The 288,358-nt window shown below is 45.9% G+C and overlaps 1 protein-coding gene across 2 annotated transcripts; it reads left to right on the top strand.

Annotated features, from left to right (window-relative positions):
* Positions 1-62,184: 62,184 nt before the first annotated feature.
* On the top strand, positions 62,185-203,694 carry LOC135038279 (arf-GAP with SH3 domain, ANK repeat and PH domain-containing protein 3-like). Of its 2 annotated transcripts, none has more exons than XM_063954637.1 (25): positions 62,185-62,977; positions 64,035-64,107; positions 64,424-64,569; positions 67,056-67,130; positions 67,226-67,275; positions 86,570-86,666; positions 86,797-86,882; positions 87,099-87,174; positions 87,276-87,362; positions 87,561-87,664; positions 95,522-95,591; positions 117,867-117,954; positions 126,811-126,859; positions 127,381-127,541; positions 127,761-127,894; positions 127,982-128,073; positions 138,379-138,559; positions 138,658-138,743; positions 138,832-138,947; positions 164,977-165,044; positions 165,129-165,230; positions 192,160-192,355; positions 200,284-200,449; positions 200,526-200,647; positions 201,042-203,694. In XM_063954637.1, exons 1-25 carry the CDS (start codon positions 62,825-62,827, stop codon positions 201,101-201,103), a joined length of 2,640 nt encoding a protein of 879 aa, XP_063810707.1. In that variant the 5' UTR covers positions 62,185-62,824; the 3' UTR covers positions 201,104-203,694. The 2 variants fall into 2 exon arrangements, with proteins under 2 accessions (XP_063810707.1, XP_063810706.1); XM_063954636.1 differs by having other exon boundaries at positions 200,523-200,647.
* The last annotated feature ends 84,664 nt before the right edge of the window (positions 203,695-288,358 follow it).

Below are 288,358 nucleotides of genomic sequence, written 5' to 3'. Positions count from 1 at the left end.
GAAACAGACTCCGTGGAGGAAGATGAAGACGAAGGAAGCGACTGTGAGTGCATGACACCTGTACGAAGTAACCAAGTTCACACAGAGAGAGAGAACCCTACCGAAAGCGAGGAATTAAGATATCCGGTCCAAAGAAGAGATGCTCACTCCGATAGAGATGAGGGCTACACGGACCCCCAATTAAGACCATTAAAATGGAGGGGAAAATCTAGAGTAAGATTTTCCAGAAGATCTGACCAAGACTGGAGAAGAACCGAGTCGCCGAGATGGAGAACAAAATCATACTACCATCCAGACCAGGAAAGGAAGACACATCGCCCAGATTGGGAAAGGGAGACCTATCCAGTCCAGGAGAGGAGAGATTACAGAAAGAACTACACAACTAATAGATATGGTATTCTAGAGGACACCAACAATCTTTCTGGATCGCCTTTTTTAGCGAGGGACCACCGGAGGAGATATATAAAGTAGTTAAACGGGGTTCCAGAGGAGGCAGACCAAATAAAAAACCGAAACCACGTAAAAATAAAAACAAAAAGAACAAGAAGAGACAAACAGGTCCAAAAGGGGCAAAATCCAAATCAACGATAGAAGGGAAAATTAAAATCTTTAACCTTAGCAAACATGTGTTAGCAAAAGAGGAGATTTCTGTCCTCGAAAAAGGTTTAAAGTTTGCACCTTCCTTACCTTTGAATAAGTTCAATACCTTCGTGGATTTGAATAAATTCATACGAAAATTAAGTCTTAAGAAATTCTTCATCAATAATCCAGTGGAAGAACCCGTGGAAGTCCCAAATACCCCCTTCAAGCCGAGATCGATTTTCAATCCGGTTCATATGAGAGGGAATTTCATTGAGACATTTTTGAAACTAGTATCGGACGACATAAAAGATATGGAACCAAAACTACATAATCATAATTTGACTATGAAGGAACGCCAAGCCCTTAAAAGGTTAAAAGACAATGAAGAATTGGTCATCAAGCCCGCTGATAAAGGGGGAGGTGTGGTCATTATGTCTAAAGAAGAATACAATCAAGAGGTGATGAATCAGCTGAATGATGGTCAGACCTATGGAAAAATGAAGACAGACCCCACCATGAATATCCTTGATAAATTACACACCCTCCTAACTAAGTATAAAGAAATAGGGACGTTGTCTGACAAGGAATTTAATTTCCTATATAATAAGGAACCCGTGGTACCCTTACTATATGTATTGCCAAAGATACATAAGGATCCGATTAAACCACCAGGAAGACCGATTGTGTCAGGCATCGGCTCGGTAACATCAAATCTGTCTGAATACATAGATTACCATCTACAGCCCCTGGTCAGCAAATATCCATCCCACTTGAAGGACACCACGGATTTCCTAAGAGTTTTAGAGGACCTGAAATGGAAAGATGGATTCACAATGGTGTCAGCTGATGTAAAATCGCTTTACACCATTATTGACCATGAGGACGGTCTATCTGCACTCAGAGAAGCTTTAAATGGAACTTCCATGGACACAAATTTGAAGACCTTCATAAAAGAGGGAGTAAAATTTATATTAGAGAACAATTACTTCTCTTTTAATAATGTGTTCTATTTACAAAGAATCGGAACCGCAATGGGCACCAGGTTCGCCCCGAGTTACGCTAACATCTTTATGGGACAGTGGGAGGAAGACACTATATGGAACCACTGTCCCTTTGGGGCGAACCTGGTGACCTGGAAGAGATATATCGATGATGTCTTCTTCATCTGGGAAGGCGATGATGAATCTCTCAAAGAGTTTTGCACGTATCTGAATTCGAACACCAAAAATATTCAGTTTACGTTTGAAAGTAGTCAATCCACTACGAACTTCTTGGAGGTGTTCACAGGACGCTGAGGAGGACAGCAGGAGAGAGATTATCTGTTCCAGTACGGCGAGGTTCAGGGGATTCCCGGGTTTCCCTGCACTAAATTAACCCGCAAGCTGGCTCAGAACTGTTTATTCAGTTCGCAACATCTGGTAATTTCCCTCATTACTCCCCACCTCAGCTCTAAATGCTGCTATAACTATTGTATTACAATTGTACATCTACCCATTGTGTATTTTTTGTGCATCCATATATTGTAATGCATCATATATGGCTTTTTATTATTTGTATTAAATAAATGCTTATGTTTTACCTATAATACAAAACGGTATTTCACTATGCACACAAAATTTCTTCTCATTTTCCATATGTTATCCATATGAATTTCCAAACGAATCTGGGAATCTCTTGAGACAACAACAGATAGTGGAGCGCAGGATAAGTCCCCTTTACTCATATTTTTTCTTTGACACATGTGGTGAAGGGTTTGGGAACCTTCTTTGTAGAAAAGGGGTGCTATCCAGCAGCTTTAGCTTTGCGCACTAAGATCTTCCTTGCATTCCATTTTTTGTTATTGTATATTCCCGAATAAGGCGGATCACTGTGCTGCATTATGTTCAAAATTAGAGAGAGTCGTAAGAACACTTTTGATTATGTCTTCAGGGAAAATGGTGATTCAGTCATCCTTGTAGATGAAAACCTTGAGAGTATTACCAAAAAATTAGAAAAAGTACTCTTGAAGGAAAATAGGATCTGGTGGGAGGCACTCACATTAGAAAAATATCTCTCCCACAAGATAATTCCAAAAGGCTTATTAATAAAGAAAACAGCCTCTTTCCGTTCATCAGATGAGGGTTTCGATCAGGAATGGAGTAAAATCCTGGAGACTTGTTCTCTAGACCTCATCAACCTCATCATTTTAGATAGGAAACAGGAATTAGAAAAATTAGAAGTAGAAATTAGTAACTATAAAACCTTGATACATCCTTTCAAGGACCTGCCTGAATTCAAAGAGATAGAAAAAAGGATCGAGACCAATCTTAAAAAAAGTGAGAAGGCGATCATTGAAAGGAAGGTACGGAAATTTAATAGAGACAAGGTTAGGAAACCGAGTGAAACAGACTCCGTGGAGGAAGATGAAGACGAAGGAAGCGACTGTGAGTGCATGACACCTGTACGAAGTAACCAAGTTCACACAGAGAGAGAGAACCCTACCGAAAGCGAGGAATTAAGATATCCGGTCCAAAGAAGAGATGCTCACTCCGATAGAGATGAGGGCTACACGGACCCCCAATTAAGACCATTAAAATGGAGGGGAAAATCTAGAGTAAGATTTTCCAGAAGATCTGACCAAGACTGGAGAAGAACCGAGTCGCCGAGATGGAGAACAAAATCATACTACCATCCAGACCAGGAAAGGAAGACACATCGCCCAGATTGGGAAAGGGAGACCTATCCAGTCCAGGAGAGGAGAGATTACAGAAAGAACTACACAACTAATAGATATGGTATTCTAGAGGACACCAACAATCTTTCTGGATCGCCTTTTTTAGCGAGGGACCACCGGAGGAGATATATAAAGTAGTTAAACGGGGTTCCAGAGGAGGCAGACCAAATAAAAAACCGAAACCACGTAAAAATAAAAACAAAAAGAACAAGAAGAGACAAACAGGTCCAAAAGGGGCAAAATCCAAATCAACGATAGAAGGGAAAATTAAAATCTTTAACCTTAGCAAACATGTGTTAGCAAAAGAGGAGATTTCTGTCCTCGAAAAAGGTTTAAAGTTTGCACCTTCCTTACCTTTGAATAAGTTCAATACCTTCGTGGATTTGAATAAATTCATACGAAAATTAAGTCTTAAGAAATTCTTCATCAATAATCCAGTGGAAGAACCCGTGGAAGTCCCAAATACCCCCTTCAAGCCGAGATCGATTTTCAATCCGGTTCATATGAGAGGGAATTTCATTGAGACATTTTTGAAACTAGTATCGGACGACATAAAAGATATGGAACCAAAACTACATAATCATAATTTGACTATGAAGGAACGCCAAGCCCTTAAAAGGTTAAAAGACAATGAAGAATTGGTCATCAAGCCCGCTGATAAAGGGGGAGGTGTGGTCATTATGTCTAAAGAAGAATACAATCAAGAGGTGATGAATCAGCTGAATGATGGTCAGACCTATGGAAAAATGAAGACAGACCCCACCATGAATATCCTTGATAAATTACACACCCTCCTAACTAAGTATAAAGAAATAGGGACGTTGTCTGACAAGGAATTTAATTTCCTATATAATAAGGAACCCGTGGTACCCTTACTATATGTATTGCCAAAGATACATAAGGATCCGATTAAACCACCAGGAAGACCGATTGTGTCAGGCATCGGCTCGGTAACATCAAATCTGTCTGAATACATAGATTACCATCTACAGCCCCTGGTCAGCAAATATCCATCCCACTTGAAGGACACCACGGATTTCCTAAGAGTTTTAGAGGACCTGAAATGGAAAGATGGATTCACAATGGTGTCAGCTGATGTAAAATCGCTTTACACCATTATTGACCATGAGGACGGTCTATCTGCACTCAGAGAAGCTTTAAATGGAACTTCCATGGACACAAATTTGAAGACCTTCATAAAAGAGGGAGTAAAATTTATATTAGAGAACAATTACTTCTCTTTTAATAATGTGTTCTATTTACAAAGAATCGGAACCGCAATGGGCACCAGGTTCGCCCCGAGTTACGCTAACATCTTTATGGGACAGTGGGAGGAAGACACTATATGGAACCACTGTCCCTTTGGGGCGAACCTGGTGACCTGGAAGAGATATATCGATGATGTCTTCTTCATCTGGGAAGGCGATGATGAATCTCTCAAAGAGTTTTGCACGTATCTGAATTCGAACACCAAAAATATTCAGTTTACGTTTGAAAGTAGTCAATCCACTACGAACTTCTTGGAGGTGTTCACAGGACGCTGAGGAGGACAGCAGGAGAGAGATTATCTGTTCCAGTACGGCGAGGTTCAGGGGATTCCCGGGTTTCCCTGCACTAAATTAACCCGCAAGCTGGCTCAGAACTGTTTATTCAGTTCGCAACATCTGGTAATTTCCCTCATTACTCCCCACCTCAGCTCTAAATGCTGCTATAACTATTGTATTACAATTGTACATCTACCCATTGTGTATTTTTTGTGCATCCATATATTGTAATGCATCATATATGGCTTTTTATTATTTGTATTAAATAAATGCTTATGTTTTACCTATAATACAAAACGGTATTTCACTATGCACACAAAATTTCTTCTCATTTTCCATATGTTATCCATATGAATTTCCAAACGAATCTGGGAATCTCTTGAGACAACAACAGATAGTGGAGCGCAGGATAAGTCCCCTTTACTCATATTTTTTCTTTGACACATGTGGTGAAAAGCCTGGTAATGTCTGCTGGACTTGCTAGTACATCCTACACAGACACCCACCGAAACAGCACTGTACATGTGGGTAAGCATTGTCGCGACCCGACGGGGAACTGTTGGAGTGACTCTTTCTAAGGTACGTATAAGATGCTATTTAAAAGGGTCACTCAAAAAAGAACTAGTAAGACTATAAAAATAAAATAAAAAAGCTTATGGCTGCTACAAACCAGCAGCTCATTGATCATTGTCCGGCTCCTGCTGCACCAAACAAAAAACTGATTTTCCTGAGCCAGGAGGCGGGGATATAGGGACGGGCCTGTGGCATTCTGGAAGGCCAAAAGCTTTGATCGTTTAGAGCCAATCCACTGTCTCTACCTCATATCCCAATGTTATCTTGTAGACCCTGCAGGAGAAAATTTTTGCGCTAATCAGACGCCTCCCTTATGGTATTACATGATGGATTAACCCTGACCAAATCCACAACTCCATTTGTGAAATGCAGCCCCAAACTTGCAAGGAACCTTCACCATGCTTCACTGTTGCCTGCAGACACTCATTATTGTATCGCCCTCCTGCCCTTCGGCGAACAAACTGCCATCTGTTATAGCTAAATATTTCAAATTTTGACACGTAAGTCCAGAGCACCTGCTGCCACTTTTCTTCACCCCAGTTCCTATGTTTTCATGCATAGTTGAGGCACCTGGCCTTGTTTACACATCGAAGGTATGGATACTTGGCTGCAATTCTTCCATGGAGACCACTTCTGGACAGACTTTTTCGAACAGTAGAGAAGAGTACTTGGGTCCCACTAGTGTATGCCAGTTCTGACCTGATGGCACTGCTGGAAATCTTCCAATTTCGAAAAACAAGTAGTCATGATGTGTCTTTCTTCTGATGCACTCAATTTCCTTGATCGACCACTGCATTTACGGTCCCCAACATTGCCCATTTTTTTGTGCTTCAATGCTGAGAAATACAGGCAGGTACTTATCCATCATGCAATACCATCAGTGAAGCATCTGATTGGCTCCAAATTTATTCTGCAGCAGGACAAGGACCCCAAACATAAACTTCCTGGAATTGATGATATGGGCACCACAGATCTCTGATCTGAACATCATCGTGTCTGTCTGGGATTACTTGAAAATACAGAAGGATTTTAGCAAGACTACATCCACAGAAGAGCTGCGATTAGTTCTCCAAGATGTTTGGAACAACCTCCCTACCAAGTTCCTTCAAAAACTGTGTGCAAGTTTACCTAGAAGAACTGATGCTATTTTGAAGGAATATTGATTAGATTTAGATTTCTCTTCTATTCATTCACTTTGCATAATGTTTGATAAATACAAACTATTAGCACTTCTATTTTTGAAAGCATTCTTACTTTTGCAGCATTTTTTCCACACCTGCCTAAAACTTTTGCATGATACTGTGTGAATATATATATATATATATATATATATACTGTAACACTGTAGGGGAACAAGGTGCCGTTTCGTGGGGTAAATGGCAGCTATGCAGCAGCTGAGGAATCACACAAGTCCAGTGTGTGATGCAACTGGCCACGACCAGTTTTATTAAACAGAAAACAAAACAAACATCAAAAGAAAATGTCCGGCACTGACTAAACATAAGGCGTTCCTAACTGTCTCTAAACAAAAACACAGAGTTTACCAACCAACACTGTATGGCTCACTTGTGTAAGGAAGCGTATTTCTCTCACAGAGATCCTGCAGTCTTCCCAGGCAGTCTGCACCCACTAATCAGGCTAGCAGCCCTATAACCCACTTACACAGCTGAAACCCTGATTAGCCCTCTGTGAGGACAAAGACCCAAACTGGGCCCAATGTCTGGAACTTGCCCTGTCTCTCTTTCAGGGCCCTTATCCAGCTTTTCCAATAAACTTAAAAGGTTCTGACAAAACAAAACATTTTCCTAATACATGTAAGACAAGAACCTGGGACAAACATACCTGCCCTCAAACACTATTCCAGTGTTCTTGTCACATATCCCCCTCCCCTGTTTCGACCTAGGGGCCGGAACACTTGTAGCCCCCAAACAAAAGATGCGGGACAATGCATCTGCGTTGGCCAATTGTGTACCCGGTCTATGTTCGACAGTAAACTTAAAATCCTGCAATGCTAGAAACCATCTAGTTACACGAGAATTCTTGCCTCTATTTACGTACATCCATTTTAAAGGGGCATGATCTGTCACTAGTCTGAATTGTCTACCCAAGAGGTAATATCCCAAGGTATCTAGTGCCCACTTAATGGCCAAAGCCTCCTTTTCCACAATGGCATACCTTTTTTTCATGCTCATTGAGTTTCCTACTCAAATAAATGATAGGGTGTTCTTCCCCATCTCTGGTTTGGGACAGCACAGCCCCTATCCCTACCTCTGAGGCATCTGTCTGTACCACAAATTCTTTTGAAAAAGCTGGTGTTATCAATACAGGTTGTGAACACAAAGCCACTTTTAACACTTGGAACGCTTTTTCTGCATCAGGGTTCCATTTCACCATATTTGACTGCTTCCCTTTGGTAAGGTCCGACAACGGCACTGCTGTGGTCGCAAAATTAGGAATAAACCGTCTGTAGTACCCAGTTATTCCCAAAAAAGCCCTTACCTGTTTTTTATTCACTGGACGAGGCTAGTTTTGAATAGCATCAATTTTATTCAATTGGGGCCTAATCAGACCTCTGCCTATGGTGAAGCCCAAGTATTTGACCTCCTCCATTGCGAGGCAGCACTTCTTTGGGTTAGCAGTTAACCCTGCCTCTCTGATTGAGTCCAGTACTGCTTGTACTTTAACCAAATGGGACCCCCAGTCTGTACTGTGAATTACCACATCATCCAAATAGGCAGCTGCATATTTTCTATGGGGCCTCAAAATTTTATCCATCGCCTGTTGAAAGGTTGCTGGAGCCCCATGCAACCCAAAGGGTAACATCTTATACTGGTACAGCCCCTCCGGAACCGAAAAGGCTGTTTTTTCTTTTGCGCTATCAGATAAAGGTATTTGCCAGTAACCTTTGGTCAGGTCCAACATGGTGAGAAACCTGGCTGTTCCCAGCCTTTCTATAAGCTCATCCACACGGGGCATGGGGTATGCATCAAACTTGGACACCTCATTTAACTTACGAAAGTCATTACAGAAGCGTATGCTACCGTCTGGCTTCGGGATGAGAACTATGGGACTGGACCACTCACTGTTAGATTCCTCTATGACTCCAAGTTCTAACATGGTTTTAACTTCTTTAGAAACGGCTTCTCGCTGAGCTTCAGGAATCCTATATGGCTTTAAATGGACCCTGACCCCTGGTTCTGTGACAATGTCATGTTTTATTATGGTCGTTCGGCCAGGCAGCTCTGAAAATATCTCCCTATTTTGGTTGAGAAATTATTTAACCTGATTGTTCTGATCAGCTGATAATATCTCTGACACCTTTACTGCGGGAAGCAACAGAGGTGAAGATACCGAAGGGCAAGGCTCCGCTGACAGAGATAACCTATCTTTCCAGGGTTTGATTAAGTTAACATGGTAGATTTGTTCGGGTTTTCTCTTTCCCGGTTGGTATACTTTGTAATTAACCTCATTCACTTTTTCCCTAATCTCAAATAGACCCTGCCATTTAGCTAAGAACTTGCTTTCCACAGTGGGTACCAAAACAAGAACTCTATCTCCAGGAGCAAATTCCCGTATCTTGGCACTCCGGTTATATACCCTCTGTTGAGCACTTTGGGCCTGTTCCATGTGCTCTCTGACAATAGGTACCACGGCTGCAATCCTATCCTGCATTTATGTTACATGTTCAACAACGCTTCTATAAGGAGTGGGCTGTCCTTCCCACGTCTCTTTGGCAATGTCCAACAGCCCTCTGGGGTGTCTACCATACATCAAATCAAATGGAGAAAACCCCGTAGAAGACTGAGGAACTTCTCTGATGGCCATTAACAAGTAGGGCAACAAACAATCCCAGTTTTTCCCATCTTTATCAACAACCTTTTTTAACATACTTTTTAATGTTTTATTAAACCTTTCCACCAACCCATCAGTTTGGGGATGGTAAATGGACGTCCTGAGGTGAGTGACCTTAAATAATGTGCACAATTTTTTCATGATCCTTGACATAAATGGAGTACCTTGGTCAGTTAAAAAATTTTTGGTATTCCCACTCTACTAAAAACCTGCACCAGCTCCCTAGCTATCGCCTTGGTTGTGATAGTGCGTAAAGGGACAGCCTCAGGATATCGAGTGGCATAGTCCATTATTACCAGGATATACTGATGGCCCCGAGCGGACTTTAACAAGGGCCCCACGAGATCCATGGCGATTCTGTCAAATGGGACCTCTATAATAGGCATGGGAACTAGTGGGCTCCTGAAATGGGGTCTAGGGGCATGATACTGGCATTCAGGACAGGAAGAACAATATTCAGACACTTCTTTATAAACACTAAAAAATGTACCATATAAAAATATATTACAAGGAAGCGCATATATATATTTGATTAAAAATTGTAGATATTTTTTATTTGTTTAATAGACAATTTTCTTAATAATGCATAGCATAATATAACCTTAAAACACACCAAATCTGCAGTGCAAACAAAGTCCAGAAACCGTGACTATTACCGTCCAGATAACCATATACCGCTGGAGCTCCAATAAGGATATTCTTTGAGCATACAAAATGCTATTTCTGTAACTCCCCGGTGAAGAGCTGGTTATTAGTAAAAAGATGTATGTTGTTTACTTTGTATCCACAAGCCAGAACATTATACTTTTGTAGAGACTGCAAGTGTTCACAACGTGCCTGCCGCACAGCAGCTAGTGTCCCTTTTCTCTCCCCACCGCCAATGATTTTTGCTCACCACAGCCGTACGTTGAAGCCTCAGCACGGCTAGATCTTAAACGGTCAGTGCCGATGTTCTCCGGCGGGAGCGGCGGTGACAGCAGCGTCCACGGGGGAAGGGTGCACACTTCCAAGGTTGGATTCAAGTGATTCTTCCAAAGTATCCTCTGGCATAGAGGGATTCTGGACAGCCTGCCGGTGTTTAAAAATGGATCCTTAACGCATTTCTCCAGGCTTCCAATCTCACGGTTTCATCAGAAGGTATTGAGGTGCATTAGATTGTCCGTATTTAAATACCAGGTACCCAATCAATGGAGAGCATTAATTAATTAAGCTTTTACAGGTGTATTGATATTCTAAACCTGTCTTTCATCTCTCATTATTTTACACATTAAAAACTATAATAAACTATAACAACAGGCAACAACCTAATTATATTCATTGCACAGATATAAAAACTATTTTATTTATAATATATACTACATATTATTTCTTTATTTATTTTACACAAGAGACATAGGAGTTAGTTCATTTAGAATTTTTACAAATGATAGATATATTTTCGTATAGCTCAAACCAATATGAAGCCATGTGGCTCAAGAGGCTAAGGCCTCCACCTGCAACCCGGCAGACGCGGGTTCGAATCACCCTCTCAGCCCCGGAAAAAAAGATTTTCTATTTGCTTCAAATTCATTAGATTTTTATTTTATTAATGTTTTTCTCATATTCATTATATTTACTAAATTTATCGAAACCAGACGCAACTTGATTCTAAATGATCTTCTAAATATATACACTCTTAATATGATTATATTCCAAATCTCATAAGGATGAAATGATTTAAAATAATGTATATAAAAATCTTTATACAAGCATAATTATCATATGACATCTAGACATATTATTCGGAAAGGAGTCCGACCTATCCTACCATAACATAGTCTTATAGGATTAATATACCCCTGATATATTTGTAGTATAAGCCCTTATATACTTTTAATCTATATATATATATATCACACATCTATTTTATCTTTCCCATATTTTTATATATATGTGTGTATGTATATACACATAAATAACTCACACTCTCATGCTCTTAGATATTATTTTTAATCCTTCAAAGAGTGTAGACCCGACAATATTCCCCAGGAGTCACTTATCTTTTCACATTGTGCAATCAAAAGTCATATCACCCATTGAGAAATCCTATATATTATTCATCTCAATTGAATCGTTCAAACCATTCGGAAATAGTGTGCCCAGGGAAAAGATCCAAAACGCTTCGCGTTTGCAAAGGAGATTGAATCTATCCCCGCCTCTTGTTGTATTTTTGACATGTTCTACTCCTTGTATCTTGATCACTGAAACATTGCTATGATGTTTATATTTCACATGTCGCACTAAACTATGTGTACTAACCCCCCGTCTTATATTGTTTTTATGTTCTAAACATCTGATGTGTAGCATTCTAGTCGTGCGGCCTACATATTGTATGCCACATACACACGTAATTACATATATAACATATGTGGTGCGGCAGTTAATATGTTGTTGTATATCAAACATGGTCCCATTTGAATGGGATGTAATGGTTGTACTTTTATCTAGCATAGTGCTGCATGTGGAGCATCTTAATTTTCTACATCTATAGTTCCTTTTTTCCGTATGGAGCTTCTGTAACCATGTACTTTTGTTATTTGGAACATTATTTGTGGATTCATAGTGACTCGGTGCCAAAAAGTTTTTTAAACTGGAAGCCTTTTTGAAGATAACTTGTGGTTTATCTACTAATTCTTTTGATAAGATCTTATCAGTTTTTAGAATAGGATAATTCTTCTGAATGATACGTTTAATCTCTTTTGAACAAGCATTATATTTTGTTATAAATCTAGGTTGACCATCATTAATGGAATCTTGCACATCTTCCTTCTTTTTGTAAGTAAGAAGGGACTCACATTTCAAATAGAGATGTGCACTTGAAATTTTTCGGGTTTTGTGTTTTGGTTTTGGGTTCGGTTCCGCGGCCGTGTTTTGGGTTCGACCGCGTTTTGGCAAAACCTCACCGAATTTTTTTTGTCGGATTCGGGTGTGTTTTGGATTCGGGTGTTTTTTTTAAAAAACACTAAAAAACAGCTTAAATCATAGAATTTGGGGGTCATTTTGATCCCAAAGTATTATTAACCTCAAAAACCATAATTTCCACTCATTTTCAGTCTATTCTGAATACCTCACACCTCACAATATTATTTTTAGTCCTAAAATTTGCACCTAGGTCGCTGGATGACTAAGCTAAGCGACCCTAGTGGCCGACACAAACACCGTGCCCATCTAGGAGTGGCACTGCAGTGTCACGCAGGATGGCCCTTCCAAAAAACCCTCCCCCAACAGCACATGACGCAAAGAAAAAAAGAGGCGCAATGAGGTAGCTGTGTGAGTAAGATAAGCGACCCTAGTGGCCGACACAAACACCGTGCCCATCTAGGAGTGGCACTGCAGTGTCACGCAGGATGGCCCTTCCAAAAAACCCTCCCCAAACAGCACATGACGCAAAGAAAAAAAGAGGCGCAATGAGGTAGCTGTGTGAGTAAGATAAGCGACCCTAGTAGCCGACACAAACACCGGGCCCATCTAGGAGTGGCACTGCAGTGTCACGCAGGATGGCCCTTCCAAAAAACCCTCCCCAAACAGCACATGACGCAAAGAAAAAAAGAGGCGCAATGAGGTAGCTGTGTGAGTAAGATAAGCGACCCTAGTGGCCGACACAAACACCGGGCCCATCTAGGAGTGTCACTGCAGTGTCACGCAGGATGGCCCTTCCAAAAAACCCTCCCCAAACAGCACATGACGCAAAGAAAAATTAAAGAAAAAAGAGGTGCAAGATGGAATTGTCCTTGGGCCCTCCCACCCACCCTTATGTTGTATAAACAGGACATGCACACTTTAACCAACCCATCATTTCAGTGACAGGGTCTGCCACACGACTGTGACTGAAATGACGGGTTGGTTTGGACCCCCACCAAAAAAGAAGCAATTAATCTCTCCTTGCACAAACTGGCTCTACAGAGGCAAGATGTCCACCTCATCATCATCCTCCGATATATCACCGTGTACATCCCCCTCCTCACAGATTATCAATTCGTCCCCACTGGAATCCACCATCTCAGCTCCCTGTGTACTTTGTGGAGGCAATTGCTGCTGGTCAATGTCTCCACGGAGGAATTGATTATAATTCATTTTAATGAACATCATCTTCTCCACATTTTCTGGATGCAACCTCGTACGCCGATTGCTGACAAGGTGAGCGGCGGCACTAAACACTCTTTCGGAGTACACACTTGTGGGAGGGCAACTTAGGTAGAATAAAGCCAGTTTGTGCAAGGGCCTCCAAATTGCCTCTTTTTCCTGCCAGTATAAGTACGGACTGTGTGACGTGCCTACTTGGATGCGGTCACTCATATAATCCTCCACCATTCTTTCAATGGTGAGAGAATCATATGCAGTGACAGTAGACGACATGTCCGTAATCGTTGTCAGGTCCTTCAGTCCGGACCAGATGTCAGCATCAGCAGTCGCTCCAGACTGCCCTGCATCACCGCCAGCGGGTGGGCTCGGAATTCTGAGCCTTTTCCTCGCACCCCCAGTTGCGGGAGAATGTGAAGGAGGGGATGTTGACAGGTCGCGTTCCGCTTGACTTGACAATTTTGTCACCAGCAGGTCTTTCAACCCCAGCAGACTTGTGTCTGCCGGAAAGAGAGATCCAAGGTAGGCTTTAAATCTAGGATCGAGCACGGTGGCCAAAATGTAGTGCTCTGATTTCAACAGATTGACCACCCGTGAATCCTTGTTAAGCGAATTAAGGGCTCCATCCACAAGTCCCACATGCCTAGCGGAATCGCTCCGTGTTAGCTCCTCCTTCAATGTCTCCAGCTTCTTCTGTAAAAGCCTGATGAGGGGAATGACCTGACTCAGGCTGGCAGTGTCTGAACTGACTTCACGTGTGGCAAGTTCAAAGGGCATCAGAACCTTGCACAACGTTGAAATCATTCTCCACTGCGCTTGAGACAGGTGCATTCCACCTCCTATATCGTGCTCAATTGTATAGGCTTGAATGGCCTTTTGCTGCTCCTCCAACCTCTGAAGCATATAGAGGGTTGAATTCCACCTCGTTACCACTTCTTGCTTCAGATGATGGCAGGGCAGGTTCAGTAGTTTTTGGTGGTGCTCCAGTCTTCTGTACGTGGTGCCTGTACGCCGAAAGTGTCCCGCAATTCTTCTGGCCACCGACAGCATCTCTTGCACGCCCCTGTCGTTTTTTTAAAAATTCTGCACCACCAAATTCAAGGTATGTGCAAAACATGGGACGTGCTGGAATTTGCCCAGATTTAATGCACACACAATATTGCTGGCGTTGTCCGATGCCACAAATCCACAGGAGAGTCCAATTGGGGTAAGCCATTCCGCAATGATCTTCCTCAGTTGCCGTAAGAGGTTTTCAGCTGTGTGCGTATTCTGGAAAGCGGTGATACAAAGCGTAGCCTGCCTAGGAAAGAGTTGGCGTTTGCGAGATGCTGCTACTGGTGCCGCCGCTGCTGTTCTTGCGGCGGGAGTCCATACATCTACCCAGTGGGCTGTCACAGTCATATAGTCCTGACCCTGCCCTGCTCCACTTGTCCACATGTCCGTGGTTAAGTGGACATTGGGTACAACTGCATTTTTTAGGACACTGGTGAGTCTTTTTCTGACATCCGTGTACATTCTCGGTATCGCCTGCCTAGAGAAGTGGAACCTAGATGGTATTTGGTAACGGGGGCACACTGCCTCAATAAATTGTCTAGTTCCCTGTGAACTAACGGCGGATACCGGACGCACGTCTAACACCAACATAGTTGTCAAGGCCTCAGTTATCCGCTTTGCAGCAGGATGACTGCTGTGATATTTCATCTTCCTCGCAAAGGACTGTTGGACAGTCAATTGCTTACTGGAAGTAGTACAAGTGGGCTTACGACTTCCCCTCTGGGATGACGATCGACTCCCAGCAGCAACAACAGCAGCGCCAGCAGCAGTAGGCATTACACTCAAGGATGCATCGGAGGAATCCCAGGCAGGAGAGGACTCGTCAGAATTGCCAGTGACATGGCCTGCAGGACTATTGGCATTCCTGGGGAAGGAGGAAATTGACACTGAGGGAGTTGGTGGGGTGGTTTGCGTGAGCTTGGTTACAAGAGGAAGGGATTTACTGGTCAGTGGACTGCTTCCGCTGTCACCCAAAGTTTTTGAACTTGTCACTGACTTATTATGAATGCGCTGCAGGTGACGTATAAGGGAGGATGTTCCGAGGTGGTTAACGTACTTACCCCTACTTATTACAGCTTGACAAAGGCAACACACGGCTTGACAAATGTTGTCCGCATTTCTGGTGAAATACTTCCACACCGAAGAGCTGATTTTTTTTGTATTTTGACCAGGCATGTCAATGGCCCTATTCCTCCCACGGACAACAGGTGTCTCCCCGGGTGCCTGACTTAAACAAACCACCTCACCATCAGAATCCTCCTGGTCAATTTCCTCCCCAGCGCCAGCAACACCCATATCCTCCTCATCCTGGTGTACTTCAACACTGACATCTTCAATCTGACTATCAGGAACTGGACTGCGGGTGCTCCTTCCAGCACTTGCAGGGGGCGTGCAAATGGTGGAAGGCGCATGCTCTTCACGTCCAGTGTTGGGAAGGTCAGGCATCGCAACCGACACAATTGGACTCTCCTTGTGGATTTGGGATTTCGAAGAACGCACAGTTCTTTGCTGTGCTTTTGCCAGCTTGAGTCTTTTCAGTTTTCTAGCGAGAGGCTGAGTGCTTCCATCCTCATGTGAAGCTGAACCACTAGCCATGAACATAGGCCAGGGCCTCAGCCGTTCCTTGCCACTCCGTGTGGTAAATGGCATATTGGCAAGTTTACGCTTCTCCTCCGACAATTTTATTTTAGGTTTTGGAGTCCTTTTTTTACTGATATTTGGTGTTTTGGATTTGACATGCTCTGTACTATGACATTGGGCATCGGCCTTGGCAGACGACGTTGCTGGCATTTCATCGTCTCGGCCATGACTAGTGGCAGCAGCTTCAGCACGAGGTGGAAGTGGATCTTGATCTTTCCCTAATTTTGGAACCGCAACATTTTTGTTCTCCATATTTTAATAGGCACAACTAAAAGGCACCTCAGGTAAACAATGGAGATGGATGGATACTAGTATACTTATGGATGGACTGCCGAGTGCCGACACAGAGGTAGCTACAGCCGTGGACTACCGTACTGTGTCTGCTGCTAATATAGACTGGATGATAATGAGATGAAATCAATATATATATATATGTATGTATATATAATATCACTAGTACTACAGCCGGACAGGTAGATAATATATTTATTAGATAATGATGACTGATGACGGACCTGCTGGACACTGTCAGCTCAGCAGCACCGCAGACTGCTACAGTAAGCTACTATACTATAGTAGTATGTACAAAGAAGAAAGAAAAAAAAAAACCACGGGTAGGTGGTATACAATTATGGATGGACTGCCGAGTGCCGACACAGAGGTAGCTACAGCCGTGGACTACCGTACTGTGTCTGCTGCTAATATAGACTGGATGATAATGAGATGAAATCAATATATATATATGTATGTATATATAATATCACTAGTACTGCAGCCGGACAGGTAGATAATATATTTATTAGGTAATGATGACTGATGACGGACCTGCTGGACACTGTCAGCTCAGCAGCACCGCAGACTGCTACAGTAAGCTACTATACTATAGTAGTATGTACAAAGAAGAAAGAAAAAAAAAACCACGGGTAGGTGGTATACAATTATGGATGGACTGCCGAGTGCCGACACAGAGGTAGCTACAGCCGTGGACTACCGTACTGTGTCTGCTGCTAATATAGACTGGATGATAATGAGATGAAATCAATATATATATATGTATGTATATATAATATCACTAGTACTGCAGCCGGACAGGTAGATAATATATTTATTAGGTAATGATGACTGATGACGGACCTGCTGGACACTGTCAGCTCAGCAGCACCGCAGACTGCTACAGTAAGCTACTATACTATAGTAGTATGTACAAAGAAGAAAGAAAAAAAAAAACACGGGTAGGTGGTATACAATTATGGATGGACTGCCGAGTGCCGACACAGAGGTAGCTACAGCCGTGGACTACCGTACTGTGTCTGCTGCTAATATAGACTGGATGATAATGAGATGAAATCAATATATATATATGTATAAAAAAAAAAAGAGAGTGTTTCCCCAGGGAGCTAGTGATTTTACTCGGTATGTCAACAAATGTATCACATATAATAAAATAGTCATAAAGAATAGACTTATTTATTTTTGAATAAAACACAGTAAGATATGAGCTGTATCACATTATCCAAAAAGACAATCAGTGTTCCATACATATAATGATGATGGTAACAATTCAATTCACTCATATGTGAGTATACAATTGATCTTCCTTGAAGAAATGACAAAATCGCTGTCTTAACCCAACGCGTTTCGTCCTACCGACTTCATCAGGGGTATTATATTTACAATCTAAACAGAAGATATATACAAGCATTACATCAATAGATCTTCTCAATGATCAGTAATATGTTCATAACAATTCTAATTAGAATGCATACATACCAAAAAATCACAGTATGGACAAGTAACTTAATGTGTCTTCAATAGGCAGGTAAAAACACTTAAAAAGTGATATCGAACTCGATTACACCACATGAAACATCTGTAAAATTATGACATAAGTTATACTTGTACAGTAACATGCTGAAGGAGGAAAATACAATCGAAGAGGAGGAATTTAAAGAATCCATTAGATTAAGAGAAATATAATCTGACATTAAAGAGTTTAAATCAACCTATATAATGGATGGTGCCATTACATATAATGATTCTATATAAAAATAGTGTATCCTTATCTAAGTGCTGATCATATTAATCTTTTATAGGCTAGATGGTTCTTGCGGACATATCACTATTCATATATGATATTACCATATGGTTCCAAGATTATATTGGTATGATATAGCAATACATACCTCTTTAGCCGAATATTCGATATGACTCATTCTATGTTTGTTTAATGATTCCCAATTGGTAAGGTGATTTCTAATAACAACAGTGGTGGAACCTATAATGACAGACCAAAATCCTATTGTTGTAAGGGTGCAGTACATATTGATACTGGCCCATGATGTTTATTCATACATACCAATAATAATAAGGACAGCTCTTAGAGCAGCTTCCCACTAAATAGTGGACAGAAATTCGTAATCGTGCCTATATTGGAACAAATTATATGAATGTAAGACCCAATATGTAAGTAAGATCCGCTTTAATTAAATAAAAATTACAATAAGGAGGAATTGATATCAAAAATGTATTCATAATTTTTAAAGTCTATATTAATCATGCACTATCAATGCACAATCCACAAAAAACAAACGTTTTTACCACAATTTCCTCATATCCATATTATGTGGTTTAATGAGACTAGGAGATACGCTCCCTATCCCTAAACGTACTTAAATGTGTCAGTGTAAATAAACTGTCACTCTTAAAAATATTATACCGATGTCGGTAGTGTTGGAGTTTAAAAGGCTATAAATTAAGTTAGAACAACTAACTAACTATATACCACCATTAGTCATCGATATCAAATATTTTCAAAGACGTGATTAGACACCACATGTTATTACCAGTAATATTAACATTTGGATTAACCACAACATTTGTAATTACACACCAAAAGCAATATATAAAGAACCATGAAATCCAACGCTTACCTCTACACCGTTAGCAATGCTTCTGGCTGCTGCATACAATTGGAACCAAATCCACTGGGTTTTTAAACCCACTATGTGTGACATCATTTCCTGTCATGGAATTAGCTAAAAATCTGGTTTATGCCGTTATTTAAACTCTTTTTTATGTATACATAATGGACTGTGTTATTAGATTTGTATAAGGGAGATAATATAATTAAAGCTATTGTTTTAATTATTATGGAGTACTGAAAGTTTACAGAAAAACGATAATTGCGTTCCATTGCCCTACATGGCGTGCGTTCCACCGCCATGAACCGGCTTCCTGCATTCATTTCGTGCGTGGCGTGCGTTCCACTGTATAAGTGGGACTTTCTATACCGCCACGTACCGCTGGGCCAGCCACGCCTACATAGCGCGGCTCCCTGACGCTGATGTCCCCTGGCAACCGAGTGTTGCCATGACACACTTTCTACCCGGCGTGCGTTCCACTATATTGATGGAGCTTCATGCACCGCCGCGTAATGCTGAGACAATCACGCCTTCTTGGCGCGGCTACCTGACGTCGATGTCCCTTGGCAACCGAGTGTTGCCATGACGCGCTTCCGCCTTCCGGCGCGTCATGCGTGTCAGGGTATAATAACTTCCTGTGTATGCGTTCCAGACATGAATTTACTGGACATAGCGGGCACGGATGGATTTTTTATACAATAAACAGGAATAATAGTTAAAGCCCGAAATATTAGTTTCCTATATATAAATCTACTTATTAAGACTTGATTTGAAAACCGTGGCGCTAATAAATAATAATAACTAAATAAACAATGGATTATATATATATTTTTTTTTTTTAAACACTCATCTTCTTGAACCTACTAAATAAGTGGATACCTTTATTAAATGTTTGTGCTACTAAACATAAACTACTAATTATTAATTCTTATTAAAACCGTACAATCCGTTAAGAGCAATACCCTTAATAAAGCTCTTGGATATTAAATATAATGTGCTAGAGACAGTATAATACCACTGTATTTATCCGCCTCACTTTATTAATAAAAATCTTAATGTGTTGTGATACATACCTAGTGATAGTGACTCTTATTTCTTTAAATTGTACATCGTGCGATTAATATACCGCTATCAAATCTTTTAACATTACTGTAATCAAATTATAAGTGCTTTAATTCAATAATACTAGTTCTAATAATTGGTGATGGTAATTCATTAATCATATGTTATACAATCCAATATTTCGAGTGTTATTATACACTAATCTCGTTAAACAGATTACTAGCAATCTAGAGACATTTAATTGGGCCCAATGATTAAAGAGCAAGAGTACCTAGCATATCATTTCATGATTCTTTATTTACAACTCCATACGGTTTACAAATAGTACAAATTAGGAGAAAACCAGATGTAAGGGCCCGGCCTAGTTTGACAAGGTCCTTATTTGGTAATATAATACATTTAACAAACATAAACGGGCCTGTAGGCGTATATTAACCCCAACAATTTTAACCATATTCCACTAAATTCTTTACTAATTCCCAAAAAAAAAAACCAAAATGGAGAAAGCAGAGTGGATGGAAAGAAGCCTCAAATGGTGAGTAATGGCTCCTGCTGATATAATATTGTATCAAAAACTATAGAAAAGAGACAATGTCTATGCCCTCATTATGGCCAGTGGGGGACTGGGTATTTAAGGTGTAAATCCAAAAAGTCTCACGTTTGGCAAGTGTGAGTTCTCGACTACTGCCTCTCGTATCCACTGGTATGAACTCTAACACAGTAAATGAGAAATTCTCCCTGTTGACTACTGAATTATGTTTTTCTCCGTAGTGTCTTGCCAGGCTGTGGGTGGTCATTCTGTTTTTTATATTCCTCATATGCTCTTGTATTCTGATCTTAGTCGCTCTTTTGGTCTTTCCTATATACGACATCTTACAACTGCAAGTGATCCTGTACACTACAAATTCCGTATTACAGTTGACCAGGTGATGTAACCTATACATTCGTCCCGTGTCTAATTTGTGTACAAAGGGTTTACGTTCCATATGCTTGCAGCATATGCACCTTGAGCATGGGAAACAACCCTTTGTAGGGATAAGCGAGTCTACTCGAGGGTTTGGGGTATCTGACCCAACAATTCTACTTGGGGCCATTTTACTTTTCAAATTTGGGGCTCTTTGAAATACTATTTCTGGTTTTCTTGGTAAAGCGGGGCCCAAAACTGGATCCTTTAATAGGATACCCCAATGACGATCCATAATTTTTCTAATGGTTTGATTCTCACGATTGTATTGCGTGACAAATGGCCGAACTGGTGGTTTCTTATTTTCCTGCTCCCTATTACGGGGTTGTAGCATCTGTCCTCTGTCTCTGGTCGATGCTCTATTCATGGCTTCATTAATCAAATCCTGGGAGTATCCTCTTTCCAAAAAACGTTTCTGCAACATAATGGCTTGTTCCCAGTAATCGTTAATATTACTGCAGTTACGTCTCAAACGCACAAATTGTGCAAATGGTACCCCTCTCTTCCATGTGGGGTGATGGCAACTCGACTGTGGTATATAACTATTAGCGTCCACCTCTTTAAAATGGGTTTTGGTTTTAACCACTTCTCCTGATTCGCCCATTAAAACTAAATCCAAATAATCGATAATCTTGGGATCCATTTTGTAGGTGAACTTCAAGTTGAAATCATTCAAGTGTATAAAGGAGATGAAATCAGCTATGCTGTCTGCATCACCTCTCCAAATGAATAATAAGTCGTCAATATACCTCTGATAAAATAGTACATTATTGGAGAACCTTGAGTTGTATATAAATTTATCTTCCCAGATTCCCATAAAAATGTTTGCATACGATGGGGCAAACTTAGTCCCCATCGCGGTCCCTTGTTGTTGTACATAGAACTTCTTATTAAATTCGAAATAATTATGATTTAATATAAAAATTATACTATCCATAAGAAATTCTATCTCCTTAGTGGATTTTTCAGGATCCTTAGAGAGTATTATTTTAATCGCTTCAAGACCTTTTGCATGGGGAATACATGAATATAAGGCCTGAACGTCAACCGTTAGCCAGCAGAATTCCTCCGACCAGACGAAACTTTCCAATTTACGTAATACACTCGTAGAGTCTTTCAAATGTGAGGTGAGTTTTACCACGTATGGTTGTAGCTTCAAATCTAAAAAGTGCGATAAATTGGACGTCAGAGAATTGATCCCTGCCACTATAGGGCGTCCGGGTGGTGAAGTTCGACTTTTATGCACCTTTGGGATGTGGTAAAATGTTGGAATTATAGGAAATTTAACATATAAGTAGTCAAACTCATCTCTACAGATCAAATTCTCGTTTAAAGCTTTAAGAAGTAGAGCTTTCAGTTCTTCCTGATATTCAACAATCGGGTTGCATGATAATTCTACATACGTTACACCATCGTCAAGAATCCTCGAGGCTTCATCCATTTTTTTTTTTTTTTTTAAACACTCATCTTCTTGAACCTACTAAATAAGTGGATACCTTTATTAAATGTTTGTGCTACTAAACATAAACTACTAATTATTAATTCTTATTAAAACCGTACAATCCGTTAAGAGCAATACCCTTAATAAAGCTCTTGGATATTAAATATAATGTGCTAGAGACAGTATAATACCACTGTATTTATCCGCCTCACTTTATTAATAAAAATCTTAATGTGTTGTGATACATACCTAGTGATAGTGACTCTTATTTCTTTAAATTGTACATCGTGCGATTAATATACCGCTATCAAATCTTTTAACATTACTGTAATCAAATTATAAGTGCTTTAATTCTATAATACTAGTTCTAATAATTGGTGATGGTAATTCATTAATCATATGTTATACAATCCAATATTTCGAGTGTTATTATACACTAATCTCGTTAAACAGATTACTAGCAATCTAGAGACATTTAATTGGGCCCAATGATTAAAGAGCAAGAGTACCTAGCATATCATTTCATGATTCTTTATTTACAACTCCATACGGTTTACAAATAGTACAAATTAGGAGAAAACCAGATGTAAGGGCCCGGCCTAGTTTGACAAGGTCCTTATTTGGTAATATAATACATTTAACAAACATAAACGGGCCTGTAGGCGTATATTAACCCCAACAATTTTAACCATATTCCACTAAATTCTTTACTAATTCCCCCAAAAAAAAACCAAAATGGAGAAAGCAGAGTGGATGGAAAGAAGCCTCAAATGGTGAGTAATGGCTCCTGCTGATATAATATTGTATCAAAAACTATAGAAAAGAGACAATGTCTATGCCCTCATTATGGCCAGTGGGGGACTGGGTATTTAAGGTGTAAATCCAAAAAGTCTCACGTTTGGCAAGTGTGAGTTCTCGACTACTGCCTCTCGTATCCACTGGTATGAACTCTAACACAGTAAATGAGAAATTCTCCCTGTTGACTACTGAATTATGTTTTTCTCCGTAGTGTCTTGCCAGGCTGTGGGTGGTCATTCTGTTTTTTATATTCCTCATATGCTCTTGTATTCTGATCTTAGTCGCTCTTTTGGTCTTTCCTATATACGACATCTTACAACTGCAAGTGATCCTGTACACTACAAATTCCGTATTACAGTTGACCAGGTGATGTAACCTATACATTCGTCCCGTGTCTAATTTGTGTACAAAGGGTTTACGTTCCATATGCTTGCAGCATATGCACCTTGAGCATGGGAAACAACCCTTTGTAGGGATAAGCGAGTCTACTCGAGGGTTTGGGGTATCTGACCCAACAATTCTACTTGGGGCCATTTTACTTTTCAAATTTGGGGCTCTTTGAAATACTATTTCTGGTTTTCTTGGTAAAGCGGGGCCCAAAACTGGATCCTTTAATAGGATACCCCAATGACGATCCATAATTTTTCTAATGGTTTGATTCTCACGATTGTATTGCGTGACAAATGGCCGAACTGGTGGTTTCTTATTTTCCTGCTCCCTATTACGGGGTTGTAGCATCTGTCCTCTGTCTCTGGTCGATGCTCCATTCATGGCTTCATTAATCAAATCCTGGGAGTATCCTCTTTCCAAAAAACGTTTCTGCAACATAATGGCTTGTTCCCAGTAATCGTTAATATTACTGCAGTTACGTCTCAAACGCACAAATTGTGCAAATGGTACCCCTCTCTTCCATGTGGGGTGATGGCAACTCGACTGTGGTATATAACTATTAGCGTCCACCTCTTTAAAATGGGTTTTGGTTTTAACCACTTCTCCTGATTCGCCCATTAAATCTAAATCCAAATAATCGATAATCTTGGGATCCATTTTGTAGGTGAACTTCAAGTTGAAATCATTCAAGTGTATAAAGGAGATGAAATCAGCTATGCTGTCTGCATCACCTCTCCAAATGAATAATAAGTCGTCAATATACCTCTGATAAAATAGTACATTATTGGAGAACCTTGAGTTGTATATAAATTTATCTTCCCAGATTCCCATAAAAATGTTTGCATACGATGGGGCAAACTTAGTCCCCATCGCGGTCCCTTGTTGTTGTACATAGAACTTCTTATTAAATTCGAAATAATTATGATTTAATATAAAAATTATACTATCCATAAGAAATTCTATCTCCTTAGTGGATTTTTCAGGATCCTTAGAGAGCATTATTTTAATCGCTTCAAGACCTTTTGCATGGGGAATACATGAATATAAGGCCTGAACGTCAACCGTTAGCCAGCAGAATTCCTCCGACCAGACGAAACTTTCCAATTTACGTAATACACTCGTAGAGTCTTTCAAATGTGAGGTGAGTTTTACCACGTATGGTTGTAGCTTCAAATCTAAAAAGTGCGATAAATTGGACGTCAGAGAATTGATCCCTGCCACTATAGGGCATCCGGGTGGTGAAGTTCGACTTTTATGCACCTTTGGGATGTGGTAAAATGTTGGAATTATAGGAAATTTAACATATAAGTAGTCAAACTCATCTCTACAGATCAAATTCTCGTTTAAAGCTTTAAGAAGTAGAGCTTTCAGTTCTTCCTGATATTCAACAATCGGGTTGCATGATAATTCTACATACGTTACACCATCGTCAAGAATCCTCGAGGCTTCATCCATATATGTCGCTTTAGTCTGTATGACCACTGATCCTCCTTTATCGGCATTTTTAATGACGATATTTTGGTCATTAGCTAATGACTTCAGTGCTCCTTTCTCTTGTGTACTAAGGTTGGTTTGATACTTATTCTTCTGTATTTTCATTTGTTTGAAATCATCTTTTACTGATTCATAGAATATATCAATGTTGCTTCCTCTGGATTCAACTGGGTAAAATTTCGAAGGTAATTTTACCAATGGTTCTCTCTCCTGGTTTGATCTTATATAAGGTGGGTTCTTAAGAAAGTGTCTTTGGATCGTGAGTCTTCTTATATACTTGTTTAGGTCTATGAATAAACTGAATTTATTCACATGAGAGTCTGGAGCAAACTTCAGACCTTTCATCAATAATGAGTTTTCCGCTGTTGAAAGCTGTCTCTCTGCATTAATTTTACCCAGTTGAATCCAGAGGAAGCAACATTGATATATTCTATGAATCAGTAAAAGATGATTTCAAGCAAATGAAAATACAGAAGAATAAGTATCAAACCAACCTTAGTACACAAGAGAAAGGAGCACTGAAGTCATTAGCTAATGACCAAAATATCGTCATTAAAAATGCCGATAAAGGAGGATCAGTGGTCATACAGACTAAAGCGACATATATGGATGAAGCCTCGAGGATTCTTGACGATGGTGTAACGTATGTAGAATTATCATGCAACCCGATTGTTGAATATCAGGAAGAACTGAAAGCTCTACTTCTTAAAGCTTTAAACGAGAATTTGATCTGTAGAGATGAGTTTGACTACTTATATGTTAAATTTCCTATAATTCCAACATTTTACCACATCCCAAAGGTGCATAAAAGTCGAACTTCACCACCCGGACGCCCTATAGTGGCAGGGATCAATTCTCTGACGTCCAATTTATCGCACTTTTTAGATTTGAAGCTACAACCATACGTGGTAAAACTCACCTCACATTTGAAAGACTCTACGAGTGTATTACGTAAATTGGAAAGTTTCGTCTGGTCGGAGGAATTCTGCTGGCTAACGGTTGACGTTCAGGCCTTATATTCATGTATTCCCCATGCAAAAGGTCTTGAAGCGATTAAAATAATACTCTCTAAGGATCCTGAAAAATCCACTAAGGAGATAGAATTTCTTATGGATAGTATAATTTTTATATTAAATCATAATTATTTCGAATTTAATAAGAAGTTCTATGTACAACAACAAGGGACCGCGATGGGGACTAAGTTTGCCCCATCGTATGCAAACATTTTTATGGGAATCTGGGAAGATAAATTTATATACAACTCAAGGTTCTCCAATAATGTACTATTTTATCAGAGGTATATTGACGACTTATTATTCATTTGGAGAGGTGATGCAGACAGCATAGCTGATTTCATCTCCTTTATACACTTGAATGATTTCAACTTGAAGTTCACCTACAAAATGGATCCCAAGATTATCGATTATTTGGATTTAGTTTTAATGGGCGAATCAGGAGAAGTGGTTAAAACCAAAACCCATTTTAAAGAGGTGGACGCTAATAGTTATATACCACAGTCGAGTTGCCATCACCCCACATGGAAGAGAGGGGTACCATTTGCACAATTTGTGCGTTTGAGACGTAACTGCAGTAATATTAACGATTACTGGGAACAAGCCATTATGTTGCAGAAACGTTTTTTGGAAAGAGGATACTCCCAGGATTTGATTAATGAAGCCATGAATAGAGCATCGACCAGAGACAGAGGACAGATGCTACAACCCCGTAATAGGGAGCAGGAAAATAAGAAACCACCAGTTCGGCCATTTGTCACGCAATACAATCGTGAGAATCAAACCATTAGAAAAATTATGGATCGTCATTGGGGTATCCTATTAAAGGATCCAGTTTTGGGCCCCGCTTTACCAAGAAAACCAGAAATAGTATTTCAAAGAGCCCCAAATTTGAAAAGTAAAATGGCCCCAAGTAGAATTGTTGGGTCAGATACCCCAAACCCTCGAGTAGACTCGCTTATCCCTACAAAGGGTTGTTTCCCATGCTCAAGGTGCATATGCTGCAAGCATATGGAACGTAAACCCTTTGTACACAAATTAGACACGGGACGAATGTATAGGTTACATCACCTGGTCAACTGTAATACGGAATTTGTAGTGTACAGGATCACTTGCAGTTGTAAGATGTCGTATATAGGAAAGACCAAAAGAGCGACTAAGATCAGAATACAAGAGCATATGAGGAATATAAAAAACAGAATGACCACCCACAGCCTGGCAAGACACTACGGAGAAAAACATAATTCAGTAGTCAACAGGGAGAATTTCTCATTTACTGTGTTAGAGTTCATACCAGTGGATACGAGAGGCAGTAGTCGAGAACTCACACTTGCCAAACGTGAGACTTTTTGGATTTACACCTTAAATACCCAGTCCCCCACTGGCCATAATGAGGGCATAGACATTGTCTCTTTTCTATAGTTTTTGATACAATATTATATCAGCAGGAGCCATTACTCACCATTTGAGGCTTCTTTCCATCCACTCTGCTTTCTCCATTTTGGTTTTTTTTTTTTTGGGAATTAGTAAAGAATTTAGTGGAATATGGTTAAAATTGTTGGGGTTAATATACACCTACAGGCCCGTTTATGTTTGTTAAATGTATTATATTACCAAATAAGGACCTTGTCAAACTAGGCCGGGCCCTTACATCTGGTTTTCTCCTAATTTGTACTATTTGTAAACCGTATGGAGTTGTAAATAAAGAATCATGAAATGATATGCTAGGTACTCTTGCTCTTTAATCATTGGGCCCAATTAAATGTCTCTAGATTGCTAGTAATCTGTTTAACGAGATTAGTGTATAATAACACTCGAAATATTGGATTGTATAACATATGATTAATGAATTACCATCACCAATTATTAGAACTAGTATTATTGAATTAAAGCACTTATAATTTGATTACAGTAATGTTAAAAGATTTGATAGCGGTATATTAATCGCACGATGTACAATTTAAAGAAATAAGAGTCACTATCACTAGGTATGTATCACAACACATTAAGATTTTTATTAATAAAGTGAGGCGGATAAATACAGTGGTATTATACTGTCTCTAGCACATTATATTTAATATCCAAGAGCTTTATTAAGGGTATTGCTCTTAACGGATTGTACGGTTTTAATAAGAATTAATAATTAGTAGTTTATGTTTAGTAGCACAAACATTTAATAAAGGTATCCACTTATTTAGTAGGTTCAAGAAGATGAGTGTTTAAAAAAAAAAAAAAATATAATCCATTGTTTATTTAGTTATTATTATTTATTAGCGCCACGGTTTTCAAATCAAGTCTTAATAAGTAGATTTATATATAGGAAACTAATATTTCGGGCTTTAACTATTATTCCTGTTTATTGTATAAAAAATCCATCCGTGCCCGCTATGTCCAGTAAATTCATGTCTGGAACGCATACACAGGAAGTTATTATACCCTGACACGCATGACGCGCCGGAAGGCGGAAGCGCGTCATGGCAACACTCGGTTGCCAAGGGACATCGACGTCAGGTAGCCGCGCCAAGAAGGCGTGATTGTCTCAGCATTACGCGGCGGTGCATGAAGCTCCATCAATATAGTGGAACGCACGCCGGGTAGAAAGTGTGTCATGGCAACACTCGGTTGCCAGGGGACATCAGCGTCAGGGAGCCGCGCTATGTAGGCGTGGCTGGCCCAGCGGTACGTGGCGGTATAGAAAGTCCCACTTATACAGTGGAACGCACGCCACGCACGAAATGAATGCAGGAAGCCGGTTCATGGCGGTGGAACGCACGCCATGTAGGGCAATGGAACGCAATTATCGTTTTTCTGTAAACTTTCAGTACTCCATAATAATTAAAACAATAGCTTTAATTATATTATCACCCTTATACAAATCTAATAACACAGTCCATTATGTATACATAAAAAAGAGTTTAAATAACGGCATAAACCAGATTTTTAGCTAATTCCATGACAGGAAATGATGTCACACATAGTGGGTTTAAAAACCCAGTGGATTTGGTTCCAATTGTATGCAGCAGCCAGAAGCATTGCTAACGGTGTAGAGGTAAGCGTTGGATTTCATGGTTCTTTATATATTGCTTTTGGTGTGTAATTACAAATGTTGTGGTTAATCCAAATGTTAATATTACTGGTAATAACATGTGGTGTCTAATCACGTCTTTGAAAATATTTGATATCGATGACTAATGGTGGTATATAGTTAGTTAGTTGTTCTAACTTAATTTATAGCCTTTTAAACTCCAACACTACCGACATCGGTATAATATTTTTAAGAGTGACAGTTTATTTACACTGACACATTTAAGTACGTTTAGGGATAGGGAGCGTATCTCCTAGTCTCATTAAACCACATAATATGGATATGAGGAAATTGTGGTAAAAACGTTTGTTTTTTGTGGATTGTGCATTGATAGTGCATGATTAATATAGACTTTAAAAATTATGAATACATTTTTGATATCAATTCCTCCTTATTGTAATTTTTATTTAATTAAAGCGGATCTTACTTACATATTGGGTCTTACATTCATATAATTTGTTCCAATATAGGCACGATTACGAATTTCTGTCCACTATTTAGTGGGAAGCTGCTCTAAGAGCTGTCCTTATTATTATTGGTATGTATGAATAAACATCATGGGCCAGTATCAATATGTACTGCACCCTTACAACAATAGGATTTTGGTCTGTCATTATAGGTTCCACCACTGTTGTTATTAGAAATCACCTTACCAATTGGGAATCATTAAACAAACATAGAATGAGTCATATCGAATATTCGGCTAAAGAGGTATGTATTGCTATATCATACCAATATAATCTTGGAACCATATGGTAATATCATATATGAATAGTGATATGTCCGCAAGAACCATCTAGCCTATAAAAGATTAATATGATCAGCACTTAGATAAGGATACACTATTTTTATATAGAATCATTATATGTAATGGCACCATCCATTATATAGGTTGATTTAAACTCTTTAATGTCAGATTATATTTCTCTTAATCTAATGGATTCTTTAAATTCCTCCTCTTCGATTGTATTTTCCTCCTTCAGCATGTTACTGTACAAGTATAACTTATGTCATAATTTTACAGATGTTTCATGTGGTGTAATCGAGTTCGATATCACTTTTTAAGTGTTTTTACCTGCCTATTGAAGACACATTAAGTTACTTGTCCATACTGTGATTTTTTGGTATGTATGCATTCTAATTAGAATTGATATGAACATATTACTGATCATTGAGAAGATCTATTGATGTAATGCTTGTATATATCTTCTGTTTAGATTGTAAATATAATACCCCTGATGAAGTCGGTAGGACGAAACGCGTTGGGTTAAGACAGCGATTTTGTCATTTCTTCAAGGAAGATCAATTGTATACTCACATATGAGTGAATTGAATTGTTACCATCATCATTATATGTATGGAACACTGATTGTCTTTTTGGATAATGTGATACAGCTCATATCTTACTGTGTTTTATTCAAAAATAAATAAGTCTATTCTTTATGACTATTTTATTATATGTGATACATTTGTTGACATACCGAGTAAAATCACTAGCTCCCTGGGGAAACACTCTCTTTTTTTTTTGTTCATAACCATTATACCCCATCTAACAGGGGGTATTTTCCCTAAGGTGAAGCTCCACATAGTATCAGCGCGAGATAGGTCTTATATATATTTTTCTTATATATATATATGTATGTATATATAATATCACTAGTACTGCAGCCGGACAGGTAGATAATATATTTATTAGGTAATGATGACTGATGACGGACCTGCTGGACACTGTCAGCTCAGCAGCACCGCAGACTGCTACAGTAAGCTACTATACTATAGTAGTATGTACAAAGAAGAAAGAAAAAAAAAAACACGGGTAGGTGGTATACAATTATGGATGGACTGCCGAGTGCCGACACAGAGGTAGCTACAGCCGTGGACTAACGTACTGTGTCTGCTGCTAATATAGACTGGATGATTGATAATGAGATGAAATCAATATATATATGTATGTATATATATATAATATCACTAGTACTGCAGCCGGACAGGTAGATAATATATTTATTAGGTAATGATGACTGATGACGGACCTGCTGGACACTGTCAGCTCAGCAGCACCGCAGACTGCTACAGTAAGCTACTATACTCTATAGTAGTATGTACAAAGAAGAAAGAAAAAAAAAAAACCACGGGTAGGTGGTATACAATTATGGATGGACTGCCGAGTGCCGACACAGAGGTAGCTACAGCCGTGGACTAACGTACTGTGTCTGCTGCTAATATAGAGTCTAGACTGGATGATAAATTATTGATAATGAGATGAAATCAATATAATATCACTAGTACTGCAGCCGGACAGGTACTATATATATTTATTATGTAATGACTGATGACGGACCTGCTGGACACTGTCAGGTCAGCACAGCACCGCAGACTGCTACAGTAAGCTACTATAGTAGTATGTATAAAGAAGAATGAAAAAAAAAAAAACCACGGGTAGGTGGTATACAATATTATATATATATATATATATATTATATACAATTATATATATATATATATATATATTAAACTGGTGGTGATTGATTATTAAACTGGTGGTCACTTCAGGTCACGCTGCAACTTGCAACTAGTACTCCGAGGCCTAAGCAGACAATCACAAAATATATTATTATACTGGTGGTCAGTGTGGTCACAACAATGGCAGTGTGGCACTGACTCTGGCAGCAAAAGTGTGCACTGTACGTTATATGTACTCCTGAGTCCTGCTCTCAGACTCTAACTGCTCCCCACTGTCAGTGTCTCCCCCACAAGTCAGATAATACACTTACAGTCACACTATCTATTATCTAATCTAGTATAAATATCACTTCAGCAAGTAGTATAGTAGTATACAGTATAGTAGTACTCCTCCTAATAATGCTCCCCAGAAAATACTGTGTCTCTCTCTTCTCTAAACGGAGAGGACGCCAGCCACGTCCTCTCCCTATGACTCTCAATGCACGTGTGAAAATGGCGGCGACGCGCGGCTCCTTATATAGAATCCGAGTCTCGCGATAGAATCCGAGCCTCGCGAGAATCCGACAGCGTGATGATGACGTTCGGGCGTGCTTGGGTTAGCCGAGCAAGGCGGGAAGATCCGAGCCTGCTCGGACCCGTGTAAAAAACCTGAAGTTCGGGCGGGTTCGGATTCAGAGGAACCGAACCCGCTCATCTCTAATTTCAAAGCCTCATCAAACGCATACTCAATGATATCTATAGGGTAATTTTGTTCTTTAAATGCTTGGGTTAATTCTAAAGCTTGAACTTCAAATTGTTCAATTGTTGAACAATTTCTACGGAGTCTAAGATACTGACTTTTTGGTATATTATTGAGCCAGGGGCGGTGGTGACAACTATGATAATTTAGGAAATTATTGGTATCGACCTCTTTTTTAAAAAACTAGTGGGCTCCTGAAATGGGGTCTAGGGGCATGATACTGGCATTCAGGACAGGAAGAACAATATTCAGACACTTCTTTATAAACCCCTGGCCAAAAGAACCTTTGTAAAACTCTTTCAGTGGTTTTTTCTGCCCCTAAATGTCCTGCTATAACGTGACTATGAGCTAAATCTAGTACCGTTCTCCGATAAGGCTGGGGAACTACCAGCTGCTCCACCACATCCTCATCCTTTTTGACAATGTGGTACAAGAGCTCATTACAGATGGCCATGTGGGGATACGTAACCCTGTCACCTGGTACCGCAGGTTCCCCATTAACAATCTTAACATTCTCTCTAGCCTTTATCAAGGTAGGATCCTTCAACTGTTCAGATGCAAACAGATCCTTCTTTACCTCCAGGTCAGGCACGCTTTCAGTTCTAACTACTATGGGCAATATTTACTAATATTCGTGTTTGAGTCGGTTTGTGTAGTGTTTAAACTCGTTTTGTATCGGGTGCATTTTCATGCAACTTTTTGAATCCAAATACGCAAAGTTACGAAGCAGTCGACTTTATGGTTGTCGTGTTTTCCGATGTCGATGCCAGTCGTTTTTTTTTGGCACATTTACGGCCGTCATTGTCGTTTGTGTACGTGTTTTTGTTGTATTTGCTGTTTTTTTCCCCTAAGTTAAACGCGGCAGGGTTTTTTTTTCCGGTGGCCGCATTTTCACTTTCAGTTTTTGATTTTCATCCCCGTTCGTGATTGGTTGTGTTTCAGATGGTAGGAGTGTCTGTGCGCAACCATATAAATACGCCCCAAACCGTCCGCACCTCGTGGGTTTAGTTAGTGGTGAGGAGGAGGGAGGTTGTGCTGTGGAGGTAGGTGAATTTGTGGTTTGGTGAGGAGTGTTGGTAGCGATTTCTGAGTGTGGTATTGTGTTTGAAAGTCGTCTTGTCATTCTTGTTGTCTTGTATTTTGTGGTTTTGTCTCATTTTTAGTCCTAGTTATTTTTCTTTATAGTCCCTTGTCAGTGTTTGTGTGTGTGTGTGTGTGTGTGTGTGTGTGTGTGTGTGTGTGTGTGAGTTGTGTAGTGGTAGTGGAGGAGTGTGTTGTTTTTTTTTCTGTGTTAACTGTTTAGACACACAATTATGTGTGACTCAGAGGTGGGTGAGGTAGAGGGTGTGAGTGAGGGGGAGGAGGTCGGTCAGGTGGAGGAGGTGAGTGTTAGTGAGGTTAGTGAGGTGGAGGAGGTGGGTGATGTTGCTGCAACAGCCTCAAGTGATAGTGACAGTCAGAGTGCTCCGCAGCCACGCACCACTACTAAGACTGGGCGGAATGTAAAGTTTAGTTTTGATGAAAATGTGGCATTGGTGCGTGAGCTGATGAAGTATCAGAGGCAGCTATTTGGCCCTGAGTCCGCCAAGGTGCCAACACGGAGGAAGACGGTGTTGTGGGCGAAAGTTGTTGCTGCTGTCAATAGTGAGGGGGTGGTCAAGCGGACGGAGGACACGTGCCGCAAACGGTACTATGACATAAAGCGACGTGTCAAGTCCAAAATGGCCAAGGAGGCCAAGGAGGCTCGGAAAACCGGTGGTGGGCAGCCCTATATTGCAAGATATCTGGAGTATGAGGAGCCCATGCGGAGTGTAATACCTCCTGAAGTTGTCTCTGCAACCCATGTCCGGGATTCAGATCAGCCCAGGAAGAATGGTGAGCATGTGTATTTGCATTTACATTCTATGTTGTTTTTTTTTAAATGTGTGTCATGTGACGTTGCATATTACTCCCATCTTCAAGTGTGTGTCAGCCAATACATTGTTTTGGTATTTGTTTTATACAAAAGCCAATGTAACATCTTACTTTATTGTATGTCATGTGTTTTTCTGAAAGATATTTTGCATGTGTAGTTTGGACTTGGTGTGTCTCTGAATTGTCCTGCAATAATGTTTTCCTTTGGCCGTTTTTTATTTTAAAATTGTGACTATGTTTTATATTTAAGTGATCCATGTGCAATGTTTAAAAAACAGTGGTTGTCATGTTAGAGGCTGGAGTAGTGGAAAGTGGTTTGGAAACCACTTACATGTGTAATGTCATTATTAGATAATGTTAAATTTTTAATCAAAATAACACTATTTCTTTGATAATTCTTTGCTTGTATTTGTAGCGTGACACCACACTGCAGTGTAATTTTTAAAATATTGCTACATTTTGTTTTGGCTCATATAGTGGTAATGTGTGTTTGGAGTGCCACATCACAGAGCAATTTATATATTGCATCTCTAATATTTATCCTTTCAATACAAAATGAAGATGTGTGTGTTTTTGGTTTGTTTTTTTTTTACTTGTGGCCTATGTCAGTGTCCTGTACATGTTTTCCTGTGTTGATTTTGCCATAGAGCATATGTCTATTGGACAATGGGGGTCATTCCGAGTTGTTCGCTCGCAAGCTGCTTTTAGCAGCTTTACACACGCTAAGCCGCCGCCCTCTGGGAGTGAATCTTAGCTTATCAAAATTGCGAACTAAAGATTAGCAGAATTGCGAATAGACACTTCTTAGCAGTTTCTGAGTAGCTCCAGACTTACTCGCCATCTGCGATCAGTTCAGTCAGTTTCGTTCCTGGTTTGACGTCACAAACACACCCAGCGTTCGCCTAGACACTCCTCCAGCCACTCCCGCGTTTTTCCCAGAAACGGTAGCGTTTTTTCACACACACCCATAAACGGCCAGTTTCCGCCCAGAAACACCCACTTCCTGTCAATCACATTACGATCACCAGAACGAAGAAAAAACCTCGTAATGCCGTGAGTAAAATTCCTAACTGCTTAGCAAATTTACATGGCGCAGTCGCACTGCGGACATTGCGCATGCGCATTAGCGACTAATCGCTCCTTTGCGAGAAAAAATTAACGAACGAACAACTCGGAATGACCCCCAATGTTTATTGTTTTATGTTTATTAATTTTGTTTTTCCGGTCCTTATGTTTTTTTATTAAAAAAAAACAAGCATTTCTAAAAGAATAAATGTTTATAAGCATAATGGGTGGATGTATACACAATAGCATGAAACATTTTATATTTTTTATTTTATAAAGTGTTAGAAAAAAGCAGTACTACTCATCGGCCAGTAACTCCTATCACATCTGATGATGATGACGCTGCGGAAGCAGGTTAAGTGTCCATTGTAGTATAGGGTATGCTTGTAAAGGAATGGCCATAACAAAATTGCACTTTCATTAAAAGGTCCATCAAAAGAAGTATGGAGCAGCAGAAGTGGCACTTCTGTAAGACATCACCACAAAAAACCTGTGCCCGAAAAGAAAGCAAGGTCGTATGTCCCGGCCCAAACACAGCAGGCTACCCCGCCACGAAGATTATTGTCCGTATGTTCTGTCCCCCCACTCCAAATTTTGGACACAACTCCAAGACGTCATCCACACTCCCCTCATCTTGATTGTGAGTATCAAACTGAAATAAATGTGAAAAATTTCAGAACGTAATCAAAATATTTCATAACCGCATTAAGTCAAAACACATAAAAAACTTAAATACTTACCGCAGTAAGTAAAAGTTGAAATGGAATCCAAGCTAAATGGCCTTGTCCACATCCAGTAAAGATATGTATGTCCACTTGAGCCAAACAGTATGACATTGTGTGTAAGATGCTGCAACAAAAAAACATGTTTTTTTTATTGCAAAAAGTAAGGTGGTTTTTCTAAATTTCACATGTGTGTTTGAGGTAACATTGCAAAATACATATAAAAACATTACTATGTTTGTTTGATCAAAGCTATAAGGTAACACATTATGTATTCCAATGTGTTTTTATGGTGGAGTATGTGTGAGCTACAATAAAACTAAAGTGTTTGCTTTCACAATTAAGTAACCAGACACATTTGCCACAAACAGGCATATGTATGTATTTAAGCTATGAGTGATGATGTTGCTAGGCAGAATAGTTGATTGCAACAGTGAATGACATGTGTTCCATGTGTAGTGATATGTTTACATTTCTCAAACATATGGATAGCTAACGAATATTTTTGTAACATTTCAGCTTCTAGTCCTGGGAACAGCATCCCTCCGCAACAACAGCAACACAGTGACATGGAGGAGACAAACATCTTAGAAATGCAGCCATTAAGGCAAGGAATGAGCCCCCCAGCACCTGTGAGTACACCACCACAGCAAAGCACACCACCACCACAACACAGCCCAACAACACCAGGAACACAAGGCCCTGATCAGGTGTTTTGGTCCATTTGGGCTAGACAGCAGGCCACTAATGAAGATTGCCTGCGTAGGCAGACACAAATGTTTGCAAGCCTACCATCTCACCTCAGAAGAATATCAAGAAATCTGAGTAGACAAAATGAACAAACAACCAGAATAGGCAATACCATGGAACTCATGCGTACAGACATTACACAGGTCATGGGCAACTTACAGCGCGTAATGGAAGAACAGCACAGACTAATGGAAGAACAGCACAGACTAATGGAAGAACAGCACAGACAACAGCAAAGTTATATGAACATTTTTCAAAACAATCAAAAGATTAATGAAACTTTATTCCGAATAGTAGACAATCAAAATGCTGCTACACGTGAACTCAATGCCACCCTCACTAACCTGAATGAAACACTCAGATGCATGCACCAACAGCAAACAAGCAGCAGTTCTGGTACGACTACTCCAAATATCACGCCAGTCTCATCACCACCAAGACGCTCCACCAGAGCACAACATGACAGTGCTAAAGGCAAAGGGCAGGACAAGCAGCCACCAAAAAAAATGTAAAAAAAATACAAGTTAGACATTTGTGATAAGTAACTCAAAATAGTTAGTAAGTGTATGTTTGGCAAAAAAAATATAACACTTAGCTCCTTGACAATTTTTACAACATCATTAATTATAAGTGGTACAAACAACAACATAAAATTTGTAGGCACATTTATTCTTTACCATTTTTTTTTGGTATTGGAGGAGGGAAATGTTGATGGAGCCGCACATACATGTTAGCAGGAAGTAAACTGACCACTTGATTTTTTTCTAATCATTACTCTTTCTAGATTCCAATCATTCACTTTTCCTGCAGACACAATAATTGGCAGCCAGGCAGAATGTCTTTAGCAGGAAGTAAACTGACCACTTGATTTTTTCTAATCATTACTCTTTCTAGATTCCAATCATTCACTTTTCCTGCAGACAATCCAAATTACAATGTTATTGATACATATTTTACCTTTCTTCTCTATACAACATTACAAGAAGAACACAATTGAGTTGCGTAAAAAGCTTTTAATATGTTGGCTTTGAATTTTTTATAAAACATTGACAAAATGAATGTCAGTATTGTTGGGACATGTTTGTGTGTGTTAAAAATTAGTAAGACAGTTATTACACATGATGCTGAAACAAACAAACTTAACCGCCCAGCAACGTTTTCCCACGGAACAGTCTTACCAGTCTTTACTTAAGGGCACTGTCGAGGATCTATGGGTTGCTGGGTGGTCATCAGTAATTCCTCTGCTGCCAAATAGCTCTCTACCACGTCCACTAATTGGTCAGCAGTACCCGGGTTTCCATGGATCACCCACTTGCACAGGACCATGGGCAAAGATCTCAAATAGCGGTCCATGACGACTCTTTCAACCATCTGGGGACCAGTTAATGTCTCTGGCTGTAACCATTTTTTTGTTAGCTGAATAAGGTCGTGCATCTGGGAGCGAGGAGGCTACTCCATGGCGTACACCCAACGGTGCACCCGTTGTGCTCGTACTGACAGCGTGACTCCCAGGCGGGTCAGGATCTCAGTCTTTAGTTTATCATAGTCCCGAGCCTCAGCAGGGCTTAAATCAAAGTACGCTTTTTGGGGCTCACCTGACAGAAAAGGTGCCAGCAGACTGGCCCACTGTGCTTTTCGGCCAGTTCTCACGCTCGGCAGTCCTTTCAAACGTGGTCAGGTAGGCCTCTACATCATCAGCCTCTGTCATTTTCTGCAGGAAGTGACTGGCTCGTATAGAACTAGAGCTGGTCGGAGCACTGACGGCCACATCTCCAATCCGGGCTGCAAGGCTCTGCACCACTTCTGTTAAGGCCTTTCTATCCTGACGCTGTTGCCTGTAAAGTTCGTCAATAGCCACCTGCTGCTGTCTCCTATTTTCCTCCATTGCCACCTGCTGCTGTCTGTTGGCCTCCTGCTGAGCCGCTGTAGCTTGCAGCAAGGCTTTAAGCAGTTCCTCCATGTCGACAGATTTTTCAGGCGGCTTTGTAGCTGCTTTCACCGAGGACATATATCAAATCCTCAGGGTTGAGTCTCAGCAACTTCACACTGGGCTGTATCTGCATAAACCACCGTTTTCTGCAGGCCTCATACAGCTGCTGCTTTCACTTATGCGCAGAACGGAATGCTCGCATTCTCCACCAAGTTGTAACACAGTAAGGGAACAAGGTGCCGTTTCGTGGGTTAAATGGCAGCTATGCAGCAGCTGAGGAATCACACAAGTCCGGTGTGTGGTGCAACTGGCCACGACCAGTTTTATTAAACAGAAAACAAAACAAACATCAAAAGAAAATGTCCGGCACTAACTAAACATAAGACGTTCCTAACGGTCTCTAAACAAAAACACAGAGTTTTCCAACCAACACTGTATGGCTCACTTGTGTAAGGAAGCGTATTTCTCTCACAGAGATCCTGCAGTCTTCCCAGGCAGTCCGCACCCACTAATCAGGCTAGCAGCCCTATAACCCACTTACACAGCTGAAACCCTGATTAGCCCTCTGTGAGGACAAAGACCCAAACTGGGCCCAATGTCTGGAACTTGCCCTATCTCTCTTTCAGGGCCCTTATCCAGCTTTTCCAATAATCTTAAAAGGTTCTGACAAAACAAAACATTTTCCTAATACATGTAAGACAAGAACCTGGGACAAACATACCTGCCCTCAAACACTATTCCAGTGTTTTTGTCACAATACATACATGTAGGTATCCGGCACTCTAGATAAATACAATTACTTGCCCCGTTGCCCTCCATTTTACAAACACGTGTGAGTGTTTGTAAATATACATACACCATCCACAGCGGTGGCACTCAGGAAAAAAGCATCAGGACATTGGGGGTCATTCCGAGTTGTTCGCTCGCTAGCTGCTTTTAGCAGCATTGCACACGCTAGGCCGCCCTCTGGGAGTGTATCTTAGCATAGCAGAATAGCGAATGAAAGATTAGCAGAATTGCTACTAAATAATTCTTTGCAGTTTCTGAGTAGCTCCAGACCTACTCACAGATTGCGATCAGCTCAGTCCATTTAGTTCCTGGTTTGATGTCACAAACACGCCCTGCGTTCGTCCAGCCACTCCCCCGTTTCTCCAGACACTCCCGCGTTTTACCCTGACACGCCTGCGTTTTTTTGCAAACACTGGGAAAACGCTGAGTTACCACCCAGAAACGCCCCTTTCCTGTCAATCATTTACCGAACAGCAGTGCGACTGAAAAGCGTTGCTGAAGCCACAGCAAATCTACTAAGTTTTGTGTTAAATAACTAAGTGCATGCGCCCTGTGTACCTTGCGCATGCAAAATTAGCAACAAATCGCAGCATAGCGAAATTCGGCAACGAGCAAACAACTCGGAATGACCCCCATAGTTTCCCTTTAGATCGACGTTTCAATGCCTAGCAGCATTTTCATCAGGACAATAAATGCAAACATTTACTCACCTTTTAAGTGCACCTTTCACCAATGACTCCCGCACCGCTGGTCGGCGCCGGACGATGATGTCACACCCGGTGCCCGTCACCATGGAAACAAAGGCTAGTAATAAAACATACATACATGCAGCAATTATATAATACAATATAAATCTATTACATAGATACTAACTTTAGTATCTATGTAATAGATTTATATTGTATTATATCAGCGCTGCATGTATTTTTTATTACTAGCCTTTGTTTCCATGGTGACGGGCACTGGGTGTGATGTCATCGGCCGGCGCTGACCAGTGGGACCCTCGGAGGCGACGGCGGTAGTCATTGGTGAAGGGTGCTTGGTGTATATGTATGTATATATATATATATATATATATATATATATATATATAGTATATATTTATTTTAGCTTAATTTGGCCCGATCTAGGGTAGTAGGTGCTGTTAACAAAGTGCAGGGTATTCATATCTGTTGTATGATTTTTAATACATAAGGGGAGGAGGGTAGATTTGATCTCTGATGAATTAGTATTTAATACACCAATATAAGATTTTCAATATTTTTATGCTTAAGTGTTTGCTGTATATCTTTTTGCTATATAGCTAGTAGATTTTTTTTTTAACGTTGAAATTAAAAAATTAGGGTCCATAATACCTGTTTTATGTGGATCTGGCTTTTGAAATGCTTTTTTCATGTTGATCTGGTTTTTTCAGTGTATTTTATGTGAATCTTACATGTCTTATATATATGTACAATTGATGTGGCTTTCTCTATATATTTAGTATGAATAATTTTTTTTCGTGTCTGTGTGTGTGTGTGTGAGAGAGAGAGAATTTACAGCAGTTTTATCTCCTATATTTCTGTATTTGTATAGATTATAGATTGACATGTTAAAATAACACCCACTCCCATAACACAAACTTTGACAATTTAAAAAAAGTGATTTATGCACCAATTGATGCCCAGTCCCACTGTAGCTCCTCCCACATTATGCACAGCCCCACCCACCTTGCGGAGAAGGTGGTATTTTTTCAGTCCCTGGCTCACAATTTCTGATGGCAGCCAAGTAGAGAACAGGCATCTCATGCTGTCTGTATTAATACATTTTAAGAATGCATAATACTGCCTTTAAACATGCGGAAATAGTAGTTTCCGAATATTTAAGGGCAGAATTGATTAATATATATGCCCCAAAGTGATGATTTGTCAGAATGAGTTAAATACGTTGCTAACATGCTGTGCTCATATTGAAGTGCCCACTGCCCACCCCTGTCCCTCCAAATACCGAGATCGCATAGCAAGATAAAATAAAATTTTAAACCTACCGGTAAATCTTTTTCTCCTAGTCCGTAGAGGATGCTGGGGACTCCGTAAGGACCATGGGGTATAGACAGGCTCCGCAGGAGACATGGGCACTATAAAGAACTTTAGAATGGGTGTGCACTGGCTCCTCCCTCTATGCCCCTCCTCCAGACCTCAGTTAGAGAAACTGTGCCCAGAGGAGACGGACAGTACGAGGAAAGGATTTTTGTTAATCTAAGGGCAAAATTCATACCAGCCCACACCATCCACACCGTATAACCTGGAATATACGCAACCAGTTAACAGTATGAAACAAAACAGCATCAGCCCGAGACTGATCAAAACTGTAACATAACCCTTATGTAAGCAAAAACTATATACAAGTCTTGCAGAAGATTGTCCGCACTGGGACGGGCGCCCAGCATCCTCTACGGACTAGAAGAAAAAGATTTACCGGTAGGTTTAAAATCTTATTTTCTCTTACGTCCTAGAGGATGCTGGGGACTCCATAAGGACCATGGGGTTTATACCAAAGCTCCAGACCGGGCGGGAGAGTGCGGATGACTCTGCAGCACCGATTGAGCAAACATGAGGTCCTCATCAGCCAGGGTATCAAACTTGTAGAAGTTGGCAAAATTGTTTGAACCCGACCAAGTCGCCGCTCGGCAAAGCTGTAATGCCGAGACGCCTCGGGCAGCCGCCCAAGAAGAGCCCACCTTCCTAGTGGAATGGGCCTTAACCGAATTTGGTAACTGCAATCCAGCCGTAGAATGAGCCTGCTGAATCGTGTTACAGATCCAGCGGGCAATAGTCTGCTTAGAAGCAGGGGCGCCAACCTTGTTGGCTGCATACAGGACAAACAGAGCCTCTGTTTTCCTAACCCGAGTCGTCCGGGCTACATCAATTTTCAATGCCCTGACTACGTCAAGGGACTTGGAATCCTCCAAGTCCCCCGTAGCCACAGGCACCACAATAGGTTGGTTCATATGAAACGATTAAACCACCTTAGGCAAAAATTGAGGACGAGTCCTCAATTCTGCTCTATCCACATGGAAAATCAGATAGGGGCTCTTGTGAGACAAGGCCGCCAATTCGGATACCCGCCTTGCAGATGCCAAGGCCAACAACATGACCACCTTCCAAGTGAGAAATTTTAATTCCACCGTTTGAAGAGGTTCAAACCAGTGAGATTTTAAGAACTGTAACACCACGTTAAGGTCCCATGGTGCCACTGGAGGCACAAAAGGAGGCTGTATGTGCAGCACTCCCTTTACAAAAGTCTGGACTTCCGGGAGAGAAGCCAATTCTTTCTGAAAGAAAATTGATAGGGCCGAAATCTGTACCTTAATGGAGCCTAATTTCAGACCCATATCCACTCCTGTCTGCAGAAAGTGGAGAAAACGGCCCAGATGGAAATCTTCCGCAGGAGCTTTCTTGGCCTCACACCAAGATACATACTTTCTCTTACGTCCTAGAGGATGCTGGGGACTCCGTAAGGACCATGGGGATAGACGGGCTCCGCAGGAGACATGGGCACTTTAAGAAAGACTTTAGGTATGGGTGTGCACTGGCTCCTCCCTCTATGCCCCTCCTCCAGACCCCAGTTTACTACTGTGCCCAGAGGAGACTGGGTGCATTACAGGGAGCTCTCCTGAGTTTCCTGTCAGAAAGTATATTTGTAAGGTTTTTTATTTTCAGGGAGCCTGCTGGCAACAGACTCCCTGCATCGAGGGACTGAGGAGAGAGAAGCAGACCTACTTCTGTGAGTTTCAAGGCTCTGCTTCTTAGGCTACTGGACACCATTAGCTCCAGAGGGATCGGTACGCAGGTCTCACCCTCGCCGTCCGTCCCAGAGCCGCGCCGCCGTCCTCCTCACAGAGCCGGAAGGTAGAAGCCGGGTGAGTATGAGAAGAAAAGAAGACTTCAGAGGCGGCAGAAGACTTCATGATCTTCACTGAGGTAACGCACAGCGGTGAAGCTGTGCGCCATTGCTCCCATACACCTCACACACGGCAGTCACTGTAAGGGTGCAGGGCGCAGGGGGGGCGCCCTGGGCAGCATATAAACCTCTCTCTGACAAAAAAATATATATATACAGCTGGGCACTGTATATATAAAGAGCCCCCGCCAGTTTTTTAGTATATTTGAGCGGGACAGAAGCCTGCCGCTGAGGGGGCGGGGCTTCTCCCTCAGCACTCACCAGCGCCATTTTCTCCACAGCACAGCGCTGAGAGGAAGCTCCCCGGACTCTCCCCTGCTTATTCCACGGTGAAAGAGGGTTTTGAAGAAGGATGGGCACATAATTTGGCGCATATATATATGTACAAACAGCGATACTGGGTAAACATATATTTATATAGTGTTTTTTCCTGGGTCATATAGCGCTGGGTGTGTGCTGGCATACTCTCTCTCTGTCTCTCCAAAGGGCCTTGTGGGGGAACTGTCTTCAGATAAGAGGATTCCCTGAGTGTGTGGTGTGTCGGTACGCGTGCGTCGACATGTCTGAGGTAGAAGGCTTTCAGGGGGAGGAGGAGAAAATGAATGTGGTGTCTCCGTCAACAACGCCGACACCTGACTGGATGGATATGTGGAATGTTTTAAGTGCTAATGTAAATTTATTGCACAAAAGATTAGACAAAGCTAAAGCTAGGGAACAGCCAGGGAGTCAACCCATGTCTGTCCCTATGTCGCAGGGACCTTCGGGGTCTCAAAAGCGCCCACTATCCCAAATTGTAGACACAGATACCGACACGGATTCTGACTCCAGTATCGACTACGATGATGCAAAGTTACAGCCAAAATTGGCTAAATGTATTCGATAATAAGAATTTACTTACCGATAATTCTATTTCTCGGAGTCCGTAGTGGATGCTGGGGTTCCTGAAAGGACCATGGGGAATAGCGGCTCCGCAGGAGACAGGGCACAAAAAAGTAAAGCTTTTACCAGATCAGGTGGTGTGCACTGGCTCCTCCCCCTATGACCCTCCTCCAGACTCCAGTTAGGTACTGTGCCCGGACGAGCGTACACAATAAGGGAGGCAATTTGAATCCCGGGTAAGACTCATACCAGCCACACCAATCACACCGTACAACTTGTGATCTAAACCCAGTTAACAGTATGATAACAGAAAGAGCCTCTTAAAGATGGCTCCTTAACAATATAACCCGAATTTGTTAACAATAACTATGTACAGTATTGCAGATAATCCGCACTTGGGATGGGCGCCCAGCATCCACTACGGACTCCGAGAAATAGAATTATCGGTAAGTAAATTCTTATTTTCTCTATCGTCCTAAGTGGATGCTGGGGTTCCTGAAAGGACCATGGGGATTATACCAAAGCTCCCAAACGGGCGGGAGAGTGCGGATGACTCTGCAGCACCGAATGAGAGAATTCCAAGTCCTCTTTTGCCAGGGTATCAAATTTGTAGAATTTTACAAACGTGTTTTCCCCCGACCACGTAGCTGCTCGGCAGAATTGTAATGCCGAGACCCCTCGGGCAGCCGCCCAAGATGAGCCCACCTTCCTTGTGGAATGGGCCTTAACAGATTTAGGCTGTGGCAGGCCTGCCACAGAATGAGCAAGTTGAATTGTGTTACAAATCCAACGAGCAATCGTCTGCTTAGAAGCAGGGGCACCCAACTTGTTGGGTGCATATAGTATCAACAGCGAGTCAGATTTTCTGACTTCAGCCGTCCTTGAAATGTATATTTTTAAGGCTCTGACAACGTCCAACAACTTGGAGTCCTCCAAGTCGCCAGTGGCCGCAGGCACCACAATAGGTTGGTTCAGGTGAAACGCTGATACCACCTTAGGGAGAAAATGCGGACGAGTCCTCAGTTCTGCCCTATCCGAATGGAAGATTAGATAAGGGCTTTTATAAGATAAAGCCGCCAATTCAGATACTTTCCTGGCGGAAGCCAGGGCCAGTAACATAGTCACTTTCCATGTGAGATATTTAAAATCCACCTTATTCAATGGTTCAAACCAATGGGATTTGAGGAAATCTAAAACTACATTTAGATCCCACGGTGCCACCGGAGGCACCACAGGAGGCTGTATATGCAGTACTCCTTTAACAAAAGTCTGTACCTCAGGAACTGAGGCCAATTCTTTTTGGAAGAATATTGACAGGGCCGAAATTTGAACCTTAATAGATCTCAATTTGAGACCCATAGACAATCCTGATTGTAGGAAATGTAGGAAACGACCCAGTTGAAATTCCTCCGTCGGAACACTCCGATCCTCGCACCACGCGACATATTTTCGCCAAATGCGGTGATAATGTTTCGCGGTGACTTCCTTCCTTGCCTTAATCAAGGTAGGAATGACTTCTTCTGGAATGCCTTTCCCTTTTAGGATCTGGCGTTCAACCGCCATGCCGTCAAACGCAGCCGCGGTAAGTCTTGAAAGAGACAGGGACCCTGTTGTAGCAGGTCCCTTCTCAGAAGTAGAGGGCACGGGTCGTCCGTGACCAACTCTTGAAGTTCCGGGTACCAAGTCCTTCTTGGCCAATCCGGAGCCACTAGTATTGTTCTTACTCCTCTTCACCGTATAATCTTCAATACCGTTGGTATGAGAGGCAGAGGAGGAAACACATATACTGATTTGTACACCCAAGGTGTTACCAGTGCGTCCACAGCTATTGCCTGTGGATCTCTTGACCTGGCGCAATACTTGTCCAGTTTCTTGTTGAGGCGAGACGCCATCATGTCTACCATTGGTCTTTCCCAACAGTTTATTAGCATGTGGAAGACTTCTGGATGAAGACCCCCCTCTCCCGGGTGAATATCGTGTCTGCTGAGGAAGTCTGCTTCCCAGTTGTCCACGCCCGGGAAGAACACTGCTGACAGTGCTATTACGTGATTCTCCGCCCAGCGAAGAATCTTGGCAGCTTCTGCCATTGCACTCCTGCTTCTTGTGCCGCCCTGTCTGTTTACATGGGCGACCGCCGTGATGTTGTCCGACTGAATCAACACCGGTTTTCCTTGCAGGAGTGGTTCCGCCTGGCTTAGAGCATTTTAGATTGCTCTTAGTACCAGAATGTTTATGTGAAGATACTTTTCCAGGTTCGTCCATACCCCCTGGAAGTTTCTTCCTTGTGTGACTGCTCCCCAACCTCTCAGGCTGGCGTCCGTGGTCACCAGGATCAAATCCTGTATGCCGAATCTGCGGCCCTCCAATAGATGAGCCTTTTGCAACCACCACAGAAGATATACCCTTGTCCTTGGCGACAGGGTTATTCGCAGGTGCATCTGAGGATGCGACCCTGACCATTTGTCCAACAGATCCCTTTGGAAAATTCTTGCATGGAATCTGCCGAATGGAATTGCTTCGTAAAAAGCCACCATTTTTCCCAGGACTCTTGTGCATTGATGTACAGACACCTTTCCTGGTTTTAGGAGGTTCCTGACAGGTCGGATAACTCCTTGGCTTTTTCCTCGGGAAGAAAAACCTTTTTCTGAACCGTGTCCAGAATCATCCCTAGGAACAGCAGACGTATCGTCGGAAAACAGCTGCGATTCTTGGAATATTTAGAATCCAGTCGTGCCGTCGAAGAACTACTTTAGATAGTGCTCTTCCGACCTCCAACTGTTCTCTGGAACTTGCCCTTTTTAGGTCGTGCAAGTAAGGGATAATTTAGATGCCTTTTTTCTTTGAAGAAACATCTTTTCGGCCATTACCTTGGTAAAAAGGCCCGGGGTGCCGTGGATAATTCAAACGGCATCGTCTGAAACTGATATTGACAGTTCTGTACCACGAACCAGAGGTACCCTTGATGAGAAGGACAAAATTTGGACATGGAGGTAATCCTTGATGTCCAGGGACACCATATAGTCCCCTTTTTTCCGGTTCGCTATCACTGCTCTGAGTGACTTTATCTCGATTTGAACCTTTTATGTAAGTGTTCAAAACATTTTAGATTTAGACTATGTGTCACCAAGCCGTCTGGCTTCAGTACCACAATATAGTGTGGAAAAATAATACCCTTTTCCTTGTCGTAGGAGGGGTACTTTGATTATCACCTGCTGGATATACAGCTTGTGAATTGTTTCCAATGCTGCCTCCCTGTCGGAGGGAGCCGTTGGTAAAGCAGACTTCAGGAAACTGCGAGGAGAAGATGTCTCGACTCTCCAATCTTTACCCCTGGGATAATACTCGTACGATCTAGGGGTCAACTTGCGAGTGATCCCACTGCGCCCTGAGACTCTTGAGACTACCCCCCCACCTTGAGTCCGCTTGCACGGCCCCAGCGTCATGCTGAGGACTTGGCAGACGCGGTGGAGGGCTTCTTTTCCTGGGAAAGGGCTGCCTGCTGCAGTCTACTTCCCTTACCTCTATGTCTGGGCAGATATGACTGGCCTTTTGCCTGCATGCCCTCATGGGAAAGGAAAGATTGAGGCTGAAAAGACGGTGTCTTTTTTAGCTGAGATGTAACTTGGGGTAAAAAAGGTTGGATTTCCCAGCTGTTGCTGTGGTCCCCAGGTCCGATGGACCGACCCCCAAATAACTCCTTCCCTTTATACAGCAATACTTCCATCTGCCGTATGGGATCTGTATCACCTGACCACTGTCGTGTCCCTGACATCTTCTGGGAGATATGGACAACGCACTTATCTTGATGCCAGAGAGCAAATATCCCTCTGTGCATCTCACATACATATATATAGAATGCATCCTATTAAATGCTCTACATGAATAAAATATTTTCAGTCAGGGAATCCGACCAAGCCAACCCAGCACTGCATCTCCAGGCTGATGGCGATCGCTGGTCGCAGTATAACCACCGTATGTGTGTATATACTTTTTAGGATATTTTTCCAGCTTCCTATCAGCTGGCTCCTTGAGGGCGGCCGTATCTGGAGACGGTAACGCCACTTGATAAGCGTGTGAGCGCCTTATCACCCTAAGGGGTGTTTCCCAACGTACCCTAATTTCTGGCGGGAAAGGGTATAACGCCAATATTTGCTATCGGGGTAACCCTACGCATCATCACACACTTCATTTTATTTTATCTGATTCAGGAAAAACTACAGGTAGTTTTTTCACTCCCACATAATACCCTTTCTTGTGGTACTTGTAGTATCAGAAACACGTAACACCTCCTTCATTGCCCTTAACGTGTGGCCCTAATGAGAAATACGTTTGTTTATTCACCGTCGACACTGTATTCAGTGTCCGTGTCTGTGTCTGTGTCGACCGACTGAGGTAAATGGGCGTTTTTAAAACCCCTGACGGTGTTTCTGAGACGCCTGGACCGGTCCTAATAGATTGTCGGCCGTCTCATGTCGTCAACCGACCTTGCAGCGTGTTGACATTCTCACGTAATTCTCTAAATAAGCCATCCATTCCGGTGTCGACTCCCTAGAGAGTGACATCACCATTACAGGCAATTTCTCCGCCTCCTCACCAACATCGTCCTCATACATGTCGATACACACGTACCGACACAGCACACACACCGGGAATGCTCTGACAGAGGACAGGACCCACTAGCCCTTTGGGGAGACAGAGGGAGAGTCTGCCAGCACACACCAAAAACGCTATAATTATATAGGGACAACCTTATATAAGTGTTTCTCCCTTATAGCATCTTTTATATATATACAATATCGCCAAAATCAGTGCCCCCCCTCTCTGTTTTAACCCTGTTTCTGTAGTGCAGTGCAGGGGAGAGCCTGGGAGCCTTCTCTCCAGCTTTTCTGTGAGAGAAAATGGCGCTGTGTGCTGAGGAGATAGGCCCCGCCCCTTTTTCGGCGGGCTCGTCTCCCGCTATTTTTGAAGTTAGGCAGGGGTTAAATATCTCCATATAGCCTCTGTGGGCTATATGTGAGGTATTTTTTGCCTCTAATAAGGTTTTTATTTGCCTCTCAGAGCGCCCCCCCCAGCGCTCTGCACCCTCAGTGACTGTTGTGTGAAGTGTGCTGAGAGGAAAATGGCGCACAGCTGCAGTGCTGTGCGCTACCTTTAGAAGACTGCAGGAGTCTTCAGCCGCCGATTCTGGACCTCTTCTGTCTTCAGCATCTGCAAGGGGGCCGGCGGCGCGGCTCCGGTGACCATCCAGGCTGTACCTGTGATCGTCCCTCTGGAGCTTGATGTCCAGTAGCCAAGAAGCCAATCCATCCTGCACGCAGGTGAGTTGACTCCTTCTCCCCTCAGTCCCTCGCTGCAGTGATCCTGTTGCCAGCAGGAATCACTGTAACATAAAAAACCTAGCTAAACTTTCTCTAAGCAGCTCTTTAGGAGAGCCACCTAGATTGCACCCTTCTCGGCCGGGCACAAAAATCTAACTGGAGTCTGGAGGAGGGTCATAGGGGGAGGAGCCAGTGCACACCACCTGATCTGGTAAAAGCTTTACTTTTTTGTGCCCTGTCTCCTGCGGAGCCGCTATTCCCCATGGTCCTTTCAGGAACCCCAGCATCCACTTAGGACGATAGAGAAATATGATTATTGCAATAAAAGATGTTTTGCATATCACAGAGGAACCCCCTGTCCCTGACACGAGGGTACACATGTATAAGGGAAAGAAACCTGAGGTAACCTTTACCCCCTCACATGAGTTGAACGAATTATGTGAAAAAGCTTGGGAATCTCCAGACAAAAAACTGCAGATTCCCAAAAGGATTCTTATGGCGTATCCTTTCCCGCCAACGGACAGGATAAGGTGGGAATCCTCCCCTAGGGTGGACAAAGCATTGACACGCTTATCCAAAAAGGTAGCGCTGCCATCCCAAGATACGGCTACCCTCAGGGATCCTGCTGACTGCAAGCAGGAGGTTACCTTGAAGTCCATTTACACACATTCTGGTACCTTACTCAGACCGGCGATTGCGTCGGCCTGGGTTTGTAGCGCTGTAGCAGCATGGACAGATACCTTATCAGCGGAAATTGAGACCCTAGATAAGGATACCATTTTATTGAACCTAGGGCATATAAAAGATGCTGTCTTATATATGAGAGATGCTCAAAGAGACATTAGTCTACTGGGTTCTAGAATCAACGCTATGTCGATTTCAGCTAGACGAGTCCTATGGACAGGTGATGCCGACTCAAAGAGGCATATGGAGGTTTTACCTTACAAGGGCAAGGAATTGTTTGAGGAAGGTCTCTCGGACCTGGTCTCCACAGCTACAGCTGGTAAATCAAATTTTTTGCCTTATATTCCCTCACAGCCTAAGAAAGCGCCACATTATCAAATGCAGTCCTTTCGATCACAAAGAAACAGGAAAGTACGAGGTGCGTCCTTTCTTGCCAGAGGTAAGGGCAGAGGAAAAAAGCTGCACAACACAGACCAGAAAAGAGTTTATCCTCCGATAGAAAAAGCTCAGGAACTCATGACTCTGGTCAGGAACCTATTGAAGCCAAAACAGGTGTCAGTGCATCACTGCACTCGAGTCCTGGGAAAGATGGTGTAATCATACGAAGACATTCCCTTCGGCAGGTTCCATGCGAGGACTTTCCAATGGGACCTACTGGACAAGTGGTCCGGGTCACATCTACAAATTCATCAGTTGATCACCCTGTCCCCCAGAGCCAGGGTATCTCTCCTGTGGTGGCTGCAGAGTGCTCACCTTCTAGAAGGCCGCAGGTTCGGCATTCAGGACTGGATCCTGGTGACCACGGACGCAAGACTCCGAGGTTGGGGAGCAGTCACACAGGGAAGAAACTTCCAAGGTCTTTGGTCAAGTCAAGAGACTTGTCTTCACATCAACATCCTGGAACTGAGGGCCATATACAACGCCCTACGTCAAGCCTTACTTCGCGACCAACCAGTTCTGATCCAGTCAGACAACATAAACCGCCAAGGCGGCACAAGGAGCAGAGTGGCAATGGCGGAAGCCGCCAGGATTCTTTGCTGGGCGGGAAATCATGTAAGCGCACTGTCAGCAGTGTTCATTCCGGGAGTGGACAACTGGGAAGCAGACTTCCTCAGCAGACACGACCTGCATCCAGGAGAGTGGGGACTTCGTCAGGAAGTCTTCGCACAGATTGCAAGTCAGTGGGGACTGCCCCAGATAGACATGATGGCATCCCGCCTCAACAAAAAGCTACAGAGGTATTGCGCCAGATCAAAAGACCCTCAGGCGGTAGCTGTAGACGCCCTAGTGACACCGTGGGTGTTCCAGTCGGACTATGTGTTTCCTCCTCTTCCTCTCATACCCAAGGTGTTGAGAATAATAAGAAAAAGTGGAGTGAGAACAATTCTCATTGTTCCAGATTGGCCACGAAGGACCTGGTATCCGGATCTGCTGGAAATGCTCACAGAAGATCCGTGGCCTCTTCCTCTATGATAGGACCTGTTGCAACAGGGGCCCTGTCTGTTCCAAGACTTACCGCGGCTGCGTTTGACGGCATGGCGGTTGAACGCAGGATCCTATCGGAAAAAGGCATTCCGGATGAGGTCATTCCTACGCTGATAAAGGCTAGGAAGGACGTGACAGCTAAACATTATCACCGCATATGGCGAAAATATGTTTCTTGGTGTGAGGCCAGGAATGCTCCTACGGAAGAATTCCATCTGGGCCGTTTCCTTCACTTCCTACAGACTGGAGTGAATTTGGGCCTAAAATTAGGCTCCATTAAGGTTCAGATTTCGGCCTTATCTATTTTCTTTCAAAAAGAATTGGCTTCTCTCCCAGAAGTACAGACTTTTGTGAAGGGAGTGCTGCATATTCAGCCTCCTTTTATACCTCCGGTGGCGCCTTGGGACCTTAACGTGGTGTTGAGTTTCCTTAAGTCACACTGGTTTGAACCACTTCAAATGGTGGAGTTAAAATATCTCACTTGGAAGGTGGTCATGTTATTAGCCTTGGCTTCGGCTAGGCAAGTGTCGGATTTGGCGGCTTTGTCTCATAAAAGCCCCTATCTGGTTTTCCATATGGATAGAGCGGAATTGCGGACCCGTCCTCAATTCTTGCCTAAGGTGGTGTCATCTTTTCATATGAACCGACCTATTGTGGTGCCTGTGGCTACGCGAGACTTGGAGGATTCCGAGTCCCTTGATGTAGTCAGGGCTTTGAAAATTTACGTGGCCAGAACGGCTAGAGTCAGAAAAACAGAAGCACTGTTTGTCCTATATGCGGCCAACAAGGTTGGCGCCCTTACTTCAAAGCAGACTATTGCTCGCTGGATCTGTAACACGATTCAGCAGGCGCATTCTACGGCTGGATTGCCGTTACCAAAATCTGTTAAGGCCCATTCCACTAGGAAGGTGAGCTCGTCTTGGGCGGCTGCACGAGGGGTCTCGGCACTACAACTATACCGAGCTGCTACTTGGTCGGGTTCAAACACCTTTGCAAAGTTCTATAAGTTTGATACCCTGGCTGAGGAGGACCTCCTGTTTGCTCAATCGGTGCAGCAGAGTCATCCGCACTCTCCCGCTTTGGTATGAACGTAAGAGAAAATAAGATTTTAATCCTACCGGTAAATCTTTTTCTCATAGTCCGTAGAGGATGCTGGGCGCCCGTCCCAAGTGTGGACTACTTCTGCAAGACTTGTATATAGTTTTGCTTACATAAGGGTTATGTTATAGTTTTCATCGGTCTTGGACTGATGCTATGTTGTTTTCATACTGTTAACTGGTTAGTATATCACAAGTTATACGGTGTGATTGGTGTGCCTGGTATGAATCTTGCCCTTGGATTAACAAAAATCCTTTCCTCGTACTATCCGTCTCCTCTGGGCACAGTTTATCTAACTGGGGTCTGGAGGAAGGGCATAGAGGGAGGAGCCAGTGCACACCCATACCTAAAGTCTTTCTTAAAGTGCCCATGTCTCCTGCGGAGCCCGTCTATCCCCATGGTCCTTACGGAGTCCCCAGCATCCTCTACGGACTACGAGAAAAAGATTTACTGGTAGGTTTAAAATCTTATTTTCTCTTACGTCCTAGAGGATGCTGGGGACTCCTTAAGGACCATGGGGATTATACCAAAGCGGGAGAGTGCGGATGACTCTGCTGCACCGATTGAGCAAACAGGAGGTCCTCCTCAGCCAGGGTATCAAACTTATAGAACTTTGCAAAGGTGTTTGAACCCGACCAAGTAGCAGCTTCGCCGTCACCTCCTTCCTAGCCCTTATCAGAGTTGGAATGACTTCTTCCGGAATGCCTTTCCCAGCTAGGATCCGGTGTTCAACCGCCATGCTGTCAAACGTAACCGCGGTAAGTCTTGGAACACGCAGGGCCCCTGTTGCAACAGGTCCTCTCTGAGAGGAAGAGGCCACGGATCTACTGTGAGCATATCCTGAAGATCTGAATACCAGGCCCTTCGAGGCCAATCGGGAACAATGAGTATCGGGGGTCATTCCGAGTTGTTCGCTCGTTGCCGATTTTCGCAACGGAGCGATTAATGCAAAAATGCGCATGCGCATGGTACGCAGTGCGCATGCGGTAAGTATTTTAGCACAAAACTTAGTAGATTTACTCACGTCCGAACGAAGAATTTCCATCGTTGAAGTGATCGGGGTGTGATTGACAGGTAGTGGGTGTTAAGACCTGGTATTAACAAACAATGGGGATTTGGTATCAGGTATTATAGTAGGGGAACCCATAGGAAACAGCGACCACAATATGGTCACATTCAATATCAGTTTCCATAAACAGCCCTATACTGGCTCAACTAGGACTCTAAACTTTAGCAAAGCAAATTTTGAAAAGATGAGGGTATTTTTCAGGGATATTGAATGGGAAGGTTTGTTTTTAGGAAAAAATACTACGGAGAAATGGGAGGTACTAAAATTCCTGCTAGCTAAAAATACACTCAAATTTATTCCTATGAGTAGCAAAAAAAGGAATAAAAATCATAAACCGATGTGGCTTAACAAAAAGATTAAGGAACTTATGGGCAAGAAAAGGCGAGCATTTAAAAAATACAAATCTGACGGGGAAGCAGAGTCATTTCAGCACTATAAGGAATGTAACAAAATTTGCAAAAAGGAAATAAGAGCGGCTAAAGTAGAAACTGAAAAACTAGTAGCAAAGGAAAGCAAAGCGAATCCCAAAAAAATATTTAAATACATTAATAGCAAGAGATTAAAGAAGGAGAGCATAGGCCCTTTAAAAGACAAGTTGGGAGTGCCTATATTCAAAAAGGGAAGTAAAGCTGAACCAGGTAATTATAGACCAGTTAGTCTTACATCTATAGTGGGGAAAGTATTGGAAGGTATTCTAAGAGATAGTATTCAGAAGTTCCTTGAAGTCAATAAGGTCATTAAAAGGAATCAACATGGGTTTATCAAGGACAGATTCTGTCAAACCAACTTACTTGGCTTTTATGAAACAGTAAGCGCAAACCTAGATCAGGGTAAAGACGTGGATGTAATCTTTTTAGACTTTGCCAAAGCGTTCAATACTGTACCACACATGAGACTTAGCTACAAGCTACAAGAATCAGGGCTAAGAAGCACAATATGCACTTGAGTCAAAAACTGGTTAGATAATAGGGAGCAGCGCATTGTGGTTAATGGATCTTTTTCAACTTGGACTGAAGTGCTAAGTGGTGTGCCGCAAGGCTCAGTATTAGGACCGCTATTGTTCAATATTTTCATTAACGACCTAACAGAAGGTCTAGAGAGCATGGTGTCAATTTTTGCAGATGATACCAAATTGTGTAAGGCTATAAATACAGAGGAGGATGCCGAGTCTCTTCAGAACGACTTAGTTAAATTAGAAGCATGGGCAGCCAAATGGAGAATACGCTTCAACACAGACAAGTGTAAGGTAATGCACTGTGGTAACAAGAACAAAAATTACACCTACCTACTAAATGGGGTAAAATTAGGGGATTCTGTACTGGAAAAGGACTTAGGTGTCCTCATAGATAGCAAGCTAAGCAGTAGTACCCAAAGTAGGACTGCAGCAAAGAAGGCTAATATGATATTAGCATGCATAAAACGGGGTATTGATGCTAGGGACGAGAGTATTATACTCCCGTTATATAAATCACTAGTGAGGCCACACCTTGAATACTGTGTACAATTCTGGGCACCGTACTACAAAAAGGATATCCTGGAGCTTGAAAAGGTACAGAGGAGGGCGACCAAACTAATTAAGGGCATGGAGACGATGGAATACAAGGAAAGGCTTGAAAGACTAGGCATGTTTACATTGGAAAAGCGGAGACTAAGAGTGGATATGATCAACATCTACAAATATATAAGGGGACAATACACAGAGCTTGCGCGGGACCTGTTTTTGGTTAGATCAACACAGAGGACTCGTGGACACTCGCTCAGGTTAGAGGAGAAGAGATTCCGCACAATACGGCGTAAAGGCTTTTTCACGGTAAGGACAATACGTGTTTGGAATTCCCTGCCCGAGGGAGTTGTAATGGCGGAATCTGTCAACACCTTTAAGAATGGGTTAGATAAATTCCTAATGGATAAGGATATCCAGGGGTATGGTGCATAGTCATGCATTATAGTTACTATAAATAGGGATAAAATGCAACGGCTGACAGCAGCATCAGTCAGAAATTTTAGTCAAATCATCATGCATAGGAGACCACAAATAGGTTGAACTCGATGGACAATTGTCTTTTTTCAACCTCAGATACTATGTTACTATGTTTCTGGGCGGAAACTGACCGTTTTCTGGGAGTGTGCGGAAAAACGCAGGCGTGCCAGGAAAAAACGCGGGAGTGTCTGGAGAAACGGTGGAGTGGCTGGCCGAACGCAGGGCGTGTTTGTGACGTCAAACCAGGAACAAAATGGCCTGAGCTGATCGCAATCTGTGAGGTCTGGAGCTACTCAGAAACTGCTAAGAATTTTTTATTCGCAATTCTGCTAATCTTTCGTTCGCTATTCTGCTAAGCTAAGATACACTCCCAGAGGGCGGCGGCCTAGCGTGTGCAATGCTGCTAAAATCTGCTAGCGAGCGAACAACTCCGAATGACCTCCATTGTCCGCACTCTTTTTCGTCTTATGATTCTCAATATCTTTGATATGAGTGGAAGAGGAGGAAACACATAGACCGACCGAAACACCCACGGTGTCACTAGGGCGTCCACCGCTACTGCCTGAGGGTCCCTTGACCTGGCACAATACCTCCGAAGCTTCTTGTTGAGGCGTGACGCCATCATGTCTATTTGAGGAAGTCCCCAACGACTTGTTATCTCTGCAAAAACTTCTTGATGAAGTCCCCACTCTCCTGGATGGAGATCGTGTCTGCTGAGGAAGTCTGCTTCCCAGTTGTCCACTCCCGGAATGAAGACTGCTGTCAAAGCGCTTACATGATTTTCCGCCCAGCGAAGAATCCTGGTGGCTTCCGCCATTGCCACCCTGCTCCTTGTTCCGCCTTGTCAGTTTATATGAGCCACGGCTGTGACGTTGTCTGACTAAATCAGAACCGGTAGGCCGCGAAGAAGATTCTCCGCTTGACGCAGGCCATTGTATATGGCCCTCAATTCCAGTACGTTGATGTGTAGACAAGCCTCCTGGCTTGACCATAGTCCCTGAAAATTTTTTTCTAGCGTGACTGCTCCCATCCTCGGAGGCTCGTGTCCGTGGTCACCAGAACCCAGTCCTGAATGCCGAACCTGCGACCCTCTAGAAGGTGAGCACTCTGCAGCCACGACAGGAAAGACATCCTGGCCCTTGGGGACAGGCTGATTTTCTGATGAATGTGAAGATGGGACCCGGACCATTTGTCCAGAAGATCCCACTGAAAAGTCCTCGCATGAAACCTGCCGAAGGGGATGGCCTCGTAGGACGCCACCATTTTCCCCAGCACTCGAGTGCATTGATGAACTGACACCCTTTTCGGTTTCAACACGTCTCTGACCATGTTCTGGAGTTCCTGGGCTATTTCCATTGGGAGAAAAACCCTCTTTTGTTCTGTGTCCAGAATCATGCCCAAGAAAGATAGCCGAGTCGTTGGAAGCAACTGTGACTTCGGCAGATTGAAAATCCAGCCATGTTGCTGCAGCACTCTCAGGGAGAGCGACACACTTTTCAGCAACTGTTCTCTTGATCTCGCTTTTATCAGGAGATTGTCTAAGTACGGGATAATTGTGACTCCCTGCCGGCGCAGGAGCACCATCATTTCCGCCATTACCTTGGTGAAAATCCTCGGGGCCGTGGAAAGCCGAAACGGCAACCTCTGAAACTGGTAATGACATTCCTGTACAGCGAATCTCAGGTACGCCTGATGAAGGGGATATATGGGGACATGAAGGTATGCAGCCTTTATGTCAAGTGACACCATAAAATCCCCCCCTTTCAGGCTGGAGATAACTGCCCGGAGCGATTCCATCTTGAATTTGAACTTTTTCAAGTACAGGTTTAGGGATTTTAAATTTAAAATGGGTCTGACCGAGCCATCCGGTTTCGGGACCACAAACAGGGTTGAATAGTACCCATGCCCCTGTTGAAGTAGGGGAACGTTGACAACCACTTGTTGTTGACACAGTTTTTGAATAGCAGTTAAAACTATCTCCCTTTCTGGGGAAGAAGCTAGTAAGGCCGATTTGAAAAACCGGCGAGGAGGCACGTCTTCGAATTCCAGTTTGGAACCTTGGGACACAATTTCTATTGCCCAAGGATCCACCTGTGACCGAACCTAGACGTGGCTGAAGAGTCGAAGACGTGCCCCCACTGACGCAGACTCCCTCAGTGGAGCGCCAGCGTCATGCGGTGGATTTAGTAGAAGCCGGGGAGGACTTCTGCTCCTGGGAACTAGCCGTAGCAGGTTGCTTTTTCCCTTTTCCCTTACCTCTGGCGAGGAAGGAAGAGCCCCGACCTCTTCTGGACTTATGCAACCGAAAGGACTGCATCTGATATTGCGGCGTTTTCTTTTGCTGTGGGGAAACATAAGGTAAAAAAGTAGATTTGCCCGCGGTAGCTGTGGAAACCAGGTCTGCGAGACCTTCCCCAAATAAATCCTCACCTTTGTAAGGCAAAACTTCCATATGCTTCTTTGAGTCGGCATCACCCGACCATTGGCGGGTCCACAGGGCTCGCCTAGCAGAAATCGCCATGGCGTTGGCTCTCGAACCTAGCAGACCAACGTCTCTTTGAGCGTCTCTTATATATAAGACTGCGTCTTTAATGTGACCTAAGGTCAATAAAATGGTATCCCTATCCAGGGTATCAATGTCAGCTGACAAGGTATCCGTCCAAGCCGCAACAGCGCTACAAACCCAAGCCGACGCTATTGCCGACGCTATTGAGCAAGGCCCCTGTATGTGTATAAATTGATTTTAAGGTAGTTTCCTGTCTGCGATCAGCAGGATCCTTGAGGGCGGCCGTGTCTGGAGACGGCAGCGCCACCTTTTTGGACAAGCGCGTTAACGCCTTGTCCACCCTGGGTGAGGATTCCTACCGTAATCTGTCCTGCGCAGGGAAAGGATACACCATAAGAATTCTTTTGGGAATCTGCAGTTTCTTGTCTGGAGTTTCCCAAGCCTTTTCAAATAACGCGTTTAGCTCATGAGATGGGGGAAAGGTTACCTCAGGTTTCTTTTCCTTAAACATGTGTACCCTCTTGTCAGGGGTCATCAGTGATATGTAAAACATCCTTTATTGCAATAATCATATAATGAATACTTTTGGCCACCCTTGGGTGTAACCTCGCATCATCGTAGTCGACACTGGAATCAGAATCTGTGTCGGTATCAGTGTCTACTACTTGGGACAGGGGACGTTTCTGAGACCCTGAAGGGCCCTGCGACACAGCCAAAGCCATGGATTGACTCCTTGGGGGTAATTCCAAGTTGATCGCAGCAGGATTTTTGTTAGCAATTGGGCAAAACCATGGCCCTCATTCCGAGTTGTTCGCTCGCAAGCTGCTTTTAGCAGCATTGCACACGCTAAGCCGCCGCCTACTGGGAGTGAATCTTAGCTTATCAAAATTACGAACGAAAGATTTGCAATATTGCGAAAAGACTTCTCTGTGCAGTTTCTGAGTAGCTCGAGAATTACTCTTCCAGTGCGATCAGTTCAGTGCTTGTCGTTCCTGGTTTGACGTCACAAACACACCCAGCGTTCGTCCAGACACTCCCCCGTTTCTCCAGCCACTCCCGCGTTTTTCCCAGAAACGGTAGCGTTTTTTCACACACTCCCATAAAACGGCCAGTTTCCGCCCAGAAACACCCACTTCCTGTCAATCACACTCCGATCTCCAGTACGAAGAAAAAAACCTTGTAATGCCGTGAGTAAAATACCAATCTTCATAGCAAATTTACTTGGCGCAGTCGCAGTGCGAACATTGCGCATGCGCAATAAGCGGAAAATCGCTGCGATGCAAAGAAAATTACCGAGCGAACAACTCGGAATGACCCCCCATGTGCACTGCAGGGGAGGCAGATATAACATGTGCAGAGTGAGTTAGATTTGGGTGGGGTGTGTTCAATCTGCAATCTAATTTGCAGTGTAAAAATAAAGCAGCCAGTATTTACCCTGCACAGAAATAAAATAACCCACCCAAATCTAACTCTTTCTGCACATGTTATATCTGCCTCCCCTGCAATGCACATGGGTGGTCATTCCGAGTTGTTCGCTTGCAAGCTGCTTTTAGCAGCTTTGCACACGCTAAGCCGCCGCCTACTGGGAGTGAATCTTTGCTTATCAAAATTGCGAACGAAAGATTCGCAATATTGCGAAAAAACTTCTCTGTGCAGTTTCTGAGTAGCTCGAGACTTACTCTTCCAGTGCGATCAGTTCAGGGCTTGTCGTTCCTGGTTTGACGTCACAAACACACCCAGCGTTCGCCCAGACACTCCTCCGTTTCTCCAACCACTCCCGCGTTTTTCCCAGAAACGGTAGCGTTTTTTCAAACACTCCCATAAAACGGCCAGTTTCCGCCCAGAAACACCCACTTCCTGTCAATCACATTATGATCACCAGAACGAAGAAAAAACCTCGTAATGCCGTGAGTAAAATTCCTAACTGCATAGCAAATTTACTTGGCGCAGTCGCAGTGCGAACATTGCGCATGCGCAATTATCGGAAAAACGCTGCGATCCGAAGAAAATTACCAAGCGAACAACTCGGAATGACCACCATGGTTTTGCCCAATTGCTATCAAAAATCCTGCTGCGATCAACTTGGAATTACCCCCCTTGTTCCATCCCTGGACTCTGCTTTGTCCAACCTCTGATGTAATAAAGACACATTTGCATTTAAAACATTCAGCAAATCCATCCAATCATGTGTCGGCGTTGCCGATGGAGACACCACAATCATCTGCTCCACCTCCTCCTTAGATAAGCCTTCCGCTTCAGACATGCCGACACACGCGTACCGACACCCCCACACACTCAGGGATATATCTATATGGAGACAGTTCCCCAATAAGGCCCTTTGGAGAGACAGAGAGAGAGAGTATGCAAGCACACACCCAGCGCCAACTGACACTGGAAACAAGATTCCCAGATTTCCCAGATAAACAGCGCTTTTACATAAATATATGTATATCTATACTCTCACTGCGCCTTACAAGTGCCCCCCCCCCTCTTTTTTGCCCTGTGTCACCGTGTTCAGCAGGGGAGAGTCCGGGGAGCCAGCTTCTCTGCAGTGTGCTGTGGAGAAAATGGCGCTGGTTAGTGCTGTGGGATCAAGCTCCGCCCCCTCAGAGGCGGGCTTCGGTCCCGCTCAATTTTTCAATACTGGCGGGGGATTTTAATATATATTGCCTCCGCAGCCTATATATGCCTGTTAGCCAGTCCAAGGTGTTTATTACTGCTGCCCAGGGCGCCACCCCTGCGCCCTGCACCCATCAGTGCCTGCAGTGTGTGTTGTGTGTGGGAGCAATGGCGCGCAGCGTTACCACTGCGCGTTACCTCAGAGAAGATCTGAAGTCTTCTGCCGCCTGTGAAGTCTTCTTTCTTCTTATACTCACCCAGCTTCTATCTTCCGGCTCTGTGAGAAGGACGGCGGCGCGGCTCCGGGACGAATGGCGAGGGTGAGACCTGCGTTCCGACCCTCTGGAGCTAATGATGCAGTAGCCTAAGAAGCAGAGCCTATCATTTAAGTATGTCTGCTTCTCTCCCCTCAGTCCCACGATGCAGGGAGCCTGTTGCCAGCAGTGCTCCCTGAAAATAAAAAACCTAACAAAATTCTTTTTCAGAGAAACTCAGGAGAGCTCCCCTGTAATGCACCCAGTCTCCTCTGGGCACAGGATCTAACTGAGGTCTGGAGGAGGGGCATAGAGGGAGGAGCCAGTGCACACCCATTCTAAAGTTCTTTATAGTGCCCATGTCTCCTGCGGAGCCCATCTATACCCCATGGTCCTTACGGAGTCCCCAGCATCCTCTAGGACGTAAGAGAAAGTACTATAATGGCTTTTTATCCTTACAACTTCCCAGAAGGACTAGAGGCACAGCGCTGCGTACATAACATATTTAGAAAACGACTAACAAAAGATGTAATAATATATTGTTTCCCTTGGATGTCCTATTCTGCAGATGCACTGAGAACTGCCTGCCCCAATGCTATCTCGACCTATATATGTGTCACTATGTCACCTTGCAGGGGTAAACAGCACACACATATTTCTGCAGGAGAGATTTATAGAAAACATGCTCAGACTCTGCTCTCTAGTCTCGTACACCGACAGGTCATGTGACTGGGATAGGCTGGGGGGAGGGAGAAGGAGGAGATTCCCCCCCTCTCTGCTCCTGGATAGTGATTGAATCTGGAAATCAGTCAGATGGGTGTGCAGCTAATCCAGATTCAGGGAGAAGTTTTCTAAGTAATCAGGTTCAAAAAGAAGCCGTAACGGAGATCCAGAAAAGAAGAATTAAATCTGTAACAACAGATTTACAACGTGGCGTTATTTATTCATTGTGCACCGATCTAATGCAAACTTTCAGAGATTTTCAAGTTATCACAATATAAAGTATATAGACCGGAATTATAGCAACAAATGATCTATTGCATCAGGGATTTAATGGGAAAGAACAGAAAGAAGCTGCATTCTTAGTTTTTTTTTGTCCTGGAGGTAATCACAGAGAATGAAATCAACATGCCCAAATCTGGATCTGGACTTTTGATATTGCTGCGTAAATAGGAGTCATGTAAACTGAAGATGAATGAAAGATTAATTTGATGGTCTGTTCCAGGACTTGCACAGTCCCCTCGGATCAACAGAAATCCACAGAAACTGTTTCTCATCTAGCTCTTACCACCAGACTACAGTTGTTCTTAGAGAAAAAGGAATTCACCAATGTTTGATATTTCACAAACAATTACAATCTTTTGTTAAAGTGATGAAGAAGGAACTTGGGTCTGGTAGCATCATGCCAGATTCAACACCACTGTCCCTCTATCAGGGAGTCATTTCGGAGCACTTACAGGGACCCCTATCCAACTTTGTCACCAGAGTACAGAAGTGCAAACAAGGAGTGAGTGTCCTGGAAGAAGTAAGTGCATTGTGGAAAGAAATATAAATGCTTTGTGTTTCACTATCTACGTGAGTGTCTCATGCTAACTGTACACTATGGATTTCACCTTTTATGTTTTTTCAGCGACAGTGTATTTACAGAGCTTCTAATGGATATTAGAAAATATAAATTTTTATTTATATTTAGTAGGTGATATGATTCCTACCACTAGTTTTTGTTATACACTGCTATATTTATACTATTTAGTTTGTTTAGATTCTGATGGCCATATTTTTGTGTCATTATGTCACACCTTGTGGGAAAGAGGGTGTGTGTTTGGTTAGAGGTGAGGGGGAGGAGTAAGAAATGCAGGTAAGATGCTTGATATGAAAGAGGGGATTTTATTTCCGCATTCCAGTATTGTACATCTCTCTCATTCCCAGAAACCCCAACCTCCTGTGCCAAAAATATTAACAAGTTTAAATTTGATCTGCCACTGAGGCAGGTCTAGCTCATCTGGTCACAAGCTTTTGTGACTATGAGTGGGAGGGGGGGAGTTGTACTTAGTGTTGGAGAGTGGTAAGGTGGTGAGAGATAAAGTACCAGCCAATCAGCTCTTAACGGCCATGTTACAGGCAGTGTTTGAAAATGACAGGGGCTGATTGGTCCTTTATCTCAGTACATGTGCCCCTATATTATCAGTTACTTATATAGCACTAGCATGGTGCTTTGCAGTTGGGAACAAACAGTGATAGACATATAAATGGGTAATAGCAGACAAATAGGCAATTATTAGAAATGAAACCTGCAATTGGTCTGTGCACCACTATTTTCCCATGCATGGCCAGTTTACTCATTTTATAATAGCATGGGGCAGGTTTTGCAGACTGGCCAAATGTTAAGTCTCATTGGTGTTCTGACTTTCAGTTTCAAATTGATACCTTATGAGATTATTATTCCCCTATTGTACGTTGGCTTCATTTCAGTTTCTTACCCTGTTCTGCATTGATATATATTTTTTTCTCTTCATTAAACATTTTATTTTATTACCCCCCCATCTTAATATAATTTTCCTATGTTTCATTTGTCTTCCTAGAGTTTAGATACTGACCTACAGGTTCTCGGCAGGATCCGGAAGAGTTTACGATCCATCTATGCATCAGGTGTCTGTGAGTATATGAGAAACAAACATATGGGTACTCATAAGAAAGGGGTAAGAAGCGATGCAGCATTTGATGTGCCTTTGTCACATTGATCATTTTGATCTACAAGGACCACTAGTAATGCAAATCTTTAGACTATTATTATTTTAGCACAACCAAATGTATTGAAGGTAAACCTTAATTTTGACCTATGGCTGGTATTTGGGGCTTATGAAATGTATTGCAATACTGCAGTAAGAGGTTTTAGCTAGTATGTGTATTGTTTGGCTGGTAACTCTCTTGAAGTAAATCTGAAACTTATGTCATCTTTTACCTCACCCAGCTTTTGTGGATGCTCAAGAGAGTTATGTGGAAGCTCTGCAGTCTCTAGGCTCTAACCAGCTCTCTTCCAACAACCATGAACTGACCACTGGTTTCCTGAACTTGTCTGTCCTCTCAAGGGAGTTGGGTGCACTCTTTAGCAACATGGTGAGTGTGTGTATGTTTTGGCACTCTGACACAACTCCCATTAACTCTCAATCTATACATTTCTTTCCTAAAGTTTTCCCTTTGCTCTCCACCCCTTTGGCTCGCTGACGGTATGTAACCACTGCTCTGACAGCATATTTTCCTCGTCATATGGCTTCAATTAAAGAGAAACATTCAGTGACCTTGTTGGCGTGTGTGGATAGATGTTACTGGACGAGAGTGAAAGTGTTGCAAGAATGCATAAAAATGAAAATGTTACAAGAATGCACAAATAGGAAAGTGTTACAAATTAAATAATAAACATAGCAGGAAAAGTGCATTAAACCATGCAGAGAAGTTAGAACCCATACTAGAGAGACTTACAGAAGAGGGCAGTGGATCTTAGCAGAAATCTTGTACTTTGGTAACGGAGGGAAAGCTCCAGCCTTCGCCAGACATGTAGTTGTCATTATAATGCACATCATTCCACCAGCAAGTTCAAACTCAAAGCGCAAGACGTGGGACAGCTTTGTTGTTCAGCTGTCTGGCCCAAGGGAAACATGTATCAGAAGCTTACTGCTAATAGTGCAAGCAGGCACAGTGTACAGTAGCTTCAGAATGATGATTGGAAGGTAAGTGCAGGTGCAGTCAGTGGCGTAACTAGAAATTTTTCTCCCCCAAACCAAAACATTCTCTGGCACCTACCCCCCCCCCCCCCTCATATATGCCACTAGAAAAGTGATAAATCTGCGCATGCCACAAAAAATGGGTGTGGCCTTGCTGAAAGGGGCGTGGCATTGCAGGAAAATACTACCTTATACCCCAGTTTTGCAACCTAGACGCCAAGATGTTGGCCACCACGGAAAAAAAATATTCCTGATTCATACCCCTTTCATTATTGGTAATTTTTTCTCCTTATAATAATTCCCAGTATACATTATGCCAAATACTGCAATGGCCCTTAGACATTATGCCACACACCATAATTCCTATTACACAATATGCCACACACCGTAATGCCCCTGACACATTATGCCGCCACACACTGTAATACCTGTGACACATTATGCCACGCATCGCAATTCCCGTTATAAATTATGCTACACACTGCAATGCCCCTGAGATATTATACCACGTACCACAATGCCCATGATATAGTGTACCACACACCGTAATGCCTGTAACACATGACACATTATGACACACACCGCAATGTCCGTGATACATTATGCCACACACCGCAATGCTCATTACACATTAAGCCCTACAGTAATTACTTTTAAATTACCTGCTCATTGCCAGGGGTTTCATGCTCTTGGTTCCATGCATGGTGTCAGCGGTTTTCATGCTCAGGGTGTCATGCCCGTTGCCAGGGGTTTCATGCACTGGGTGTCAAGCTCATTGCCAGGGGGTAATATTCATTGCCAGGGGTTTTCATGCACTGGGTGTCATTCTCATTGCTAGGGGGTAATGCTTGTTGCCAGGGATTTCATGAGCTGGGTGTCGTGTTTGTTACCAGGGGGTAATGCTTGTTGCTAGGGGTGTGCCCACAGTGCCAGATAAAAATATTCCCCCATAGTGCCAGAAACACATATGCCCCCCCAGTGCCAAATTCACATATACCCCCAGTGCCAGATATTCCCCCACAGTGCCAGATAAAAATATGCCCCCATAGTGCCAGAAAGACATATGCCCCCCCTGTGCCAGATACACATATGCCCCCAGTGTCACATATGCCCCCCCAGTGCCAACTACACACGCTCCCCCCGCTCACCGCTGCTGTGTTAATTTAGTGCAGAATAGTGCTGCGTGTGAGGCTGGGAAGGAGGGCACAGCGCACGCCTCTCCTGTGTCCGTCCTGTGTCTCCGACGGCGGCGTTGCTGTCAAATGAAGCGCCGGTTCGTGAGCCAATCGGAGCTCGCGGACCGGCAGCTGCGGCTCCTGATTGGCTGCCGGTCCGCCAGCTCTGATTGGCTTACGAACCGGCAATTCATTTGCCAGACACACTGCTGCCAGAGATACAGGAGAGGCGCACGCTGCGCCCTCCTTCCTGGCCTCACACGTAGCACTATTTTACACTAAATTAGTGGCTGCGCCTCCGCAGCCCTGCGGCTCCAAGCCTCCACAGTGGCTGCGGGGGTGGTAGTTACGCCACTGTGTGCAATTAACAAGCTATAGGGCCCATTTATCAATGAGTGTTTTTTATTATTTAACAGTTTATTATAAAGCGCAGCATATTCCGTTGCGCTTTACAATTAGAACAACCGTAATAGAACTAAACTGGGTAAAAACAGACAGACCTCGAGGTAGGATTGCCCTGCTAGCAAGCTTACAGTCTAGCTATTTAAAACCTGTTGCATTTGATAAATGGTGCTTCAACCTATCAGCTCTTAACTGTCATGTGCTTGAAAAATTACACTTCGGAGCTTATTGGCTGAGGCACTGTTTATCATATGCAATGACTTCAGAGTTCTCTTTTACCTCTGGTATTTTTGTTTTCTTCTAGATACATAACCTTAATAGCATCCTCTCTTTTCCTCTGGAGACATTACTACGTGGGGACATAAAAGATGGGCGGTTGGTGAGTTTGAGCCTTTTGCTTTTCCATTTTTTAATCTGTCCAGTTGTAGTTGACTATCCCCTAACTGCCTAACACTTGTTTGTATGTCTGTGCAGGAACTGAGGAAACAGGCAGACAGGAGCTGGAAGGAATGTGAGATAAGAGTGTAAGATTGCTGGTTGTGTAATGGGAGCATTGCCTGGTGGGTGGAAGCAGGAAAATACTAATTTGTAGGGTAGATGTGGTGCAGCTGGGCAATGCTATATTAATTAAGACCCAAATGCTGCAACGGCAGCGATCGCAGCCTGAAGCCCTATGTGGTGTGTGGTGTGCGCACACGCAGCGGCCGCACTGCACATGTGTACACAGTGAGATGCAAAAGCATCTCACTGCTGCGATCACCTCTGCCTGATTGACAGGCAGAGGCGGGTGCGGTGCGGGATGGGGAGTGCCAGTGGCTTTAGAATGCCGTTAGTGGGGGAGGGGGGTCTGGACAACGCAGGCGTGTCCGGACCGTTGCTGGGGTGGGCCGTGGCGGTTGTGTGACGTCACACGCAGCTGCTGCGATTCAAAACATGGGGTCTGCCCAGAAGGGGGTGGGGGGGAGTAGGGCTTGACATTGCGGGGTGGACTAGCCCTGTGCTGGGCGTCCCCCCACATGTCAGAGATTCTGATCGTAGATGTGCTAAATTTAGCACATCTACGATCAGCTCTGAATCGGGCCCAATATCTGATGGAATTGTTAATTTTTTATAACAAGTGTTACTTCAATATTACATATTTTGGAGTATTGTTTAAGACCTCTAAATATTAATTTCATTGTATGATCCTTTGATCAGAGCATAGAAAGGGGCAATGGTTCAGAATGCATTGTGAAGAAAACTAAAAAGACAATACAGCCAAACCTAGTTGTAATGTGCTAGTCAAGGCATGTGACTGTATTGCTTTGGCTGTGATCTAAGTGCAGCTTTGGCTGTAGAATGTATAGTGTATAGATTACTGTAAAATCACTGCTGTGAACTATAGTTTAAATGTGCATAAAAAAAGTGTTTTTAAAAGATGTAACCATTACCAATTTATTTTTTTAAATAAACAAATTTGACAGTGTATGTCTATTTGAGGTATATAGGTGTCATACTCAGCTGTTTTGATGCCTTCTTAAAGGTACAATCCAGTGTAAGATTTGGGTATAAAAAAGCTATATAGAAGTCCTGTTTGTAGGAAACAGTGTAACAATCTAGAATGGGTTCTACTTTTCTCTAACGTCCTAAGTGGATGCTGGGGACTCCGTAAGGACCATGGGGATTAGCGGCTCCGCAGGAGACTGGGCACAACTATAAAGAAAGCTTTTAGACTACTGGTGTGCACTGGCTCCTCCCACTAAGACCCTCCTCCAGACCTCAGTTAGATTCTTGTGCCCGGCTGAGCTGGATGCACACTAGGGGCTCTCCTGAGCACCTAGAAAGAAAGTATATTTAGGTTTTTTATTTTCAGTGAGATCTGCTGGCAACAGACTCACTGCAGCGAGGGACTAAGGGGAGAAGAAGCGAACCTACCTAACAGGTGGTAGTTTGGGCTTCTTAGGCTACTGGACACCATTAGCTCCAGAGGGATCGACCGCAGGACCCGACCTTGGTGTTCGTTCCCGGAGCCGCGCCGCCGTCCCCCTTACAGAGCCAGAAGCACGAAGAAGGTCCGGAAAATCGGCGGCAGAAGACTTCGGTCTTCACCAAGGTAGCGCACAGCACTGCAGCTGTGCGCCATTGCTCCTCATGTACACCTCACACTTCGGTCACTGATGGGTGCAGGGCGCTGGGGGAGGGGGGGGGGGGGCGCCCTGAGGGCAATAAATAACACCTTGGCTGGCAAAATATACATCATATATAGTCCCAGAGGCTATATAGATGTAAAATTACCCCTGCCAGTATTACAGAAAAAGCGGGAGAAAGTCCGCCGAAAAGGGGGCGGGGCTTCTCCCTCAGCACACTGGCGCCATTTTTCCCTCACAGTTCCGCTGGAAGGAAGCTCCCTGGCTCTCCCCTGCAGTCTAAGAATACTACAGAAGGGTAAAAAAGAGAGGGGGGGCACTAAATGTAGGCGCAGTATAGAGTTATATATATATATATGTAATATATATAAAAAAGCAGCTATAGGGAAAACACTCATTGATAGTGGGATCCCAGTGTTATATAGCGCTCTGGTGTGTGCTGGCATACTCTCTCTCTGTCTCCCCAAAGGGCTTTGTGGGGTCCTGTCCTCTGTCAGAGCATTCCCTGTGTGTTTGCGGTGTGTAGGTACGGCTGTGTCGACATGTTTGATGAGGAGGCTTATGTGGAGGCGGAGCAGATGCTTGTAAATGTGATGTCACCCCCTGCGGGGTCGACACCTGAGTGGATGGTGCTGTGGAAGGAATTACGTGATAGTGTCGACTCCTTACATAAAAGGTTTGACGACATACCTAATGTGGGACAGCCGGCTTCTCAGCCTGTGCCTGCCCAGGCATCTCAAAAACCATCAGGGGCTCTAAAACGCCCGCTACCTCAGATGGTTGACACAGATGTCGACACGGATACTGACTCCAGTGTCGACGACGAAGAGACTAATGTAACTTCCAGTAGGGCCACACGTTACATGATTGAGGCAATGAAAAATGTGTTGCACCCCTAGGGTGGATAAAGCGCTCACACGCTTGTCAAAGAAGGTGGCACTACCGTCTCCGGATACGGCCGCCCTGAAGGAATCTGCTGATAGAAAGCAGGAGGCTATCCTGAAATCTATATATACACACACAGGTGTGATACTGAGACCGGCTATAGCTTCAGCCTGGATGTGCAGCGCTGCTGCTGCGTGGTCAGATTCCCTGTCAGAAAATATAGATACCCTAGACAGGGACACTATTTTGCTAAACGTAGAGCATATAAAAGACGCACTTTTATACATGAGGGATGCACAGAGGGATATTTGCCGGCTGGCATCCAAAATTAGTGCAATGTCCATTTCTGCCAGGAGAGGGTTATGAACTCGGCAGTGGACAGGTGATGCAGATTCCAAACGACACATGGAAGTTCTGCCTTATAAGGGTGAGAAATTGTTCGGGGATGGTCTCTCGGACCTCGTTTCCACAGCAACAGCTGGGAAGTCTACATTTTTACTTCATGTTCCCTCACAACCAAAGAAAGCACCGTATTATCAGGTACAGTCCTTTCGGCCCAATAGGGGCAAGCGGGTTAAAGGCGCGTCCTTTCTGCCCAGAGGCAGAGGTAGAGGGAAAAAGCTGCAGCGTACAGCCAGTTCCCAGGAGCAAAAGTCCTCCCCCGCTTCCTCTAAGTCCACAGCATGACGCTGGGGCTCCAGAGGCGGAGCCAGGTACGGTGGGGGCCCGTCTCAAAAATTTCAGCAATCAGTGGGCTCGCTCACGGGTGGATCCCTGGATCCTTCAAGTAGTATCTCAGGGGTACAGACTGGAATTCGAGACGTCTCCCCCCCGCCGTTTCCTCAAATCTGCCTTGCCAACCACTCCCTCAGGCAGGGAGGCAGTGTTACAGGCAATTCAAAAGCTGTATTCACAACAAGTGATAGTAAAGGTGCCCCTACTTCAACAAGGAAGGGGTTACTATTCCACAATGTTTGTGGTACCGAAACCGGACGGTTCGGTGAGACCCATTTTAAATTTGAAATCCTTGAACACATATATAAAAAAATTCAAGTTCAAGATGGAATCGCTCAGGGCGGTTATTGCAAGCCTGGACGAGGGAGATTACATGGTATCGCTGGACATCAAGGATGCTTACCTACATGTCCCCATTTACCATCCTCACCAGGAGTACCTCAGGTTTGTGGTACAAGGTTGTCATTACCAATTCCAGACGTTGCCGTTCGGTCTCTCCACGGCTCCGAGGGTCTTTACCAAGGTAATGGCGGAAATGATGATACTCCTTCGAAGGAAGGGAGTTTTAATTATCCAGTACTTGGACGATCTCCTGATAAAGGCGAGGTCCAGAGAGCAGTTGTTGGTAGGGGTAGCACTATCTCGGGAAGTGCTACAACAGCACGGCTGGATTCTAAACATTCCAAAGTCACAGCTGGTCCCTACGACACGCCTGCTGTTCCTAGGGATGGTTCTGGATACAGAACAGAGAAAAGTGTTCCTCCCGGAGGAAAAGGCCAAGGAGCTGTCATCTCTAGTCAAAGGCCTCTTAAAACCAAAACAGGTGTCGGTGCATCATTGCACGCGGATCCTGGGAAAAATGGTAGCTTCCTACGAAGCGATTCCATTCGGCAGGTTTCATGCAAGAACCTTTCAGTGGGATCTGTTGGACAAGTGGTCCGGATCGCATCTTCAGATGCATCGTCTGATAACCCTGTCTCCGAGGACAAGGGTGTCTCTGCTGTGGTGGCTGCAGAGTGCTCATCTTCAAGAGGGCCGCAGATTCGGCATACAGGACTGGGTCCTGGTGACCACGGATGCCAGCCTTCGAGGCTGGGGAGCAGTCACACAGGGAAGAAACTTCCAAGGACTATGGTCAAGTCAGGAGACTTCCCTGCACATAAATATTCTGGAACTAAGGCAAAACCCCTGCTTCAAAACCAGCCGGTACTGATCCAGTCAGACAACATCACGACGGTCGCCCATGTAAATCGACAGGGCGGCACGAGAAGCAGGACGGCGATGGCAGAAGCCACAAGGATTCTCCGATGGACGGAAAATCACGTGTTAGCACTGTCAGCAGTGTTCATTCCGGGAGTGGACAACTGGGAAGCAGACTTCCTCAGCAGGCACGACCTCCACCCGGGAGAGTGGGGACTTCATCCAGAAGTCTTTCAAATGATTGTAAACCAGTGGGAAAAACCACAGGTGGACATGATGGCGTCCCGCCTAAACAAAAAGCTAGAAAAATATTGCGCCAGGTCGAGAGACCCGCAGGCGATAGCTGTGGACGCTCTGGTAACACCGTGGGTGTACTGATCGGTTTATGTGTTCCCTCCTCTTCCTCTCATACCAAAGGTACTGAGGATAATAAGGAGAAGAGGAGTAAGAACTATACTCATTGTTCCGGATTGGCCAAGAAGAGCGTGGTATCCGGAACTTCAAGAAATGATGTCAGAGGGCCCATGGCCTCTACCGCTCAGACAGGACCTGCTGCAGCAGGGGCCCTGTCTGTTCCAAGACTTACCGCGGCTGCGTTTGACGGCATGGCGGTTGAACACCGGATCCTGAAGGAAAAGGGCATTCCGGAGGAAGTCATTCCTACGCTGATAAAAGCTAGGAAAGAAGTAATCGCAAACCATTATCACCGCATATGGCGATAATATGTTGCGTGGTGTGAGGCCAGGAAGGCCCCAACGGAAGAATTTCAGCTGGGCCGGTTCCTGCACTTCCTACAGTCAGGGGTGACTATGGGCCTTAAATTGGGTTCCATTAAGGTCCAGATTTCGGCTCTATCGATTTTCTTCCAGAGAGAATTGGCTTCACTACCTGAAGTTCAGACTTTTGTTAAGGGAGTGCTGCATATTCAGCCCCCTTTTGTGCCTCCAGTGGCACCTTGGGATCTCAACGTGGTGTTGGATTTCCTAAAGTCACATTGGTTTGAGCCACTGAAAACCGTGGATTTGAAATATCTCACGTGGAAAGTGGTCATGTTGTTGGCCTTGGCTTCGGCCAGGCGTGTTTCAGAATTGGCAGCTTTGTCATGTAAAAGCCCTTATCTGATTTTCCATATGGATAGGGCAGAATTGAGGACTCGTCCCCAGTTTCTCCCCAAAGTGGTATCAGCTTTTCATCTGAACCAACCTATCGTGGTGCCTGCGGCTACAAATGACTTGGAGGCTTCCAAGTTGTTGGATGTAGTCCGGGCCCTAAAAATTTATTTTTCCAGGACAGCTGGAGTCAGGAAGACTGTCTCGCTCTTTATCCTGTATGCGCCCAACAAGTTGGGTGCACCTGCTTCTAAGCAGACTATTGCTCGCTGGATCTGTAGTACGATTCAGCTTGCACATTCTGCGGCTGGACTGCCGCATCCTAAATCAGTGAAAGCCCATTCCATGAGGAAAGTGGGCTCTTCTTGGGCGGCTGCCCGAGGGGTCTCGGCTCTTCCACTTTGCCGAGCTGCTACTTGGTCAGGGGCAAACACGTTTGCAAAATTCTACAAATTTGATACCCTGGCTGAGGAGGACCTTGAGTTCTCTCATTCGGTGCTGCAGAGTCATCCGCACTCTCCCGCCCGTTTGGGAGCTTTGGTATAATCCCCATGGTCCTTACGGAGTCCACAGCATCCACTTAGGACGTTAGAGAAAATAAGAATTTACTCACCGGTAATTCTATTTCTCATAGTCCGTAGTGGATGCTGGGCGCCCATCCCAAGTGCGGATTGTCTGCAATACTTGTATATAGTTATTGCTTAACTAAAGGGTTATTGTTGAGCTATCTGTTGAGAGGCTCAGTTGTTATCATGCTGTTAACTGGGTATTGTATCACGAGTTATACGGTGTGATTGGTGTGGCTGGTATGAGTCTTACCCGGGATTCAAAATCCTTCCTAATTGTGTCAGCTCTTCCGGGCACAGTATCCTAACTGAGGTCTGGAGGAGGGTCTTAGTGGGAGGAGCCAGTGCACACCAGTAGTCTAAAAGCTTTCTTTATAGTTGTGCCCAGTCTCCTGCGGAGCCGCTAATCCCCATGGTCCTTACGGAGTCCCCAGCATCCACTACGGACTATGAGAAATAGAATTACCGGTGAGTAAATTCTTCTTTTACATTGCTGCACTAGTTCTGAGAGGGTACAGTACAGCAGCCCTGGTGGCAGAGCTTTGTATAAATGCTACAGTTGTAGGGTGTAACTTTTGCTTTCTGCTGCGAGGTACACTGGGCTCCACAAGGAAAGACATAGGGGTGTAGAGTAGGATCTTGATCCGAGGCACCAACAGGCTGAAAAGCTTTGACTGTTCCCAGAATGCATAGCACCACCTCCTCTATAACACCGCCTCCCTGCACAGGAGCTCAGTTTTGTAGTTGGTGCCGCAGATAGCAGGCACATAACAGAGGGGCTGCGCTGGGCAGCCCTGAGAAGAGCTTTTTAGAAGAAAAGTGAAGACTTCAAGGGCAGCAGCAGTGTGTATATGTCTTTTGACATTCACTGCTGCGGCTCCATCTCTCCCCAGCGGCGCTGTACACTCCGGAGCCCTGGTTGCCGGGTAACTACAGCAGGAGGCTCCGGTTTTCTTCCATGGTCAGGCACACACGACGGGGGCTCTCCGGGATCGCGTGGCCGCGCTTCGGGAGGTGGTGAGTGGGTCCCGCTTGCGGGACCCGTGCTTTATCGCGATCCGGCGCGGTCAGTGGGAGGCGGGCCGCGCGCGCTGGTGGTGGACACTGTGGCAGTACAGGCGATCCCACTAGCTCACCAGGGCATGGGTGCAGGTCAGGTTTTCTCTTAAAACCATTTTAATAGTAGCCCACAGTACCCGGTGGTTTTGCCAGCAGGGGGATAAGGCTTAGACCTGGAGCCCCTCCCCCAGCCCCAGGGTGCCATTTCCCGCAAATGTTCCCGCCCTGGAGCTGCATATCTGTCTCTTTCTCACTCCCTGTCAGTGTCTGGGCGCTATTTCTCTCAGCTACACTGTTCCTGGGACTGCTTGGGCAAATCCTCCTGTGTAAAGCCGCCTGGTTGACAGCGCTGTGACTTTACATGACACATAAGTATTCTACCTGTCACTTAGTGTTAGTTAAGAAAGAGTGCATTTAGTCAGGGGTTTCTAGTACAATTACCCTGTGATATACATCCAGTTCTTACTGTGCAGTGTTATATCTATTGACTACATAGCTATATATGCTGGTCCAGTGCAGTATTATTGTTAGTAATAACCTCTGCATTGTACAACTGTGACTATGGCCCTCATTCCGAGTCGTTCGCTCGGTAATTTTCATCGCATCGCAGTGAAATTCCGCTTAGTACGCATGCGCAATAATCGCACTGCGACTGCGCCAAGTAATTTTACCATGAAGATAGTATTTTTACTCACGGCTTTTTCTTCGCTCCGGCGAACGTAGTGTGATTGACAGGAAATGGGTGTTACTGGGCGGAAACACGGCGTTTTAGGGGCGTGTGGATAAAAACGCTACCGTTTCCGGAAAAAACGCAGGAGTGGCCGGAGAAACGGGGGAGTGTCTGGGCGAGCGCTGGGTGTGTTTGTGACGTCAAACCAGGAACGACAAGCACTGAACTGATCGCAGATACCGAGTAAGTCTGAAGCTACTCTGAAACTGCTAAGTAGTTTGTAATCGCAATATTGCGAATACATCGGTCGCAATTTTAAGAAGCTAAGATACACTCCCAGTAGGCGTAGGCTTAGCGTGAGCAACTCTGCTAAATTCGCCTTGCGAGCGATCAACTCGGAATGAGGGCCTATATGTGTGTGCATTAGCTTGCTGAGTAGTTTCCATTCGTGTCTCTCAGTCAACTTGCTATCCCTATATTCTATAACCTGAGGGGGCTTGGTGCGTCAGGTTTTATAATAATATAGGATATTCACAATACTCTGATACGTATTTTCCTTTGTGATTTAGTCGCCATATCTCTCCTGTATCCTGCTTGTGCTGACTACACTGCGCAGGGGTTTGGGTAAGAGGTATTGGGCTGCTGCCAATTGTATTGTGTTACCTGATACTGCAAGTTATATCATGTCTGCTTCTGAAGGTAACGGTTCTGGGGCTGAACACACTGCCGGTGTTGCTGAAGCCACATATCCATATGAGGAGAATATAGCAGCTGTGGGCTCTGGTTCTGGGGAGCTCCTTGCCCCCCAGTGGGACTGTGGCAACGGAGGTCCATAATGACCCACCGTGGGCTGCTTTTTCCACGCTTCTATATACGCTAGTTAATAAACTAACACCCCCTATGGGACCCCCTATGCCAGTGCAACCGTATGTGGTCCCTACAGCTAAACCACCGCGGGTGGACGATTTATCTGCTCAATTGAAGAAGTTGAACCAGTCCCTGACTACTAAAAAGTCTGACCCTCGCTCGCCTAAGTCCAAGTGGTCCTCTAAGTGAGCTCTTATCTCCTCACAATCCACTGCTGTCACTGAAACCTCGTCTGATGAAGATGGCACTTACACTGACCCCACAGATTCTGACTCGGATACTGCTGATGGAGAGGGTAGTTCACATGTGGATGTTTCTGATCTTGTGGAGGCTATTAAATTAATTTTACAGATTACGAATGATCCCGAGCCATCCGTCCCTCCTAAGAAACTAGATAGGTTCAAGTGTCAGAAGGTGGTTTTAACAAGTTTTACCTCACTCTGACCACCTAGTGGATATACGTCAGGAACCCTGGGGAAACCCGGGTAAGAAGTTTGTGCCTCAAAAGAAGATGCTGACTTGCTATCCCCTCGCGCCAGAGCTGTCTAAAAATTGGGAAACGCCTCCTCCAGTAGACTCACATGTGGCTAGGATGGGGGTTTCCTCAGCTCTACCTGTCACTACCGTTACGTCTCTAAAAGAGCCTACGGATAAACGTGTGGAGCGTTGTGTAAAAGCTATTTACACCCTCACGGGTGCTGCACAAAGGCCCACTATTGCAGCAACATGGGCTGCAGAGGCTATCGAAGCATGGGCCTTGGAGTTAGAAGCTGAAATCTTTTCTGACCATGCTAGACAATGCTTGTCGTATATTGTCACAGCTTCTCGCTATATTAAAGAGGCGGCTTCTGATGCTGGTATCCTAGCAGCCAAGGCCTCTACTACATCAGTCCTGGCTCGCCGGATATTGTGGCTGAGATCCTGGTCTGTGGATCTGGACTCTAGAAAAACCCTGGAGGTACTCCCTTTCAAGGGAGATATTCTGTTTGGGGAGGACTTAAATAAGAGAGTGGCTGACTTGGCTACTGCCAAAACTGCCTGTCTGCCAAGTACCGCTCCTTCTGTGTCGAAGGCTAAAGGTACTTCCTTTCGCCCCTTTCGTCCTTCAGGTAAAGCAAAAGGTCAGGCGTACAACAAGCAGGCCCGCACTTCCAAACCTGGTAAGCCGAAGCCCAAAAGAGCCTGGGCCGCCCGTCAGCCAGCTTCCAGAACCGATAAGCCTGCCGCATGACTGGGCGGGCCTCCCCCTGGGGGATCCCAGGGTGGGGGGCCGGCTTCTAGGGTATACCCCGGAATGGTTGAAGACCACTTCAGATGTCTGGGTACGGGAAGTCGTCACTCGAGGTTACGCCATAGACTTCAAAAACCGACCCATTCATCGATTTTGCCGGACCGACGTCCCGTTGGACCAGACAAAGGCAAACACTCTACATTCGGTGGTACAGACCCTCCGTATGGAAACCCTTCGCTCTATAGTTCTGGCCTTGGAACCTGGGGACTACATGGTCTCCCTGGACATACAGGATGCTTACCTGCATATTCCTATAGCAGCATCACATCAGCAATACCTGAGGTTTGCGATTGGCAACCTCCATTACCAGTATTGGGCGTTACCTTTTGGTTTAACTACGGTTCTGCGATTCTTCATCAAAGTTATGGCGGTGGTGCTCCGCCGTCAAGGGGTCAGGATACTGCCACATCTGGATGACTTGGTAATCCTGGCAAATTCCCCAGACCTTCTCCTACATCATCGGGATATGACTGTCCAGTTTATACAAGCCCACGGGTGGCTCATCAACTGGAAGAAGTCCTCCCTGGTCCCTGCTCAGAGCATGGTGCACCTGGGAGCGCTATTGGACACACACAACCAGAGGTTGTTCTTGTCTCGGGAGAAAGTCCTGAAGCTTCAGGACAGGATTCGTTGCTTCCTTTCTCTTCCGCAAGTGTCGATACATTCGGCAATGCAGGTGCTGGGCTTCATGGTATCAGCATTCGACATGGTGGAGTATACTCAATTCCATTCTCGCCCCCTCCAGAAGCTGGTTCTAGCCAAGTGGGTGTTAGGATCTCCTGCTCTGTGCTGCCACGTCGCCATGGCAACCGGGAGGCAAGTGTTAGCGAAGTAACCTGAGCGCAGCTGATACTCCGGTCCGGGTTTTTACTGTGTAGTGGTTACAGGCTTTGTGCACGGCAGGGAATCCGGCGCTGGTTTTGTGCTCACAGTCTGTGAGGTCTGAGTGGGGCGTGGACAGCACCTGCTATATAAACCATCCTCTCAGGCTAGGCAAATGCTGCTGAATCTTTGTTTGTTAGTCAGTTCCAGAGAGTTAGCTAGTACTGTGTGACTTTGTATTTACTTGTTGCTTACTGCGAATAGGCCTTGGGATTCGGTACTTCATTCTGCCAATCCGGACCTAGCAGTAAGACTGGAGTCAGTTGTTTGACCTGCTGGGGTTCTTTTGCTATTCTGTGAACCCAGCAGGTTTGCGGCTGTACTCTCAGACCTGCTTGCTTAATCCTCCCTCACTGTGCAGGGCGTCCAGGTGTCAGTTTAGTGGCAGTAAGCTGAACCTGTGCCCTGCAAGTGGGGTTTAGGATTGTGGATACTCTCCTTGTGTCTATATTTCTATCTCTGACCAAGGAGTTTATTCCCACACCAGTTGGTAACCCTTTGGGGTTTTTTCTGTTGCTCTTAGCAACATCATTTCAGGTGCTCCACATGTTAAATCACTACACCTCGCTTCATTGTCCGCTCTATTCCATCTGAGCATTCCTGACACTAGGGAGACACCCAATTCCTGAGCCTTTGGGCTTCTCCATTCACTTTGTGTTTATTAGTTATTCCATCACCTCCTGTGTATGTTATGTTATACTGTCTGTGAGTTCATTTGCTTCGCTTCCCTCTCTGTTCATACACCGGTATACTCCTGTTAGCACTGGTGTGCGTAACATATTCAGCAGCCCTACTCCTGTTGAAATTTTGTGGGAATATGGAGCATACCCCTCAAAATACTTTGCAACAGGTAGTCGATCAGGTGCAGGTCCTGACTCGACAATTTAATGAGATGTCCATTAAAATGAACACCCCGCAGGCCGCTAGCGGAGCTCCCGCAGCAGCAGCGGCAAGTTCAGGGGTTAAGGAGCCGAAAGTAAATCTCCCGGATAGTTTTTCTGGAGATCGCTCGCAGTTCTTTTGTTTCAAGGAGAGCTGTAAGCTATATTTCAGGCTTAGGCCCCAGTCTTCTGGGTCGGAGATTCAGCGGGTGGGCATGGTGATTTCCTTGCTACAAGGAGACCCACAGGTCTGGGCATATGGGTTACAGCCTGACTGTCCGTCGCTTAAAAGTGTTGATGTTTTTTTTACGGCACTGGGCATTTTGTATGATGACCCTGACAAGATGACTTCAGCCGAGGCTCAGATTACGGTTCTTAAGCAAGGGCGACGGCCAGCTGAGGTTTATAGTACGGAGTTTCGGAGGTTGGCTCATGATACCCAGTGGAATGACCCAGCCCTGAGAAACCAGTACCGAAGGGGCCTTTCTGACCAGATAAAGGACCAACTGGTACAATATCCCTCGCCTGATAGCTTAGATCAGCTCATGCAGTTATCCATCCGGGTGGATAGACGGCTGAGAGAGCGTAGGCTTGAAAGGGAGACCGCAGTTTCCTTTTTTCCCAAGGGAACCTCAGACTCTGAGGAATATTCCGAGGAGCCTATGCAGATTGGGGCTACCCGCCTCTCCTCGCGTGAGAAGACGCGGAGGAGACAGCAGGGTTTGTGTTTGTACTGTGGGAATAAAGGTCATGTTGTAGTATCATGCCCAGAAAAACCGGAAAACTTCAGGGCCTGAGGGTGATGGGAAATATCCTGTCAGGCCAGAAGTCAGAATTTCCTAAAAAGACTTTTCTCATTCCGGTGACTTTGGAGATCCTCGGTCAAACTGTCAAGACTGAGGCCTTTGTTGACAGTGGGGCCGATGGGGTTTTCATGGACCGTCAATTCGCCCTGGAACACTCTGTTCCCTCAGTACCTTTGACATCAGAGATTGAGATCTGTGGGTTAAACGGGGAACCATTGTCCCAGGGTAAAATTACCTCCTGCACCAGCCAAATTCCTTTGTTTATTGGAGCCACACACTCTGAAAAATTGCCTTTTTATGTGACTGTCTGTTCTTTTGCCCCATTGGTTTTGGGGTTACCCTGGTTAAGGGCCCATAACCCTCAATTTGACTGGGTCTCTGGGGAGATTCTTAGTTGGAGTAGTGATTGTTTCAGGAGTTGCTTGAGCCTTCCAGTCAGGCTCTCGCAGCTAAGTTTGCCAGGATTGCCAGGATGTTATGCAGATTTTGCGGATGTGTTCTCCAAAAAAGTTGTGGAGGTACTACCTCCCCATCGCCCCTATGACTGTGCCATTGATTTGTTGCCGGATGCTAAGCTTCCCAAGAGCAGGTTGTACTCCCTGTCACGTCCTGAGACTCAGGCTATGGCAGAGTACATTCAGGAGAACTTGGCTAAGGGATTTATCAGACCCTCACAGTCCCCAGTTGGGTCGGGGTTCTTCTTCGTGGGTAAAAAGGACGGTTCGTTGCGACCCTGCATCGACTTCAGGGAATTGAACCGTATCACGATTAAAAAGTAAAACTCGTACCCACTGCCTCTCATTTCGGTTTTGTTTGACCAGCTTCGTACTGCCACCATTTTTTCTAAGATTGACCTACGTGGTGCTTACAATCTAATCCGAATAAGAGAGGGGGATGAATGGAAGACTGCCTTTAATACCCACTCAGGGCATTATGAATATTTGGTGATGCCTTTTGGGCTCTCTAATGCCCGGCAGTCTTCCAGGAATTCATGAACGATGTGCTCAGGGAATATTTGGATAGATTCTTAGTTGTTTATCTAGATGACATCCTAATCTTCTCTCATTCCCTGGAGGAACATCGGAAGCATGTACGCTTAGTCCTCCAGAAACTCAGAGACCACCAGCTTGGGGCGAAGCTGGAGAAGTGCGAGTTTGAAGTCCAGCAAATCGCATTTCTAGGGTATATTATCTCCTCAGAAGGTTTCCAAATGGAGGGTTCTAAGGTACAGGCAGTCCTGGATTGGGTGCAGCCCACTAGTTTGAAGGCGCTTCAGCGTTTTCTGGGCTTTGCGAATTTTTATAGATGGTTTATCGCTGGATTTTCGTCTATAGTGGCCCCCTTGGTGGCACTCACTAAGAAAGGGGCGGATGTTGCTCACTGGTCTTGTGAGGCCAAAGCGGCCTTTGCCCGTCTCAAAAGGGCATTTGTCTCGGCCAAGGTGCTGCGACACCCAGATCCAGAGCGTCCTTTTGTGGTAGAAGTGGATGCCTCTGAGATAGGTATTGGGGCAGTGCTCTATCACATGGGGGTGTCTGATAATCGCCTTCATCCCTGTGCTTACTTTTCCCGTAAATTTTCGTCTGCCGAGATGAATTATGATGTGGGTAACCGGGAATTGTTGGCTATAAAGGATGCACTCGGGGAGTGGAGACACTGGCTTGAGGGGGCTAAGTTTGTGGTCTCAATTCTCACCGACCATAAGAATGTGGCATATTTAGAGTCAGCGAAGCGGCTCAATGCCAGGCAGGCACGATGGGCTTTGTTTTTTGCTCGCTTTAATTTTTTGATAACATATCGCCCTGGGTCAAAAAACATCAAGGCTGATGCGCTCTCGCAGAGTTTTGCTCCAGTTCAAGAGACCACCGAGGAGCCATTGCCCATTGTGTCCCCATCATGTATTAAAGTGGGCATTACCCAGGACCTCTTGTCATTAGTCCTTAGAGCACAGGAGCAGGCTCCTCCAGACCTTCCGGTACGTCTCTTATTTGTGCCTCCTAGGTTAAGACAGCGAGTGTTCCTGGAATTCCATGCCAAGAGGTCGGCAGGGCATCCGGGTATTGCCAGAACTCGGGAGTTGCTGTCTAGGGCGGTGTGGTGGCCCTCGGTGGCTAGGGATGTGGATCAGTGGGTTCGGGCATGGGACGTTTGTGCCCGAAATAAAACTCCTAGAGGGGTTCCTGTCGGCCCATTACATCCACTCTCTATTCCGTCTAAGCCATGGACCCACATTTCCATGGATTTTGTGGTGGACTTGCCCAAATCCTCGGGGATGACAGCCATTTGGGTTGTCGTTGACAGGTTTTCGAAGATGGCGCATTTCGTTCCACTGGTTGGGTTGCCATCGGCCAGACGCCTGTCTGAGTTATTTATGCAGCATGTTGTGCGCCTCCACGGGTTGCCACTTGATGTGGTCTCTGACCGTGGATCCCAGTTTGTGGCCAAATTCTGGAGGGCATTTTGTTCTGATCTCCAGATTTCTGTGAGCTTGTCGTCAGGCTACCATCCACAGTCTAATGGGCAGACTGAGAGGGTGAACCAGTCCTTGGAGCAGTTCCTCAGGTGTTATGTCTCCAAGTGTCATACTGACTGGGTTGCTCATCTGTCCATGGCGGAGTTTGCCTATAACAACGCGGCTCACTCTGCTACAGGGATCTCTCCCTTCCTTTGTGTGTATGGGCATCATCCTAAGGCCAATTCTTTTGACCCCCTGGATTCCACGCCTGGTGGTTCCTCTGTTGTTTCGGTCCTTAGGGGTATTTGGAGGAAAGTGAAGAAAGCCCTTGTGTCTGTGTCATTAGTGACCAAAAGGGTTTTTGATAAGCGTAGAAGACCCTGCAGCTTCAAATTAGGGGGCTTCGTCTGGTTATCCACCAAGAATTTGAAGTTGAGACAGCCATCTCATAAGTTAGGCCCCCGGTTCATCGGCCCTTATAAGATCACCAGGGTTATCAATCCAGTGGCATTTCAGTTAGATCTGCCCCGTTCATTGGGTATCAATAAAACATTTCATTGTTCCCTTTTAAAACTGGCGGTTAGTAATCCTTCTTCCAGTGGAAGACCTTCTCCTCTTCTGATACGGGGTCAGAGGGAGTTTGTGGTTGAAAGGGTTCTTGACTCCAAGATGGTTCGGGGTCGGCTGTCATTTTTGGTGCACTGGAAGGGGTATGGCCCGGAGGAGCGGTCGTGGGTGCGCAGTTGTGATCTTCATGCCCCCAGACTGATACGCTCTTTCTTCTCGCAGTTCCCAGATAAACCCGGTGGTAGGGGTTCTTTGACCCCTCGTCAGAGGGGGGGTACTGTTAGGATCTCTTGCTCTGTGCTGCCACGTCGCCATGGCAACCGGGAGGCAAGTGTTAGCGAAGTAACCTGAGCGCAGCTGATACTCCGGTCCGGGTTTTTACTGTGTAGTGGTTACAGGCTCTGTGCACGGCAGGGAATCCGGCGCTGGTTTTGTGCTCACAGTCTGTGAGGTCTGAGTGGGGCGTGGACAGCACCTGCTATATAAACCATCCTCTCAGGCTAGGCAAATGCTGCTGAATCTTTGTTTGTTAGTCAGGTCCAGAGAGTTAGCTAGTACTGTGTGACTTTGTATTTACTTGTTGCTTACTGCGAATAGGCCTTGGGATTCGGTACTTCATTCTGCCAATCCGGACCTAGCAGTAAGACTGGAGTCAGTTGTTTGACCTGCTGGGGTTCTTTTGCTATTCTGTGAACCCAGCAGGTTTGCGGCTGTATTCTCAGACCTGCTTGCTTAATCCTCCCTCACTGTGCAGGGCGTCCAGGTGTCAGTTTAGTGGCATTAAGCTGAACTTGTGCCCTGCAAGTGGGGGTTAGGATTGTGGATACTCTCCTTGTGTCTATATTTCTATCTCTGACCAAGGAGTTTATTCCCACACCCGTTGGTAACCCTTTGGGGTTTTTTCTGTTGCTCTTAGCAACATCATTTCAGGTGCTCCACATGTTAAATCACTACACCTCGCTTCATTGTCCGCTCTATTCCATCTGAGCATTCCTGACACAAGGGAGACACCCAATTCCTGAGCCTTTGGGCTTCTCCGTTCACTTTGTGTTTATTAGTTATTCCATCACCTCCTGTGTATGTTATGTTATACTGTCTGTGAGTTCATTTGCTTCGCTTCCCTCTCTGTTCATACACCGGTATACTCCTGTTAGCACTGGTGTGCGTAACAGTGGGACGTTCTGCCTCACCGGATCAGGTCTCACATGATCTCATTGACTCCGGAGGTCCATCTGTCGCTGCTCTGGTGGCTCCAGGACCGACAACTGTGCAGGGGCCATCCATTCTGGATATCCAACTGGGTCCTGTTGACGACAGATGCTAGTCTAAGAGGTTGGGGCGCGGTGCTGGAGCAACACTCCCTTCAGGGTCGGTGGACCAAGGAGGAATCTCTCCTCTCGATCAACATTCTGGAATTGCGGGCGGTCGTCAATGCGTTGAACCTGGCCCAGCATTTAATTCAGATTTATCCTGTTCAAGTACAGTTGGACAACGCCACCACAGTGGCTTACATAAATCATCAAGGCGGTACTCGAAGCCGCTTGGCAATGAAGGAAGTCTCACGGATTCTTCAATGGGCGGAACGCCATCTACCGGCCATATCGGCAATATTCATTCCAGGAGTCCTGAATTGGGAAGCGGACTTTCTCAGTCGTCAGGACGTGCATGCCGGCGAGTGGGGCCTCCATCCAGAAGTGTTTCAACTCCTAGTGGAAAAGTGGGTCCTTCCAGATGTAGATCTGATGGCGTCTTGACACAATCACAAGGTTCCGGTCTTCGGAGCAAGGACAAGGGATCCTCAAGCAGCATTCATGGATGCGCTGGTGGTGCCGTGGAGGTTTCGGCTGCCGTACGTGTTCCCTCCGGTGTCACTCCTGCCCAGGGTAATTCGGACGTTCAAGCAAGAAAAAGGAAATCTGCTTCTCATAGCTCCAGCGTGGCCCAGACGGCACTGGTTCTCAGACCTGCAAGGCCTATCGTAAGAGCGTCCAATTCTACTTCCACAACGCCCAGACCTCCTCGTTCAGGGCCCCTGTGTCTACCAGGACCTAGCCCGGCTGTCTTTGACGGCGTGGCTCTTGAAGCTTCCGTCTTAAGGGCTAAAGGGTTTTCTGAGGCGGTCATTCAAACTATGTTGCGGGCCCGGAAACTGGCTTCGGCTCGGATTTGCTATAGGGTCTGGCATTCTTACTTTGTTTGGTGCGCATCTAACGATTATGACGCTTCCAAGTTTAGTATAGCCAAGTTGTTGGCTTTTCTTCAGCAGGGCCTGCGTCTGGCCTCCCTCAAGGTTCAAATATCTGCCTTGTCGGTGTGGTTTCAGAGAAAAATTGCGACCTTACCTGATGTGCATACCTTTACTCAGGGTGTGTTGCGTATCCAACCTCCCTATGTCCCGCCTGTGGCTCCTTGGGACTTGTCGGTGGTTTTGGAGGTGCTACAAGAGTCTCCGTTTGAACCTCTTGGTTCAGCTGATCTTAAGTGGCTTTCCCTTAAGGTGGTGATTCTGCTGGCTATTGCTTCAGCTAGAAGAGTGTCGGATTTGGGTGCCTTGTCCTGTAGTTCCCCATATCTGATATTTCACCGTGACCGGGCGGTTCTTAGGACTCGTCCCGGATATTTACCTAAGGTGGTTTCTTCGTTCCACCTTAACCAGGAGATTGTGGATCCGGCACTTGTTTCTCCTGATCTGTCTCCCAAAGAGCGGTCTTTGGATGTGGTGCGGGCTCTCCATATCTATGTGAAGAGAACTGCTTCTATTAGGAAATCTGATTCTCTCTTTGTGCTGTTTGGATTTCACAAACGGGTCTGGCCTGCTCACAAGCAAACTTTGGCCAGGTGGATTAGAATGGTGATTGCACATGCTTATATGAGGGCTGGTCTCTCAGCTCCTGCTCACATTACGGCCCATTCTACTCGGTCTGTTGGACCTTCTTGGGCGGCCCGCCGTGGTGCGACCCTTGAACAATTGTGCAAGGCGGCTACGTGGTCCTCCGTGAACACGTTTATAAAGGTTCTATGCCTTCGATACTGCCGCTTCCCAGGATGCTTCCTTTGGACTCCGGGTTCTTGTGCCCGCTACAGTGCGTCCCCTCCCATAAGGCACTGCTTTAGGACATCCCCTATTTCTTTCCTTGTGGAGCCCAGTGTACCCCGCAGCAGAAAACGAGTTTTATGGTAAGAACTTACCTTTGTTAAAACTCTTTCTGCGAGGTACACTGGGCTCCACAAGGCGCCCACCCTGACGCACTTAGCTTCTTTGGGTTGGTATGGCATTAGCCGCTGACACTTCTCCTGTCGTGAGAGTGTGGTGTATGTGGCTACTAACCGTTGTCGTTTTTTTTCCTGCTACTGCATTGGGCTGGTTAACTAAAAACTGAGCTCCTGTGCAGGGAGGCGGGGTTATAGAGGAGGTGGCGCTATGCGTTCTGGGAACAGGCAAAGCTTTTCAGCCTGTTGGTGCCTCGGATCAAGATCCTACTCTACACCCCTATGTCTTTCCTTGTGGAGCCCAGTGTACCTCGCAGAAAGAGTTTTAACAAAGGTAAGTTCTTACCATAAAACTCGTTTTCTTGATTCATGTTGCTTACATATGTTATCTCTCCTCCTCCCCCACTTGCATAAAATAACCCAGCGCTGCTTGAGTGGTGGTATAAAGTAACTGTCTGGATGTGATAGGTGTCTGAGTGAGCTCTGCAGATTGTACTCCCTCCCTGCAGGACAAAGAAAGCTCGCTCAGCAGGTGCTCGTGCAGAATCTGAGAGCACTGAGGACACTGAACGGGAAAGGAAACTATTTCAGCTTCACTTGTGTGAGGTGAGTGATACAGAAAAAGACAACATAGCAATGGATGCAGATGGAGCAACTCCCCAACAAATCTATGTGTAGATTCACGAGCCTCTTTTCTGGTCTTCCATTAGTCTTTTTTATTTTGTATTTTCACCAGTACCTTCTGAAATTAGGTGAGCTGCAAGTTAAACAAGGTCCAGATTTCTTGGAGTGCCTTATAAAAGCTTTTCATGCTCAGCACAAGTAAGTATTTTACTTCTTTCACTACATTGGCCCTTGTGGCTATTATCACTTCAGTCAAAGTTACCTCTTCTTTGTGTCTCTTGCATCACCACCTCTGCACTAGTTTTGTCGTATAGGCACTCTGAGTTACCTCTTCACGTAAGCAATGTGAATATGATCGATTTTAGCCATCCTCCAAAGCACCTGTGTGACACCATCATAACCCTTGTGTCTTAGTTTTTTTCAGGATGGATTAAGAGCTACACAGAGTCTACTTCCTTTCATTGAGAAGTTATCCTCTTCCCTGCATAGCGTAAGTGCCATCCCCGTTTATATCAAGGTTTTACAGTGATTCATGTTGCCTGTGGGAGATGTCACTACATGTATTCAAATTGTTTTGTCATTGGTTTCAAGATGCATCAGACCCAAGACGAAGAGCTCAAACAACTTTCAGAATTCAGGGAGAACCTGCAAAGACAACTACAGATAGAAACTAAAGAGGTGAGAGAGCGAAGTGTCATCACTGTGATTATGACTGGATGGCTTTTTAAGACCGGTCCCCCTCCTGCCCTCAAAGAAAACAACATATATACAATATAAATGAAAAGCTTCATTTTATCTGTGAATTTGCTGCCATATTAGTAAGAATATGTTACACTGATGTGCTGCGCTAAGTTCCATCTTAACTTGTTGTCTCAGGATGGACTGAACAAAAAGGATTCTGGCTATAGTTTACACCAACATCAAGGAGATAAACAGCATGGAACGGAGAAATCTGGATTTCTATATAAGAAGAGTGAAGGGTGTGACTCATAATTGCCCTCTATATAATACTTTCATATAAACTTCCTTTATAACTATCACTGTGCAATATAGTTCATCTGTATTGCGCCTATGTATACTATAGCTATATATAACTGTTCCTTATAACTTAATTAAGTCTTCCAACTCCTTTTATCTCTGTATTGCTGTTACCTGTAAATCCTCCAATGTCGCTATATTACCTATAACCTTTCCTATTTCTCCATATTTGGCCCTAAAACTCTCCATTATTATCTCCAAACTCTCTAGTAAACTGCTTCTTATGATTCCCCCTATACCACTGTATAAATACCTATTGGAACTCCTCATATCCCTCTGTAAACATCAGCATGGGACTCCAATTTTGGGGGGAATTCAATTAGTCGCGGTAATTTGATCGGGGGGGGGGGGGTTGATTCAATTATTCCCGATAGATGTCAATATCTGGGATTTTGTTTCACCTGCCAGGAGGCACGAGAAACAAAATCCCCGATAAGTGCCATGTTTTTACGGCCTTCTCTATGTATCCTTTCTATTCCTCGTTTTAACTTCTCCACATGCCTCCTTCTACCTTTCTATAGAACAGCGCCTCCTATCTCTATAGAACTGCTTCAGCTTCTTCCTATCTTTCTATATAACCACACCACATTGTTCCTCATTAGCACCACTCCGCGATGCTCCTCGTATGTCTCCATAGAATTTCCTCACATTCCTCCTATAGCTCATTAGCACCACACCACGTTCCTACCTCTACCACTGTATAGAACAGCTTCAGTTTCCTCCTCCTATCTCTAGAACCACACCACATTCCTCCTCTTACTGTACCTCTCATTATCACCGCTCCACATTCCTACTACTATAACTCTGTAGAACTGCTTGATGGAAATCTACTAACAATACTGTGTAATGTCTTTTCTGCTGCGGGGTACACTGGGCTCCACAAGGATGGACAATGGGGTGTAGAGTAGGATCTTAATCCGAGGCACCAACAGGCTCAAAGCTTTGACTGTTCCCAGAATGCACAGCGCCGCCTCCTCTATAACCCCGCCTCCCTGCACAGGAGCTCAGTTTTGTATTTGGTGCTGCAGTAAGCAGGCACTTAACAGAGGGGATGCTCCAGGCAGCCCTAAGAAGAGCTTTTTTATGAAGAAAAATTGAAGACTTCAAGGGCAGCAGCGGTGGTAAATGTCAGAAGACATTCACTGCTGCAGCTCCAGCTCTCCCTTGCGGCGCTGTACACTCCTGAGCCCTGGTTGCCGGGTAACTACAGAAGGAGGCTCCGGTTTTCTTCACGTCATGCACACACGACGGGGGCTCTCAGGGATCGCGTGGCCGCGCTTCGGGAGGTGGTGAGTAGGTCCCGCTTGCGGGACCCGGTCTTTATCGCGATCCGGCACGGTCAGTGGGAGGCGAGCCGCGTGCGCTGGTGGTGGACACTGTGGCAGTACAGGCGATCCCACTAGATCACCAGGGTATGGGCGCAGGTCAGGTTTTCTCTCTAAGGGGGTCATTCCGAGTTGTTCGCTCGTTATTTTTTTCTCGCAACGGAGCGATTAGTCGCTAATGCGCATGCGCAATGTCCGCACTGCGACTGCGCCAAGTAAATTTGCTATGCAGTTTGGAGTTTTACTCACGGCATTACAAGGTTTTTTCTTCGTTCTGGTGATCGGAGTGTGATTGACAGGAAGTGGGTGTTTCTGGGCGGAAACAGGCCGTTTTATGGGAGTGTGTGAAAAAACGCTACCGTTTCTGGGAAAAACGCGGGAGTGGCTGGAGAAACGGAGGAGTGTCTGGGCGAACGCTGGGTGTGTTTGTGACGTCAAACCAGGAACGACAAGCACTGAACTGATCGCAGATGCCGAGTAAGTGTGGAGCTACTCAGAAACTGCTAAGAAGTGTCTATTCGCTATTCTGCTAATCTTTCGTTCGCAATTTTGATATGCTAAGATTCACTCCCAGTAGGCGGCGGCTTAGCGTGTGCAAAGCTGCTAAAAGCAGCTTGCGAGCGAACAACTCGGAATGACCCCCTAAACCAATTTAATAAAGCCCACAGTACCCGGTGGTTTTGCCAGCAGGGGGATAAGGCTTAGACCTGAAGCCCCTCCCCCAGCCCCAGGGCGCCATTTGCCGCAAATGTTCCCGCCCTGGAGCTGCATATCTGTCTCTCCCTGACTCCCTGTCAGTGTCTGGGCGCCATTATCCCTCAGCTTCACTGTTCCTGGGACTGCTTGGGCAAATCCTCCTGTGTAAAGCCGCCTGGTTGTCAGTGCTGTGACTTTACATGACACTTAAGTATTCTACCTGCCTTTTTAGACAGTGATAGTTAAGAAAGAGTGCATTTAGTCAGGGTTTTCTAGTACAATTACCATGTGATATACATCCAGTTCTTACTGTGTAGTGGTTTATCTATTGACTATATAGCTATACAGGTTGAGTATCCCATATCCAAATATTCCGAAATACGGAATATTCCGAAATACGGACTTTTTTGAGTGAGAGTGAGATAGTGAAACCTTTGTTTTTTGATGGCTCAATGTACGCAAACTTTGTTTAATGCACTAAGTTATTAAACATATTGTATTAAATGACCTTCAGGCTGTGTGTATAAGGTGTATATGAAACATAAATGAATTGTGTGAATGTACACACACTTTGTTTAATGCACAAAGTTATAAAAAATATTGGCTAAAAATACCTTCAGGCTGTGTGTATAAGGTGTATATGTAACATACATGCATTCTGTGCTTAGATTTAGGTCCCATCACCATGATATCTCATTATGGTATGCAATTATTCCAAAATACGGAAAAATCCCATATCCAAAATACCTCTGGTCCCAAGCATTTTGGATAAGGGATACTCAACCTGTATATATAAGCTAGTCCAGTGCAGTATTATTGTTAGTAATAACCTCTGCATTGTACAAACTGTGACTATCTGTGTGTGCATTTGATAGCTGAGTGGTGTCCATTTCGTGTCTTTCACTCAACTTGCTATCCCTATATTCTATAACCTGAGGGGGCTTGGTGCGTCAGGTTTTATATTGATATAGGATTTTTCACAAAGATATACTTTATTACGTATTTTTCTCTGTGATTTAGTCACCATATCTCTCCTTTATGTCTGCTAGTGCTGACCACACTGCGCAGGGGTTTGGGTAAGAGGTATTGTGCTGCTGCCAATTGTACTGTGTTACCGGATACTGCAAGTTATGTCATGTCTGCTTCTGAGGGTAACGGTTCTGGGGCTGAACACACTGCCGGTGTTGCTGAAGCCACATATCTATATGAGGAGAATATAGCAGCTGTGGGCTCTGGTTCTGCGGGCTCCTTGCCCCCCAGTGGGACAGTGGCAACGGAGGCACATAATGACCCACCGTGGGCCGCTTTTTCCACGCTTCTGCATATGCTAGTTCATAAACTTACACCCCCTATGGGACCTCCAATGCCGGTACAACCGTATGTGGTCCCTGCAGATAACCCGCCGTGGGCGGACGATTTATCTGCTCAATTGAAGAAGTTGAACCAGTCCCTGACTACTAAAAAGTCTGACCATCGCTCGCCTAAGTCCAAGGGGTCCTCTAAGCAAGCGCTTGTCTCCTCACAATCCACTGCTGTCACTGACACCTCGTCTGATGAAGACGGCACTTACACTGACCCCACAGGTTCTGACTCAGATAGGGCTGATGGGGAGGGTAGTTCACATGTGGATGTTCCTGATCTTTTGGAGGCTATTAAATTAATTCTACAGATTACGGATGATCCCGAGCCATCTGTCCCTCCTAAGAAACCTGATAGGTTCAAGCGTCAGAAGGTGGTTAAACAAGTTTTACCTCTGATCACCTAGTGGATATACGTCAGGAACCCTGGGAAAACCCGGGTACGAAGTTTGTGCCTCAAAAGAAGATGCTGGCTCGCTATCCCCTCGCGCCAGAGCTGTCTAAGAATTGGGAAACGCCTCCTCCAGTGGACTCGCATGTGGCTAGGATGGTGGTTTCCTCAGCTCTGCCTGTAACTACCATCATGTCTCTAAAAGAGCCTACGGATAAACGTGTGTAGGGTTGTCTGAAAGCGATTTACACCCTCACGGGTGCTGCACAAAGTCCCACTATTGCAGCTACATGGGCTGCAGAGGCTATTGAAGCATGGGCCTTGGAGTTAGAAGCTGAAATCTCTTCTGACCATGCTAGACAATGCTTGTCATATATTGTCACAGCTTCTCGCTATATTAAAGAGGCGGCTTCTGATGCCGGTATCCTAGCGGCCAAGGCCTCTACTACGTCAGTCCTGGCTCGCCGGATATTGTGGCTGAGATCCTGGTCTGTGGATCTGGACTCTAGAAAAACCCTGGAGGTACTCCCTTTCAAGGGAGATAATCTGTTTGGGGAGGACTTAAATAAGATAGTGGCTGACTTGGCTACTGCCAAAACTGCCTGTCTGCCAAGTACCGCTCCTCCTGTGTCGAAGGCTAAAGATACATCCTTTCGCCCCTTTCGTCCTTCAGGTAAAGCAAAAGGTCAGGCGTACAACAAGCAGGCCCGCACTTCCAAACCTGGTAAGCCGAAGCCAAAAAGAGCCTGGGCGGCCCATCAGCCAGCTTCCAAGACCGGTAAGCCTGCCGTATGACGGGGCGGGCCTCCCCCTGGGGGATCCCAGGGTGGGGGGCCGGCTTCTAGGGTATACCCAGGAATGGTTGAAAACCACTTCAGATGCCTGGGTACGGGAAGTTGTCACTCAAGGTTACGCCATAGCCTTCAAAAACCGACCCCCTCATTGATTTTGCCAGACAGACGTCCCGTCGGACCAGACGAAGGCAAACACTCTGCATTCGGTGGTACAGACCCTCCTGGATACAGGAGTCGTAGTACAGGTGCCTCTTGCGCAGAGGGGCCGGGGGTACTGTTCTCCACCGTTTCTAGTCCCGTAACCGAATGGGTCCTCCCGGCCCATTCTTAACCTCAAGGCATTGAACAGGTTTGTGAAGGTTTCCCAAGTTCCGTATGGAAACCCTTTGCTCTATAGTTCTGGCCTTGTAACCTGGGGACTATATGGACTCCGTGGACATACAGGATGCTTACCTGCATATTCCTATAGCTGCGTCACATCAGCAATACCTGAGGTTTGCTATTGGCAACCTCCATTACCAGTTTCGGGCGTTACCTTTTGGTTTAACAACGGCTCCGCGAGTCTTCACCAAAGTAATGGCGGTGATGACGGTGGTACTCCGCCGTCAAGGGCTCAGGATACTGCCGTATCTGAACGACTTGTTATTCCTGACAAATTCTCCAGAACTTCTCCTTTGTCATCTGGATATGACGGTCCGGTTTCTACAAGCCCACGGGTGGCTCATCAACTGTAAGAAATCCTCCCTGATCCCTGCTTAGAGCATGGTGCATCTGGGAGCGCTATTGGACACTCTTGTGCCAGGAGAAGGTCCTGAAGCTTCAGGACAGGATTCGTTGCTTCCTTTCTCGTCCGCAAGTGTCGATACATTCGGCAATGCAGGTGCTGGGCCTCCTGGTATCAGCGTTCGACATGGTGGAGTATGCTCAATTCCATTCTCGCCCCCTCCAGATGCTGATTCTAGCCAAGTGGGACGGCCTGCCTCACTGGATCAGGTCTCAAATGATCTCATTAACTCCAGAGGTCCGTCTGTCGCTGCTCTGGTGGCTCCAGGACCAACAATTGTGCAGGGGCCATCCCTTCTGGATATCCAACTCGGTCCTGTTGACGACAGATGCCAGTCTAAGAGGTTGGGGCGCGGTGCTGGAGCAACACTCCTTTCAGGGTTGGTGGAACAAGGAGGAATCTCTCCTCTCAATCAACATTCTGGAATTGCGGGCGGTCTTCAATGCATTGAACCTGGCCCAGCATTTAATTCAGAGCCGTCCTGTTCAAGTACAGTCGGACAACACCACCACAGTGGCTTACATAAATCATCAAGGCGGCACTCGAATCCGTTAGATTCTACATTGGGCGGAACGCCATCTACCGACCATATCGGCAATCTTCATTCCGGGAGTCCTGAATTGGGAAGCGGACTTTCTCAGTCGTCAGGACGTGCATGCCGGCGAGTGGGGCCTCCATCCAGAAGTGTTTCAACTCCTAGTGGAAAAGTGGGGTCTTCCAGACGTAGATCTGATGGCGTCTCGACACAATCACAAGGTTCCGGTCTTCGGAGCAAGGACAAGGGATCCTCAAGCAGCATTCGTGGATGCGCTGGCGGTGCCGTGGAGGTTTCGGCTGCCATACGTGTTCCCTCCTGTGTCAATCCTGCCCAGGGTAATTCGGAAGTTCAAGCAAGAAAAAGGAATTCTGCTTCTCATAGCTCCAGCGTGGCCCAGACGGCACTGGCTCTCAGACCTGCAGGGCCTATCGTCAGAGCATCCAATTCTGCTTCCACAACGCCCAGACCTCCTCGTTCAGGGCCCCTGTGTCTACCAGGACCTAGGCCGGCTGTCTTTGACGCCGTGGCTCTTGAAGCTTCCGTCTTGAGGGCTACAGGGTTTTCTGAGGCGGTTATTCAAACTATGTTGCGGGCCCGGAAACCGGCTTCTGCTCGGATTTACCATAGGGTCTGGCATTCCTACTTTGTTTGGTGCGCATATAACAATTATGACGCTTCCAAGTTTAGTACAGTCAAAATTTTGGCTTTTCTGCAGCAGCGCCTGGATTTAGGCCTGCGTCTGGCCTCCCTAAAGGTTTATATTTCTGCCTTGTCTGTGTGGTTTCAGAGAAAAATTGCGTCTTTACCTGATGTTCATACTTTCACTCAGGGTGTGTTGCGTATCCAACCTCCCTATGTCCCGCCTGTGGCTCCTTGGGACTTGTCGGTGGTTTTGGAGGCGTTGCAGGAGCCTCCGTTTGAACCTCTTGGTTCAGCTGACCTTAAGTGGCTTTCCCTTAAGGTGGTGTTCTTGTTGGCTATTGCCTCTGCTAGAAGAGTGTCGGACTTGGGTGCCTTGTCTTGTAGTTCCCCATATCTGATTTTTCACAGTGACCGGGCAGTTCTTAGGACTCGACCCGGATATTTACCTAAGGTGGTTTCTTCGTTCCACCTTAATCAGGAGATTGTGGTTCCGGCCTTTGTCTCTCCTGATTTGTCTCCCAAAGAGCGGTCTTTGGATGTGGTACAGGCTCTCTGTATCTATGTGAAGAGAACTGCTTCTATTCGAAAATCTGATTCTCTCTTTGTTTTGTTTGGATTTCACAAACGTGGCTGGCCTGCTCACAAGCAGACCCTGGCCAGGTGGATTAGAATGGTGATTGCACATGCTTATATGAAGGCTGGTCTGTCGGCTCCTGCTTACATTACGGCCCATTCTACTCGGTCTGTTGGACCTTCTTGGGCGGCCCAACGTGGTGCGACCCTTGACCAATTGTGCAAGGCGGCTACGTGGTCCTCCGGGAACACGTTCATAAGGTTCTATGCCTACGATACTGCCGCTTCCCAGGATGCTTCCTTTGGACGCCGGGTTCTTGTGCCCGCTACAGTGCGTCCCCTCTCATAAGGAACTGCTTTAGGACATCCCCATTGTCCATCCTTGTGGAGCCCAGTGTACCCCGCAGCAGAAAACGAGTTTCATGGTAAGAACTTACCGTTGTTAAAACTCTTTCTGCGAGGTACACTGGGCTCCACAAGGCGCCCACCCTGACGCACTTAGCTTCTTCGGGTTGGTATGGCATGTGCATTCTGGGAACAGTCAAAGCTTTGAGCCTGTTGGTGCCTCGGATCAAGATCCTACTCTACACCCCATTGTCCATCCTTGTGGAGCCCAGTGTACCTCGCAGAAAGAGTTTTAACAACGGTAAGTTCTTACCATAAAACTCGTTATTTGATAAGACCTTTTTTTATTTTAGCATTCGGAAAGTTTGGCAGAAAAGAAAGTGCGGTGTAAAATATGGGTACCTAACTATATCTCACAGTACGGTAAGTAATCGGTTTGTGGCTATTGATTAATAAAGATTAAGTATATGCAGTAGCATTTATTGACACTTGGTATGTGTATATGATCAGTATTGCAGTTATATGTGGCTTATAGGGAGGCTTATACTACCATAGTCTTATTATATCTAGTTTTTCTGTGTAATCCCCTAAGGGTTCAATTCAATTAGTTCTGAGATGAAAATTGCTTAATTTGGGTTAAATACTCTCTAGAGCAGGGGTGTCCAAACTTTTTGCAAGGAGGGCCAGATTTGGTGAGGTAAAAATGTGTAGGGGCCGAACAGATACATAAATGCCCCCACAGTGCTGCCAGATATACATTATATGCCCCCAGCAATGCTGCCAGATACATATTATATGCCCCCAGCAGTGCTGCCAGATACACATTATATTCCCCCAGCAGTGCTGCCAGATACACATTATATTCCCACAGCAGTGCTGCCAGATACACATTATATTCCCCCAGCAGTGCTGCCAGATACACATTATATTCCCCCAGCAGTGCTGCCAGATACACATTATATTCCCCCAGCAGTGCTGCCAGATACACATTATATGCCCCAGCAGTGCTGCCAGATACACATTAAATGCCCCCACAGTGCTGCCAGATACACATTATATGCCCCCAGTAGTGCTGCCAGATACACATTATATTCCCCCAGCAGTGCTGGCAGATACACATTATATTCCCCCAGCAGTGCTGCCAGATACACATTATATGCCCCCAACAGTGCTGCCAGATACACATTATATGCCCCCAGCAGTGCTGCCAGATACACATTATATTCCCCCAGCAGTGCTGGCAGATACACATTATATTCCCCCAGCAGTGCTGCCAGATACACATTATATGCCCCCAGCAGTGCTGCCAGATGCACATTATATGCCCCCAGCAGTGCTGCCAGATACACATTATATTCCCCCAGCAGTGCTGCCAGATACACATTATATTCCCCCAGCAGTGCTGCCAGATACACATTATATGCCCCAGCAGTGCTGCCAGATACACATTATATGCCCCCAACAGTGCTGCCAGATACACATTATATGCCCCCAGCAGTGCTGCCAGATACACATTATATGCCCCCAGCAGTGCTGCCAGATACACATTATATGCCCCCAGCAGTGCTGCCAGATACACATTATATTCCCCCAGCAGTGCTGCCAGATAAACATTATATTACCCCAGCAGTGCTGCCAGATACACATTATATGCCCCCAGCAGTGCTGCCAGATACACATTATATTCCATCAGCAGTGCTGCCAGATACACATTAAATGCCCCAGCAGTGCTGCCAGATAGACATTATATTCCCCCAGCAGTGCTGCCAGATGCACATTAAATGCCCCAGCAGTGCTGCCAGATAGACATTATATGCCCCCACAGTGCTGCCAGACACACATTATATTCCCCCAGCAGTGCTGCCAGATAAACATTATATTACCCCAGCAGTGCTGCCAGATACACATTATATGCCCCCAGCAGTGCTGCCAGATACACATTATATTCCCTCAGCAGTGCTGCCAGATACACATTAAATGCCCCAGCAGTGCTGCCAGATAGACATTATATTCCCCCAGCAGTGCTGCCAGATGCACATTAAATGCCCCAGCAGTGCTGCCAGATAGACATTATATGCCCCCACAGTGCTGCCAGACACACATATGCCCCCAGCAGTGCTGCCAGATACACATTGGAGAACTATTTACAAGTGAAAATGCTTTAGCCCAGAACACCTATGAGGGAGTGAAGCACTGAACTTATTGAGTCGGCTGATCACCGCACACTGCTGCAGAGCTGCAGTAAAGATGGCCACCGTGATGATCCTCCCCGGTGTCTCCTTTTATAGATTCATACACACAGGAGGGCTGAGTTTGTCTCGGCGGGAGAGTCAACCCCAGCCCTTCTGTCTCATCAGATCATCAGCAGACCAGCCTATAGTCTGCAAGCAGAGGATGGGAAGATAGCTGTCAGTCACCGCGTTGCGCAGCTGATAGCAACGAGCAGGGAGTGTCAGTGCGGCAGGGTGCAGCGGTCTGCAAAGGCAATGTGCCTGAGAGCTGAGGGCTGCACAGAGGCTGCGGTCCGGTGGAAATGTGAGCACGGGCCGCAATTGGCCCCCGGGCCGGACTTTGGACATGCCTGATTTAGAGGAATTGCCCTCTTATTAGGAACAGATATCCTTTCCATCTTTGTTGCCTGCCAGTCATGCATTTTTTGACTTTTCTGTCTCCTTAGAAGAGATTAGAAGGACACCATCAAATCTTTCCTTGGTGTTATGGCCCCTGGGGTTGATGGCTTCCCCATTGAGCTTTATAAGACAAATTTGAGTGTTTTTGCCCCTAAAATACTTGAGACTGTTAATGATTTATCTGCTGCTGTCTCTTTGCCTCCTTGTTTGTCAGAGGCTTTGATAGTTGTCCTTCCCATGCCTGGTAATAATCTGACTTAGCCGTACTCCTATTGCTCTATTGTCTTGCTATCCACTGACCTTAAAATACTGGCTAAAATGTTGGCTTTATGTTGAAATACGAGTATACTGAAGAGTGCTCATCTTGACCAAACTGGCTTTAATGTCAGACATCTTTAACTTCAGGTATGGCATGCAGACAGTGAGGTTGCCCTGGTGGTGTCCTTGGATACTGCCAAGGTATTTGATTCTGTTGAATGAACTTTCTAATGATTTGTGATATGTCATGGTGTCTTTGGTTGCTAGGTCTGATCACTAACTCTAATGCATCAGGCCTAGGTACTTGTCAGGGCTGTACCTCGTCCCTGCCCTTGTTTGCTCTTACCATAGAGCCACTGGCTTGTGCGATTCATGCTTCTCCTACTATTTCTGGCCTTATGGCTCTTAGCTCTGAGGTACAAATTGCCCTGAACGACATGTTACTGTTTTTATCCCAGGCTAGCACTTCCCTTATATTTGTCTTCTACTATAATTAGATATTTTACCTCCTTCGGTGGTGTAAACATCCCCGAATTGCTTATAAAACATTTTGTAGACCCCAGGATGATGGTGGCTGGTGTTGCTAGACAGGTGCTGTTATCATTCAGCTGCGCAATTGATGCATATTCGTGACTTGGTAGCTCTTCCAGTGTGTGGGAATGCTCATTGGGCTGGTCTGTCTTTAACCTCTGTTCAACTTTTACTGGCTGCGTCCTCTCTTGTGGGTTGTCCTCCCATTCTGGTACAGACAGGTTTGGCTGGCAGCTCATAAGCTTCTGGTGGCTGATGGATTAGATCCTTCTTTGCCATTCTGAGGTAATGCCACTTTTGAAAAGCTGAATTCTTTAGACTGTAGCTTTTTGTGGTTGTGTTATGGGGTGTCCACATTAAGCCGTATTTATAGCGCAGTGGGTCATGTGCTACTATGGACAACTTAGCTCTGAGTTTCATCTCCCATAGCCTGTTTTATAGGTTCCTGCAGCTTTGACATGCACCCACTCTTTTCTTTTAAATAGCTTTGATTAATTCTACTGTATCCAACGAGAGGTTCATTCATACTGAATACACTAACCGCACATGTCCCTTGAACTTTGGTCTCTTTGATGTACTATGATATACACTGCTCAAAAAAATAAAGGGAACACTTAAACAACACAATGTAACTCCAAGTCAATCACACTTCTATGAAATTAAACTGTCCACTTAGGAAGCAACACTGATTGACAATCAATTTCACATGCTGTTGTGCAAATGGAACAGACAACAGGTGAAAATTATAGGCAATTAGCAAGACACCCCCAATAAAGGAGTTGTTCTGCAGGTGGTGACCACAGACCACTTCTCAGCTCCTATGCTTTCTGGCTGATGTTTTGGTCACTTTTGAAAGCTGGCGGTGCTTTCACTCTAGTGGTATCATGAGACGGAGTCTACAACCCACACAAGTGGCTCAGGTAGTGCAGCTCATCCAGGATGGCACATCAGTGCGAGCTGTGGCAAGAAGGTTTGCTGTGTCTGTCAGCCTAGTGTCCAGAGCATGGAGGCGTTACCAGGAGACAGACCAATACATCAGGAGACGTGGAGGAGGCCGTAGGCGGGCAACAACCCAGCAGCAGGACCGCTACCTCCACCTTTGTGCAAGGAGGAACAGGAGGAGCACTGCCAGAGCCCTGCAAAATGACCTCCAGCAAGCCACAAATGTGCATGTGTCCACTCAAACGATCAGAAACAGACTCCATGAGGGTGGTATGAGGGCCCGACGTCCACAGGTGATGGTTGTGCTTACAGCCCAGGACGTTTGGCATTTGCCAGAGAACGCCAAGATTGACAAATTCGCCACTGGCGCCCTGTGCTCTTCACAGATGAAAGCAGGTTCTCACTGAGCACATGTTACAGAGTCTGGAGACGCCAAGGAGAACGTTCTGCCTGCAACATCCTCCAGCATGACTGGTTTGGCAGTGGGTCAGTAATGGTGTGGGGTGGCATTTCTTTGGGGGGCCACACAGCCCTCCATGTGCTCGCCAGAGGTAGCCTGACTGCCATTAGGTACCGAGATGAGATCCCCAGACCCCTTGTGAGACCATATGCTGGTATGGTTGGCCCTGGGTTCCTCCTAATGCAAGACAATGCTAGACCTCATGTGGCTGGAGTGTGTCAGCAGTTCCTGCAAGACGAAGGCATTGATGCTATGGACTGGCCCGCCCATTCTTTAGACCTGAATCCAATTGAGCACATCTGGGACATCATGTCTCGCACCATCCACCAACGCCACGTTGCACCACAGACTGTCCAGGAGTTGGCGAATGCTTTAGTCCAGGTCTGGGAGGAGATCCCTCAGGAGACCATCCGCCACCTCATCAGGAGCATGCCCAGGCGTTGTAGGGAGGTCATACAGGCACGTGGAGGACACACACACTACTGAGCCTCATTTTGACTTGTTTTAAGGACAGTACATCAAAGTTGGATCAGCCTGTAGTGTGTTTTTCCACTTTCATTTTGAGTGTGACTCCAAATCCAGACCTCCATGGGTTAATAAATTTGATTTCCATTGATAATTTTTGTGTGATTTTGTTGTCAGCACATTCAACTGTGTAAAGAACAAAGTATTTAATAAGAATATTTCATTCATTCAGATCTAGGATGTGTTATTTTAGTGTTCCCTTTATTTTTTTGAGCAGTGTATATGCCCTTAAATTGGAGTGGTCCAGTTTCTAATCCTTACTTTGTTCTTCTGTGTATGTACCTGCCACCTTGCTGATTTCTACTCTTCTTTATGGTCATGAGAGAGTTATCTTTCATATCCAGCCCCCCTTGGAATTATGTCATATTTGCTTTTTCATATTTGTATGTTTGCTTGTTTATTGTACATGTATAATAATAAAATCTTTCAATATATACACTTGTATAGAAATCTATGTGGTGTGTACACACGGTGAGATCCTTGCTATGCCCGATTTTTACTTGCGATTTCCCTTGAACTCCCTGGAGCCCAGATAGCACAGATTTTGACTAACTTTTCTTGAGATATGGACTATGTGTGCTTACGATTTTGGCTTATGTGAGATTTTGGCTTATGTGAGATGTAACTGACATGTGAGATGAACTTAATGTGGGTCTCAATGTGTGAATGCAGGTTTTAGTTTACAGATCCAGACTAGGTATGAGGACAAATCACTATTTCAATAGGAAAATATGGTCAATGAAGACATGTCATTTTCAGTTGATTAAATGATGTGGGACATGTATTTTGGGTCTTGTATAGATGGGAAAGGCTATGTATTGTAATTTTCAGATGATTAAATGATGGGGGACATGTATTTTGGGTCTTGTATAGATGGGAAAGGCTATTTATTGTCATTTTCAGGTGACTAAATGATGTGGGACATGTATTTTGGGTCTTGTATAGATGGTAAAGGGGTTTTTGAACTTGCAGATTGCAAGTGATTTTATTTTTTCAACTTACTACAAACTGGTATATCCACACTTAAAACACGCTATAGAGACACTTTAATATACCCATAATTATCTAGACACTTCTATTTGCTGAAATACACTTGCTGGCTATCATTTTTATATAATTTCTAAAAGTTGGAAAAATCTACCATTTAACTTCTGAGCTGCCTCCAATACTTTGCTTATGGCCAATAATGTCCTACTGTCTTATTTGCTACTTTTATTGGCGTTTCAGTATGATTTCTCCACTCTTTTCTGTACTTCAAAATCAGATATGCTCAGCCTCAATAGTCGCAAGTGCAACTGGTTCACCACAGTTAGCGTGCCCACCTATGGGCATATTGGAATAGTCACACCTGTGATCCATAGGAAATGCATTGTGCGATCATGGGTTCGACTATTCACACCAGGGCTCGTGTAGTCGCTGCCATTTGGGGTCAACCTATTTCAACCTATTTAATGTCTATGTTTTTACTGTAGATCTGTCAACCGAATGCCCTTCAAGGGATTTATCACATATTGCTGCAGGACAAATCTCAACCTCCTCCTATCAATTCAGTGACCGCTTGATTCAAAGTATATTTGGGGCTGTTAACAGCAAAACTGCAGCAGTTACCATGAACATAGCAAATGTAGAGTTCAATAAAGTTTATTTCTCTAACGTCCTAGTGGATGCTGGGGACTCCGTAAGGACCATGGGGAATAGACGGGCTCCGCAGGAGACTGGGCACTCTAAGAAAGATTTAGTACTACTGGTGTGCACTGGCTCCTCCCTCTATGCCCCTCCTCCAGACCTCAGTTAGAATCTGTGCCCGGACAGAGCTGGGTGCATTTTAGTGAGCTCTCCTGAGCTTGCTAATAAGAAAGTATTTTAGTTAGGTTTTTTATTTTCAGAGAGCTTCTGCTGGCAACAGACTCTCTGCTACGTGGGACTGAGGGGATAGAAGCAAACCTACTAACTGCGGCTAGGTTGCGCTTCTTAGGCTACTGGACACCATTAGCTCCAGAGGGATCGAACACAGGAACCTAACCTTGGTCGTCCGTTCCCGGAGCCGCACCGCCGTCCCCCTCGCAGAGCCAGAAGACAGAAGCCGGCGGGTTGAAGCAAGAAGATGTCAAAATCGGCGGCAGAAGACTCCTGTCTTCATATGAGGTAGCGCACAGCACTGCAGCTGTGCGCCATTGCGCCCACACTAACCCACACACTCCGGTCACTGTAGGGTGCAGGGCGCAGGGGGGGGCGCCCTGGGCAGCAATTAGAGACCTCTTGGCAAAGTGGGCATATATACAGCTGGGCACTGTAATATGCATGAGCCCCGGCCATTAATTTTACACAAAATCGCGGGACAGAAGCCCGCCGCTGAGGGGGCGGGGCCTTCTTCCTCAGCACTCACCAGCGCCATTTTCTCTCCACAGCTCCGCTGAGAGGAAGCTCCCCAGGCTCTCCCCTGCAGACTCACGGTAGAAAGAGGGTAAAAAGAGAGGGGGGGCACATAAATTTAGCACATTAATCATATATACAGCAGCTACTGGGTAAACACTAAGTTACTGTGTGATTCCTGGGTCATATAGCACTGGGGTGTGTGCTGGCATACTCTCTCTCTGTCTCTCCAAAAGGCCTTGTGGGGGTCCTGTCCTCATATAGAGCATCCCCTGTGTGTGTGGTGTGTCGGTACGCGTGTGTCGACATGTTTGACGAGGAGGGCTATGTGGAGGCAGAGCAGGTGCAGATGAATGACGTGTCTCCGCCGACACCTGATTGGATGGATATGTAGAAGGTGTTAAATGATAATGTAAACTCCTTGCATAAAAGGTTGGATAAAGCTGATTGATGCCTTGGGACAGTCGGGGTCTCAGCCCATGCCTGATCCTACAGCGCAAAGGCCGTCAGGGTCTCAGAAGCGCCCACTATCCAAAATTGTTGACACAGATAGCGACACGGATTCTGACTCCAGTGTCGATGACGATGATGCAAAATTGCAGCCTAAAATGGCTAAAGCCATCCGCTACATGATTATAGCAATGAAGGATGTATTGCACATATCAGAGGTAAACCCTGTCCCCTGACAAGAGGGTTTATATGTATGAGGAGAAAAAGCAAGAGGTGACTTTTCCCCCTTCACATGAGTTAAATGAGTTATGTGAAAAAGCGTGGGATTCCCCCGATAGGAAAGTGCTGATTTCCAAAAGGTTACTTATGGCGTACCCTTTCCCGCCAACGGACAGGATGCGCTGGGAATCCTCCCCTAGGGTAGATAAAGCTCTGACACACTTATCTAAGAAGGTGGCCCTGCCGTCACAGGATACGGCCTCCCTAAAGGATCCTGCCGATAGGAAGCAGGAAAGTATCCTGAAGTCTGTTTATACACATTCAGGTACTCTACTGAGGCCGGCAATTGCGTCGGCCTGGATGTGTAGTGCTGTAGCAGCATGGACAGATAATCTGTCTGAGGAACTGGATACCTTAGACAAGGATACCATTTTACTGACCCTGGGGCATATAAAAGACGCTGTCCTATATATGAGGGATGCCCAGAGGGACATTTGCCTACTGGGCTCTAGAGTAAATGCAATGTCAATTTCTGCCAGAAGGGTCCTGTGGACTCTGCAATGGACAGGTGATGCCGACTCCAAAAAGGCATATGGAGGTTTTACCTTACAAGGGCGAGGAATTGTTTGGGGACGGTCTCTCGGACCTAGTTTCCATAGCTACGGCTGGGAAGTCAAATTTTTTGCCATATATTCCCTCACAGCCTAAGAAAGCACCGTATTACCAAATGCAGTCCTTTCGATCACAAAGAAGCAAGAAGGTCAGAGGTGCATTTTTCTTGCCAGAGGCAGGGGTAGAGGAAAGAAGCTGCACCATACAGCTAGTTCCCAGGAACAGAAGTCCTCCCCGGCTTCCACTAAATCCACCGCATGACGCTGGGGCTCCACAGGTGGAGCCAGGAGCGGTGGGGGCGCGTCTCCGAAATTTCAGCCACCAGTGGAACCCACTCACAGGTGGATCCCTGGGCTATACAGATTGTGTCTCAGGGATACAAGCTGGAATTCGAAGTGATGCCCCCTCACCGTTACCTCAAATCGGCCCTGCCAGCTTCCCCCATGGAAAGGGAAGTAGTGTTAGCGGCAATTCACAAGTTATATCTCCAGCAGGTGGTGGTAAAGATTCCCCTCCTTCAACAGGGAAGGGGATACTATTCCACAATGTTTGTGGTACCGAAACCGGACGGTTCGGTCAGACCCATATTGAATTTAAAGTCCCTGAACATTTATCTGAAAAGATTCAAGTTCAAAATGGAATCGCTCAGAGCTGTCATTGCAAGCCCCGAAGAGGGGGATTTTATGGTGTCTCTGGACATCAAGGATGCTTACTTGCATGTCCCCATTTATCCACCTCATCAGGAGTACCTTAGATTTGTGGTACAGGACTGTCATTACCAATTCCAGACGTTGCCGTTTGGGCTCTCCACGGCACCGAGAATATTTACCAAGGTAATGGCGGAAATGATGGTGATCCTGAGAAAGCAAGGAGTCACAGTTATCCCATACTTGGACGATCTCCTCATAAAGGCGAGGTCCAGAGAGCAGTTGCTGATCAGCGTAGCACACTCTCAGGAAGTGTTGCAGCAGCATGGCTGGATTCTGAATATCCCAAAGTCGCAGCTGGGCATGATTCTGGACACAGACCAGAAGAAGGTGTTTCTCCCGGCGGAGAAGGCTCAGGAGCTCGTGACTCTAGTCAGAGACCTCTTAAAACCGAAACAGGTGTCGGTGCATCACTGCACGCGTGTCCCGGGAAAGATGGTGGCATCGTACGAAGCCATTCCATTCGGCAGGTTCCATGCGAGGATCTTTCAGTGGGATCTGTTGGACAAGTGGTCCGGATCGCATCTTCAGATGCATCAGCTGATCACCCTGTCCCCGAGGACCAGGGTGTCTCTTCTGAGGTGGCTGCAGAGTGCTCACCTTCTCGAGGGCTGCAGGTTCGGCATACAGGACTGGGTCCTGGTGACCACGGATGCGAGCCTCCCAGGATAGGGGGCAGTCACTCAGGGAAGAAACTTCCAAGGGTTGTGGTCAAGTCAGGAGGCTTGTCTGCACATAAATATCCTGGAACTAAGGGCCATATACAACACCCTGAGTCAAGCGGAGCCTCTGCTTCGCAACCAACCGGTGCTGATTCAATCAGACAACATCACCGCAGTGGCTCATGTAAACCGCCAGGGCGGCACAAGAAGCAGAGTGGCGATGGCGGAAGCCACCAGGATTCTTCGTTGGGCGGAGAATCACGTGCAAGCACTGTCAGCAGTGTTCATTCCGCACGACCTCCACCCGGGAGAGTGGGGACTTCATCACGAAGTCTTCACTCAGATTACAAATCGATGGGAACTGCCACAGGTGGACATGATGGCATCCCGTCTCAACAAAAAGCTACAAAGGTATTGCGCCAGGTCAAGAGACCCTCAGGCGATAGCTGTGGACGCACTAGTAACACCGTGGGTGTTCCAGTCGGTCTATGTGTTTCCTCCTCTTCCTCTCATACCCAAGGTGCTGAGAATCGAAAGAAAAAGAGGAGTGAGAACAATACTCATTGTTCCGGATTGGCCATGAAGGACTTGGTACCCGGAACTGCAGGAAATGCTCACAGAGGACCCATGGCCTCTGCCTCTCAGACAGGACCTGTTGCAACAGGGGCCCTGTATGTTCCAAGACTTACCGCTGCTGCGTTTGACGGCATGGCGGTTGAACGCAGGATCCTAGCGGAATAAGGCATTCCGGATGAAGTTATTCCTACGCTGATAAAGGCTAGGAAGGACGTGACAGCAAAACACTATCACCGTATATGGCGAAAATATGTTGCCTGGTGTGAGGCCAGGAAGGCCCCTACAGAGGAATTCCAGCTGGGCCGGTTCCTGCACTTCCTACAGTCTGGAGTGACTATGGGCTTGAAGTTGGGGTCCATAAAGGTCCAGATTTCGGCCCTATCCATTTTCTTTCAAAAGGAACTGGCTTCTCTTCCTGAAGTTCAGACGTTTGTTAAGGGAGTGCTGCATATTCAGCCCCCTTTTGTGCCACCAGTGGCACCTTGGGATCTCAACGTGGTGTTGGATTTCCTGAAATCCCACTGGTTTGAGCCACTTAAGACCGTGGAGCTAAAGTATCTCACGTGGAAGGTGGTCATGCTATTGGCCTTAGCTTCGGCTAGGCGTGTGTCAGAATTGGCGGCTTTGTCATGTAAAAGCCCCTATATGGTTTTCCATATGGACAGGGCAGAATTACGGACTCGTCCGCAATTTCTGCCGAAGGTGGTGTCATCTTTTCATTTGAACCAACCTATTGTGGTGCCTGCGGCTACTCGTGACTTGGAGGATTCCAAGTTGCTTGATGTAGTCAGGGCTTTGAAGATCTATGTAGCCAGGACGGCTGGAGTCAGGAAGACTGACTCGCTGTTTATCCTGTATGCATCCAACAAGCTGGGTGCTCCTGCTTCAAAGCAAACCATTGCTCGCTGGATCTGTAACACGATTCAGCAGGCTCATTTTGCGGCTGGATTGCCGCATCCAAAATCAGTGAAAGCCCATTCCACAAGGAAGGTGGGCTCTTCTTGGGCGGCTGCCCGAGGGGTCTCGGCATTACAGCTTTGCAGAGCAGCTACTTGGTCGGGTTCAAACACATTTGCGAAGTTCTACAAGTTTGATACCCTGGCTGAGGAGGACCTTGTGTTTGCCCATTCGGTGCTGCAGAGTCATCCGCACTCTCCCGCCCGTTTGGGAGCTTGGGTATAATCCCCATGGTCCTTACAGAGTCCCCAGCATCCACTAGGACGTTAGAGAAAATAAGATTTTACTCACCGGTAAATCTATTTCTCGTAGTCCGTAGTGGATGCTGGGCGCCCGTTCCAAGTGCGGACTTTCTGCAATACGTGTATATAGTTATTGCTTATTAAAGGGTTATGTTATGTTGGCATCCATTGTTTGATGCTCTGTTGTTGTTCATACTGTTAACTGGGTAAGTTTATCACAAGTTGTACGGTGTGATTGGTGTGGCTGGTATGAGTCTTACCCTGGATTCAAAAATCCTTTCCTTGTAATGTCAGCTCTTCCTGGCACAGTTTCCTTAACTGAGGTCTGGAGGAGGGGCATAGAGGGAGGAGCCAGTGCACACCAGTAGTACTAAATCTTTCTTAGAGTGCCCAGTCTCCTGCGGAGCCCGTCTATTCCCTATGGTCCTTACGGAGTCCCCAGCATCCACTACGGACTACGAGAAATAGATTTACCGGTGAGTAAAATCTTATTTTCAATTTGATGGTACTCCCTTAGGGGTCTGTTTTTGCTGGAGATGGGGTTTTGTCGCATCGCATTGCAACCAAGACACATATGGAAGCAAAAAAGATGCTCTGCGCAAGCCGAGTCACACTGGGCCTGGCGCACCAAAAAGGGAAATTTGGGGCAACTGCACCAATTGTGTATGAGGGCACATCTGTAAGTCCAGTAATCTGTTCTGGGGAGCAATTTAGTTTCCGACAGTATTTTTCATCACAGTAGCTCGTGCCCCATAGTGTCCGGATACCATAGCTCCTATATAGTATTTTTATTTATCTTGACGAGTCTTGTCAGACAGCTGCAAATAATCTCACACCACGTGTACTTTTTTTTTTTGCTGATTTAAGAAAAACAAGTCTGACATAGTTATATACATTCATCAGGAAAAGAGCTGTTTCATCCTCTAGTAACTACACCTAAGGCAAAATGTGTGTGTGGACATGTATGGAGCTACACCACTGGACTGTAAAGCTTTCAGCAGGTTGTTTGTAGTGATCTCTGGATCCGCCTTAGTTCACACATTTCTAAGATTTTTCTTGGCTTTCTAGATCTTGCTGAGACTCCTAAAGCTCAATGTAACTCATATTTCTGAAGAGCTGAAATTAGTAGTTGGGTTTTGGAATGCCCTACTTTAGTTTTATACCTTCTTAGTGCCAGACATTTAGGAAAATTCCTGGGCTAGTAGTTCCAGGTTTTTTTTACAAGACACTTCCCTTTACAAGTGTAGGGGATTTATATTTAGAATAAGTTTAGCTTTAATGTGTATCTTACTTGATTTAAACTTAATTGTTCTTGAAGTATGATATTATACAGTATATTAACATATGTGAAGTTACCATATTATTTGTGCAGTATTTTGATAGAATTAACTAATTTAGGAAAAATTAGCTTCAGTTTGGTCAGACATTTGTTTGAACACTATATGCATGAGGTTCCCAAGGTATCTGTGGTCAGGTCCATCTCTAAAACTCCAGTGCCAGAAATGTTCTCAAGAAATATCGCCAGGAGAACACCAGTAACTCAATGTTTATTTTGGTGGGCTAGGTGGTGGCAGGTCCACTGGAAGATCTGCTGGGCTCTGGTGCTGCGGAGTGACTGCAGCATGGGCCCCCGGATGGACCATGCCTACTTTTTCTTTTTCATTCACTAGGGGTCACTGGAGTACTCTTAGGATATGGACGGCTTCCGAAAGGAACAGGGCACTGAATATTCAAATTCAGTAACACTCCTCCCCTCCATACTGCCCGAGTACCTCAGTGTTTTTTCTGTGCTCGTCGGAGCAACAGGGCTGGTGTGGGGGGCTCCCACACTTTGTGAATATTTTAATTTTAATTTTAATTTTTACTACTTACGCACACATCCCTTCCCAGTTTCTTCTAAAACCATGGGTCCGGGATGGTGCCGCTGCACGGAGCAGCGCATGGCGTGTCGGTCCTCACAAAGAGCACCCTCACTGCCACACGCAGCACACTAAATGCTGCAAGAGCTGGACGGAGCTTACAGAAAGAAGCCCCGTCGCAGCCATGAAGGAGTGATCAGCTGGACGGAGCTTACAGATAGAAGCCACGTCGCAGCCATGAACGAGAGCTGGACGGAGCTTACAGATAGAAGCCCCGTCGCAGCCATGAACGAGAGCTGGACGGAGCTTACAGGAAGAAGCCCCGTCGCAGCCCTGAACTGAACAGCTGGACGGAGCTTACAGATAGAAGCCCCGTCGCAGCCCTCCCTACAAGACAAGGTATGCTGGGGGGGACGGGGCGGTCAGCGCGCGCTTCCGCCCTGCTGTGTGGGGTCCGTTTTTATTACCGCCGCCCGCACCCGCCGCTAATACAGCGCCCGCCCCAGCCGCTCCGTCCGCACTGTACGGACTTCAAAGCCAGGGAGACCGCCGCAGCATAGCGCTCTCTCTAGCGCCGCCGGAAGTCGATACACGCCGCTCCAGCCAGCCGAACACTCGGCCGCTCTCCTCACAACGTTCCCTGCCTCCCTGCAAGGTCAGCTTCCCGGCACCCGCTCCCCGCTGAGACACGGAGCACAGGGGGAGGGGGGGGGGACAAGCCACAGGCAGCGCTGCTGCAAGGGAGGATAAACTTATAATATGCTGCATGACAGGCTGCCACATTCATAGGTTATATTAATAACCTGACCTGTGATTATCACTGTATAGACTATTGAGCCTATATTAACACAGGAGGCATGTATTGTAACCTGATCTGGGATTATCAGTGTAAGCATGGCATGGGGGCCATTTTAACCATGCTTCCTGTTTCTTCCTGTTTATAATTCCAGAACGTTCCTGTCCTACAACACTACTCCACCGGAGGCGCAGGGGTGTTAGTGGGAATTTTTGCTTCAGGTTTTATATAGGCTGGCCAAGTGAATGCATTTCGGCCATATATATATGTATGTTGCACACCTTAAGTAACACTTTTACTGAGCGTGCAAGTGTCTGTCTTTGTTTATTGTGTGGTCTGTCTGCGTAATGAGTACGGCACCAGCAAAGACTACAAAAGATGTTTTACTGCAATGTCTGTACATGAATCTACCACATGTTCCATATGTTTTGTAGGTTTCCACTCCGGAACCCGGTTTCATTCCTATGCTACGCAAATGTAATGGCTGGGTTGCAATTAGAATTTGCCACCGTTCGACACGAGCGGCAAGATCCGAGTCTCGGAGAAGACCGCCAAATCTAACGGAGGAGTCTCAGCCGTTGCAAAAGTCAAACTTCACTTTGGGTAACAGGGTATTAATTTAATTGGTCTTATACTTTAACCGTTTCTGCTATGTTGCGGTCTGACAATTCTATGCCAAACCTCACGGCGCTAAATAAGGGTGAGGAGGGCACATTAGACCAGCAGTCAGAAGTGCAGTTTTTTGACAGCCCAGACATTGATAATGACCAGTGCGTCAGTCTCTGAAGTTTACAGAGACTAAGGAGCAATGGGGTCCTTATTTAGGATTTCTTAATAAGATGTTAGTAGAAACACAAAATAACCGAATAACCGGTTCTATACCTCACAAATTTAATTCTATTTACCCGTTTCCACACAGTGACATCTACATTGGAGAATCCGCCATTGGTGGATTCGTCTGTGTCAGACCTTATAAAGATCCTTCAGACGTAAGATAGATTTGGGTCACTTTGTATGGAAACAATGACGATCACGTTATACTTATCGTTAATCAAATCTGAGAAGCTGCTGAGTAGCTATGTACAGCTTCTGCTGCAGGCTGTTAGCTCGCTTCTCGCCTTTCATCGTCGCTAGTTACAGCACGACAGGTTCTCTGGCTGCGTTCTTGGCAAGCGGAGTCAGAGATCAAAAGAATACGGTGGCCAGAAGTTGTTTGGTCCTAAAATTGACAAATGCATTTCTCAGGCCAAGGCGGAGGGGGGTGAGTCTAGTTTCCGGCCATTGCCTCCACCGGTACAAAGACGGAAATACTCTGGTCCGGCGTTCACTTTAGACTACAGTCCTGTCAAGGCTGTGGTACAGCCACGCCTTGTAACACCAGGGCGCTAAAATCATCACCAAGCCAGTGGCTTGACGGGCTCCCAGGCCATATTGGATTTCCAATTGTGGGAGCGCGCCTTCAGACGTTACATTTGCCGGGATTCCAGACATCCACTGATGGATGTATCCGCAATTTAGTGTTAAAAGAAAGCTGTCTTCCGCCACTGCGTTTTTTCAAAACTGGACTGTCTCTGTCGGACGACAAGAAGGCGTTTTGGCAGATTGCCATTCAGTCTCTGCTGGATTCAGCAGTTTTTAATTCCAGCCTGGTACACCAACAAGGTCAGGGTTATTATTCCCGTCTGTTTGTGGTACCGATTTCGGAGGGCTCCGTCAGTCTCAATCAGTAAGTCACTTACTACAGATTGAAGATGGAATTTCTGCGGTCAGTATTTGCAGATTTGAAGCTACAAGATTGCATGATTGCGCTTGATTTCAAGGATGCGTACTTACACATTCCGATTTGGTCACCTCATCAGAGGTTCTTGCGTTTTGCAATACGCCACACAGGCTCTACCGTTTGGCCTCTCGTCAGCGCCTCGGGTATTCACCAGAGTGATGTCTGTGATGATAGCTCATCTCAGATCCCTGGCAGTGACTATCGTTCCGTACTTAGACGATCTGCTCATGAAAGCTCCGTCTCAACAGATGCTCCTCCAACTTGCGCTGCTAAACACCCCGGTTGGAGTGTCAATTTCAAGAAATCGCATCTAATTCCGTCTCAACGACTTCAATTCCTAGGTATGATTCTCGATACGGTAAATCAAAGAATTTTCCCTACTACAACAGAAAGTACAGATTATTCATCTGGTACAATAAGTGCTCAAGCCACGCACACTCTCGGTACATTTGGGTATTCGCCTATTAGGAACAATGGTGGTGGCTTTCGAAGCGCTTCAGTTCGGAAGTTTTCCCTCCCGTCCATTTCAACAATAGTGGTCGGCCTCGCATCTGCAGATTTTCCACAGTGTGAGGTTGTCGGCAAGGGCGAGGGTGTCTCTACTCTGGGGCTCAAGGTACACAATTTAACCGCAGGCGGCGGTTGGAATTGAATAATTCTAACGGCGAACGTGAGTCTCAGAGGTTGGGGAGCTGTAGTTCAAAATTGTCAACGACTGGGTCTCTGGGCGGTTCACGACAAATTGCTGTCTAAAAATGTCCTGGAACTATTTACAATGCACTACGACAAGCATTACACATGCTTCCCTCTCAGACTGTCCAAGTGCAGTCAGACAACGCGACGGCAGTCGCATACATCAACAAACAAGGAGGAACGAGAAGCTGCATGGCAATGCGGGAAGTAGCTCGAATCCTCAATTGGCCAAAATACCACCAGGTGATATTGTCGGCAGGGTTCATTCCGGGAGTGGACAACTGGGAGGCGGATTATCTCAGCCGTCGGAATTTTCATCCAGGAGAATGGGCATTAAATCCAGAGGTATTTCAAAGGTTGGTCCACAGGTGGGGTTATCCTCAGGTGGACCTGATGGCATCTCGCCACAATTACAAACGCCCCAGTATGTGTCCAGAACGAGAGATCCAAGGGCAGTGGCGGTGGATGCTCTCACAATCGCAGGGCCGTACAGCCTCGTGTATCTGTTTCCACCGTTTTCCGCTGCTCTCTCAGTTGCTAAAACGGATCAAAAGAGAGTCCGTCACAGTCATACTAGTAATGCCTCATTGGTCTCGGAGAGCTTGGTTCTCGGATCTCCGTGGACTACTCGCTTACGATCCTTGGCCGCTCCTACTACGTTCAGACCTGTTACAACAGGGTCCGTTCTTTTACCCCGATTTAGCGCGGCTGCGTTTGACGGGGTGGCTGTTGAGACCGCCCTCTTAAGAAAAGAGGGCATTACAGTATCGGTTATACCAACCATGTTACGAGCTAGGAAGCCGGTTACGGCAGCTCAATATTACAGAATTTGGAGTGCCTATATAGGTTGGTGTGAAGCTAGGGAGTTTCCGACATCATCTTTCAAGTTATCCCGTCTTTTGTTATTTCTACAGACGGGGTTAGGTGGAGGACTGCGTTTATCTACACTAAAGGTGCAGTTATCTGCGTTGTCAATTTATTTTCAAAGACATTGGCTCTATTGCCGTCGGTACACACTTTTCTACAAGGTGTCCTCAGAGTACTGCCTCCATTCATTCCACCTACAGCGCCATGGAACTTGAATCTGGTTTTAGATTTCTTACAGTCTTCATATTTTGAACCCTTACAGCAAGTGGATATAAAGTTTCTCACTTGGAAAACAATTTTTCTTCTAGCATTAGCTTCGGCAAGGCGTGTTTCAGATTTGGGTTCTTTGTCATGCAAGCCACCGTGTTTGGTGTTTCATAATGATAGAGCGGAACTTCGAACGAATCCCGCTTTCTTACCAAAGGTAGTGTCATCTTTTCACATCAATCATCCAATAGTAGTTTCTGTGTTGACAGCACATTCTGGAACTCTGGATGTGGTACGCGCATTACGCGTTTATGTATCCCGAACGTCTACAGGTCGTAAGACGGATACGTTGTTTTCTATGATGCGGCCAAGATGGGTTGGCCAGTTTCTAAGCAGACCTTATCCAGATGGATAAAACTGACTAAAGGTCAGGCTTACCTTAATGCTAGGTTACAGCCGCATACATCAGTAACAGCTCATTCCACACGTTCTGTGGGAACTTCATGGGCAGCTGGTCGTGGAGCTTCTACGACGCAGCTTTGCCGTGCGGCTACATGGTCTTCAGTGCACACGTTTGTGCGCTTTTACAAGTTTGATACGTTTTGCGGCATCAGCATCTAGCTTTGGCCGCCTAGTGTTACAGGTGTCAAACAGCTCTCCCGCCCACGGGGGAAGCTTTGGTACGTCCCAAGAGTACTCCAGTGACCCCTAGTGGATGAAAAAGAAAATAGGATTTTGGTACTTACCAGGTAAATCCTTTTCTTTGAATCCATAGGGGGCACTGGACGCCCACCCAGAGCAGTTTTACCTGGGTTGTAGTAAGCTCAGGGGATCTTATGGTAACACATTTTCACCGACTGGTTCAAATTTTCTAGTTCTATCGGTTATGGTGTCAACTGTTTCGTTGTCAGTTACGTTATGTGTCAACTTTATGGTTGTCCGTTATGTTATAGGTAATTCTCCATTGTCAACCTCTCTATGGCTCTTGTTCGGCTCAGTAAAAAAACACTGAGGTACTCGGGGAGTATGGAGGAGAGGAGTGTTACTGAATTTGAATATTCAGTGCCCTGTTCCTTTCGGAAGCCGTCCATATCCCAAGAGTACTCCAGTGCCCCCTATGGATTCAAAGAAAAGGATTTACCTGGTAAGTACCAAAATCCTATTTTCCCTGCCCCTTCTCTGCACCCCTGAGTGATGGGTAAATAGCATTGTTAACTAAATAAAATGTGCAACCTCTGAGGTTGAAGTCAGTGGGGGAGATTCAAATGTTTGAGAAGTCAGTTGGGTGTCTGGTGTTACCTATCTAATAGACAGGTAACACCAGACACCCAACCGACTTTTCAAACATTTGAATCTCCCCCAGTAACTGCAGTTATTGTCAGTATTGCAGACTTTTTTATTTGAAACAAACGTATTCTCTCTGTACTAAAATGATCTCACAGGGGCCGTGGTAGCGTATCCGATGTCCCTATCTCGACCACACCGGAGGAGTCTTTCACATTTTCCAATGACTACTCCAAAGATTCCAGAGCAGGACAGATGTTGTGGGAGAGGGATTGTGTAAGAATGCCTTCATAGGCATAAAGTGGTTTATGCCGTCAGTTGGGGATCCGGTCTCTCGGTCGTCAAGACTTAGGTCGACACTGTGTAGGTCGACCACTATTGGTCGACAGTAAGTAGGTCGACATGGTTTATAGGTAGGTACTAGGTCGACATGACAAAAGGTTGACATGAGTTTTTCAAAATTTTTTTAATTTTTTTGAATTTTTTACTTTTTCATACTTTACAATCCACGAGGACTACAATTGGGAACGGTAACCTGTGCCGACAGTAGCGAGGCACCTTGCCCGAAAATGCGAGTGGGACACAGTGCACTAATTGGGGTTTCCGGTCATTCTACGAAGAAAACGACACCCAAAAAATTTAAAAAACTCATGTCAACCTTTTTTTCATATCGACCTAGAGTCCCTGTCGACATAGAAACCATGTCGATCTACTTAAGGTCGACCTAAGTCTAGTCTATCTAACATACCACACCCCGTCAGAGGATGGCATAAACCAAAAAGACCAAAGTAAAAAAAAAAAAAATTTGGAGTTTGGTACATATAGGTCAGATCTTAGTTACTACGGATAATATATGGGACTGAAGCCTGCGGCACTAATTAGCCTTTTGAAGGACATTTATATGATATCTCCTGCATTAGGCTATTAGTATATATAGCAAGAATACATAATGGGGGTTATTTAGAGATGGACGCAGATCTTGTTTCCGCAACAAGATCTGCGTCCATCTACTCACTTGCAAGGCCGCCCAGCATGTGTGTGGCACTGCCCCGAGATATGTTCACAAATTAATTGGGCACGCATCAATTTGAGGTTGACCACTGCGTGCTTGCAGGCAATCTGACACCATTATTTTTCTTGGAGCAGCTGCGTGTGACGTCTTGCAGCCACCCACCAAAAACGGTCCAAACAAGTCTGCATTGTCAGAACCGCGCCCACTAAATGCCACGTCAACTCCCCCAACCCCCCACAACGGCCACCGCTGTCAATCACCTTGTGACTGCATGGTGAAGAGTTGTGCACGTGCACTATAGCCGCGTGCACGACCTGCAGCAAGCAGACCCAATGGATGCGGCCGCTGCATGCAAACACAGCAGCTTCATCCATATCTGAATAATCGCCCAAATTTTGCAGAGGCTGCAGTTTCTACATACTTTTATGAAAAAAAGCTTGATACATAGGCCCCTAATTTCTATTATGATATGCAGAGAGGTGTTTATGTATAATGTGCCGTTTGTGTTAGTTTCTGCTCACTTACCAATTAATTGAAGCAAACGGATGACTTGCTGTGCTAACATTTGCCCACAGCTATATATGTGTAATTGTAGTTAACATGACAATGTTTATGGGTTTTGGTGACAGCTGCTTAACAGGTCTAACATGTTTACTGATTGTAAATTATTTCACACACGGAGACTCCCAGCACTCTGCTGGGTCCAATATCTTCTCAGGTTTCCAGCTAGCCTTGCTGGAAAAGTGTACTGTACAACTTGTCAGTGTAATGTAACAAATGTGAATACTCATTACTGTACTATAATCCCTGAGGTATGCACTGGGGACAAGTGTTATGCTTGGTAGAACACGGTTTAGTAATATTTTGGTAGTTTATTACTAAGTAACAGATTTCCACACTAAAATCCCAGAGGAAAGATGACCAGAGATCATTTTATGACTGTTTTTCAGTAGTTTTGTTTTTGTATAATATTAGCTATAGGTGTATGTTATATAGAATGTATGTAACAACTTAAATATTATTTGAAGTCGTAATAAGTGACGATACATTTAAATAAAAACAAGATTTTATATATATTTTTTTAATATGTTGTTAATAAGTGGGTGTATCACATGCATGGCCAGAGATTACCAAGAAATGTAAGGTGAGATGAATAGATGTCAAAGGAAATATAGTACAATGGAAAAAGTGAGACCGTACAAATTGACATAGGGCGAGAGAGTGATGTATGTGCTGCATCATCCAGGACTTAGGGCCTGAATCAGAGATGGACGGGATGGGGATGTTGTACACATATAAGTCGCTCTGTGCAGATTTTGAGATGGTCTTGCGACGCAGGTCCCAGTGAGGATTTACAGTCATGTGGGTAGTAACGTTGGCAGGGTGGCCACTCAAACTAGAGATGTGCGCAGACCCCCAAGTTTTTGTTTTGGTTCTAATTCATCATCATGTTTTCGTTTTGGCAAAACCACCCTCCGTAGTTTTGGTTCGGTTTTAGATTACTTTTAAACTGATAAACATTGATAAAATCAATAAAACTGCTTAAATCATCTAATTTGGACCTGTGTACATGCAACCCAAAACCCAAGCTCAGTTTTTAAATCAGAGTTCCGAACTGAGAGCAGACCCGAGCCGGGACTTGGTTCCACTCGAAACCCCAAAGTGATTCCGAATTGGGACTCGATTACACTCGGAACCCCTAAGCTCGGGTGTGTTCTTATTTCAGGAAAACAAAACTGCACATCTCTAACTCAAACACAGGCATGTTGTGAACATCTTGGGTGTATATCACAGCTTGCAAGTGCAGTCCCATAAGCAGTCACTCAGAAGGGTGATGGCAGCGGATCTCGGATTCTTCCGGTGGGCATCAATACAAAACCCTGCATCTGCAACATTTGCATATTTCACACAGATGCTACATACTGAATCGCAGCTGCGACAGCATTTGCATCCATCTCTGAATCATGCCCTACATCTGGAACACCGGTAATCATTTTCATATTTATGTTTGGGTTGGTGCCAGCGTTGAATGCAGTGCTATGATTTTCACTTTCAGATTAACCGACCTCCGACTAAAATTAAATTACTCACATGTCAAGTTCGGCCAAATCCGGAGGAGAAACGCAGCTTCTATTTAATCACACGTAAGTCATGGGAAAATATATGATCATGCAAACGTGTAGGCTTGGGTGTGGTAATGTAAACTGAATGCACTCATTGTGATAAATTAGCAGAAAATAAAAAAAATTATAATTTCCACTACAATCATGTCACATATAGGACAGAATGTATAGTGGGGGTAATTCCAAGTTGATCGCAGCAGGAATTTTGTTAGCAGTTGGGCAAAACCATGTGCACTGCAGGGGAGGCAGATTTAACATGTGCAGAGAGAGTTAGATTTGGGTGTGGTGTGTTCAATCTGCAATCTAATTTGCAGTGTAAAAATAAAGCAGCCAGTATTTACCCTGCACAGAAATAAAATAACCCACCCAAATGTAACTCTTTCTGCACATGTTATATCTGCCTCCCCTGCAGTGCACATGGTTTTGCCCAACTGCTAACAAAATTCCTGCTGCGATCAACTTGGAATTACTCCCAGTGTTAGTGGTTTCTAACAATTTATTTCTCTAACGTCCTAGTGGATGCTGGGGACTTTGTAAGGACCATGGGGGATAGACGGGCTCCGCAGGAGACATGGGCACTTTAAGAAAGAATTTAGGTTCTGGTGTGCACTGGCTCCTCCCTCTATGCCCCTCCTCCAGACCTCAGTTTGATACTGTGCCCAGACGAGCTGGGTGCTTTTCAGTGAGCGCTCCTGAGTTCGCTGAGAGAAAGTATTTTGTTAGGTTTTTTATTTTCAGGGAGCTCTGCTGGCAACAGACTCCCTGCATCGTGGGACAGAGGGGAGAGAAGCAGCCCTACTTTCTGAAGCTAGGTCCTGCTTCTTAGGCTACTGGACACCATTAGCTCCAGAAGTATCGTACGCAGGATCTCACCCTCGCCGTCCGATCCCAGAGCCGCGCCGCCGTCCCCCTCGCAGAGCCGGAAGACAGAAGCCGGGTGAGTGTGAGAAGCAAAAAGACTTCAAATTGGCGGCAGAAGACTCCGTTCTTCACTGAGGTAACGCACAGCACTGCAGCTGTGCGCCATTGCTCCCACACACCTCACATACTCCGGTCACTGTAAGGGTGCAGGGCGCAGGGGGGGGGGCGCCCTGGGCAGCATTTGGATCCTCTGTTTGGCAAAAGTAAACATATATACAGTTGGGCACTGTATATATGTATGAGCCCCCGCCAAGAAAATGCATATTTAAGCGGGACAGAAGCCCGCCGTTGAGGGGGCGGGGCTTCTTCCTCAGCACTCACCAGCGCCATTTTTTCTCCACAGCTCCGCTGAGAGGATGCTCCCCAGGCTCTCCCCTGCAGATACACGGTAGAAGAGGGTAAAAAGAGAGGGGGGGCACATAAATTAGGCGCAAAAACACAATATAAACAGCAGCTACTGGGTTAACATTAATACCCCTTTTACACTCGCAGGAAAATCCCGGGATATTGCACGTGAACGCGCATCATCCCGGGATTCTTCTCAGTGTAAATGGGTACATGGACAATTTCCCGGGACGAGCATCCCGGGATTTCATCCCAGGTCAAAAGCAGGGTTGAACCCGGGACCGTCCCGGGAATCTGTGTAGTGTAAAAGGGTCCGTCCCGGGATTCACTATCCCGGGACTGTTAAAAGGACTTGGATTGGAGCTTTCTTGGGCTCAGAAAAGCTGATGTCATCTTTTCTGAGCCCAAGGCCATTTCTAATGACATACTAATGCATTTGCAGGGATATCCCGGGATCAGTGTAAATGGGGCTGTCCCGGGTCGATCCCAGGTCTTAATGCAGTGTGAAAGGGGTCAGTCCCGGGAATGCATCCCGGGATGCATCCCGGGAAGCATCCCGGGAGTGCGAGTGTAAAAGTGGTATAAGTTACTGTGTTATTCCTGGGTTATAGCGCTGGGGTCTGTGCTGGCATACTCTCTCTCTGTCTCTCCAAAGGGCCTTGTGGGGGAACTTTCTTCAAAAAGGGCATTCCCTGTGTGTGTGGTGTGTCGGTACGCTTGTCGATATGTCTGATGAGGAAGGCTAGGTGGAAGCAGAGCGGGAGCAAGTGAATGTGGTGTCTCCGCCGACACCTGATTGGATGGATATGTGGAAGGTTTTAAATGATAATGTTAATTCCTTGCATAAGAGGTTAGATAAAGCTGAAGCCTCAGGACAGTCAGGGTCCCAACCCGTGCCTGATCCTATGTCGCAGAGGCCGTCAGGGTCTCAGAAGCGCCCACTATCCCAGATTGTTGACACAGATACCGACATGGATTCTGACTCCAGTGTCGATGACGATGATGCAAAGTTACAGCCAAAGTTGGCTAAATCACTCCGATATATGATTATAGCAATTAAGGATGTTTTGCACATCACAGAGGGGGATCCGGTCAAGATGCCGCCGGACGGAATCCCGGCGGTCGAAATACCGACGCCGGAATCCCGACCGCCGCAATCCCGACATATTCTCCCTCCGTGGGTGTCCACGACACCCATAGAGGGAGAATATAATAGTGTGCCGAGCGTAGCGAGGCACCGTGCCCGCAGCGTGGCGAGCGAAGCGAGCCCGCAAGGGGCTGCGTTCCGCTCGCCACCCCTGTCGGGATTGTGTGGTCGGGATTCCGGTGTCGGGATTTCGACCGCCGGGATTCCGACCACCGGCATTTAGTACTGATCCCCACAGAGGAAACCCCTGTCCCTGACACAAAGGTTTATATGTATAAGGGAAAGAAACCTGAGGTAACTTTTCCCCCCTCACACGAACTGAATGAGTTATGTGAAAAAGCTTGGGAATCTCCAGATAAAAAAATGCAGATTTCCAAACGGATTCTTATGGCGTATCCTTTCCCGCCAACGGACAGATTACGATGGGAATCCTCCCCTAGGGTGGACAAAACTTTAACACGCTTATCCAAAAAGGTAGCCCTGCCGTCTCAGGATACGGCTACCCTCAAGGATGCCGCTGATCGCAAACAGGAGGGTTCCCTGAAGTCCATTTATACACATTCAGGTACCTTGCTCAGACCGGCAATCGCGTCGGCCTGGGTCTGTAGTGCAGTAGCGGCATGGACTGATACCTTATCAGAGGAGTTGGATACCCTAGATAGGGATACTGTTTTATTGACCCTGGGGCATATTAAAGACGCTGTCCTTTATATGAGAGATGCTCAAAGAGACATTAGTCTACTGGGTTCTAGAATAAATGCTATGTCAATTTCTGCCAGAAGGGTCCTGTGGACTCGGCAATGGACAGGTGATGCCGACTCAAAAAGGCATATGGAGATTTTACCTTACAAGGGTGAGGAATTGTTTGGGGAGGGTCTCTCGGACCTGGTCTCCACAGCTACTGCTGGAAAGTCAAATTTTTTGCCATATGTTTCCTCACAGCCTAAGAGAGCACCGTATTATCAAATGCAGTCCTTTCGATCACAGAAAAACAAGAAAGTCCGAGGTGCGTCCTTTCTTGCCAGAGGCAGGGGCAGAGGAAAGAAGCTGCACAACACAGCTAGTTCCCAGGAACAGAAGTCCTCTCCGGCCTCTACAAAATCCACCGCATGACGCTGGGGCTCCACAGGCGGAGCTGGGCCCGGTGGGGGCACGTCTTCGAAATTTCAGCCACAAGTGGGTTCACTCCCAGTTGGATCCCTGGGCAATAGATATTGTGTCTCAGGGATACAAGCTGGAATTCGAGGAGATGCCCCCTCACCGATACCTCAAATCGGCCCTGCCAGCTTCCCCCCACGAGAGGGAAATAGTGTTAACTGCAATTCACAAATTGTATCTTCAACAGGTGGTGGTCAAGGTTCCCCTCCTTCAACAGGGAAGGGGTTATTATTCGACCATGTTTGTAGTCCCGAAACTGGACGGTTCGGTCAGACCCATATTGAATTTAAAATCCCTGTACATATACCTGAAAAGGTTCAAGTTCAAGATGAAATCGCTGAGAGCGGTCATCGCAAGCCTGGAAGGGGGGGATTTTATGGTGTCTCTGGACATAAAGGATGCATACCTTCATGTCCCCATTTATCCACCTCATCAGGCATTCCTCAGATTTGTGGTACAGGATTGTCATTACCAATTTCAGACGTTGCCGTTTGGTCTCTCCACGGCACCGAGAATATTTACCAAGGTAATGGCGGAAATGATGGTACTCCTGCGGAAGCAAGGAGTCACAATTATCCCATACTTGGACGATCTCCTGATAAAAGCGAGATCAAGAGAGCAGTTGCTGATCAGCGTAGCACTTTCTCTGGAAGTGTTACGGCAACACGGCTGGATTCTAAATATTCCAAAGTCGCAGTTGGTTCCTACGACTCGTCTGCCTTTCCTGGGCATGATTCTAGACACAGACCAGAAAAGGGTTTATCTCCCGATGGAGAAAGCTCTGGAACTCATGACACTGGTCAAGAACCTATTAAAACCAAAACAGGTGTCAGTGCATCACTGCACTCGTGTCCTGGGAAAGATGGTGGCATCATACGAGGCCATTCCCTTCGGCAGGTTCCATGCGAGGACTTTTCAATGGGACTTACTGGACAAGTGGTCCGGATCACATCTTCAGATGCATCGGTTAATCACCCTATCCCTCAGGGCCAGGGTGTCACTCCTGTGGTGGCTGCAGAGCGCTCACCTTCTCGAGGGCCGCAGATTCGGCATTCAGGACTGGGTCCTGGTGACCACGGACGCAAGCCTCCGAGGTTGGGGGGCAGTCACACACGGAAGAACTTTCCATGGTCTGTGGTCAAGTCAAGAGACTTGCCTTCACATCAACATCCTGGAACTAAGGGACATATACAACGCCCTACGTCAAGCGGAGACCCTGCTTCGCGACCAACCGGTTCTGATTCAGTCAGACAACATCACCGCAGTGGCTCATGTAAACCGCCAAGGCGGCACAAGGAGCAGAGTGGCGATGGCGGAAGCCACCAGAATTCTTCGCTGGGCGAAGAATCACGTAAACGCACTGTCAGCAGTGTTCATCCCGGGAGTGGACACCTGGGAAGCAGACTTCCTCAGCAGACACGACCTCCACCCGGGAGAGTGGGGACTTCATCAGGAAGTCTTCGCACAGATTACAAGTCGGTGGGAACTGCCACAGGTGGACTTGATGGCATCCCGCCTCAACAAAAAGCTACAGAGGTATTGCGCCAGGTCAAGAGACCCTCAGGCGATAGCTGTAGACGCCCTGGTGACACCGTGGGTGTTCCAGTCGGTCTATGTATTTCCTCCTCTTCCTCTCATACCCAAGGTGCTGAGGATAATAAGAAAAAGAGGAGTGAGAACAATACTCATTGTTCCAGATTGGCCACGAAGGACTTGGTATCCAGATCTGCAAGAAATGCTCACATAGGACCCGTGGCCTCTTACTCTAAGACAGGACTTGTTGCAACAGGGGCCCTGTCTGTTCCAAGACTTACCGCGGCTGCGTTTGACGGCATGGCGGTTGAACGCCGGATCCTAGCAGAGAAAGGCATTCCGGATTAGGTCATTCCTACGCTGATAAAGGCTAGGAAGGACGTGACAGCTCAACATTATCACCGTATATGGCGAAAATATGTTGCTTGGTGTGAGGCCAGGAATGCTCCTACGGAGGAGTTCCAGCTGGGCCGTTTCCTTCACTTCCTACAGTCCGGAGTGAATTTGGGCCTAAAATTGGGTTCCATTAAGGTCCAGATTTCGGCCCTATCCATTTTCTTTCAAAAGGAGTTGGCTTCTCTACCTGAAGTTCAGACGTTTGTAAAGGGAGTGCTGCATATTCAGCCCCCTTTTGTGCCTCCAGTGGCACCTTAGGATCTTAACGTGGTGTTGTGTTTCCTGAAATCCCACTGTTTTGAACCACTCAAAACGGTGGAGTTGAAATATCTCACGTGGAAGGTGGTCATGCTATTAGCCTTGGCTTCGGCTAGGCGTGTGTCAGAGTTGGCGGCTTTGTCACATAAAAGCCCCTATCTGGTTTTCCATGCGGATAGAGCAGAATTGCGGACCCGTCCACAATTTCTGTCGAAAGTGGTTTCATCCTTTCATATAAACCAACCTATTGTGGTGCCTGTGGCTACTACTGACTTGGAGGATTCCGAGTTACTTGATGTGGTCAGGGCTTTGAAGGTTTATGTAGCCAGAACGGCTAGGGTCAGGAAAACAGAGTCGTTGTTTATCCTGTATGCTTTCAACAAGCTTGGTGTTCCTGCTTCAAAGCAAACTATTGCTCGCTGGATCTGTAACACGATTCAGCAGGCTCATTCTGCGGCTGGATTGCCGCTGCCAAAATCAGTTAAGGCCCATTCCACTAGTAAGGTGGGCTCTTCTTGGGCGGCTGCCCGAGGGGTCTCGGCATTACAGCTTTGCCGAGCGGCTACTTGGTCAGGTTCAAACACTTTTGCAAAGTTCTACAAGTTTGATACCCTGGCTGAGGAGGACCTTGTGTTTGCTCAGTCGGTGCTGCAGAGTCATCCGCACTCTCCCGCCCGTTTGGGAGCTTTGGTATCATCCCCATGGTCCTTACGGAGTCCCCAGCATCCACTAGGACGTTAGAGAAAATAAGATTTTACTTACCGGTAAATCTATTTCTCGTAGTCCGTAGTGGATGCTGGGCGCCCGTTCCGAGTGCGGACTTCTTCTACAATACTTGTGTATAGTTATTGCTTCAATAAGGGTTAAGTTATGGTTGCATCAGGGTTTGACCGGATGCTCTGTTATTTATCATACTGTTAACTGGTCGTTATCACTTGTTATACGGTGTGGCTGGTATGAATTTTGCCCTGGATTACCAAAATCCTTTCCTTGTACTGTCAGCTCTTCTGGGCACAGTTTCTCTAACTGAGGTCTGGAGGAGGGGCATAGAGGGAGGAGCCAGTGCACACCAGAACCTAAATTCTTTCTTAAAGTGCCCATGTCTCCTGCGGAGCCCGTCTATTCCCCATGGTCCTTACGGAGTCCCCAGCATCCACTACGGACTACGAGAAATAGATTTACCGGTAAGTAAAATCTTTTTTTACATTCTGGGTTCTGCAGTACCAGACATAAAAAGAATGGATAGTGTTCAGTTTCCTTACACACCTGAGTATCTGGACTGAAGAATGGTTAGTGTGCCTTTCTTTACACGTGGGTTTAGCTCTTGCTACTAGTTAATGATTTGTAGTTTCAGAGCAGGACCTCTGTGATTCTAAATGAAGAACTCCTAGGAGCTTTGAAATACGAGTACAGGAATTGTTTGAAATTAGTTAATTGTATACCGGTACACAGAGAATGTGTGCTGTATATCTGGGTTGGGAATGGTATACCGGCGCTTGGGATGCTAGTGGTCAGAAGACCGGCAGCAGAATCCTGACACCTGTTAGGTAAGTATTCTAACCCTTACCCTCCTAACCATAACTCTCCATACCTGCACCCTAAGCATAACCACCTCCCTGCAGCCTTTCGCTTACCAACCCCCCTCATAGGCAAACATAGGAGGGGTTGCACGAAAACCCCCCTCCTCTTGGCAAGTGGCACAAATGATGACAACAATGATCATGGTAAATAATACTATTACAGGTTGAGTATCCCTTATCCAAAATGCTTGGGACCAGAGGTATTTTGGATATGGGATTTTTCCGTATTTTGGAATAATTGCATACCATAATGAGATATCACGGTGATGGGACCTAAATCTAAGCACAGAATGCATTTATGTTACATATGCACCTTATAGACACAGCCTGAATGTCATTTTAGCCAATATTTTTTATAACTTTGTGCATTAAACAAAGTGTGTGTACATTCACACAATTCATTTATGTTTCTTATACACCTTATACACACAGCCTGAAGGACATTTAATACAATATTTTTAATAACTTTGTGTATTAAACAAGGTTTGAGTACATTGAGCCATCAAAAAACAAAAGTTTCACTATCTCACTCTCACTCAAAAAAGTCCGTATTTCGGAATATTCCGTATTTCGGATATTTGGATATGGGATACTCAACCTGTACTAGAACTGCCGCCACATCATGCAGTTTTTGGGACAGCAGAGCTGCTGCACATGCCCAGTGGTAGCAGCTTCTTCTACCAAGTTTGCTGTGTGTGTGGATCTGAGTCCTCAATCAGTGCACTGAACCAGAGTGTAGCTACCAGGAAGAAGAGACAGGAGCCTTACCATAAGGTGGAAGAATGTGTTCTTAGAAAGTGCAGTACTGGTTCTATTATGTTTGTGTATTTATTTATTATGGTATGTTTAACCTTTTTCTGACCACTTATTTATAGTATTTAAGTATGTTTGATACAGCCTATACTAGAGACCATCTATAGGGTTAAATATAAATACTGTATTCCATACAGTGTATAAAAAGACCAATGTTCAGAGTCGTTACTAGTTTCTGCTCCCCCAGAATCCTGCACTTGCTCCAATGTTCCGCAGAGTGGAAAATTGTGGACTGCGTTTGGAAACACCCCTTAAGAAATCCTGCGTTTGCCACTGCCCCTAGTGTCTAAAACACAGCCTAATCATAACCATTCCACTTTAGTGCCTAACCCTACCTTTTAAGTGCCTAACCCCACCCCCACCCCCCCACAGCATAAACCCAACCTCCCCTATACTGCCTAAATCTACCTAACCCTTTCCTCGGCCAACCCCTAACTAGCCACAGTATACTTACATTTGTGATGACGACAGTTGGGATTCCGGCGTTGGCATTGTGAGTGGTGTCAGAGTTCTGGGGCCAGTCTTCTGCCCAGTCAGTGTTGGGATTACAGTGTCGGTATAATGACTGCCGAGATCCAGAAAGCCGTTATGCCGAATGTATCCAGTAAATCTGTGTACTGTCCGTTAGTATTCTTAGCTTATTTTACATGAGTATATCGGTCTCTTGAAATGTATTGCTAACTAAGGATAGACATTGACAACACTGCTTCTCTTTTCCTCTCTCAGATAATAGAACATATCACTTTCAGGCTGAGGATGAACCAGAAGCATTTGTGTGAGTAATAAAGGGATTATTTTACTCTGCTACATTTACCCCATGCTCATCTACTTACTTCTCAAGTGCTTTGCACAAGCATCTTTATTCAAAGGCCATCCTCAGCACATTTCCGTTATGCCCTAATGTTAAGATGTGTCTGACTAGTTCGAGAACACCTTTTTGGTATCGGTCTGTATTTTCTGGTTGTCTCTTTCCGGTTGTGAAGTTAGTGGGGACAGCCAATCAGATCATTAGTGTTCTCAGCCATGCAAAGTATTTTAGGAGATACTTGTACTGGTCTTGTGGGAGCCTGCAACATTGGTGTGATTAGGTTGGTGAGGAGAAGGCTACATGTGACAGGGACAGTGCATGATCAGAAGAGGGGAATGGAGACAAGTAGGAAGCCAGAGACTGCGTGCTAGGTTGAGGGTGGACGCAGCTCACCAGCACACTATGATGTTGAGCTTCTTTTAAAATTGAAGTAAGAAGATTTTGCTATCACACAACATGCCTCCATGTGTCTTTCTATTTCTCTTAAGATGGATATCTGTGCTGCAGAATAGTAAAGATGAATCCCTGAATGCAGCATTTGGTGTGGACGGAGTGTCAAGCGACAGCTCCAACCAGCTAACAAAGCAGATCATTAATGAAATCAGGTCCTTACCTGGGAACCAAGTGTGCTGTGATTGTGGCGCCCCTGGTGAGCTGTCCCCTGCACTTCTGCTCGGTCTTCTTCCAGTCGTTCATGTCACATCCTCATCTCCCTTTCACTTTAAGGTTTCCATCGTCTTTCTAATGCCATATTTTCACATTTTCTTGTTATCTTCTACATTCTCTGTCAGTCTCTAACATTTTCTCTCTCACATTTGCCACCTTGTACTCTGGTGGGTGTTACGCTGATCCTGATATATGTCCACAGAACCCTCCTGGGTCTCCACAAACTTAGGAATTCTTATCTGCATTGAGTGTTCTGGGATTCACCGTGATCTAGGAGTGCGCTATTCACGGGTCCAGTCTTTAACTCTTGATGTATTGAGCACTTCAGAACTCTTGGTAGGTGGCACACTGCCTATATTTCACCCTATAACCTGTTCTTATATGTCTCTGTGCCATCATATTCACCTTTTTTTTTTTCTTCAGCTTGCAGTTTCCATTGGAAATAACAAATTCAATGATGTTTTTGAAGCCGTATTTCCCATACCAAATCCTAAGCCCACACCCAGCAGTGACATGTAAGTGCGCAAATAATGTGAGCGGAAGATGATATGCAGATTGAGGGGGACTGAAGGTATAATTACTAATTACATACCTGTACAGTATAAAGTGCCTTTCAAAATTGGCATATGTATATATCATATTTAGCATTAATAGGCGGGTAGGTGAAACGACAATGGGCTCTTGAGAATTTGGGAGTATAAAGTAGAATAAAGGTAACTTTGTCCCCAGGTGGTATAAAATAGAAATTATATTGGGGCACTGTTTGTACTTCTGGTCCAGATGAGGCCTCAGTACCAGTAAAAAAATTGTACCAATGCTTAGGTTAAAGAAGGCACATCAACAATCCACACAAGTATTTCAACAAAGGAGAACCACTAGCTGTAATCTGTCCTCTGGCATAGACCTCTCTTTCCTCCGCTAATAGCCGGTGCTTCACACTGATTTATCGGCTCACTGGCTGGTACATTACTCTCACTGGTGGGTGGCTCGGATCCCTGGCAGCTGTGGGGTTGCTTTAGTTACATGTCACAGAGTGCTGGTCTTATGGGCCCTACACAATGGGCGATGTTACAGATTTTACTTACCAACTATATTTTCTCTGACGTCCTAGTGGATGCTGGGAACTCCGTAAGGACCATGGGGAATAGACGGGCTCCGCAGGAGACTGGGCACTCTAAAGAAAAGATTAGGTACTATCTGGTGTGCACTGGCTCCTCCCTCTATGCCCCTCCTCCAGACCTCAGTTAGAATCTGTGCCCGGCCAGAGCTGGGTGCTCCTAGTGGGCTCTCCTGAGCTTACTAGTAAAGAAAGTATTTATTAGGTTTTATATTTTCAGTGAGCTTCTGCTGGCAACAGACTCACTGCTACGAGGGGAGAGAAGCAAACCTACCTGCTTGCAGCTAGCTTGTGCTTCTTAGGCTACTGGACACCATTAGCTCCAGAGGGTTCGAACACAGGCACCTGTCCTCGATCGTCCGTTCCCGGAGCCGCGCGGCCGTCCCCCTCGCAGAGCCAGAAGAACAGAAGCTTGAAGACGACGAAATCGGCGGCTGAAGACTCCTGTCTTCATTAAGGTAGCGCACAGCACAGCAGCTGTGCGCCATTGCTCCCAGCACACTTACACACTCCGGTCACTGTAGGGTGCAGGGCGCTGGGGGGGGCGCCCTGGGCTGCAATTGAAGTACCTTTTGGCATAAAAATACATATATACAGTCTGGCACTGTATATATGTAAAAACCCCCGCCATTTTTTCACACAGAAAGCGGGACAGAAGCCCACCACTGAGGGGGCGGGGCCTTCTTCCTCAGCACACCAGCTCCATTTTCTCTTCACAGCTCCGCTGGAAGCAGCTCCCCAGGCTCTCCCCTGCAGTATCCAGGTACAAGACGGGTTAAAAAGAGAGGGGTGGCACATAAATTTAGGCGCAAATAAGACATATAAAGCAGCTATTGGGTAAATCACTTATTATCAGTGAGAATCCCTGTGTTATATAGCGCTGTGGTGTGTGCTGGTATACTCTCTCTCTGTCTCCCCAAAGGACTTTGTGGGGTCCTGTCCTCAGTCTGAGCATTCCCTGTGTGTGTGCGGTGTGTCGGTACGGCTGTGTCGACATGTTTGATGAGGAAGGTTACGTGGAGGCGAAGCAAGGGCAGATAAGTGTGGTGTCGCCCCCGTCGGGGCCGACACCTGATTGGATGGATATGTGGAAGGTCTTAAATGACAATGTAAACTCCTTACATAAAAGGTTTGATGACGCTGCAGCCTTGGGACAGCCGGGGTCTCAGCCCGCGCCTGCCCAGGCGACTCAGAAATCGTCAGGGGCTCATAAACGCCCTCTATCTCAGATGGTTGACACAGATGTCGACACGGAGTCCGACTCCAGTGTCGACGATGATGAGGCACATTTACAGTCTAAAATGACCAAGGCCATCCGATACATGATTATTGCAATGAAAGATGTATTACACATTTCTGAGATTAACCCTGTTAATACCAAGAGGGTTTATATGTTTGGGGAGAAAAAGCAGCCAGTGACTTTTCCCCCATCTGATGAATTAAATGAATTGTGTGAAGAAGCGTGGAGTTCCCCTGATAAGAAATTAGTGATTTCTAAGAGGTTACTGATGGCGTACCCTTTCCCGCCAACGGACAGGTTACGTTGGGAAACATCCCCTAGGGTGGACAAGGCACTGACACGCTTATCTAAAAAGGTGGCCCTGCCGTCTCAGGATACGGCCGCCCTAAAGGAGCCTGCGGATAGAAAGCAGGAAGCTATCCTGAAGTCAGTGTATACACACTCTGGTACTCTACTGAGACCTGCTATTGCTTCAGCCTGGATGTGTAGTGCTGTAGCAGCGTGGACAGATACTCTGTTAGACGACATAGATTCCCTCGACAGAGATACCGTTTTGCTAACCCTGGGCCATATCAAAGACGTCACCTTATATATGCGGGATGCTCAGAGGGACATTTGCCTGCTGGGCTCTAGAATTAATGCTATGTCCATTTCTGCCAGGAGGGTCTTATGGACTCGGCAATGGACAGGAGATGCTGATTCTAAAAAACACATGGAGGTTTTGCCTTATAAGGGTGAGGAATTGTTTGGGTACGGTCTGTCGGACCTTGTGTCTACAGCGACAGCTGGAATGTTGACTTTCTTGCCTCAGGTTTCCTCACAGCCTAAGAAAGCACCGTATTATCAAATGCAGTCCTTTTGTTCCCAAAAAGGCAAGAGGGTCAGGGGCGCATCCTTTCTTGCCAGAGGCAGGGGTAGAGGTAAGAAGCTGCACCATGCAGCCAGTTCCCAGGAACAAAAGTCCTCCCCTGCTTCCACTAAGTCCACCGCATGACGTTGGGGCTCCACAGGCGGAGCCAGGTGCGGTGGGGGCGCGTCTCCGAAACTTCAGCAACCAGTGGGTTCGCTTCACAGGTGGATCTCTGGGCTATACAAATTGTATCTCAGGGATACAAGCTAATTATTTGCAGAACATTGCTACTCTTAGTAAAAATCTTGAGGGTAATTATTTGCAGAACATTGCTACTCTCTTAGTAAAAATCTTGCTGGTAATTGTTTGCTGAACATTGCACATTACATTGTATGTTTATAAAATTGTTTTAAGTGGTTTAATATCTGTAGTGTGCAAAAACTTATAGTGATTGACTTGGGTTTTCAAACCTCACATTTGTTAGCTGATTAACACCTATTGGTGGGAGGGTTGTTGTGTGGGGGAGGGGGTTGTAATCAGGACATATGTTTGTAGACCTATTTAGTCAGTAAAGCATAGGACGCCAGGCCTATTAGGACGCTGCAGTGGCTATTTTATGAAGTGGCTAGTTATAAAGTGGCAGCACAAAACAGCAGTGTTATACCTGTGTTAAACCGAAGGAAAACAGAAGGCAAAGAAACTAACAAGATAACAGAAGGACTGCATCACAACCACAAAACGCTGGAACTTTATGTGGCCTCTCCTCGCAGCAAACATGAAAACACCAAGACCAGGCTTAGCACCTCTCTGGCTGAGAACATCAAGCCTGCCCCCGGGCCTAACCCCCAAGATGAACAGGGAACTGTGGGGCACAGGACCAGGTTCAGCAGGGACATCCCCATTGCTTCGGAGTATTGAGTATGCCCCCCACATTCTCCTACCCACCCGTACTAAGATCTGATCAAAATGTTAGCCCAATCCTACTCTGCCACTAGTTACCTGCTATTTTTTTTTTCCCCCTCCATTGCTCGCTTCCACCCCACCATGTGTTTTTCCTGTAATGTTTACCTCCACTGATTGCACACCTTTCCATTGTGCCCTACATGCAGGGTACATCATACTACTACATAAGCATCAGTTTTCCCATATATGACCTTGGCCCTTGTATGGCTCACCTCCCACAGTGTAACCTCCAAAGTGCGCCCAACATGGCTGCCCCATATGGTACACTTGTGGATGGGATGAAAAGTACATAGGCCTGATGGTTTTGATGGAACCCTACTCTGAACTGTAGGACTCTGAAATCACCCCCATTTTGTGTCATCACTTCTAGGGGTGGACTATCCCACCCTGGGTAATCCTACGCCGAGCGCCTAAGATGGCTGCTGCACCTGGTACCTTGTGAGGGTGGAATACACAACCCTTGGAAGTTATTACCCAAAATGCCTGCACCAATCCTGCGTTATGCTTTCTGTGGGCTTAAGGTTTTCTTTTATGTCTGTTGCTTATCAATTGTTGTATTACTCAAATCCTCTGTATCATGTGCATTGTTTTTGATGTCTGTAAAGCGCCTTGAGTCCTGTTGGAGAAAGAGCGCTATATAAATAAAATTATTATTATTATTATTAAGCTGGAATTCGAAGCGACTCCCCCCCGCCGTTACCTCAAATCAGCCTTGCCAGCTCCCCCCATGGAAAGGGAGGTAGTACTGGCGGCAATTCACAAGCTGTACCTCCAGCAAGTGATTGTCAGGGTCCCCCTCCTTCAACAGGGAACGGGTTACTATTCCACAATGTTTGTGGTACCGAAACCGGACGGTTCGGTGAGACCCATTCTGAATTTAAAATCATTGAACACTTATATAAAGAAATTCAAGTTCAAAATGGAATCGCTCAGAGCGGTTATTGCAAGCCTGGAAGAGGGGGAGTTTAGGGTGTCGCTGGACATCAAAGATGCTTACTTGCATGTCCCCATTTACCCACCTCACCAGGAGTACCTCAGGTTTGTGGTACAGGACTGTCATTACCAGTTCCAGACGTTGCCGTTTGGCCTGTCCACGGCACCGAGAATATTTACCAAGTTAATGGCCGAAATGATGATACTCCTTCGGCAGAAGGGAGTTATAATTATCCCGTACTTGGACGATCTCCTCATAAAGGCGAGGTCCAGGGAGCAGTTGTTGATCAGTGTAGCACTCTCTCAGGAAGTGTTGCAACAGCACGGCTGGATTCTGAATGTTCCAAAGTCGCAGCTGATTCCTACGACGCGTCTGCTTTTCCTGGGCATGATTCTGGACACAGAACAGAAGAAGGTGTTTCTCCCGGTGGAGAAGGCCCAGGAATTAGCATCTCTGGTCAGGGACCTCCTGAAACCAAAACAGGTATCGGTGCATCACTGCATGCAAGTCCTGGGAAAGATGGTGGCTTCATACGAAGCCATTCCCTTCGGCAGGTTCCATGCGAGGATCTTTCAGTGGGATCTGTTGGACAAGTGGTCCGGATCGCATCTTCAGATGCATCGGCTGATCACCCTGTCCCCAAGGGCCAGGGTGTCTCTTCTGTGGTGGCTGCAGAGTGCTCACCTTCTCGAGGGCCGCAGGTTCGGCATACAGGACTGGGTCCTGGTGACCACGGAGGCAAGCCTCCGAGGGTGGGGGGCAGTCACTCAGGGAAGAAACTTCCAAGGGCTGTGGTCGAGTCTGGAGACTTCTCTACACATAAATATACTGGAACTAAGGGCCATTTACAACGCCCTGAGTCAAGCAGAGCCCCTGCTTCGAAACCGGCCAGTACTGATTCAGTCAGACAACATCACGGCGGTCGCCCATGTAAACCGCCAGGGCGGCACAAGAAGCAGGATGGCAATGGCGGAAGCCACAAAGATTCTTCGGTGGGCGGAGAATCACGTGCAAGCACTGTCAGCAGTGTTCAATCCGGGAGTGGACAACTGGGAAGCAGACTTTCTCAGCAGACACGACCTCCACCCGGGAGAGTGGGGACTTCATCAAGAAGTCTTCACACAGATCGCAAAGCGATGGGAACTGCCACAGGTGGACATGATGGCGTCCCGCCTCAACAAAAAGCTAAAAAGATATTGCGCCAGGTCAAGGGACCCTCAGGCGATAGCTGTGGACGCCCTAGTGACACCGTGGGTGTACCAGTCGGTATATGTGTTTCCTCCTCTTCCTCTCATACCCAAGGTACTGAGAATAGTAAGAAAGAGAGGAATAAGAACAATACTCATTGTTCTGGATTGGCCAAGAAGGACTTGGTACCCGGAACTGCAAAAAATGCGCACAGAGGACCCATGGCCTCTGCCTCTCAGACAGGACCTGCTGCAACAAGGGCCCTGTCTGTTCCAAGACTTACCGCGGCTGCGTTTGACGGCATGGCGGTTGAACGCCGGATCCTAGCTGAAAAAGGCATTCCGGATGAAGTTATTCCTACGCTGATAAAGGCTAGGAAAGACGTGACAGCAAAGCATTATCACCGTATATGGCGAAAATATGTTGCTTGGTGTGAGGCCAGGAAGGCCCCTACAGAGGAATTCCAGCTGGGTCGATTCCTGCACTTCCTACAGTCAGGGGTGACTATGGGCCTAAAATTGGGGTCCATAAAGGTCCAGATTTCGGCCCTATCCATTTTCTTTCATAAAGAACTGGCTTCACTGCCTGAGGTTCAGACGTTTGTTAAGGGAGTGCTGCATATGCAGCCCCCTTTTGTGCCACCAGTGGCACCCTGGGATCTTAACGTTGTGTTGGATTTCCTGAAATCCCACTGGTTTGAGCCACTTAGGACCGTGGAACTAAAGTATTTCACGTGGAAAGTGGTCATGCTGTTGGCCTTAGCATCGGCTAGGCGTGTGTCGGAATTGGCGGCTTTGTCATGTAAAAGCCCATATCTGATCTTCCATATGGACAGGGCAGAATTGAGGACTCGTCCCCAATTTCTCCCAAAGGTGGTATCATCGTTTCATTTGAATCAACCTATTGTGGTGCTGCGGCTACTCGGGTCTTGGAGGACTCCAAGTTACTGGACGTAGTCAGGGCTTTGAAAATATATGTTTCCAGAACGGCTGGAGTCAGGAAGACTGACTCGCTGTTTATCCTGCATGCACCCAACAAGCTGGGTGCTCCTGCTTCAAAGCAAACTATTGCGCGCTGGATCTGTAGCACGATTCAGCTAGCTCATTCTGCGGCTGGATTGCCGCATCCAAAATCAGTAAAAGCCCATTCCACAAGGAAGGTGGGCTCTTCTTGGGCGGCTGCCCGAGGGGTCTCGGCTTTACAACTTTGCCGAGCTGCTACTTGGTCGGGTTCAAACACATTTGCAAAGTTCTACAAGTTTGATACCCTGGCTGAGAGGACCTTGTGTTTGTTCATTCGGTGCTGCAGAGTCATCCGCACTCTCCCGCCCGTTTGGGAGCTTTGGTATAATCCCCATGGTCCTTACGGAGTTCCCAGCATCCACTAGGACGTCAGAGAAAATAAGAATTTACTCACCGGTAATTCTATTTCTCGTAGTCTGTAGTGGATGCTGGGCGCCCGTCCCAAGTGCGGACTTTCTGCAATACGTGTATATAGTTATTGCTTAAATAAGGGTTATTGTTATGAGCCATCCGTTGAGTGAGGCTCAGTTGTTGTTCATACTGTTAACTGGGTAAGGTTATCACAAGTTGTACGGTGTGATTGGTGTGGCTGGTATGAGTCTTACCCTGGATTCAAATTTCCTTTCCTTGTAATGTCAGCTCGTCCGGGCACAGTTTCCCTAACTGAGGTCTGTAGGAGGGGCATAGAGGGAGGAGCCAGTGCACACCAGATAGTACCTAATCTTTTCTTTAGAGTGCCCAGTCTCCTGCGGAGCCCGTCTATTCCCCATGGTCCTTACGGAGTTCCCAGCATCCACTACGGACTACGAGAAATAGAATTACCGGTGAGTAAATTCTTATTATCGACCAACAATATTATCGTTGGTTGATTTTTCCTGCACACTGGACGATATTGATGGTCAGTTTGGACGATATGAGAGTACATCCATCCATATCGCAACATTCATCGTTGTTACATACACACTGGAAGATATAAACCATTTATCATTCATTTTTGAACGATATTGTTCATATCGACCATCGTAATCACTAAGGGGTATATTCAATTAAGGTCAAAACTGCCGTCTTGTCGAAAACAACGGCAGTTTTCGACTTTTTCAGGTCGGAAGGGGTTCCGACCTATTCAGTCCCCAGCATTTTTATTCGTCAAGTCGGGGATTTCGACTTGTCGAATAGTACGTGAATTGGCGATATAGCTGCCGATTCGCGTACTTCTGCGGGAAACTGAGCCAAATTCGACAGGTTTTGGCCCCGTTTCCGACCATCTCAGTTCGACTTGAGATGAGGGACCTGAGAGGAGGAGAGGGGGGAGAGCCGCGGGCAGACGTGGGACAGCAGCGCTACAGCACAGCGCTGCAGGAGGATGTGTCACAGCCGCCGCTCACGGCAGCATCCACCCAGCTCCAGCAAGTAAGGTCCCGCTTGCTGGAGCCGGGTGGACGCTGCCGTGAGGTCTGGCGGCAGTACCTGCAGCGCTGCTGTCCCCCGTCTGCCCGCGGCTGTCCCACCTCTCCCCCCTCTTCGGGCCCTCATCTCAATTCGACTTTTTTAAAGCCGAATTGAGATGGGCATTGAATAGCCGTTGTCGGATCCATTCCGACAAATGCATGTCGGAATGGATCCGACCTCAGTTTAATATACCCCTAAGTGTGTAGGGCCCATTAGTTACTCCAAGAACTCCTTTTATACTACCAGCTGTAAATCACATTCTTCAAAGCATTTTCTATCATCTGGCACCGTGCAATCATGATCGTGATAGTGTGTTGTATGGACATATCCCCTTAGAAGTTTTTCATATGCCAATTAAACATATGAGCGCCAGTATTTTAAAGCACTATCCTATATAACTCATATCTAGTGGCGGCTCCAGCAGAGGAGCACAAGAGATATCATAAACATTTGGTTATCTCATATTCTTCATTCAACCCAACAGGAGCAAGTTTGTCTGATGTTAATATCCAAAAGGACTCCCTTTTTGTCAGTTGGGTCAATCTGTCTCCCCCTCTCTTATCCAGGCCTCACAAATTCTATACCATTGACCGTCAATAGATCCGGATTACAACTCTGCCAGTTCTTAAAATGACGTGCTTTCCTAAACCATGTTTGTTATGGGTTCCAACGTGTCATACCCATGTGGCATGGGGAGTATACACATTTCCACTAATTTGGCTCATATAAGGTTAAACATGCAAAATGACACAATGCATAGTTTCTTACCCTCCTCCATTTTGCAGGAGACTCCCTGAAATAGTAGCAGTTTCCCTGACTCCCTAAATAGACCACCAATCTCTCTGATTACACCTTACCCCCATTATGTAGCTGTTACATTCTTGGGGAAAAAGTGAAATCAGAGAAACTGTACATACATTCAAATGGGATCATCAGTGCCATTTCCCTGTATTGGTTATATTTCCCTATGGCTACATACATATTAAATAAGGTTTACCGTGGCCACTTACAGTATATGGAACCTCTTGTTACTTTCACATCTCCCTGAAATGCTTTTTCAAAAGTAGGCAAGTGTGCCACAATGTGTGTTTTTCTGTAGATCTTCTACACCACACCCGTTTGATATTACAAGTGTGCTCTAAAATATGAATTTGAGAACAGCTTTGTTTTCCCTATGTAGTTCAATCCACTGGGACAGGTTATCATGTATATAGCATTACAGTTAATTTAGTGTTTATACATCATATAATTAGATGAAATGCCTAACACATGAATAATGTTTATTTAATTTTTACTCTAATTATACCCCTTTCACATCTCCAATGCCGGATCCAACCCGGGAATTGGAAATGGGTCCTTCCCGGGTGGGATCCGGCATTGGACCCTAACTGCAGGCTTCCCGACCCGGCAATTTGCCGGGTCAGTTGTCATAGCGGCGGTAGGGTGGACGCCGACGGGGAGGGGCGGAGGCGGCGCTGGGAGATAAGCTCGCCTCCGCGCCACCTCTCCCTATGTAGTGAACAGGTGCCGGGTCGCATGGACCTGGGAACACATTCCCGCTGCCACTGACCCTTTATTCAACCTGGGAATAAAACTGCTTTATTCCCGGGTTGAATTACCAGGTCAGGCGACCCGGGAATTCGACCATGGCCCTTTCACACCGCACACCGACCCGTGTCCACCCGGCAATATGCCATGTCGATACCGGGTTATTTGTGCAGTGTGAAAGGGGTATAAATAGTTGATAGTTCTTTGGAACATTGGATTAAGTAATGGGCAGTCAGACACAGGTGAAAAGCGTTTGTATTGAGTTTGTACTATATATATATATATATATATATATATATATATATATAGCACATTTTAGTTGCAATGTACTCATAATACCACAGATAAACTTCTGCAGGCTTAGAAAGCAGGATACAGACCAATGCCTACTGCAAACTTTCGCTTTGTAATATGTAAATATTTGACAGTGGTATAATATTCGAGTTCTCTGTCTGTCTCTTGGAAGGGGATACATGTATAATTTTGTAGGGATCATTCTGTATCAATAGGACCGCCAGGAAGGATTATATTACTGCCAAATACGTGGAGCACAGTTTTGTGGACAGGGTAAAGAACATTGCTGTGCAGGGACTCAGAGATGCCATTCAGAGGCATGATCTGATGGCACTGCTACGGAACATGGCACATGGAACCGATCTATGCAAACCACTTCCACCTGAAGAAGGCCAGGTATTTCACGTTCTAACAAGAATGCCAGGATAACGCTCCTTCTGCAAATATGGCCTCTCCCTCCTATCTGATCCTTGTCTTACATCCTTTTTCTACAGTCTCTCAGTGAGTGTCCACTTTACCTGGCTGTCTGTCTGTGTGAGAGAAACTCGCTCCCAGTGGTGGATTTCCTCATCCAGAATGGGTATGTACCATGCCACACAGACACATGGACAGATATACTTTGTATAGAATGAGAATCTCTTTTACTGGATGGATGACTGTTTTCACAGGGGAGCTCAGGAAAAGGTTTCAGCAGATGGACAAACAGCTCTGCATTATGCGGTCAAATATAACAAACCAGATTGCATCCGGCTTCTCCTGAGAGCAAAGGCATCTGTGAATACTGGTAACCACATGTCTCACATCTTTCTATTCTTCCTAATGAAATGCTTGCCTCTATCTCACACTTTTTAATATTGTATTTTTATTGAAGATTTCTTCAAACAGAGGGTGATTCAGATCTGATCATTGCTGTGCGTTTTCGCACAACAGGCGATCAGGTCCTAACTGCGCATGCGTATGCACGCACGTCGGACAACAACAAAGGGCATCGCCAGACAGCGACAGGATGGTGCGAAAAATCCGATTGCACGGGCGTTCGCAAGGTGATTGACAGGGAGAGGCCGTTTGTGGGTGGTAACTGAGCGTTTATTGTCCAGAAAAACGCAGCTGTGCCCAAGTGTTTTCAGGGAGGGTGTCTGACGTCGGCTCCGGCCCCCGACCAACCTGTTCTCATCGCACTGTAGGAGTAAGTCCTGGGCTGCGCAGAGACTGCACACAGTGGATTTTTGCAGCTCGGCTACACATGCAATCGCACACTTGCACTGCGAGTTTACACTCCCCCTAAGGGCGGCGACTATCTGATCGCAGGACAGCAAAGTTTGCAGCCCAGCGATCAGATCTTAATCACCCCCACAGTGTAGAAAGTAATTTTCTCTTACGTCCTAGAGGATGCTGGTGTCCACATTAGTACCATGGGGTATAGACGGGTCCACTAGGAGCCATTGGCACTTTAAGATTTTGAGAGTGTGGGCTGGCTCCTCCCTCTATGCCCCTCCTACCAGACTCCGTTTAGAAAATGTGCCCGGAGGAGCCGGTCACAACTAGGGGAGCTCCATAGGAGTTTCTTTAGTTTTATTTTCTCATACGTCCTAGAGGATGCTGGGGATGCTTCAAGAACCATCGGGTATAGACGGGATCCGCAGGAGACGTAGGCACACTTTAAGACTTTGATTGGGTGTGAACTGGCTCCTCCCTCTATGCCCCTACTCCAGACTCCAGTTTAAGTTTAGATTCTGTGCCCAGCGAGACTGGTCACACACAGGGGAGCTCTACTGAGTTTCTCTGAAAAGACTTTATGTTAGGTTTATTATTTTCAGGGAGACCTGCTGGCAACAGGCTCCCTGCTTTGTGGGAGTGAGGGGAGAGAAGCAGACCTACTTCTTCTGAGTTCAAGGGCTCTGCTTCTTAGGCTACTGGACACCATTAGATCCAGAGGGTTCGATCACTTGGTACGCCTAGCTGCTTGTTCCCGGAGCCGCACCGTCACCCCCCTCACAGAGCCAGAAGAAAGAAGCCGGGTGAGTAAAAGAAGAAAAGAAGACTTCAGTGATGGCAGAAGACTTCAGTGTTGAGGTACCGCAGCGGTCGCACTGCGCACCATGCTCCCACACACACAGCGGCACTGACAGGGTGCAGGCGCAGGGGGGGGCGCCCTGGGCAGCATGAACACTGAAGTTGTAAACTGGCAAAAATGTGTATTAAAAGTGCCTGGGCACTAAATATAGGACCCCCGCCAGTATAATGTGTAGATTTGAGCGGGACTGAAGCGCGCCGATGAGGGGGCGTGGCTTAGCCCTCACAGCTCTATGCAGCGCCATTTTCTCCTCACAGACGCTGGTCCTTCCTGAACACTGCTGCATGGATCAGAGTGGAAAACGAGGAAGGGGGGGGGGGGGGGGCACAGTGGTTTGGTGTAATATAAAGTGAAATAAAAACACTATATCATGGGCGCTGGGGAAAATGAGCTGGTAAACTCCTTCTGTGTTTCCATGACAGAATGTACTGGGGTCTATCGCTTATAGCCAGTGTAATGTCGGTGGGTGTTTGGTACACGTGTGTCGGCATATTTGAGGCTGAGGGCTCTGCCACAAAGGGAATGACTATGTCGGGGCTGTCGACTCCTAATGGTAGTGTGTACATGCAAATATGTCAACATGTCAGTAGAGGTATATTTTTCCCAAGAGAAAACTATATGGGAGACACAGACGTGGGGGGTGTCCCTGTCGGCACCAACAATATCTGACTGGGTGGATATGGACATTATATTATGATGCATATCAGATAGAGCTATACTTATATGTAATATGTATGTATAGTATGATTATATAGGTCTGTGGCATGATCACAGACGTGATAATATTATGGAGGGAGTCATATTCGTAGAATAGATTTCTCTCAGACACCTCAGGGGCGCAAAAATGTTATTTTGCCCAGTTACTACTCCCTGAGATCGACTCGAAAATCTTTCTTAGGTCGACCATAATGTTTCCTGATCAGATCCTCAAAAATTGGCATTCAGTACCTGTTCATACACACTAGAACATAGTAACGTCACTAGGGACCTTGCTGTTCCTGACAAGAAAAATATATATGTGTATGTATATATGTATATATATTTATATATAGATATGTGTGTATAGGTGCATTGGCAGGTATATAGGTATATATGTATGTTTGTATGTATATAAAGATATTTATAATGAATGCTGAGGTAAGGTTTGTCCTTTTCAATGGATAGAAGGTGAGAGTCACCCCCTGGTCTGCACGGGGCCCTGTCACAAAGGATCGTATGCAGGAAGATATGTGATACTCTAATTATGTGTCCGCATGTACGTTGTTTATGCTTGCATTACATGCGCATGGGGGAGTAGTTGTATGCAACTTAAGTTGAGTCATGTCTATATCATTGCCGCATACTGCCGTGCGACTACAAGGGATATTGGACTCTTGTTTTCGCGAGCCACTTCCATGGCGGTCTCGACTTGGAGGGCGTTGTGGATTCACCAAGGAAATGCTGAGGCTGACTTCGAGAAGAACTGGAGTCTCTTCCCTATGAAGGTGAAACCTGGTTTGGGGATGGCTTTGTTAAGTTGATCTCGGCAGATACCACTGGTAAGTCTACCTTCTTGACCTATGTCCCCTCACAACGGTTGGTGACGCATTTTTCTGGGATGCAGTCATTTCGACCGAATGGATACGGTTTTCCCTTTCTTTGCAGGTAGAGGAAGGTGAAAAGGTAAGAGGTCAGCAGCCTTTTCAAGTTCGCAGAAACAGGAATCATCCTCTGTTTCTACCACATCCACCGCCTGTCGCTGGGTCTATCTTGCGGGAGCCCACACCGGTGGGACCACGTCTGATACTATTCAGTCAGTCCTGGAACGGACATGGACCAGTGAGTTTAATGAATAGAGTCCCAAGGGGGCCATACTGGAGTTTCCAGACGATTCCCCTCTCTGATTTTTCAAATAAACCTTTCCAATTCTCCTCTGGACGGGGAGGTAGTATACGACGCCATACAAGAGTTGGGTCAGGATCAGGTCATTGCCCTGCTGTCCCGGTCGCAAAAAAAAAAAAGAAAGAAAGGATAAAAGCTGTGATTCAAGCTTTTTGTGCTTCTGAGGCCGGAAGGCTTGGTCGGAACAATTCCAAACAATTTCTACTTAAGAAGTTGAACTACAAGATGGAATCTCTCGGGGCAGGGATCTCCAATCTGTTAGGAGAAAGAGGGTCTAAATACGGTTCTACCGCATTAGGCTTACCTGGTTTTGCTATTCAGGTTTGTCAGTGCCAATTCACTGGAGTGATGGCGGTATGATGGTTTTCTTCAATAGTAAAAGAGTCATTATTACTCTGTACTGGGACGCTCTCCGGCGTAAGGGGGGAGGGTAAGAAACAAGTGGTGCAAAACGTTGTTTTATCCCTGACGGAGCTTCAACAAAGTGGTATACTCCTAAATTTACCAGAATCACGGTTGATCCCAACGACGCGGTTGTCGACGTTGAAAAAGATGTTGGATACAGAACTGTTGAGAGTTAGTTTCTTCCAATGGAAAGAACTTTGAAGATCCAGAGTCGGGTCAGATCTACAACAGTGTCAATCCATCAATACGTTCCACTGATGACAAACAGTTGCGGCCTACGAGGCCATTCAGTGAGCAGGTTAAATGCCAGAGAGTTTTTTAGCGGGACCAATTGGACATGTGGTCCGGGTCTCACCTGCACATGCACCGGAAAATAATCTTATCTTCCAGGACCAGAATTTGTCTCCTGTGGTGGCTGCTCAGTTCTCACCTCCTAGAGGGCCGAAGGTTCGCGATCCACAATGGGATCCTGGGGTCCATGGATGCAAGTCTCCAGGGCCGGGGAGCAGTCATTCAGGGGGAAACGAATTTCCAGGGAAAATGGTCAAGCCAGAAAGCTTGTCTGCACATAAACATTCTGGAACACCTTGTTCGTGGTCTGCCCGTCTTAATTCAGTTGGACTACATACAGCAGTGGCGTACGTAAACCATCAGGGCAGATTGGAGAGCAGAGCGGAGATGGCAGATGCCACAAAAGTTTTCCGCTGGGTGGAAAGGCATGTAAACGCTCTTTCAGCGATCTTCAGTTCGGGTGTAGACAACTGGGAAACAGACTTCCTCAGCAGACACGAGAAGTGGGGTCTTCATCAAGAGGTCTTTGCAGAAGTGTCAAGTCATTGGGGAATTCCTAAAATAGACATGTTGACGTTTCGCCTCAATAAGAAACTTCCAAAATATTGTTCCAGGTCAAGGGACCCTCAAGTAATAGAGGTGGACGCCCTGGTGACACCGTGGGTGTTTCAGGCGGTCTAGGTGTTCCCTCCACTTCCAATCATTCCAAGGTGATAAAGCTCAGAAGAGGAACAAGGGTTCAGGCGATACTCTTTGTTCCAGACTGGCCAAGGAGGGCCTGGTATCCAGATCTTCAGGAGTTGCTCATAGAAGATCCCTGACCTCTTCTTCTTCGAGAGGTCCTGCTACAACAGGGGCCGTGCGTGTATCAAGACTTACCGCGGCTGCGCTGACGGCATGGCGGTTGAACGCCAAATCATAGCCCGGAAGGGTATTCCCAGTGAAGTCATTCCAACACTTCTTTAGGCTAGAAAAGAAGTAACGGAAAAGCGTTACCACCGTATTTGGAGGAAATATGTGTCTTGGTGTGAATCCAAGAAAGCTCCTAAAACGGAGGATTTTCAGCTGGGGCGGTTGCTCCATATTTTACAAGCAAGTGTGGAGGCGGGCCTAAAGTTAGGCTCCATTAAAGTACAAATTTCGGCCTTATCAATTTTCTTTCAGAAGGAAAGGCCTTCCTTCCAGAAATACAGACCTTCTTGAAAGGCGTGTTGCACATCCAACCTCCCTTTGTGCTCCCTGTGGCTCCATGGGATCTTAAGGTGCTGTTGCAGTTCCTGAAATCTCATGGGTTTGAACCTTTACATAAGGTTGCATTAAAATTTCTTGCTTGGAAAGTGGCCATGATGTTGGCCCTTAGCATCCGCAAGGCGGGTATCTGAATTGGCGGCTTTGTCTCACAAAAGCCCTATTTAATCTTCCATGCTGATACAGCGGAGTTGAGAACTTGTCAGCAATTTCTGCCAAAAGTGGTTTCACGTAAACCAGCCTATTGTGGTGCTAGTGACTACTGACACCTTGGTGGAATCGAAGTCTCTCGATGTGGTCAGAGCTTTAAAAATATATGTTGCCAGAACGGCTCATATTAGGAAAACAGAGGCTATGTTTGTCCTAGGGGCTCCCAACAAGATTGGGGCTCCTGCTTCCAAGCAGACTATTGCGCGCTGGATCTGTAATACGATTCAGCAGGATTGCCGTTACCAAAATCGGTGAAGGCCCATTCTGCTAGAGAGTTGGGCTCATCCTGGGCGGCTGACAGAGTGGTCTCGGCATTACAGCTTTGCTGAGCTGCTATTTGGTCGGGATCAAACACCTTTACGAAGTTACAAGTTTGATATCCTGGCTGATGTGGACCTCTTGTTTGGTCAATCGGTGCTGCAGAGTCGTCCGCACTCTCCCGCCCGTTCTAGAGCTTTGGTATAAACCCCATGATTCTTGAAGCATCCCCAGCATCCTCTAGGACGTATGAGAAAATTGGATTTTAATACCTACTGGTAAATCCTTTTCTCTTAGTCCGTAGAGGATGCTGGGCGCCTGTCCCAGTGCGTACTGTATCTGCAGTTATTGGGTATGTTTCAGTGGCGTAACTTTGTCACAGTTGCCCGGAGGCAAGTTCATACCAGTTGCCCCCCCCCCCCCCCCCCCCTTATATTTAGATAAATATACGTGTGTGCGTGTGTGTGTGTGTGTGTGTGTGTGTGTGTGTGTGTGTATGGAGAGTTCTGATTTTTTTTTTATATACTGTATATATACATTTCATTGTCTTTTATTTTAAATCACACATTTCTTAGTAGTCCTACCCAGGATTAGAACCCACTGACAGCAGACACTTTGCTGATGGAGCTATTTGCTTAAGTACAGGAAGCATGAGAATTGTGACTATATGAAGTTATGTGTAATTTTCAGAGAAGTAACTTCATATAGTGAAAAGATAGCAGCAGCCATCAATTAACTTATTTCAATGGTGTCACAGAATGGGGGGGAGAAGAGCCCCCATTCAGAGCAGGAGCCCGGCGGCAGATGACTCCGTTGCCTCCCAGAGTTCTGCCTCTGGTATGTTTACACACTTGGCGGGTTGTGTTAAAGTCAGCCTGTTGCTGATGATGTTCATGCCATGGCATGCGTTAGGCTGTTATTGGTTGTGTTTACACACACAGGTTGTGTTACGCTGTATGTCAGCGTATTGCTGCATATTCTTCATGCCGTTGGCTGGTGTTCTATTGAATGCCACGTTCGGCGGCATACTGAGGTGTGAGCTGGTAAGATGCTCACCGTGGTTCAACAATAAATTCTTTCCTCGAAATATCCGTCTCCCTGGGCACAGTTACTTAAACTGGAGTCTGGAGGAGGGGCATAGAGGGAGGTGCCAGTTCACACCCAATCAAAGTCTTAAAGTGTGCCTATGTCTCCTGCGGATCCCGTCTATACCCCATGGTTCTTGAAGCATTCTCTACGGACTAAGACAAAAGGATTTACCGGTAGGTATTAAAATCCTATTTTTTTCAATAGAGTTTAGGCACAGGGAGGCTGCTGGCAACATCCTCCCTGCTTCATGGGACTAAGGGGGAGAGTAGTGTCCACCCTATGGGCTCTGAGCCACTATCTCCGCTGACAGGACACTGAGCTCCTGAGGGGGTCGAATGTTCGCCACCACAGAGGATTGCTCACCCCTTACAGAGCCAGAAGACTTCCATGAGAGTTAGTCACCGGCCCCCCTGGCAAGCGGGGAGCCGGTGTGAAGATGGCGGCAACAGGGTAGGGAGCGCAGTACTAACTGCGCTCCAGGGCTCAGCGGTACTTGATGCGGCGCTGTGAGGGGTGCCCTGAGCCAGCAACTACACCCTTCACTGGTCTGCAAGCCTGTCGGGGACCCCAGATCACCGCCAGCATATACTCAGGCCAGTATAAATTCAAACCAGAGCGGGAAGCAGCACCATGAAAGGGGACGGAGCTTCTTAGAGCGGACCCAGCAGCGTTCAGCACCATCTTTCCTGCATGCAGAGACACTAACAGGGGAGAGCTGTCCCTCCACATCAACTCCAGCTGCCTTGTACGGTACCAGGGGGTTGTAGAAGGGGAGGGGGCTGTGTAATAGTCTGTGTAACCTATTAAGGTGCACAGTTAGCGCTGGTAAGGGGTGTCCTTTATCTTAAAAAGCGCTGTGTGTGGGTTGGCTCCAGACTCTGTGTCTCTCTTGGCATTCTTGGGGGGAAACTCTGTCTGCCATTTCCCTGTGTGTGGGTGCTTGTTGTCTCACAAAACGCTATGTCTAGGGACTCTGTGTCATATGCTGCAGAGGATATGTCCTCTCAGGATGATCCCATTCCATGTAATCAGGATTGCTCTGTTTTTAGCACAGATTCCAATAAGATAACCTGAGTGGTTAACCTCTATTCAGGGTATTACAGAACTCTATGGCTGTTTGGTCCGGGTCAGCACCTTCAGGGCCCCCTGGCACTCACTCTCAAAAACGTGCTCTTGCCCAGATTATGCAAGATGACACGGATACCAACTATGACACGGTAGACGGTGAGGGGGGCGGCATCTCTTGCAAAAGGGGTGCAGTTGATTATTGAAGCAATTAGAGATGTGTTAAATATTGCTGACTCAATACCTGAGCAGGTTGAGGAGGCTTACTTCACGGATAATAAGAAAGCCTTGCTAACCTTTCCTGCGTCTAAGGAGTTAAATGCTATATTTGAAAAGTCCTGGGAAAACCCAGAGAAAAAATTCCAGATCCCAAGAAAAGTTCTGGTTGCATTCCCCTTACCTGAGGAGGATAAAAAGAAATGGGAAAACCCGCCCATAGTTGACGCATCTATATCCAGACTGTCAAAGAAGGTGGTTTTACCTGTCCCAGGATCTGCCGAGTTGAAAGAACCGGCTGATCACAAGATTGACACTACGCTCAAATCCATATACACGGCTTCGGGGGCGATACTACGGCCTACCATTGCCTGTGCATGGATTTCTAAAGCTATAGTAAAGTGGTCTGGCACGTTACTTGAGGAATTGGATACAATGGATAAAAATGATGTTGAATTGTTCTTACGTAACATACAGGATTCTGCGGGATTTATGGTGGAATCCATGAAAGACCTGGGTTCTATGGCTGCAGGGATATCTTCCATGTCTGTCTCAGCTCGTAGAGGACTCTGGCTGCGCCAATGGTCTGCCGACACGGAATCCAGGAAAGGCGTGGAGAACCTACCCTACACAGGTCAGGCTCTATTTGGGGAAGCGGTAGGTGCATGGATTTCCACGGCAATTGCGGGTAAGTCACCTTTTCTTCCTTGTGCTGCGCCTGCTACGAAGAAACCCTTTTCTTCAGCTCCGTCACAGTCCTTTCGAACTCCTAAATCAAGAAAGAGTAAACCGCATAACACCTTCTTTAGAGGAGGGCGGGCAAAATCCAAAAATCCTGTTACTGCAGGTTCCCAGGACCAGAAGCCTGCTTCTGGTACATCAAAATCCTCAGCATGATGGTGGACCGCACGGCCTGGAGGAAGAACCGGTGGGGGCAAGGCTCAGAAGGTTCAGTCACGTTTGGGTGGCGTCGGGCCTCGACCCCTGGGTGCAAGATATTGTGTCCCAGAGGTACAGGTTGGAATTTCAAGAGCTCCCGCCTCACCGTTCCTTCAAATCAGGCTTGCCAGCTTTGCTGGCAGACAGGGCTATCCTACTGAAAGCCATCCAAAAATTGGAAGGGTCACAGGTCATTGTCCCAGTTCCACCTCATATGCACAAGAAGGGTTACTATTCGAACCTTTTCGTGGTACCGAAACCGGATGGTTCGGTCAGGCCAATTTTGAATTTGAAGTCATTAAACCCCTATCTGAGGGAGTTCAAATTCAAAATGGAATCTCTGAGAGCAGTGGTCTCAGGTCTGGAGGAGGGGGAGTTTCTGGTATCCCTGGATATCAAGGATGCGTACCTCCACATTCCGATTTGGCCGCCACATCAGGCTTATCTCCGATTCGTACTGTTAGACTGTCACTATCAGTTCCAGGCACTGCCATTCGGCCTCTCCACGGCACAGAGGGTGTTCACCAAGGTGATGGCAGAAATGATGGTTCTCCTCCGCAAGCAGGAATTGAACATAATTCCATACCTGGACGATCTGCTGATAAAGGCAGTGTCTGGGGAGAAGTGGTTGCAGTCCATTGCTCTCAAGACTCAACTGCTCAGGGATCACAGTTGGATCCTGAACCTTCCAAAGTCACATTTGGAACCAACAAGGAGATTGTCTTCCTGGGGATGATCCTCGATACGGAAGTGCAGAGGGTATTCCCCCCAGTGGAGAAAGCGTTGGTGATACAATCAATGGTTCGGGATGTCTTGAAACATGCCCGGGTATCGGTTCATCAGTGCATTCGCCTTCTGGGGAAGATGGTTGCCTCCTACGAGGCTCAACCGTACGGAAGATTCCATGCGCGATCCTTCCAGCTGGATCTCCTAAACAAATGGTCAGGATCTCATTGCCAGGTTCGGTTTTGTTTGTGTCCCCGGAGGGGGCGCTAGTGGGTCAGTGGAGGTTGGAGGGAAGAAGTGAGGAGGCTGGATTGGGTTTCTGCGCATGGGCGCAAATGATGTTTTATTAACTGAAAAGTTCACACAATAAGGCAGCAGAAATAAACAGTAAGGAATGCAGTGATAATGGTTCAGCGTAAAAGCTGAGAGTCTATGGCAAATGCAATATGACAGTATGATGAAATGAGTTAATTGGTATGGGAACCAGAGTTGTTTAAAACGTGGAGCCAGCAGAGATGGTAATATATGGGTAGCAAACCTGGTAGCAGATGCAGGAGACTTGGTAGCAGTTCACAGTGCAGTTGATGAAGCACAGGCAGCTAGCAAGCTGCTTCACAGGTGAGGTGATGGAATGCACCTGGAGCGAGAGAGTCTCTACTGCTGAGGCTGAAGCACACTGTAGATGTAGATAGGTGTGGAGCCAGATAGTAAACGCAGGGATTGCTGATGCTTGTAGTTCCACGGAGATGCAGGAAGGTAACCAGGAACACGGAGGAACAGGAAGGTAACCAGGAACACGGAGGATCCAGGAAGGTAACCAGGAACACGGAGGATCCAGGCACATGGGTCGCAGGAGTGACACAAAGTTCAGGACAACCACAGGCTCATCCTGCAGCTCCTGATATACCCCCTGGTGTGCAGACATTGGCTGGAGTGGAACAAGGAGGTGCGGCCAAGCTCCGGATTGGCCGCCGTACTCAGACTGATGGAGACTGTCATGGCGGCGCCCATGCCGCGGCCCGGCAGGAACACGGCGTGCTCTCACGCCTGCTGACAACAGGAGTGCTCCCAGGCCTAGGATGACGTCCGGCAACAGGGAGTCGGGTGACAGCAAAACGTAGGGACCCCGGACGGAGTCCGCACCAACGGACAGATGTAACGTTGGTGAGTCGATTCCTGACAGTACCCCCTCCTTTATGGGTGGGCACCGAACACCCACGTGGCTTGGAAGGGTGAGTTCTGTGGAAGATACGGACCAACCTTGGAGCATGGACGTCAGAAGAATTCACCCAGCTTCTCTCCTCAGGACCATAACCGGACCAGTCGATGAGGTATTGTAAACGACCGTACCGGCAACGAGAATCCAGAATCTTCTCTATTTCAAACTCTACGCCCCGCTGGGTTCGTATTCTGGGACCAACTGGAAGAGCTCTTTGGAAGCGATTCAGGACTAACGGTCTGAGGAGAGAGATATGAAAGGCATTAGGAATTCGTAATGAAGGAGGCAATTTGAGTTTGTAAGCCACAGGACTGATGACTCTTTCGATGGTGAAGTGACCGATGAAGCGCGGTGCGAACTTCATCGATGGCACTCTAAGACGGATGTTCGGAGTGGAGAGCCAAACCTTGTCACCAGGCTTCAGGCTAGGAACTGCGCGTCTTTTACGGTCAGCAAAGAACTTATAACGACTGGAAGCTTTCTTGAGGGAAGCATGAATCTTCTTCCAGGTTGAAGAGAACTGACCCAAAACAACAGTGGCGGCAGGAACATCGATGTTAGGAAGGTCTTGAAAATCCGGAACACGAGGATGTTGTCCATATACAGCAAAGAATGGAGTTGTTTCTGTAGCAGTATGGTAGCGGAAGTTGTGGGCAAATTCGGCCCACGGAAGCAGTCCAACCAGTCATCCTGAGAAGATGAAACATAAAGTCTTAAAAAGGTTTCCAACTCTTGGTTTACCCTCTCTGTCTGCCCATTTGTCTGAGGGTGGTAAGCCGACGAAAACTTGAGACTGACTTGCATGGCAGAACAAAGGGCTCTCCAAAACCTTGCCACGAACTGAACTCCGCGGTCAGATATAATTTCAGTGGGCAGTCCATGTAAACGGAAAATCTCCCGTAGGAAGATTTGAGCAAGTTTTGGGGCAGAAGGGAGACCCTGGAGAGGAACAAAATGAGCCATTTTGGTAAACCTGTCAACCACAACCCAGATGGTATTATATCCTTGAGAAGAGGGAAGGTCGGAGATGAAATCCATGGACAGGTGTGACCAGGGACGGCTGGGAATAGATAATGGCTGTAACTGACCTGCTGGAGACTGACGAGGAGTCTTGAGCTGCGCACACTTAGGACAGGATGCCACAAAGTCTTTGATGTCGACTTTCATGTTCTGCCACCAGTATGTCTCGGAGAGGAACTTGAAGGTCTTTAGGACACCAGGATGCCCAGTGAATTTGGACTGATGAGCCCAAGACAACAACTTGGGACGCAGTTCTGGGGAAACAAAAGTCTTACCAGGAGGCGGAGCAGGAGAAACTTGAGATGAAGCAAATACGACTGGATTCAGGATGGAATGCGGAACTGGTTCGGACGTCCCTTCTTCGGACTCCATAGATCGGGACAAAGCGTCTGCTTTGATATTCTGGGAACCTGGGCGGAAATGAAGCTTAAAGTTAAAACGAGAGAAGAACATAGCCCACCGGGACTGGCGAGGATTAAGACACTGGGCTGCCTTTAAGTAAAGCAGATTTTTATGATCCGTATAGATGTTGAATGGAAATTTGGCCCCTTCCAGGAGATACCTCCATTCCTCAAGGGCCAGCTTGATCGCCAGTAGTTCTTGGTCACCAATGGAATAGTTAACTTCTGCAGGAAGGAATTTACGAGAATAAAATCCACAAGGGTGAATCTTCCCATCAGTTCCCTTCTGGGAGAGAACAGCTCCAACTCCTACTGTGGAAGCATCCACCTTCAACTCGAATGGCTTGTTAACATCTGGTTGAGACAGAACTGGAGCAGACATGAAAGCCAGCTTGATTTTTTTGAAACGCAGCTAAAGCTTCTTCTGACCAGTTGGAATGATCTGCCCCCTTCCGAGTTAAGCTGGTAATAGGAGCGATGAGAGTTGAGAATCCTCGGATGAACTTCCTATAATAATTAGCGAATCCCAGGAATCGCTGAATGGACTTGAGAGTATTCGGAATGGACCAATTGGCAATAGCTTCCAACTTTGTCGGGTCCATCTGGAGATCCGATCCGGAAATTATATACCCCAGGAAGGGTATGGAAGAAACTTCAAAAGTACACTTGGACAACTTGCCGTAGAGACTGTTCTCACGAAGACGTCGGAGGACCTCACGGACTTGTAGACGATGAGAAGAGATATCTTGGGAGAAGATGAGAATATCATCCAGGTTAACTACAAGATATTTATACAGAACGTCACAGAAGATTTCGTTAATGAAGTGCTGGAATACTGCTGGGGCATTGCTCAACCCGAATGGCATTACCAGGTACTCGTAATGACCATCTCGAGTATTAAAAGCTGTCTTCCATTCGTCACCACTACGGATTCTGATGAGATTATAGGCACCGCAGAGATCTAACTTGGTGAAGATGCGGGCTCCCTTGACTCTATCAAACAACTCAGTGATGAGGGGTAATGGATAGCTATTTTTGATGGTAATGTCATTGAGACCCCGGTAGTCGATGCATGGACGTAATCCTCCATCCTTCTTTTTAACAAAGAAAAAGCCCGCACCAGCGGGTGAAGATGAGGGGCGGATGAATCCCTTCTGTAAGTTCTCCCTGATGTAATCGCTCATCGCCTCGGTTTCAGGAACAGATAACGGATACGTACGCACCCTAGGTGGTTTTTTGCCGGGAATGAGGTCTATGGGGCAATCCCACTCTCTATGGGGCGGCAGAACATCAGCAGCCTTTTCACTGAAGACGTCCGAGAAATCTTGGTAGGCCACAGGAAGACTGGGACTTGACTTCAGAAGACCTTATAGGGTAAACTTGAGCTAAGCAGGACTGACGGCAATGTGAACCCCAGGAAGTGAGTTGTAACGTGGACCAATCAATCCGCGGATTATGTAGTTGGAGCCAGGGCATACCCAACACAATCTCCTGGGTTGCCTGAGGAATAACTAAAAACTTTATTAATTCAGAATGCAGGAACCCGACTCCCAGTACCACTGGCTTGGTCTGGTGAGAGATATAGCCCTTGGAAATTCGGCTACTATCCACTGCAGTAATGTAGACTGGATATGAGAGTTCGCAGACAGGCAAATGAAACTTATCTACTGCAGCTTGAGTGATCAAGTTTCCCGCGGCTCCACAGTCCACCAACGCAGTTGCAGATTGGAGTCCAGCCGTAGTCTCTAAAGTCACAGGAAGAATAAGGTCTTGATTTGAAGGAGCTTGTCTAGAAGATCCCAACTTGACTCCTCCTTTACAAGTCAGGATCTGGCGTTTCCCGAACGCACTGTACAAGAATTAATCTGGTGACCTGTAGCCGCACAATAAAGACACAGTCTCTCACGGAGTCTTCTTGACCGCTCCTCAGGAGTTAAGCGGGACCTATTAATTTGCATAGGCTCATCAGAAGGTGGAGGCTAAAATTGTACTGAAGGTACCATTCTTGACTTGCGAGGCTCACTATGAGCACGCTCACTGTTGCGTTCGCGAATGCGAGAGTCCAACTTGATGCACAGAGAGATTAGTTCAGACAATTGCTCAGGGATATCACGGGTTGCCAGTTCATCCTTGATCCGATCCGAAAGTCCATGCCAGAAGGCTGCTACCAGGGCTTGGTTATTCCACTGGATCTCTGCGGCTAACGTATAGAACTGGATGACATATTGGCCCATACTCCGGGTACCTTGACGAAGCTGAATAAGATCTGCAGAGGCTGATGTTGCACGACCCGGTTCGTCAAAGATGCGTCTGAAGGTTGACACGAATTCAGCGTAGTTGTTCATCAGAGGGTCAGCACGTTCCCACAGAGGAGACACCCAACTCAAGGCAGAACCAGAGAGCAGTGAGATAATGTAGGCAACCTTGGATCTTGGCGTGGGTAAATTGTGTGATAATAATTCAAACTGGATTTCACATTGGTTAAGGAACCCGCAACATAGCTTCAGACTGCCATCATATTTGCTGGGCACGGGCAGGTGCAAGCGTGACACTGGAGCTGATGCAGCCGACATAGAAGAACTCACAGCACTTGCAGGTGCTGGGGTAACAGGAACTGGAGAAGCAGGTACACTAGGCAGGGATTGTTGCAGTGTATCAATCCGGGAGGACATTCCTTGCAGGAACTGAAACATCTGCTGCTGCACAGCCTCTTGACCATCCAAGCGGGAGACCAGATTTTGTAAGGCCCCTGACCCCACACTCTGACCACCGTCCGAGTCCATCGGTCCTGAACTTACTGTCAGGTTCGGTTTTGTTTGTGTCCCCGGAGGGGGCGCTAGTGGGTCAGTGGAGGTTGGAGGGAAGAAGTGAGGAGGCTGGATTGGGTTTCTGCGCATGGGCGCAAATGATGTTTTATTAACTGAAAAGTTCACACAATAAGGCAGCAGAAATAAACAGTAAGGAATGCAGTGATAATGGTTCAGCGTAAAAGCTGAGAGTCTATGGCAAATGCAATATGACAGTATGATGAAATGAGTTCATTGGTATGGGAACCAGAGTTGTTTAAAACGTGGAGCCAGCAGAGATGGTAATATATGGGTAGCAAACCTGGTAGCAGATGCAGGAGACTTGGTAGCAGTTCACAGTGCAGTTGATGAAGCACAGGCAGCTAGCAAGCTGCTTCACAGGTGAGGTGATGGAATGCACCTGGAGCGAGAGAGTCTCTACTGCTGAGGCTGAAGCACACTGTAGATGTAGATAGGTGTGGAGCCTGATAGTAAACGCAGGGATTGCTGATGCTTGTAGTTCCACGGAGATGCAGGAAGGTAACCAGGAACACGGAGGAACAGGAAGGTAACCAGGAACACGGAGGATCCAGGAAGGTAACCAGGAACACGGAGGATCCAGGCACATGGGTCGCAGGAGTGACACAAAGTTCAGGACAACCACAGGCTCATCCTGCAGATCCTGATATACCCCCTGGTGTGCAGACATTGGCTGGAGTGGAACAAGGAGGTGCGGCCAAGCTCCGGATTGGCCGCCATACTCAGACTGATGAAGACTGTCATGGTGGCGCCCATGCCGCGGCCCGGCGGGAACGCGGCGTGCTCTCACGCCTGCTGACAACAGGAGTACTCCCAGGCCTAGGATGACGTCCGGCAACAGGGAGTCGGGTGACAGCAAAACGTAGGGACCCCGGACGGAGTCCGCACCGACGGACAGATGTAACTGTGGTGAGTCGATTCCTGACACTCATCTACACATGCACCTGAGGATACGTCTCTCACCAAAGGCAAGGATTTCGCTTCTCTGGTGGCTGCAAATGCCTCACCTTCTGGAGGGCCGCAGATTCGGAGTTTAGGACTGGATCCATCTTACCATGGATGCAAGTCTAAGAGGTTGGGGAGCGGTCACCCAAGGGGAAACCTTCTAAGGAAGATAGTCAACTCTGGAAGCCGTTCTTCCAATAAACATTCTGGAACTAAGAGCCATGTACAACGGTCTTCTCCAGGCGGCACATCTTCCATGAGATCGGGCCATTCAAGTTCAGTCGGACAATGTAACAATGGTGGCCTACATAAACCAACAGTGAGGAACAAAGAGCAGAGCTGCAGTGTCAGAGGTGAGAAGAATCCTCCTCTGTGCAGAACGGCATGCGTTGGCGCTGTCAGCTATCTTCCTTCCAGGAGTGGACAACTGGGAAGCGGACTTCCTCAGCAGACACGATCTCCGTCCAGAAGAATGAGGCCTCCATCCGGAGGTATTCACGGACGTGACCAGTCGTTGGGGCGTGCCTCTGTCCGGCGTTCACTTTTGAATTCCCCACCTTCCTCTGGCGGAAGGGAGCCGATGACGTCACCCGCCCACCACACCCACGTGACCGCTGGGTGTAATGGCGGCGCCCACACTCCGGGGAACCGCCGGGAGCAGCGCCAGCACGACGCCGGGTCCTGGCGACCACCGGAGGTGGGAAACGCCAGGAGGACCAGCAGACACGCAGGGGTAAGCGTGGCGGCTGCTGCCCCTGGCGTGTGACAAATTCTCATTGCTCCAATCTGGCCAAGGCGAGCTTGGTACACGGACCTTCTGGACTTGCTGCTGGAAGATCCGAGGCCTCTTCCTCTTCGCGAGGACCTCCTGCAACAGGGGCCGTTCGCTTGTCAAGACTTACCGCGGCTATGTTTGACGGCATGGAGGTTGAGCGCCAGATATTATCTCGGAAGGGCATTCCGAACAAAGTAATTCCTACCCTCATACAGGCTAGGAAAGGAGTAACGTCTAAACATTACCATCGCATTTGGAAAAAGTATGTATCTTGGTGTGAATCCAAGACGTTTCCTACGGTGGAGTTTCAACTGGGACGGTTTCTCCTCTTCCTGCAAGCAGGTGTGGATATGGGCCTAAGGTTGGGATCTGTTAAGGTCCAGATTTCGGCCTTATCCATTTTCTTCCAGAAACAATTGGCTGCCCTCCCTGAGGTTCAGACGTTTTTGAAAGGGGTTCTGCACATCCAGCCTCCCTTTGTACCGCCTACGGCGCCCTGGGAGTTTGACGTGGTGTTACAGTTCCTCCAGTCGGATTGGTTTGAGCATCTACAGGAGGTTGTGGTCAAGTTTCTCACGTGGAAGGCTGTCACTTTGTTGGCCTTAGCTTCTGCTAGACGTATGTCGGCGTTTCTGGGCTTTGTCTTGCAAAAGTCATAGTTACATAGTATCTAAGGTTGAAAAAAGACAATTGTCCGTCGGATTCAACCTATTTGTGGTCTCCTATGCACGATTATTTTGTATAAAATTTTGACTGAAGTTGCTGACTGCCGTTCCGATTAACCCCTCTTTTTTATAATAACCATAGTGCGTGACTATGCCCCGTAACCCTGGATATCCTTATCCATTAGGAATTTATCTAACCCATTCTTAAAGGTGTTGACTGAGTTGGCCATTACAACTCCCTCAGACAGGGAATTCCAAACACTTATCATCCTTACCGTAAAAAAGCCTTTACGCCGTATTGTGTGGAATCTCCTCTCCTCTAACCTGAGCGAGTGTCTACGAGTTCTCTGTGTTGATCTAACCAAAAACAGGTCCTGCGCAAGATCTATATATTGTCACCTTATATATTTGTAAATGTTGATCATGTCCCCTCTTAATCTCCTCTTTTCCAGTGTAAACATGCCTAGTCTTGCAAGCCTTTCCTCGTATTCCAGCGTCTCCATACCCTTAATTAGTTTGGTCGCCCGCCTTTGAACCTTTTCTAGCTCCAGGATATCCTTTTTGTAGTAAGGTGCCCAGAATTGTACACAGTATTCAAGGTGTGGCCTCACAAGTGATTTATATAACGGGAGTATAATACTCTCGTCCCTAGCATCAATTCCCCATTTTATGCATGCTAATATCTTATTAGCCTTCTTTGCTACAGTCCTACTTTGGGTACTACTGCTTAGTTTGCTATCTATGAGGACACCTAAGTCCTTTTCCAGTACAGAATCCCCTAATTTTACCCCATTTAGTAGGTAGGTGTTATTTTTTGTTCTTGTTACCACAGTGCATTACCTTACACTTGTCTGTATTGAAGCGCATTCCCCATTTCGCTGCCCAAGCTTCTAATTTAACTAAGTCATTTTGAAGCGACTCAGCATCCCCCTCCGCATTTATAACTTTACACAATTTGTTATCATTTGCAAAAATTGACACCATGCTCTCTAGACCTTCTGTTAGGTCGTTAATGAAAATATTGAACAATAGCGGTCCTAATACTGAGCCTTGCGGCACACCACTTAGCACTTCAGTCCAAGTTGAAAAAGATCCATTAACCACAGCGCGCTGCTCCCTATTATCTAAACAGTTTTTGACCCAAGTGCATATTGTGCTTCCTAGCCCTGATTCTTGTAGCTTGTAGATAAGTCTCATGTGTGGTACAGTATCGAACGCTTTGGCAAAATCTAAAAAGATTACATCCACCTCTTTACCCTGATCTAGGTTTGCGCTTACTGTTTCATAAAAGCCAAGTAAGTTGGTTTGACAGGATCTGTCCTTCAAAAACCCATGTTGATTCCTTTTAATGACCTTATTGACTTCAAGGAACTTCTGAATACTATCTCTTAGAATACCTTCCAATACTTTCCCCACTATAGATGTAAGACTTACTGGTCTATAATTACCTGGTTCAGCTTTACTTCCCTTTTTGAATATAGGCACTACTTCCGCTATACGCCAGTCTTTGGGAACCATACCTGATATTACTTAATCCTTAAAGATCAAAAATAGCGGTTTTGCAAGTTCAGAATGAAGCTCCATTAGAACCCTTGGGTGAATACCATCGGGACCTGGTGACTTATTAATCTTTAAATGTTTTAATCGGTCACAGACTACTTCCTCGCTTAAATAAGTACCTATCAGTGGGATATTCTCATTATTGAGATTATATGTTAGTCCCTGAATTGGGTCCTCTCTAGTAAATACTGTTGAAAAAAACTCATTTAGTGTGTCCGCTATGTCATTATCATTTTTACTTAAGACTCCCAACTTGTCTTTTAAAGGGCCTATACTCTCCTTCTTTAATCTCTTGCTATTAATGTATTTAAAGAATTTTTTGGGATTCGCTTTGCTTTCCTTTGCTACTAGTTTTTCAGTTTCTACTTTAGCCGCTCTTATTTCCTTTTTGCATATTTTGTTACATTCCTTATAGTGCTAAAATGACTCTGCTTCCCCGTCAGATTTGTAAGCCGCTCTTATTTCCTTTTTGCATATTTTGTTACATTCCTTATAGTGCTGAAATGACTCTGCTTCCCCGTCAGATTTGTATTTTTTAAATGCTCGCCTTTTCTTGCCCATAAGTTCCTTAATCTTTTTGTTAAGCCACATCGGTTTATGATTTTTATTCCTTTTTTTGCTGCTCGTAGGAATAAATTTGAGTGTATTTTTAGCTAGCAGGAATTTTAGTACCTCCCATTTCTCCATAGTATTTTTTCCTAAAAACAAACCTTCCCATTCAATATCCCTGAAAAATACCCTCATCTTTTCAAAATTTGCTTTGCTAAAGTTTAGAGTCCTAGTTGAGCCAGTATAGGGCTGTTTATGGAAACTGATATTGAATGTGACCATATTGTGGTCGCTGTTTCCTATGGGTTCCCCTACTATAATACCTGATACCAAATCCCCATTGTTTGTTAATACCAGGTCTAAGATTACATTGTACCTAGTTGGTTCCTCAATTAGTTGAACTAAGTAGTTATCATTAAGTGTGTTTAAAAACATATTGCCCCTAGCAGTATCACATGAATCGTTTTTCCAGTTTATCTCTGGATAGTTAAAATCTCCCATCACTACTATGTCTCCTACTCCTGCTGCTCTTTCAATTTGCTTTAGTAACAATTCCTCATCAGATGCGTTGATACCAGGCGGCCTATAGCATACACCCAATACTAACTTTTTTATTCCTTTTTCCCCGCATGCAATTTCTACCCATAATGTCTCGACAGTGTCTACAGTCCCCTCCTGAATATCTTCCCGTATATCAGGTTTTAAAAACGGCTTTACGTAAAGACACACCTCTCCACCCTTTTTATTTAGTCTGTCTCTCCTAAACAGTGTATAGCCCTCTAGATTGACTGTCCAATCATGAGATTCGTCCCACCAAGTTTCAGTAATGCCTATAATATCATACTGTTTGCTTGCTGCAAGTATTTCTAGTTCACCCTTTTTACCAGTAATGCTTCTGGTGTTTACATACATACAACTAAGATAAGTCTTTTCCCTTGCGTTAGGGACATCTTTCACCTTATGTAGCAATGATGACCTGTAATCGTCATTGGTTAGTGCTTTGGTAAAATCTCTTTTAGTACCCATGTTAGTAACCTTACCGCCTGCTCTTACCCTCCCCCCAACTTCTCCCCCATTTCGTTTACTACCGCCATCCCCACTATTCTCACTGCATGACCCGTAGTTTCTAGCTAAACCCTCCCCCCAGGCTCCTAGTTAAAAATCTCCTCCAACCTTCTAACCATCCTTCCCCCCAGCACCGCTGCCCCCTTCTCAGTCAGGTGCAATCCGTCACGACAAAAGAGATGGCGCCTGACTGAGAAGTCCGCCCAGTGTTCCAGGAACACAAACCCCTCTTTCCTGCACCAATCCCTAAGCCACACATTTACCTCCCTAAGTCCCTACTTGATCTTCCATGAAGATAGTGCTGAGCTCCGGACACGTCAGCAGTTACTTCCAAAGGTTGTCTGCTTTTCATATCAACCAACCTATTGTGGTGCCAGTTGCTACTGACTCCTCAATTCCATCAAAGTACTTGGATGTTGTAAGGGCTCTGAAGATCTATGTGAAAAGGACTGCTCATCACAGAAAATCGGACTCTCTGTTTGTCCTGTATGATCCCAAGAAAATTGGGTGTCCTGGTTCACTATCCAGCATGCGTATTCGACGGCAGGATTGCCGTGTCCAAAATCTGTTAAGGCCCACTGTACTCGTAAGATGGCTTCTTCCTGGGTGGCTGCCCGGGTGTCTCGGCTTTACAACTTTGCCAAGCGGCTACTTGGTCTGGGTCGAACACGTTTGCTAAGTTCTACAAGTTCGATACTTTGGCCTCTGAGGACCTAAAGTTTGGTCAATAATTTCTGCAGGTGCCTCCGCGCTCTCCCTCCCATTCTGGGAGCTTTGGTACATCCCCATGGTACTAATGTGGACCCCAGCATCCTTTACGACATAAGAGAAAATAGGATTTTAATTACCTACCCGAAATCCTTTTCTCGTAGTCCGTAGAAGATGCTGGGCGCCCGCCCAGCGCATCGTTACCCTGCAGTGGTTATCTGGTTCAGTACGACTTTGTTCTTAGTTAAGTACTGCCTTGTTACTTGGTTAAGTAATGTTTTTCAACCGTTGCTGAGTTCAAGCTAGTTAGCTTGGTTTGCCTTGTATGTGTGAGCTGGTGTGAATCTCACCACTATCTGTCTTAAATCCTTAACTCGAAGTATGTCCGTCTCCTCGGGCACAGTTTCTGGACTGAGTCTTGTAGGAGGGGCATAGAGGGAGGAGGCAGCCCACACTCTCAAACTCTTAAAGTGCCAATGGCTCCTAGTGGACCCGTCTATACCCCATGGTACTAATGTGGACCCCAGCATCCTCTACGGACTACGAGAAAAGGATTTACCGGTAGGTAATTACTACTCTTTTGCGGAAAATAGGATTTTAAAGTACAGGTGTCTCTAGTGCTGTTCTTCCTGAATTCTCATCCATTGTATTCATTGAAAACAGCTATAAACATTAACTAAATGTACCCATTACTGAAAGATGAAAGGTAATTAAGTGGTAAACGACTGCCTTTATAGTTTAAAGTCATTTGGTTTGCTATGATTTCCAAAACAACAGGAAGAGAAAACATTGTACAAAGTGCCAATACAAGACATTATCATTCTCTGGTTGTACTTCTGTTTGAAACAGTGGCTGCATCTAATATTGACTTTTGAGACCTAGAAATAGCAGGAGTGATTTACCAAAATGGCAGGTATGAACGTTATGAACTCGTCTGAGAGAATCCTGAATTTCATTAAGTCTGTCAGGTAGAACAGGTTACCCTCCAGCAGCCTGTCCACTTTCCTGGTGAAATGGGTGGGGCCAGGGGGTGTATGTGATGACGTAGTTTCTACTAATTGCATCATAATGATTAAGCCATCCAAACTTGCCAATGCATCTCCCCACTGGGACCTTCTGGAGGGGATATCAGAAAAGTAGACACACCCACCATTACTAGGCCTCGGCCAGCAGTGCCATTGCAACACTTTCACCACTGGCTGTTGCAGAGTTCAGCATAAGTAAATAATCTTTGCAGTACAATGTAAATTCTGACCTTGGGCCAGGTCAGTCTCTTCACCCAGCCCAGTGCTTTTTGCAAGGTATTGTATAAAGCAGAGGGCGGATTCAGGGGTGGAGAGTGCACATTCACAGGGGCTTTGCCAATTAGTGGGAGACTGCAAAACCTTTTATTACCTGCTAAATAATTTTACGCACAAACACGTATAAGAGGCATGACCTTTAACTTTAATGGATGTCCTAGTAAGTACATTTTTCAGGTCACTTCTACCAATGTTATCAGTACATTCAAATGTCCTATAGCAAGACATACAGTATAATAAAGACAGTCTTGATGTCTTCCAAATCTCAACTCATTTGGGGGGCAAAGTCAATTAACAAAGGGATGAACTTAAAGTGATATTGGGCTGGACTTTAAAATGACATCTTACTCTTTCTACCTCCCACAACATGCATGTGTGTGTGCAGGGCCGGACTGGCCATCTGGCACTTCTGGCAAATGCCAGAAGGGCCGATGGCCACGTGGGCCGGTCCAGCGGTCACTGAGACGCGCTGCCGCTCAGTCCGGCGGCAGCGCGTCTCAGCTGTCAGGATTGGAGAGCTGTGAAGGACGGGGGTGAGAGCGCCGGGCGCCCGCCAGCACGGCTGTGTCTGGCACGGCGCGTATAGCGGACTTCAAAGCAGCCGCCGGTTCGTGAGCCAATCAGAGCTCGCGGACCGGCAGCCAATCAGAAGCCGCCGGTCCGCGAGCTCTGATTGGCTCACGAACCGGCGGCTGGTTTGAACGCTATACGCTGCTGCGCCAGACATAGCCGCACTGGCGGGTGCCCGGCGCTCTCACCCCCGTCCCTCACAGCCCGGAGGAGGAGGAGCAGCAGCAGCAGTGCAGCAGCGGTAAGTAGCTGCAGCACTGGCTGCTGTGGGGGCAATTGTATACCTGGCACTGTGGGGGCAATTGGCTGGTACTGTGGGGCATTTGTATACCTGGCACTGTGGGGGCAATTGTTTACCTGGCACTGTGGGGGCATCTGTATACATGGCACTGTGGGGGCATCTGTATACCTTGCACTGTGGGGGCATCTGTATATCTGGCACTGTGGGGGCATTTGTATACCTTGCACTGTGGGGGCATTTGTATACCTGGCACTGTGGGGGCATTTGTGGATCTGGCACTGTGGGGGCATTTGTATACCTGGCACTGTGGGGGCATTTGTATACCTGGCACTGTGGGGGCATTTGTATACCTGACACTGTGGGGGCATTTGTATACCTGGCACTGTGGGGGCAATTGTTTACCTGGCACTGTGGGGGCAATTGTTTACCTGGCACTGTGGGGGCATTTGTATACCTGGCACTGTGGGGGCATTTGTATACCTGGCACTGTGGGGGCATTTGTATACCTGGCACTGTGGGGGCAATTGTTTACCTGGCACTGTGGGGGCAATTGTTTACCTGGCTCTGTGGGGGCATTTGTATACCTGGCACTGTGGGGGCATTTGTATACCTGGCACTGTGGGGGCATTTGTATACCTGGCACTGTGGGGGCAATTGTTTACCTGGCACTGTGGGGGCAATTGTTTACCTGGCACTGTGGGGGCATTTGTATACCTGGCACTGTGGGGGCATTTGTATACCTGGCACTGTGGGGGCATTTGTATACCTGGCACTGCACTATCGGGGGCATATAATGTAAATTTCGGCTCATACCGGGTGCTGTAATGTGAATTTTGGCTCATACTGTGTGGTATAATGTGAAAGGGGCAGCAGTACTAGATAGTATAAGGGGTCCTACTATTGTGGTGCATAATGCGTATAAGGGGTGTATGGTGTGGTAAACTACACTGAAGACCACGCCCCTTTTGAGTGACCACGCCCCTTTTGAGTGACCACACCCCCTTTTCCGGACCATACCCCCACTTAAAAATTTCCACTTCAACCACTGGTTGAGTATATTTTAATAGAGAATGATGTACGCCTGTATGTTGTTAGAATATTAATTATATTTGTAAGAACATAGACTAATAAGTGGGAGGAGTCAGGAATAGTAAGGGGAGGAGTCACAGAGGTGGGCCTGTGTGCTTCAAAAATGCCAGGGCCTATTTTTAGTCCCAGTCCGGCCCTGTGTGTGTGTGTGTGTGTGTGTGTGTATGTATGTATGTATGTGTATATATATATATATATATATAGGTATGTGCTTGTGTATATTCAGCTGATTTTCTTGTTGCGGGTAAGTGCTTCACTATGCTTCAGAATGATACCTGAGACACACACACCAGATGCCAACACACAATAACTTTGTGCGATGAAGTTGTCACATTAGAACAACGGACAGAAAGAGTTAACAGAACAAAGTGTCAATAATACAGAGCCGCAAAACATACAAGACAAGAACAGGACATGGGCTGAGGCTGCAGACAGAACAGGATCCAAAGTTTCAAACAAGAACATTTCTGAGCAATCTGCATTGCTAACACTGTAATTCTACTGTACTTTGGGCTAGATATTATGAAAGGATTTGAATTAAAAAAAAAAAAAGACACCCAAGTCAAGGTTAGCAGTAATATCCAGGTTTGTCTAGGGAGGGGCATACAGTCGTTAGGAATAATGAGAAAAATGGAGTCTAGATAAATTTACTGAGTGTAGATAATTATACTGAGCGGCAGTGGTAATGAGTCTACAGCAAGCCTGGGAATGTGTAAAGCAATTAGCTAAATAAGTGCTGAAGATATCCTGGTCCTGCTGGACTGTGTTACTGCCCCCATGTGGTACAGGCAATAAGCACAGCGTCTTCTAGCTGTGTAATGAGTGAGGTGTTTTGTACCTGATGTGTTAATGGATGATGTTTATCACCTTGGTGAACAGTGAGATACTGTTCAGAAGGCGGTAAATGATGCAGTGTGGTGAATGATGATTAGATACATGTGGTACATTGGTTTATTAGATCCTGCCCTTGTGGCAGGTATATCATGTGGTAATTATAATGTACTTATGATGAGTAAGTCATCTATACATATAATAAAACTGTAAGTGTTGTGTCTGTACATAGCAATTTATATTGAGAAATATACTTCTAGGGACTATGGAGACAAAACATTTTTTTCATGATTTTTGTCTGTCTATTTGTTAGTTCGTTCTGGCATCACTCAAAAACTATCGGATGAGCGAGAGATAAAGTACCAACCAATCAGCTCCTGTCATTTTTCAAACAAACTCTGTAACATGGTCTTTAGGAGCTAATTGGCTGGTACTTTATCTCTCTCTCCACTTTATCACTTTCCTAGGCTTAGTATATCTCCCCCTGGGACTTGTAGTTTAACAACAGCTGGAGAGCCACAATTTGGCCAGGCCTGTTCTTGCTTTTGAGTATGCCAAATCACATACTAATTACTGATGTAGAGGAATCGGTGTGGGTGTACATTTAACCACTCTAATTCACACAGATGTGTCCTGTCTCTTGACAGTTAACTATGCAGGAATAACACCTTTGATGTTGGCTCAGAATCTTAAGCATGTAGAATGTGAAGAGCTGGTAAGTTGTGTCAATAAAGTTAATTAATTCGTATTGCCTGTGATGAGGTTAATCTTACAGCCTCCTATTTCTAATTGGCCTCAGCTGGAAAAAGCAGGAGATGGAAGTTTTAACACTGAATTTGATTTTGACTGGTTCCACCAAGATGAGGAAGTAAGCTACAGTGATGAAGAGGATGGAGAAAAGGTAAGGAGTAGTTTTTTTTAATAGAGTAACATTTTTATTTCACGTAAACATGTCAGGTACAGATCTCAAATGGTACAAACGAGCTATTAAAAGGTAGATCTTGCGATACATAGAAGATGTAAATTGATACAAATTTAGACAATGAGGCAAGAAAAGAAAAAAACAGTATACCATATCAGCAGACTTGCAAAACAGAAGACAATCATAACATGAAATCTGTAAACAGGTGTACTTTTCAACATAATGTGTTTTTCAAGCGCAACCTAACCAGCTAAGGCTAATAAAAACCTAAAACAAAAATTCAAACAAAACAAACAAACAATAAACAAAAAATGAAGAAATAGGTACATATAGGAGAGTGCACGGCAATTAAAACAAAAGTGGCCGTAGGAGAAAACATGCTCTGACAGATCAAGCCCGAAGAAGAGGAAAGAAAAAAAACAGTGTGACTATTATGTCATGTATAAGGAAGAAAGGAAAAAGATAAAGAAAGGAGAAGAGAAGGAAGGATCAGGTAAGAAAAAGGATGAAGAAGTTATTAGCCCAAAAAAGGATTAGAGAGAGGGGTCATGTGAGGAATATACAGATTCCAGCCAGGGAGACCATATCTTTTCAAATTTAGAGCTAGGATTAGTTTGCATATATACAAAAAGTTCTTTAGAAATGGTATTTTCTCTGACGTCCTAGTGGATGCTGGGAACTCCGTAAGGACCATGGGGAATAGCGGGCTCCGCAGGAGACTGGGCACTCTAAAAGAAAGATTAGGTACTATCTGGTGTGCACTGGCTCCTCTCTCTATGCCCCTCCTCCAGACCTCAGTTAGAATCTGTGCCCAGCCCGAGCTGGTTGCACACTAGGGGCTCTCCTGAGCTCTTAGTAAAGAAAGTATTTGTTAGGTTTTTTTATTTTCAGTGAGATCTGCTGGCAACAGACTCACTGCTACGAGGGACTAAGGGGAGAAGAAGCGAACCTACCTGCTTGCAACTAGCTTGGGCTTCTTAGGCTACTGGACACCATTAGCTCCAGAGGGATCGAACACAGGCCCAGCCTCGGACGTCTGGTCCCGGAGCCGCGCCGCCGTCCCCCTTACAGAGCCAGAAGCAAGAAGAACGTCCTGGAAATCGGCGGCTGAAGACTTCGGTCTTCATTAAGGTAGCGCACAGCACTGCAGCTGTGCGCCATTGCTCCCTATGCACACCACATACTCCGGTCACTGATGGGTGCAGGGCGCTGGGGGGGGCGCCCTGGGCTGCAATTAGAGTACCTTAACTTTGGCAAACAACACATAATATAGCCTAATAAGCTATATATGTGTAAAAATCCCCTGCCATAATACAATTATAAGAGCGGGAGAAGTCCGCCGAAAAAGGGGCGGGGCTATCTCCCTCAGCACACTGGCGCCATTTTCTCTTCACAGTGCAGCTGGAAGACAGCTCCCCAGGCTCTCCCCTGCAGTTTCCAGGCTCAAAGGGTTAAAAAGAGAGGGGGGGGGGGGGGGGCACTAAATTTAGGCGCAAACTGTATATAAAAAAGCAGCTATAGGGATAAATCACTTTCTATTAGTGTAAATCCCTGATTAAATAGCGCTGTGGTGTGTGCTGGCATACTCTCTCTCTGTCTCCCCAAAGGACTTTGTGGGGTCCTGTCCTCAGTCAGAGCATTCCCTGTGTGTGGGCGGTGTGTCGGTAAGGCTGTGTCGACTTGTTTGATGAGGAGGCTTATGTCGAGGCGGAGCAGGTGCCGATAAATGTGATGTCACCCCCTGCGGGGCCGACACCAGAGTGGGTGGATATGTGGAAGGTATTAACCAACAGTGTCAACTCCTTACATAAAAGGCTGGATGACGTAACAGCCATGGGACAGCCGGCTTCTCAGCCCGCGCCTGCCCAGGCGTCTCAAAGGCCATCAGGGGCTCAAAAACGCCCGCTACCTCAGATGGCAGACACAGATGTCGACACGTAGTCTGACTCCAGTGTCGACGAGGTTGAGACATATACAAAATCCACTAGGGGCATCCGTTGCATGATTTCGGCAATAAAAAATGTGTTCCACATTCCTGACATTAACCCAAGTACCACTAACTCACACGTTTGTCAAAAAAGGTGGCACTGCCGTCTCAGGATACGGCCACCTTGAAGGAGCCTGCTGATAGAAAGCAGGAGGAAATCCTGAAGTCTGTATATACACACTCAGGTACTATACTGTGACCTGCAATTGCCTCAGCATGGAGGTGTAGTGTTGCTGCAGCATGGTCTGATACCCTGTCAGATAATAGTGTTACCCTCGACAGGGATACTATTTTGCTAACCATAAAGCATATTAAAGAAATCGTCTTATATATGAGGGATGCACAGAGGGATATTTGCCGGCTGGCATCCAGAATTAATGCAATGTCCGTTTCTGCCAGGAGGGTATTATGGACCCGGCAGTGGACAGGTGATGCTGATTCTAAAAGGCACATGGAGATTCTGCCTTATAAGGGTGAGGAATTGTTTGGGGATGGTCTCTCGGACCTCGTATACACAGCAACAGCTGGGGGCGCGTCTCAGGAACTTCAGCGACCAGTGGGCTCGCTCACAGATGGATCCCTGGGTTCTGCAAGTAGTATCACAGGGATACAAGCTGGAGTTCGAGGCGGCTCCCCCTCGCCGTTACCTCAGATCAGCCTTGCCTGCTGACCTCAGAGAAAGGGAGGTAGTACTGGCGGCAATTCACAAGCTGTATCTTCAGCAGGTGATAATCAAGGTACCCCTCCTTCAACAGGGACGGGGTTACTATTCCACAATGTTGTGGTACCGAAACCAGACGGTTCGGTGAGACCCATTCTAAATTTAAAATCCTTGAACATTTATATAAAAAAGTTCAAGTTCAAAGTACCTCAAGGTTGTGGTACAGGACTGTCATTACCAATTCCAGACGTTGCCGGCTGGTCTGTCCACGGCACCGTGGGTATTTACCAAGGTAATGGCCGAAATGATGATGCTCCTCCGAAAGAAGGGAGTCATGATTATTCCGTACTTGGACGATCTCCTTATAAAGGCGAGGTCCAAGGAGCAGTTGCTAGTCGGCGTGGCACTATCTCAGGAAGTGCTGCATCAGCACGGCTGGATTCTGAATATCCCAAAGTCGCAGCTGATTCCTGCGACGCGTCTGCTGTTCTTGGGCATGATTCTGGACACAGAACAGAAGAATTTCTCCCGGAGGAGAAGGCACAGGAATTATCATCTCTGGTCAGGGACCTCCTGAAACCAAAGCAGGTGTTGGTGCATCACTGCACGCGAGTCCTGGGAAAGATGGTAGCTTCTTACGAAGCAAGTCCCTTCGGCAGATTCCATGCAAGGATCTTCCAGTGGGATCTGTTGGACAAGTGGTCCGGATCGCATCTCCAGATGCATCGTTTAATTACCCTGTCCCCGAGGGCCAGGGTGTCTCTGCTGGGGTGGCTGCAGAGTGCTCATCTGCTCGAAGGCTGCAGATTCGGCATACAGGACTGGGTCCTGGTGACCACGGATGCAAGCCTCCGAGGTTGGGGGGCAGTCACCCAGGGAAGAAACTTCCAAGGACAATGGTCAAGTCAGGAAACTTCCCTACACATAAATATTCTGGAACTAAGGGACATTTACAACGCCCTGAGTCAAGCAGAACCCCTGCTTCAAAAACAACCGGTTCTGATTCAGTCAGACAACATCACAGCGGTCGCCCATGTAAACCGCCAGGGCGGCACAAGAAGCAGGGTAGCAATGGCAGAAGCCACAAGGATTCTTTGATGGCGGAGAATCACGTGCTAGCACTGTCAGCAGTGTTCATTCCGGGAGTGGACAACTGGGAAGCAGACTTCCTCAGCAGGCACGACCTCCACCCGGGAGAGTGGGGACTTCATCCAGAAGTCTTCCAGCTGATTGTGAACCGTTGGGAACGGCCACAGGTGGACATGATGGCATCCCGCCTCACCAAAAAGCTAAAAAGATATTGCGCCAGGTCAAGGGACCCTCAGGCGATAGCTGTGGACGCTCTAGTGACACCGTGGGTGTACCAGTCGGTTTATATGTTTCCCTCCTCTTCCTCTCGTACCCAAGGTACTGAGAATAATAAGAAGGAGAGGAGTAAGAACTATGGGGGTCATTTCGAGTTGTTCGCTCGGTAAAAATCTTCGCATCGCAGCGATTTTCCGCTGAATGCGCAATGTCCGCACTGCGACTGCGCCATGTAAATTTGCTATGCAGTTAGGAATTTTACTCACGGCTTTTTCATCGTTCTGGCGATCGTAATGTGATTCACAGGAAATGGGTGTTACTGGGCGGAAACAGGCCGTTTTATGGGCGTGTGGGAAAAAACGCTACCGTTTCCGGAAAAAAAGCAGGAGTGGCCGGAGAAACGGGGGAGTGTCTGGGCGAACGCTGGGTGTGTTTGTGACGTCAAACCAGGAATGACAAGCACTGAAATGATCGCAGATGCCGAGTAAGTCTGGAGCTACTCAGAAACTGCTACGAGGTGTGTAATCGCAATATTGCGAATACATCGTTCGCAATTTTAAGATGCTAAGATTCACTCCCAGTAGGCGGCGGCTTAGCATGAGCAAATCTGCTAAAATCCGCTTGCGAGCGAACAACTCGGAATGACCCCCAATACTCATTGTTCCGGATTGGCCAAGAAGAGCTTGGTACCCAGAACTTCAAGAAATGATCTCAGAGGACCCTTGGCCTCTGCCGCTTAGACAGGACCTGCTACTGCAGGGGCCCTGTCTATTCCAAGACTTACCGCGGCTGCGTTTGACGGCATGGCGGTTGAACACCGGATCCTAATGGAAAAGGGCATTCCGGAGGAAGTCATTCCTACGCTGATTAAAGCTAGGAAGGATGTGACCGCAAAACATTATCACCGCATATGGCGGAAATATGTTGCTTGGTGTGAGGCCTGAAAGGCCCCAACGGAGGAATTTCAGCTGGGTCGATTTCTGCACTTCCTACAGTCAGGGGTGACTATGGGCCTAAAATTGGGTTTCATTAAGGTCCAGATTTTGGCTCTGTCGATTTTCTTCCAAAAAGAACTGGCTTCACTGCCTGAAGTTCGGACTTTTGTTAAAAGGAGTGCTGCATATTCAGCCCCCTTTTGTGCCTCCAGTGGCACCTTGGGATCTCAACGTGGTGTTGGATTTCCTAAAGTCGCATTGGTTGAGCCACTTAAAACCGTGGAGCAAAAATATCTCACGCGGAAAGTGGTCATGCTGTTGGCCTTGGCTTCGGCCAGGCGTGTATCAGAATTGGCGGCTTTCTCATGTAAAAGCCCTTATCTGATTTTTCATATGGATAGGGCGGAATTGAGGACTCGTTCCCAATTTCTTCCTAGGTGGTATCAGCGTTTCATTTGAACCACCCTATTGTGGTGCCTGCGGCTACTCGGGACTTGGAGGATTCCAAGTTGCTGGACGTAGTCAGGGCCCTGAAAATCTATGTTTCCAGGATGGCTAGAGTCAGGAAAACTGACTCGCTATTTATCCTGTATGCACCCAACAAGCTGGGTGCTCCTGCTTCAAAGCAGACTATTGCTCGCTGGATCTATAGCACGATTCAACTTGCACATTCTGCGGCTGGACTGCCGCATCCTAAATCAGTAAAAGCCCATTCCACGAGGAAGGTGGGCTCTTCTTGGGCGGCTGCCCGAGGGGTCTCGGCTTTACAGCTTTGCCAAGCTGCTACTTGGTCGGGTTCAAACACATTTGCAAAATTCTACAAGTTTGATACCCTGGCTGAGGAGGACCTTGAGTTTGCTCATTCGGTGCTGCAGAGTCATCCGCACTCTCCCGCCCGTTTGGGAGCTTTGGTATAATCCCTATGGTCCTTACGGAGTTCCCAGCATCCACTAGGACGTCAGAGAAAATAAGCATTTACTCACCGGTAATTCTATTTCTCGTAGTCCGTAGTGGATGCTGGGCGCCCATCCCAAGTGCGGATTGTCTGCAATACTTGCATATAGTTATTGCCTAACTAAAGGGTTATTGTTATGAGCCATCTTTTCGTGAGGCTCAGTTGTTATTCATACTGTTAACTGGGTATAGTATCACGAGTTGTACGATGTGATTGGTGTGGCTGGTATGAGTCTTACCCGGGATTCCAAATCCTTTCCTTATTGTGTCAGCTCTTCCGGGCACAGTTTCCCTAACTGAGGTCTGGAGGAGGGGCATAGAGGGAGGAGCCAGTGCACACCAGATAGTACCTAATCTTTCTTTTAGAGTGCCCAGTCTCCTGCGGAGCCCGCTATTCCCCATGGTCCTTACGGAGTTCCCAGCATCCACTACGGACTACGAGAAATAGAATTACCGGTGAGTAAATTCTTATTATTTACTAGAGCTTTAAAGGAGGAAAAAGTGGGTCCCTTAGGAGCCATCCAAAGTCGTGCAATACACACCTTCGCCAGGGCGCAAACATTAAAAATGTATAACTCCTCCCATCGGGATAGGTAAGCCCAGAAAATCTGCAAATACAGTCTCACAGGATCAGACCTCCGGTTCTGCTTCCGCAAAGTCTTCAGCATGACAGTGAACTGCACTGCCTGGTCAACAGGCAGGTGGGAGCCCGGTTACGATATTTCAGTCACGTATGGACCACCTCATGCCTGGATCCATGGGTAAAAGATCTTATCATCCAGGGCTACAGACTGGAGTTTCAGGAACTCCCACCTCACAGATTCTTCAAATCCAGCTTACCAGCTTCACCCGAAGCAAGTATGACCTTACAAGCAGCAATTCAAAAACTGCTACAGACTCAGGTCATTGTTCCAGTTCCACTTCACCTACAAAACAAGGGTTTCTATTCCAACCTGTTTGTGGTACTGAAACCGGATGGTTCGGTAAGACCCATTTTAAACCTCAAGTCACTGAACCCGTATTTACGGGTGATCTCCGGTCTGGAGGAGGGAGAATTCCTGGTGTCTCTGAATATCAAGGATGCGTACCTTCGTATTCTGATCAGGCTTATCTAAGGTTTACGTTGCAGGACTGTCACTACCAGTTCCAGGACCTGCCCTTTGGGCTCTCCACGCCACCAAGGGTGTTTAACAAGGTTATAGCGGAGATGATGTTTCCCCTCCGCAAGCAGGGAGTGAACATAATACCGTACCTGGACGATCTACTGATAAAAGCACCGTCCAGGGAAAGGTTGTTACACAGCATTGCCCTATCCACACGACTACTCCAGGATCACGGGTGGATTCTGAATCTGCCAAAATCTCACCTGGAACCAACACAGAGGCTTCCGTTCCTAGGGATGATACAGAGGTACAGAAGGTGTTCCTTCCTCTGGAAAAGGCATTGGTAATTCAGTCAATGGTAAGGGCCATCCTACGGCCGCCCCGGATATCAGTACATCTGTGCATTTGCCTCCTGGGAAAGATGGTAGCCTCTTCCGAGGCACTGCAGTACGGAAGGTTTCACGGAAGACCCTTCCAGATGGATCTTCTGGACAAATGGTCCGGATCGAATCTACACATGCACCAGAGGATCCGTCTGTCCCCAAGAGCCAGGATTTCTCTTCTGTGGTGGCTACAGACTTCTCACCTGACTGAGGGGAACGCTTCCAAGGAAGATGGACAAGTCAGGAAGCCATTCTTCCAATCAACGTGTTGGAATTAAGGGCAATATACAACGCCCTTCGGAAGGCGTATCATCTTCTTCAAAATCGAGCCATCCAGGTTCAGTCGTACAATGTGACGGCGGTGACGTACATAAACCGACAGGGCGGAACGAAGAGCAGAGCAGCAATGCCGGAGGTGACAAGGATTCTCCTCTGGGCAGAGGGACACGCCGTAGCGCTGTCCACAATCTTCATTCCGGGAGTGGAAAACTGGGAAGCAGACTTCCTCAGCAGACACGACCTCCACTCGGGAGAGTGGGGGGATTTCACCCGGAGGTGTTTGGGTGCTTGACACGTCGATGGGGAATTCCACAGATTAATATGATGGCCTCTCGTCTCAACAAGAAGCTCCAGCGGTATTGCTCCAGGTCAAGAGACCCACAGGCGGTGGACGCTCTGGTGACTCCGTGGGTTTACCAGATGGTGTATGTCTTTCCACCACTTCCGTTGATCCCAAGAATTCTGAAAATAATAAAAAGGGAAAGGATTCAAGCAATTCTCATTGCTCCGGATTGGCCAAGAAGGGCTTGGTACGCAGATCTACTGGAACTACTTCTGGAGGACCCGTGGTCTCTGCCTCTTCGGGAGTATCTTCTACAACAGGGGCCATTCGTCTATCAAGACTTACCACAGCTACGTTTGACGGCATGGAGGTTGAGCGTCAGATTTTAGCTCAGAAAGGGATTCCGGACAAGGTAATTCCTACCTTGATCCAAGCCAGGAAATGGGTAACGTCTAAACATTACCACCGGATTTGGAGAAAATACGTCTCTTGGTGTGAGAACAGGAAATTTCCTGCAGTAGAATTTCAACTGGGTCGTCTTCTGCTTTTTCTGCAGTCTGGTATGGATGTGGGTCTGCGTCTGGGCTCCATAAAGGTCCAGATTTTGGCCTTGTCCATTTTCTTCCAGAAACCGTTGGTGTCCCTTCCTGAGGTTCAGACCTTCTTGAAAGGAGTTCTGCACATCCAACCACCCTTTGTGCCTCCCACGGCACCTTGGGATCTTAACGTGATGTTGCATTTTCTTTAGTCGGATTGGTTTGAGCCTTTACAGGAGGTGGATATAAAGTTTCTTACGTGGAAAACCGTCACACTATTGGCCTTGGCTTCGGCACGGCGTGTGTCGGAATTGGGGGCCTTGTCTCACAAGAACCCCTATTTGATTTTTCATGAGGATAGAGCTGAACTCAGAACTCGTCAGCAATTTCTTTCAAAGGTGGTGTCTACGTTTCACATCAACCAACCTATTGTGGTTCCGGTGCTTACTGACACCTCTTCTACGTGAAAGTCCCTGGCTGTTATGAGGGCTTTGAGACTCTATGTCAAACGGACAGCTCGTCACAGAAAATCGGACTCGCTGTTTGTGCTGTATGATCCCAAGAAATTGGATGTCCTGAATCTAATCACGCTGACTATCCAGCATGCTTACTCTACGGCAGCTTTGCCGGTTCCTAAATTAGTTCATGCCCACTCTACTCGGTCGGTGGATTCTTCCTGGGCGGCTTTGCAGCTCTGCCAAGCAGCTACTTGGTCTGGTTCGAACACGTTTGCTAAGTTCTACAAGTTTGATACCTTGGCCTCTGAGGACCTTCAGTTTGGTCAATCGCCGGGCAACGACGCTCGTGCAAAATGTGCACGCCGCGCATGCGCAGTTCTGACCCGATCGCACCACTGCGAAGAAGTGCAGCGTGCGATCGGGTCGGAATGACCCCCCCCCCCCCAATGCCTTAAAAAATGTATTCACACAAAACTGATTTTCACACATTTGTTGCTGTACGTTCTTAAAATTATTGGGTTTTTTTAATGTTTTTTTTTTTTTAAATGATTAATATTTTGAATCCAAATAAATAAATATTGTAGACCTTTGCAAAAATGATTATTACAAACATTGTTAATTGTAAAAAGTATTCATACACTTGGAATTACAAGTAATGAGTTTCCTAAAAAAATATTCTAAATGAAGATAAAAGAGCATTCTAACCAAGTCCGCGATGAGTGTCACTCAGAGTTCAGTGCAGGCAGTAGCACAGAAAATTATGAAACTACAGGCATAGGAGCCCATACTGTCTACAACAGTTCAGGACATGCACCCCTAAAGTAAGTTACCAGACAAGAAGGGCACATTACACAGAACCTACTGTAAGGCTAACTGTGCAGTCTCTAGAAATGGAAGATGATACTGTATATATCAAAATTTGTAAATAAGAGCTATATAAATCTGATTCATTATAATTGTATTAACAAATAAATAAAATAAAATCTTACTAAATAAGTAGATGAGTTAGTTTTTAGTTACACATATATATATATATATATATATATATATATATACAGTGTGTGTGTGTGTATATATATATATATTTTTTTTTTTTTTTTTTATCAGGAAGGACCACCTATCAATTGCTGCTGCCTGGGAACGGAAGAGGGGGAGGCAGGTTTGCTGCTGCAGATCAGATGCTGTTAAGGCCCGTACTCACTGGTTGATATATCGGCCGCTCTATTGAATGGCCGATATATCGTGGGTCCGTCGGCAACTGTGTACGGGCGATATGTCTGTGAACTCCGTCGTTCACAGACATATCGCGTCGGCCCCACAGCACAGCCGACGGCCAATATATCTACCGATATATTGGCGCATCGCTGTGTGTGTACGGGCAGTCGGCCGACCGCCCGTACGCATGCAGCGGCAGCCGGCAGTTATTGACAGCTAAACTGGGCGGACGTGTGTACATGCCCGCCCAGTTCATGACGTCAGGACACTGCCCGATCCGTCCATAGCTATATCTGCAGATCAATTGGTCGGCAGATATATCTATCAGTGTGTACCCACCTTTAGAGCAGCAGTTTCTATTATGCTCCCGAGCTGAGCTTGGGCTGCAGGAAGACTGACTGTCTTCCTGCAGCTGCTGGTGGGTGATCCTTTTAGGAATGCTGCCCTTCTGTACACAGTTTGACTGGCAGGAGGAGGCAGGGGGTGGTTGCTAGGCCAACTGAGGTGCTGTCTGGGCGGCTTCAGCTCAGCAGCTGCTGGAAGCTAATCACATGCGATCGTATCAGGTAAAGCCCAGCCTGGCGTGGTGGCATGATATGTGACCTCGCCAGGCAAGTGGTTAAATGGTACTGTAGAAATGTGGCAGAAAGTTTTGTGGATTGAAATGATTAAAGCAGAACATTTTGGCCTATATACAAAGGGTTATGTTTGGTGAAAAACAAAGACTGTACTCCACCCAGCTAATACTATCCCCAGAGACCCCACCAACAAGTGTAAAGATGCTTTTCAGCGACAAAAACTAGTGATCTTGTCATTGATAGGAAATTTTATGAAAAACATTACAGGCAAATCCTGGACGAAACCCTACTACCCTCTGCCAAAAAGCTGCTCTAGGGAGTACGTTTCTCTCAACAGGCCAATGATCCAAAGAACACTGCAAGAGCAACACTGGAGTGACTAAAATAAAGAAAATACATGTCCTTAAGTGGTTCAGATGGGGGGGGGGGGGGGGGGGTATTTATCAAAGCCCAGAGAGAGAAATACAACTGTAAGAGATAAAGTAATAGCCAGTAAGCTTCGACCTCATATTTTACAAGCTTTGTTTTAAGAAAATGTCATTAAGGAGCTGATTGGTTGGTACTTTATTTCTCACAATTTTATCTTTCTCCAAGCTTTGATAAATACCCCCTGAGGATTGATTATAACCCCAAAATAAAAAATAAAAAAGTGCTGCAAGACCTGAAACCTGCTGTTTGTTCCTGATCTAATGCTAAAAAGAAGAAAATAATATACAAATAAATTGTAATAATTAAACAGAAAGGCTGCTGCTGCTGCAGTGCTAGACAAAATGACAATGAATGTAAAAGAAAGCATTGCCCAACAAATTAACCAATAATAATTTAATAATATATTAATAAACTCTTCTAAATGGGGGATGAAATAGTACAAGTTTCTCCTTTATTAAGCTGTGTCTTCAGAATAATAGTTGATAAATTCATAATAAGAGAAACGCAGCACGCTTTTTATCCAAAGGGCTTTGCTAAATTACGTACATTTAGTACTCTTGATTGACCTATAGTTATTGGCTTTTCATCCACTGAGTACCTGTCACTCAGACTGTGTGATTTCCTCTGTCTGAAATTCTTATTAAGGTGCACATTTATTAATAATCACATTTGAAATAAGATCCGAGCGCAATATTAGCACCCAGAATCACATAGCAATACGCGATTACACTGGGTGAATGTATTATGCAGCACCGCAGGTAGGGTTGCTATATTTAAAAAAATAAAAATCTGGGACACAATGGGGCCATGACCAGTTCAGGGGATGTGGTTAAATGGGGCATAGCAGCACCTCTAGATTTACACACCACTTTGGCAATTATAAGTGGTTTATTTAAACACATACCAAAGGCACCAGGGACATACAAAGAAAGAAAAATGCAACAAACATCTGGGAATCCTTGAGTCTTTATCCCTAACTGCAGCCCCTGTATTTTCAACATGCATACACAGTAGGTGCAGCACAGGTAGCATTTTCTTTTTTATCCATATGAGAATCTCAATCACTCACTCACACAGAGCTAGGTGATCACGTGGGTTAGGTTGTCTCAGGCCGACTCCTTTGCAGCTCACACGGCAGGAGATTGAGGAGAGACAGATGGGTGATGACTTCTCTGCATTGTCTCATTCCCGCTGCCGCATGTGCCATAGGAGGGGGACTGTCTTTTTGCGCTGCCCATCTACCCTCCCGCCTTATCTATGGAGATATGCGGCAGGTGGCACACAGCTGGGCAGCCAAGCTGTCTGTACTTAGAGCACTCCGATTGTTGTGGGCGGACAAGGTAGGCCTGCGGAGGTGGATCGCCTCCAAATACAACTGGCGGAACACAGTAAAGCCCGGTTCCGGCCCACTTTAACTCCTGCTCGGGTGGTCACATTGCGGACAACTCCTCCCACCATTCGCATCATCGACTGCATCATCCAGTCCAGAGTCTGAGGCAAGCTCTCAAACCAATCACCGCCAGTAGTGGGCGTGGTTGTGGCTGGGCTCATCATGCATCAGGTAGGATGTACTACGCATTGCATTTAGGGGGCTATACTATCACCTTTGGTAAATTGCTGGACAAAAAATGAAATTTTATTGCAATTAAAGCTTGATGTTCAATTCGGTCTACCAATTAGAGTCAGTTTGTTTTGTGCGGGCAAATTACCCTGTATCACACACAAATACATAGGGGTCTATTCATGTAGAAAACGAAAACATAATTGCTACTTATCACTATTCATCGCATCTCTTCGATGCGATGTATAGCTGTGATAAGTAGCAATTCATGTATACTCACCCTTCCGACGATGCGCTGCGGTGTCTGGGGCTCCTGCGGTGAGGTCTTCTCCAGAGATCCCTCCCGGCGATGCGCGGAGTCCAGCGGCGGGTCCCTTTGCGCATGCGCAGGGTGTTGACCTCCCGGCCGGCCGCAGTGGTTGCTGGGAGGTCGGGGGGCGGAGCCAGCGCGAGGTGCAGAGCAGCGATCAGGGAAGCATTGAGCTTCCCTGACGTCTCCGCACCGCAGTTCAGGTTACGCCGTCCTCAGATGGCGAACCTGAACTCCATGGAGAAGCGGAAAGCAGAGCTTTCCGCACCTTCATGAATTGCACTCACCATACAAAGGTATGGTGATGCGATTCAGGCACAGAGCGGGGGTACCGCTGGAGAAGTCAGAGACTTCTCCACGGTAACCGGCTCTGTGAATTGCGGTAAGCAGAGAAAAGCCCTGTTTAACGCAAAACAGGGCTTTTCACTGCTGCATGAATAGACCCCTTAGGATCCGCAAAAAGCAGCGGACTGCATTTTCGCAGCCATGATTAGTTAAAAAAGCGACGGCATCTGTGCTAATAGGATAACCCCATCAGCAATAATTTACTGCGGCTAATAGGATATCAGCCTTAGGATGCGATACATCCCGCCACTTAGCAGGTACATATTGGCGTTAATGGGGACTATTTTGGAAACTCACAAGGTTTCCAATATACCCCATTGGAGGAAAGAGAACCTAGTGCTCTTGAGCAATTATGTTTATTTTCTATTTTTTTTTCTTCTCTCCCTCGTATTAGCAGTGGTTCTCAAACTCGGTCCTAAGGACCCCACACAGTTCACATTTTCCAGGTCACCCAGCAGGTGCACTGTGTATCACCAACTGTCACATTTTAAAAATACACAGGTGACCTGGAAAACATGAACTGTTTGGGGTGCTGAGGACCGAGTTTGAGAACCTGTATCCTTTCTATCTGTTGTGGCTATGTCGATTTGAAACTGAATGGCTGTTCAAACACCAAATATGAATGTGCCCACTCACTACCATGGTGTCTGAGAAAAGGATTTTATTTTTCTTGTACTACACTCAAAGTAAATATGAAAATAGTTTTTTGATGGTTAACTCCTTTAATGATTTCAAGTTTCAATAGTGTATAATAGGAACACAATTTTGTCTTGGCTAGCACTTATGCGTAATATAAATGAAGCCAAGTCCTTAAAACTGAGCTTAGTAGAACCAGATGGAAGCCACATTCCAAATGTCATACTCTGTGAACTTAGTAACATTTTCCGTAACTCCAATTATAAAAACTGTTTAGTCAGCACTAATATCTTACAGTATTATACCATCAGCATTTTTCTTTTATTGTTCTTAGCACATATGAATAAGCATACAGAGTTTTATATGAGCAGGGAGTAATATCATTTGTGAGTAGACCAGCCCATCTTCTGTGCACTAGTCTAATCAGGCCCTCGCTCCACACACCCCTTGCTCTATGAAAAAATGTGTATCAGATCATAGAATTAACAGCCATTGGGGGTCATTCCGAGTTGATCGCTCGCTAGCAGTTTTTAGCAGCCGTGCAAACGCATAGTCGCCGCCCACTGGGGAGTGTATTTTCGAGTGCTTGTGCAGCAGAGCGCCTGCAAAATCATTTTGTGTAAAACAAGACCAGCCCTGTTGTTACTCTTCGTGTGCGTTGATTCTAGCGACGGAGGGACGGCTTTTGACGTCACACACCCGCTCAGTATTCACCCAGCCACGCCTGCGTTTTTCCAGACATGCCTGCGTTTTTCTAAGCACTCCCTGAAAACGGCCAGTTGACACCCAGAAACGCCCACTTTATGTCAATCTTCCTGCGTTCGGCCGTGCGACTGGAATCTTCGTTAGACTCTGTGCAAACCGACAATGCTCATTGTACCCGTACGACGCGCCTGTGCATTGCGGTGCATACGAATGCCGAGAAATGCCGATTTTTAGCCTGATCGCTGCGCTGCGAACAACGGCAGCTAGCGATCAACTCGGAATGACCCCCATTAAGTAAGACAATAGAGTCGAGCTGCAAACTGCCCTAGGTAGTTTATAGCATCAGAATGAGTAGCCATATAAAATGAACATTATTATGAATTAAATTTGTGTTATAATTATGGAATTGTATCAGGGAAAAAAGAACCGTAGTTCTTTTTAACTTATTTGTTTAGGAACATTATAATGATTTTAATATGAATTGTAACAACTTAGTATAATAGTAATAAATATAGTCTTTGAGGTTGACGCTCAATAGAGGTCAAATGTGTTTGTGAAACGTACCTGGTGTGTTTTTGCTTTGTGCATGCTCTGGATCCAAGCATATGCAACTACAGGCAATGCACTATTGCATGCAAGCCATATGCATCTGCATTTGGGTACTTCACACCATAACTAGGATGTAATTGGGCAATCTCATGTAGGCTATGTTTAGAGAGGGTGTGTCAACTGAAATGCAGGTCTGTGTATGTGTAATTACGTCTGTTTTCACATGGACCTTTGCATCTAGTATAAGCTGGTTTAAGTGATTATTACTGATGATAATGATGGATGTCAAAACAAAGGTTACGGATAGGGGTGATCCGACATCAGAGGTGCATACAATTCTAAATACATGCAAATATGTGCAACAGGGGAGGCCTTGAGTCCAACTTGCATTTTAATCTGCATCAGCCTCTTTATGTATGGTAGGTTAGTTTATCTAATAATGCATTACCAGTGTTGTTTAAATAATAATAATAATTACTGCTAATAACCTCATGGTTTAAAGATCTAATACTAAAGGAATACTCCTTAATGTCATGGATGGTAGATACTTTTTGCCATTGTTAAAGCCAATACTTTCTATCCACAAAAGATAGTTCTATCTGATCATTTTGGTTTTAAAGCTCAAAAGCTATTTATTCGCAAATATAAAGTATAAGTACCGCCAATTACATACGCACGCGCACGAACAGCACTGCCCCAAGCTTCTATACAGAATGCTCTCAGCCTTCGGAGCCAGAGCTGTATCATTTATACATTTCACTATGAAAAAGGCTATGACATCACAACTGTAAATAAACTATACAATTAAGATAAACATCTATAGGATTAAGGGTCAGAACATCCCAAGAACTCGACGTCCCATAGCTCACATCCTCTGGTCTTTGTCCCCTGAAGTGAGTCTTTGTCCTGCCACATGTATTCAATCAGGCTCCCTCCTATAGACCCGTAAAATCTGGTTAGATAATGCATACTTTAACTACAGTTTTAATGTATTGATCATATTTAAAAGCCGCACAATGCAATCATCTCTGCAGGATCACTGGAAGCATCCTATTAAAATGAGAGACAAGACAAGTCTAAATAGTACGCAGTTTGCATACTGAGTACACAAATAATTTTTATCCAGATGCAGTTTGTTTACTGAATACCTAAAAGCGTCTTTACAACGTTCAGTTGCAAATATAATTTAAGTATTTCAAATTCATGAACTTCATCTTTAAATCATATCCTTAGACAATACCAATGTTAATATAACTCATGACCTTTATGAGATTGCAATAATGTGATCGTAATCGCATACAATCAGATCGTATACAGGGGGTCATTCACACTGACATGCGGGGAGACGCCCAGCACAGGGCTAGTCCGCCCCGCATGTCAGTCCGCCCCCCGCAGAATGCAAAGGCATCACACAGCGGCGATGCCTTTGCACTTCAAGAGTAGCTCTCGACCAGCGCAGCTTTAGCATGCTGGCCAGGAGCTACTTGTCGCTCCTCGGCCCGCAGCGGCTGCGTGTGATGTCACGCAGCCACCGCAGCCCGCCCCCCCAACGGTCCGGCCACGCCTGCATCGGCCGGACCGCGCCCCTTAAACGGCGGCTTGCCGCCGCCGCCCAGCCCCCTCCCACCCAGCGACCGCCTCTGCCTCAGAGGCGATCGCTAGGCAACGATGGCTGGAATGCGCCGGCGCACTGTGGCGCAGGTGCATGCGCAGTTCCGACCCGATCGCTGCGCTGCAAGAAACTGCAGTGAGCGATTGGGTCGGAATGACCCCCAAAGTCAGATCACATAAAACCAGATCGAAAACCATCAAATAGGCCAATCAGATTGTTCGATCGCCATCATTTTCAACTGAATTGTGCGATGAGTGACCTATGCTTTCATCCGATTTATCTGACTTTAACACCATATAAGCAAGTAAGCAGTGGTGAACACAGGTGCTAAAATATGCTTTGGGCCCCCCACCCATGTTAAAGGAAAACAAGGCAGTTAGTACCTTATTGCAATGAATGCCTGTGCATCTTACACAGCAGCATTTTCACCACATGCCACCTCCATAGCAGCTTGTCTCCCACATGTTCCCCTGCGTGCCACGAATGCCTCAGCATTTCCATCACATCCCCCTCCAGCAGCGTGTTTCCCACATGCCCCCTTTGTGCCGCAAATACCCCCAGATATGTGTCACATGCCCCCTGTGTAGTTCACATGCCCCCTGCATTTCTCTGCTAAATAATCAAACACCTACATCCCAGTTCTGAAATAACCCTAGTGCCACCAGCATGGGATGGTTACCCTAGGCAAAGGGCACACTTTTTTTGTTTGCATCCAACTGTTTGTGAGCCCTTACCTTTAAAAATTAGGTACAGGGAAATACAAGTAAATGCACACCCTATTTGTTCGTCGGGAGGCTTGCCACCTAGCAACAGCTGGTGGGTTAGGTGCAAGCCTCCATGATGATCGCTGGAAGGGTAAAGTGAAAGAAACTTTCACTTACCCTTCCACAGCCTGGGGAGAGCGGGGACAGAGCCGCGGGTAGCGGCCGCTCTCGGACCCGTTTGCGCGCGCCACAGGAGCGCGCACATGCGCGCACTGGGCACGTGCGCGCGCACCATATAAGGCGCTAGGCCCCGCCCCCAGGTTAGATTTTACTTCAGCGCTGGAGGATGGAGGACACAGTGTCTGTTTCAGCCACAGACACCCTGATAGTGTCCCCACAACGCAGCAAGAGAGGCAGGCAGCCTTCTAGGAAGAGCCTAGAAAAAGCTGCTGACACAACAACTTCCTCAGATGAGGATATTATATTTAAGAGAAGAAAAATGATTAACCCTGTCAGGTCGGATGACAACAGAGACAGCTCTGAGGAGGGAGAAGTCAGTCAGAATGCTAAGACTCCTTCTCCTCCTTCATATTCTCACAGAGTGGTGAGAAAGTGCACAAGTAAAAAGAAACACACTGACCATGTTTCTTCTAGAGATGCCTGTTCAGGTAAAAATATCTCTTTCCCAGGTATTGCCAGTGCTTGGAATACCTCTAAGGGCCATAGCAGACCCCCCCTCTCCTGCCCACAGCCGACATACATTCCTTGTCACTGATCGGCAACCTGCACAGGATCGCGCTCATAAAGGGACTAGTCATAGTCATACAACCCCCCTTTCCCATGCATTTAGGGAAACTGGTTACCCTCCAGTAGATTGGGAAGCAGAGGAAGTAACCAGGACTAGCGCATCCTCTCGCAGAGGCGCATATATTGACTTGCAGATGTCCCGTGTAGCCTTAGCGGGTAGAATGCCACCTTCTAAAATATATTCAGCCCACTGGGCTTTGAGCGAACGCTCCCAAGTATACAATTTTGCCCAGTTAGCCTTTAGAACGGCATTAGTTAAGGAGGATGATATGGTTCTCCGTAACCACACTGGCATCCCAGATATTCCGGCCCTATTTGCCCCAGACATCGATCCGGCCTAAACTTCACTCGTGGGAGAAAAAGTCCATAGTGACACTATGGATAAATTGCTAAGAAAAATTAAATTTAAGGTTTCAGACGCCGCCGGTCCTTTATTATTTGTCCTTGACAAAGCAGAAAAAGAAGGCGTCTCAGGGGGCTCCCTAGATTCCCTGGTAGCTTCCAAAATGGCACTCATAAAAGCTATTAGTAGGGCTACCTTAATAATTGGTCAGACATTTGATTTCATATCAAACTCACGTAGAACTCGCTGGCTAGCTAATGCAGGGCTAACTAACCTAGCACCCAGACCAGTAGATGTCCCCAATCTGATAGATTCTGACCTTTTCGGACCCGATTTCATAGACGAAGTGAACATCCGCTATAAAGCTCGCAAATCCTTTGCAGACTTTAAAGGACCTCAGCCTTCCAGGCGGCCCTTTCATCAGGAGGGTCGTCCTGCGGGAGCCAGCAGCTCGACCCGAGACTACAGAGGCGCTCCCAGAGCTCACAGAGGTGGCCCGCCCCGAACACGGACTGCAAGAGGCGCAGGGTCCGGCGGCACATACGTCCCCAGGAAAGAGAGAGGATACGGTAAGTCACTTTACTTTGCAACCTCCTCCTTGTCTTTCCCAGGCAATAGCCTCCTGGAGGCAGATTACCACAGACAGGTGGTTGCTAAGAATCGTGGAAAAAGGTCTATCCCTGCCCCTTTTACATTTTCCACGACAAATTTTCCCCTGCTCAAAAAATGCCAGTCCGTTATTAGATGGAGTCCTATCCCTTGCCCTACAGTTAGGCAAAATAGAGTTGGCAGACACTTCCACAAGAGACTGGGTCAGTCACCTTTTTCCCGTCAGGAAACAGGACGGTTCATACAGACCAGTCTTAAATGTAAAATCTCTCAACCGACACATAAAACCTCGCTCTTTCCGTATGGAGGGCTTAGCCGACATACCTTTCCTACTAACAAGGAACGATTTCTGTATCAAAATAGACCTCAAGGAGGCCTTTCACACAATTCAAATGCACCCAAACCACAGAAGACTTCTAAGGTTCCTGTGGAAAGACGTTCTCTATCAGTGGACCGTCATGGTTTTCGGCCGTTCCAACGCTCCCTACACATTCACTCGTCTTATGAAAGCAGTGATCTCTCACCTACGCCAGAAAACGATACGTTTGTATAATCTACCTAGACGACTTGTTAGTAGTCCATGCAGACCAGAAAACCCTTCTGCTTCACAAATAACTAATTCTTTCTCTCCTCCAGAACCTAGGGTTTACAGTAAATTACGACAAGTCCATATTAACACCCACCCAGTCAATTGTTTTTCTGGGTTTCTTAATAGATATCCCTTCTTTCTCGATAGCAGTTCCCCCAGACAAGTGGAAAGACATTCAAGACTTCGTAACTCGAACCCTGAAACACCGTTTCTCGCTGAGAGACTTGGCCAGAGTCATAGGGAAGATGAGATCTTTAGATCCCGGTTTTCTCCACGCTCCCCTTGTCTGCAGACACTCTCAGATTCTTCTTTCTGCTCTCCTTCGTCGGGGATGGACTTGGTCAGACAAGATCATCTTGACACCCTCGGTTCTCAAAGAGATTCGCAGTTGGAAGGACCTTCGGCTACCATCCCCCAGACCTGTCCTACCTCCTCCTCCAGACATCGTCATCACATCAGATGCATCCCTCTCGGGTTGGGGAGCATTTACAAGAGACCGAGCGGTAAGGGGAAGATGGTCCACTCAAGAATCGACAGCGCACATCAATCTATTAGAATTGAGGGCGGCAAAGTTAGCACTTTCCTCTCTAGTTCCCCCGACCTTCCAGAACAACTCAGTTCTCCTATGTCTAGACAACAGGACTGCAGTGTCCTACCTCAACAGAATGGGGGGTACTCGATCCCTGACACTCTGTCAAGAAGCTATAGACATATGGAACTGGGCGGTGGAAAGATCCATACTCCTGTCTGCAACATATGTCCCAGGAGAGCTAAACGAGTTAGCCGACTCCTTATCCAGGAAGAAATTAACACTGGATCGGGCGACTCTGAGACCGGAAATTTTCACCAGTATCGTGAAAACCTTTGGTCAACCGCAAGTAGACCTGTTTGCAACTCCATCGAACACACAGGTCCCAACCTTCGTGTCCAAAATCTGGACTCAAGGGGCTCTCCACTCGGACGCAATGTCCTTTCTGTGGACAGAACTAGTTCTCCCATATGCTTTCCCTCCCCCAGCTATGCTACTGAAGGTACTTCACAAGATCAAGACAGACAGAGTACCTCAACTCAACTTGGTTTACACCATTTGGCCTTCCCGAGTTTGGTTCCCCTTGATCAATCCTCTTCGCAAGGGACCCAAGCTTCCCCTAGGCATGTCCAAGGATTGTTTCCAAGGGACTCCTGACCTCCTTCAGGAACTTCCACATTGCATGTGGATAGCGACATTACTCGGTTGCCTACCACTACTAACCTTTCGACCGCCTCAGTAACCTTGATCAATGCTTCCCTTAGACCCAGAACAAAATCCAGGTACCAGTCCATCATAAATGAGTTTGTCTTGGCAAGCTTCTCAAAATCTTCCTTCGGCTTCTCTTTCCGAACCTAACTTAGCAATAGACTTCCTAGCCGTTAAGTTTGAGTCAGGCCTGGCATCCGCCACCATACGGTCTTATGGCTCAGCCCTAGCTCTTCTCATTCCAGGGCTTACGGAAAACAAGATGTACCTTAGATTACTCAAAGGTATCTTCTTGTCTAGGCCTCCATGTCCACGATACTCTTCCACGTGGGACATTAATCCTTTCTTAAATTATTTAGCCACAATACCTTCAGATTCCAACATCTCCAATCTTTCAAGAAAACTGGCTTCTCTACTAGCTTTCGCAGCCAGAGGAGCCGAACTTTCCTTAATAGACACATCCGAACCCTGGATGACAACCACTCCAATGGGGTTCCATATCGTCCTTAAAGGTCACAGAAAAACCAGTTCCATTCAAAACCCTTTGGTGGAGTTTGACCTAGTCAGTGACCAGTCAGACACGGATCTTTGCATAGTTGAGTGCTTATCCGCTTATCTCACAACAACAGCTCCATGGAGAGATAACATTTCTAACCTTTTTATCACATGCCGAAAGCCTTTTCGTCCGGCCAGACCCTCTACAATCAGGGGATGGATAGTTTCTGCCATGCAAAGCTCAGGAATAGATACCTCCATTTTCAAGGGACACTCCATCCGCGGAGCCGCCGTCACATCGGCAGCGGCAAGAGGCTTAACCTTACAATCCATAATGCAGGCCGCACGTTGGTCGTCCACTCGTACCTTCGTGAAACATTATTGGAGGCCTTCTGATACTCAAAGGATAGAATTCATTATAGCAACCACCAGGTATGTGGTAGTCTACCCACCAGCTGTTGCTAGGTGGCAAGCCTCCCGACGAACAAACACTAGTTTGCAGGAATATATGTCCTGCAAACTCTCTTTGTTCTAGGGAATAGGATTGCCACCTAGCAACAGCTCCCACCCTACCCACCCTATACCTTGCTAGGTCTGTTGGTTGTAATCTCTAACAACAGTCATTAATTATGCCTGTTTATCTCTTTGAATTTCAGGCGCTCCAAAAGGTCAGAAGAAGCAGACGCAGCAACCTAAAGAACAAAAATAACCTTACAAATATCCTTAATAAGTTCTGCAAGTTGCAGGAGTTTTTGCTTATATGCTAATTTCACAACAGCATAACAGTTCCTTCTTGGCCATCGCCAGTTGTTGTTTCTTATCAAATGTATTACCGTTGAAGGGTTTCTAGTAAACACATTTCGTTTCTGCATATATATAGTCTCCCTTGTCCTTTGTTACTAGGTTACAGGAGCTAGGGTGATCTTACCCCCTTTTAAAAAAAATGTACTCTCTTGTTCTAGTTGGGATTGCCATCTGTAAGCTTCCGTAAAATCTAACCTGGGGGCGGGGCCTAGCGCCTTATATGGTGCGCGCGCACGTGCCCAGCGTGTGTGCGCACGACCGCGATGCGCGCGAACGTGTCCGGGAGCGGCCGCTACCCGCGGCTCTGTCCCCGCTCTCCCCAGGCTGTGGAAGGGTAAGTGAAAGTTTCTTTCACTTTACCCTTCCAGCGATCATCAGGGAGACTTGCACCTAACCCACCAGCTGTTGCTAGGTGGCAATCCTATTCCCTAGAACAAAGAGAGTTTGCAGGTCATAGATTCCTGCAAACTAGTGTACGCTTTTACTAATAATCTGTGCCCCCTTTAGTCTTATAAGTAGCAGATTTACCGCTAGCAACCTAAGTGGCTGCTTAGGGCCCGGAGGGACCCGGGGAGTCCATTCAAATGGGCTGAATATTTACACTGGGCTGACATATGGCCCCAGCGCTGCTCTGCAGGAAGCCACAACCTCCAACCAGTGATTCCCCGCGCAGTTGCTCTCCAGCATCCTGCGGGCATCCCCACTGTGTGCGGCGGGGCTATGAGACAACGCTGAGGAGCGTCATCCAGCTATCTCCAGAGGCACGACTATGGGAAAGGATGTGCTCCCATCCTGCCAGGTCTCGGATAAGACACTGGAGATCCATGTGTTCCGCAGTGCGCCTGTAGTACATTTAGGTTGAATGTTGCAGAGTGCAGGCAGCCATGGACAGAGTGCACATTTTACTGTCACTTGGGCATACTGTACTTATTAGCCCATTATGTAGTGCTGGTCCTATGTATCTATGTAATGATTTAGTGAAGTGTACTGCAGTGATTTAGTGTAGGACACTGCAGTGAGTTAGTGCAACATATAGGGATGGCAATATAATTACTCTGCAGCATTAAGGGCTGATGTACTGATGTATTGTAGCATATAGGGGGATGTAGTGTAGTAATGTACATTAGTGCAACATTTTGGATGATATGTAGTATAGTGTAGTGCAGCGAATAGGAGGGCGCGATGTATTGCAACATGTTGTGGGGATGTAGAGTAGTGATGTAGTTCAGAGTATAGGGGGATGTAGTTTAGTGATATAGTGCAGCGTGTTGGGGATGTAGTGTAGGGATGTAGTGCAGCATATGGGGGCTGTAGTGTAGTGATGTAGTGCCTCATATAGGGGGAGGTAATGCAGTGATGTAGTGCAGCATATTGGAGGGGATTTAGAGTAGTGATGTAGTTCAGCATATGAGGGGGAGGTGTAGTGATGTACGGGGTTGTTGTGTAGTGCAATAATAATCTATGCCCAATCAGTAAGATAACAATAGTAAGTCCCCGGTCAGTAAGATAACAATAGTCTGTGCCCATTTCAGTAACATAAACAAATATCCATAGCCCCATATTTTCTGTAGTGTATAGTAAAAAAACAAAACCCTCTCCACTTTACTTACCTTTGGGCTTCTTCTGAGGAGCACTGAGGTTCCCTGCAAATCTCCTTTGATGGCTCCTCCCTCTTTCTAGTGGAAGACAGTCTTCGCCAGGTCCACTTTTGGAGTTGCTGAGCTGGCGCTGCTGTGACCTCTTTTCATGGTGATGAATTTGTACATATATATTGTTCATTTGTGACAAAGGAAACAGATTGTTTAACCGACTGAAAGTCACTGGCCACTGCTCCTCCCCCTTTTCCTAGCCATGTGCATGGACAAAATGGCGGTAACACCATGCGGCCAGAAATACAAACACTAGTTCCTTTGTCACAAATAAATCACAAGTTATACAAGCACCGGAAGTTTGTTACTTTAGGCCTGCGTTAGAATAGGCCTCAGCATGCTAACACAGCTATATCACACCTATGCACCAACTTTTAAATGCTCTTTAAAGTCACTTAACAGATAAACAATCCAATCTGAATCAAACACAATATGACTTCGTTTAGCAACAATAAAAATATACGCTGTAGCATTTCAAATATTGTGCATTTTTTTCACACTCGCACAACAAAGAAATATATTGTCCCTACTGATAACACAAAAAAACAAACGGCATACGGTTCAGCAGCATCTAGATGCGTACATCTTTAGCTGGTAGCCCACAGCAGCATCTGTACATTCGCATCATTAAGTACGTGATATCCCGTCTGCGAGCCCCCAACTGAGAAGTTCAGATTATTTCTAATAAATATTTAAAATGCCAGCGTTAATATATGCTGCGGACGCAAGGCGCATCTGATTACCATATACGATAAAAGTGCATTGTACGTCGCAAACACTACATCCCTTAAGAGAAAACAAGTACTTGCACACATTGTATGAGGTCCAATGCTCAGAGATGTTTATATTTGATATTAAAAGGATATGTATACAATATATCACATGTACAGTATATATCATTCAGTTATAATGTTATAATTACACAAGAAGCAGATCATTGCAAAAGAATCCATTACAGCCAGCATACATACATTACCTTGTCCCTCAATACACAGTCCTCTCCATAACATCAAATAGCAAACAGAAGTTCTTGGGTGAGGGGAATCACCTATATCCTGTGTATTGGGGGAGAAGTACATGTCTGGGACTGAGTCTTCTGTTATTGGTCCAGGGGAGGGAGATATCTCATTCATGATGTGTCATTGGTCAGTTCATATGCAAGCAATGTCCAGCCTTGAAGAAGACATCATAGGGGTTGGCCACTGGTTTCTGCCAGGGAGATTCTTTTGTTCACTTTAGAATGTGGCTTCATATTCTTACATTCAATCATAACTAATCGTTGCAATGTGCTACAATCTAACCACAGCTATCAAATTAGCACACTCATTCCCCTGATTATTTTGACACCAAGCATGACATGTTTATCTTGTTCCGTTACAATAATACATATATATCTGGTTTTACACTCTATTATATAAATACCATATAATACAAGTCTGTTGCTGGACATGTTTTATCTGTGTAATTTATGTGTTGTATGAAATAAGTGTCTGTGTGCGTCTTTATGGCGTTTCTCAGTGATTGTGCCTTTTACCGTATATACACCCACCACGCTGCAACACGCACAGTGTGCGACTCTGTGCATGATGTACGGTAAAGAAGCATGGTGCATCCATACACGTCAATTGCGTCCTTTACTCTACCACCGAGAAGCACCTGTCTGTGTGTAGTTTGTATTATCTTCTTTTTCCGACTTCGACAATGTCCTTCCAGATGAAATATTTACCTCTTCAAAAAGAAGCCACCTTGTCATCCTAAGCAGTGTGAAAATAATTCTGTGATGTCTTGGAGGAAAAAGTGCTTCAGAATGCAGAACACAGGGGTTTTGAGCTTTGAAGCACGTCATACAGCCTTGCATGGCAAGGTGGCATCTTTTTTTCATGATATCATAAACATTGGAATCACACTTTATTGTTACATATCTGTTAATTTTATTTCTTTGGTTGGGTACAATGATGGGCATGCAGAGGGGTCTCAGTTGGTGAAGAAATTAATTGTACATTTGTTTGTCAACAAATCTGTGTACCATTGCACTCTTAAAGGAATCCTGTTCTCAATACATTGTTAGTCACAAACTGGAATAAAAGTTTATTTTGTTTTAGAAATGCCCTTTACTGCTCATTTATTTTAATTGTATGCAGAAAGTTGAAAAATGTGCATCTTAACAGTTTTCCTTCAAGATAGATACAATGGTAACTGGGAGAAAAACACTACAGTAATATTTCTGTCCTGTGTCATCTTGTATCTGTCTTGTACTAGCAGGAAGTTCTGGCAGTGAGTCGTAATGAATGACCTGCACGAGGATTTGCTGCCAGACTGTCACTGTACTCTGGAACATTGGTGCAGATGTATTAAGCCTGGAGAAGTGATAAAGCAGTGATAAGTGCAAGATGATAATGCACCAGCCAATCAGCTCCAATATGTAAATTGACAGGAGCTGACTGGCTGCTGCGTTATCACCTTGCACTAATCACTGCTTTATCACTTCTCCAGGCTTCATACATCTGCCTCTTAATGTCTAAACTTAAGACATGAGCAAAGTCTCCTGTCACGAGAGTAAGTTTCATAGCTGGCAGTCCACGCCTAGTTCCACAATTCCATATAATCATACTTACTGTTTTGGCTCTTGTTAGTTTATTTTGCAATAGTCTCAAGTATACAAAAATAAAAAATTATCAATAAGTAATTGAATTTAAGTCTTTTGAGTAAAAATACTGGCAATTAGAAGTAGAAACCCTATCTGCTGTGTTAATGTATGTGTGTGTAACTGCTTAGGATCAATGTTATGTGGATGATATGATGGGGTATTTATTTGCACCCTTATGTGTCTTCCATTTCTCTTTCCAGCTGAGCCCACTTTCACTCTCCCAGAATGCTTTGTTGCCTTCTTCAGTCAAGTCCTACCACAGGCAAACCTCACTGGGACTGGACATCAGCAACAAGACATATGAAACATTTGTTATGCCTTCAAAAGCAGCACCTATACAGCGAGTGCTGAGTGAGGAGATGCCGCCTCCCCTTCCTGCCAAAACACATAGTCGCAGTGAGTACAGATGAATATCATAACCTCCTATAATGGAATATTTGTTTCCTGTAACCAGTACAACTAGTGAAAACGAATCTCATTTCTAATTATCACTTACTGGGCACCTCAGAAACTATAAGTCTTAAAAATGTATTGGGCGTTCCAGGGCAGTGACAAGTAGGTGTCAGAGTAATGGTCCAGCTTATGAGCATATTATGGAAGTGATATGGGCATGTCACTGAACTGGTTGCGAACTCGCGTAATTGCTGACTGGAGGCCATACTCTGACAATCGGCACCTAGCATGGGGCTGGTGCAAGTTTGATGGTGCGACCGATCACCTAAAGATGCACTAAGCGGTATTTGAGAGTCTAAAGATGCTCAAAGTGGGCGTCTCAGTCATTGCACAATCAGACACACGGCTGTACACCAGGGAAGGGTTTGTACAGGTATTTGCATAAAGTTGCAGAATCAAAACTTGCAAAAGACACACAGACGGATGCAGCAGCGTCCAACTCGGAGTCAGGCCCTATGGGGCAGTTGTGCTAAGCCTTGGAGAGTGATAAAGTTGAGGAAGATAAAAGACCAGCTAATCAGCTCCTAACTGCCATGTTACAGGCTGTGTTTGAAAAATGACTGGAGCGGATTGGCTAGTACTTTATCTCTCTCCAAGGGTTAGTACAACTGTCCCTAAATGAGAAACATGCCAGTTACTGATAGTGGGAGAAGGGAAGGATATCTTTCCCTTTCTGTATCTCATTTGTTCCTGTGGTCAGCCACCAGCAAGATTGTCTATGTATCACTACAGGAGGAAATGCACTAGTGACTTATCCTGCAGTAAACATATACACACCTAGTAGAGATCTGATGCTAGTAATAAACAGCCGCATATTGTGGCTAACTGAATACAGGGGTTGGGTTCGGGATATCGGCGGTCAGCATGCCAACGCCAGAATGCTGACCGCCAGAATACCGGCAGGGGGTAGAGCGCAATAAAGCCCCTTGCAGGCTCGCTGCACTCGCCACAGGTTCTATTCCCACTCTGTGGGTGTTGTGGACACCCATGAGTGGGACTAGCCCTCGGCCCCCTGCTGGCATTCTGGCGGCCGGGATCCCGGCGTTGGTTTGCTGATTATTGCCGGGATCCTGACTACATCCTGAATACAGACCCTACCATTTTAAACCATGCGAGGAACAACCATAATAGTATTATTTCTCTTACGTCCTAGAGGATACTGAGGTTCCATTTAGTACCATGGGGTATAGACAGGTCCACTAGGAGCCATGGGCACTTTAAGAATTTGATAGTGTGGGCTGGCTCCTCCCTCTATGCCCCTCCTACCAGACTCAGTTTAGAAAATGTGCCCGGAGGAGCCGGTCATGCTTATGGAAGCTCCTGAAGAGTTTTCTTCATTTATTTTATATATTTGTTATTTTCAGGCAGGACTGGATCGCACCAGCCTGCCTGCTTCGTGGAACTTAGGGGGAAAACGGGTCAACCTCTTGAAGGGTTAATGGTCCCGTTCCCCGCTGACAGGACACTGAGCTCCTGAGGGAACTATTCGCAAGCCCCACCACGGCGAGTGTACATTACCGCAGCACGCCGCCACCCCTATCAGAGTCAGAAGAATGAAGAGTGGTGAGTACTAAGCCGGCGTCCTGGTAGCGGGTCGCTGGCCCTTATGGCGGCATGAGGGTACGGAGACGCACGGCTTCTAACCGGGGAGGAATGCGTCTCCAGACACAGTACACAGCCGCGTCTCACAGTACCCACACTGGCAAAAACAGCCTTAAAATGGTTTCTCTCCATTTTAAGCACTAGATTACCTCAGCCAGTATAAAAAAAGCGAGTAGACCGCGCACCATTGACAGGGCGGGGCCTTCACTATGAGCGGATCCAGCAGCTCACCAGCACAATTTTCCCTCTGCAGTGGACACAGACGCTGACTGACAGGGACGCGTAGCTCCTCCGGAGTGACTCCAGATTATCTCAGCGGTACCAGGGGTTCATAGCAGGGGGGGAGCGATTATTAGTGTACTAAGTCCCCTATCAGGGTACTTAGTCTGCAACCCGGCTAAGCTTGGCATTAGCGATTAGGGGCGCGGTGGGGGCTGGCTTAAAATAACTCTGTGTCTCCCTGAAGGGCTCTTTGTAGGGTAATTTTGTTTAACCTTTTCCTGTGTGTGTGTGTGTGTGTGTGTGTGTGTGTGTGTGTGCTGTCACATTTACATTGTGTCAGGCAAAGAGTGTGTTTCTTGTACAGCGGAGTATTCCTCTTCACCAGGGGGCTCACTACTGGGTACTCAGGGCAGTGCACCTTCCCAGAATAGTGGGGCTGAACCGGAGTGGGTTAATTCCAGTAAGGGAATGATCTCAAATATTTCTACAAAACTATCCCGCAATGAGAGAGAGACGCAATACTTAAGACAGATTGTGGATGAGTTTATGAATAGAGACTCAGTCCCCAAACCAGCGTCTTAATCCCCTCCCATTTGTCCGCAAAAACGATCTCTGGCCGGGATCGGTATGAAATACCTACAATCAAAATCCCGACAGCAATTGACTGACAGTCAAAATCCCGACAAAGTCAAAACCCCGACATAGACAAAATACCAACATTTAAAATATCGACAAGGTCAAAATACAGACATGTAAAATGTAGACAGGTCAAAATGCCGACACAAGTTTTTCGTTGTTGTTTTTTAACGTGTATGTCAACATAGGTTGACATGGACACTATATAAGTGTACCACTATTATATTCCCCCTCCAGGTCTACTGGGATGGTAAAGTATGAACAAGTCGGTTTCAATGAAAAACTTATGTCAACGTTTTGACCTGTTGACATTATAAATGTCGGTATTTTAAATGCCGGTATTTTGACCTTGTCGGGATTTTGACCATCGGTCAATTGCTGTCGGGATTTTGACCGTCAGGATTTTGATTGTCGGTAAATTGACTGCATCCCCTCTGGCCCATATCCTGCAGTCTGACTCTGACGCTGACGGGTCAGACATGGAAGAGGGTAAGGTGGATTTGGAGGGGGGGATGCTGCTCTGTCACAGGGAATAGAGGCTCTTAAAGAGGCTATCAGAGATGTTCTGCAAATTCCTGATAAGGTGTCAGAGGAGTGTGAAGAATCTTATTTTAATGTAAAAAAGAAGTCCTCAGTCACTTTTCCTGCGTCAAAGGAATTGAATACCCTGTTTGAAGAACCGTGGGTTAGTCCTGAGAAGAAATTTAAAATCCCTAAAAGGTTGCTCTTTTCTTTTCATTTTCCTCTGGAGGATAGGAAAAAATGGGAAAATCCACCGATAGTGGACGCATCAGTCTCGAGGCTGTCACGAAAAATTGTATTGCCTGTCCCTGGTGCAGCCTCCCAAAAGGATACGGCTGATCGTAAAATTGAGACTACACTCAAATCATTGTACACAGCTGCTGGGATGGCCCAGAGACCCACTATTGCATGTGCGTGGATCACAAAAGCCATTGCTAAATGGTAGGGTAACCTAATTGAGGGGTTAGATTTCTTGTCTATGGGGGGATGTTCTTTTACTCCTGCAGCATATACAGGACTCTGCGAACTTTATGGTGGAAGCCATTGGTTTGCTTAATGCACGGACCACCACTATGGCAGTGTCAGCACGCAGGGGCTTGTGGCTATGCCAGTGGACTGCTGATGCGGACTCCAGGAAAGGCGTGGAAGGCCTACCATTCACAGGAGAGGCCTTGTTTGGAGACGAATTAGACAATGGATCTCCAAAGCTACTGCGGGTAAGTCTACGTATATTCCTTCCGCAGCTCCCCCAGCCAGAAAAGCTTATTCAGCTTCAAATTTACGGTCCTTTCGGACAGCCAACTTTAAGGGAAAACCCAGAGGTGCTTCTGCGGCCTCCATGGGCGCAAGAGGTAAACCACGCAAACCAGCAACTGCAGGTGCTCAGGAGCAGAGCTCAGGCTCTGCTTCCTCAAAGCCTACAGCATGACTGTGGACCGCGATGCCTGGAGGACTCCCAGGTGGGAGCCCGACTAAAATTCTTCAGTCACATCTGGTCAAGTTCATGCCTGGATCCCTGGGTCATAGATCTTATTTCCCAGGGCTACAGACTGGAGTTCCAAGAGCTCCCACCTCACATATTCTTCAAATCAGGCTTACCAGCTTCACAAGAGGCAAGTATAACTTTACAGCAGGCCATCCAAAAACTGGTACAGACTCGCGTCATTGTTCCAGTTCCACCTCATCTGCACAACAAGGGGTACTATTCAAACTTGTTTGTAGTACCGAAACTGGGCAGTTCGGTACGACCAATTCTGAACCTCAAGTCCTTGAACCTGTTCTAAAGAATGTTCAGGTTCAAGATGGAGTCTCTGAGAGCGGAGATCGCAGGTCTGGCGTAAGGGGAATTCCTAGTGTCTCTGGATATCAAGGATGCGTACCTTCACATTCCGATCTGGCCGCCTCATCAGGCTTATCTACAGTTTGCACTGCAGGACTGTCACTACCAGTTCCAGGCCCTGCCATTTGGTCTCTCCACGGCACCGAGGGTGTTCACCAAAGTGATGGCAGAGATGATGTTTATACTCCGCAAGCAGGGAGTGAACATAATTCCACACCTGGACGATCTTCTGATAAAGGCGCCGTCCAGGGAGAGGTTGCTGGACAGCATTCGTCTCTCAACCAAACTTCTCCAGGATCACGGGTAGATTCTGAAACTTCTGAAATCTCACCTAGAGCCAACACAGAGGCTCCCATTCTTGCAAATGATACTGGACATGGAGTCGCAGAAATTGTTCCTTTCCGTTGGAAAAGGCATTGGTAATCCAGTCGATGGTTCGGCATGTCCTGAAGCCAACCCGGATATCGGTGCATCTATGCATTCACCTTCTGGGGAAAATGGTGGCCTCTTAGGAGGCGCTTCAATACGGAAGGTTTCGCGCAAGACCTTTCCAGCTGGATCTGTTGGACAAATGGTCCGGATCGCATCTTCACATGCACCAGAGAATCCGTCTGTCGCCAAATGCCAGGATCTCCCTTCTCTGGTGGCCACAGATTTCTCACCTTGTCGAGGGTCGGAGGTTCGGATCCTGTTAACCACGGACGCAAGCCTCAGAGGTTGGGGAGCAGTCACCCAGGGGGTGCAGTTTCAAGGAAGATGGTCAAGTCAGGAAGTCATCCTTCCAATCAACATTCTGGAACTCATGGCCATATACAATGCCCTTCTGCAGGCCTCTTTCTTCACGATCGGGCCATTCAGATCCAGTCGGACAATGTGACGGCAGTGACGTACATAAACCGAAAGGGCGGAACGAAAAGAGCGGCAATGTCAGAGGTGTCAAGAATTCTCCTCTGGGCAGAAAAAAACGATGTGGCGTTGTCAGCGGTTTTCATTCCGGAAGTAGACAACAAGGAAGCAGACTTCCTCAGCAGACACGACCTGCACCTGGGGGAGTGGGGCCTTCACCCGGGAGTGTTCAGGTGCTTGACTCATCGGTGGGCATATGCACAAATCGTCATGATGGCCTCTCGTCTCAACAAGAAGCTCAAGCTGTCAAGCTGCGGCCCTCCAGCTGTTGTGAAACTACATATTCCAGCATGCCCTGACACAGTTTTTCTGTCAAAGAATGCTAAAGCTCTGTCAGGCATGCTGGGATGTGTAGTTTCTCAACAGCTGGAGGGCAGCAGTTTGGACATGCCTGGTGTACGTGTTTCCTCCACTTCCTCTGATCCCAAGAATTCTCAAAAGAATAAAAAGGGAAAAGGTTGAAGCAATACTCATTGCTCTGGACTGGCCAAGAAGGGCCTGGTACGCGGACCTTCTGGAGATGCTCCTCGAAGATCCGTGGCCTCTACCTCTTCGCAAGGATCTTCTGCAACAGGGCCCGTTCGTCTGACGGCATGGAAGCTGAACGGCTGATTCTAGCCAGAAGAGGGATCCCTAACAAAGTTATCCAACTCTGATCCAAGCCAGGAAGGGGGTAACGTCTAAACATTACCACAGTATTTGGAAAAAATACGGGCCTAATTCTGAGTTGATCGCAGAAGCAAATATGTTAGCAGTTGGGCAAAACCATGTGCACTGCAGGGGGGGCAGATATAACATGAGCAGAGAGAGTTAGATTTGGGTGGGGTGTGTTCAAACTGAAATCCAAATTGCAGTGTAAAAATAAAGCAGCCAGTATTTACCCTGCACAGAAACAAAATAACCCACCCAAATCTAACACTCTCTGCACATGTTATATCTTCCCCCCCTGCAGTGCACATGGTTTTGCCCAATTGCTAGCAAACTTGCTGCTGTGATCAACTCGGAATTACCCCCTACATCTCTTGTTGTGAGAGCAGAAATTATTCTGCAGTGGAATTTCATCTGGGGCGTTTCCTGCTTTTTCTGTAGGGAGGTGTGGATGTGGGCCTACGTCTGGGCTCCATATAAGTCCAGATTTCGGCTTTGTCCATTTTCTTTCAAAAACAATTGGCTTCTCTCCCTGAGGTCCAGACGTTTTTGAAAGGTGTTCTGCGCATCCAACCTCCCTTTGTGCCTCCAACGGCACCTTGGGATCTCAATTTGGTGCTGCAGTTCCTGGAACCATTACAGGAGGTGGACGTAAAATATCTTACGTGGAAGACCGTCACACTGTTGGTCTTGGCTTCAGCAAGTCGTGTGTCGGAGCTGGGGGCTTTGTCTCACAAAAGCCCCTATTTAATTTTCCATGAGGGCAGAGCTAAACTCCTAACTCGTCAGCAATTTCTTCTGAAAATGGTGTCTGCGTTTCACATCAACAAAGCTATTGTGGTTCTGGTTATCACCGACACTTCTGCTACTTCAAAGTCTTTGGATGTTGTGAGTGCTTTGAAGGTATTCGTAAAGAGGACAGCTCATCACAGGAAATCGGACTCGCTGTTCGTTCTATATGATCCCAAAAAGATTGGGTGTCCTGCTTCAAAGCAGACAATTGCACGCTGGATCAGGCTCACTATCCAGCATGCTTATTCCACGGCAGGTTTGCCGATTCCAAAATCTGTACAGGCCCACTCTACTAGGTCGGTGGGTTCTTCCTGGGCGGCTGCCCGGGGTGTCTCGGCTTTACAGCTCTGACGAGCGGCTACTTGGTCTGGTTCGAACACGTTTGCTAAGATCTACAAGTTCGATACTTTGGCCTCTGAGGACCTTCAGTTTGGTCAATCAGTTCTGCAGGAACCTCAGCACTCTCCCACCCGGTGTGGGAGCTTTGGTACATCCTCATGGTACTAAATGGAACTCCAGTATCATCTAGGATGTAAGAGAAAATAGGATTTTAATTACCTACCGGTAAATCCTTTTCTCGTAGCACGTAGAGGATACTGGGCGTACGCCCGGTGCTTCGTTCTTCCTGCACTGTTACTTGGTTAAGTATTGTTGGTTCAGCTGTTGCTGTTCCTGTTTAAAGTTGGGTTAGCTTAGCTTTCCTCTGTTTTGTGTGTGCTGGTTCGGAATCTCACCACTATCTTTATCTATCCTTCTCTCAAAGTAAGTCCGTCTCCTCGGGCACAGTTTCCTAGACTCAGTCTGGTAGGAGGGGCATAGAGGGAGGAGCCAGCCCACACTATCAAATTCTTAAAGTGCCCATGGCTCCTAGTGGATCCGTCTATACCTCATGGTACTAAATGGAACCCCAGCATCCTCTACGGACTACAAGAAAAGGATTTACCGGTAGGTAATTAAAATCCTATTTTTTTGCATTCATTCACACTTTTTTTTATTTCCAAAGGCTTGATTATCCAGAGTCCTTGTTATTAAGGTCTGTCACATACTGCTAATGATCTGTTTTAGAGACAACTGAAAGGCAGCTGGGCTTGATGAGCAGTGTCAGGGATCTTACATGTAACTTTCTTTATATGTAGTGCATAATGTACATTTTGCATTATACCTTTCCTCACAAGTAGCAAGTCTCATCTTTCATCCCGTCCAGGAGGTCACGAATTTTCGTCCCACCCTCCCACCTCTCCTAACCGGCCGCTAAGTACATCATCATGCTCTCCTACTGGACATGAATGGGAAGGTGTCTGTGAAGCAGGACTCCAGCGTCGGGCGTCTGAGCCCCCTCGCTATACAGCTGAACATTCTTCCAGTCATAGGTAAGTCTGATACAGGTAAGGATCCTGATGTGATTATTGTACAATCTGGAGTAATCCTACTCTTCTCATTTAGCAGCATTGATGGAGTGAGGTCCTATAGGAGGGTGAGAAATTCCCAAAATACGGAAAATGCAGCACCAGGAAGACCTCCGTTGCTATGGGCATCATCTGCTCCTAGTACCTTGGAGAATATCACAGGTGTGTAGAATGGGGGAGAGGAGGTGGAATTCCTTATTAGGAAAATCAGACAGAAAGCCAATAGTAAGGGGTAGGGAGATTTCTAAAATCAGAAACATCTGGAGTGGAGAAGTCACGGAGTGATTTACAGTTGAAAGGAGGCATATGGGTCTATTTACTATGCCTTGGATGGAGATAAAGTAACAGCCAATCAGCTCCTAACTGCCATGTCACAGGCTGGGTTAGAAAAATGACAGTTGGGTGCTGGTTGGTTGGGACGTTATCTCCATCCACTTTATCTCTGCCCAAGGCTTAGTAAATCGACCCCATAATGAGAGAGGATATATTATACTTACTGCATCTTTCTTGACTCTAGTCCTGCTTTACCAATTTTACCTTTGTCTCCCAATTACAGGTGGTATTTCTAGAGGTAGACCACATCGTGAGGATAATCAACAACATTCACCTTCCCCGTAGTAATATCCTACCAACAAACTTTATCTTCCAGAACAGAGTAAACATGGTTTTGCTTTATCTCTCCTCCGCATACTACTCAGCCATTGAAAAAGGATCAATACAATGATATCTTCATACTGTTTTCACCAGACACCAGTTACCAATACAGTAATTTTCTATGCATTCCTGATCCATTCATAATGTGCTGAAAATAAAGCGGTCTGAAATGCTGATCAGTAAACTCCTAAAATGATGATTCCTCCTTTGTCATGCATTCCGCTCTTATTTCAAATGTACATGGAAAACAGCAAAACGAGGCCTCTGTGCTACAAACCCATCATGTGCTTTAAACTCCTGACTGTAATTCAGTGAAAATGAAGAACAATCTTTTACTGGGTTAATCCGTGGTGCAGTAGGTTTCAGTCTGGTGCCTAGTTTCAGATTGCCCATTCAATCTACCAAGAGATGCACAGGTGGGACGAAGTGCCCCCACTAGCAAGTTGAAAGAAGGAAACAAAGAATCAAGGAAGCTATAACCGATACTTTTAATAGTATACATTAATATGTATTCCAAATATGATCTTTGTGCTACAATGTGCAATATTGTTATTTAGACTGCATTGGACACACTGCTGTCATTACCTTGTTTGAGACTGCCATAATGGAGAACCACAAACACAAATGACTGTGCCTCATTGGCAGTGGTGGAGCATTTCTGCAGGTTTGTGTGCTTTTTACTATTGGGAAAAATATATATATTTGTCTTTATTAGCCCAAATGACAATAATATAGTCTGGCAATATTATGAGTAAATTGTAAAGGAAAAAGCATTGTATAGCATGTGTTTACTACTTAATAATTATGGGACTATTTATGCACACATGCTAATTATCCTGTATTGTATGTAATGTGTTTGTCAGTGTATACTTTAGTCCTGAATAATATGCAAGTGTGAGACTATAAATGTTTCAGAGGAAATTGTCAGACATGTTTACTCCACACCCAGAAAAATATTGCTACATTAAAAGACACTTCATTTGTGAACACAGCTGACACCATTGTCATAAAATGTCAGTTTATGTAGCTGTTAGATTTCCTGTAGCCTTATTTTTATATTGCATGTTTTACCTGTACCACTTTATACAGTAACTTACGTTTGAGCTGGGTTGTCTTTGTTTTTTTAGTAGGAATCCTAGTTTTAGTGGGACAACAACATTTTCTTTGATTGAGTCCCTCACATTGCTGGCCACTGATGGGAGACGGTTTCTGACTCTCACTAATGTCCATCTCACTGTTACTATTAGAGTTCACCAGGCAACCATCAGTGGTTTGCTAGTGATTGGCAGTCCGATGTTTTTTCCACCATCAGTGGAGATGGTCGTGATGGTGATGGCGGCAATGATTTTTTTTATATTCCTTTACACCAAGTCACATGACTATTGTCATTCGGCTATGAGAAGGTGGTTGGGTTCACTTTTCCAGGCCCTTTTCACGTCGGTCACAGCTAGTATTAGGCTTACGGAAGCTTCTTACTGTGTTGCTACATAAACACTGCAATTTTAATTGATCCAAGCAGTTCTCATGTCTGATAGGCATGCCCATTACTGGATCAAACCATCAATAGTTTCCTATCGTATATGGAAACCATTGGTGGGAATTCCTTTGGTGGACAACCTTAGTTAATATGCAGCAGGAGCATCTCATGCTTTCTGCAGGGTATTACACTGGTTATTCAGAAGCAACTCTGGGTTGGTGCTCATGGGTTGTAGTATACAACTGTCATTTCTCTTTATGGGGTCTATTTACTAAGCTTTGGCTGGAGATAAAGTGGACGGAGATAAAGTACCAGCTAACCAGAACCTAACTGTCATTTTTCAAGCACAGCCTGTGACATGGCAGTTAGGAGCTGGTTGGCTGGTACTTTATCTCCATCCACGGCTTAGTAAATAGACCCCTAAGGGCCTGATTCAGAGCCGCATGCAATGCCATTGTTCATGTAGCTGAGTGATGTATTGGAAATGTACATACATGAAAATGCCTAAATACTCCTAGGACGCATACATTACACAGAGTGTTGTTGAGGTCAGTATCTGAAATGTTGAGGGAAAGTGATGGGTGTTACTGGGAGGTAGCTAGAAATTCACATAAAAGTAGCCCATTTAGTGGTGATGTTATGGTGCTGGTCGTGTCAGTGAAAGTGGTTGTGTACACAGACACTTGATTGCTCACATAGGAGGCCATAGTCAGCTGGAAGCTACTATTGTGGAACTGATAGTGGTGTCTAAGGACGCAACGATCAGTATTACTGCGTGAATGGATGCCTCTCATTCAGCCGCAGAGATTTATACAAGGAAAGGATTCTGTAGCACCATTAAGTGGTAGATGGGCGGCAGCCAGTAGATGTTGCTGCATGCACTACACTTTGATTTCATGGTTTTTTTTTTTTCCATTTTTCTTTAAAGTGTCACTAATTATATTTTGTAATTGAAAGAGAGGTAATGAATTTGTTGTAGTTCTGATATTCCTTCATCTATCCCTCATCTAATCACTAACTTCCATGTACATTAATGTTAGCTAAGCCTAACAATGGGGCAGATGTATTAACCTGGAGAAGGCATAAGGAAGTGATAAACCAGTGATAAGTGCAAGGTGATAAACGCACCAGCCAATCAGATCCTAACTGTTAATTTACATATTGGAGCTGATTGGCTGCTACCTTTATCACCTTGCACATATCACTGGTTTATCACTTCCTTATGCCTTCTCCAGGTTAATACATCTGCCCCAATATTTCTTGTGCATTCTCCTCTGCTTTGAATTGCTGCCAGGCAGGTCCGGGCAATGCGGGATGTACAATAGCAGACCATGTTTATACAAGTTGTTTGCAGTGTGATAAATGAGCAAACATACGGCATTTACAGACTAGCCACAAACATTTGCAGAAAGCCAAGGAAGCTTGAAATGCCACATAACTGGCAGGCCTATAAGGTCAATAGCACGGGCACTTCTCAGTCTAAACAGTGATGTGAACAGCAGCTTAAAGACCAGTGCTATAGGTCACACAGTATATATTATTCATATCTGCATTATCTGTGCCCAGTGGCATTTGTATGCAAAATTAAATATAGGTACGACATCAAGGGCCATTTAATGACATAATCTGTATTCTTGACAATTGTGGTTGAAAAGGCCTGTTGGTAATAAAAGGTAGTACTTACACTCTTGCGAATGGTTTATTGTGTATGCAGCTTTGTAGATTAATATCATACACCACTTTCTACTTTCACAAAATGAAGGCTTTTTGAGGGCTATAGCCCATGTTGTTATACAGTATATGTTGTTGGATATGTGGTTGACCTCTGTGAGCTTTTCACAATCAAGCCTTACTTACTCACCATTCGCAATGGAAAACTCTCTCTTGTTTGCCCACATCCTAATGTAAACTTTCATTCTGTGAAGAGTATTAACAGCACTTGTTCAACTACATACTGACACCTGAGAGGAGATTTTATAAGACATACCTCCCAACCATCCTGATTGTTTCAGGACAGTCTCGCTTTTCGGCATTGTACTGCCGTCCCACAGTGTGGGGCAATGACATTGCGTCTGTTCATGGGAGAGAGGGACTGGGGGTGACCCAGCAGCTCCCGCAGTGCTGGATATGCCCCCAGTGTGATGAAAATGTAGGGGTGTATTGTGGCACAGCATTTCAAGCCAGGCCACACACACTCTAATTTCGGGCATGTGACTCCGGCACGTGCAAGTCTATCTTTCCTGCAGAGTATAGCTGGGAGTTATTATAAGATTTCAGCAAGCTCCATGCTAGGTTTTGGCTTTTTCTATCTGCAGCTTGTAAACCACAAGGCCAAAGCACCCATCAAATCACAATATTTCAAATCACCAGATCAGAAATAGTCATCCGCCTTTATACATGTTTAAAAAATACTATTTGTGCAATGTGTCAGAGGGCAGTTTCTCAAGCTGCACGCCACACCGCTACATAAAAGGACGTTCAAAAAATACAAATTATGCAATGTGTCAGAGGGCAGTTTCCCAAGCTGCACGCCATACCGCTAGATAAAAGGAAACCCTTTTAGTCATGGTTCTAATAGGTGAGGTTGCATAAATTGCATTTCAGTATGATGCCTAAAAAAACACTTACAGTATGCTACTGCGATAGGAGAAAACAAACTAAAGTATTCAGATTTGGTTGACTCAAATGCTACACAGCCGCTTGCTCAGTCGAAATTTTGAGTATTGCCATAAACTACACATGCAGCGGAACTGTGAAAAAATGCTAATGCCGCAGGTATTTATTCACACGCCCACTAACAGCATCTGACTCTTTGATCCGACGCTTGATTATCAATCGTCAATCAATCCCACCATCGGTAATTTCAGCACCCTGTGGTTGCTCAGAATGTCCATCACTAGTAGGCTGCTGGAGCCTTTATAACTGTGTATGAGTTTGCAGGCTCAGACATGTCCAGAAAGCGTTTACTTCCCCCAAACGCTCACTACCTGTCACCTACTTTGCGAATAAATCCTTACTGTGTCCGCCATCACTAATCAATTGCTGCACGCGCACAATGCACCTGGAGCATGTGCAGTACACAAATCACTCAACTGTGCAGACATCGGCACTGCTTCTGCGTCCACCTCTGAATCAGGCCCTATGGCTGTGAGGTGAGTAGCGATGTGCAAGCAGAATACAAAACCGCTGTCTAGTAAATCTTCCCATGTATTAAAAGAAGCATAATGAACTGTGACATCATTGAAGCACTTCCAGGCTAATTAGTCATGTGGCCTAACTCATATGAATTAGTCACTTGCATTGCTGATGCTCATAAACAGTTGTTCAGTCCCAAGAAATCATCCAGCTTCAAAATAAAAACCTACATTTTATTTAATAATTCTTCAAAGTATTTCCTGAGATCATCATGTGCAGTGAGAGCTGGGACATGTGCCTGTGGTGTGTGCCCCCCGTCCCCCTCCTCTTGCCATTGCACCCCACACAGCGGGGGGTAGAGTGAAGGGGTGTGTGACAGAAAACGGTAAGTGACATGCAGTAAGAATATTCTAGATGACATGATGGCATTAACTCTGGCAACATTTGTACCTTCTATCTGTTATGCTTAATGCTGCAAACATGTCAAAAGTTTTTCTGAGTATAAGTAGCATCTCAGGCAGAAGTAATAGGGGATAGAGGGCAGGATGGGTGGTCTTTAGTATGCCGCTGGCCGGGATCCCAGCGACCAGCATACCGGCGCCAGGATCCCGACCGCCAGAATGCCGACACATATTCTCCCTCTTGGGGGTCCACGCCCCCCTTGGAGGGAGAATAAATAATGTGGCGGGCGCAGCAAGCCTGCAAGGGGCTCATTAGTGCTCATTGCGCTGTCGGTATGGCGGCTGTCGGGATCCCGGCGCCAGTATGCTGGCCTCCGGGATGCCGACCACTCATACTACACCCGGGCAGGATGCATCAGTCATTGCATTTTGCATTCAATGCATCCTGCCATTCATCACAAGCACAGGAGAGCTTAGTAACGCTGCATGCTTGAAAAAAAATGCAAAGGACAGGACGATAGGAGCTGTCCTTTGTGATACAAGGACTTCTGGTTTTATGCGCAGAATGATGCGTGCGCTGCAGGGGACACTGTGAGGGATCTGTTGGATCCCTCTCAGTGCACATTGGTAGATGGTGTTGCTTACTGGCCTCAAGCTCCGGCATGTATTGCATTCTGGAGCTTGCTTCATATAAGAGATGCGGCCAAACATCAGAAAACTGCATTTTTGGAGGTCTGACTGCATTTTTGGCTTTGATGCATCTCACCCAGAGAGAAAAAACGGGAAAAGAGAGAGGGAGAGAGAGATTAAATACATGGGTGTAGAAAGATGGGGTTGGGCCGGGGGGGATAGACACAGTAGATATATAGTGATCACACAAATTACGTACTTGACCCTATGAGTCATCATTTCCCATTTCTCAGGCACTCCTCCAGATCAGTCTCGCAAGTCTCTGAACAAAAGCCTGATCATGATCTTGCTGAAAAGAAATGGTAAACTGCAAAAAAGAGAATGCCAATAAAGTGATGTTGACCAAAACAAAAAGATAAAAAAAAAAAAAAGCAGCACAAAATTATTTGTTCTTTGTTGAATAGGGTATGGGTCATTGGGTCGACAGTCATTAGGTTGACCATGGAAGGTCGACAGGGTCATTAGTGTCAAATTCGAAAAATATCATAATACATATGCCTTGTACTAACCCCATGCACATGCCCGCTGCGCGTGCACTCGCTCTGCCGTGCGTGCGCATATCCGCACTTTGCGTAACGGAGCTTTCACGGCCATGCGCCTTGGCGCGTGGTATGCGCATTTACGGTAGGATTTGTGAGTGTGTAGCGTGTTATTAGAACATTACATATTTAACCCATATAGCGTACATTTTAGATATAGTTGCCCTAGACCATGTCAGCGAGTATTACTAGTTTAAACAGTTCCTGGACAGAGAGATTCGCCTTTGCATGATAGGAAGGGTCAGATAAAGGTTGGAAGGTGATGCCTAGTATCCAGCTGTAGGGTATTTTGAGGGTAACATTCCGGTGTTAGTTAGAGAAAGATCGCTTGTTCCTGCGTATAGTTATGTACAAAAGTAGATTATGAACATTAACTGTATTTACTGTAAATTACATATGCGGTGGGAATCCAGAGGATACCACCCACAAGAGCAGTTGGGGAAAGACATCGCCCACCTATTCAAATCCACCTATGACCTTTTCTGTAATGTAGAGACACATCTCTGTGTCCAATGAACAATGAGATTACAGTGACCATTGTATTGTGTATGCATGTTGTGTATAAAAGGGCCATTGTTGCCTGGCCGGTCAGAACACTCTGAACGCTATCTACCTGATGAGCGGAGGACCGGAGCCGGGTTGCGCTTGCGAATATTCTCACGTACGTACATTCTCTGTAGCCATTATTCTGTTTAGATTTACTTGTTAGCCTGTAGTGTATAAATTGTATTATTTTTATCTTTTGGAATCAATCCACTGTGGCCTTAGAACCCGGTGGTTTCAACTACAAATCAGTGTTGTGTTTTCACTTTCCTGCATGGGCTTTAAAGTAGATTTATCTGTATAAGGTGTATAAGCATTGTTAAGGTGTACGCACTGCGGGTACTTTGTATCGTCAGCGCTACTTAAGGTTTAAAGGTATAACATCATTACAGTACTTTACTGTTAAGGGTTTAAAGTGTAAGCATATCATTACATTGTATCACTAACAAGGTTTAAAGGTTATTCATTGTGTGTGCGCACGCTGAGCGTACTCCGTACACTCAGCGAGGCGTGTGTACGTCAAGTACGTACCACGTACGGGACTCTGTACGCAAATAGCACGTATAATATAATATATAATATAATATATATAATATAATAGCACGTATAATAGCAAATAGGGACTCTGTACGCACTGTAGCACGTGCACGTAATCTAGCGGCCATTAACGGCTCTACGGAAATAGAGGTATAGCTTTGCGGTCTAAGATAATATCAACATTATCAATAGGTCGACATGTACTAGGTTGACAGGTCAAAAGGTCGACATGGGTTTTTGGACTGTTTTTGGTGTCGTTTTCTTCGTAAAGTGACCGGGAACCCCAATTAGTGCACCGGGTCCCCTCGCATTGCTCGCTTCACTCGCCATGTTTCGGGCAAGGTTACCGTTCCCATTTGGGATCGTCAAGTATGAAAAAGTCCACAAAATGAAAATAAAATGTGAAAAACTCATGTCAACCCTTTGACCTGTCAAACTAGTACATGTCGACCTAATGACCACGTCGACCTATTGACCATGTCGACCTTCAGTTGTCGGCCTAATGACTGTCGACCTAAGCTGTGTCGACCTAATGACCGTATCCCGTTGAATAAAATGTTTTCTTCAAACGAGGAATAAAATACAGCAGCTATAGATATATTATTATTATTATTAATAATGAATAAATATTAAGATATATTGGACATTTCTGAAGGAGTAGGAGATGAAGATTTGGCATACCGACTCCACAGCACAGCCCTGCTTATCATTTTAAGTGAGTTTACTTACTGAATCGTAACAGTAAATCGGGTCATATCACTGGTTTAAGTTTACAAAAACACTACTAGATAAGCAAAGGTCATACTCAAGTACTTAAAACATTAGGAAGTAGAACTCTACAAAAAAATGTGTGGCTCCATGTATGAGGTCAGATATATATATTTTTGGGGCAATTTCTCAATGTTTCCATGAAATAATGTGAAGTGTCGGGCCGATTATGTCACTTACTGCTTTTTTTCTCATAAGCTTTATTTATCGCAGCAGTTCTGTAACTTCATGTATGACATATTACTTATTCATACATGAAATCTGTCCAAAATATTTATTTTGCGACAGAATCACTTTAAAATGATTCATATCAAACCTACTTTAGTGGAATGAATTGTTGCCTATGGTGTGTTGTATAGTTTGTTATCTTTCTGACACAACCCAAGGTCAGTCCTGCAGTTCTGGGCTCTATGTCCTTATTATTGTACGTACAACTTTTTAGTATTGTTTTCTGTATGCAACATAATATAACATTCAAAACAAATAGCTAAAACTTTTATATTAAATATTGTGGTTTTTATACAGTAATGATGTCTTATTAAGGCTGGTTTTTCACACCCAATATACATTTCTTACGCAGTGATGAGTGTTTGAGTGGTAAGACTGATATTAAGGGTCATTCTATAACACCTGAAACAATACATCCACTACTGCATATGACCCAAAGTGTTGTGCTTGTTTTCACTGTTTTCCTATGGGAATTATATGGATATGAATTATATGGATGAATTATATGGATATGAATTAAATGCTGGCGGATGGGATCCCAGCGTTCAGGAGACCGACAGCCACCATTTAACCAGTGGTTGCCATACCGACACCCGCCCCTAATTTCCACTCAGTTGGTGGATCCATGCCACCAACGGAGTGAGAATAGAACCTGTGGTGAGGTAAGCTCGCCAGCGGGCCTGAAGAACAGCGAGCCCGCGAGGGGACTCTGTGACGGTATTCCGGCATACGGGATGCTGCTGTCGGTATACTGACAGTCGGCATCCCGTCTGCCGGTATTACATGCCTGATCTGGATCTAGGTGTGAAAATGTGGCATCTTCTGATAGAAATTGTGGGCAGCGATAAATGCACTCACTCCAGCGGTGACGTCTTCCAGTTGGAATGTGACTTTACTCATGAGCAGGGTCCTCCCTACTCTGTCTGCATTTATTTTCTCCTTTTTGCCACCTTTGTAATGCTCTACTGAGAACTGTAGAGCCTTAAATTCACTGATAACAATAAGTGCAGGCTACATGCACGACAATCCATTGTATTTTACTCAAATGGAAAATTTTAGTTTAAATTCTGATTCTAATAATAGAGAAAGCAGATTTACAACAGTAGTTCCCTGGTTAACAGGTAGCATTACACTTATGTATGTACTAAGAAGACAAATTGCAGCATTTGTGCACTGAGCATACGCATTCTGTAAATTACCCTTATCACGTCCCTCCAACCATACTGATTTCAGCAGTACAATCCATATTTGTGGGATCTGTCAAGTTCTCATGGTATGCGGTTAGCATACCAATCACCGGGATCCCGGCAGTCACAATACCTCACGCCTGCTTTGCATTATCACAATTTTCGGGCAGTTGGGTATGTAGCTTCACTGCTAGCAATGTAAGGGTGGTGGGAGCCATACAGGAGTGGCCGAAAGGGCAGCACTTTTATGCCTCCTGTACCTTTTTACAGATAGGCAAAAATGGTTATGCCTAATTTTGCACTCAAGTAAAGCCATACTTGCCTACCTGACCCTCTCCATGAGGGAGAAAATGCTCTGTTCCTGGACTTTCCTGGTAATATATGATTGCCATCACCTGTGGTGAGCTAGTTAATTGATAAGAAAGGTGTTTCACCACAGGTGATGTCAATCATACATTACCAGGAAAGTCCAGGAACAGAGCATTTTCTCCCTCATGGAGAGGGTCAGGTAGGCAAGTATGAGTAAAGCTACACATTATATATTTTTTGCCGGATGAGTTTTTTTTAAATGAGCCAGGATGGACATAGCCACTGGTTAAGTGCCTTAAAATAGTAATGAGTCTGGAACATTGAGATGGTCTTTAGTCAGTCTTCTCAAAACCTGTAAAAATGTTTTCAAATTAGGAAGTGTACTGTAGCTGAAGCCACCACTTGACTTAACTGTCAAGTGGTTAAATGCATATTTGAGAGAGTATGCAGAGAAGTAGGATTATCCCACTTTTACAGAAGTAGTTCTAATGACTGGTAAGAGAGCAGAAACTCACCTTGAAAAACTCTGCACTTAATAAAAAAAAAAAAAGAAGCGAAAAATACATAGGATTTACTGAGCAGTATAAAATGCAGTTTACGAAGCTAATCAGTGTTGTCCATTTATTTTAAAGCAGAGAATAAGACTTTTCAGAGGTTTATAATCAGCTATCAGTGCAGTTGTCTGTAAATGTTGGCCATTTTAGCTCATTTATTCCCTGTTGTTCTTTATACAGGTTTCTGTGCAAAGGTTTTCATAATTTCCCCCACTGAGCAGAAGAAATGGGGCTTAAAAAAAGTGGGCATGCAACAGTAGGTTTCTGTCATTTTGTATAGCTAGTAATCCAATGGTACTCGTAAAGTCTACGAATGACTATTCCTAAAGCCCCCAAAATAAGCATACATTAAATAAAGTGCATCTACTGCAAAAAATAGGATTTTTAGTGCAGTTGGTCAGTGCTAAGGAACAGGGATAGACAAATCTGTGCACAAATTATTAAAACTAGGTTTATCCCTTGACATTAGGGATAATGGCAACTATGCTTGAAATAAATCCAATATCTCACAGGGATTTTAATTAGGAAAACAAGAACAATGGGATTACAAACAACTGATTATATTGTAGTTGTGCTAGTTCTGAACAATCTATTAATTGATTTATAGTTTCTGTCTTGCAGCTTTTTCCAAATACATTACTTGCTTATTTCTCTGACGTCCTAGTGGATGCTGGGTACTCCGTAAGGACCATGGGGAATAGACGGGCTCCGCAGGAGACTGGGCACTCTAAAAGAAAGATTAGGTACTATCTGGTGTGCACTGGCTCCTCCCTCTATGCCCCTCCTCCAGACCTCAGTTAGAATCTGTGCCCGGCCCGAGCTGGTTGCACACTAGGGGCTCTCCTGAGCTTCTAGAAAAAGAAAGTATTTGTTAGGTTTTTTATTTTCAGTGAGATCTGCTGGCAACAGACTCACTGCTACGTGGGACTTAGGGGAGAGAAGCAAACCTACCTGCTTGCAGCTAGCTTGTGCTTCTAGGCTACTGGACACCATTAGCTCCAGAGGGATCGAACACAGGGCCCGACTTCGATCGTCCGTTTCCGGAGCCGCGCCGCCGTCCCCCTTGCAGAGCCAGAAGACGGAAGAAACCGGAGGAAATCGGCGGCTGAAGACTTCGGTCTTCATTAAGGTAGCGCACAGCACTGCAGCTGTGCGCCATTGCTCCCTATGCACACCACACACTCCGGTCACTGATGGGTGCAGGGCGCTGGGGGGGGGGGGGGGCGCCCTGGGCAGCAATTAGAGTACCTTACATGGCAAAAAGCACATAATACAGTCTAATAAACTGTATATGTGCATAATCCCCCGCCATAAAAGTATATAAAAAAGCGGGAGAAGTCCGCCGAGAAGGGGGCGGGGCTATCTCCCTCAGCACACCGGCGCCATTTTCTCTTCACAACTCCGCTGGAAGACAGCTCCCCAGGCTCTCCCCTGCAGTTTCCAGGCTCAAAGGGTTAAAAAGAGAGGGGGGGCACTAAATTTAGGCGCAAACTGAGTATATTAAGCAGCTATAGGGAAAATTCACTTTTGTTAGTGTAAATCCCTGTTTATATAGCGCTGTGGTGTGTGCTGGCATACTCTCTCTCTGTCTCCCCAAAGGACTTTGTGGGGTCCTGTCCTCAGTCAGAGCATTCCCTGTGTGTGTGCGGTGTGTCGGTACGGCTGTGTCGACATGTTTGATGAGGAGGGTTACGTGGAGGCGGAGCAGGAGCCGATAAGTGTAATGTCACCCCCTGCGGGGCCGACACCGGAGTGGATGGATATGTGGAAGGTTTTAACCGACAGCGTCAACTCCTTACATAAAAGGTTTGACGACGTGACAGCCATGGGACAGTCGGCATCTCAGCCCACGCCTGCCCAGGCGTCTCAGAGGCCATCAGGGGCTCAAAAACACCCGCTAGCTCAGATGGCAGACACAGATGTCGACACGGAGTCTGACTCCAGTGTCGACGAAGATGAGACAAATGTACAGTCCACAAGGGCCATACGATGTATGAGTACGGCTATGAAAGATGTTTGACACATTTCTGACATAAACCCGGTTACCACAAAAAAGGGTATTATGTTTGGGGAGAAAAAGCAGCCTGTGACTTTTTCCCCATCTGATGAGTTAAATGAATTGTGTGAGGAAGCATGGTGTTCCCCTGATAAGAAACTAGTAATTTCTAAGAGGTTACTGATGGCGTACCCTTTCCTGCCAACGGATAGGTTACGTTGGGAAACATCCCCTAGGGTGGACAAGACGCTCACACGTTTATCTAAAAAGGTGGCACTGCCCTCTCAGGATACGGCCGCCTTAAAGGAGCCTGCAGATAGAAAGCAGGAGGCTATCCTGAAGTCTGTATATACACACTCAGGTACTATACTGAAACCTGCAATTGCTTCGGCATGGATGTGTAGTGCTGCAGCAGCATGGTCTGATACCCTGTCAGACAACATTGATACCCTCGACAGGGATACTATTTTGCTAACTATAGAGCATATTAAGGATGTAGTCCTATATATGAGGGATGCACAGAGGGACATTTGCCGACTGGCATCCAGAATAAATGCGATGCCCGTTTCTGCCAGGAGAGTATTATGGACTCGGTAGTGGACAGGTGATGCCGACTCTAAAAGGCACATGGAGGTTTTGCCTCATAAGGGTGAGGAATTGTTGGGGATGGTCTCTCGGACCTTGTATCCACAGCGACAGCTGGGAAGTCGACTTTTTTACCTCACGTTCCCTCACAGCCTAAGAAAGCACCGTATTATCAAGTACAGTCCTTTCGGCCTTAGAAAGGCAAGCGTGTCAGAGGCGCATCCTTTTTGCCCAGAGGCAGGGGAAGAGGAAAGAAGCTGCATCAGACAGCCAGTTCCCAGGAACAAAAATCCTCCCCTGCTTCCACTAAATCCACCGCATGACGCTGGGGCTCCAGAGGTGGAGCCAGGTGCGGTGGGGGCGCGTCTCCGGAACTTAAGCGACCGGTGGGTTCGCTCACAGGTGGATCCCTGGGTCCTACAAGTGGTATCTCAGGGATGCAAGCTGGAGTTCGAGGCGACTCCCCCTCGCCGTTACCTCAAATCGGCCTTGCCATCTGCTCCCAAGGAAAGGGAGGTAGTACTGGCGGCTATTCACAAGCTGTACCTCCAGCAGGTGATAATCAAGGTTCCCCTCCTTCAACAGGGAAGGGGTTACTATTCCACAATGTTTGTGGTACCGAAACCAGACGGTTCGGTGAGACCCATTCTAAATAGAAAATCCTTGATCACTTATAAAGAAGGTTCAAGTTCAAAATGGAATCGCTCAGGGCAGTTATCGCAAGCCTGGAAGAGGGGGATTTTATGGTGTCGCTGGACATCAAGGATGCCTACCTGCATATGTCCCCATTTACCCACCTCACCAGGAGTACCTCAGGTTTGTGATACAGGATTGTCATTACCAATTCCAGACGTTGCCGTTTGGTCTGTCCACGGCACCGAGGGTATTTACCAAGGTAATGGCCGAAATGATGATACTCCTTCGGAAGAAGGGAGTTATAATTATCCCGTACTTGGACGATCTCCTTATAAAAGCGAGGTCCAAGGAGCAGTTGTTAGCCAGCGTAGCACTATCTCGGGAAGTGCTGCAACAACACGGCTGGATTCTAAATATCCAAAAGTCGCAGCTGATTCCTGCGACGCGCCTGCTGTTCTTGGGCATGATTCTGGACACAGAACAGAAGAAAGTGTTTCTCCCAGTGGAGAAGGCCCAGGAATTGTCATCTCTGGTCAGGGATCTCCTGAAACCAAAAAAGGTGTCGGTGCATCACTGCACGCGAGTCCTGGAAAAGATGGTGGCTTCTTACGAAGCAATTCCATTCGGCAGGTTCCATGCAAGGAACTTTCAGTGGGACCTGTTAGACAAGTGTGGATCGCATCTTCAGATGCATCGGCTGATCACCCTGTCCCCGAGGGCCAGGGTGTCTCTGCTGTGGTGGCTGCAGAGTGCTCATCTTCTCGAGGGCCGCAGATTCGGCACTCAGGACTGGGTCCTGGTGACCACGGATGCAAGCCTCCGAGGTGGGGGAGCAGTCACTCAGGGAAGAAACTTCCAAGGACAATGGTCGAGTCAGGAGACTTCCCTACACATAAATATTCTGGACCTAAGGGCCATTTACAATGCCCTAAGTCAAGCAGAACCCCTGCTTCAAAACCAGCCGGTGCTGATTCAGTCAGACAACATCACGGCTGTCGCCCATGTAAACCGACAAGGCGGCACAAGAAGCAGGATGGCATTGGCAGTAGCCACAAGGATTCTCCGATGGGCGGAGTATCACATGCTAACACTGTCAGCAGTGTTCATTCCGGGTGTGGAAAACTAGAAAGCAGATTTCCTCAGCACCTCCACCCGGGAGAGTGGGGACTTCATCCAGAAGTCTTCACGCAGATTGTGAACCGTTGGGAACGGCCACAGGTGGACATGATGGCGTCCCGCCTCAACAAAATGCTAAAAAAGTATTGCGCCAGGTCAAGAGACCCTCAGGCGATAGCTGTGGACGCACTAGTGACACCGTGGGTGTACCAGTCGGTTTATGTGTTCACTCCTCTTCCTCTCATACCCAAGGTACTGAGGATAGTAAGTAAGAGAGGAGTAAGAACTATACTCGTAGTTCCGGATTAGCCAAGAAGAACTTGGTACCCAGAACTACAAGAAATGATCTCGGAGGACCCATGGCCTCTGTCTCTCAGACAGGACCTGTTACTGCAGGGGCCTGTCTGTTCCAAGACTTACCGCGGCTGCGTTTGAAGGCTTGGCGGTTGAACGCCGGATCCTAACGGAAAAGGGCGTTCCAGATGAAGTGATTCCTGCGCTGTTAAAGGCTAGGAAAGACGCTGCCTGAAGTTCAGACGTTGTTAAGGGAGTGCTGTATGTTCAGCCCCTTTTGTGCCTCCAGTGGCACCTTGGGATCTCAACGTAGTGTTGGATTTCCTAAAATCACATTGTTTTGAGCCACTTCAGACCGTGGAGTTGAAGTATCTCACGTGGAAAGTGGTCATATATTTTTGGCCTTGGCTTCGGCTAGGCGTGTGTCAGAATTGGCGGCTTTGTCATGTAAAAGCCCTTATCTGATCTTCCATATGGACAGGGCAAAATTGAGGATTCGTCCCCAATTTCTCCCTAAGGTGGTATCAGCGTTTCATTTGAACCAACCTATTGTGGTGCCTGCGGCTACTCGGGATTTGGAGGCCTCCAAGTTGCTGGATGTAGTCCGGGCCCTGAAAATCTATGTTTCCAGGACGGCTAGAGTCAGAAATACTGACTCGCTGTTTATCCTGCATGCACCCAACAAGCTGGGTGCTCCTGCTTCTAAGCAGACTATTGCTCGCTGGATCTGTAGCACGATCAACTTGCACATTCTGCGGCTGGACTGCTGCATCCTAAATCAGTAAAAGCCCATTCCACGAGGAAGGGGGCTCTTCTTGGGCGGCTGCCCAAGGGGTCTCGGCATTACAACTTTGCCGAGCTGCTACCTGGTCGGGGTCAAACACGTTTGCAAAATTCTACAAGTTTGATACCCTGGCTGAGGAGGACCTTGAGTTTGCTCATGCGGTGCTGCAGCGTCATCCGCACTCTCCCGCCCGTTTGGGAGCTTTGGTATAATCCCCATGGTCCTTACGGAGTACCCAGCATCCACTAGGACGTCAGAGAAAATAAGAATTTACTCACCGGTAATTCTATTTCTCGTAGTCCGTAGTGGATGCTGGGAGCCCGTCCCAAGTGCGGATTTTCTGCAATACTTGTATATAGTTATTGCTTAACTAAAGGGTTATTGTTATGAGCCATCTGTTCAGTGAGGCTCAGTTGTTATTCATACTGTTAACTGGGTAAAGTTATCTCACGTTGTACGGTGTGATTGGTGTGGCTGGTATGAATCTTACCCTGGATTCCAAATCCTTTCCTTGTAGTGTCATCTCTTCCGGGCACAGTTTTCCTAACTGAGGTCTGGAGGAGGGGCATAGAGGGAGGAGCCAGTGCACACCAGATAGTACCTAATCTTTCTTTTAGAGTGCCCAGTCTCCTGCGGAGCCCGTCTATTCCCCATGGTCCTTACGGACTACCCAGCATCCACTACGGACTACGAGAAATAGAATTACCGGTGAGTAAATTCTTATTTTAGCTTATTTCAGCAATATATTTGTCATCCTTCCAATATATTTTATGTGTGTTAAAAACTAGAACCTGCTTTATCCTATGCAGAGAACATAGGAAAGCTAGTTGTGTCATTCCCCACAGCCATGAAAAAAAGCTATACTTGCCTACTTTCCAGTAATGTCTGTGTTATGGACTCCAGTACAATTGCGGAAGACCTCTAGAGCCCTACTGAGGCTCTTCCACCTATATTAACTGCCTGTTGTTCCCTTAGTGTATGATACACATACCGGTACTTAGGGTGCCACCCTGTCTTACACATCCAGCAGTAGAGGCTTACACAATTGGCTGGAGTAATATACATGAAACAAGTAATGGACTGGATCGAAACACAGGTGGTTAAGGTCTGGGTCAGGATCTCAGCGAAGGTAGAGGAAGCACAGTGAGGTGGAATACGAGCACTGTGCAGTTGGTATATATCTTGCGGCCTGAGCACTAGGTAAACAGTGAGCTGACAAACAAAAGGATAACAAAGACTGAAAAAGGACAAGGATTCAGGGAAGGCAAAGGCTAGATGTCTGACAGGCAGATAATCTGGCAGACGAGCAGAGTATCCACAGGAGAGACGCAGGGTGCAGAAACCTGGGACATGGACCAGCATCTTATAACACAGTATTAATTATAAACAGCAGGACTGACAGGCTTATAAGAGACACTGGAACCAATTAGCAGCACTGGAGGAGGAAGGACGCTTTAACGAATAACATGAAACACCCTCCCCTCGCTCCTCTACACGCAGGTGCCCCTTGGACTTCACCCTCCAGAATCTTCCTGGGGAGAATACAGACATAGTCAGCGGTTACAAAAAAAAGCATTTCTGTCTTTTATTATAAAAGGAATGACTGATAAGTACAAACAAAAATGTAACATCAACACAAAGAAAAATCGTCTTTAAATTGTACCCTTAATTCTGCTAGAAGTATTAATATATAAGTTCATTCATTCAAGGGTTCAAAAACTGGCTCACATTACATCGGACCTGTCATTCCTACATAAAATAACACTGGTGTCTTAAAAACATTGGAAAAGGAGTTGTGTGTGAGGCCTTTACTTGCTCAACTGAAGTGGTTAATGAAAAAGTTGAATGTTGGACAAAGTTTAATGTCAAGCAGACTGCATAAATTGTAGGCCATCCAAGGGATGGGTGAGGAGGGCAGAAGAACCACAAATTAAGCATACTGTGGGAGCTAAGAGAGGAATGGGGAATGTGTTAAACAAGACAAGATGTGTGTATGTAAAGGAACCATTTGTGAACAGTATCTATCTAAGACAGCATAGACTTAAGATAGATGTAAGCAGTGGATGTTAGATGTGTCTATGCCCAAGATGGCGCCTGAGACATTATCATATTTTGCAATTGCACAGCGAGCAAAATCACATCTGTGAATGCATTTGCATACACCTCTGAGTCCGGCCCCTTGTCAGTAACTTTTAGTTAAATCCCCTTTTTTTAAATAAATAAGTAATTTTGAGCATGACATACACAGGTCTTGAACTCTGTGAAGTCTGATTCACTTTCAGGAAGAAAAAGCAATACCTTAAACGGATATCTGTACAGGCCGCTGCGACCGCTAAGCGTGCGTGTGTAAAACCCCTAACAGATGCGTACACGTTGCGTGCGCACGCCGTCACGCTGTAAGCACAGAGTAGCTACACGTGAGGCGGAATACACTTTATAACCCCTAGCAGGAAAGGAACACGACACCAATTGTATTTAAGATGTTGGGATCCGACCCACCAACAGTTGTTTACTAAAAAGGGGGTTACAACAATAATACAATCACATAAGAGAAAAGAGCTACAATCAATGGATACATACGTTTGTTTCACTGCGCCACCAGCTCAAGTGGTGGGTGATGGCTAAGTCTTGAGATGTGATTACTGTTGTTTACATCTGAGTTCCCGCCCCAAGACCAGTTAAACCCACCACATTAATCATACATAAATCCGGTATTACTAATAACTTATTGCTGCAATATGCGACAATATCCTCATACCCATCGGATTACTGCTTATGTGACCCTGAACAATATGATCCCACACATGATATGTTTATCCATTTCCATCCTTGAGATATATATATATATATATATATATATATACACACATACATACATACATACATACATACACACACACATATATATATATATATATATATATATATATATACATACATATACATACACATGCATTCCTGCTATTACAATTTGTTATGAAATATACATATATTACCATGGGCTGGATGAGTCCAGACCATGTGTATGAGAATATCATTGCTATACAATATATCAATATATACAATATATCATACATTAAATGTCTGGTCTGTAATTTGTCAGCTATTTAGTGATTTTGCAAGTTATTGTACAAGCAAGGCTTGTGTTTTGTGTAGGATATTGTCTTGTTTGTCCTGGCTTCTAGTAAAACAATGACAGTTCAGTATCTGTTGTCTCAATGTACACTTTAAAACAATGGGGCAACCAACTGTATTTACCTTCTTCATAGACCAGGGTCCATGTTCCATGATTACAAAGCTTTACATAAACAAGACAGTCTGATACATTCAAGGCACTGTTTGTGATTGAGTTTCTGGAAGAATCACCTTTCTATGCGTATGAGTGGTTTGATTAATTTGTGTGTGCACAGTAACTTGCTATTGAACAGTGTACAGACTGTGTGTGAGTTATGCACTATATGGATAAAATATTGAATTGCTTTTGTGGCTTTTCTATGCGAATGCGTATGTTACCATATTTACTCATACCACGTGCTAATATGCAGGGCTTCACGAGCCAATGTACGTAGCATCCGGGTTTGCGCACGCACGGCTGGTACGCAACCACACAGAGGCCACTCCGAATGGTGTTTGCACGTGATACCTGTGGCTATAATATTTTCGACTTTGACAACTCACAACCACATATACTGATTCAGACATTTAATACATGGAGCTTTTGCTCCTGAGTACGAAGCCTTGTAATTCTAACTATATGAAGCTGGCTGTAATTGTCAGTTTGATACAACTGTAGCTTAGCAGATCTATGTAGAGTGCAGCCACACATTCTATCCCCTGAAGCAATACAAGGCCAGATTAACAATAGGGCTGGAGGAGCTGCAGCTCCAGTCCCCATATGCAGGGCTGCCATCAGAAATTGCGAGGCCCGGGACTGATCTAATAGGCAGTTTCCCCCTCCCCCTTCCCCTCAAATAAATATAAAATAAAAAATACTATATATATGTGACAGGACGGTCCCGTACGAAAGCACTCGCCGCTTTCGCGTCCCGTCTCCTGCGCACAGATTGGAAGGTTAGGTCACACGAGGCCTGACCACATAGGGGATTCCCGCTTACTGTCAGTAACCGCCTGTTACTGACTCCACCCACTGCGCTGTGGGCGGGTTTATGCTGCCACCACCAAACTCCTAACCTGCCGTGGCGTTTGGAACCACGGTTCTGCTCTGTATGTGCCGACGCACTGCCTTACCACACCTGTGTGGTGTTGACGAATCCCCACTAGCCACTTGCTAGGCCTCTACCGGTAGCTGGCAGAAGGCGGAACTTGGAGACGTTAGGTGCTTCCCTAGACAGCCGGAGGACGGGGCTAGGTTTGGCATAACCCTGTAGGTCACAAGATGACGCGGTCTTCTTGAGGCAAATGGTATTTATTTGCTCAATAGTTCTAAAGAGAACTCTTCCCTATTGCTAGGGGCAACAGCATACAGCAAGATGTTCCAGCAGAATAAGATGGTACAACTACAACCTGGAGGCACACAGGCCTCCTTTTTATGTCAATTTTCCACACAGTACCACAGGGGGGTAAGCCCTCCCTGTCTTCTCCAACCAATCAGGTTATTTTACAAAATACCAATAAATAAATTACATTTCAAAAGGAGATAAGTGCAATAAAACAATATCCTCCTTCCTGTCACCCAGACAACGTTTGGTATCAGATTAACATTCACTATTGATAAATTTATCACATAGCTTCAAAATACAAATGTTTCTGTCACATCTCCAGGCAAACCTAGTGTTTGAGATTACAACAGGAAAGGCTACAATACAAACAAACAGTCTTCCTTCCTGCATCTACCATTCAGGGTTCGTATATCAATTAAATCAGTTACATGAAACAGGTTCCAAGCCCAGAACTACTTTACATATGGGATAAGGAGATTCCTGTGAGTAACATCTCTCTCTAAGGTACTTACACATCAAAAGGTTTTGTCATTTACACCTCTCTGCTAGGACAGGGCCATTAGCATGCCACTTCCTACTGACAGGAGATGATTATTCAGACATTGATAAGAGTAAGTGCATTTTCCCCTTTAAGTACAGGTGACCATATCTTGAATATAAAATAAATACAGTTAAACATGTAATCCGACAATTGTGCACAGAGCACTACATATGACATGTTAAAACACATCATTAAACAAACTTTTAAACAGTCCGCGCCCAGCGCCGTAAGTACGTTTAACAGTGACGCCAAGTGCCCATTGTCCCTTAATATGGCGCCGGGCACGAGGGTTAACCCCTCAAGTGCCGCAGCGGCCATTGTCCACATGGGCTGGGAGTCTCTCCGGCCACACTCCTCCCCCACCATTCAAGCGGGTCAACCAGGGACCTTTGTCCCAACGATTTGGTCCCTGGTCCCGCAGTCCTTAATGGGGTTACCGGGAGTTCTTTGGGGGTTCAGGCTCCTCCTGACGTGACAGTCCATCCGCATTGCTATGAGCCTTGCCTTGCTTGTGGATAATATGAAAGTCATAAACCTGAAGAGCAAGGCTCCACCGCAACAGTCTGCCGTTTTCCTCCGTGGTGTGCTGGAGCCACCGTAATGGATTGTGGTCCGTTACCACCGTAAAATGGCGGCCATACAAATAGGGCTGAAGGTTCTTCACAGCCCAAACAATAGCCAAACACTCCTTTTCAATTGTGGCATACCCCACCTCCTGCGGTAGCAGCTTTCTGCTCAAATAGGCCACAGGGTGCTCCTGCCCATCCGGCCCTTCCTGGCTCAGTACTGCCCCGAGTCCGTACTGTGACGCATCAGTCTGTACAACAAAGTTTTTACTATAGTCCGGCGCCATCAGTACTGGGGCTTGTACTAGAGCTGTTTTCAACAACTGGAATGCCAACTCACATGCGGTCGTCCAGTCAACTATCTTGGGGAGTTTCTTCTTAGTCAGATCAGTCAGGGGTTTGGCCACGGAACCAAAGTCAGGGACAAAACGTCTGTAGTACCCTGCGATCCCTAAGAAAGCCAGGACCTGTCTCTGGGTAGTGGGCCGGGGCCAGTCGCGGATTGCCTCCACCTTCGCTGGTTCAGGCTTCACCTTACCTTCCCCCACACGGTGTCCCAGGTACTGTACCTCTGACATCCCCATTTGGCACTTGTCTGCCCTGATGGTCAGACCTGCCCACCGAATCCTCTCTAACACCAACCCCACGTGCCTCAGGTGCTCTTCCCAGGTTCGGCTGTAGACAGCAATGTCATCCAAGTAGGCCTGGGCGAAATCTCTGAACCCCTTCAGCAGGTCATCGACCACACTCTGGAAGGTGGCTGGTGCATTCTTCATCCCAAATGGCATGGTTTTGAACTCAAACAAGCCAAAGGAGGTGATGAAGGCGGACCGTTCCTGAGCCTCGGGAGTCATTGGTATCTGCCAATACCCCTTGCTCAGGTCGAACGTAGAGATGTATTTCGCTCCAGCCAACTCGTCTAACAGTGCGCCAATGCGGGGTAGGGGATAGGTGTCGGCTTTGGTCACTTCGTTCAACCGGCGGTAGTCTACGCAGAACCTGGTTGTCCGGTCCTTCTTGGGAACCAGTACAACGGAGGCGGCCCAGGGACTGTTGGAGCGCGTGATTACGCCTAGCGCTAACATCTCCTGCACCTCTTGGTAGATACTCGCCTGCGCCTCTGGTGAGACCCGATACGCGGGTTGCCGAATCGGCCTATGCTCACCAGTGTCTACATGATGGGCACATAGGGAAGTCAGGCCGGGCTTCCTGCGGAACTGGGCCTCAAAGGACTGCAGCACTGACTCCAGCTGCTCCCTCTTGTGGTTACCAAGCTCACTGCTCCAGCTTACTTCCTCTACACCACCCTCACCCTTGGCATCCGCGAGGAGGTCAGGAATGGGATCTTTTCCTGGTTCCTCCATCGGCAGGCAGCACACAGTGGCTACCGACTCCACACGCTTGTGGTATGCCTTTAACATGTTTATATGGTAGGTACGCTGCCTCCTACCATCGCTGTCAAATGACACCACGTAGGTGATGTCGCTTAGGCGTTTTGCGACCGTGTACGGCCCGCCCAGGCAGCCTGGAGCTTGTTCTGACATGTGGGCACCAGAACCAGCACCTTCTGCCCTACTCCAAAGACCCGAGCACACGCGCCCTGGTCATACCAAGTCTTCTGCTTGGTCTGTGCTTCCGCAAGATTCGCTTGCGCTAGTCCCATGAGATTCTCTAACCGATCTCTGAGCTTCAACACATACTCCACCACGGACTCATCCTGGTGGATTAGCTCCCCCTCCCAAGACTCCCGGAACAGGTCGAGAGGTCCACGGACTCTGCGGCCATATAGTAACTCGAAGGGCGAGAATCCGGTTGACTCCTGGGGCACTTCCCGATATGCAAACAGGAGGTGCGGCAGGTATCGCTCCCAGTCTCCCCACTCCGAAGTCACAAATGCCCGTAGCATCTGCTTCAGAGTGCCATTAAATCTCTCGCAAAGTCCGTTAGTCTGGGGATGATAGGGGGCAGTGCGGAGTTGACGCACTCCGCACCTCGCCCAGAGACACTGGACCAGATCACTCATGAACTGCGTCCCTTGATCAGTTAGGATCTCACTGGGGAACCCTACTCTACTAAATATGCCTAGCGTCCGCTACCTTTTCCGCAGTGATGGCGGACAGAGCCACAGCCTCTGGATACCGGGTAGCATAATCCACCACGGTGATGATGTATCTCTGCCCCGATCTACTGGGCACAGGTAGGGGACCTACTATGTCCACGACCACTCGTTGGAAAGGTTCCCCGACTATTGGCAAAGACCTCAGGGGAGCTCGAGCACTGGGGCGTCCAAGCCGTTGGCATACATCACAGGACTTACAGTAGGTTCGGACGTCTTCCGACACTCCGGGCCAAAAAAAGTTCTGTGTCAGGCGCCTCAGTGTTCGGTCCCTCCCCTGGTGTCCCGCCAAAGGGATTTCGTGTGCAACTGACATCAGTTGCTCCAGAAAGCTTCTGGGAACCACCAGTTGAACTTGCTTCCGCACTGGCCTATCCCCTTCTACCTTGGCTACCCGGTACAGTAACCCTTTCCACCAGGTCACACTCCCTGCCCCCATCCCAGCAAGGCCGCGGCCAGCTTGGCGCCTCATACCTTCCAGGGATGGGTCAGAGAGCTGAGCTTCCCTAAACTCCTGCCTGCGGCCCTCACTTTCTCCTAAGTCTGGACACTCTACAGGGGGAATGTTGGGGTCAGTCAAGTTGGGGTCAGTCATGGTAGGGTCGGGGTGGTCACTCATACTCACTGCCGGAGTTGGCAAACTACTAGGGACAGGAGCATCACTGGGCACCCCCACAGGATTCAACAAACTGGAACCGACATCCTCTGCGTTGCTAGGGGACGTAGGCCCACCAGAGGCAAGGGGCAGATGTGCTGATCTTGCCGCTGTGGTCTTTCTCTCTGGGCTGGGCTGCACTGGCAGAGACGATGAAGACTGTAGTCTGGCTGCTTGACTCCGGGTGAAGTCGTTCGCAAAGGCAGTAACGATCCCTCCACCGAGATCATTCCCCAAGACGACATCAGTTGGGAGGCCATCCATTACGGCAACATCTCTTAGCTCTTGTCCAGCTCCCCAGTCGAGGTAGACTCTGGCCATGGGCACTTCTCGCTCTAGCCCATCGGCCACTGTAACTTTTGCAGTGCAACCCTGCAGTACTGCAGCAGGATCGACAAGGTGGGGGCTCACAACAGTTATGGAGTCCCCAGAGTCTCTTAAGCCTTCGCTCTGCAGGGACCCCACTTGGACCGGCTGCAGGTGCCGCCACATATTTGGTGGGGGCTTCTTAGCCATGCAGGTGACTCTCTCCGCAGAGTCCACCTGTTCCTCGCCACACTCCATCGGACTGACAGGAGGGGGTACAGTCTCTGAAGGCTCACCTCCACGGGTTAAGCAAGCAATCCGGGCTCCAGCACTCGGATTTGGGGCACGAGTCTGGGGTGCTTGGGATGCAGGACAGTTCATCCTCAGATGTCCGATTTTCCCACAGCCATAGCACTTCTCCTCCAGTCGTGGCACCGATGATCTCTGATCAGTTGCAGGGATGCTGCGGTGCGGTTGCTGGCCAAGAGCACCCGGGTTGGAAGATGCTTGCTTTGGGGGGCGATGAGCAGAAGAGGGGTGTCCCCTTGGTGGTACAGTCTGTTGGAGCTGGCTGGGCGCTTCTGGCACTGTGGCCGAATTGCCACATATTTGTCTGCTAACTGAGCAGCCATTTTTAAGCTGAGTGGCTCCCGATCTAGCACCCACTCCTTCACTTCTGGGGCGCACCTGCATTATAACTGCTCCCTGCAGATCAGGTCGATCAGTGCGTCCCATGTAGTGGCTTCAGAATCCTTCACCCACTTCACCACGTACTGCCGCAGCTGGGTGGCAAACTGCCCATGGGTGCTGCTAGGATTCTTGGGCAAGTCTCTGAACTTCTTCCGGTAAGACTCTGGAGTGATGAAGAATCGCTGGAGGAGGGCCTTCGCGACTTCGTCGTAATCCCCACAGTCCTCCGTGGCCACTCCTCGATAGGCCTCCAATGCCTCTCCATGCAGAGTGGGCACAAGGTATCTCACCCACTCCGACTTGGGTAGATCGTGTAGTTTACAAGTCCTTTGAAAAACTTGCAAATGTCCATCAATGTCCCCATCACTGTCTGCAAACTTGGCAAACTGAATATGTCCTGATCTGTGTACAACAGCTGAAAACGGCTCCCGGGGTACCACGGCCTGTGGTGCCCGCTCATCACGCCACATGCCCTTTCCCCCAATTCCGCTAGCCGATCTGCTAGGGTATCCGGGCCGCCCCCCATGGAACATCGGGATCCTGGCCCTGCTAGGGATTGCTGGGAAACATTGCTGCTGTGAGAGAGGGCGGGCTTGTGGGTCTCACCGGTTCCTTACGAAGGTCCACTATTGGGCCGTCCTCTGCGATGCTGACGCCGTCAGTGCTTTCCACCTCCGCCCGATGGGACTCCTCCACGCTCATGAGCGCCGCCTTCATGACGCTTCTGGACGCGTTGAAAGGGATATACACACCCTTCTCCTGGCACAAAATTTCCAGATCATCCTTGGACATTCCGCTGAATTCCGCCATCTTGTGCGTTCTCCTGCGCTGCAGTTACTCGTCTCCTGAGTAACTCGGCTTCTCCAATCGGGTGATGAAAAGCCGCCTGGGATTATCCCACCGCTGCCACCAATTTCTGTGACAGGACGGTCCCGTACAAAAGCACTTGCCGCTTTCGCGTCCCGTCTCCTGCGCACAGATTGGAAGGTTAGGTCACACGAGGCCTGACCACATAGGGGATTCCTGCTTACCGTCAGTAACCGCCTGTTACTGACTCCATCCACTGCGCTGTGGGCGGGTTTATGCTGCCACCACCAAACTCCTAACCTGCCGTGGCGTTTGGAACCACGGTTCTGCTCTGTATGTGCCGACGTACTGCCTTACCACACCTGTGTGGTGTTGACGAATCCCCACTAGCCACTTGCTAGGCCTCTACTGGTAGCTGGCGGAAGGCGGAACTTGGAGACGTTAGGTGCTTCCCTGGACAGCCGGAGGACGGGGCTAGGTTTGGCATAACCCTGTAGGTCACAAGATGACGCGGTCTTCTTGAGGCAAATGGTATTTATTTGCTCAATAGTTCTAAAGAGAACTCTTCCCTATTGCTAGGGGTAACAGCATACAGCAAGATGTTCCAGCAGAACTCCAACTACAACCTGGAGGCACACAGGCCTCCTTTTTATGTCAATTTTCCACACAGTACCACAGGGGGGTAAGCCCTCCCTGTCTTCTCCAACCAATCAGGTTATTTTACAAAATACCAATAAATAAATTACATTTCAAAAGGAGATAAGTGCAATAAAACAATATCCTCCTTCCTGTCACCCAGACAACGTTTGGTATCAGATTAACATTCACTATTGATAAATTTATCACATAGCTTCAAAATACAAATGTTTCTGTCACATCTCCAGGCAAACCCAGTGTTTGAGATTACAACAGGAAAGGCTACAATACAAACAGTCTTCCTTCCTGCATCTGCCATTCAGGGTTCGTATATCAATTAAATCAGTTACATGAAACAGGTTCCAAGCCCAGAACTACTTTACATATGGGATAAGGAGATTCCTGTGAGTAACATCTCTCTCTAAGGTACTTACACATCAAAAGGTTTTGTCATTCACACCTCTCTGCTAGGACAGGGCCATTAGCATGCCACTTCCTACTGACAGGAGATGATTATTCAGACATTGATAAGAGTAAGTGCATTTTCCCCTTTAAGTACAGGTGACCATATCTTGAATATAAAATAAATACAGTTAAACATGTAATCCTACAATTGTGCACAGAGCACTACATATGACATGTTAAAACACATCATTAAACAAACTTTTAAACAGTCCGCGCCCAGCGCCGTAAGTACGTTTAACAGTGACGCCAAGCGCCCATTGTCCCTTAATATGGCGCCGGGCACGAGGGTTAACCCCTGATAAAGCTAAATATTTATCTTATAACATTCACTATATATTGGTAAGAGACTCAGTACGCAATGGGCGTACGGGGTACAGTAAGGGTACGCACTTAGCGTAGCAGGCGATAGGCCGTGGTCGAGACGCACGAGCGACACGTTCGCTCACAGCTTACGCTGGGTATCGAGCACGCTATAGGCGGTCCGAGTACCGTAGTGCTACGCTACTAGCGCAGCGGACGCTGTGCCCACAAGAGGAACACGAGCGGCGCAGACGCTCACAGGATGACACACAGTAAACCTTGTATGCAACACAATGAAAGGCTGAGCCTATACTGTAAACCTTGGTTTTGTAATGTGAACACAATGCAATGCTAATTAACCTCTATTATATAAAAGCCTCTTGAGCGATTGAGACGCTCTGAATACTCTCAGCAATGTAATAAACACACAATTCCTTGCTAAGGTTCCAAAACCTTTACTAACGAGATATAGTTATGTAAAAAGGGAAAATACAGTTAACATCTTATACACTACAGACTAACATCAATATCTAAACATAATAACTACACATATACAATATACAACAGCGTAACAATAACAGAGAGAGAGAGAGTATGGCAAATACAAACAGAGAACAAGTTGGTTACAGAGAAAAACTTACACACTGGGGAATGATCGCTGCGCAGTCCTGGTCACCAGCTCTCAAGTTAGTCAGTGATGAAAACCTTTTGTGGAGAGTAGACTGAACTGGCCCAAACTGGCTGCCTTATATACACTGCATACAGTACACTACAAAGGGGCCTACAATCTCATTGTTCATTGGACACAGGAATCTGTCTTCACATTATAACAAAAGGTCATAGGTTGATTCAAACAGGTGGGCTGTGACTATTTCATACTGCTCAGGTGGGAGGGAATCTCAGGATTCCCGCCGCATGGATAATGAACTGCAAATATAGTAAATGTCCATAAACTTCTTATAAACATAACTATTCGCAGGAGCGATTATTTTCTCTCAAACCAATACCGGAATGTTTCTAATAATATACTCTACCGTTGCATACCAAACACCACTGCTCAAAACCTGTCTGACCCTTCGTTTCATGTAAAGAGGGATTTCTTTGTCCATGAACCAGTTACACTAAATAAACTTACTGATATTATTAAGGAGACCATAACCTACAAAATACACTATTTGGATTAACTATGTGACAATTGAGTCGCCCGCCAGACGCACACAAACTCTACCGTAAATGCACATACCACGTGCTTGAGCGCATGTCTGTGGAGGCGCCGTCACGCAACTGCGAATATGCGCACGCACGGGAGAGAATGTGCACGTGCAGCGGGCAAGCGCATGGGGTTAGTACAAGGCATGAGAATAACGATATTTTTTGACTTTGACACCCCTCAAGTGCCGCAGCGGCCATTGTCCACGTGGGCTGGGAGTCTCTCCGGCCACAATATATATATATATATATATATATATATATATATATATATATAAAATTAAAGGGTGCAGAGATTAATTCTCTTCTTAAGAACATCAGCCTCCCAAAATTTGTCAGTTACAAAGGGGTCTGTTTGTTTTTTCTATCTGTTTTGAATAAACTATGAATGATCAACTTGAATTGTACAATAAATCTTATTGTTATTTTATTCGGTTGCTGGTGGAACTTTGAATTTTAATTAGACATTAATGTGCGCCCTCTGAATTTGTTTTTGTTATATATATATATATATATATATATATATATATATATATATATTCTTGCGGAAAATAAATATTTGGACAATCATAAAGTTTAACTCAATACTTTGTAATATAAACTCGGTTGGCAATTACAGAGGTCAAATGTTTCCTGTAGTTCTTGACCAGGTTTGCACACACTGTAGCAGGTATTTTGGCCCACTCTTCCATGCAGATCTTCTCTAGAGCTGTCATGTTTTGGGGCTGTTGCCGGGCAACTCGGACTTTCAAATCCCTCCACAGATTTTCTATTGGGTTGAGGTCTGAAGACTGGCTAGGCCACTCCAGGACCTTAAAATGCTTCTTACGGAGCCACTCCTTAGTTGCACGGGCGGTGTGTTTGGGGTCATTGTCATGCTGGAAGACCCAGCCACGTTCTATCTTCAATGCTCTTACTGAGGGAAGGAGGTTTTTGCCCAAAATCTCACGATGCATGGCCCCATTCATCCTCTCCATAATACGGATCAGTCGCCCTGTCCCCTTTGCAGAAAAGCAGCCCCAAAGCATGATGTTTCCACCCCCATGCTTCACAGTGGGTATGGTGTTCTTGGGATGCCATTCATCATTCTTCTCCCTCCAAACACGGCGAGTGGAGTTTATACCAAAAGTTAGATATTCCTCTCATCTGACCACATCACATTCTCCCAATCCTCCTCTGGATCATCCAGATGGTCACTGGCAAACTTTAGACGGGCCTGGACATGTGCTGGCTTAAGTAGGGGACCTTTTGGACGCTGCAGGATTTCAATCCATGACGACGTAGTGTGTTACTAATGGTAACCTTTGTGACTGTGGTCCCAGCTCTCTTGAGGTCAATGACCAGGTCCCCCTGTATAGTTCTGGGCTGATTCCTCACCGTTTTCAAGATCATTGATACCCCACGAGGTGAGATCTTGCACGGAGCCCCAGGTTGAGGGAGATTGTCAGTGATCTTGTATTTCTTCCATTTTTTAATAATTGTGCCAACAGTTGATCTCTTCTAACCAAGCTGCTTGCCTATTGTCGAGTATCTCATCCCAGCCTTGTGCAGCTCTACAATTTTGTCCCTGGTGTCCTTAGACAGCTCTCTGGTCTTGGCCATCGTGGGGAGGTAGTAGTCTGACTGTTTGAGGGTATGGACAGGTGTCTTTTATACAGATAACCAGTTCAAACAGGTGCCATTAATACAGGTAACAAGTGGAGGATAGAAGAGCTTCTTAAAGAAGAAGTAAGAGGTCTGTGAGAGACAGAAATCTTGCTGCTTGGTAGGTGTCCAAATATTTATTTTCAACAAGAATATACAAGTAAATTGTTTAAAAATCATACAATGTGATTTCCTGTTTTTCTTTTTTTTCAGATTCTGTCTCTCACAGTTGAAGTGTACCTATGGAAATTACAGACCTCTCTCATCTTTTTAAGTGGGTCAACTTGCACTATCAGTGGCTGTCCAAACAGGGCCGGTTCTAAGACTTTTTGCGCCCCGGGCAAAATATGGGGGCGTGGCTTCAATTGGGGGCGTGGTCACGACGCTGAAAGAAAATAAATAAATAAATAAAAAGTATACTTACCATCCCCGTTCCTGATCCAGACCCCCTCCGCCGGCGGCGCCGCTCTTCTCCTCTCCTCTCTTCTCTTCGATCTATGGGAGAGACGTTATTACGTCTCTCCCATAGAACAGCATAGACACTAGAGGTCAATTATGACCCCTAGTGTCTGTGCCAGTATGCTGTGCTGTGCGCGATGACGTCATCGCGCATCGCACAGCAAAGGTCCTCTACACGAAGGGAAACTAGACCGTAGCGTCTAGTTTCCCTTCATGGAGAGGACCTTTGCTGTGCGGTGCGCGATGACGTCATCGCGCACCGCACAACTAAGGTCCTCTCAATGAAGGGAAACTAGACGCTACGCGTCTGGTTCCCTTCAAAGCGGGGGGCACAGCAGGGCACTGCGGGGGGCACAGTGGCGGATCTTGCCCTGGTGCGGCGCCCTCCGGATGGCGCCGGCGCCCTCCGGAAGGCGGCGCCCCGGGCAAAAGTACCGCTTGCCCGTGGCAAGAACCGCCACTGTGTCCAAATACTTTTTTGTCCCACAGTATATATATATATAATTAAATTCCTGTGCCCATACCCCTGACACCATACTACGCTCCGGTCTCCATATTATGCCCCAAACTAAATCCCCTGTCATCATATTATGCTCCAACAGTAATAATTCCCTATGCCACAGTACCAGCTGGTTGTCAGGGGTTCTACTCGTTGTCAGGGAATCCCCCTACACGACCACAGCGGCACTGTTCACAGCTGCCCCCTCTTTAAACTATTGAAAATGTCCCTCTAAAAAGTGGTCACCGCTGCCTCTAGCATATTTAATAACTGTCTCCTCTGAGGCGGTGGCTATCGGCAGGCCAGGTGCTGTGTTGCGGAGTCAGGGCCTCTGGGGATCTGGGTGCGGCTGTGGTGGGGAGGCACTTCTGTGACATCACACGCAGAGCAGGCTCCGGGGTTCAGAGAGTATGCGGCGCAGGGAGGCCTATGAAAGTCTTCCGCTGCACCGCTTTCATACACATCTATGCCGGTGGCCACAGCAGCTTTTGTTCCACCTGCGGTGCGGCTAGGGAGTGGGGATTGTTGATGCCGAAGGGGGCAGGTGGACTGGCATCAAGACATTGGTGGTCATTCCGAGTTGATCGCTCGCTAGCAGTTTTTAGCAGCCGTGCAAACGCTATGCCGCTGCCCACTGGGAGTGTATTTTAGCTTAGCAGAAGTGGGAACGAAGGGATCGGAGAGCGGGTACAAAAAATTTTGTGCAGCTTTAGAGCAGATTCAGACCTACTCGGCGCTTGCGATCACTTCAGACCATTCAGTTCCTGATTTGACGTCATGAACACGCCCTGTGTTCGGCCAGCCACGCCTGCGTTTTTCCGAACACTCCCTGAAAACGGTCAGTTGACACCCAGAAATGCCCTCTTCCTGTCAATCACTCTGCGGCTGCCTATGCGACTGAAAAGCATCATCGTTAGACCCTGTGTAAAACTACATTGTTCGTTGTAATAGTAAGCCGAACGTGCGCATTGCGCTGCATACGCATGCGCAGAAGTGCCGAGTTTTTGTCTGATCGCTGCACAGCGAACGAATGCAGCTAGCGATCAACTTGGAATGACCCCATAGGACGCTGCAGTAAAAGGATTGTTTTTTCCCCTATCTACAGCACAGAGACTTGCTGCAGATGGAGTGGCATACCCTCCAGCTGTACCTTTTTGGCAGGTACAGGACCTTTTTTTTATGGTCTGTACCGTTTTTTGACTCTCCAAGCTTCCATTGAAAGTATGGAAAAGGGGCGTGGCCACGCCACTGTACTCGTGGCCACGCCCCCTTTTCGAATTTGCATCAATGTTTATGTGTAAATTGTTGGAGGGTGTGTTGCTGCAGATGCAGTGGGACTATTTTGGGGTGTGGGTCTGGAGCTGCAGCTCCATCAGTCCCATTGCTAATCCTGCTCTGTGAAAACACAGCAGGCAAAGGGCAGAGCCTCCCATTGGATGTAACCTGTGTGGGAGGGCGTTTCTCGCCCAATCAGCTGTGGGCTGGGTGTGATAGACCTCCCACTAACCCAATGAGAGCTCCTAGCCACGCCCAGCGTTAGAAACCCAGGCACAGAATCACAGGGCTATTATATAGGAGATGTGGTTGTGTATGTTTTGTGTTTATTCCGGATGACCGTTAAGCATTGTCAAACTATTTATGTTTCCTCATATGCTATTTGATTTTCATAGGTCTAGGCTTCTGTGTCACTAGGTGGCGGAGTCTTATGATATGGTCCTTTCATATTCGAATGTATTATATTCTTTCTTTTTTTTGTAGCTAGGTCCTGGCGGGAGAAGTTTTTTTCTTATTATGCTCTGGTTTAATAGCTGGGAGCTTCTCTTTTCCCAGTGCCATTCAATTCTTGGCTCCTCCTGGACTTTAGCCTTAAGTGTGTTTTGGGGTTTGTTTGTTTGTTTGTTTGTTTGTTTTGCCAGTTATTGGTATAACAATTTTGTTGTTGTTGAGGGTTTAGTTCACTGTTTAGGGATCCAAGTATGCTGCGGGTTGGGAGTAGTATACAGGGTGGGGGGTGGGTTTTTGTTCCAGACTGCCCTATGTTTAAGTGTAGATGTTTAGGTTTTGATTGTGTGTGGATTGCTGTTCTGTGTGACGAGCAGTGGTATTTTGTACTTGCTGTGTTGGGTGATGGCTGTGGCTGGCTGCGGGCTATGCACCTTGATAATGCTACAATTCCCTATGGCTGGACTTAGAGTATTATCGTGGAATGTGAGAAGGCTTAATGACAAAATCAAAAGATCCCTGGTACTCAGACAGATAAGACAGTATGCATCTGATATATGTCTAATGGAAACTCATCTGGTGGGCAGTGGGATTCTTTCCCTTAAGAGACCCTGGGTGGGCTGGGTGTTCCATTCTATGCACACGTCCACTTCAAGAGGGGTTTCTGTTCTTATTAAAGAAAACGTTCCCTTTATTTTAGAGTCTGTACAAACGGACCCTTGGGGGAGATACGTGTAGAATAAACTTTATCCCTTTACTTTTGATCGCTGTGTATGTGGCCCCCCCCTTTCCTTACTCATGTTCTCAAAAAAGTAGCTGGGTTTATGGCCTCCTCGCCTGGGATATACACTATTTGTCTGGGGGATTTCAATAATGACTTAAACTTGGCGCTTGATAGGCTTTCTGTGACAACCTCTACTCTACATTTTGGGAGGTCCGGTTTTGCTGATACTGTATCGGGGTTGGGCCTGGTTGATCCCTGGAGATTGAGACATACGTCTTTGGAACAATATTCTTATTTCTCACATTCTCATTCCTCTTTCTCTAGGATTGACCTGGCTCTCCTCTCGAGTGATTTGGTCCCTCGGATTCAAACTATTTAATATGAGACTAGAGGCATCTCGGACCTTTCCCCCCTGACGCTTACTTTAGACCTCGACTGTCACAGGGGCCAGATCGTGTGGAAGTTTAACCCATTCTGGTTGACACACATGGGTAAGGGTTCTGACTTAGTGGATGCCTGGTGGGAATTTTTTGAGTTAAACAAGGCTGAACACTCCATCTCTAATTTGTGGGATACGTTTAAGGCGTTTCTGAGCGGAACCTTGATTAAGAGGGTGTCTAACCTAAAGTCCTTTTTTAAGCATCGGGAATCTGAGTTAGATGCCACAGAGTATTGCTGCGGAAGCACTGTATATGCAAGATCGTTTGGATGGTTCCAAATTGGCCTGGTTGACGGCCCAGAAAAATTGGAAAGATTATTTGTTGGAAAAGACTCAGCATAGACTCCTTTTTTCCGCTCATACTTTTATGCTACTGGTGATAGGCCGGGTCGTACCTGGCCAGCTTGGCATGAGGGGAGAGGTCTTCCAATGTTGTGGATGAGCTTGATGGCTCGGATGGTACTACTCTTATACAGACTCCACAGATTGCATCTGAGTTTGTATCCTACTACCGGCGAGATTGTATAGCTCCAAATTGGACTGTACCACGCTGGAATTAGATAACTGTTTACAGAATGTACATTTTCCCTCTTTGCCCTGTGAAGCGCGTGATTATCTTGAGGCTCCTATGTCCCCGGAAGAGATTGAGGCCATGATTAAGGCCTCTCCCGGTGGTAAGGCTTCGGGACTGGATGGTATACCATCTGGGCTATGTAAACAGCACTTGGATTTCTTTGTCCCTCGGTTACTTGAGTTGTTTAATCTGATTTTTGAAAAGGATTCCCTTCCACTGTCCATGGCAGAAGCATTGATTATAGTTCTCCCTAAACCTGATAAAGATCGTAGAAAGGTTGATTCTTATCGTCCTATTTCCCTTCTGCCCACTGATATTCAAATTTTGGCCAAGGTCCTGGCGTGTCGACTGAACCAGGTTATTACCCATATTGTTCACCCTGATCAAACGGGTTTTATGCCCAGTAAATCGACCTCCATCAATCTTATTTACCCATTTACAACTCCACATGACAGGGCTTCCTCCTCTATTGTTGTTTCATTGGATGCCGCTAAGGCCTTTGATTCCTTGGAGTGGGATTACTTATTGGAGACAATGCGCAGGTTCGGTATAGGTCCTAATTTTATTAAATATGTTAGATTGATGTACTCCTCCCCCTCGGCCAGAGTGGCGGTGAATGGCTTTGTGTCACAATCCTTCCCATTGTCTAGGGGCACACGTCAGGGATGCCCATTGTCCCCTACCCTGTTTGTTATTGCTATTGAACCACTCGCATGCCTTTTACGGGTGAATGATGGGATTTTTGGCCTCAGGGTGGGCACCAGGGAGGACAGAATAGCTTTGTATGCTGATTATATTTTATTATTTGTGGATAACTATGCTGAGTCTATGCCCAGAATATTAGATATTATCAATGTGTTTGGGCGCTACTCTGGGCTTCTGATTTAATTGAGATGAATCCTCCATCATTCCGCTTCAGGGTGGGATCCACGACAATAGGAGTAAAAGTCAATGAGTTTTATTAAGCACAGTTCTAAAAATACATCGGCAGTACTTTTCAAGTGTGGAATGAGCAAGTAGAAACAATACAAAGTTCCTTGGCGTGCTGCAGAATAGAGGATACCTCTGGGTGTGATAATATCAGGTACAGTTCTTATAGACCAGGAGATGGAATGTCCTTAACCAGAACCCGTCTGCAGAATAGTGAAATGAGAATAGGAACTGGCCAGCTGGTGTTGCACTGAAAGCTGGTAGTATTGTGAAATAGTAGTAGACTGCCGAGTATGCCGGATGGAACCAGGTCAGATGATGGACTGTGAAGATTATGCCAAAAGTAGTTAGAGTTCGATGATTATGAGGATCGATGGTTGGTTGATAATTGATGGTGAAGCACCGATGATTCTTGTAAGCTGGATACCGCTGGAAGCTAAATGCTGGAAGCTGGTGTTAGTAATAGTCGAGTGGAATGCAATGGTAGACTGGGCACCGCTGGAAGCCGGTGTTAGCGATAGCCAGGAGTAGAATACAATAGTAGACTGGGCACCGCTGGAAGCTGAATGCTGGAAGCCAATGTTAGTATTAGCCAGGAGTCAGGCTGCACCGCAAGGTGGTAGGCTGGTGCTGCTCTCTAGTGGAGTTTGGAAGCAGAAGCTGGAAAGGAGGAGAGACTGGTACACAGGGTTTGACAACCAAAGAACTGACAATTTCCTGGTTCAGGCACAGGATACTTATACCTGCAGCCAGACAGGCATTGGCTGAGCAATTATGCAGATTCAGTAGAGCAGCGGATTGGTGGAAACTGAAGCATGTGATTAAAACCAACATGGCTGCGCCTATGTCAGTACTTGGAGGGAAAGTTAGTTTGGAAAACCATATGGAGATTCAACAGTAATGGCGGCGGAGGCCGCGGAGGGCAGGAGGTGCCACACTGACAACTTGCATACTGGAATCACATGTATGACAGCAGAGGCCGCTGCAGGCATGAGACGCCACACTGAGAAATCTGTATACTGAAAACACAGGAACGGCGGCGGAGGCCGCGGAGGACCGGAGACGTCATTCTGATTTTTAGCATGAGGCCACTGTGACAGTGCTGCAGGATGACAGGAGAGAAATGTAGCATGTGGACATCAGCCACACAGGTGAGATCCGGCCCTGGACCGCTGAGCCAGCCTCAGGAGACATCTGAATGGTAAGTAATGACGTCCAGTTACCCGGATCGTGACAATTTTTTTTTAAACAGATAGATGGTTTGCTTTCCTCATTGATATGGGCCAGCAAAAGGGCACGATTAAAATAAGATTTTACTTACCGATAAATCTATTTCTCGGAGTCCGTAGTGGATGCTAGGGTTCCTGAAAGGACCATGGGGAATAGCGGCTCCGCAGGAGACAGGGCACAAAAAGTAAAGCTTTTTCCGATCAGGTGGTGTGCACTGGCTCCTCCCCCTATGACCCTCCTCCAGACTCCAGTTAGGTACTGTGCCCGGACGAGCGTACACAATAAGGGAGGATTTTGAATCCCGGGTAAGACTCATACCAGCCACACCAATCACACCGTACAACTTGTGATCTAAACCCAGTTAACAGTATGATAACAGCGGAGCCTCTGAAAGATGGCTTCCTTCAACAATAACCCGAATTAGTTAACAATAACTATGTACAATTTATGCAGATAATCCGCACTTGGGATGGGCGCCCAGCATCCACTACGGACTCCGAGAAATAGATTTATCGGTAAGTAAAATCTTATTTTCTCTATCGTCCTAGTGGATGCTGGGGTTCCTGAAAGGACCATGGGGATTATACCAAAGCTCCCAAACGGGCGGGAGAGTGCGGATGACTCTGCAGCACCGAATGAGAGAACTCCAGGTCCTCCTTAGCCAGAGTATCAAATTTGTAAAATTTTACAAACGTGTTCTCCCCTGACCACGTAGCTGCTCGGCAAAGTTGTAATGCCGAGACCCCTCGGGCAGCCGCCCAAGATGAGCCCACCTTCCTTGTGGAGTGGGCCTTTACAGATTTAGGCTGTGGCAGGCCTGCCACAGAATGTGCAAGTTGGATTGTGCTACAGATCCAACGAGCAATCGTCTGCTTAGACGCAGGAGCACCCATCTTGTTGGGTGCATACAATATAAACAACGAGTCAGATTTTCTGACTCCAGCTGTCCTTGCAATATATATTTTTAATGCTCTGACAACGTCCAGTAACTTGGAGTCCTCCAAGTCACTTGTAGCCGCAGGCACTACAATAGGCTGGTTCAGATGAAATGCTGACACCACCTTAGGGAGAAAATGCGGACGAGTCCGCAGTTCTGCCCTGTCCGAATGGAAAATCAGATATGGGCTTTTGTAAGATAAAGCTGCCAATTCTGACACTCTCCTGGCAGAAGCCAGGGCTAGAAGCATGGTCACTTTCCATGTGAGATATTTCAAATCCACCTTTTTTAGTGGTTCAAACCAATGAGATTTTAGGAAGTCCAAAACCACATTGAGATCCCACGGTGCCACTGGAGGCACCACAGGAGGCTGTATATGCAGCACTCCCTTAACAAAAGTCTGGACTTCAGGGACTGAAGCCAATTCTTTTTGAAAGAAAATCGACAGGGCCGAAATTTGAACCTTAATAGATCCCAATTTGAGACCCATAGACAATCCTGATTGCAGGAAATGTAGGAATCGACCCAGTTGAAATTCCTCCGTCGGAGCACTCCGATCTTCGCACCACGCAACATATTTTCGCCAAATTCGGTGATAATGTTGCACGGTTACTTCCTTCCTTGCTTTAATCAAAGTAGGAATGACTTCTTCCGGCATGCCTTTTTCCTTTAGGATCCGGCGTTCAACCGCCATGCCGTCAAACGCAGCCGCGGTAAGTCTTGAAACAGACAGGGACCCTGCTGAAGCAAGTCCCTCCTTAGAGGTAGAGGCCACGGATCTTCCGTGATCATCTCTTGAAGTTCCGGGTACCAAGTCCTTCTTGGCCAATCCGGAACCACTAGTATCGTTCTTACGCCTCTTTGCCGTATAATTCTCAATACTTTTGGTATGAGAGGCAGAGGAGGAAACACATACACCGACTGGTACACCCAAGGCGTTACCAGCGCGTCCACAGCTATTGCCTGCGGATCTCTTGACCTGGCGCAATACCTGTCCAGTTTTTTGTTGAGGCGAGACGCCATCATGTCCACCATTGGTCTTTCCCAACGGGTTACCAGCATGTGGAAGACTTCTGGATGAAGTCCCCACTCTCCCGGGTGAAGATCGTGTCTGCTGAGGAAGTCTGCTTCCCAGTTGTCCACTCCCGGGATGAACACTGCTGACAGTGCTATCACATGATTCTCTGCCCAGCGAAGAATCCTTGCAGCTTCTGCCATTGCACTCCTGCTTCTTGTGCCGCCCTGTCTGTTCACATGGGCGACTGCCGTGATGTTGTCCGACTGGATCAACACCGGTTTTCCCTGAAGCAGAGGTTCTGCCTGGCTTAGAGCATTGTATATTGCTCTTAGTTCCAGAATGTTTATGTGAAGAGACGTTTCCAGGCTCGTCCATACTCCCTGGAAGTTTCTTCCTTGTGTGACTGCTCCCCAGCCTCTCAGGCTGGCGTCCGTGGTCACCAGGATCCAATCCTGTATGCCGAATCTGCGGCCCTCCAATAGATGAGCACTCTGCAACCACCACAGAAGAGACACCCTTGTCCTTGGAGACAGGGTTATCCGCAGGTGCATCTGAAGATGCGACCCTGACCATTTGTCCAACAGATCCCTTTGGAAAATTCTTGCGTGGAATCTGCCGAATGGAATTGCTTCGTAAGAAGCCACCATTTTTCCCAGGACTCTTGTGCATTGATGTACAGACACCTTTCCTGGTTTTAGGAGGTTCCTGACAAGCTCGGATAACTCCTTGGCTTTTTCCTCCGGGAGAAAAACCTTTTTCTGAACCGTGTCCAGAATCATCCCTAGGAACAGCAGACGAGTTGTCGGCATTAACTGGGATTTTGGAATATTCAGAATCCACCCGTGCTGTTTTAGCACTTCTTGAGACAGTGCTAATCCCATCTCTAGCTGTTCTCTGGACCTCGCCCTTATTAGGAGATCGTCCAAGTATGGGATAATTAATACGCCTTTTCTTCGAAGAAGAATCATCATCTCGGCCATTACCTTTGTAAAGATCCGAGGTGCCGTGGACAATCCGAACGGCAGCGTCTGAAACTGATAGTGACAGTTTTGTACAACGAACCTGAGGTACCCCTGGTGTGAGGGGTAAATTGGAACGTGGAGATACGCATCCTTGATGTCCAAGGATACCATAAAGTCCCCCTCTTCCAGGTTCGCTATCACTGCTCTGAGTGACTCCATTTTGAACTTGAACTTCTTTATGTACAGGTTCAAGGACTTCAGATTTAGAATAGGTCTTACCGAGCCATCCGGCTTCGGTACCACAAAAAGAGTGGAATAATACCCCTTCCCTTGTTGCAGAAGAGGGACCTTGACTATCACCTGCTGAGAGTACAGCTTGTGAATGGCTTCCAAAACCGTCTCCCTTTCGGAGGGGGACGTTGGTAAAGCAGACTTCAGGAAACGGCGAGGTGGATCTGTCTCTAATTCCAACCTGTATCCCTGAGATATTATCTGCAGGATCCAGGGATCTACTTGCGAGTGAGCCCACTGCGCGCTGTAATTTTTGAGACGACCCCCCACCGTCCCCGAGTCCGCTTGAGAAGCCCCAGCGTCATGCTGAGGCTTTTGTAGAAGCCGGGGAGGGCTTCTGATCCTGGGAAGGAGCTGCGTGTTGCTGTCTCTTCCCTCGACCTTTGCCTCGTGGCAGATATGAATAGCCCTTTGCTCTCTTATTTTTAAAGGAACGAAAGGGCTGCGGTTGAAAAGTCGGTGCCTTTTTCTGTTGGGGAGTGACTTGAGGTAGAAAGGTGGATTTCCCGGCTGTAGCCGTGGCCACCAAATCTGATAGACCGACTCCAAATAACTCCTCCCCTTTATACGGCAAAACTTCCATATGCCGTTTTGAATCCGCATCGCCTGTCCACTGTCGCGTCCATAAAGCTCTTCTGGCCGAAATGGACATAGCACTTACCCGTGATGCCAGTGTGCATATATCCCTCTGTGCATCACGCATATAAAGAAATGCATCCTTTATTTGTTCTAACGACAGTAAAATATTGTCCCTGTCCAGGGTATCAATATTTTCAATCAGGGACTCTGACCAAACTACCCCCGCACTGCCCATCCAGGCAGTCGCTACAGCTGGTCGTAGTATAACACCTGCATGTGTGTATATACTTTTTTGGATATTTTCCATCCTCCTATCTGATGGATCTTTAAGTGCGGCCGTCTCAGGAGAGGGTAACGCCACTTGTTTAGATAAGCGTGTTAGCGCCTTGTCCACCCTAGGAGGTGTTTCCCAGCGCTCCCTAACCTCTGGCGGGAAAGGGTATAATGCCAATAATTTCTTTGAAATTATCAGCTTTTTATCAGGGGCAACCCACGCTTCATTACACACGTCATTTAGTTCTTCTGATTCAGGAAAAACTATAGGTAGTTTTTTCATACCCCACATAATACCCTGTTTAGTGGTACCTGTAGTATCAGCTAAATGTAACGCCTCCTTCATTGCCAAAATCATATAACGTGTGGCCCTACTGGAAAATACGGTTGCTTCGTCACCGTCACCACTGGAGTCATCGCCTGTGTCTGGGTCTGTGTCGACCGACTGAGGCAAAGGGCGTTTCACAGCCCCTGACGGTGTTTGAGTCGCCTGGACAGGCACTAATTGATTGTCCGGCCGTCTCATGTCGTCAAACGACTGCTTTAGCGTGTTGACACTATCCCGTAGTTCCATAAATAAAGGCATCCATTCTGGTGTCGACTCCCTAGGGGGTGACATCCTCATATTTGGCAATTGCTCCGCCTCCACACCAATATCGTCCTCATACATGTCGACACACACGTACCGACACACAGCAGACACACCGGGAATGCTCCTAACGAAGACAGGACCCACTAGCCCTTTGGGGAGACAGAGGGAGAGTTTGCCAGCACACACCAAAAGCGCTATATATATATCAGGGATAGCCTTATAATAAGTGCTCCCTTATAGCTGCTTTGTTATATCAAAATATCGCCATAAATTTGCCCCCCCTCTCTGTTTTACCCTGTTTCTGTAGTGCAGTGCAGGGGAGAGACTTGGGAGCCGTCCTGACCAGCGGAGCTGTGAGAGGAAATGGCGCCGTGTGCTGAGGAGATAGGCCCCGCCCCTTTTCCGGCGGGCTCGTCTCCCGCTATTTAGAAAAATTAGGCAGGGGTTAAATATCTCCATATAGCCTCTAGGGCTATATGTGAGGTATTTTTAGCCTTTATAGGTACTCATTTTGCCTCCCAGGGCGCCCCCCTCCCAGCGCCCTGCACCCTCAGTGACTGCCGTGTGAAGTGTGCTGAGAGGAAAATGGCGCACAGCTGCCGTGCTGTGCGCTACCTTTAGAAGACTGCAGGAGTCTTCAGCCGCCGATTCTGGACCTCTTCTGATTTCAGCATCTGCAAGGGGGCCGGCGGCGTGGCTCCGGTGACCATCCAGGCTGTACCTGTGATCGTCCCTCTGGAGCTTGATGTCCAGTAGCCAAGAAACCAATCCATCCTGCACGCAGGTGAGTTGATTCCTTCTCCCCTCAGTCCCTCGCTGCAGTGATCCTGTTGCCAGCAGGAATCACTGTAAAATAAAAAACCTAGCTAAACTTTTTCTAAGCAGCTCTTTAGGAGAGCCACCTAGATTGCACCCTTCTCGGCCGGGCACAAAAATCTAACTGGAGTCTGGAGGAGGGTCATAGGGGGAGGAGCCAGTGCACACCACCTGATCGGAAAAAGCTTTACTTTTTGTGCCCTGTCTCCTGCGGAGCCGCTATTCCCCATGGTCCTTTCAGGAACCCCAGCATCCACTAGGACGATAGAGAAAACTTGATACTCTGACCAGGACGATGGCTTTGGGTGGATTAGCTCTTCCCAATTTTAGATTTTATTATTATGCGGCACAATTAGCACATCTTTGGGACTGGGTTAATGATCTTGGTAACTCGGCCTTACACTCACAACTGATATTTCAGGAGTACCCAGGTGGTACTCCACTACGACTGCTTCTCTGTGGGAGTGTCAAAATGTCCACAGTGCCACTTGTAAAGCAGGCTATTATTATCTGGAAGTTGGCACATTCTCTGCTGCATGGGCAGGGCGTTGATCCTGATACCCCACTAGACAATAGGTACGGTCTACCCGAACTCTCTCAGCTTCAAGTACAGGAGGTGTGGGGGAAATGGGGAGTATTTTCTTTGGGACATCTATATACAGGTGTTTAAATCCTTTCAGCAACTTCAGCAGGAATTTAATGTCCCCTCTGTGTTTTTCTTTTGCTTCCTTCAATTGAGACATGCCATTGCTGCTCAATTCCCTAACGACCCTCCAACCTTTGCTGACTCTCCAGTTACATTACTATTACAAACATTGGGACGGGGACACTTAGTTTCTAATATATATAGCTGTATACTTCAGACACATCGTATGGAACCCCTTGCATCTCTTAAGACTAAATGGGAATCAGATTTGGGCCCCTAATCAGATGATGTGTGGTAGGGTGCACTGGGCTCCCCCCCGGTTCTCTACTTCCACCATACGATATCAGCAAATACAACTATTTATATTGCATAAAGTATATATGACTCTGCTGAAACTGTCGCACATTGGAGGATCCCATAGCTCAAAATGCCCTAAGTGTGGCACTATGGGGGCCAACTTTTGACATATGCTTTGGTTATGTCCCATGGTAACGGTATTTTGGAAGGTAGTCATGCAAGCTGTAGTTAGGACAGGTATCCCCTCTCCTGTTCTCACGCCTATGACGTGTGTACTATTGGCTATAGATGAGCAAGTTCTGGATCCGCCCAGCAGGCGATATGTTATAAAATTATGTGCGCTAGCCAAGGTATGCATAGCCAGACTCTGGCTGGCTAGTGAAGGCCCGATCCTGAAGTCCTGGATCTCTTTGGTTAATGAAACTGTTGCGCATGAGAAGTTTGTATTTTTAGCCAGGAATGCGGAGAAAAAGTATCTTATTGTCTGGGGACGATGGTTGAATTCTCACTATTCCACAACTCGATAATGTTAGGCCCTATTGTCATTTAGACATGTACTGCTTGGGGTGATAGTGTACTCTTTGTGTGGTGAGCAGCCCGTGGCCAGCCATGTCGTATTCATTTATTTTTATTCGTCCCTATGTACTGTATCTGTATGTGTTGTGATGTGTGGTATACTGTATTCCTCTATGGACCATGTATTATTGGTATGTGTGCACTGCAGTGTCAGACAGGATGGCACTTTTAAAAACTAGGCCCCTAACAGCTCATCGTGCAAAGAACAAAAAGAGGTGCAATGAGGTAGCTGGATGACTAATCTAAATGACACAAGTGTGCGGCACAAACACCTGGTCCATCTAGGAGTAGTGGCTGACTGTCGAAAGTGGGCAGCAATTTTTTGGGCCACCAACAGCCTCCCCTGCATGCCCCTGCAATTTTTTTCAAAAATTCTGCACCACCAATTTAATTGTATGTGCAAAACATGGGACATGCTGGAATTGCCCAGATGTAATGCACGCACAATATTGGTGGCATTGTCCAATATCACAAATCCCCAGGAGAGTCTAAGTAAGGTAAGCCATTGTGCGATGATTAGTGATTAGTTTTGGTTTTGGATTCGGTTCCACGGCCGTGTTTTGGATTCGGACGCGTTTTGGCAAAACCTCCCTGAATTTTTTTTGTCGGATTCGGTTGTGTTTTAGATTCGGGTGTTTTTTTACAAAAACTCCTCAAAAACAGCTTAAATCATAGAATTTGGGGGTCATTTTGATCCCATAGTATTATTAACCTCAATAACCATAATTTCCACTCATTTCCAGTCTATTCTGAACACCTCACACCTCACAATATTATCTTTAGTCCTAAAATTTGCACCGAGGTCGCTGGATAACTAAGCTAAGCGACCCAAGTGGCCGACACAAACACCTGGCCCTTCTAGGAGTGGCACTGCAGTGTCAGACAGGATGGCAGATAAAAAAAAAATAGTCCCCAAACAGCACATGACGCAAAGAAAAAAAGAGGCGCAATGAGGTAGCTGTGTGACTAAGCTAAGCGACCCAAGTGGCCGACACAAACACCTGGCCCATCTAGGAGTGGCACTGCAGTGTCAGACAGGATGGCACTTCAAAAAATAGTCCCCAAACAGCACATGATGCAAAGAAAAAAAGAGGCGCAATGAGGTAGCTGTGTGACTAAGCTAAGCGACCCAAGTGGCTGACACAAACACCTGGCCCATCTAGGAGTGGCACTGCAGTGTCAGACAGGATGGCACTTCAAAAAATAGTCCCCAAACAGCACATGATGCAAAGAAAAATGAAAGAAAAAAGAGGCGCAAGATGGAATTGTCCTTGGGCCCTACCACCCACCCTTATGTTGTATAAACAGGACATGCACACTTTAACAAACCCATCATTTCAGTGACAGGGTCTGCCACACGATGGATGGATAGTATAGATGGATAGATGGATGGGATGGATGGATAGTATACTTGACGACACAGAGGTAGGTAGAGCAGTGGCCTACTGTACCGTACTGCTATATATTATATACTGGTGGTCAGCAAAATTATGCACTGTCCTCCTACTATATATACACTGCACCACTTAAATGCACCACAGGGATGGATGGATAGTATACTTGACGACACAGAGGTAGGCAGAGCAGTGGCCTACTGTACCGTACTGCTATATATTATATACTGGTGGTCAGCAAAATTATGCACTGTCCTCCTACTATCTATACACCGCACAACAACTAAAATGCACCACAGGGATGGATGGATAGTATACTTGACGACACAGAGGTAGGTAGAGCTGTGGACTACTGTACCGTACTGCTATATATAATATACTGGTGGTCAGCAAAATTATGCACTGTCCTACTATATATACACCGCACCACTTAAATGCATCACAGGGATGGATGGATAGTTTACTTGACGACACAGAGGTAGGTAGAGCAGTGGCCTACTGTACCGTACTGCTATATATTATATACTGGTGGTCAGCAAAATTATGCACTGTCCTCCTACTATATATACACCACACAACGGAATGCGGTCAAGATCCCGCTGGACGGGATCCCGGCGGTCGAAATACCGACGCCGGAATCCCGACTGCCACAATCCCGACCGCCACAATCCCGACATATTCTCCCTCCGTGGGTGTCCACGACACCCATAGAGGGAGAATATAATAGTGTGGCGAGCGAAGCGAGCCCGCAAGGGGCTGCGTTCCGCTCGCCACCCCTGTCGGGATTGTGTGGTTGGGATTCCGGCGTCGGGATTTCGACCGCCGGGATCCCGTCCAGCGGGATTACGTACTGATCCCCGCACAACAACTAAAATGCACCACAGGTATGGATGGATAGTATACTTGACGACACAGAGGTAGGTAGAGCTGTGGACTACTGTACCGTACTGCTATATATAATATACTGGTGGTCAGCAAAATTATGCACTGTCCTCTTACTATATATACACCGCACCACTTAAATGCACCACAAGGATGGATGGATAGTATACTTGATGACACAGAGGTAGGTAGAGCAGTGACCTACTGTACAGTACTGCTATATATTATATACTGGTGGTCAGCAAAATTATGCACTGTCCTCCTACTATATATACACCGCACAACAACTAAAATGCACCACAGGTATGGATGGATAGTATACTTGACGACACAGAGGTAGGTAAAGCAGTGGCCTACTGTACCGTACTGCTATATACTATATACTGGCGGTCAGCAAAATTATGCACTGTCCTCCTACTATATATACACCGCACCACTTAAATGCACCACAGGGATGGATGGATAGTATACTTGACAACACAGAGGTAGGTAGAGCAGTGGCCTACTGTACCGTACTGCTATATATTATATACTGGCGGTCAGCAAAATTATGCACTGCCCTCCTACTATATATACACCGGACCACTTAAATGCACCACAGGGATGGATGGATAGTATACTTGACGACACAGAGGTAGGTAGAGCAGTGGCCTACTGTACCGTACTGCTATATATTATATACTGGTGGTCAGCAAAATTATGCACTGTCCTCCTACTACATATATACACCGCACCACTTAAATGCACCACAGGGATGGATGGATAGTATACTTGACGACACAGAGGTAGGTAGAGCAGTGGCCTACTGTACCGTACTGCTATATATTATATACTGGTGGTCAGCAAAATTATGCACTGTCCTCCTACTATATATACTGCGCACAACTTAAATGCACCACAGGTATGGATGGATAGTATACTTGACGACACAGAGGTAGGTAGAGCAGTGGACTACTGTACCGTACTGCTATATATTATATACTGGTGGTCAGCAAAATTATGCACTGTCCTCCTACTATATATACTGTGCACAACTTAAATGCACCACAGGTATGGATGGATAGTATACTTGACGACACAGAGGTAGGTAGAGCAGTGTACTACTGTACCGTACTGCTATATATTATATACTGGTGGTCAGCAACATTATGCACTGTCCTCCTACTACTGCGCACAACAACTAAAATGCACCACAGGTATGGATGAATAGCATACTTGACGACACAGAGGTAGGTAGAGCAGTGGACTACTTTACCGTACTGCTATATATTATATACTGGTGGTCAGCGAAATTATGCACTGTCCTCCTACTATATATACTGCGCACAACTTAAATGCACCACAGGTATGGATGGATAGTATACTTGACAACACAGAGGTAGGTAGAGCAGTGGCCTACTGTACCGTACTGCTATATATTATATACTGGTGGTCAGCAAAATTATGCACTGTCCTCCTACTATATATACTGCGCACAACTTAAATGCACCACAGGTATGGATGGATAATATACTTGACGACACAGAGGTAGGTAGAGCAGTGGACTACTGTACCGTACTGCTATATATTATATACTGGTGGTCAGCAAAATTATGCACTGTCCTCCTACTATATATACTGCGCACAACTTAAATGCACCACAGGTATGGATGGATAGTATACTTGACGACACAGAGGTAGGTAGAGCAGTGGACTACTGTACCGTACTGCTATATATTATATACTGGTGGTCAGCAAAATTTTGCACTGTCCTCCTACTATATATACTGTGCACAACTTAAATGCACCACAGGTATGGATGGATAGTATACTTGACGACACAGAGGTAGGTAGAGCAGTGTACTACTGTACCGTACTGCTATATATTATATACTGGTGGTTAGCAAAATTATGCACTGTCCTCCTTCTATATATACTGCGCACAACTTAAATGCACCACAGGTATGGATGGATAGTATACTTGACGACACAGAGGTAGGTAAAGCAGTGGACTACTGTACCGTACTGATATAATACTGGTGGTCACTTGTCAGCAAAATTCTGCACTGTCCTCCTACTATATACTACAATGCAGCACAGATATGGAGCGTTTTTCAGGCAGAGAACATAGATATTTTCAGCACACTGAGCACAGATATTTGCAAGCACACTGAGCACAGATATTTGCAGCACACTGAGCACAGATATTTGCAGCACACTGAACACAACTGAGAGAACGCTGCACGTCCTCTCCCTATCATCTCCAATGCACGAGTGAAAATGGCGGCGACGCGCGGCTCCTTATATAGAATACGAATCTTGCGAGAATACGACAGCGGGATGATGACGTTCAGGCGCGCTCGGGTTAATCGAGCAAGGCAGGAGGATCCGAGTCTGCCTCGAAACCTTGTAAAATGGGTGAAGTTCGGGGGGGTTCGGATTCCGAGGAACCGAACCCGCTCATCACTAAATTTATTGCCATTGTATAGGCGCTTGAAACGTCTCTGTGTATAAAATACGATACACAGGGATTTGTTAATTTTGGCGCTGAGTTGTGGACAGGCAATTCCGTTCTGTGTCCCTCTGACAGATTTTACTGTGGGTCTGTCTCCAGTAGCCCCGAAGTGTCTGTGGTGTGATTTTGCATGGTGTAGCATGTCTGAGGCAGGGAGTTCTTCTCCTGAGGAAGCCATTTTAGGGACACAGGGATGTAATGTGGTGGCGCTGCCGTCGCACCATGAGCTTGAATGGGTGAAAGAATTACTTGATAGTGTGAATCATATTAGTAAGAGATTAGCTAAATCTGAGTCTCATGCAGAAAACTGGAGAGAATCCGTGGAAGACGTGATTTTTAATAATTCTGCCTTTTCATCCATAGGGTACCCCTCTTGTTCACAAAAAAGGTCATTTGCACAAGTAGTACAGAACGATGACACGGATTCTGATTCCTGTGTCGATACTAGTGATTCCAGGGGAATTGATCCAAAATTAGCAAGAAACATTCAATACACGATTGTTGCTATCAGGGAGGTGTTAGAGGTTACAGAGACTCCTCCTTTACCACAGGAGAAAGCTTACTTTAATAAAGAGAAAAAACCTGATGTAACCTTCCCTCCTTCTTATGAATTAAACGGACTCTTTGAAGGAGTTTGGACAAAACCTGAAAAGAAATTCCAGATTCCCAAAAGAATTCAGGCAGCTTACCCTTTTCTTGCTGAGGACAGGAAAAGGTGGGAGTCACCCCCCATTTTAGACAGTGCCCTGTCAAGGTTAACAAAAAAGGTGATTCTCCCTGCGCCTGGGATGGCTACACTAAAGGAGCCGGCAGACCGCAAGTTAGAGACTATGTTGAAATCTATTTATGTGACCAATGGGACACTACTCAGGCCTACCATTGCCTGTGCGTGGGTGAGTAGTGCTATAGAAAAATGGTCAGAAAACTTGTCTTCAGACATTGACACGATAGATAGAGACGAGATACTCCTAACGTTAGGTCATATCAAGGACGCTGCTGCGTACATACCGGAAGCCATGAAAGATATTGGTCTCTTGGGCTCAAGAGCCGCTACCATGGCAATTTCAGCACGTAGGGCATTGTGGATTGGCCAATGGAATGCAGACGCAGATTCCAAAAGAAATATGGAGGCTCTCCCGTACAAAGGTGAGGCCTTGTTTGGAGATGGGCTGGATGCTTTAGTTGCTGCGGCTACCGCAGGTAAGTCGACATTTCTGCCTAATGCTCCAGCGCCGGCGAAAAAGACACATCACTCTCAGATGCAGTTTTTTCGGCCTAATAAATACAAAAAGGGAAAAGGTTCCCCTTTCTTTGCAGGTAAAGGAAGGGGAAAATGTAAAAAGTCCACGGCGTCTCCAGGATCACAGGAGCAGAAATCAACCTCTGCTTCTGCAAAATCTTCAGCATGACGCTGGGGCTCCCTTGCGGGAGTCCGCTCAGGTGAGGGCACGTCTGAAACTCTTCAGTCAGTTTTGGGTTCAATCGGACCTGGACCCCTGGATCTTGCAAATAGTGTCCCAGGGGTACAAGTTGGAGTTTCAAGACATTCCCCCATGCCGATTTTTCAAATCGGCCTTACAAGCTTCTGTTCCAGACAGAGAAGTGGTATCAGAAGTAGAGATGAGCGGGTTCGGTTCCTCGGGATCCGAACCCCCCGAACTTCACCCATTTTACACGGTTCCGAGGCAGCCTCGGATCTTCCCGCCTTGCTCGGTTAACCAGAACGCGCCCGAACGTCATCATCCCGCTGTCGGATTCTCGCGAGATTCGTATTCTATATAAGAAGCCGCGCGTCGCCGCCATTTTCACTCATGCATTGGAGATTGAACGGAGAGGACGTGGCTGCGTTCTCTCCCTGAAAAGCTCCATAATCTGTGCTCAGTGTGCTGCAAATATCTGTGCTCAGTGTGCTGCAGATAATCTGTGCTCAGTGTGCTGAAAATATCTACGTTCTCTGCCTGAAAACGCTCCATATCTGCGCTCAGTGTGCTGCAAATATCTGATCAGTGTGCTGCATTGTGGGGACTGGGGACCACCAGTATAAGTATATCCATGATGTGGCCATTCACTGGTACCTGGTGACAGAACGTATACTGGATTCCCCCACAATGTAACTTTATATCTGTCATCTATATACATGATGTGGTCATTCACTGGTACCTGGTGACAGAACGTATACTGGATTCCCTCACAATGTAACTTTATATCTGTCACCTATATACATGATGTGGTCATTCACTGGTACCTGGTGACAGAACGTATACTGGATTCCCCCACAATGTAACTTTATATCTGTCACCTATATACATGATGTGGTCATTCACTGGTACCTGGTGACAGAACGTATACTAGATTCCCCCACAATGTAACTTTATATCTGTCACCTATATACATGATGTGGTTGTTCACTGGTACCTGGTGACAGAACGTATACTGGATTCCCTCACAATGTAATTTTATATCTGTCACCTATATACATGATGTGGTCATTCACTGGTACCTGGTGACAGAACGTATACTGGATTCCCCCACAATGTAACTTTATATCTGTCACCTATATACATGATGTGGCCATTCACTGGTACCTGGTGACAGAACGTATACTGGATTCCCCCACAATGCAACTTTATATCTGTCACCTATATACATGATGTGGTCATTAGTGATGAGCGGGTTCGGTTCCTCGGAATCCGAACCCCCCCGAACTTCAGCCTTTTTACACGGATCCGAGGCAGACTCGGATCTTCCCGCCTTGCTCGGCTAACCCGAGCGCGCCCGAACGTCATCATCCCGCTGTCGGATTCTCGCGAGGCTCGGATTATATCGCGAGACTCGGATTCTATATAAGGAGCCGCGCGTCGCCGCCATTTTCACACGTGCATTGAGATTCATAGGGAGAGGACGTGGCTGGCGTCCTCTCCATTTAGATTAGAAGAGAGAGAGAGAGACACTTGATTTACTGGAGCTTAGGAGTACTCAGAGAGTGCAGAGTTTACTAGTGACTGACCAGTGACCACCAGTGCAGTTTTATTATATTATTATTTAATATAATCCGTTCTCTGCCTGAAAAAAAACGATACACAGTGACACAGTAACAGTATACCATATCTGTGCTCAGCCTCAGTGTGCTGCATCATCTATGTATATCTGACTGTGCTGAGTGCTCAGTGCTCACACAGCTTAATTGTGGGGGAGACTGGGGAGCAGTAGCAGGAGTACATATTATTTAACAGTGCACACTTTTGCTGCCAGAGTGCCACTGCCAGTGTGACTGACCAGTGACCACTGTCTGACCACCAGTATATTGTGATTGTCTGCCTGAAAAAGTTAAACACTCGTCGTGTGGTGTTTTTATTCTATAAACGCATTCTGCTGACAGTGTCCAGCAGGTCCGTCATTAATTATATAATATATACCTGTCCGGCTGCAGTAGTGATATATATATATATTTTTTATATCATTATCATCCAGTCTATATTAGCAGCAGACGCAGTACGGTAGTCCACGGCTGTAGCTACCTCTGTGTCGGCAGTCGCTCGTCCATCCATAATTGTATACCACCTACCTGTGGTGTTTTTTTTTTTTTTCTATCTTCTTGATACTAGTAGCTTACTTTAGGAGTCTGCAGTGCTGACAGTGTCCAGCAGGTCCGTCATTATAATATATACCTGTCCGGCTGCAGTAGTGATATATATATATTTTTTATATCATTATCATCCAGTCTATATTAGCAGCAGACGCAGTACGGTAGTCCACGGCTGTAGCTACCTCTGTGTCGGCAGTCGCTCGTCCATCCATAATTGTATACCACCTACCTGTGGTGTTTTTTTTTTTTCTATCTTCTTGATACTACTAGTAGCTTACTTTAGGAGTCTGCAGTGCTGCTGACAGTGTCCAGCAGGTCCGTCATTATATAATATATACCTGTCCGGCTGCAGTAGTGATAGATATTGTCAAAGTCAGAAAAATATCACGATGCACACTGCCATATTTGCACCTCATACAGGTCTGCGCTGCGCATGCATGCGCTCTCCCGTGCGTGCGCATACTCGCTGTTGCGGGCACCCGCGGGCGCGCGGTATGTGCATTTACGGTAGAGTTCATGTGTTCGTAGCGTGCGACTCAATCGTTACATATTTTCACCATATAATGTATTTTGTAGATCATGGTCCCTTTGATAGAATCTGAAAGTTTGGTTAATGTAGAATGTTCATGAACAGAGAAATCCCCCTTTGTTTGATACGAAGGGTCAGACAGGAGTAATACAGTGGTGTTTAGTATCCATCGGAAGAGTATTTAATTAGCAAAATTCCGGTGTTGGTTTGAAGCGGATTAATCGCTCGTGCGAATAGTAATGGACATAAGAAGTTTATGTCCATTTACTATTATTTGCACTTAATTATCCATGCGGCGGGAAACCTAGTTTCCCACCCACCTGAGCAGTTGGAAATCGTCACAGCCCACCTGTATGAATCAACCTATGACCTTTTGTTATAATGCGAGGAGGAATTCCTGTGTCCAATGAACAATGAGATTGTAGGGACCATTGAATTGTATTGTGTGTGGGGCATAAATAGACAAGCCGATCACATCCAGCTCACTCTTCAACGGTTATCATTGCTGAAAATCGGGAGCTGGATGTCCAGAGGCGCATGCGAACGTTTCTTTTGTGCGTAAGTTTTCTCCGCAATCATATTGTCTTTCTTGTTGTTATGGGCCATATCTCTCTCTCTCTCTCTTCTTCTCTTTCTCTCGTATTCTCTTAAACGTAATAGTATTGTATTGTATTTCATGTGTAGTTATCTGGTTAGGTAGTCTATGTTATATTGTAGTGTATGACTTGTATTGTATTAATTCTTTTGCAAGTATAACATTCATAATATATATATATATTAGGCGTTGGACCCTAAGCACGGTATCTGTGTATTTCTCATAGTGTTAAGTATTCTCAGAGCGTCGGTGACGCTCAAACAGCTTTTAAGTTAATAAGGTTACACTGTGTTGCATCTACACCCTATCTCTACACTAAGGTTTTACAGCATATTACATTGTTTATGGTTTAGATATAAAGGTTTAACATTGTGAGCGTCTGCGCCGCTCGTGATCTCCTCGTGGTCTCGAGCGTCCGCTATGCTGATAGCGTAGCATTACGGTAGTCGCTCACCTATAAGTGTGCCCGATACCAACAGCGTATTCTCGTGAGCGTTTGTATCGCTCGAGCAGCCCGCTCCCGATACAGCGTCCGTTACGCTATAGTGAACCATTACGTTAGTCGGCAGCCAATAGCGTGCCTGCCGGTGATCTCTTGGCCGTGAGCGAACGTGACGCTTGAGCGTCTCGACCACGGCTAAGCGATTGTTACGCAACGAGCGTACCCTTACGATACTCCATACGTAAATAGCGTGCAGTGTTCTTAGACCTCATAAAGGGTTTTATATAAGATAAATATTTAACTTTATCAATTGGCGGCTCGTCCTGTCCTTCACACATCTCTGCTAGGTAATTTCAGCAGACATTATTCATCAGCAAAGGGCGGGAGATCATATTCTTCGCAGTGCTGACGGGATAAGCGTCTGCTTCACTTAGTAAAGGGTGCTGAAGGAATCCGGGAACCGGAGGTAAGAACAACACGCTAGTATCTTAAAAAAAAAAACTGTTTTATTTCTGTTTTGCGTACACACGCATATAGCTGCATTTCTTTTTCGTATATTTTCATGTCACTCTCCTGTTTGCCATTTCACAATTGATAACGTGCTGAGAAAGATTTGTTGCTATTGGTAGTTAAAGAGTAAAAACGATACATTAAGGGGTAATTTGTAAAACACACGCACAGCTTCGCCTGAGATACAAGGAAAGACCTGTGTGGTGCTTGGTAGATGATTACAGTTAAAGATCATCTACATTGATAAACGTGCTAATTGTATTTTTGTATGGCCAGCGTACACGTGTCTCTAACAAAAGGCTGAGACTCGCGAACGCAACACAAAGGCCGACGCACGCAGCGTATATACGCAACGGAGCGTCTGGGTACGCCCACCGGAAACTCAAATCGCACAATAGCATTGTTTTAGTGGGGGCGGTATAGCATAGCCACGTGATAATAGCACAAATTGATTTCAGTTTTTCCAAAACTTAGTTTAAATACCTTACTTTACTGTAATGCCTCTGGGGACAGCTATCAGATTACGGGAAATTATTTTTCTGATCAGAAAACTATAAGAATGATAGTGGGTTGAAAACGGTATGAGTGTATTGAATCCCGCTTTGTGAACTGAGTGATCTGGGTGATCTTTGTGTAAAGACGTGATGAGCACGGTCTGAGTGAAAACGTGCAACAGAGTGTGATAAAGTTTTCGTTGTATTATGCTCTGGCTGTTTTGGAGCACAGTAGGGAGACTCCAATGATCCTACCATTTATGGGCAACAAGTGTCTATAAGTTGTACGATTGGACCGCACGGTTGTATGTGTGACCAATAACACAACGTGATACGAGGTAAATTGCCCTCATACGTGTTGTGGGAAGCACATGCAAGCGTCATTTGTGTAAAGAAAAAGGAAGGGAATTTTCTCTGGAAAATCTCTAGAGATAGGGCCTGTAATGGTTACACGTGTCTGCTAGAAGGCGGACCGGAGATACTCGGAGCAGAAGAAGTTCAGTGGAAGAGCTTTAAGGATTTTCACCGTAGACTGTGTTTGGTGCATTTTAGGAAGTTTTTTTCTGTGTTAAAAGAGGTCCACAATGGAAGCCAAGTGCACAACACAGGGACGTTCAGCAGTCAGGGTTCAGACTGCAGAGGCTTGCAGACCCCGAGGGTCTGCTCGGTTAGTAATGTGGAGGAGGTATGGTCCCCACACTGAGACCTTTTGTGATGAATGGACACGAATGACTGCGGGGGATAAGGCACCATTTCCCGGGATAGGTAGTTTTGACTTAGAGGTATTGCATAATTTAAGGCGGAGGATCTGTCTCATAAAATCCTGGAAACAACGGGTTAAACATGATGATTGTTTGCAGTTATGGCTACAGGAAAGTGAAATGCAAAGAAATGTAACTTACATACCTAACTTTCATCTTGAGAGGAGAGACATGGCAATGGAGAGGATTATGGTTGCGGAGAAAGGCACAATGGGGTGCGATAAAAGTGCACCTAGTAACTATATTAAGAATGAATGTAACAAACGTAATAAGGTTTATAAAAATGAAAGTGTTAAATGTACAACTATTAACCCATGCAAGTCGCACCCCTTGTTAAACTTTCCTCAGGAACACCAACAAGAAAGTGAGCCCAGCACAATGTCGGAGCCTTTTCCAGCAGCCATCACACAAGACATCCAGGTGGACGCGACCAAATCGGTAAAGACTGTAATCAAACCCCCTAACGGAGGGTCAGGTGAGGTCGTGTCCACAGGTACGTATGGTATTATACATCACGCACAAACAAATGTACCTCATATCGTGGAATCAATTCAGAATGACGTTACTGGACTTAATCCTGTCAGGGTAATTGCAGTACCAAATGGGAAAACTGACTCTTCAGGAGTCACTCCTGTCAGGAACATCGCCATGTACTGCCCCTTTTCCCGAACGGAATTAAGAGCAATTCTGTCTGAATTTCCTGATCCCAGGAAAGACTTAGTTGCTTGTCAAAAGTACATAAGAGTGCTAGGAAACACTGCAGAGCCAAATAACAAAGATTGGAGGACAGTTTTGAGGGCATGTTTACCCCCCGATGTTGATTCATTGAAATTTATCGCTGATTGTAAGCTAGATGAAGAAGTACCACTAACAGACAAGTATAACCAAGATAATGTAAAAAGAATCAATCTACAGTTGAAAGAATATTTTCCTGCAGTAGTAAAGTGGAATAAAATCTTTACAATAAAACAAAAAGAAGGTGAATCCGCATCAGAGTATTGTCACCGGGCTCTGCAGGATATGGCTAGGTACACTGGTATAGATGACATTGAAACTAACGTACACCACAGAGAGGTAGCTGTGTCTGTATTAATGGACAGCTTAAAAGACACACTAAAAATCAGGGTACAAACCTCTATACCTCATTGGAGAGGCATCTCGGTGGCTGCATTAAGAGAGTCCGCTATCGAGCATGACCGCAATATCCAAAGAACCAGGGAAGCGCAGGGAGAGCGGTTGATGGTACTGAGCATCCAAGCACTAGAGGAGGCATCAAGTCGACCGGAACCCCAGGCCCCTAGCACATGGAGAAAGCCAAGGATTTGTTATCATTGTAGAAGAGAAGGGCATTATGCCAGCAACTGTAATAACCCACATAAAGTCAGACCCCCTAGACATGAATATGAGCAAAGTTATGACACACCAAATTATAATCAGGGATCATATAGGAAGAATTTTGGGCCACACCCATGATATGTAGTCAGGAAAGGTGATCATTAGGACTGATGGTAAGCCTGAGGTTATAGTTAATAAATTGGGAGGTCATTCCCTGAAGACACAGGAATGACCGGGTGAAACGTTGTAAATGTATCTGTGGAATGTTTCTTTTTCTCTCCCCATCCCTGACAATTATTGGTAGGATTCAAACATTGCATATATACTTGGTCTTTGCAGAAGTCTACCAAACCCCAGCATGACCTATCCGCATCAATGTATTCTGGCCAGATACAGACAGTGGAATATGGAAGTGCTGGGGGGAGGGACTGCGCAAGAAAACCATTGGACATGTAGATTTGACAGCCTGATGATCTGACAATGTTTTAGAAAATGTTTATGTTTGAAAAAATTTTTTTTCTTTCTGTTGTTTATTGATGTGTTATGTTATATATATATATATGTATATACATATGTGAACGGTTCTCTCTCTCTCGTTGTTTTTTTTTTCCTCTCCCTCTTCTCACTCATGTTTTTATGTTTTAAAGATGGTATGTCACACCTCAGTTAGGCAAATGGTAATGCAAGATTTTTTGCTCCTTACAGAAAGTTCGCTGGTTTGGAAGGAATATTGCATCACCGGAATGTTCGTTTGGAAGACTGAGAGACAGCACCTTTGAGATGACAGCAGAACAAGAAGAACAACAAGACTAGAGAACTTAATTATCGTAACAAGTTTCTCTCCCCCTCAGACTGTTTTCCCGTACCCCCATTACAAATTTCTTCTTTTCTCCTCCTGTAAGATGGACTTGCCCCAACAGACTGTGATATGGATTTTCCTGTTGACCATGATGTTGACCAGAGCAGTCTGTTCCGGCGAGAGTACCATGGAGTTCGAGAGAGGTTCTGGAATGGGTTCTGATGACAGAGATGGAGGCGTAGTTTTCCGAGAACAACATAATCAACAAGCAAAGGCGAGTATCAGAAAACGATCCGATAGCATTGACCATAGAAGGAATTGTGAAGGATTGTTAGCTGAAGAAAACTGTATCTGTAGGCTCTGTGACAATGTAGTTGAGGATGGGTGCATTAAGAAATGCCAATCCAGTTTTAATATCCATATGGACCGGCATCCCTTGAGTGACTATCACTCTTTAGTGGGTAGTGTGTTAAATCAAACAGATTGTTGGGTATGCTCTCAAGTACCTCAAGGTCATAGCAAATCAGGACTAGTACCATTTCCTTTAACGATAGGGGAGGTACTTGAGCTAAGTGGTGGGAGGCCGGTGGACAGGAGGTTTAATATCTCCAGTCCTCCTAGTTTGAAGCTCCACCAATATCATGTGGATAGATCCCTAATATGTTTTAACATTTCCAATCCCCGAAAGCCGGGAAATTGGGAAGTGTCATGGAGTAACCAAACCATGACCTTTTCATATAGAGCAGATAGAATGCCGACAGATACAGAGCTTATACGCCACATAGCCAGTAGAGGAAAATCTTTCCGATATAGGTATACCCTAGGAAATAGGATTACGAGAGTTGGAGAGGTATCACCAGGATACTGTGCACATATCGTACAAGCTGATACGTGTACTAGACAGATGGGAGAATTAGGGTTAGGAGATTTCACATGGAAGATGTGTAATATGGTTATGTCCTACTCCGTCCCATATGTTCTCCCCGATGATGCATATTTCATATGCGGGAGGAAGGCGTATAAGTGGCTTGCCCCAAACTCGGAAGGATTGTGTTATATTGGAAAAGTACTGCCTGAAGTAATGACTGTATCACATGCCAAAATGAAAGATATACACCGTGTTGCCCAAGCTCCTTATACTTACACCCATTACGAGCACGTAGTTAAACGGCACCTGATAGAAAGAACAGAGCATCCGGCCTCTGACATGATCCATGAATCCACCGGGATTCAGTTTCTAATCGCGTTAGACATCACTCGCACCGCCAGAGGAGTGCTGAATTATAAATACATATCTGCGCTCGCCAATTTGTTAGACAATATCACAGAAATGTATGATGACACTTTTAGGTATACTGGAAGAGAGCTTCAAGCTTATAAAACAGAACTGGTTCAGCATAGAATGATTCTCAATTATCTCACAGCAGTAACAGGTGGATATTGTGTCACACTGGCAACACAGTACGGTGTGAAATGTTGCACATATATTACAAATAGTACCGAGGACCCGGTCGAGGTCATAGACCAAAAGATGGACGATATTCTCCAATTGAAGTGGGAATTTCGCAGGAGACACAATCTCACCCTCGCTCTGTGAGTAATGAGCTGACTGGTTGGGTGTCATGGTTGAACCCGCGAAATTGGTTCTCCGGTTTAGGAGAATGGGCTCAAGGAGTCATAATGGATGTAGGGAAGTTTCTCCTATGTATCTTAGGTGTTATCATAACGATTGGCTTGATATTTAGATGCGGTCAGGCTTTAACGAAGTGCAAACGAAGTACCAGGGTGATGAGTTTAAGGAGTGAGGAAATTGTAATTCCAATGGATTTGATTTATGACCCAAATGTAGAAACAATGGCCCTCATTCCGAATTGTTCGCTCGGTATTTTTCATCGCATCGCAGTGAAAATCCGCTTAGTACGCATGCGCAATGTTCGCACTGCGACTGCGCAAAGTAACTTTACTATGAAGAAAGTATTTTTACTCACGGCTTTTTCTTCGCTCCGGCGATCGTAATGTGATTGACAGGAAATGGGTGTTACTGGGCGGAAACACGGCGTTTCAGGGGCGTGTGGCTGAAAACGCTACCGTTTCCGGAAAAAACGCAGGAGTGGCCGGAGAAACGGTGGGAGTGCCTGGGCGAACGCTGGGTGTGTTTGTGACGTCAACCAGGAACGACCATCACTGAACTGATCGCACAGGCAGAGTAAGTCTGGAGCTACTCTGAAACTGCTAAGTAGTTAGTAATCGCAATATTGCGAATACATCGTTCGCAATTTTAAGAAGCTAAGATTCACTCCCAGTAGGCGGCGGCTTAGCGTGTGTAACTCTGCTAAATTCGCCTTGCGACCGATCAACTCGGAATGAGGGCCAATGATGTGATGAAAATGCGATTTCTACGGTCCGTTTCTTTCAGCTGTTTTTCCGTTTTCTCCAAGGTAAAAAGACCCACTTGGACGAGGAATTTGATGATCCTGTATACAGACAACTGATGGATTAAAGAAGAAGTTTTGACAACCTTATACACAGATTTTTGATGAACTATGCCATAGATCCCCAGTTTCCCTAGAAATGTTAAAATTACGCTAGCCCAACACTTTTGTAAATCTATGGACATTGACAAAGCTTTTGCTCGCACCTTATGGGCAAAAGCACAAAGAAGACTGCATTCAACAGACACCGAACAAGACTTCAACCGACAAATGTTCATTTACCTGACATAGAATACCACTGCATTTACCGTAATTATGTCTTTTCTTCATCTCTACAACCTTCAGGTAATTACACACATAGTATAGGGAATACAGGCACAGATATCAGCAATCACATATTCCCCCATTCATGTATCATCAACTAAAATGTGCTCCCCATTTTGTTACAACCAAAATCCGAAAAGAGCTCGGTAAAGTTTGACAGCCCATCCACAGACCCGTACCGCTGGATAAGAAGGAATTCAAATGTATACTTCGCAATGCCTCGAAGCTTGATTTAAAACACGTACGGCACGATGATACATGACCCCCAAGCACGGATTCATACACACATGCTTCTGCTATCACACTAGGTCATACCCTTTTCCTACCTTCTCCTCTCCTCCCCTACCCAACCATGTAAATGTATTAACCCCTGACATATATTTTTCTCTTTTTGAAATGTTTTAGGAAGTGGCAGTTATTGTTGACTGCCAAAGGGTGGACTGTCAAAGTCAGAAAAATATCACGATGCACACTGCCATATTTGCACCTCATACAGGTCTGCGCTGCGCATGCGTGCGCTCTCCCGTGCGTGCGCATACTCGCTGTTGCGGGCACCCGCGGGCGCGCGGTATGTGCATTTACGGTAGAGTTCATGTGTTCGTAGCGTGCGACTCAATCGTTACATATTTTCACCATATAATGTATTTTGTAGATCATGGTCCCTTTGATAGAATCTGAAAGTTTGGTTAATGTAGAATGTTCATGAACAGAGAAATCCCCCTTTGTTTGATACGAAGGGTCAGACAGGAGTAATACAGTGGTGTTTAGTATCCATCGGAAGAGTATTTAATTAGCAAAATTCCGGTGTTGGTTTGAAGCGGATTAATCGCTCGTGCGAATAGTTATGGACATAAGAAGTTTATGTCCATTTACTATTATTTGCACTTAATTATCCATGCGGCGGGAAACCTAGTTTCCCACCCACCTGAGCAGTTGGAAATCGTCACAGCCCACCTGTATGAATCAACCTATGACCTTTTGTTATAATGCGAGGAGGAATTCCTGTGTCCAATGAACAATGAGATTGTAGGGACCATTGAATTGTATTGTGTGTGGGGCATAAATAGACAAGCCGATCACATCCAGCTCACTCTTCAACGGTTATCATTGCTGAAAATCGGGAGCTGGATGTCCAGAGGCGCATGCGATCGTTTCCTTTGTGCGTAAGTTTTCTCCGCAATCATATTGTCTTTCTTGTTGTTATGGGCCATATCTCTCTCTCTCTCTCTTCTTCTCTTTCTCTCGTATTCTCTTAAACGTAATAGTATTGTATTGTATTTCATGTGTAGTTATCTGGTTAGGTAGTCTATGTTATATTGTAGTGTATGACTTGTATTGTATTAATTATTTTGCAAGTATAACATTCATAATATATATATATATTAGACGTTGGACCCTAAGCACGGTATCTGTGTATTTCTCATAGTGATAAGTATTCTCAGAGCGTCGGTGACGCTCAAACAGCTTTTAAGTTAATAAGGTTACACTGTGTTGCATCTACACCCTATCTCTACACTAAGGTTTTACAGCATATTACATTGTTTATGGTTTAGATATAAAGGTTTAACATTGTGAGCGTCTGCGCCGCTCGTGATCTCCTCGTGGTCTCGAGCGTCCGCTATGCTGATAGCGTAGCATTACGGTAGTCGCTCACCTATAAGTGTGCCCGATACCAACAGCGTATTCTCGTGAGCGTCTGTATCGCTCGAGCAGCCCGCTCCCGATACAGCGTCCGTTACGCTATAGTGAACCATTACGTTAGTCGGCAGCCAATAGCGTGCCTGCCGGTGATCTCTTGGCCGTGAGCGAACGTGACGCTTGAGCGTCTCGACCACGGCTAAGCGATTGTTACGCAACGAGCGTACCCTTACGATACTCCATACGTAAATAGCGTGCAGTGTTCTTAGACCTCATAAAGGGTTTTATATAAGATAAATATTTAGCTTTATCAATATATATTTTTTATATCATTATCATCCAGTCTATATTAGCAGCAGACGCAGTACGGTAGTCCACGGCTGTAGCTACCTCTGTGTCGGCAGTCGCTCGTCCATCCATAATTGTATACCACCTACCTGTTGTGTTTTTTTTTTCTATCTTCTTGATACTACTAGCAGCTTACTTTAGGAGTCTGCAGTGCTGCTGACAGTGTCCAGCAGGTCCGTCATTATATAATATATACCTGTCCGGCTGCAGTAGTGATATATATATATTTTTTATATCATTATCATCCAGTTTATATTAGCAGCAGACGCAGTACGGTAGTCCACGGCTGTAGCTACCTCTGTGTCGGCAGTCGCTCGTCCATCCATAATTGTATACCACCTACCTGTGGTGTTTTTTTTTCTTTCTATCTTCTTGATACTAGTAGCTTACTTTAGGAGTCTGCAGTGCTGACAGTGTCCAGCAGGTCCGTCATTATAATATATACCTGTCCGGCTGCAGTAGTGATATATATATATTTTTTATATCATTATCATCGTCTATATTAGCAGCAGACGCAGTACGGTAGTCCACGGCTGTAGCTACCTCTGTGTCGGCAGTCGCTCGTCCATCCATAATTGTATACCACCTACCTGTGGTGTTTTTTTCCCCCCTATATTCTTGATACTACTAGTAGCTTACTTTAGGAGTCTGCAGTGCTGCTGACAGTGTCCAGCAGGTCCGTCATTATATAATATATACCTGTCCGGCTGCAGTAGTGATATATATATATTTTTTATATCATTATCATCCAGTCTATATTAGCAGCAGATGCAGTACGGTAGTCCACGGCTGTAGCTACCTCTGTGTCGGCAGTCGCTCGTCCATCCATAATTGTATACCACCTACCTGTGGTGTTTTTTTTTCTTTCTATCTTCTTGATACTAGTAGCTTACTTTAGGAGTCTGCAGTGCTGACAGTGTCCAGCAGGTCCGTCATTATAATATATACCTGTCCGGCTGCAGTAGTGATATATATATATTTTTTATATCATTATCATCGTCTATATTAGCAGCAGACGCAGTACGGTAGTCCACGGCTGTAGCTACCTCTGTGTCGGCAGTCGCTCGTCCATCCATAATTGTATACCACCTACCTGTGGTGTTTTTTTCCCCCCTATATTCTTGATACTACTAGTAGCTTACTTTAGGAGTCTGCAGTGCTGCTGACAGTGTCCAGCAGGTCCGTCATTATATAATATATACCTGTCCGGCTGCAGTAGTGATATATATATATTTTTTATATCATTATCATCCAGTCTATATTAGCAGCAGATGCAGTACGGTAGTCCACGGCTGTAGCTACCTCTGTGTCGGCAGTCGCTCGTCCATCCATAATTGTATACCACCTACCTGTGGTGTTTTTTTTTTTTTTCTATCTTCTTGATACTACTAGTAGCTTACTTTAGGAGTCTGCAGTGCTGCTGACAGTGTCCAGCAGGTCCGTCATTATATAATATATACCTGTCCGGCTGCAGTAGTGATATATATATATTTTTTATATCATTATCATCCAGTTTATATTAGCAGCAGACGCAGTACGGTAGTCCACGGCTGTAGCTACCTCTGTGTCGGCAGTCGCTCGTCCATCCATAATTGTATACCACCTACCTGTGGTGTTTTTTTTTCTTTCTATCTTCTTGATACTAGTAGCTTACTTTAGGAGTCTGCAGTGCTGACAGTGTCCAGCAGGTCCGTCATTATAATATATACCTGTCCGGCTGCAGTAGTGATATATATATATTTTTTATATCATTATCATCGTCTATATTAGCAGCAGACGCAGTACGGTAGTCCACGGCTGTAGCTACCTCTGTGTCGGCAGTCGCTCGTCCATCCATAATTGTATACCACCTACCTGTGGTGTTTTTTTCCCCCCTATATTCTTGATACTACTAGTAGCTTACTTTAGGAGTCTGCAGTGCTGCTGACAGTGTCCAGCAGGTCCGTCATTATATAATATATACCTGTCCGGCTGCAGTAGTGATATATATATATTTTTTATATCATTATCATCCAGTCTATATTAGCAGCAGATGCAGTACGGTAGTCCACGGCTGTAGCTACCTCTGTGTCGGCAGTCGCTCGTCCATCCATAATTGTATACCACCTACCTGTGGTGTTTTTTTTTCTTTCTATCTTCTTGATACTAGTAGCTTACTTTAGGAGTCTGCAGTGCTGACAGTGTCCAGCAGGTCCGTCATTATAATATATACCTGTCCGGCTGCAGTAGTGATATATATATATTTTTTATATCATTATCATCGTCTATATTAGCAGCAGACGCAGTACGGTAGTCCACGGCTGTAGCTACCTCTGTGTCGGCAGTCGCTCGTCCATCCATAATTGTATACCACCTACCTGTGGTGTTTTTTTCCCCCCTATATTCTTGATACTACTAGTAGCTTACTTTAGGAGTCTGCAGTGCTGCTGACAGTGTCCAGCAGGTCCGTCATTATATAATATATACCTGTCCGGCTGCAGTAGTGATATATATATATTTTTTATATCATTATCATCCAGTCTATATTAGCAGCAGATGCAGTACGGTAGTCCACGGCTGTAGCTACCTCTGTGTCGGCAGTCGCTCGTCCATCCATAATTGTATACCACCTACCTGTGGTGTTTTTTTTTTTTTTCTATCTTCTTGATACTACTAGTAGCTTACTTTAGGAGTCTGCAGTGCTGCTGACAGTGTCCAGCAGGTCCGTCATTATATAATATATACCTGTCCGGCTGCAGTAGTGATATATATATATTTTTTATATCATTATCATCCAGTCTATATTAGCAGCAGATGCAGTACGGTAGTCCACGGCTGTAGCTACCTCTGTGTCAGCAGTCGCTCGTCCATCCATAATTGTATACCACCTACCTGTGGTGTTTTTTTTTCTTTCTATCTTCTTGATACTAGTAGCTTACTTTAGGAGTCTGCAGTGCTGACAGTGTCCAGCAGGTCCGTCATTATATAATATATACCTGTCCGGCTGCAGTAGTGATATATATATATTTTTTATATCATTATCATCCAGTCTATATTAGCAGCAGACGCAGTACGGTAGTCCACGGCTGTAGCTACCTCTGTGTCGGCAGTCGCTCGTCCATCCATAAGTATACTAGTATCCATCCATCTCCATTGTTTACCTGAGGTGCCTTTTAGTTGTGCCTATTAAAATATGGAGAACAAAAATGTTGAGGTTCCAAAAATAGGGAAAGATCAAGATCGACTTCCACCTCGTGCTGAAGCTGCTGCCACTAGTCATGGCCGAGACGATGAAATGCCAGCAACGTCGTCTGCCAAGGCCGATGCCCAATGTCATAGTACAGAGCATGTAAAATCCAAAACACCAAATATCAGTAAAAAAAGGACTCAAAAATCTAAAATAAAATTGTCGGAGGAGAAGCGTAAACTTGCCAATATGCCATTTACCACACGGAGTGGCAAGGAACGGCTGAGGCCCTGGCCTATGTTCATGGCTAGTGGTTCAGCTTCACATGAGGATGGAAGCACTCAGCCTCTCGCTAGAAAAATGAAAAGACTCAAGCTGGCAAAAGCACAGCAAAGAACTGTGCGTTCTTCGAAATCACAAATCCACAAGGAGAGTCCAATTGTGTCGTTTGCGATGCCTGACCTTCCCAACACTGGACGTGAAGAGCATGCGCCTTCCACCATTTGCACGCCCCCTGCAAGTGCTGGAAGGAGCACCCGCAGTCCAGTTCCTGATAGTCAGATTGAAGATGTCAGTGTTGAAGTACACCAGGATGAGGAGGATATGGGTGTTGCTGGCACTGGGGAGGAAATTGACAAGGAGGATTCTGATGGTGAGGTGGTTTGTTTAAGTCAGGCACCCGGGGAGACACCTGTTGTCCGTGGGAGGAATAGGGCCATTGACATGCCTGGTGAAAATACAAAAAAAATCAGCTCTTCGGTGTGGAAGTATTTCAACAGAAATGCGGACAACATTTGTCAAGCCGTGTGTTGCCTTTGTCAAGCTGTAATAAGTAGGGGTAAGGACGTTAACCACCTCGGAACATCCTCCCTTATACGTCACCTGCAGCGCATTCATCATAAGTCAGTGACAAGTTCAAAACAGTCCACTGACCAGTAAATCCCTTCCTCTTGTAGCCAAGCTCACGCAAACCACCCCACCAACTCCCTCAGTGTCAATTTCCTCCTTCCCCAGGAATGCCAATAGTCCTGCAGGCCATGTCACTGGCAATTCTGACGAGTCCTCTCCTGCCTGGGATTCCTCCGATGCATCCTTGCGTGTAACGCCTACTGCTGCTGGCGCTGCTGTTGTTGCTGCTGGGAGTCGATGGTCATCCCAGAGGGGAAGTCATACTCGTAAGACCACTTTTACTACTTCCACCAAATAATTGACTGTCCAACAGTCCTTTGCGAGGAAGATGAAATATCACAGCAGTCATCCTGCTGCAAAGCCGATAACTGAGGCCTTGGCATCCTGGGCGGTGAGAAACGTGGTTCCAGTATCCATCATTACTGCAGAGCCAACTAGAGACTTGTTGGAGGTACTGTGTCCCCGGTACCAAATACCATCTAGGTTCCATTTCTCTAGGCAGGCGATACCGAAAATGTACACAGACCTCAGAAAAAGAATCACCAGTGTCCTAAAAAATGCAGTTGTACCCAATGTCCACTTAACCACGGACATGTGGACAAGTGGAGCAGGGCAGGCTCAGGACTATATGACTGTGACAGCCCACTGGGTAGATGTATGGACTCCCGCCGCAAGAACAGCAGCGGCGGCACCAGTAGCAGCATCTCGCAAACGCCAACTCTTTCCTAGGCAGGCTACGCTTTGTATCACCGCTTTCCAGAATACGCACACAGCTAAAAACCTATTACGGCAACTGAGGAAGATCATCGCAGAATGGCTTACCCCAATTGGACTCTCCTGTGGATTTGTGGCATCGGACAACGCCAGCAATATTGTGTGTGCATTAAATCCGGGCAAATTCCAGCACGTCCCATGTTTTGCACATACCTTGAATTTGGTGGTGCAGAATTATTTAAAAAACGAGAGGGGCGTGCAAGAGATGCTGTCGGTGGCCAGAAGAATTGCGGGACACTTTCGGCGTACAGGCACCACGTACAGAAGACTGGAGCACCACCAAAAACGCCTGAACCTGCCCTGCCATCATCTGAAGCAAGAAGTGGTAACGAGGTGGAATTCAACCCTCTATATGCTTCAGAGGTTGGAGGAGCAGCAAAAGGCCATTCAAGCCTATACAACTGAGCACGATATAGGAGGTGGAATGCACCTGTCTCAAGCGCAGTGGAGAATGATTTCAACGTTGTGCAAGGTTCTGCAACCTTTTGAACTTGCCACACGTGAAGTCAGTTCAGACACTGCCAGCTTGAGTCAGGTCATTCCCCTCATCAGGCTTTTGCAGAAGAAGCTGGAGACATTGAAGGAGGAGCTAACACAGAGCGATTCCGCTAGGCATGTGGGACTTGTGGATGGAGCCCTTAATTCACTTAACAAGGATTCACGGGTGGTCAATCTGTTGAAATCAGAGCACTACATTTTGGCCACCGTGCTCGATCCTAGATTTAAAACCTACCTTGGATCTCTCTTTCCGGCAGACACAAGTCTGCTGGGGTTCAAAGAACTGCTGGTGACAAAATTGTCAAGTCAAGCGGAACGCGACCTGTCAACATCTCCTCCTTCACATTCTCCCGCAACTGGGGGCGCGAGGAAAAGGCTCAGAATTCCGAGCCCACCCGCTGGCGGTGATGCAGGGCAGTCTGGAGCGACTGCTGATGCTGACATCTGGTCCGGACTGAAGGACCTGACAACGATTACGGACATGTCGTCTACTGTCACTGCATATGATTCTCTCCCCATTGAAAGAATGGTGGAGGATTATATGAGTGACCGCATCCAAGTAGGCACGTCAGACTGTCCGTACTTATACTGGCAGGAAAAAGAGGCAATTTGGAGGCCCTTGCACAAACTGGCTTTATTCTACCTAAGTTGCCCTCCCACAAGTGTGTACTCCGAAAGAGTGTTTAGTGCCGCCGCTCACCTTGTCAGCAATCGGCGTACGAGGTTACATCCAGAAAATGTGGAGAAGATGATGTTCATTAAAATGAATTATAATCAATTCCTCCGTGGAGACATTGACCAGCAGCAATTGCCTCCACAAAGTACACAGATGGTGATGGTGGATTCCAGTGGGGACGAATTGATAATCTGTGAGGAGGGGGATGTACATGGTGATATATCGGAGGATGATGATGAGGTGGACATCTTGCCTCTGTAGAGCCAGTTTGTGCAAGGAGAGATTAATTGCTTCTTTTTTGGTGGGGGTCCAAACCAACCCGTCATTTCAGTCACAGTCGTGTGGCAGACCCTGTCACTGAAATGATGGGTTGGTTAAAGTGTGCATGTCCTGTTTATACAACATAAGGGTGGGTGGGAGGGCCCAAGGACAATTCCATCTTGCACCTCTTTTTTCTTTCATTTTTCTTTGCGTCATGTGCTGTTTGGGGGGTGTTTTTTGGAAGGGCCATCCTGCGTGACACTGCAGTGCCACTCCTAGATGGGCCAGGTGTTTGTGTCGGCCACTAGGGTCGCTTAGCTTAGTCACACAGCTACCTCATTGCGCCTCTTTTTTTTCTTCTTTGCGTCATGTGCTGTTTGGGGACTAGTTTTTTGAAGGGCCATCCTGCGTGACACTGCAGTGCCACTCCTAGATGGGCCAGGTGTTTGTGTCGGCCACTTGGGTCGCTTATCTTAGTCACACAGCTACCTCATTGCGCCTCTTTTTTTTTCTTCTTTGCGTCATGTGCTGTTTGGGGAGTGTTTTTTGGAAGGGCCATCCTGCGTGACACTGCAGTGCCACTCCTAGATGGGCCAGGTGTTTGTGTCGGCCACTTGGGTCGCTTATCTTACTCACACAGCTACCTAATTGCGCCTCTTTTTTTCTTTGCGTCATGTGCTGTTTGGGGAGTGTTTTTTGGAAGGGCCATCCTGCGTGACACTGCAGTGCCACTCCTAGATGGGCCAGGTGTTTGTGTCGGCCACTTGGGTCGCTTATCTTACTCACACAGCTACCTCATTGCGCCTCTTTTTTTCTTTGCGTCATGTGCTGTTTGGGGAGTGTTTTTTGGAAGGGCCATCCTGCGTGACACTGCAGTGCCACTCCTAGATGGGCCAGGTGTTTGTGTCGGCCACTTGGGTCGCTTATCTTAGTCACACAGCTACCTCATTGCGCCTCTTTTTTTTCTTCTTTGCGTCATGTGCTGTTTGGGGAGTGTTTTTTGGAAGGGCCATCCTGCGTGACACTGCAGTGCCACTCCTAGATGGGCCAGGTGTTTGTGTCGGCCACTTGGGTCGCTTATCTTAGTCACACAGCTACCTCATTGCGCCTCTTTTTTTTTTTCTTTGCGTCATGTGCTGTTTGGGGAGTGTTTTTTGGAAGGGCCATCCTGCGTGACACTGCAGTGCCACTCCTAGATGGGCCAGGTGTTTGTGTCGGCCACTTGGGTCGCTTATCTTACTCACACAGCTACCAAATTGCGCCTCTTTTTTTCTTTGCGTCATGTGCTGTTTGGGGAGTGTTTTTTGGAAGGGCCATCCTGCGTGACACTGCAGTGCCACTCCTAGATGGGCCAGGTGTTTGTGTCGGCCACTTGGGTCGCTGAGCTTAGTCATCCAGCGACCTTGGTGCAAATTTTAGGACTAAAAATAATATTGTGAGGTGTGAGGTGTTCAGAATAGACTGAAAATGAGTGGAAATAATGGTTATTGAGGTTAATAATACTTTGGGATCAAAATGACCCCCAAATTCTATGATTTAAGCTGTTTTTGAGGGTTTTTTGAAAAAAAAAACCCGAATCCAAAACACACCCGAATCCGACAAAAAAAATTCGGTGAGGTTTTGCCAAAACGCGTTCGAACCCAAAACACGGCCGCGGAACCGAACCCAAAACCAAAACACAAAACCCGAAAAATTTCCGGTGCTCATCACTAGTGGTCATTCACTGGTACCTGGTGACAGAACGTATACTGGATTCCCCACAATGTAACTTTATATCTGTCACCTATATACATGATGTGGTCATTCACTGGTACCTGGTGACAGAACGTATATTGGATTCCCCCACAATGTAACTTTATATCTGTCACCTATATACATGATGTGGTTGTTCACTGGTACCTGCTGACAGAACGTATACTGGATTCCCTCACAATGTAATTTTATATCTGTCACCTATATACATGATGTGGTCATTCACTGGTACCTGGTGACAGAACGTATACTGGATTCCCCCACAATGTAACTTTATATCTGTCACCTATATACATCATGTGGCCATTCACTGGTACCTGGTGACAGAACGTATTCTGGATTCCCCCACAATGTAACTTTATATCTGTCACCTATATACATGATGTGGTCATTCACTGGTACCTGGTGACAGAACGTATACTGGATTCCCCCACAATGTAACTTTATATCTGTCACCTATATACATGATGTGGTTGTTCACTGGTACCTGGTGACAGAACGTATACTGGATTCCCTCACAATGTAATTTTATATCTGTCACCTATATACATGATGTGGTCATTCACTGGTACCTGGTGACAGAACGTATACTGGATTCCCTCACAATGTAACTTTATATTTGTCACCTATATACATGATGTGGTTGTTCACTGGTACCTGGTGACAGAACATATACTGGATTCCCTCACAATGTAACTTTATATCTGTCACCTATATACATGATGTGGCCATTCACTGGTACCTGGTGACAGGACGTATACTGGATTCCCCCACAATGTAACTTTATATCTGTCACCTATATACATGATGTGGTCATTCACTGGTACCTGGTGACAGAACGTATATTGAATTCCCCGACAATGTAACTTTATATGTGGCCATTCACTGGTACCTGGTGACAGAACGTTTACTGGATTCCCCCACAATGTAACTGTATATCTGTCATCTATATAATAATTATAGTAGTACAGTACAGTAGGCCATTGCTGTATCTTGCAGCTCTGTGTCACTGCAAGTATCCATTCCATATATGTGCGGCATTTTTGTGTGCAGTATATATAGTATTACAGTGCAGCATTTTGGTGACTAACAATATATAGTTGTGCAGTAGGCCATTGCTGTATCTTGCAGCTCTGTGTCACTGCAAGTATCCATTCCATATCTGTGCGGAATTTTTGTGAGCAGTATATATAGTATTACAGTGCAGCATTTTGGTGACTAACAGTATATAGTTGTACAGTAGGCCATTGCTGTATCTTGCAGCTCTGTGTCACTGCAAGTATCCATTCCATATCTGTGCGGAATTTTTGTGAGCAGTATATATAGTATTACAGTGCAGCATTTTGGTGACTAAAAGTATATAGTTGTACAGTAGGCCATTGCTGTAGCTTGCAGCTCTGTGTCACTACAAGTATCCATTCCATATCTGTGCGGCATTTTTGTGAGCAGTATATATAGTATTACAGTGCAGCATTTTGGTGACTAACAGTATATAGTTGTACAGTAGGCCATTGCTGTATCTTGCAGCTCTGTGTCACTGCAAGTATCCATTCCATATCTGTGCAGCAATTTTGTGAGCAGTATATATAGTATTACAGTGCAGCATTTTGGTGACTAACAGTATATAGTTGTACAGTAGGCCATTGCTGTATCTTGCAGCTCTGTGTCACTGCAAGTATCCATTCCATATCTGTGCGGCATTTTTGTGAGCAGTATATATACTATTACAGTGCAGCATTTTGGTGACCCAACAGTATATAGTTTTGTACAGTAGGCCATTGCTGTATCTTGCAGCTCTGTGTCACTGCAAGTATCCATCCATTCCATTTTCTTCCAGTGATTTGGACCAATAATACCATTGATTAGAACAAATAATTCCTGTGATATTGAGGTGTTTGTGTCGCTTAGCTTAGCCGTCCAGCGACCACAGTGCACCTCTTTTTCTCTTTTCTTTGCATCATGTGCTGTTTGGGGACAATTTTTTTAAGTGCCATCCTGTCTGACACTGCAGTGCCACTCCTAGATGGGCCAGGTGTTTGTGCCGCCCTCTTGGGTCGCTTTGCTTAGTCATCCAGCGACCTCGGTGCAAATTTTAGGACTAAAAATTGTATTGTGAGGTGTGAGGTGTTCAGAATAGACTGGAAATGAGTGGAAATTGTGGTTATTGAGGTTAATAATACTATAGGATCAAAATTACCCCCAAGTTCTATGATTTAAGCTGTTTTTGAGGGGTTTTTGAAAAAAAAAACACCTGAATCCAAAACACACCCGAATCCGACAAAAAATTTTCAGGGGGTTTTTGCCAAGACGCATCCGAATCCAAAACACGGCCGCGGAACCGAATCCAAAATCAAAACACAAACCCGAAAAATTTCCGGTGCACATCTCTAATCAGAAGCGATACGAAAATTGTCTCAGGATCAAGTGATTGTCCTGGTTCCCTTGTCACAACAAGGAGAAGGGTTTTATTCAAGCCTTTTCGAAGTTCCGAAGCCGGATGGCTCGGTCAGACCAATTCTAAATCTGAAAACACTGAATCTCTACCTGCAAAGGTTCAAATTCAAGATGGAATCTCTGAGGGCAGTGATTTCCAGTCTGGAGGAAAAAGACTTCATGGTGTCAGTGGACACAAAAGATGCCTACTTACATGTTCCTATCTATCCTCCGCATCAAGCTGAGATTCGCAGTGCAGGATTGTCATTACCAATTTCAAACTTTGCCATTCGGGCTATCCACGGCACCGAGGGTATTTACCAAGGTGATGGCGGAGATGATGGCCCTCCTTCGCAAACAAGGAGTCAACATAATTCCTTACTTGGACGATCTCCTGATAAAGGCGAGGTCCAAAGAAAAGTTGGTGCAGAGTATTGCACTATCCCTGACAGTACTTCAACAGCATGGTTGGATCATAAATTTTCCTGAAGTCACAATTGGAACCGATGACAAGATTATCATTTCTGGGAAAGATACTGGATACGGAACTACAGAGGGTATTTCTTCCAGTAGAAAAGGCTCTGGAAATCCAGAGGATGGTCAAACAGATTCTGAAGCCAACAAAGGTGTCGATTCATCAATGCATACATTTGTTGGGAAAGATGGTAGCAGCCTACGAGGCGCTACAGTTCGGCCGATTCCATGCCAGAGTTTTCCAGTGGGACCTATTGGACAAGTGGTCCGGATCCCATCTACACATGCATTAGAGGATAATCCTGTCATCCAAAGCCAGAATTTCGCTCCTGTGGTGGCTACACAGTTCTCACCTCCTAGAGAGACGCAGGTTCAGGATTCAGGACTGGGTCCTGGTAACCACGGATGCGAGTCTCCGAGGCTGGGGAGCAGTCACACAGGGGAAAGCTTCCAAGGAAGATGGTCAAGACAAGAAACCTGTCTTCACATAAACGTTCTGGAGAGAGAGCCATTTACAACTGCCTTCTACAAGCGGTGCATCTTCTTCAAGATCAAGCCATACAGATCCAGTCAGACAATGTAACAGCAGTGGCGTACATAAACCGTCAGGGCGTAACGAAAAGCAGAGCGGCAATGGCAGAGGTAACAGAGATACTTCTCTGGGCAGAAAGACATGCAAGAGCTCTGTCTGCAATTTTCATTCCGGGAGTGGACAACTGGGAAGCGGACTTCCTCAGCCGACACGACCTCCACCCAGGAGAATGGGGCCTCCACCAAGAAGTCTTCCAAGAGGTGACAGGTTCCACTGTGATGCCAGTGGCTACTGACACCTTCGCTGCTTCAAAGTCTCTGGATGTGGTCAGAGCTTTGAGAATTATGTCACAAGAACAGCTCGAATACGGAAAACAGAGGCTCCTCTGTTTGTCCTGTATGATCCCAACAAGATTGGGTGTCCTGCTTCTAAGCAGACGATTGCACACTGGATCAGAGGTACGATTCCGCACGCTCATTCCGCGGCAGGATTGCCGTTACCGAATTCGGTGAATGCCCATTCTACAAGAAAGGTGGGCTCATCCTGGGCGGCTGCCCGGGGGTTCTCGGCATTACAGCTTTGCTGAGCGGCTACGTGGTCAGGGACAAACACGTTTGCTAAGTTTTACAAGTTTGACACCTTGGCCGCTGATGACCTAAAGTTTGGTCAATCAGTTCTGCAGGGACATCCGCACTCTCCCGCCCATACTGGAGCTTTGGTATAACCCCATGGTACTGAAGTGGACCCCAGCATCCTCTCGGACGTATGAGAAAACAGGATTTTAATACCTACCGGTAAATCCTTTTCTCCTAGTCCAAAGAGGATGCTGGGCACCCAGCCCAGTGCGTTCTTTACCTGCAGTAGTTATATAGTTATAAGTTTTACACGAGTGTTGTGTTAAAATTGTTTTCAGCATGTTGCTGCAATGGTCATGCTTGTTGGCATGTGTTATGTTAGTTGCCATGTTGTGCGGCATGGTTGAAGTGTGAGCTGGTTTGAATCTCACCATTAACTTAAAAGTAAATCCTTTTCTCGAAATGTCCGTCTCCCTGGGCACAGTTCCTATACTGAGGCCTGGAGGAGGGGCATAGAGGGAGGAGCCAGTTCACACTCTGAAAAAGTCTTAAAGTGCCCATGGCTCCTGTGGAACCGTCTATACCCCATGGTACTGAAGTGGACCCCAGCATCCTCTATGGACTAGGAGAAAAGGATTTACCGGTAGGTATTAAAATCCTGTTTTCTATTGTAAAGTGGACAATACTATATATTTCTATTATTATGAGAACATTACTATAATATATTTCTTTTGTAATGTGGGACACTACTGTATCTTTCTATTATTATGGGGCATTACTATGTATTTGCATTGCAATGTGGTGGACACTACTATATATTTCTATTACTATGGGGGCATTACTATATGTTTCTTTTGTAATGTGGAACACTACTATATATGTCTATTATTATGGGACATTACTATATATTTAGATTTTAATGTAGGACACTACTATATATTTCTATTATACCGGGGGCTCTACTACAGTATAAATTCCTGTTATAATGGGGGTATTACTATGTATTTTTATTGAATTGGGGGCATTACAATATATTTCTATTATACTGGGGGCATTACAATATATTTGTATTATACTGGGGGCATTACAATATTTTTCTATTATACTGGTGTTATTACTATATATTTCTATTATTCTGGAGGCAGTTCTATATATTTCTAGCCTTGCCTCCAGAGTACAAAGAAATGGGACTATGCTGTGTGGCCACACCCCTAGTGTAATGTAGCCACTCCCCCTAGTATCATGTGGCACACTCAGTACCACTAAGAAAATATTTCTACTTGCACCACTGGGTACGCGGAACCCCCTCCCACACACCACACACCACTGCGAGCACATATGATCTACTGGCTCCGATGACAATTGAATTCTACCAATAAAGTCTGTGTTGTCTCCAGTACTAGAGGATAATTATGGTTGACTCAAAGGAACATGAACATGAAGTCGAAGGAGGGGGGCCCAGGGAATCTTCACTATAATTTAGATGCTCTGGCCCTGCCACTACATTTTCTGGCACTCTCTTATTCCACATAACTCGAGGGGGGTGGTCTTCTGTATGCCGAATTTTGGGATCCCGGCGCACAGTATACCGGCGCCGGAATCCCGACACCCGGCATACCGACAACTATTCTCCCTCGTGGGGGACCACGACCCCCCTGGAGGGAGAATAAAATAGTGTGGCGCGCAGCGTGGCGAGCGCAGCGAGCCCGCAAGGGGCTCCTTTGCGCTCACCATGCTGTCGGTATGCCGGCGGTCGGGCTCCCGGCGCCGGTATGCTGGTCGCCGGGAGCACGAGCGCCGGCATACCGTACTACACCCCTCGAGGGATGTCACTTTTGGACTTGCTATCGTGGTACCGAGCCTGTTGTGTGTTTGATTTATGTTATGAAATAGTTTATATTAGAGATGTGAGGCGGGCACTCTTTCGTGTTTTGTGTTTTGGTTTTGGTCCTTATTCCCCGCTCGTGTTTTGGTTTTAAATTGATTTTGCCAAAACCACCCTTTCGTGTTTTGGTTTTGGATCTGGATGATTTTTGGGAAAAAAACATAAAAACGGATAAAATCACAGAATTTGGGGGTAATTTTGATCCTACGGTATTATTAACCTCAATAACATTCATTTCCACTCATTTCCAGTCTATTCTGGACACCTCACACCTCACAATATTGTTTTTAGGCCAAAAGGTTTCATAGAGGTGGCTGTATTTCTAAGCTAAGTGACACAAGTGTGCGGCACAAACACCTGGCCCATCTAGGAGTGGCACTGCAGTGTCAGACAGGATGGCATATATAAAAAAAAGGCCCCAAACGGCACATGATGCAAAGATGTAAAAGAGGTGCAATGAGGTAGCTGTATGACTAAGCTAAGCGACACAAGTGTGCGGCACAAACACCTGACCCATCTAGGGTTGGCACTGTAGTCCCGCTGAACTAATGGCGGATAATGGACACACGTCTAACACCAGCATAGTTGTTATGGCCTCAGTAATCCGCTTTGCAACAGGATATATATATATATATATATATATATATATACACGGCAGTACCATTGGAATTATATGGCAGTACCACTGGACATATACGGCAGTATCACTGGAATTATACGGCAGGATCACTGGATTTATACGGCAGTACCGCTGGACATATACGGCAGTACTGCTGGACATATACGGCAGTATCACTGGACATATACGGCAGTATCACTGGACTGGACATATACGCCAGTACCACTGTAATTATACGTCAGGATCACTGGATTTATACGCCAGTACCACTGGAATTATACGGCAGGATCACTGGAATTATACAGCAGAATCACTGGATTTATACGGCAGTACCGCTGGACATATACGGCAGGATCACTGGACTTATACGCAGGATCACTGGAATTGTACGGCAGAATCACTGGAATTGTACGGCAGAATCACTGGAATTGTACGGCAGAATCACTAGATTTATACAGCAGTACCGCTGGACATATACGGCAGCATCAATGGACATATACGGCAGGATCACTGGACATATACGGCAGTATCACTGGACATATACGGCAGTATCACTGGACATATACGGCAGTATCACTGGACATATACGGCAGTACCACTGGACATATTCGGCAGCACAGGGACACAACCACTGGACTGATGCAGGACAACACAGCACCACTGCAATGGACTAGATTTATACAGCAGCACTGCACGTATGGCAGCAGAGGACACCACCACTGTGACTGGACTGATGCAGCACAAGACACTACCACTGTACTGATGCAGCACAACACAGCACCACTGGACTGGACTTATACAGCAGCACTGGACATATGGCAGCAGAGGACACCACCACTGTGACTGGACTGATGCAGCACAAGACACTACCACTGTACTGATGCAGCACAACACAGCACCACTGGACTGGACTTATACAGCAGCAATGGACATATGGCAGCAGAGGACACCACCACTGTGACTGGACTGATGCAGCACAAGACACTACCACTGTACTGATGCAGCACTACACAGCACCACTGGACTGGACTTATACAGCAGCACTGGACATATGGCAGCAGAGGACACAACCACTGTGACTGGACTGATGCAGCACAAGACACCACCACTGTACTGATGCAGCACAACACAGCACCACTGGACTGGACTTATACAGCAGCACTGGACATATGGCAGCAGAGGACACAACCACTGTGACTGGACTGATGCAGCACAAGACACTACACTGGACTGATGCAGCACAACACAGCACCACTAGACTGGACTTATACAGCAGCACTGGACATATGGCAGCAGAGGACACAACCACTGTGACTGGACAGATGCAGCACAAGACACGGACACTGAGGACGGAGACACGTCCTCTCTCTACACTCTCCAATGCCGGAGTGAAAATGGCGGGGACGCGCGGCTCCTTATATGGAATCCAAACCCCGCGAGAATCCGACAGCGGGATGATGACGTTTTGCCTCGTTCTGGTTTCTGAGTCAAGCGGGAAAACCTGAGTCTGACTCAGATCCGGGCTCTGGTGGTGAAGTTCGGGGGGGGGGTTAGTTTCTCTGAGAACCAAACCCGATCATCTCTAGTTAACACCTTCCTTCAGCATGTAAAGAGCTGCACATGTGTTTGGCTTTTAAATCCCTGGATCTCCCTGAGGTTTGTGCTAAGGTTTGTGCTACATCACTGTCATACAGCTGTAGTTCCTGAGCAGGGCCGGTTCAAGGGTGCTCTGCGCCCCGGGCAGGAAAAGGGGCGTGGCCTAATACAGGGGCGTGGTCAGTTACGCCCCCTGTACATTGCTAGCGCCGCTTGAATGCTGAGCGGTGCGCGATGACGTCATCGCGCACCGCACAGCAAAAGGTCCTCTCCACGAAGGGAAACTACACGCTATGCGTCTAGTTCCCTTCGTGGAGAGGACCTTTGCTGTGCGGTGCGCGATGACGTCATCGCGCACCGCTCAGCAAAGTTACTCTCCACGAAGGGAAACTAGACGCATAGCGTCTAGTTCCCTTCACAGGAGGCGGACGGGGACGGCAGCGGGCAGCGGAGGCGGACGGGGGACACAGCGGGCAGCAGTGGCGGATCTTGCCACGGTGCGGCGCCCTCCGGATGGCGCCAGCGCCCTCCGGAAGGCGGCGCCCCGGGCAAAAGTCCTGCTTGCCCGTGGCAAGATCCGCTACTGTTCCTGAGTGCCTGGTATCCAGGGCTGGTTCTACACCTTGTGGTGCCCAGTGCGAAAGTTTTCACTGGTGCCTCTACCCCCACCCCCCGCAGTGGTAAAACAGTTAAAACCGTTAGTGCACTCCGAAGGCGCACGTCAAAAATAGGGGCGTGGCCATAGTTATGCCCCCAGTAGCTGTGCCCCCAGTAGATTTGCCCCAAGTCGTTGTTCCCCCCAGTAGATTTTCCCCCTGTAGTTATGCCCCCAGTAGCTTTGCCCCCAGTAGATTTTCACTCACACACACACACACACACACACACACACACACACACACACACACACACAAACCAATACTTACCAGCCCCGCTCCTGCTTCCCGACCGCTTCTGCTCCGTCTGGCCGCCCGCGGCTCCTCTCTATGGGAGAGACGTCATGACGTCTCTCCCGTAGCAGTGCCGTACAGACACTAGAGGTCAATAATGATCTCTAGCGTCTGACAGGTGCTGGCTGTAGCGGACGCCCACACAGCCCACGGCGTCTGCTGCAGCCGGGGAGCAGGGTGAGGGTAGGAGGCGGGCGCCTGCGGGGTGACTGCGGCCGCGCCTCCAGGCCGCAGCGCCCCGGGTGCAGCAATTACCGCTCCTGCTGGTATCTGCAAACCTTGTTCCTGACCTGGCTATCCAGTATATCAGCAAAATGTGCAACCATTGGACTGTCCTGTGTTTTATACAGTCAAGTCATGACATACAGCTATTTGTGTGCAGTCCAGAAACTTGACACTCGCTACCCCTATTTACCTCTTCAGGTTTAAGGATTCCCCAATCTTGTCTATCATTGTATGTTTGCAATCACGAGCAACATTGTTACATTTCCCCATTCTCAGAGTTGTTGCATGCTGCATAACACATATTTCTATGACAACTAATGCATTAAAGTCTGTTACAATTATTTTAAGTCGATCATGGCAGTCTAATATGCCAAACTCTGATAAATTATTTTGCTACAACAAATTATAACTGATCCTACAATGGGCCTCATTGAGAAGGCCCATGAGCAATATCTCATTCCCACTACAGAAATCAACCAACTGATCATGCACAGTTGCACACGGTACATAGCCCAACTAGGCGGACAATTGTAATTACTTTGAAAGGTGAATTGTCTGATGAGGATTAAAACAACAATAACCGCGCAAACGAGAAAATAATGACAAAAAAAAAATTAACCCTGTGAGAGTGTATACTCATTAAAGGACATTTAATACCATAATATTCTAAGAATAAACATAGTTAAAATCTCCATCTAATTCCATGATAATGGGAACCCAGGGGTAAATACAACACACATACTGTGAATACTAATACAGCCCAAAAGAGCTGGATGGCTGTGTAATCAGAGTTAAGGTGCATACACATGGTGAGATTTTGGCTATCTTCAATTTTGACTATGCGATATGGACTGTGATATTGACTATGGGGGTCATTCCGACCTGTTCGCACGCTGCGGTTCATCGCAGCTGTGCAAACGGGTCGGAACTGCGCATGCGCAGCAGCCACATTGTGCAGGCGCGCAGTGCCGTTTCTAGCGGCGGGCGAGCCGTGCAACCGCACGGGGCGCCCGCCGCGGCACTTTGTGACCACTGCTCTCCTCACTCTCTCTCCCCCCCGAGCGCTCCTGCTCGGGGGGCGGGGCTTCGCGGAATGACGCGTTTGCGTCGTGACGTCACGACGCAAACGCGTCATTTCGCGAAGCCCCGCCCCCCGAGCAGGAGCGCTCGGGGGGAGAGAGGGAGGAGAGGAGGACTGGAGATAACCATCGACAGAGGAGGCGGCCGGCGCGCGGGACCCGAAGAGCGGCAAGTTGTAAGTACTCATTCTCTCTCTCTCTCTCTCTCTCTCTCTCCCTCCCCCCACTTGACACCTGCCGCACTGTGTAAAATGGGGATACCTGCCGCACTGTGTAAAATGGGGATACCTGCCGCACTGTGTAAAATGGGGATACCTTCCGCACTGTGTAAAATGGGGGCACCTGCCGCACTGTGTACATGGGGATACCTTCCGCACTGTGTAAAATGGGGACACCTGCCGCACTGTGTAAAATGGGGGCACCTGCCGCACTGTGTAAAATGGGGGCACCTGCCGCACTGTGTAAAATGGGGGCACCTGCCGCACTGTGTAAAATGGGGGCACCTGCCGCACTGTGTAAAATGGGGATACCTGCCGCACTGTGTAAAATGGGGATACCTGCCGCACTGTGTAAAATGGGGGCACCTGCCGCACTGTGTAAAATGGGGGCACCTGCCGCACTGTGTAAAATGGGGGCACCTGCCGCACTGTGTAAAATGGGGATACCTGCCGCACTGTGTAAAATGGGGGCACCTGCCGCACTGTGTAAAATGGGGGCACCTGCCGCACTGTGTAAAATGGGGACACCTGCCTGCCGCACTGTGTAAAATGGGGACACCTGCCTGCCGCACTGTGTAAAATGGGGACACCTGCCTGCCGCACTGTGTAAAATGGGGACACCTGCCTGCCGCACTGTGTAAAATGGGGACACCTGCCTGCCGCACTGTGTAAAATGGGGACACCTGCCTGCCGCACTTTGTAAAATGGGGACACCTGCCTGCCGCACTTTGTAAAATGGGGACACCTGCCTGCCGCACTTTGTAAAATGGGGACACCTGCCTGCCGCGCTTTGTAAAATGGGGACACCTGCCTGCCGCGCTGTGTAATATGGGGACACTTGCCTGGTGTAATGTGTAAAAAGGGGACTTTTTTATTTTTATTTTTTCCCCCTGTGGTGGGTGTGATATCAGACGAGGCCACGCCCACTGTAACGAGACCACGCCCATTTCAATCAGGCCACACAGCCTTGTCGGGAGCGCGCGCGCCTTCGGCGCGCGCATGCTTTTTTTCTGGCTATATGGGGGGGGGACGGGGACGCATTTTTTTTTTTATAGCAATGGGGGGGAGGGGGCGCATTTTGAAATCTCGCACTGGGAGCCAAATTGTCTAGAAACGGCCCTGGCTGCTGTGGCCAAAGATGGTATCATCTGTGTGAACATTGTCTAGAAACGGCCCTGCAGGCGCGTCGTTGCCCGGCGAGCAGCAACGCTGCATACGAAGAAAGCGGTCACAGCGGCGACCGCAAGAAGATTGACATGAGGAAGGTGTTCCGGGGCGTAAAGTCACTGTTTTCCGGGTGTGGAGCAGCGAACGCAGGCGTGTCCAGGCGTTTGGAGGGCGGATGTCTGACGTCAATTCCGGTACCTTCATCGCTGGATCCATCGCACAGGGTAAGTAAGTAACCGATCACACAGGGTAAGTAGGTCTTACCCTGGTCTTGTTTTACACAAAACTTTTTTAGCACAGCAGGGCTGCACAAGTGATCGCAGCCCTGCTATGCTAAAATACACTCCCCCATAGGCTGTGTCTAGTTGATCGCACGAGCAACAAAAAGTTGCTACGTGTGATCAACTCGGAAAGACCCCCTATGTGTGCTTGTGATATTGGCTATGTGTGATTTTGACTAAGTGCCAATTTTGACTATACTTTAGTACTATAGTCAAAATTGACTTGCCTGCATAGTCTATCTAACCATGCGATACTGACCCCACAGAACCGCGCATCATTATCGCATCTCGCATTGGTATTGCAAGGTGGCTAACACCTTGCAATTTGCACAAACTTTTCACTATATAGTCAAAATCGCAAGGTAAAATCTCACCGTGTGTACACACCTTTGGAAATGTCTCTGGAAACCGAGTTCCTTTGTTAAAGAATTGAGGTTCCACATATACAGAGCTTAATTTATGTTTGTAAGTAAAGCAAAAAAAAAGCAAGTAACTTTATGTCTGGAACAATCATGTTGCCATGCAAGGGAGCAAATACATTTATATTGTTTCTGTGCAGGGTAAATACTGGCTTCTTTTGCATGTAGCCCAGAAATGTTAGTTGGATGGGATCAAATTGACTGCATCCCGATAGGATATCAGGAGAAATGGAAACTTACCTGCAGCTATGTACAGTTCCGTGCAGGTGTTAGAAAATCCACAGGCAGGTGGTCAAGCACCTGTATTAAGGACCTTTGTGGAGCTTGAAAAGTTCTTTAAGAATTAAACTGATGTTCCAGTATTTCAACACTAAAGAGTAGTCACAGCCATCCATGTGGAGATGTAACCAAGCTCACAGGGGCGTTTCCACAGAGGAGGGGGCCCTAGTGCACCTCCGGGTGGGCCCCTCCTCTTCACGGCGCTGTAGACTCCGGCATTGTGCCGGAGTCTACTGTGCATGAGCAGGTCTCCGAAAACATGGCGCCCGCCATGATCCGGAGACCAATTTGGCTACTGCACATGCGCGGCGGCCCTTTTGACTGCGATTTCCATTGCGATCACAGCTCCCGGCGCTGGACTCCGGAAAGGTAAGTATTAAAATGGGTGCGGTGTGGGCCCCCCTGGACCCAGGGGTTCGTGTGCAACGCACCCATTGCACCCATTATAGAAACGCCAATGCAAGCTCAGTGGACACAAGCCTAACACATTTCTCTGTGCCAGACAGCTTCATCAGAGGCATTGTATTGTCTGAAATGCCTAAAAGGAGAAGTGTTGGACCAGGGGAACATTGTTGAGGATACATTTGAGGCACATTAGTCTCATTAAGAATACAATAAATGATAGTGTGAATACAATTTATTATGTTATAGAAGGTTTGTACTAAAACTACAAAATAGCTGTGACCCTGCATATAGCAAATAAAGCGCAACAAGCCCCTTGCGGGCTCGGTGGCGAGCTGTGCTCGACACAGGTTCTATTCCCATTCTATGGGTGTCGTAGACACCGATGAGTGGGAATAGTCCCTGCTAGTCGGCATGCCGACTGTCGGTAGTGTGGGATGTAGCAGTCGGTAATGTAACCAGAAGTCTTTCAGTTTGGAAGAGAATGGAAATGCATAAATCACGGTCAGCAAGCTAAGAACTCCTTCCTGAGCAGGGCTGTGAAAAAAACGTACATGATAGGTGCATTATATTGTTACAGTGTGCTCCCAAGATCCTTCCCAGGAACACCTGGGTTGAGGCATTAAAGTTGTGTGTATACTTTTTATACCCACAATTTCTCAGCTTTTCTAAGAATGGATCTTCACCAGTCAAGTGCCCTGAGGACATACTGTAAATAGTTGAAGCACAGGCGCTTTAAAAGAGGAGGGGCTCTGTGTGCAGTTGCCGATAGAGCCCCCTCCTCTCCAGTGGTACAGTAGACTCTGGCATTGTGCCAAAGTCTACTGCACATGTGCAGGTCTCCGGGAACATGGCGCCTGCGACACATTCCTGGGACATCTTATGCAGAAATCACTGGAAAATAGCCGCGGTGGCCATTTTCTGAGTCATTTTTGCCACTCTGCAATCAAGCGCTGGACCGACAGGGAGGTGCGTATAGTTAAATGGGTGCAGGGTGTGCAGTGTATAAACCCCCTTGACCCAGGGACCCGTGCACACCGCACACTTGCATCCATTATAGATACGCCAGTGTGTAATGTAAAGTATATTCCACACAGGAATTGATTACTCTCTTTAGGATGTTTATTAAACTGAAACTCATCTGAATACATTTTTAGCACTGGAAAAACGTATAGTTGGTTACTGCAAAAAAAATATAACAAACAATAAACTCAATATACAGTATCTTTCTACTCTTGTAGTCAGGTACTTGACCTATTAATAAATGTGTTAACAAGCGGAAGACATTTACATTCACTTTGTATGTAATGATCAATTCCCAGGAAATAGCATTAACACTTTATGATCTTACCGCTACAATATAAAAGTTAATAAAGACACATATACATTACTGTAGATTTGGGGCCCTGATAAATTATAATAGCACAGTTCAGCTGAGGTGGACTCGTTGGTGCACTCTCCAGAACCTGTATAATGGGGGTAATTCCAAGTTGATCGCAGCAGGATTTTTGTTAGCAATTGGGCAAAACCATGTGCACTGCAGGGGAGGCAGATATAACATGTGCAGAGAGAGTTAGATTTGGGTGTGGTGTGTTCAATCTGCAATCTAATTTGCAGTGTAAAAATAAAGCAGCCAGTATTTACCCTGCACAGAAATAAAATAACCCACCCAAATCTAACTCTCTCTGCACATGTTATATCTGCCTCCCCTGCAGTGCACATGGTTTTGCCCAATTGCTATCAAAAATCCTGCTGCGATCAACTTGGAATTACCCCCCATTGCTTCAATGAGTCACTGAAACAGGAGTCTAGGCTATTTAGCAGAGATTGTCAATCCAATTCCTTCAATAGTAACTTTGTGAATTGCTGTTATGTTGAACGGATTATCAGCTGTAACTCTTTAGTAGAAGGTTCCTGCCTTTTCTGTCTGTACTTGAGGTTAAGTTTAATATTTTTTCTGGTACAAAGGGCCTTATTCGGATTTGTTAGCAAACCAAAAAAGTTAGCAATTAGGCAAAACCATGGGGCTTTCAGCCTAATTCAGAACTGATCGCTGCTGTGCGTTTTCGCACAGCGAGCGATCAGGTCTGATTTCCGCATGCGAATGCGCATGTGCAGGGCAGCCATCAGGGGGGGACTGTGGGGACTGGTGTCCCAGGCCTTACAGAGAGGGCGAGCCACCCCTGGCTCCTACGGTCAATACCTGTAGAGCTGCACCAGTCTGTGAATCAACTAGTGATGAGCGGGTTCGGTTCCTCGGAAACCGAACCCCCCCGAACTTCACCCATTTTACACGGGTCCGAGGCATACTCGGATTCTCCCGTATGGCTCGGTTAACCCGAGCGCGCCCGAACGTCATCATCCCGCTGTCGGATTCTCGCGAGATTTGGATTCTATATAAGCAGCCGCGCGTCGCCGCCATTTTCACTCGTGCATTGGAAATGTTAGGAAGAGGACGTGGCTGGCGTCCTCTCCGTTTATTAATCTTGAATTATTGATGCAAAAATATTTGTGCTTATTGCTTAATTGTGGGGACTGGGGAGTACCTGTATTATATAGGAGGAGTACAGTGCAGAGTTTTGCTGACAGTGACCACCAGTATACGTTGTCTGCCTGAAAAACACTCCATATCTGTGCTCAGTGTGCTGCATATATCTGTGCTCACACTGCTTAATTGTGGGGACTGGGGAGCAGCTGTATTATATAGGAGGAGTACAGTGCAGAGTTTTGCTGACAGTGACCACCAGTATACGTTGTCTGCCTGAAAAACACTCCATATCTGTGCTCAGTGTGCTGCATATATCTGTGCTCACACTGCTTTATTGTGGGGACTGGGGACCACCAGTATATTATATAGGAAGAGTACAGTGCAGAGTTTTGCTGACAGTGACCACCAGTATACGTTGTCTGCCTGAAAAACACTCCATATCTGTACTCAGTGTGCTGCATATATCTGTGCTCACACTGCTTTATTGTGGGGACTGGGGACCACCAGTATATTATATAGGAGGAGTACAGTGCAGAGTTTTGCTGACAGTGACCACCAGTATACGTTGTCTGCCTGAAAAACACTCCATATCTGTGCTCAGTGTGCTGCATATATCTGTGCTCACACTGCTTTATTGTGGGGACTGGGTACCACCAGTATATTATATAGGAGGAGTACAGAGCAGAGTTTTGCTGACCAGTGACCACCAGTATACGTTGTCTGCCTGAAAAACACTCCATATCTGTACTCAGTGTGCTGCATATATCTGTGCACACACTGCTTTATTGTGGGGACTGGGGACCACCAGTATATTATATATGAGGAGTACAGTGCAGAGTTTTGCTGACAGTGACCACCAGTATACGTTGTCTGCCTGAAAAACACTCCATATCTGTGCTCAGTGTGCTGCATATATCTGTGCTCACACTGCTTTATTGTGGGGACTGGGGACCAGCAGTATTATATAGGAGGAGTACAGTGCAGAGTTTTGCTGACAGTGACCACCAGTATACGTTGTCTGCCTGAAAAACACTCCATATCTGTGCTCAGTGTGCTGCATATATCTGTGCTCACACTGCTTTATTGTGGGGACTGGGGACCACCAGTATATTATATAGGAGGAGTACAGTGCAGAGTTTTGCTGACAGTGACCACCAGTATACGTTGTCTGCCTGAAAAACACTCCATATCTGTACTCAGTGTGCTGCATATATCTGTGCTCACACTGCTTTATTGTGGGGACTGGGAACCACCAGTATATTA

This window comes from Pseudophryne corroboree, chromosome 2, assembly GCF_028390025.1.
Source record: "Pseudophryne corroboree isolate aPseCor3 chromosome 2, aPseCor3.hap2, whole genome shotgun sequence".
Lineage (NCBI taxonomy): Eukaryota > Metazoa > Chordata > Amphibia > Anura > Myobatrachidae > Pseudophryne > Pseudophryne corroboree.
Note: the sequence above shows the minus strand (reverse complement) of the source record. Positions and strands in the feature narration are given on the sequence as shown.

Coding starts and splice junctions, on each gene's coding strand:
- LOC135038279 (XM_063954636.1), top strand. CDS start 62,825: ATGAAGAAGGAACTTGGGTCTGGTAGCATCATGCCAGATTCAACACCA. Junction 87,175..87,275: donor TATCCTCTTCCCTGCATAGC/GTAAGTGCCATC, acceptor ATTGGTTTCAAG/ATGCATCAGACCCAAGACGA. Junction 138,948..164,976: donor AAAGGCATCTGTGAATACTG/GTAACCACATGT, acceptor GTCTCTTGACAG/TTAACTATGCAGGAATAACA.